General features: G+C 32.4%; 10 protein-coding genes across 21 annotated transcripts; 7 read left to right on the forward strand and 3 right to left on the reverse strand.

The window, feature by feature from the left end:
* The first annotated feature begins 14,107 nt into the window (after positions 1-14,107).
* On the forward strand, positions 14,108-16,817 carry LOC145316765 (uncharacterized). The gene is made up of 2 exons (XM_080157490.1): positions 14,108-16,026; positions 16,560-16,817. The coding sequence occupies exons 1-2, from the start codon at positions 14,509-14,511 to the stop codon at positions 16,704-16,706; spliced, it is 1,665 nt and encodes a 554-aa protein (XP_080013616.1). The 5' UTR covers positions 14,108-14,508; the 3' UTR covers positions 16,707-16,817.
* Positions 16,818-17,791: 974 nt separating this feature from the next.
* LOC145316763 (FIGNL1-interacting regulator of recombination and mitosis-like) lies at positions 17,792-27,778 on the forward strand. 2 transcript variants are annotated; one of them, XR_013878681.1, is made up of 10 exons: positions 17,792-18,475; positions 18,744-18,937; positions 20,042-20,128; positions 20,551-20,660; positions 20,969-21,212; positions 21,909-23,286; positions 26,021-26,166; positions 26,374-26,442; positions 26,995-27,475; positions 27,633-27,778. XR_013878681.1 is itself a non-coding variant. In XM_080157487.1 (9 exons), the coding sequence occupies exons 1-9, from the start codon at positions 18,413-18,415 to the stop codon at positions 27,419-27,421; spliced, it is 2,718 nt and encodes a 905-aa protein (XP_080013613.1). In that variant the 5' UTR covers positions 17,792-18,412; the 3' UTR covers positions 27,422-27,778. The 2 variants fall into 2 exon arrangements, 1 of the variants encoding a protein (XP_080013613.1); XM_080157487.1 differs by having other exon boundaries at positions 26,995-27,778.
* Positions 27,779-27,805: 27 nt separating this feature from the next.
* Vps25 (vacuolar protein sorting 25) lies at positions 27,806-30,577 on the forward strand. The gene is made up of 5 exons (XM_080157496.1): positions 27,806-27,924; positions 28,434-28,468; positions 29,041-29,171; positions 29,477-29,590; positions 30,103-30,577. The coding sequence occupies exons 1-5, from the start codon at positions 27,879-27,881 to the stop codon at positions 30,287-30,289; spliced, it is 513 nt and encodes a 170-aa protein (XP_080013622.1). The 5' UTR covers positions 27,806-27,878; the 3' UTR covers positions 30,290-30,577.
* Positions 30,571-36,082, forward strand: Mob3 (MOB kinase activator 3). 4 transcript variants are annotated; one of them, XR_013878682.1, is made up of 7 exons: positions 30,571-30,735; positions 31,006-31,092; positions 31,455-31,514; positions 31,848-32,073; positions 32,442-32,588; positions 33,017-33,625; positions 34,018-36,082. XR_013878682.1 is itself a non-coding variant. In XM_080157494.1 (6 exons), the coding sequence occupies exons 1-6, from the start codon at positions 30,577-30,579 to the stop codon at positions 33,064-33,066; spliced, it is 729 nt and encodes a 242-aa protein (XP_080013620.1). In that variant the 5' UTR covers positions 30,571-30,576; the 3' UTR covers positions 33,067-36,082. The 4 variants fall into 4 exon arrangements, 1 of the variants encoding a protein (XP_080013620.1); XR_013878683.1 differs by having other exon boundaries at positions 34,025-36,082; XR_013878684.1 differs by having other exon boundaries at positions 33,017-33,306.
* On the reverse strand, positions 36,011-44,249 carry LOC145316764 (neural cell adhesion molecule 1-like). Its single transcript, XM_080157488.1, has 14 exons — positions 43,511-44,249; positions 42,604-42,894; positions 42,028-42,268; positions 41,260-41,601; positions 40,880-40,974; positions 40,637-40,725; positions 39,583-39,844; positions 39,021-39,108; positions 38,656-38,728; positions 38,075-38,182; positions 37,814-37,952; positions 37,388-37,574; positions 36,966-37,040; positions 36,011-36,795 (listed from the first exon to the last, which is right to left on the reverse strand). Exons 1-14 carry the CDS (start codon positions 43,732-43,734, stop codon positions 36,541-36,543), a joined length of 2,469 nt encoding a protein of 822 aa, XP_080013614.1. The 5' UTR covers positions 43,735-44,249; the 3' UTR covers positions 36,011-36,540.
* A 531-nt stretch (positions 44,250-44,780) lies between these two features.
* On the forward strand, positions 44,781-48,387 carry LOC145316768 (uncharacterized). Its single transcript, XM_080157495.1, has 9 exons — positions 44,781-44,910; positions 45,219-45,297; positions 45,765-45,839; positions 45,971-46,017; positions 46,239-46,272; positions 46,449-46,504; positions 46,965-47,064; positions 47,261-47,321; positions 48,065-48,387. The coding sequence occupies exons 1-9, from the start codon at positions 44,798-44,800 to the stop codon at positions 48,199-48,201; spliced, it is 702 nt and encodes a 233-aa protein (XP_080013621.1). The 5' UTR covers positions 44,781-44,797; the 3' UTR covers positions 48,202-48,387.
* Positions 48,388-48,389: 2 nt separating this feature from the next.
* On the forward strand, positions 48,390-65,334 carry LOC145316766 (uncharacterized). Of its 3 annotated transcripts, none has more exons than XM_080157492.1 (4): positions 48,390-48,451; positions 59,806-59,941; positions 62,213-62,360; positions 62,916-65,334. In XM_080157492.1, the coding sequence occupies exons 2-4, from the start codon at positions 59,822-59,824 to the stop codon at positions 64,112-64,114; spliced, it is 1,467 nt and encodes a 488-aa protein (XP_080013618.1). In that variant the 5' UTR covers positions 48,390-48,451; positions 59,806-59,821; the 3' UTR covers positions 64,115-65,334. The 3 variants fall into 3 exon arrangements, with proteins under 3 accessions (XP_080013618.1, XP_080013617.1, XP_080013619.1); XM_080157491.1 differs by lacking the exon at positions 48,390-48,451 and adding an exon at positions 52,633-52,777; XM_080157493.1 differs by lacking the exon at positions 48,390-48,451 and adding an exon at positions 56,824-57,039.
* Positions 65,335-71,430: 6,096 nt separating this feature from the next.
* On the forward strand, positions 71,431-140,405 carry LOC145316771 (protein crumbs-like). Of its 3 annotated transcripts, none has more exons than XR_013878685.1 (17): positions 71,432-71,635; positions 80,034-80,693; positions 97,359-97,577; positions 97,884-98,092; positions 100,196-100,409; positions 101,160-101,473; positions 110,666-110,779; positions 115,941-115,994; positions 116,216-116,307; positions 116,525-117,120; positions 131,250-131,801; positions 132,527-132,712; positions 132,941-135,990; positions 136,330-136,629; positions 136,939-137,049; positions 138,421-139,154; positions 139,525-140,405. XR_013878685.1 is itself a non-coding variant. In XM_080157498.1 (17 exons), exons 1-16 carry the CDS (start codon positions 71,587-71,589, stop codon positions 137,462-137,464), a joined length of 6,933 nt encoding a protein of 2,310 aa, XP_080013624.1. In that variant the 5' UTR covers positions 71,432-71,586; the 3' UTR covers positions 138,421-140,405. The 3 variants fall into 3 exon arrangements, 2 of the variants coding, with proteins under 2 accessions (XP_080013623.1, XP_080013624.1); XM_080157498.1 differs by adding an exon at positions 137,252-137,464 and having other exon boundaries at positions 138,421-140,405; XM_080157497.1 differs by having other exon boundaries at positions 71,431-71,635; positions 138,421-140,405.
* A 2,178-nt stretch (positions 140,406-142,583) lies between these two features.
* LOC145316772 (protein vav-like) lies at positions 142,584-167,630 on the reverse strand. The gene is made up of 21 exons (XM_080157499.1): positions 167,522-167,630; positions 166,758-166,832; positions 164,277-164,340; positions 163,892-164,050; positions 163,126-163,200; positions 162,708-162,779; positions 162,080-162,177; positions 161,488-161,573; positions 160,798-160,920; positions 160,268-160,394; positions 159,708-159,826; positions 159,168-159,232; positions 148,687-148,761; positions 148,249-148,380; positions 147,890-147,963; positions 147,102-147,167; positions 146,485-146,550; positions 145,741-145,887; positions 145,048-145,175; positions 144,528-144,628; positions 142,584-144,171 (listed from the first exon to the last, which is right to left on the reverse strand). The coding sequence occupies exons 1-21, from the start codon at positions 167,569-167,571 to the stop codon at positions 143,821-143,823; spliced, it is 2,253 nt and encodes a 750-aa protein (XP_080013625.1). The 5' UTR covers positions 167,572-167,630; the 3' UTR covers positions 142,584-143,820.
* A 4,599-nt stretch (positions 167,631-172,229) lies between these two features.
* Positions 172,230-181,166, reverse strand: LOC145316773 (uncharacterized). Of its 4 annotated transcripts, none has more exons than XM_080157503.1 (11): positions 181,031-181,166; positions 180,549-180,688; positions 180,019-180,266; positions 179,418-179,560; positions 178,877-178,935; positions 178,167-178,326; positions 175,897-177,912; positions 175,611-175,772; positions 173,836-175,441; positions 173,094-173,491; positions 172,230-172,698 (listed from the first exon to the last, which is right to left on the reverse strand). In XM_080157503.1, the coding sequence occupies exons 2-11, from the start codon at positions 180,560-180,562 to the stop codon at positions 172,549-172,551; spliced, it is 4,956 nt and encodes a 1,651-aa protein (XP_080013629.1). In that variant the 5' UTR covers positions 180,563-180,688; positions 181,031-181,166; the 3' UTR covers positions 172,230-172,548. The 4 variants fall into 4 exon arrangements, with proteins under 4 accessions (XP_080013629.1, XP_080013627.1, XP_080013630.1 ...); XM_080157501.1 differs by having other exon boundaries at positions 180,536-180,688; XM_080157504.1 differs by having other exon boundaries at positions 180,549-180,660; positions 181,031-181,139.
* Between the last annotated feature and the right edge of the window lie 33,645 nt (positions 181,167-214,811).

Below are 214,811 nucleotides of genomic sequence, written 5' to 3' on the forward strand. Positions count from 1 at the left end.
AAAATTAGATTGTTAAAATAAAAGCCTATCAAACTAATGAGAAAAAACCTTTAGATTTGTTTTACTTAAGACCTCAATTTATGTGTTCTTTTCAAGGTAGCATAGTAATAGTCTAGAATACATATAAATCATTTTTGAAGAATCTTTCAAAATCTGAATAAAATATGTATGTAAACCCTGTATCCTACCCTTGAAAATACAATTTGTGTCTCTTTAATCTCCAAAAGTATTTACTATCCCCTCTTTATTTGTACTTTGACTTTTTAAAATTTGCAAAACAATTAGTAAAAATAGAGTGGTCAAGGAAAGAGGAGAATAATAGTTCGGAAGCCCTCTGCTGTGGGTGGCGCACCGCTTGTAAACCTTTCCCCACACAATGAATTTGCAAATTGAGCTGACAAATTTTAAGAATTCTCGGCAGATTTATGGTGGAAAATCCGCAAAATTGAATATTTGCAAACCTTTTATAGGTTTTGCATGCGCCGGGTGAGTTATTCTTAGAAGAAAAAAACTGTTTTTTTGGGGGCGATATAATGGATTGTTTGCCACGCGTATTCAGGAGTAGTTTGTGTGCAAATTTTTTTTGCACAGTTTTTAGTTTTTATCATCATATCTTCTCTATAATAAGTCCGAATGTTTTTTTTACTTAAGACAGAAAAATAATATAGTTGACACTAATAAAGATCTTTTATTCATATCCTATAATATAAAGTATTCAGGATTTTTGTCTGAAGTTTAAAAATTCAATAACTACTAGACAGATTTAGTTTTCCTTTGAAAGGAAGCTTCACTTAGGTCCCGGGATGGTTTTAGGCTATTTTTGCCCTTTATGTACACCTTTAAATACAGAGCCCATAGATACTAGGGATGCAGCGGCTAGTTCAAAAAAGAATCAATTGAAAGTTGACATATTACGCCCTTGCCAGCAACGACTCCTAGAACTCTGGGTGGTGGTTGTTTTTTTTCTTTAACAGTCAAGATTTTGCTAACTGGACATAATTGCCCTCTGATGGAAACCGTTTGGGTTAGATGCGTTGTATCGTGTGCCATCATTTCCGCAAAAATATTAGCAGTACAAATTGACAGAAATAGTACAAAATTTATTTCAAACGAAACCATATCAAAATAAAAGCCAAATATATAACTTTACCTTGATTTTTTTTGGCTATTGAAAACTATTTTTATACATTAATCTAGACATAAAGATAGCGATGCTGCTATAAGGACGCCAAAGCTTTATATTTTTGGGATTAGAAATACCCTTACACCTCCCTTCTAAATTGAGGGTTGAGAATAAATATAAGTTTAGTGGGGTATTACCCTTCCCTCTTTTGACGATAATAATTAAGTGTTTTTTTATGAGTACGTGATGTTACACCGTGTTGTATAATATGTTTGACTTTATAATTATACTTGAATGAATGGTACCCTGGGGAGCTAAAATGTTGTAACCTCTGGGGTGGGACACACATTTTGCACCCTGTAAAATTACACCCCCCTCCCCACTTCATAGTATACAAACTCATATAACCAAAGCCCCCCCTGCCCCACCCATCAATAAGAATAATTTAGAATTATTTATGAACTGATATATTTAATATCCCTCCTCTATAACTCCTTCTGTTCTCTGAATAATTTGGCCGCAGAGAAAAAAAATTTTAGAATTTAAAAACCTTTAAAATCATTCTCTACCTCACGGACGATTTTTTACATGTCTTCAGAAGGCTTTATGTCAGCCCTCCTGCCCCTTCACCCTTCTGACACTAATACCGTAATAATATCTAGGGGTGACGTCACTAGTTTGCTTTATTTTTTTTTAAATTATACAAAATTCATATCAATGTTAATTCTATTCAAATTTTCTATGTGTTAAATAGCTATCTTTTTGGGGGGTTGTCTATAATAATGATAATATGCTGAAGTTAAAAAAAGGTTTAAGATTTATAGTCATGTTTGCTCACAAATATAAGAAAAAGAAAAGTAATATGTTTTCAAAGTTTTTGGCATGGGTAGCTTGTCTTTTCTATTATTCTGTAATTGTTTTACATTAGTTTTTTCAACAGATACTAGATATACATACACTAACAGTAAACAGAAACAATTGTTAGTTTTAAAAGAAATAGTTTATGTTACAAATCTTGCCAAAAACCGTACTTGACCAAAAACCCAATTGTTAGGGTATTTAACTTTTTTTATTGAACTTTCTTAGTTATTAAAAAATGGAAAATCTACCCTTGCACATAAGGTTCTTAATTCGACACCGTAGCAAAAAGCAATAATCTTGACAATAATTTTAAAATTACAAAGAAAACTTTTAAACATAATTCCTATAATATTAATTAATTCCAAAGTGAATGTTTATTTTTTTGTTTTGGTGTAAATCCCTATTTCCTTTCTATATGTAGTACATCAGCATGGGATTTGAATAGATAACTATTTACTTGAGCGCTTCTTTTATGGATTATATTTTTGAGAAAATCGTTTTTTAGCTTTTTTTAACCTACGTATTCAATTAACCTTCATTTGTTTAGAGCCCCTAGGTGCTAAGGGCGCAGCCACTAGTTTATTACAAAACTAGAATCTTTAAGAAGAATAAATTGGACGCACAATTAAACAGTAGCCCCACCAAATTCCACGCTGTAATAATCAATGTAATAATTCCCTGATCTGACCGGAAGGAACCTGGATGCCCCGTTGATGACCTTTGTCACACCAGGGGGAATCACGCCTACGCGCATGTCATTTTGTATATGATAATTTTACTATTAAATATGTGTAAATATGCAACTTTTTGACATGTTATGTGTAATTATGATATGTCTGTACTTTGTATATGTAACTTGCATTTCATTTGGGATTTAGACTTAAACAAATATACTTGTTTTAATAGTATCAAAAGAAGTTGCGTGTTTGAACTTTGGTATATTTTTTAAAAAGAAAATTAACCATCTAGTACTCTAACTATCTTAAAAATACAAATCCTTAGTTAAAATACCGTGAAATCATACAAAAAAGTTACAAATGCATAATCGAATGGATGGGTTGAAATGACTACAGCTTAGGCAAATAACTTCATTATTTATGACTAATATAAAAATATGAAATTCAACTTTTTTATTATAATTTTATTCTAAACTAATGGTAAAAATATAATTGCTTAGAGCAAATTCCCTTAAGCAAACACACATACAAACAGACAAACACTAATATGAAACGGAAAAGCTTGGACGTGTCTACCTAATCATTCACCGATTAGACAGTATTTAAGAATTTCATGAATTTGCACAAAATTAATTCATAAAAGTCATTCTTAGTTACTCAGATAGTTTTTATCTAGTGTAATTTAGTGAAGGTATCCAAGCCCTTTTTTCTTGATGCATATTTTTTGTTTAATTAACCAATGCGGCTGCAGACTTTGAGGATTATATGACATGAGAGACCCATTTACTTCAATGATCTTTTTTATGGGGGGTTATAAAATATCAAAAATTAATGTGATGTGTAAAAACAATGAGCTTTGAATCATGGGGGTAAGTAACAACAAAATTATCAGAGGTTTTGTGGGTTAATACACTCCACACACCATCTGAAAAAAATCTGGGGTTGCCAGTTTATTTGGTATAGAGGGGGGGGGGGGGAGTGTAAAACCTAATATTTCTTTTTTATTTTGGTCAGGGTTGTCATAAGGTACCCTCAATTTTTTTAAGGAAGAGGTACAACCCCTCCCCACCCCCATCCAACCTTCCACTTGGATACTTTTTGGAAGAAAGTATAAAAACTGAACCACAATGGTTTTAAGGTAACTGCCAGTCAGACTTTTGACAGCTCTAGATACAGAATATCAGTGCTATCTTTAAATATGACGACTTTTATGAATAGAATAGTTATTGTGAACTTAAACTACTATAAATAAATAAAGATGCGTGCAAACTTTACAGGAAAATTGGGGCAATTTTTACACAGTATTATATATAAAATTTGTCCTCAAGCGGACATTTGCATTGATAATAAAACAAGATTGACAACATCTATGAGTAGCCAAGCACAAAATATAGATTGACAAAAAGACGGTGAATTTTCAAGCAAATGTTCAGTGGATAAAAAAAGAAAGGAAGAAAATAAAAGATAATAGAAGATTTTAAGACAGTTAGAAATCACAAAACCTTCATTAAAATATATTTATATGACTTTTTTATGACCGATGGACTGACAGACCAAAAATAAGTGAATAATTAAAATTTCGATATCTACAAATATTTTTAAAAACGGACAAAAACACCAAAGATATTGAGAAATTTTAAATTTTAGTGAGGCAAAATTATCCCCTCTAAATTTTTAGCGTGCCTCACTGATTTTAGTGAGGCAGGTTTTTTTTAAAGAATTCACCTCAGGTTAGGTTTAGTTTGGTTAGGCAATTGGCCCCACAGGGTTAGAGCTTACTGCAGGGACTAGAAATAGGGGAACAGCTACTGTGAAAATACGACGAAACGCCCCTTAAGAGGCGTTGCCAAGAAAGGGACTATACCCAAAAAATCTAATTTAGAAAATTTTCGTGTGCACGCCCCTGTAAGTATATGTACTGCATTATAGGAGTCATGGCATCACGTCTCAGGAAATGCAGAGGGAAATTTGCTAAAACATTGAGAAAATTGACACTAATTAACCGAGAAGAAAATGTGAAGCTATGTAAGAAATGTTTTATTTTCTTACACATTACATTGTAAGTAAGCAACATTAAAATTCAGGTTATATTCTGTTACATTTAGAGAAAAGTAGTCGTAATATACGACAATATTACTCTGCCTCATTTTTCAGACAGTAGTAGGTAGGCTCGCTACATGAAAATACGATTGATTAATCAAAAGCATAAAACAAAATGGCAGGATTACGAGATATTTGGCAGCTTTTACTTTTGGCATTTTAATGCTACAACTTCTCGAAGTAAAGTCATCTCCATCACTGAAAGTTCTAGAGGGTTGGAGTGATGACTGGCTTGCCTTAGCTTATTGTAAGGCATTATTCTAATTCTATATGCTAAAGTAACAGGATGTCTCTGTGCATTTATGTAATTATGTCAAATAAGATCTCATAAACGGTAAAACGAAAGTTACATAGTTTCGTTTTAGGGGGCGAATTATTAGAGGCTAATGGCTAAGCTGTTAGTGCTTTTAACATGGACAATTTAGACATTTCATTAGCAAAAAATCGACAAAACCAAAATTAGTTCAAAAATTGAATCATTAGTATTTAATTCAGAAATTGTTGATGTATGGATATTCTGCTGTTTATGGTTAAATGTTGCTGAAATAGAACCTTTTCTTTACAACTAAGAATTGTATAGACTGCTGGCGGTCAAACAGCTAAACATAATGTGGAAGAAAACACTAGTAAATACGTATTGTTAGTGCATTTATGTGCACTTCAAGTTAATTATTTATTTCTAACTTTGAGAATAGTTCCTTTCGTGGCAACGCTCCTTAAGGGGCGATCTGTCGTATTTTTACAATGGCTTTTTATAGGTTATTTTAGGTTAGGTTAGGTTATATTGAGTTAGGTGTTTGCCCCACAGGGGCTAGAAATAGGAGAAAAAGCTACTGTGAAAAATAAGAAGAATCGCCCCTTATAAGGTGCATTGCCACGAAAGGGACTATACCCGCTAACTTATGAGGAAAACTTCGATTTTATGGGTTTTTAATGGTTAAGTATGATGCATGACTTGATTTGTGACTCATACTTCTGAGAAAATCCTTTGTAGACCATTTAGTAGACGTATGGAACCCCATATATCATGTCAATCTTCTTAAATATTGTCGTAACTCTTAATGATTTATTTCCTTCTCAAGAATAAGTGTTGCTTCCAGCGTTTTCATATGTCTGCCAACTTAAACTATTTTCTACACATTTTAGAGCATATTCTTTTAGTTTGATATTTACATAAATACCTCTAAAAGATCGTTTATAATTTTGTCAAAGTTGTAGAATTGCTTCGCTTTTTGTTTTTTCTATATTGGCAGAGACACTAATTTTGAAACTGTAGAAAAAAGTTCGACACCATAAAGTCATTGTAGGAAAAACACTATTTTCAGCTGCGGCTACAGATAACTACATATGTACGACTCGGCAGCGTTTTGTCGAAATAGGTGCGGTTGTGGTTTTTAGAAGAGAAAAATCCTGCAACTAAAATTTGCCATGTCTTCAGAGATCTGGTAGAGGACATTATCTTCAACTCGATATTACTTCGAACCCCAATAAATACAACTTTTCTAATTTTATCAACTTCTTGAATATATTTAATCTCCTATGAAAACTTTTATGCTATTTGTCATACTGTCGTTTAGTAAATTCGCAATTAAACGGCATATTTGTTGGATGTTTATAATGGCTGGCAACTTTTATGAAATTTCTAAAAGAAGATATATAAGATAACATTTATAAGGCGGTACGAATGACTAAGCTGTAGTGTTCCGCCGTATTTTAGATTTACAGTAACACAGACAAACACTCTAAACTAACTTTCGTACATAGGATTAGAGGCGATTAGATTAAATGGAATGACCCTTCAATTATCTCCTAACTTATACATACACCTTAATCTTATAATATAAATCATTTGTATAACTATGTTGTGGGTCAGGGAGGAAGAGCATAATTATAAAATAAAAGTAACAGTATGTCATTCTGTTTGTCTGTACTAAAGGATTGCTAATAGCTGAACCGATATGGTTTGGTTATCCTTTACAATGTATCTTATTTTAGGTCATGAGAAGGTTTATAAATATTTTGGAGGAGGGTACCACCACCCTCAAAAGAGAAATCGCTCCTAGAAAAAATGGCAAATCTCCTTAATTTTTTTGTTACTTTTCATCCTCCTCCACAGTACACCTCAAGTACCCCTAGTGGCCTCTTTGAGCAAAGACGCTAATTGTTTATTATATGATATCAATCCAAATCTTTTGATAACATTTACAGAGCATCAAGAATTGAGGTTAAATTAAAATGAGAATTGAGGGTTAATTGATTTACCATCCATTTTCTTATCCCCGTAACCCTGGGAATGGGTGCCCCAGTTTATATGATTGTATGTATTATATTGATAAGAATTGAAATAGAAAATTGCAACTAATTTTATGTTTGGCTCAAATAAGCATCGCTAGGATCATCATTAAAATAGTTTTTGTTCCAGTAGTGGGTGTATGCGCCTACGATGTTACTAATTAAATTGTTTGGATAGGGCCTTTCAAAAGACATTAAAATCAAATATTTTGAGGTGATAAAAATGCAATAATACATAAAATTTCCAGTTGTAAACATTTTTTGGCTTTAAATTTTTTTTATATCTTTGGCATGTTTGAATGGACATTCAGTAAAGTGGTGGCAAGGAGGGGAATGTAAAAAGCATTTAATAATAAGAAGGGAGAAAAAATTAGGGGATGTGGTTTCTAAGAGGGGGGGGGGGTGGAATTTTTTGAGAGGGTAGAAAAGATTTAAGAAAATTGTGTGACTTTTTTATGTCAGGGTGGGGGTACAGAGAGGGTAAATGGGTGGTGTATCAGCCTAATATAGCCCACTAAAACATTTATAGCCCCATGTGGGGGGTAATATTAATAGTTGAGACAATATAGTACTTGTAGTATACTTTGTAGTGGTATATTTTTCAAATATTACACATATAAATCATTATTTTCTAACCCTTGATAATAAATTAAAGTTGTTTTTGTCCCTGCACTTCAAATTACATTTACGACCCAACTTTTGTTGAACGGGTTGATTTTTGGTTCTTCCACACTGAAGGACTAACAAAGGCATAGACAGATAAATATTGTTCTACTTTGCATTATTATTAAAAATAAGATAGCCTAATTCCTTTCCAGGACCAGTATGTATTGAGAACTAAATCGATTCAGTGTTATAGCGAGATTTTCACAGTCAAAAAAAGCCAAAAAGGATAGATTGTGTATAAATAAACAAACCCACAATCAATAACTTCAGGATTGTGATTAGGCTAAAATTTCCTGTATCATCCTAACCTTTCTAAATTGCAGGGATGGAATATTCTATCCATGGGCTAAAATTTTCTCCCCATTTATCATTTAATCTAAGAACAATCCACCATAATTAAACAAATATTGTTATCAATGAAATTAAAATATTGAATTTTAAGAAATATTTATGTGCTTCGCTGTTGATAAGAATAATATTGATATATTTCTAAATTATTGTCATTAAGAAAATTAAGTTAAAAACAGAGAAAAAATCTTAAATTTATTCCAAAAAATCAAACTATCTATTTTAACAAGATTTAAAATCACTAAAAAGCAAAAGTGAAGATACCTATTTAAAAAAAAAAACTTTGTACTTTACTAACATATATTCTAAAATTTCACAGAAGGCATTAAAAGGATGGAAATTGGTCGTAAAATAGCGTGGAGTTCTTTAATAAAAACTCTAAGCAAAAACTGTTACAGTTTTCTGGTTGTAAAAGTACAAAACAAATTTTTGAACAATCCAGCGCAAGATTCTTTTTCTTGTCTGCTATATAGAGGTCTAAATATATAGTAAAATACTAATCATGTCATAAGAAATTGGTCTGTAACGAATGTTGAAGGCTGTTCTTACAACTAAATATTACTTTGAAAACCATAAAGTTTTGATTTTTAGAATACCAAAATTTTGAAAAAGAAAAGAATCTCTTTTTAGATGTAAAATTAGTTTTGGAATAATAAAATATAAAATTTTATAAAAAGAATACTTTCATTTAAATGTACCAAAAGGAGGTATTTTGTCCTTTTAAATTAGGACAGGTCAACATCCTATAGCTTAATCAACCCGAAGACCCCTGAAAACAATAACCGCTTTCACTTGTTCACTTATAAAAATTGTTGTATAGTTAAAATGAAGTATAGCTTTGTTAATCTTTTCTCTGCTACTTTCTAATTTACTTACTGCAAGGTTTCGAGATTTTATACGAAAATGAACCACTTAAAATATAGCGGTTAAAATATTGCGCGCACATTCATTTCAGAAAAATATATAGGCAGGGTGCATCCGGGGTGCTCCTCCCCCCCCCCCCTCCCTACATTAAAAATCTATTTCAACCCTAAAAATTCGAACAAAAAAAAAAATCTTCCACTAAACATGTATGTGGGTATATATGTTTATTATGATCTCAAAATGACTAATTCAAATTTTAACATTGTGTAAACAATTGTAATTTATTTTAAATATTGAAGTTGCAAAAATTGTAAAAAAAAAACTAGATTTGTTTTAAATTATTTGACACCTTCAGACAGATAAAAAATGCATAAATATTAAACTCTGCATGGGTAAATTGAATGACACATCGCTGTATTTGCATTTTTTTGCAGAAAAAATGCAACTAAGTGATTGGCAGAAACTGATATATAATTGTACAGAAATGTGCAAAATTAAGCAGGCCAAAATTTGGCGTCAGGAGTAATAATTTTGCAAGTATAATCAAATAAGTTTGAGGTTACATAAACAAACTAAAGATAACAATTATTTAATATTTTATCTTTTTCTGCAAAGTCAAATAATATCAAAAATATATTTATTTTTATAGATCATAGCAGCCTTAGTTTATTTAACTTATTTAAGTCTACTCCCTTAATAACAAAAATTAAAAAAACAAAATAATTTTTTTTGCTTAATTGACCCTGGGTACTTGGTAGTCAAATGTACTTAAAAATTGCATAATTAGGGCAAAAAACTGAGACAGAAATGTTTTTATGCACAAAAAAAAACACAGCGTGGGTCATAGTCTGATTTTTAATTTTTGCATCTCAAGCGGCTGTGTCTTTAGCATATCATGAAAATTTTTATATTAATAATATCTTCTACAAAATTTTCAAAAAAGACAAATAAAAACCTGAGCTTTAAAAATAGCTTGAATATCTTTAATCATAGTTGTTTCGTTTGTCCAAAACGGGTAGTCCTTAATATTAATTTAGGCATGTTAGAATTGTACTATCGATTTCAAACTTGGCATGGTGATACCTGTAGTAGTTGGGTACAACTTAGAGAGCAACTCCTAATCGTTACCTAAATGTCCGTACGTCCATTGTGTTAATGTTCAACATTTTGACAATAATTTTTTGAGATATAATTATCATATTCATCGAAGTTTTGAATTACTGATTCCTAAGAAAACAAAGTACAATGTTATAAGCGAAGCATCTCTGAAACTAAGTCTTAAAAATGTAAGTGTGTCCTTAAACAGTATCCTGTATTTATGCAGTTTTGTAACAAGTTTAGACTTATACATTTATATTTAGTTTATTCAATTCTGACACTCCACAAGTATTTGTTAATGTTCGTTCCTATCTTTTTTAGAGCTTCGCTTTTAAGAATATCAGAACCGTCCGATTGTTTTCAATATTTGACAGTGAAGAAAACTCTTTATTATATTACGCAAGATGTTTTTTTAATCCTCTAGGGGCTTTGCCCAAAGAGATAGTCTAAAAAAAATAAGTATCTCTGGTGCTGCAATCATTAATCATAACAGCCTAAAAAAATGTTTTTGTTTTTTTGGGGGGTTGTGGGTGTCCCATCCCCCAAGAAAATAGCCTAAAACCACCACAGGATCAGTAGGTAGAATCCAATCAGTTCAGTGGTTACCTAGAACTTAAGACAGACAGGCGGACGGACGGAGAAACGGACCGACATTAAGCTACTTTGTATTATAGATATTCAATTTATATTTAGAAAATAGATTCCTATTTTTCACAAACTTACAAATTATTTTAAATATTAAATGCATTTTTACTCTATATTCGTTTGTCTGACTGCCTGATTTAGGTATTCTTCACTTTTACGGCTGTTGTCATCCAAGTTTTCTCTTTTTTTTTTATACATTATATTTAAAACTATAAAACTTTCTAGTAGTTATAATACAATGAAACATAAAAGTTAAGAAAGTTCCCCCAAATAATCATTTTCTCCACTCCCTTTGATTTCAGCAACTTCTTTATCAGTTAGATCTATTCTCACTTTAATTCTTAAAAATCAGGGGGGTATAGTATTAGTCATTTAGTCAAAAGAAAATATCATTTTGTATTGAAAATTTAAATAAAAAGAAATAAGTTAAATTTTTACAGTATTATCATTAAGAATCTCAAAACATTTTCAACTAATTTATTGTAGTTTTTTTTTATATCATAACTCCATCCTACCAATAATTATCCGGTAGTATACAAACTTGAAATTCCATTGTTCTAATTATCCACAAGAAATGCTATTCTATATATTTGCCCCGCCTTTTCCGGCTTTCCGAAGATTGCAATCTATGAAATTTGATGCATGTACAATATGTACATTTTTCAAAAGCTGGATACTATAGTCATTTCTGTTTAAATGTGAACAGGGAAAATAACATCCACAAGTCGCACAACAATAGAAAGAAAACAAGAAAAGCTTCCTTAAAAAAAATATTTATTTAGAGAAATAACATAAAGACAGATTCAATAATCAAAAAAAAATTAAGAATATCTGAGTAGCAATCTTAAGTAGCGTGATGTTGAGATTTAGCCATTTTATTACGTTTTCTCTGACGTTGCTAGAAAAGGCCGGACAAGCACTTGTTATAGAGTAGCTACGCTTAGAATATCAATAAACATAATGCCCCTGTTAGCCTGGCAAAGTACTGTGATTATGTGACAATAACTTTTTCTTGGATACCATCAGAATTTCTATACTACAGAGTTTACTTAACAAGGATGATTTCTTTAAAAGATAAACTAATGAGGATGATAACATAATTCTAAAAATATCTAGATTAAATTTTAAGTCTTCTCTTCACTGCAACTTCACAAGTTACAACTACTTATTAGTGCAATTGCTGTATATGGAGTGACAGTTTACCTCACTTAAATTTTAGTGAGACAAAATTGTCCCCTCTAAATTTTTAGTGAGTCTCACTTATTTTAGTTAGGCAAATTTTTTTAAGTATTCACCTCAGTTATCTCAATTACCACCAATTGTTTACAAAGGTGGACCAGTTATAAATTATCTTAAATTGAAGAGTAGATGCGCTACAGTTGACAGGTGCAACTAGGAGTATTATTCCTTCCCGCAGGTATTCACATGGTATTCTGGAGGTATGTGTTGCTAAGAGAAAGTGGGAGATTGACATATTTCTAAAAACACCTCATTAAAGGGATCAAAAATATTATAGATGCAGGGGTAGGCAGATAAACCTTAGCATAATTTAACTCATTTTTAAAAGATATATCAAAAGAAGTAAAGATTTACATTGAACTGGATGACAACCTCCAGTAGCGCAGCAAATAAATGTAGACGAATACTCAGAACATCGTAACAAACGGTCCAACAATTAAATATCAAGAATTAAAATTCTTTATCCCAAGAAGCCATCGAAAAAATCACATTTGCCCTCATAATGCTCGCTCTTTTTATGGACAGCACAACATTTGTAACTTTAAATACATCTTTGAAATAAAAATTAATCAATCAAAACTTTGGACTTTAAATTGTCTAGAACGTAGCTTATCGTGATGTATCTTCCAGAGTAATTCTTAAGCTATTATGTAAAGCAATAAGTTTTTCCCCCCTGTTGCGAAGGATCTCGCTAACCGCTGAACCGATATGGTCCTCCTTTAAATGGAAGCTTCTTATAGGTCCCAGGGTGGTTTTAGGCTATTACATTTTTATAAACTGTTGTATAAAGCAGTAAGTTTTTTGTCTGTAGCGAAGCATCTCGCTAACCGCTGAACCGATATGGTCCTCTTTTATATGGAAGCTTCTTAAAGGTCGCGGGATGGTTTAGGCTATTACATTTTTGTAAAAATCCTGGGTGTGGTTTTGGGCTATATTTGTGCCCTTCTAAATTCCTTCGAATTAGAGCCCATTTATGCTAGGGGAGCAGCCGCCTCAAAAAAAATGATCCCTTCTCCCTCCCACAAAAATACAATTTTTAAAATTTTCTTTTAAATCTAAAATACGAAAGATTAGGTTGATCAAAACTCTTGGGGCAAATTTAGGATATCTTGTACTAACCTCTATAAGGATCGCGCTAATCGCTGAACCGATATGGTTCTCCTTTACAATTTAGCTTCTCAGTCCTGGCGGAGGGTACCACCACCCTCCCACCCTTGAAAAAAATTACCCCCCCCCCCCAAAAAAAAAAGCAGTTCATTTACTCCCCCCCAAACAAATATTTTTTCTTTTAAATTAAAATAAAAAGAGGGGGTAGAATTCATCACCTCCCCCCTCACTTATGCAAGTACCCCTAAAGGACTCTGAGGGGGCAAAGCTATACCGTATAATATAGTAGAGACTGTGTTGGTTAATAAAACTTATACTAAATAAACATTTTTCCTTTTATACCATTATTTTGTGTCCTAAATTTGACGTAATAATGTTGTAAAATTCTGTTTGAATATTATTATTTTGCCATATTATATATTTGCCTCAATCCTGACTATATAGTCGGACCCTCGCCTGCAGAAAATAAACGAACAAAATTTCTTCCGTCTATTTTTTTTTACACACCCACACTTTGTTACCCCTTGACCCTTACTCTCCCCCTTGCTTTTTCGAAGGACCTTCCTTCCTTACTTCACAACTAACTTACCCACCCTTATTGCCCGTGGAGGGAAGGTGGGTTGGTAAAATTTTCGAGAAGCTGTATTATCGCATGGGAAAGTACACAGACAAACACGAAAAATATGTGAGTTGAATACACAGCTTCGATCATTTTTTGTTTATGTTTTATTTTTTAAATATTAAATTTTCAAAAACATATTATTACAAGTTTAGTGGAAAAGATTATATATATTTTTTAAGGCTGAAAAAAATTGATTGACCAATTTATTTCACCTAATTGTCTCATTTGCTGCGACACATTCCAATTTTGCCGGGAAGCTGTCGTGAAAGCTAGTAAAGTACGCACAAATAAATATTACTCTTAAAATTGTATTAAAATAGTAAAATTTGTTATTTCTACGGAAATTATAAAAACTATAAAAATATTGATGTTATTGTTAAAAATTCAAAAGAAATATTTATCCCTCAGGCCTAGACCCACGTGGTTTCACCCGGTCCAGCTGTTATCTACTTGTTGGCCAACTTTAAAAATAAAATTTCCCCTAAAATTGAAAGCAGCTCAAAACAGGTGCTTTTTACCTTTTTTTTTATAACTTTTAACATTCATAATTCTTGACTATAATATCACACTGTTTACTTTTATTAGTAATTTAAAACTTTTTATGAAAAAAAAAAATTTTTTCTCCAAAAATCGCTCTAAGAAAAAAATAACAATATTAGAATTAATGAGCAAAGATATCAAATATATGAAATTGTCTTTATTTAGTCGGAAATAGAATTTTAAAAAATAATTTACTCTGGGGGAATATTTTTTCTGAAACTTGGCCAACTAAACTCTTATCCACATCTTTTTGAGTTTATTCATCTTCTAAACTTGTTGCAGAGCACACGCATGTCGGATCCTTATGAAATAAATGTTGTTAAAGCATGGACTGGGCTCCATATATTGATTCAGTTGATTATGCAACAGCCCCGCCACCTCCTGTTTCCTTTTTTCATCCGACCCTTGAAGCACAACTGTTTGGAGATGAAGGCTACGCCTCGACCGGCTGTTCACCGTCTCACGTCGCGGCGGCGGAGACTTTGTCAACCTGTGGAGTAGGTCCACCTGTTTTTAGCTCAAGTGCCAGCAGTTGTGATGATTCAGATTTTAATGACCTTATAGGAGATACTTTCAGTGAAAATTTGCTCAATAATGAACCTTTATCGTTACTTTCTGCTGAAGAGATTTTCTCTCAGATAGACTATAGTGAACTACATCAGACTGATAACAGTGGCTGTGACACTTCACCACACATAGAGCTTCCTTTTTATCCGGTTAAAGAGGAATACTGTCAGTCGGCTACGTCTAGCCGCGTTCAGTCCCCCGTGAATGACCCATTGGCGATCGCTACGGCCGCCTTCCTGGTCGATGACAGCTCGCTTTCTGTGATCTCTAGTGATACATCCAGCATAGACAATGGTTTTCTTACAGATCAGAGCTTAGATAAAGTCGAGCTTGATATTGCTAAGTTGAAACAGGAAGTTGATTCAACAAGTGATGAAGATTCACTTTGGTCAGACTTTTTCTCCGAGGATGACCCTTCTGATATTTCACCTGAATATGAAAATTTACTCAAGTCTTTGTTGTCGACGCCTGTTGACGATATCGACGTATCCTTGAACGTGTTCAATAATGTCGAGGAGGAGGAGAGCGAGCAGCAGGCCGACGAGGCCAAGCAAGCCCTGCTGGTCCACAACATTATGTCCGACCATTGTTACACCCTGCCCTTGGGCACGGAGGAGATGGTCATTGAAGACAGGATCGTGGACCTGGGCACCATGACACCCCCTAATTCTGGGGATGACTCTGAGTACGAGTCTGACCAATTAATTTCTAGTCCAAGTTCAGTCCAATCTTGTGAAATAGTGCCTAAATTTATAAACCCAAAAACTGTGAAGCTTAAACACAAAAAAGATCTCAAATTTGTTTTTAGTTTTAAAGTGAAAGACGAGACAAATAGTGATGATAAAGATATTATAGCCTCTTCTTTGGCGACCAGTAAACCTCAACCTGTTAAACCAACATCACAATTATGTAAAAAATCTTTGTATAAGGGAGTTTCTGTGTTAAAAAGAAATCTCGGGGGCTCCCACCATACCAGTTCCCTACAGCTCAATCAAAATATTTCAAGTCACACATCTGCCTCTATCAAACGTACCTTATCCGGCAGCTTGATACAGTCAGTCTCGCGGCGGTGCAGCGAGGAGGGCGGTGAGGCTGCCATGGCCGTCCAGAATATGATGCTACAGGATCCCGCCAACAGGTTGGCGGTGAACCGTGCAATGAAAATGCAAACAGACCGTGAGATTCACAACTCCATGGAGCGGCAGCGCAGGATACAATTGAAAAAAGAGTTTGACACGTTGAAGGATAGAATACCTGAAATAAGAGGAAATGATAAGGTGTGTAGTTTTGTAGTTTTTATTTTGGTAAAAATAAATTTCCATGTTGCATTAGATTGTTTCTCTTTCATCTTTCGCGATATATTTGTACAATATTGTCTAATCTGCAACCTATTGAGATTATTTACAAGACAATTGGTTGAAAATATAAAAAGAAATATCATAATTCCTCTTCCAGAAAATAAGTTTAAAGTTAAACTCTTCAGATTTTAGTGTTTTTTTTTTATTTTTATTATCATCTCTACAGATGCCTTTGGAAAATGCAAGTTTTCTTATTCTTCAAATTTTATGCTTAGCTCAACTAAAATTGAAGGAAAAAATCTTTAACAAAGTATACAAATGTAGCACAATGTCCTTGGAATTGTTGTTTTATTTAGATATTTTACTTATTTTTTGCAGTGCTTTCCAATTTTAGTTTAGAATTATTAAATGTTTAACGTCTAACTTAAATAATAACTAAGAATATTTATAATAATTGTGATTACTACGATTCTGATTTTTTAAACCATTTTAAATATATATTATATCTTTAGGTCTCCAAGTTGAACGTGTTGAACGTGGCCGCTGGGTATGTTAAAAAGCTGGAGAAGGTGGAGGGCAAGCTAAGAACAAGAAAGCACCAACTTAGAGAACAAAAACGACGCCTTATAGAACAGCTTGCTTTGCTCAATCAAACCTGATTTATATATTTATATTGTTATGTATTATTAAGACATTTCTATGAAAAGAAAGAAACGAATACATTGGTGCCATATTCTTACAGATTTTGAAATATACCGTTGTTACCTGAATTTTTTTTAGTTTTTTTTTTGCTTTTTTCAGAAGTACAATGATAGTGGATTGGTGGAAAGTTAACACTCAAGTTTCTCCATAAGATAGGTTAGGATAAATCGGGTTTATTTTCTTATTTGTTAAAAATTGTCTAAGTTCTCGCCGCAAGGACTTTGATAAAAGAATTCTTGAAACCATAAATGCTGTTCTGGTCGCTTGTTTGTAATTTTTATGAGCTTTGCTTGTATGGATCATGTCAACCTTGTTTTTCATGCGTCAATGTTCGCTTTTTCGTTGTTGGGTTTGTTGGGCTCTTTATGGAGGATTTCATCCTTGTTTTCCATATTGTATGAGCGACTTCACCTCTCTTTGAGATTATATTCATTAATGCGCAATAGTTAGCAATTATCGGTTAGGTCCAGCTATTTCGAAAGCCCCGAGGGATAGGATGTTAATACACACACGAAGGGGTATGCAGGGTTATGCTAGCTGAATATTGGATTTTACTAGATTAAAAGCAACGCTTTCCTTTAAATAAGGTATGTACTAAAGTACGGCACTATTGGTTTTTTACTTACATTGATGATGCCTATTAATTACAGCAATTCTATATCGTTACATCAAAGTCCGTACATTCATTTTTTAAACTTTTGACAACATTTTGTAGAATATCAGCATCTTATTCCTTTAATTCTTGGAATATTGGTTCCTTTTTATGCGAAGTATCTCTGTAATCGAGTCTTAAAAATGTAAGTATGCAATTAAACATAATCCTGTATTAACGCAATTTTGCAGTAAATTAACATGCAATGAGATACCCTCTTAGATTAACATTCTGTATGATAGGTTTTGTTTCAAATAGTGCTCAAATACAAAATTAAGACGTCATGAATGTCGCCTTCCTAATATCAAAAGCGCAGAACGCGGCATTATCTTTATTTTGTTGTTTTAAGGGAAATCAATGGAAACCGACTTGATAAAACAAAAACATTTTTTTCAGTATAAATAAGAGAAAATTACATTTCTTATGGAAATATATTATTAAAAAATCAAACAGTAATTGTTTATCATAATTAAATATTGTTATACATTCTTTGTACTTTTTCCTTTACTTATAGATCTCGCAAACATTAAACCGTTTGAGATTTCTGGAATCTTATTATTATTCCAGGGGGTATATTTTTTGTCTATTTTATTTCGAATTCAAATGCCTTATTGGCCAATGGCTGACTATTTCCTATCTTAGAAGAAGAAAGTTTTGAATTAAGCTCAAGATTTAAATTCAACAATGTGTCAACGATCAAATTCTTCATTTTTTGTGTGTTTTAGGCTGTATTAATTTAGTTAGATAAAAGTCTTGGGATGGTTTTAGGCTATTATTCTTCACTTACCTACATAAAAGAGGGTCTAGTGGCGCAACCGCTAGTATTTGAAATGCTATTAGGGACCAGTATAATCATCTCTTAAAAAATATTCTATTCCAAACTTTCGCAACTGGGGGGTTAAACCGCTCATATAGTTTAGTTTTACCTCCTTAATTTAAGGCATACTATTACTACGGAAGAAATAATTTTAACAAAAATAATTTCAGAAGTAAAACAAATAAAATGGTAAAATGGACTCGACACTGAGTAAGTTTGAGTCCTGGTCAGAGTCGGAAATTGAGAATAAGCTTCAGGTATTAAAATCAACAGGCAGATTGTATTATAGAGAATTTTTTTACTATAATGTGACTTTACATTTGTTTATCAGGGATGGTTTGCTGTAATATTCGTCTATAAAATGAAAAGGTTTTATAATAAGATTAAATTGATAACTGTAGATTCAAATACTATGGGCAGCCAAACTACAAAAATAGATTTACGTCCACGTCAGTGGAATGTTTTTCTCACGAATTATATTTTTCATACATAAACTGAACTCTAAAATTGATATTTTACCTGTAGGAAGTTTTGGAAAGTATTCAGAAAGTGTTATCAAACGAAGAAAGCGACCATGAGATTCGTTTGTACTGCGTCCAGTTTGCAGCTACGCGGATCATACAATTTGTACCTGTTTACGAGGCTGAGGACAGCCTGTTCTATCCCATACTGAGTGGTGTTCAAGAGTTTTTAGATCAAATATTTTCTTGGGCATTTGGGTAGGTCGTTAAGTTATCTGACGTATGATTAAACTGTTTTAAAACGTATTTTAACTCTTTCTCTAGTAATTTTACTACATGAATACTAACTTAATTCGTTGCGTTCCCGATTTTCAATAGGGTTAGACAACAAGGGGGGGGGAAGTTCTGACACATTTGCGTAAACCTGGTGTATAGGCTTCATCTTTAGACTGAGAGGATAGGTTATTAGGGATAAAATCATTCTTATATGATGAATTTCCCCCAGATTTAAGATTTTTTGGATAGGCCTCCAGGTTCCGGAGCTCCAGGCCTCTAGGTGGTCTCTCTACAGGTAAAAATGAAAAAAAAAATTTTTTTTAAGAGTTAGATGTCAGCTTATGAGACAAAATATGTATGTTTTTTCTTCAAATATGTGAATAACAATCAAAAAGAAGCATATTTTGTTTTATAAGTTAACCTCTAACTCTTCAAAAAAAAATCTTATTTTTAATTTTTACCTGTACAGAGACCACCTGGAGGCCTGGAGCTCCGGAACCTGGAGGCCTATCCAAAAAAGCTTAAATCTGGGGGAAATTTATCATATAAGAATGATTTTATCCCTAATAACCTATCCTCTCAGTCCAAAGATAAAGCCTATACACCAGGTTTACGCAAATGTGTCAAAACTTCCCCCCCCCTTGATCAAAAATATAGATACACATGATTCATCAACATTCGTCTTGTTCTAAAATCTTAATTTTCTCTAAGGTAACCATTTTCTTAAGTCGGCAATTTTTTTTTGTTCACAGAAAGCTCAGTCAATCTTCAATATTAAGTTTAAAAAGTGTCAAAAGCAAAAACAATAGTTCAAGTCTTTCATGAGCTATTAGTTATATTATCAAACATCAATACACATTTTTATGCCTTTTAAATACCTAGTTTTAATATATAAAAAGACAATGCTTTCTCATATTGTTGGGATTTAGTTAGTATTCAGAACACGGAGACTCTTAAATATTAAGAAAACAATTTCGAGATATTCTATGGTTTTGTTTGTAGGTGGAAGGACAGTACTTTTTTTCATTTCAAAAAGACAAGTTTTCACGAAAACTAATCTTGTTACGAAATATTTCTTTAATATAGGCAAGAACCCGAGGAGCGTGTTATGTTGATATCAATCGCCCAGGCATTGATAGGCCATACAGACTCACTGCTACAGTATTCGAAAAAGTAGGTTTAAAAAAATTACATTTGTTTATATAAATTGAATTGGAATGGAATCTTCAATGACTGTTCTTAATCAGTTTTTGTTTTAAATCTACATATATTTGGTGGAATTATTTTGAATATTATTTCAAATGATATTGTTTCATCTCAATGATTTGAAAGTATGTACAAACAACTTCAGGGGTGTATATTCTGCACAAGATTAATTTTTTTCCCCTGCTGCAAATTTTTTTCCCCTACCACGTATTCTTTTAGTTTTTTTTTCACCAAGCCAAGGAGGGGAGAAAAATTTTTGAAAATGTTTTCAGTTCTCTTAATTTTTACATTTTTCTCCCCCAACCACATATTTTTCCCCCCACCCCCCTTTAGCAGGGTCAAATTTGCATAATATACTATACACCCCTGAACAACTTTTTACATTTTAGGTATGAAGGTTTAAGCCCAGCTATAATTCCAAGCATTCCAAGATTACTTCCCAAAATAATTCACACAGTGTTCAAATTTTGTTACGACGAACTTTCTCAAACAGAATCAGGTACTTCCATTGCTTATTCTTACTTCTAAGAAAATGTGTTTTACATTTAAACAGCTAGAATTTAGTTGTCATAAATATATTGCATTCGCGACAATGCATCTACTATACTTTTACTGGATGTACCATGACAATGAGAGTCACCCTTTAAAAATAGTATGTAGCAAATTTATATGACACATAAAAAACAACTATTTTGCTTTTTTGCTAGCCCCCTAGAAATAGCTGAAATAATCAATTATAATATATTTCTTAATTAATTCAGTTGTTGGTTGTACCTATTTCTGACAAATAATAAAAGATATTTTTAGAGAATGGAAGAGACGCCTTATCCTTGCTTTATTCCAGTGGAAAATCAATATTAGAAACTTTAATAGACCTTGTCCAAAGTATGACCATACACCCGTACCTTGAGGATGAAATAGATGTTCTTGTTGACCTGCTCGCTGAGCTGGCCAGGTTTCACGAGGTCCTACACACCTTGGATCTGAAAGCCTGCATGAATGTCTGGAATTTTTATTCAAAATTTGCGACTGATAATTTTGATCACATGAAGTACGATTTTTTCATTTACAGTAGGTATTACCTACATAGGAGGGAGCGGAGGCGGATGTGCTACTTTTTGAAACCAAAAGTAAAACGTGCATGATCTCAGCCCATAAAAGAGTTACAGCTCTAAAATTCTGCACCCTCGATCGTGGCACAACACGTAGCGCATCCGCTCGTCTCCGGGGAGGTGATAGGTTTGAATCTCGGGCCGACACCGCGTCATAACTAAAGATGTTAAAATGGTTCCTACTGCTGCTATGTCTGGTGCGCGACATAAACAGCAAGAGTAGGGGAATGCCTTGGCTCATAAACAGGGGCAACTCACTACCATGCACAGGTTTGGTTGTCTGATGGATGTTAATTATTCTAATATCTTTGGGTGTTAGAGTATCGCACCCATTGCACGTGGATGATGCTCTGGATTCTCTAGATGATTACTTAAAATCGAAGGAGAATCCCGCCCTTACGAGGTAATGGTAAATTACAAATTTCAAGGAATTTTCCTTTTTTATCAAGAAATACCTACTACTTTGCGATTGCTAGTGATGCCTCTGACACTTGGGTGTAAACGTTACAGCAGAAAAGCAGTTTAATTTTTCTTTACGTAACGTAATTCTTAATATTCATAAAAGAATATTTTGTAAAAGCAATTTTGATTGAATGATTGTAAAAAAATTATCTTATCTTAATTATCTATTTTAGGCATTGTTTAAAGATTGAAGAAGCATTAATCACACTTATGAAGGAATTTGTTGAAAGCTATGAGCAACTTCATCAATGCTTTGAAGGAAACTCCAAGCTCTCATCCAAGCGTATGAACAAAATGATCATAGCACTCGCATTCCTTATGAAACTTACGCACAATCTTTCAGAGTTGTACAGAAATTCCATCAAATCTAACTTTTCAGTTCTAATAGATTTCTTATCAATCCTATATGACAAAGAATCTATGATTCCTGCTTCACTTGATGACTCCATGAGAGAAAAATTGGACCGGGAGCTATTTTTGGTTCACCCACCACAATTATTTTTACAATACCTACCAGACTTTCCAGAATTCATTACGTACCTAACCAGCTCTGAAATAAATGAAAGTCAATCATTTCCTCTAGTTGTGATGTGCATGCAATTATTAGAGCACAATAGTTTAACAAATGAAGAAAAATGTTCAGTTCTCGGGCTTGTTATGGACTATGCGTGGTTGCTGGAGGCAGATAATTGCAGGAAGAACAGGATGGATTCTGTTGAAGTTCCTGGCTCTCCTGTTCAGCCTGTTTCTACTTATGAATGGCTATTAACACGGATATGCAGATTTATTTCTGTTGTTCAGCCCGAGGATTTTTCAAAAATAGAAAAGATATTTTTTCATCATCTTTTCTTTTCCGAAGAACTTTTTACATTGCAAATAGTCTCAGATATTTTGTGTTTTATTGCAAGGTATGGTTCTGCCAGTTTGTGTTATTCAATCATAGAAACAATATCAAAGGTATTTCTACAAATGGAAGAAACATTTCCAAACAGGTTTATGATACAAATCTTGATTGGACGTCTTTTTAACTTCCTGGAAGGGGACGAGAAGCAAAAATGGATGAAAGAATTCCAGCCAAGTGATACTTCCTCCCTTGATTTGTGGTCATGTGTTATGTTGAGCAATATTGATGAAAAAGAAAATTATTTGAATGAGGAAAGCCTTTGTAATTTGTACAGCTTATCCCTGGACACTGATGAATATTTGATGAAACTGACTAGCTTAATTAATTGTCACACAAACTTAAACTTAATCCAAGAAGAAACAATACCTTCTTCTGTAACTTTATGCTTGGATATTTGGCAGAAACTGTCCGATTATCTCTTTACACCTTCACAGAGTTTTGGTGTCTGTCAGCTGCTCAGCAGTCTGTGCGGTCTTTCAGCCGTTTTAGCAGCTAATTTACCAACGTCAGAGCTGCTAAGCATGTTCATTTCTCAAGTTACAGTGTTGAATTCTGCTAAAGGAGACGCGAATGAGAAGTTTATTACTGGTATCTTAATGGGTGTGCTCAAGCTTGTGCCATCATTTACTTGGGTGTCCAACATCGAGGTTTGTAGTTCTTTATGATGGAGGGGGTTAATGCTACCAACTCGTAATCAATGCCCAAATGGCACTTAGAATCCTAATTTCGTTATGATACTCGGCATGAGTAAGGAGGGGGGTGGTTGTACACTTATAGGAAATGCAAATTCAGTATCAAATTTTGCCCTGGCATTTTGGGCTTGTTTTTATAGTTATCAACCTAATTATTTTTGTAACCTCTCTTATATGATTGGATATAACAGTAAATCTTTGAAAATTGAATTTTGGAACTTTCCTTCTAGGGGCTAGTGGAGCAAAAGACCCCCCCCCCCCCAAACACTAAAATTTTAAGTTATGAGCTTATTTTTTTAAGATATTGAGCTGCTTTTTAAATGGAACCTTTTGCTACATAAACACAATGGCATAGACTCGAAATAAAGTATTACCACACTTTACCAATAAACTATAAACAAATATGATAAATATACAAGAAAAATAACAAGTTAACGTTGAGATTCAATTCCTTCTCGTCCCTTCTTAAGCATAAAATGAATTTGAAAATTTTGAATATGAACTTTAATTTCCTTATAAGGATGTTGTTTTTATATGTCGTCTTTATGACAGGTAAATTTCTCTGGATATATTTCTTAAATTATATATAAAAAAAATATTGTACGATAATATCAAATTAAATCAATAGTATTTCAATTTGTTTTATTTTTTTGGTACTAAAATCATCCCTGACTTGAATGAGTAAAAGAGTTTGTTTTAATTCTGATTGCAGACAGAACATACTATTAAAATACACAATAGTCTCTTTGTGAGTTTAAATTTATAACATTATTTTTTGTTAATAAATTAATGAAAAAAATTTTATTTAAAATTTGACTAAATGACATCTCGTATAATATACTTTACATTCCATCTTAAAAATAAATCTGTAAGGTATATATATGTTAAGATATCTGTAAACCACCAATTTAAGACTATTGAAATTTGATCAGCTGATAGGTTTGAATACTGTTTTTTTTAGTAGCGCAGCTACTCTAAATCTTGAAAATAAATCTAATTTTGTTTAGAATTTACTTTTAGGTGTTGTAACATTGTAAATTAAAGATTTTATTTTGATAATTAATATTTTACAACAATACCTTCTATAAACTGTGAGGAAGTTTGATAAAATTACGTTTTTTTTGCAAGCTTGTTTGAAAATACTTCATAATTTTTACAATTCTGACAAAATAGAATTTCTGTTTAAATAATTAACATAGCCACAAAAAGGTTTAAGTAGTTATTGAAATATTTTATTACTATTCTTGCTAATTAAATATTCGTTAACTATGTTTAAGTTGTATTTTTAAAATAGACAAGAAAAATATCCTACTTAAATGCTACTTTTATAAAGTTATCTTAAACCTTTTCTCAAAGTTTGTTATATAAAACTATTTTATTTTCCATTGATTTTATTGATTATATAGGTTAAAAATATCAAAAGTATTTTTTAAAGGCTATAGATTAATATTGATTAATTCCGATTTTTAATTTTTAAATTTTTTTTTCAAATCTGAAAGAATATGCCTGTCTTTTCAAAGAATAGATTATATAAAAAAATGAAATTAAACATATTCAGGCTATCAAAAAGTAAAAAATATTCTTTTTTTCTATTAAATCGCAAATTTTTAGAATCATTAGATTTTAAGCTTATTTTGCATGGAAACACACTCTTTCAGCTCAAAACTTACTTTTAAATTTTGTATTTTTTTTTTGGGGGGGGGGGGGTTGTTTTACCCCAAAAGCCCCTAGAAGGATAGTGCGTTAGTGAAATCTGTAGTTATTACTTATTCAGTTATGTGAAAATAGTTTCCAATAAAAAAAATCAGCTCGATATCCCATAATTCAATTTTGAAAGTTTTACAGGTAGATCCAATCATGTATGAGAGTTTACAAGCCCAAAATGCCAGGGCAAAATTTGATACTAAATTTTTATTTCCTGTAACTGTAAAACATCTCCCCCCCCCCCCTTATTGGTAGGTCTATTTATCCAAAATCGAACAAAAAGTTGGAAAACGGCTAGCGGCTCAGCCGTTTAACCATTTTTTGGCTATTTTTAGGGCAAATCCTTGACACTATATACACATCATACACTTTGCCGCTCCAAGACGTTGTCTACCGTTTCTAGTCAGTAGCCGCTGGTACTAGAAATCTAAAAAATAGTTTTTGGGTATCATTTCACACGAGTTAAAGCAAAAATATGTTTCAAAAAGTTGATAATTTACATTATTTCCCTAAAAATAGCCAAAAAAATTTGAAAAATATACCTACCAAGGATTACTCATTCCAAGTTTTATAAAGAAATTCGGATTCTAAGTGCTATTTGCGTATTGGTTACGAGATGGTTGCATTAAAAAAACATTAGTTAAGGAATTTTCGGGATGATTTAAATAGTGCTATCTTAGACTGTTTTGAGACTTAAGATTAATGTCTTTTTTTTAGATCTTGTGTTCCATATTTATTACTCTGAAAAATAAACAAAAGAATAAGCAATGGTGTCACAAATGACGATGAAATGTTAATTAGATTGTAGAGCCACTTTAAAAATAACACAGGAATGTAATACAATGTTAAAGAACCGTAAAGAAAAGGTTGCCTAATCATCACTACCAACAAAATTTTAGCACTTTGAAGAACTGTGCCAAGCTAAATTCAAGTGCTGTTGTTATACAATTAAATTAAAATATTATATTTAAATATAAACATTTAGAATGTGGATCCCTGTCTTGTGACTCAGCTTGGTACCATCTCGTCTCTGTGTCTGAGAATAGCTGTCCGTGATCCAATGCTGAAAGTTGGCGGACTCGAATACCTGCGCAACCTGACAGAAGCTTCTAATAACCCTGGACTTATCAGGTAAATACAGAAAGAAAAATATCCGTTGGACACTCAACCAAATGAATCAAAAGTCCCTAAAGTTGCTGAGCCAACGAAAAAAAGGAAACGTTATTATGAAACTTTGGGAACTAGTTTAATGAACAGCCCCTACCTCTCTGACATCTAGCAGTGATTATTCCTATGATTGACTATAACATTGAAATCAACATAGATGAAAATATTTAGATTGTGCTCTGATGAGAATGATATAATGGACCATTTTACTTTGTTCCTTAAAGAAGAAGATACTGTGTGGTAAGTTTCCAATAATTCAAGTTATATAGTTTTAGTGAAGAAGCTGGTCTAAAATTATGTCACTACGCGTAGTTCTGTCTGCCTTGTTAAAACTCCTGCATGCAATAAAAAAAGGGACTCCCTAATTTCCCTCAAAGTGCCTTTCCTAGACAAGAATCCCCCTCCCCCTAATTATAAAACATTTAAATTGGAAAATAGATATTCTAAAACCTAATCTAAGTTTATCTTAATTGAGGATGCAATCAGTTTAGCGGTTAGCGTGATCTTACTCTGATAGGTTGTTGATAGGCTCTGCAAACAACGGGGGGAGGGGGGGGGGGGGGGGGGAGGTAATATAAAATATGTGGTTAGGGGAAAAAATAATATTGTAAAGAGTATAGAAAATATTTTTTATTCCTCCTTTGGTAAAAAAAAGAGGGGTAACGAAAGTGAATAAAATAAAGAGTAGGTACTATTAACATTTTTTCTGTTTTTTACCCCTCCTTAAGGAAAAAACTATAGAGGGAAAAAATAAAATACTTTGATACTTAATTATATTTTATTTTTACATAGGAAAGAAGTAGATGAGCGAATGATCAAAGACAATACCTGTCCCAGTCTTCTCTCTTTGTTGTTCTCTGAGGACTCAAATAACGATTCTGGCGACAACCAACAGGACCAGGGGCTAAAGCGTACTTCTTCGCCCCTGCTCGCCTCAGTAAAGACTAAGCGGTCAAGGGGTGAGTTGGATACCAGCAGTCAGGCTCCGTCGCCAGTACCAGAAAATGACGAACCAACTGAGAGTGGCAAACAAGAATTATCAGCACTTACCGAATTCAAGATGGATGAAACTAAAATAAAGTCACTTGTGGAGTCTATTGAAAAGTCAGTTGGTGAATTAAGAGATATTCATGAGAATAAAGAAAATGGAGAAGCTTTTAGTAATGAAACTAAATCTTTGCTTAAATCTCTAGGAGAACAGTTAATAGCCTTCTATTGAATCTTTAATATATTAATAACCAAAATTTTCGTGCATAATCAAAAGATATCATTGGTTTTACCAATATTATTCTTAAGTATTTTATTACTATGTTATGAATAATTTTAGATATGTAGTTATCATGTTGTATAACTATTTTAAAAATATGTTATTGTTTAATGTTTTGATAAGAAATAATATTGAAATACTGGTGTTATATATTTAACTACAGACAAATTATATTTTTGGTCATTGTTATAAATTCCTCTATTTGTATTGTTACTTTTGTACCTTTGGACTTTTAAAATTAATAATTGTGTTACCTATCTAGCTACGCTTAATTAGGCTGTGATAAAATTTAACATGTTTGATTTCAGATTCTTAAAAATGTAAAGAAAAGTCGACAAAATATAATAAGTTTGTAATTGTTATCTACAAGTAATGGAGATAGTTGAGAATAATAAAATCTAGAATAAAAATGAACTGGCCCTGGCAATACTCCTTCCCTCCATTCTTTACCCTTCAGGAATGATTGATATTTAAATAAACATGTGTATATATTTATATAAAACTACCCTATTAAAAGGACAGTGTTATTTTTTATCTACTTGATTAAATATGCTATCTTGGTAGATAAAATATCATTTGAAAAAAATTTATTCCCTAGGTCTTTCGCGAGTCAATCAATGCATTTATTATTTAATTATAATCTTGGAAATGAAACAACAATAGGTATAATCCTCGTAGAAATTTTTTTCTCCCCCTTTCCCTCACTCGGTGGCCTCTGCAATATAACCTAACCTAACCTAATTGTGAAAAAATTAACGAACCCGGGGGGGGGGGGGGGAGAGAGAATAACAAGTTTCAAAATTGGAAGGGGGAAAATCCTTGGAGGATAACGCCTTTATTTATTTAGTTTTTAAACTTTTAACTTTTTAAAAATTATCTTATTTCTAAAGTAAAAAGTTGCTGCGTTTATGACAAATTATCCGAAATAAATATTTGAGAAAGTAAATATTAATCTGAAATGTTTAGCCCCATGGACCAACCAGAGATAAACAGATTCAGGTAAATAAGTTTATCCAGAGGGAAATAAGTTGATTTTATTGACTACATTTAACCTGGATAACCTTTAGAGGAAGGGATACACAACGAGAAAGCGATCTAACCCTTTGATTGTGCGACCTTTATTTGGAAGACTTAACTGTGCATGGTTATGAGGTGCGCCTGATTTGGGCCAATACCTTTTTTCCTACAACAACTATGTCGCGCACATAGCATAAGTTGACACCAGGTTGGGTGACATTCGGACCTATCACCTTCCCGTCAACGAGCGAATGCTCCACGATATACCACATTGACGGGTTTTCACCCTTATTTGACAAACTTAAGTTACCCAAAAGAAAAATTCGATGAATTTGTGTATGCAAAACTTAGGGATTTTAAAGCTGGTAGTATTTATATGTTGAAACTTTCTAAAGAAAATAACGTACCTACTTAGGACATTGATTAAATAGTCATTTTTTTGGTGGATACCATGTCGCATGGGTACAATATGATATTAATCAAAGTAATTCAAATTTTCATAATATGACTATGTGTCTACCCGACGTGAAAATGACATTTTTTCTTGTTCATAGGCATGGAAGCACCTTGTAATTACTTACTGTCAGACCAACTCTTTGTCTACCCTTGACTTAGCAGAGACAGGAGACTCACCGCTCTTCTATAATGCTGCCATTGACAGGAGGTTATCACAAGAAGAAATTAGGTAGTTGTTTTTTCTGTTGTCTATAAGTGATAAGAAAAGTTAAGAACGTACAATAGATATATAAACATTGAAGCACAATTAGACATTATAATCCGTCGACTTTAAAACTTTTTGTTTACATTTAGCGACAAATGACACATTCAATTGTAATTGACAATGCTACATTTTATTTGCTGCTGCCTAAATTCGATTAACAAACAATAAATATTAGCAGGAGGAATGTTTTAATATTGTTTCTTTAGCTTTTTAATTACAAGAAATTGCGGTAAACAATGATAGACAACACAAGTATTATTTGATTTTAGAGAGATCTGTGAAAGCTTGTTATCCAGTGGAAATTTAGAATGGACTGATAAAACTAAACGGCGAGCATTTATATACTGGAAGTCTCCATCGCAAATAGGAGCAGATATTTACAAGTAAGAATAGTTATTTATCGTATCGTATTATTAATTAAACAGCTTTCCGCGGATATAAAAATGTACAATTATAGGATTAAAACCAGTTTTGTTTAGCCCCGAGATGCCGAAGGCGCGGGCTAAAAAACTGGTTATAATCTTATGATTATACATTTATATATTGGTAAAAACTGGATATAATACGATGGTATACATAATTTTTAAGTATATCTGTGAACCGGTTCTAATCTACCGGATATTAATCGGTTTCGAAGCGAGACTGGAATATTCTTTTTGTATAGTTAATCAAAGTGGATAATACACCATAAGAATAAATATATCACACTTTTACATGTCATAAATGGTTAATTAAATAGAGACCATATTACCATGTTAAGAAAGAAGTGTTATTTCTTTTAAAGTAGGTAAAGTTTATTTTCGTTCATTGTAATAAAACTTATTTTCTTGGGATTAAATTAAATTGAAATATTAATATTTTCTAAATGCATACATATATTTTAAAACATTAATAGATGGGTTGAGGAAAGCGGACAGAGAAATACAGTGATGACAATAACAGAGCTACTGGAGGAGGGCAATTGTGCTGATGCCACCTGGAAGGGCATCAGCCATGACGTCATAATCAAGGCACTTCTCGAGCTACAGAAAACAAAGAAGGCCGAGGTGTTTGATGATCAAGATGGAGTCAAGTTTTTCTAGTTTATATTCTACAACGTGTCTGTGATTTATAATTGATATATATAATATTTATCTACAAGTTTCATAGTCATTTTCTACAGACAAACTTTCGGTCTTTAAGTTTAAAAAGGTTTAACTAGCCCTCCTTGTTTTAATGGGAACAGAGTTAATGATTCTATTTAAATAATAGCATAAATTCCAGAGAAAAATAAAAATTGTATGATTATTCAACTTGTATTTGAAATCATTGTCGCTTTACTTGCAATTTTAAATTAATAATTTGATTAGATATTTATTTCAGCACAAAAATGAATCTGGGCAAGTTCAGCGAAATATTTGACAAAAAGAAAACATTTCGCCCGAAGAAAAAATTCCAGCCCGGGACAATGAAATATTCTTTGCATAAGCAGGCTCAGGCCAGCCTGAACTCGGGCATTAATCTCAGACAAGTTGTAAAACTACCAAAGGTGATTTTTTATGAAATTTATTCTAAAAGCGCACGAAATTCGCTAAAATATTATATTAGGGTCCTATGACAAACGCATGAGACCCAAACGTTGGAGTGGAAACCTAACCTAACCTATTTTAAACTCTTTTATAGGTTTTTAAATGTCTAACTTCTGCGGGGGGCTTATATATTCATATCTTAACCTAACCTAACCTGTATATAAAGACTTATACTTTTTCGATTAATTTCATAAGTCATTCTATCCAATTCGTCTTATTTTGTTTCTTAGGGCGAAGATTTCAATGATTGGCTTGCTGTCCATGTTGTTGATTTCTTCAACAGAATTAACTTGATCTATGGAACAGTCTGTGAACAGGTACATGCTCAACACTGCCTTTTTATACTCTTCTAATTCTACAAAATTCATGTTGGGTATTTTATGAACGAGATATGGTGACAAATGAAAATAGTTTTGTTAGCTACTAAGCCCATCTTTTTTGTGAAGATTTTTTTTTTCATCTTCAATTTAGTCGAGCTAGGGGTGTGATTAAATATGTTTTCATGGAAAAGATGCCTGTTTATCCCCTGCGGGATTGATAGTTATAACTAATCTTTTGATAAGATTCTCATATAAACTTCAGTAATACTAATATATGATAATTGATTTACCATATTAGAGGAATATCATTATTTATCCAAACTTTTTATCCAACCAACCTTTTATTTAATTTTATTTAGTGTACAAAAACTTCATGCCCAACAATGTCTGGAGGACCAAAGTTTGAGTATCTTTGGCAGGTAAGAAAATTATTTTAATTTTACGTTAAAATATTTTTAAGAAGTAATAAATTGTATTAAAAATGGTACATTACATGTTGAATTTAAGTGTCAAGATTGTATACATAGAAGAATATTGTTTCTTACATAAAAACGTAAATAATCTAACCATTTCTGGTACTTTTTTTTGTATTTAAATAGAAATTGTAAATTGAATTTAACAGTGAAATAAATCAAACTTCTACTTATATCTTAAGTTTTATCAAGTTAATATTTTTTTTATATACGGTGAATTGATTTATCTCATATTTACCTATTTAAAAATTTAATAAAGCAGTTGGAATTTATTTAAAGGATGGAGTAAAGTTTAAGAAACCAGTCAAGTTGCCCGCCCCAGAATATATCGGCCTGCTCATGGACTGGATTGAGGGGCAGATCAATGATGAAAACCTGTTTCCAGTCACCACAGACATACCCTTTCCTAAAACCTTCCAGCCACAATGTAAAAAGATCCTGACCCGGCTGTACAGGGTGTTTGTTCATGTTTATGTTCATCATTTTGACAGGATCATGAGTATTGGTAAGCATAATTTATCATTGACAGATAAGGTTAAATAAATCTAGGTTTTATTACTTAGATTAGTAGGGTTTTGATCTAAATAGACGCATATATCGGAGGTTACATAAAAGATTAACTAGCTGCCAGTTGATACTTTAATTTAAGTCAAAGGCCCCCACCCCCTACCTCAATAAGGTATATCCAACAAGCGAAATAAATCTAAAATACTATTTAGGGAAAAATAAAAAGGTCGTCTTTACTGCGTTGTGTTGCTGCGCACCCCCCCCCCCCCCCCTCCCAAAAAACCTTACAAATATTTTTTTCGACTAAATTTAATTGTTTGTTATAGGCAATTGAATATTCTAAATAACAATATTTATTTATTTCAGGCGCAGAGCCACACGTTAACACATGCTACAAGCATTTCTATTATTTTGTCACAGAGTTTGATTTAATCAATGAGAAAGAGTTTGCTCCGCTGTCGGAGATGACCAGAAGAATTTGCACGGATATCATTGCACCTCCTACCCCCACAGGTTTGACTTGCAATATTTTTGTTCTAGTTTTTTTTTTCTCTCGGGACATTGATGTACAAATGAATACTTCCTCTTCTATTTTCAAACTACCAAAGGCAACGTGAGCATCAGTTCGGAGAATTATTCTGTTCTAGTCGTAACCAGAAAGGGAAGAGACATTAGACTAAGAAATTTTCCGGTACCCAAAGTTATTTATAAACACGTTCTCTTATTCATTGGTTGACTTAAAAACATTGGAGACTTTTATAATACTTGATTGGTTATACAAATCCAGAAGTGTCCTAACTTTTACAACAATACTCTAATTTTATTTTAAATCGTCCATTATATTCACCCTTTCGATCATTGAATCTTATAAATGGTATAAAACAAAATATAATACGATAATAGTGTTATTCAATTTTTAGAGTAAGTTATTCTAATTTCAGAGCCTCATCGATCATATTTCTCTGATGCTGGTCCTTCTCATCATGCATAGAACAACAACTATCAACATTGGTTTCTTCATTTGTACAGTTTGTACACTATAGCACAACTGTACACAAAATATAAATAACAAAGATAGTTGAGTTGCCCCAGATTAAACCTGTTTCGTCGAAATTTCTTCCTGAACTGCCCTTCCCTTAAACAAACAATTTATATAATAATTGTAAATCTTTTAATATTTTGATAATTTCTTATCTACTTAACTTATAACAAAAAAACTCAAAATTCATATGTCAGTATAATATTTTTTATATATATCCACAAACTATCGAACACTTGAGATTATAGGAAATTTTGATATGGTTGGAAACGCGAAGTATCCTTAAATAAGTTTTAAAAGTGTAATTGCGCGCGTCGCTCAGCCTATTTAAATCGAAAATAGTGAGCGCAGATACTTTGATAAAAATAATTTATTTACGGATACTAAGCATGTCTGTTCAACTTTTTTCAAAATTATTGTCATAAAAATAGAAAGACAATAAATCCAATTAAAAGACAAGACAGAATTTATTCACAAGCCCCTTTTATTTAGATAACAAATAGTATTCAAGGTTGTGTGTGGTGGGAAAGGTCTGAATTATGATTAAATTAATGAGAATTTTTGACCCTGCATATCAAAGCTGTGGCGATAATCTATGGAATTATTAGTATTAGAGCTAGCTTGTCATAAGTAAATTAAGGTCTATTTTATTTATTATTTACAGCACAGTCATAAGAAATTACATTTATTCTTATTTTCTAAAATTATAGACTTGAAATTTAATGTAATTTAGGTTTGACTATATACAGAAAATGTTAGGATTATTTAGCTAGCAAGCTCTAAAACTATTGTTACCTACCAGTGCTTCGTATAAAACAGTGCTTGGAAGTTTTAGTCACAGCTTCAAAATACAGTCATACGTTCTTTTAAGTAAATCTAATCTGATCATTCTCCCACATACAGCCGCCAGTCAATATTTAGTTATAATATAGTATGCTTATATACATATTTAACCTGTAATTAATTAGAACGCAATATTTTTTTTATTTCATTTTTATTGATCTTTTTTAACTGTATGATCTGAAATTTCAAAAACGGCCCACTATTAACTTATTCAGCACTACGTTTAAAAAATTCATCAAATGAAAAAAATCACATTAATTTTTATTATACAAAAAAACTTTGTTTATTCCAGGTTGTAGTGAGTATGAGATCTACTTAATTTTCTGATTTTTATGCCAAATATTTTCAAAAAAGAAACCTAAAAAATCTCTGAATTTGTAATCTTAAGTACTAATATATATATGTTTTGCTTGTATGTTATTAATTATGGGCATTAATCAATTCTATATTTGACGATTTTTTTTTGTAAAGAAATAAGTATTAAAAAGTAATTTAGCCTGTCACTGGAAAGATTCGCATTCTTGATTTTATGGATTAAAATACACTGTTTTTTAGAAAATAAATAAAGTTTGAGAATCATTGTCTTACAAATATTTATGAGAAATGGGTAGAGTTAAGAGTCTTTTGTCATTAAAAAAGTTTCTCCTTTTTTTAGCAAATTAATTTTGATACATTTATAGCATTTTTTGACCAAGAAATTATACTTACTTTAAGATTTCCGACAACTTTATTTTTACAAAAGAAATCTTGGAAATTACATCAAGTTTAATTTTTATGACATTTACTAATATAATGCTTTGATAATTTTAGGAAGAAAAAAAAATTCTAAGATTTATGCTTAGAGAATTGATAAGAAGTTTTTTTTATTCTTAAGAAGGGACACTGTATTTTATGGACACTAGAAAATTACTTAATTCAAAATTTAAACATAATCTGACTTAAATTGCTTTGAATTTGTTTTAAACATAAAACTTCACTGTTTTTCTACCACGGAGTGAAAAAAAAGTTTCTTTTAACTCCAACTTACACTTTTAAAATGTCTGATTGTTTGTGATAAAGGAGAGAAAGAATGCTTGATGTCTGGTATTTGACCAATTTTTAATATTTTTTTATGTAATTTTCGGTTGATCGTAGAATGTCTTAATATAACAATAGTTTTTTTCTCCCTGTCTAGTCAATTTCACATTTTTATTGGATATTTTTTGGCCTAAAAAGTCACTTTAAAAGGCGGCTATGATTTTTAATTTCTATTTTATTATTATTTATATTTAAAAGTCAATTCGTATTCTTAAATAACCTGTTAAGCACTCTTATTTGATTTAACAGAATAGGGTAGAGGGTTTTAGTGCTCAACAGGCACTTTGAGAAAAAGCACCCAAAAATATATTGCTGTACTATTGTACTAATTGTTTTAGTATTATTATCTCCTCCTTTCCTTTTTTCTAATCATTGAAATGTTTAGAAACATATAAAATAATTAAATGTTTTGTTAGTGTCAAGTTTACATATATTATTCTATTAAATTATTATTCATAGTTTGCATTAATTATTATTTACTTGTATAGCTTACAAGTTTAAATTAATTTAATATGTTTAAGATAGTATATAAGTGTAAAAATCCCTTTTGATTCTTTTATGCAATTAACGATTTATACAGATACTTCAAATAATTCTTTAATCCATCTTCTTACGCCTATCAAGATTTTTAAATTTGGGTCTTTAGAACAAGTAGATATTTATTTGGTTCTACCTTCGAGGCCTATTTAAATTTAATGGATTTTGTTGCTTATTCGCGTCTAAAGGGATTATCTGCAACCCAAATAAACATTTATTCAAAACTTACAAAAAGCTTTAATTACCTATTCAATTTTAATTAAGAGTAATTGTTAATTTACTTTAAAATCTGGGCATTTTTATTTCTTTCTCAAAACGTACTTTTATCATCTTCTTGCTAAGCGCTATATATACTGTTTAACTTTAAGTTTATGATTAATTTGCCGTTTTGTGATATTATTGTGTTACATATTTACTTACAATACAAAAAGTAATAATCTTAGATACTTAGAAATTTATTCCTTGTGATTCATTTGTTAGTTACATTTTGTAAATACAATCATTATCATAATAATGTGTTAGTTATATCATTTTAATCTAAAAGGTTTTTTTACAGAATATTTGTTTGATTACATGCATACAGGGAAAGGTAATATTTAATGAATAGTGAAAGAGTTTTAACTTATTTAGGTGATATTTTATTAACATTTTAAAAAAGTTATTTGAAGTCTACCTACATCTTGGTTTAGTAGTTTACAAGCGGCTAGGCCCGGAGGATTTAGGATATTCTAAAGCTGCTATTTGATTTCAGATTTAAAAAGGTTGGGACTTTCCTTGTCCATCGAAAATAGTCCTGAATACAACTTAACACCATCACAAAGCTTTCTTGAATTAAGAGAAATCGTATGAATCATTGTTAATAGATTACACATACATCTAATTACTTTGTTTTGTGGCATTGAGAGGGGTACATTGATAGTTAAGTTAAATGAATATATAAATGATAACAAGTACCCCAACAAGTAATTGTCACAGGAGTTCTGGGTGCCTTTCCTGTACAGTCAGTACAGAATCCGTCGACGAATTCTCTGGACTGCTTTCTGAGGACGACGAGTTTAAGGTGCCCTTGGCGAAGGTGACCCGCTTGACAGTGGCGCAGCTAGTGTCCGTTGACTGATTAGTCAGCACTGACATAACTGATATGCTCTTCACTGGTAGGGTGTGGTACTTCGGACCAGAGAGGATTGAGTGCTTCATGTCAGGGCTGTAGGCTCTGACTGAGATCTAGAAATTAGATGTTATGATTGAGTGCTCTTTGGACTGTTAAGTTAATTTTAGAGGTTAGCTAATATTACTTATATTAACCAAACTTTCCAAGGCATTAAATAGTACAGAAACATTTTCTTTTAAGCTTTTTAAAAGATAAGAAATTTTTTTAAATATATGAAATGGACCTGATTCATTCTATCCAAACTTTGAACTCTATGGAGGCTGCACTTAAACCTGTCGTCATTTGTTAAAATATCAGGCTGAAATATACAAATATTATAGGTATAAAACTTGGATTTGTAGATAATTTAATTGTCCGCGAAAAAAATGTTCATGATGTAAAAATTTAAAGTTTTGCATAGACCATTTCGATAAGACCATAGAAAGCAAGTTTTATTTAGGCAGCGGATTCTTATATACTTAATAGGTTTCATGTAAATCCGTCTGTGAGAAACGTATTTCTAGAAATGTATGAGCAATTTAGGGTATTCATCCTGTTGGACATAGTCTTGGATCAAGTAATCATATAAAATAACCAGAGAAAAGGTGATAACATAGGAAAACTATAAACCATTCTACCCTAATTTACAGTATTGACTCAAAATACCTGATCAAGCCCTTGGTTAAAGCCAATATGGGTTGATGACTTGTCCAACATTTCTCTGGACCTCTTGATAAGGCTGAGGATGATCATGATAACCAGGAAGACAATGACAAGAAGCCCGGAGACTCCGATGAGGGGCAGGATCTTGTGCATCATCTTCTCCTCCAGCAGGAGAGTCTCATCCTGGTTCCTACACAATAAAGATGTAGATATATTCATAAGTGGCAATTAAATTGTCTATAATTCTCATGATTTTTCAGTATGTCTCAGTCAGAACAGGTTTTTTTCTAGCGGAAATGAAAGGGATTCAAAGCCATACGTTAAATGAATTTGCAACGCACGGTACACAAGGTTTCATAATTCCAACAGTTTTAGGGAACTTAAGCTACACACTATATATTTAACTTCTTTCTTAAAGGTCGAATTTACCTTATATTTTGATGCCTATTTGATCTATCAGTCAACGAAATTATTTGGCTAAACTTGACAATCTTTTGAGCAATTTTGTTACTGTTTTTATTTATTTGTACTACTGATACATTTACTGTGTAAACTGCGTTCGGTCTCACTGCAAATGAATTGGCATGTTTTCTACTATTTGCAAAAGTATTTATTGAACGTACAAAGCTATAATTGTCGCCAATTAAGTTTAATTTTCTATATAGAGCAGTATCTGAAATATGCAAATTCCTGGCATAAAACGAAATCTTGGAGTTTTTGATTGTATCTTGCTTGTTTCTCCGAGACCAGTGTCGAATAGCTCTGCGTGATACTCTATGTTATTAACTCCATGTGATTCTAGAATTAAATATTGAAATCATTATAAAGAAATGTTTTGGAACATGCAAAAATACATTCATTTAAACTTACTAGCTAGAGGTTAACTTAAAAAACAATGAAATATTAATTTTACATTTTTAAGTTAGACTACAAATTGTTTTACTTTTGTGCTCTTTTAAGTCAATGTAAAACTCAGGGACAAGGGACCAAGATTCTGACAAACAATTCTAAGTGAAAATTTCACCACAACCCTCCTCTCTTATTTCTCCCCTTTTTAACCCACTCCCCTACATAAAAAAACAAGTTTTATGCCAATTGGCGCACCTCAAAAATATTTAATTGGCTAAATCACAGCTCCTAGTAAAATTAAAGTTCAGAGGATTTTGAAAAATAAATGGAAAATGTAAAGTGTAACAAGTTTTATATTAACTATTTTGTACTTAAACTTTGATAATAAACATTCATAAAAAATTATTTCAGAAAATGGTAACCTGTAATGCAAACAACAGATATAGAATCCCATTCTGCAGACACCTGGCAACTTTTCACCTCAGGTAAGTTGGCCTAGAATTTGATTTATGTCTTAACGTAATAAGGAAAACAAACTATGCCATAAAAGAATTGTTTTCTGGCTATAAAACATAGGCATAATCTTGTACATTTTCATTAGAGTACAATCTCATTTGTTAAGTTACATCTTAAAAAATATTTTTAAGAGTCAATTTTATTTAACACTCACCCATGACCCCCATACTTAGCGTAAAGGACTGGCGGACGGAAAAAGTAAGTTATAAAATAGCTTTGTTACTAGGGATGGCAATCCAACCCTATTTGTTACTAAAGCATAATTTAATACCCTTTGTTTTATTATATAGATACATGTCTTTCCCTCTCCAGCAATATTCTTGGCAGAACATATCACCTTCCCAAAATCTCCTGGTGTCCTTAACATAATAAAAGTTACACTTTTTTGTATCTCAAGCTTTTTTACTTTAAAGCAGATTGTTCTATGGTCGGTCATTCGAATGGAGTTCTAATCTACTCTACTTAAACTATATACCCCTTAGAATAAGATAAATAAAATATAGGTAATCCCATATATAAACACTTATTAATAAAAATGGCTTACTGTGTTTGTCTTTTCTATCAATTCAATACTTTCTAAAGCTTTCTTTTTATTTTTATGGCCTTTAAGACAATGGTTTCTAAAAGTTTTCAAAAAGCATAAATCATATTGAAAGGGAATACTAACTTCTGCAATATTGCGTAAAATTATGAGCAAGCTTCAAGTCAAATGTGATTACTAAGTCTAACTGTTCTAAAACGCATATTTAAAAAGAGTTTGACCTAAATAGCGCATTTTACTCACACTTTTACGCAATATTGCAGAAACTACTATTCCCTTTATTCTTGTTTACCTAGGTGTTAGTGTCAACACTGATTTAGTTTCGTGTTGTGTGAACTGAGTTTTCTGTATCTCCACTGGCTTATTCTCATCAAACACGCTGAACAGCTGCCACCGGAAGGTCAGGTTCCTCGGGTTGGCGTCCATCTCACAGGACAGGTCAAAGGACTCGTGCACGGAGGTAAAGAGCTGGACCTGAGATGATTCTGTGCAGGTGGGTGGGTAGTTTATGTTGAGGCGTACTGGTGTCGATTCTCCTCGTCCTTGAAGGTTTTCTGAATAAGATACATGTTAATTGAAAGGCAGAGAAAATATTTTGTGTTCCACATTATTATTAGTAATAAAGAATTTGCAATTTGATATGATTTTTTAATGCTACCATCTCGTAATCAGTGAGCAAATGGCACTTAGAATTCGAATTTCCATCTGAAATTTTGCATGAGTAATCCTTGGTACGACTATTTTCCCTAAATCGAACAAAAAGTTGGAAAAGTAACGGCTAACGGCTGGCGGCTGAGCCGTTTTGCCATTTTTTGGATATCTATATTGCAAATTAGTCACGAAACCTATCTCCACATAATACTCTTTTCCACTCCAAAACGCTATCAAACGGTTCTAGACGGTAGCTGTTGGTACTAGAATTTGAAAAAATGGTTATTGCTATCATTTAACATGAATTAAACCAAAAATATGTTTTAAAAAGTTGATTCCTACGTAATTGATGATAAATTTACCCTGAAAATAGGCAAAAAACGGCTAAACGGCTGAGCCGCCAGCCGTTACTTTTCCAGCTTTTTGTTCGATTTATGAAAAATAGACCTACCAAAGATTACTCATGCAAAAGTTCAGATCAAAATTCGAATTCTAAGTGCCATTTGCTCACTGATTACGAGATGGTTGCATTAATCCCCCCCCCCCCCCACCTTTCTTTTGAAAACCCCGCACTTGAACTAAGATGAATTTACCCAAATATTTTGTATCCATCTGGCCTATTCTGAGATTTTAGGTTATTTATGTACACGGACAAACAGACACACATATAACTACTTAAAAGGAGATCGAATTACCTGCTATACAGTAATAATCTCCAGTTTTATCCAGGTCGAGATTATCCAAAACAAGAGTTGAAGATCCTGTAGCTAAGACTGTAGATTCGTCCTTTAAATATTTTTTTCACGTTGCATAGAAAAGTTTAGAATGCGCGTTTATTAACCTTACGTTAATTAAATTTATATAAATCTACAAACTTGGTACACTTATCGCGAGCCTTTAGGATTTTAACGTATGATTTTTTAGGTGTGTAAAATATTTCCTTAGTTTGGTGTTTCCATGAGTACGTGAATGGAGTAGGATTAGCTTCAGCCTCACAGCCAAGAATTATTTTCTGCTGTTTACTAGCAGATATCTGCACGGTTCATTTTGTGTACAAAATCAGGGATCTTAAGGGATAAGACATTGGTCGATAAATTGGTGCACAACCCTTATGATTATAAACAATTGGTTACAATGATCACAATTGGAATTAGTTTTATTGTTAAGTCTTTTAAGCCCTTAAATATTTATTTATACACCCATCTATTAGAAATGAGGGTGGTGCTGTTTGCTGTTATTATCTTAATGGAGATTGTAGATTGCAATTTACATTTTAAAAAAACAATGTTCTTTAAGCTTCACAAAATGAACCTTTTACCTTATTCTCAGTTAGAGGCATGTTTGGATATTTAATCTTGATGTAGGTGAAAGGCTTGTAGACAACACTAATCTTCCACTGGTCTTCTATACCATCCTTTGGAAAGTATTTGTTTGTTGCCCGACAGGAGATATATTCACCATTGTGTTCCTTCTCTGGGGTGTACTCTGCTATAATTGTAAATATTCTGCCATCTGTGCTCTCCTGTTCAAACACATTCCGCAGTTTTTCACCAGCAACCCATATAAAGGTGGCCGGAGGGGGGTTGGAGCCAAGTACCTGGCAGGTTAGGTTGTACTTTGACCCTACCTGAAAGGATGATACAGACCTGGAAACTTGTACCTGATAATAGAATTAGTGAAGTGAATAAACTATTTTAAGGAACATTATTATGCATTTTAAAGTATAATACTGTATAGACTGATCAAGGTCAAAATCGTTGCAAAATTTTATTAGCCTTTTCTGAACATCTGTGGCCAGGCCAGAATAGTAAAATGTTGTAAAAAATCTTTTAAAAAATAAAGGGATATTGTCAAAATATTGTTGGATTCATCCGAAACGGATGCAGATTATTCTGTGCTAAATATCTTAATTTTTTATGGATTTCAGATTCTGATTTTTAAAAAATGGTCGGATTAATCTGTAGCGGATTCGGGTTCAATTCAATTGCCATCCCTGCCAAAAAATGTACTAAATTGAACAGTAAGAACCTACGGTATGAAAGACAGAGAGTAATCCTACCGCTTTTTTACCTTTTTAAAGTTTTACCTGCACAGGAGCGACAATAATCTCTATTTTGACCGAGGCTGATGGCGATGGGTAAATATCATTATTATGAGCTTCACAGCTGATGGTCTTGCCAGAGTCTTGGATCTCGAGATCCCCCAAAATTAATGTTGAAGTAACAAACCCATCTCCTTGTATTGTTTGTGGATATTCTATGCTGTCTCTCCCAACTTTCCATTTTAAAGTTGGTATGGGATCGCCTCCAAATGCTTTACAGGTTAATCTTAGACAGGAACAGTGATTTTCATCAAAGTATAGTTTTTTTTCAGAATGTTCTAAGCTAAGGTAAAAGGAATACGTTTGAATGTTTGCTTTTTTATGTTTTATTGTTTTTCTTTATTTCCTAATGATTTTCAGAGTTAGGATTTTAAGACAAAAAGGTCGTCTGAGTTTAAATCAATCAATTAAAAATCTGTTTTAACTGTGTTATCAAGATTTTATTTGATTGATCTAAACGCAGATGACCTTCTTGTCTTAAAAACCCAACTGAGGCAAAAACTGAGACATTCGATAAGATAGGTATATAAGATAAGAAAAAAATGTAAAACTCAGTCCTGCCTAATAGTACTATTAACTCTTGTACTTATAAATCCTTGCATCTCTTTCTCTTGTCCATTGAATATTTGCACAGATTTCGGCTCCTCAGCCAAGTTGACCGTAATTTTAATATTTCTGGTGGCCGCCTTCCAGAAGTCAACTCTGCACCTGTAAGGACCCTTATCTGATTGTCTGGCTTCGCTTATATTTAGATATGCTATCATAGAGTCTTTAGTCTTCTCAATATAGAAATCATTTCTATTTGTAAATATGTTCGTATCAGCCCAATGCTTGGCATTTTCTATTCCATTCCTAAAATAAGAAATCTTTAAGATTTCAAAACATTTTTTTATAGATAAATGGACAAATTCTTTCGTCATGATTTAATATATCATTAATTTTAGTCCAAGTAAAAAAAACCTTCACTTCCGCCAACCACCCCAAATTAGATTTTTTTTAAATAACGAAGAATAGTTGCTTTGCTTCTATGATAATTTAGGTTTTTTATCAAATCCGGCTAATTTTGTCTTGATCACTTTTTACTTTCTGTGTGTAGAGAAGAGTAAAGATGGATAGAAACAGAAGAGGCTGGATGGTAAATATAGAAAAATACATTTAGGCAGGGGTAACAAGTAGCTTTGCTACATAAATTTGAGGAAGGGGACATTGGACTGTAAATTGCACTGGTACCTTGTTTAATGTTTATACACTAGCTCAAAAACTTTGATTACTTTTATTGAATTTTAATTGGTTGGTTCCAAACCAGAAGTGTCCATACTTTTCACCAATAGTTTTTATATATGTAGTTTCGGTAGTTTGGTTTATCATCATTGGGTTGTATATCAATTTATTCTTTATTGTCTTATTCTTTTAGATCCTGGCTACAGAAACATACAAACGAACAAAGATATATATAAAGAAGCCATACCTGGCGTCCAAGCTGTAGATTGGGGTTCCAAATATGGTTTTATACCACAGGATCAGATGTGGGCTATCTCCAGCATCTACTGGGGTTATATTACAGGGCAAACCAATAGGATATCCAATAACTCCCCTCACAACTCCTGGGGGGTTAGGTTCACATCTTACATCACAAATAGTATAAAGAATTAACAACAATGTAAAAATGTTACAGTAATTGGAAATCTTCATTTTTAAAAATCCTAAAACTGAGCTACATTGCTTGCATGTAATTTGGAAACAATTATTTTGTCGTTGAGTTGTTTCTGTTTAACTGATGAGTTTTCCAAACAAAAATTAAATAGATACTTAAAATTCACTTCATTCATCTCACTCTTTTACAATTTTCTCTTTCCCCTCTTATTAGTTACTACACTGTACATTTATATTTTTTGGGTTTGGGTGACAATTTTTCTATATTAGGATTTCCGATTTTGTCAATTAGTTTTCATCAACCGATATTGTTTTATTTTTCTAATGTGCAAAAATGCATGGCACGTGCAACAAACTGCATAAAAACTATTTTTAGTTTTAGAAAAGTTTTATAACTTTAAAAAATAAAAAAGTTCAGTAATCAAATCATTATACAATTATACATAATTGTAAAATATATTTAATTGGTGATTATTTATACTATGTAGTTCTTAAAATAAAATGAAGTTATTAAATTAAATTCATTGATTTGATTTTCATATTTTTTAAAAATAAAAACAAAGGTTTTATAATTATGTAGTTATATGTTAATTAGCAAGTTATATGTTAAGTTAATCGAATAGGATGTTTCTATTATAATATTGGTGTTAAAAAGCAAAATAGCACCATGATTAGAATGAACGTAGGAATATGGATAATAATCAGAGAGTTGCTATGCTTTCTAAATTGTCACTAACTATTACAGGAATCCAAGTTTAAAATCGATGGATTAATTCTAACATGCTGGAACTAACAATATGAGCTATCCGTTAAAGACAGTTTCGCTTTTAAAAATCAAGTCATATGTACTAGTTTTTAAAAGTAAAAGAATAGAGAGGACAGGGGCTATATAACTGTATGTTCATTGAATGGGGACCCTGTGCCGTCATTTAATATTAGCTATTAGCGTCGGAAATAGTAACACAACCAAGTCGCTAAGAAAAGAGCAGAAAGCAATTTAGCTGACGAAAAAGGTCTCACCACTAGAACCAGGTAGTTCTTATACATCTATTCTCAAACATTTATTGTTTTTGAATTAGATTAAATCATAAATATTTCAGAAATGGGAAAATATGAATACTTATTGGACTCTGTGTTTACTATAGAAAATGGTGAAGCTAGTTGTGTAGATGGTAAAGCTGACACTAACTTAATGGTGGCACTACTCACACAAACGTAAGTTTTATGTTTATCTGAAGCAAAATTGGTGCAATTATTGCTCTCAGTTTTCTTTTTAAAAGCGAAGCTTTTCCATATAATTAGGGTCGGTCCGTCCGTACGTCCAACAGTTCTTTAGCGGTTAAAATTTTGGATTCCTATAACAATAAGGTAAGATTTAGGAAGCGTAGCAACTCGATAATCGTCACCAGAAAGTCCATTCGTTCATTTAAAACATGCTGATTTTCATTTTTTTGACAACAATATAATGTCCTAATAATTTTTTTTTCCTTAACATACCATTGCTAATTTTTCTTGTGTTCTAGATACAAGAATGATTTTCCCAAAGCTGTAGTTGTTATCAAAATTAATCAGATCTATTTGGAGTATATTGATATTACGAAGGTAAATTGTTTATCCTACTTTTAAGATGTGTAGGTAGTTTTTATATGATTCCGAATATGTACGTAAAATTAGCTATAAGGGGTTGAATCACATGCTCTAGGATTTGGAGATTTTGCGATAAAAAAGAATAATTATAATTTCCTGCCTTTTTATAGGGATCTTAAAGGATTTAGACCATCGACGATATTTGATGTACTGTACACCCTTTATTATAATTTTTATAAATTATCCCTCATGTAGGTTAAAATTAATTGTTGAAAAGTTTGGACACTGGTTATTTGATACAGCCAAATAAGATTTTAATAAGCGTTTTAAAGTTTTTAAGCCAAGTAATGATGAGTTAACAATAACATGTTTTAAAATTTTGTGGTCATTATAATTTACAGTCCAATGGACTCCCCCTCCCTGTTTTTTTCCGTTTAAGCAAATAATTTTTCTTCAAAGATTTTAATGTAAAACTTTTTTAGAATAAATTAACACTAATAATGTGTGATGAGACCTGGTTCACAATTTCTTATAAGTCCAAAATGGTTAGATTACAGGTTATTTCTTTTTAATGAATTTTGTTTGTTCTACATATATAATGTTGCTTTCTGAATGTTAGAAGAATTATTTCACTCAATTCAAGATACATCTTAATATGTTAAAAAAACAAAACAATGAATTATTTTAGTTAAGTTCTTCTGACGATGGTAGAGAAATGCTAGAAACATTTTACATGTAAGTTGCCAAAGTATATTTTCTTTATATTACGTTGTATTTTCTTATGCAGGGCTGTTTTTCTACTCTGCAAATCGTTAGGTAGTTCATTTTAGTTTTATTAGCACGATCTTTGAACTATAGGTATTTATGTAAATGCTAGGATGTGCAACCAATTTCAAGTCTTTCAAATTAATCTTTCATTCAAAATACTAAGCATTAATTTGTACCTCTTACTTAAGGGTGAACCAGTTATGGGGAAGAGAAAATACACAGGTATGTAGTTAGAGTGAAAATTATCATTTTATTTTTTCCTTTCTTTTCAGTAATACCGGAATAGGACAAATTGGCAATTTCTTATTTCAAGCCACCCCTTTTTTCATGCTTAATTGTTATAGAAACATAAATGTTATATTTCCAAAAATCCTGAAAATGACAAAATTTTCTTTCAGATTAGGATTTTAGTAGATCGAGAATGGCAACGACTCTGTGTACTGAATACAGCCAGGTTTCTTTTTTAAAATGCTCTTCAATTTACATGATAATAATAAACCAATCAAACAATAACAATTTTCTGTAAGGTAGACAGGGGTGTATATTCTGCATAAGATTCATTTTTTTCTTCTGCTGCAAAAAAATTTTTTTTCCTCTCCTATTTTTTCCAGCAAGGAAAGGGATAAAATACTATTAATTACCCTTGACATAACGTCAAGTAAAGTAAAAAGAGATAGAAATGAACTGATATCTTTAGAAAATGAGAAGAGTATTGGGTGCTTCTCAGCGAGCGAGGTATACCCCCCCCCCCTCCGCGCCATTATTTAAAAAATAAATTGAAAATAAGAAGGGCACCTACTGTGCCGGGCCTATGCCTACATTGCTCTAACCCTGCCAGGCTACCATCTGTACCCAATATAACTAAACCTAACCTTAGGGAAAAAACACCTTAGATTTTGTGGAGGTTTGTTTAGGAGGTTACTACTGACTGATGACTTCAATTTCCCTCAAATTAGAGCGAAGGATTTAAACTCAGGAGATCTGCATTTTATCAGAAATTGTTTGATAAGTCAGGTAATTAGATCTTTCCAATATTTTATTGTAATTTTGTGCTAAGCTAAAACCTCCTTACTTGCTTATTAGAGGCAATTTTTTCATTTTACGACAAAATTTCTCTTCCTCTTTCTTTAAGTAAATTTTTACCATTCTAAACTAAATCATTTGCTTCCCCTCTTGTAAACAAAATTAGATGTAATCGTCTTTTGTTTAGAATGAAAACAGTCCAAACCTGATGACCTCTTCTTTCTCACAACCACACCAAGAACTTCCAGGTATTGTTCATTATACAAGGATTAAAATATTTCTTAAAGTGAAGCTCACAACAATATAAAGTTCTATATTTCTATTTTATTTTCATATGTATTAAAAATAAAAAAGGAGCAAAATTTTGGCAGTTTTTAAAAATTGGAGTTAAAATCCAGATATTGCAATAAAGCTAAAGATTTTCTTAGTTAGCTGCGCTTCTATACAAATTGAATAACAAGGTTTCGTGAAAATATGCTATTTCAGACACATAATAAAACTACAGAAAATGTTGTAAGACAGAGTCTGACATATGAATTTTATTTGACGTTCAACATTTACGCTCATATTCAAATTCACTGTTATATTTTACCCATCTTGCAACCTTAATATATGTGTAGTTTTATATTCATAATTTTCTATTATATTAACAAAATAATACAAGCAATATTTACAATGTGATTGTGTAATCCAAGTTTATATTAGCGGAAGGAACATCTTAGATTGTGCCTAGAAATATGTATTAGGAAGCCAAATTGAAATGAATGTCTAACTCTATCTATTTATTCAATTTGAACCATTTAATACCACCAAATGTTTGCTGTGTCCCAAAAAAATTCAAGAAAATTTGGGATGAAAATAAATTTGGTTTTTGGGTTTTTTGATATTAGTTTCAGTTTAGCTTCTCAATATCTGTTTGTAGGAAGCTATTTTCGAGGTTTTAGCTTTTTGTGAGCGATTCCCTTGGACCTTCAGTGTGATGATTTTTTAGATTCCGATGAAAGTGACAATCTGTTAGAGGATGATTATGACGATTCAAAGAAAAAAGATGTCCATGAGAAAGATTATTATTTTAAAGCTACATTCAGGCAGCAAGAAGGGATTCAGTGTTACGATATTGAAGAATGATTTCTTTTTCCCCTCCTCAATTTTAAATTCTTTTTCATCGATATAGTTTTGACAATTTAACCAACACACTCTGTAACATATTGGTAAAATAAATTACAAAATATAGGTAAAGTGATTATTAATAGTATTAAATTGTCTTTTGGCAAAAAAATAAATTCTAGTCTACCATGTATATATTTTTTCAGATTATATACAGTATGGGCAAAGAATGTTTGAATAACACAGATCTTTTCATTGCAACATTTTGAAGGTAATTCTAACTAGTTTTTGGTTTTAAAGTATTAAGTAAGTATTTAAATAAAATTATGGGGAATCGCATTAGTTAAAAATAAATTGTTATGCAATGCTGTACCATACAAAGCCTGGACCAAGTTAAAAATATGAAGGAAGGTCTCTTTTTTTGACAACTAAAAAGGATTAATCGACTGACAGCTTGAGTTTTAAAAAAGCTAAAAACGACTTAAAAAGCAACGCTATAAAAAAATATCTGAAATAACCAAGAACAAAAAATACTCAGAAAGCTTGAAAAATGCCTTCCTTCGTGCATCAGACTTGATTCAAAAGCCTTTTTCTTAATGTAAAGTGACTAAGCTTTATTATTCAACATCCTGCAGTCATCTTCAGGAATGAAGGGTGGTGACATTTTTGTTTTATATAATTTATCTTTAAAAAATGTATTCTAAAATCTCAAAAGTATTTTATTTCTTAATCCCTAAAATTCAACAAAGGGATAGTTCCAGCTTTTAATTTTATACTTAATTGTATAATTATTTTTCTGAAAGTAAAAAATCACATTTATTGGGCTCAATTTAGGATGTTTGAATTGTCAAAATTCTTCTTTTTTTAATGTGTTGCCATCAACTATGATCCGCATATCTGGCCCTATGTTTAAATCTTTTTGACAACATCTTCTCATGTCTACACAAAAACAAAATATTTTCCACAATAATTGTGTGTTTGTGTGTATAATGCATCACTTTGGTCTCATGGCCCATGAAAGCTGAAGGATGGAAAAAACTTAATGAAAGAGATTTTGTTGTTGCTTTAACCAACACTGGCAGCTACGCGCCCTAGAGGCCTCTAGCGGCACTTGAGGGGGGGGGGGGAGTTAATCCTCTACTTCCAATCGTAGTTTTAAAAAGAAAAAGGAAAAAAGGGTTGGGACAGTTTTTGTCAAGGGGAGTGTGGTGGCACCCTCTCCCAAAATAGTTATTAACCTTCCTAGGACATATGAGAAGCTACCTTGTAACAGAGAACCATATCGGATTGCGAGATCCTTCGCTACAGACAAAGACTAGTTGCTTCTTCCCTATCCTATAGGGGAGGTAAGAAAAATAGTCTAAAACTACCCCGAGACATCCATTATAAAGTTTCCCTGAAAAATAAAAAAAATTTGTGATCTTTAGCTTCAACAAAAATAAAACTTATTACTTTATATAGTAGGATAATACTGCACTAAAAATGCAACAGGGCTGTGGTTTGTGAATGCATTCTCCCTAACTTTATTCATTTAGAAGACCATCGTGTCAGATCTTGGTAAAGGAATATACCACCAGGCTCTAGGATTTCTGGGCCTTGCCTTAATTCATTGTTCCTATGAGTTGCAACTTTTTGCTTCAATAATTTTACAGAAAATAACACAGAAATCAAATATATTATTTGTTAATAGAAAGGATATACAATACAAAATACATATATACAAGTTTTCAGCCTTTAGTAATATTTTGAATGCGGGGACGGGACAGTAGATTAAAAATTAGTGTTATGTTTTTCTCCTTAGACTTTTAATTATTATTTTGTTAGACTTTTAGAAAACTCCACTAAAGTACCTAAATTTTGAAGATTTTTTTAAGGATAGATATCTCAGTAACTTGTATTATGATTTAAGACTACTTTATAAAATCAAAGAGTTAAGTCTCCTCTGTGGCTAAGATGACACAACAATAGTTGGAAAGGGGTATTCATAGAATTACTTTGTAATCAACAATCAACTGATTACGACACGTTATAGAGCCCTCCGCACTCAGCTATACCTCGCAATTGTAAAACTTATTTTTTGCAAGATTTGCAGTTTTATAGTTTCAAAGTAAATGCACTCATAATATCTAACTAACTTGCTTCTACTTAATGATATTTTAAGAGCATTTTGCTGTAAAAATAGGTATATCTGTTAATTCTAATGATACAATTTTTCTTTTAAATATTTTTACCTTTAATTCGTTGAATAAAAAGTAAATTTTCAATTGTTCTTAAAAAAGATACCTAAATATTTAAACAATTTTTCTCCTCTAACATTATATATCTGTTGAATATTGTAATATTTCTTCTGTCCTTATTGAAAGCGAAGATTTTCCACATTCATGGTCTCTCTTTTAAAAGTCCTTTTTAGTAGCGAAGCTACTCTATAATTTGAAATGTCCGTCTGTCCGTCTTAGTTTGGGGGAAACGTGATTTTCTCGGCTCCTATAAAAGATAAAAAGCTGAAATTTTTTGACAACATTTCCATTATCAAGGAGCACAATTAACTATAAAACATCAATGTCGATAGGACCGCTTTTTAGCAGGTTTTAGGCTATTTTTGTATTTTTCACATTTTTCTCCATGTCTTTGGTGTTTATGGTCCGATTTCCAAAATTTTTTCAGTTATAGAATCAAAATTAAATTTCCTGTCGTTTCAAGAAACAACTATGACGGTCAGACTGCCTTTAAGCAGGTTTTAGGCTATTTTTTATTTTTCACATTTTTCTCCATACCTTTGGTGTTTATTGCCCAATTTCCAAAGTTTTTCAGTTATAGATATCAAAATTAAATTTCCTTTCGTTTCAAGAACACATCAATGGCGGTCAGACTGCCTTTTTGCAGGTTTTTGGCTATTTTTCATATTTTTCTTCATATCTTTGGTGTTTATGGTCCGTTTTTTTTAATTTTTGTAGTTAAAAATATCAAAATTAAATTTCCCGTTGTTCTGAGCATCCAGTATGTAATATACTTTGACCGTCAGTCTGTTAGTCATAGTACTGAAATATAAATAAATATTAAGTAATTAACAATGTTGAAAAGGTTTCGTGATTTTTTCCTAATATGCATGCTTTTGTCAACTAATATCTAAATTCTTATTTAATTGTTTATGCTTCGCTACTTATGGATGTTGTCATCCTTGTTTATACTTTGCTTAATGAATATTTAAAAAAGGATATCAACTCTAAAATCTAATTGTTTCTATTGAGGTTTTCAGGATTTTATCAAAATCAAACGAAAGTGGAGAAGAATCTATTTATCATATATTAACTATTTAGAATTATTAGGTAAGCTGTATTAAATCAGGGTTTGAAAGTATAGAAACTATTAAGAGTTCCAATTTAATATGAAATTGCTGTGTGCTAATTTTTTAGCTTCAAAGATATTCTATTTTTTAAGAAATTTTTTTAATGAAATCAACTGATACCAATTAGCAAATGATATTTGACTTACAATTTTGTCCTTCAGTCGGTTGGTATTTAGCAATGCTGTTTAGGACATAGAATTTATATGAGAAAAGTAAGGTAAAGAAAGCTTGAATGATTTGGAAGTTTCTTCATTCAAATGAGTATCTATTCTTTAATTCACTTAATTCGTCCGTTTGTAGGCAACGCTTTAATTGACATGAATTTTCAATACTGGACTACAATTTGAGGTAGAAAAATTAAATTTCTGTAACATTACGTTAAACGTTGAGGATCCACTCCATAGGCTACTTTTATTCGTTTGACTATATTTACCATAACGCTATGTGTAGATAATTGTATTTCCTACTGGGAAATTTGATCAATTTTTCATTAATTTTAAATACGGTTGTTTTTTATCCTAGGTCTTTTGCTGCTTGTGGAAGTTTCCATCCTTGTTATTTTAACAATTGCAAATCTTTTTTCTATTTCGTTGCATTTTTTGTAATTGTGAGTTGTAATATTTTAAGGGAAGTTTGAAACACCAAAAACTGCCAACTTTAAAGGCTGAAGAAAAGGAGACGTGACGGCGAATAATAAGGAAGAAAAGTTAAATAACTTGAGGTGGAGTGAACAATAATGAGGAGGGGGAATCTGTAGACGAGTACAACAAACCCCACCACCCCCTCCACCTCCTCCTTCGCCGTCACAGGCTACACGCACTTCTTATTCAACTACTCATTCTTTACACAGTAGTTCACTTCTCCTTTTAGCAAACCCACTCCATCCATCTGTAGCAAGAAGAGAGAGACTCAGAGAGAAGACTTTTTTCAGTCGCAGTGATCACAAGGTCGTGTTTTTTACACGACTTTTGCCAAAAAGTCGTGTATTTTTAAAATTTTCTTGCCTTACCCCCTTCCCTTTTTAATTCCCCTTTTCCCCCTTTTTCTTCCCCCCCTTCCCTTTTTTAAAAAAAAGTCGTGTAAAAAAAAAATTTCATGTGAGATCCCTGTTCAGTCGCCACTTTTCCACCGGCCTGGACTGTAGTTGTTGGAAAAACAAAAACTGAAGCTCCTAAAAATATCAGCTGTAGTAAAAAAATCAGTGTAACGTTTGTGATTGTGTTCTGATATTGCATTGGCTAGATAAAAGAGGTTAGTTTTATTTCATTTACTATATTTATGTATTTGTATTAAATACTTAAGTCGATAATAAAGTATAGTGCAGGTGGAATTATATTACATGGGGGACTCCCTTACTCTTCATATATCCCCCAACTCTCCCCCTCTCTGTTTGCCAAAGTCTACAGGTTGTTGCGTTGACAAGCCAATGAGAAATCTGAATTAGTGTCATGTGACTTTCACCTGACCAATTGGAAAGCAGAATTTCCACCATAGTGAACTTGTTGCTGCTTCCACTACTTATATTACTTCAAGGGATGAAGAGGATTACATGAGGGAATCAGGAGTAACTCCCCACTTCCTCCCCTATTATGATACATATTTCTACACTGAAAGGGACTCCCCCCCCCCCCCTCTATTATATGCTTACTTTATAAATTAATCATGCACCTCCTCAATTTACACTGAAATCAAAATATATATTATTGACACTGTTAGATTAAAATGTGTATATTCATATGTATTGTTCTACTTTTACCTGTATTGATTAATTTCGATTTTCATGTTAAAATGATTTCATTGTTATGAAGTCACTTACTTATAATTTATATTAAGCCTAAAGTAAAAGATTAACAATAACACCTTGCTCCCTTTTTTAAAAAAATTCTTAGAGAATTCTTACATTTAACTGTAAGTGCCAAAAGACGCATTTATAGAATATTCAAAATATTTATATAGAGATTACCATCCATTAACCTAATTGTAATGAAATTATCCAAGTTAATAAAAATATGTTTTAAAAAGTCAGTATATCCCAATTATAGGTTTAGTTTTACATTCTATTAAAATTTAATTTTGCTAATTGCATCTGTCAAGCAATTCGGAACAAAGCAAATCATAAAGTAGCTACGCTGTCTAAAATAAGTAAAAGAAGAATACTTTGAAATAAGACACTTGTGTATATCTCGTGCCCGGGTTACAAAAAGGAATTTAAGGGTTGACATAAAAAATTGTCAATTTCTAGTTATTTTAATAAGATTTGGCATGGCAGTTGTTTTAAAGAAGAATACTATGGAATTGTGAAGAAACGGCGGCGGAACCGCCGCTCCCTAAAAAAACGCCGTTTCACGCCGAAATTATTTTGCCTTTTATCGCCAAATTAGATGTAATATTTTAAACATTTCAATATTTAAAAAAAAGTGTCAAATATTTCAAGTGTCAAGTGAAAGTATAAGGGAAATATTTATGAAAAAAAGTTTATCACAGATGATTTAAAATTGTCTAATTTGGCGAGAAAAGGCAAAAAAAATTACGGCGGTTTTCGGCGGGAGTGACGGTTCCGCCGCAGTTTCTTCACAGTTCCATATTGTACCACTTTAAAGCAACTGCCATGGCAAATCCAGAGCTGTAAGTGTTACTTCCTCCTCCCCCAAACTTTGCATGATGATTCCTATAGTAGTTAGGTACAATTAAGAAAGCGTAGCAACTCTATAAACAATACCAGAATGTCCTTACGTTCATTTTAAACATGTCGATTTTTAATTTTTTTGACAACAAATTTTTGTATGTTAAAATTATCTGATTTTTCTGATTTTTTGAAAACTGATTCCTATTACAACAAGGTGCAATGTTATAAGCGAAGCATCTCTATAAACAAGTCCCAAAAATGTAAGTATGTCCTTAAACAGTATCATCTATTTATGCAGTTTTGCAACAAATTTTCTTAAAATATTGTTTGTACTGATGCATTAATATTCTGCTAATTCAGTTCTGACAATCTACAAGTTTTAATGTTCGTGTGTTTTTACATTTCAGAGCTTCGCTTTTATGGATGTTGTCATTCTTGTTTTCTTAGTTTTCAATAAATTCTTTCAACCAAATAAGTAAAATGACCCCCCTATCTACACATATTAACAATTTGCTAAGAATCAAAACAAAATTTACTAAAAAGTCCAGCAATGTTTGATTTTAAGTAACACACAGACAACCATTCAATTACATCACCAGACAGAATGCTGTAAAAAATATACTTTCCAAGTTTGCATTTTGGTAAATGTATTAAAGATTCTGTGTTTCTTTTTTGGTTTACTTGTCTTTTTTTATATCTTCATGGAAAATAGTCCAATCAGTGTTTGTATACCATCCAATAAATCAAGATAAACAATATGATTCATAATATCTAATTTCACAAGAATTTTGTACTTTCCTAACTAAGCAATACTGTCCGTACTCAAATTATCCTGTAAAATGGGTTGTTATGTAATGTGGGAAATGAAAAAGCCTCTCATATGTTGATCCTAAATCTACCCGCATAAAAACATATTTATAATATTTGTATATAAGACAAGGATGACAACATCCATAAGTAGCGAAGCACAAAAAAAATCATGGATGTTAATACGTAGAAGTAAATTTAAAGTGTATTTATTAATTGATATATTTGAGAAAATATTTTGTATAATGATGACGGTCAAAATAAATTACATAAAAGATGCTCATAACAATGGGAAAAATTATTTTGATACTGATATCCCAAAAAGTTTTAATATTGGACCAAAAACACCAAAGATATGGGGGGAAATGTAAAAAATTTAAAAATAGCCAAAAACCTGAAAAAAGGAAGTCTGAACGTCATGGTTGTTTTCTTTAAACAAGGGGAAATTTAATTTTGATATCTATGACTGAAAAATTTTGGAAATCGTACCATAAACACCAAAGATATGGAGAAAAATGTGAAAAATACAAAAATAGCCTAAAACCTGCTGAAAGGCAGTCTGACCGTCATAGTTGTTTTCTTTAAAGGACAGGAAATTTAATTTTGATATCTATTACTAAAAATATTTTGAAAATCGGACCATAAACACCAAAGATATGGAGAAAAATGTAAAAAATACAAAAATAGCCTAAAACCTGCTTAAAGGCAGTCTGATCGTCATAGTTGTTTTCTTTAAACGACTGGAAATTTAATTTAGATATCTATAACTGAAAAAAATTTGAAAATCGTACCATAAACACTGAAGATATGGATAAAAATGTGAAAAATACAAAAATAGCCTAAAACCTGCTAAAAAGCGGTCCTACTGCTATCGATGTTTTATACTTAATTGTGCTCCTTTATGATGGGAATGTTGTCAAAAAATTTCAGCATTCTATCTTTTATAGGAGCTGAGTAAATCCCATTTCCCCCATAGCGTTACGGACAGACGGACTGACGGACGGACAAAGTGAATTATAGAGTAGCTTCGCTACTAAAAAAATATTTCCCTCTGAAAATAATATATATTATTGGATTATTTATACATCGGATTTAATTAATCCCTTTTTTCTAGTTATACTTAAACCTTATTTAATATTTTTAATTTTGGGCAAATATCTTTTTAATTGATATACAAGTACAATTTTATTCATAAGCAGAGCCAGATAAACAAGCAAACATCTATTGGCGCACGGTCAGACAGACAAACGAAATACATTCACAAGTTTTATTGTTGCTGCAATTTATCAATCTTTCTCAAAACGTTATATTATTTTGTTTTAAGTATTAAAATGTCTATTGTCTAAATTTTGCAAAACCCATACCTAGATTTTTGTTTTGTCTTCAATTTTATTTTCATGTTTCCCCCTCCTTTCTTATCAATTTTAATTCGACAAGTTTTGATTATGCGTAATATTGTACATAAATGTATTATGTATTGCGATAACAAGTCTTATCCAACTTGGAAATTAAAATTATTTTGACAAGTAAAAGCTAAATATATAATATCATCAGAGTCAGACTATAGTAGATTCAGTTTTCTGCCTAGCTTCCAGTAAATTATGGATTTCCCGCATGGACACTTGTTCATTTCAGCTTAGCAGTGAGGGAGGGGGGGGGGGGATTCCCTCTCCCTCTAATTTTATCGATATCCCATGTACTCTACCCCGTTTTGTTTTTTCCCATTTCAATCAGTAAGTCAAAAGGCAAATATTGTCCTACCCCCTCTCATCTCCCTTTTTTTGGAAGAAGGGAAAATGAGGGGGGGGGAATCAATTCTCCCTTCCTTGTGAGGAAGTTTTTGTGGGGGAAATGAAAGCAGTTTCTGAGTAATTGAGGGGGAAGTAGAAACAAGAGGCCTCTTACCTTCTCCTTTTTAGTGTTTACCTTTGCTTACATGTAACCCCCCGTCAGTTTCATATGTGCCCCCCTCCCTAGAATCTGCATGTACAATATACATAATTTTGATGACCCCTTTTAGTTTAGTATGGTGTCATATCTCAATCAAATTACTAAAAAATAATTATACGTGATTCGATAGGTAATTATATAACAAGTAGCACTTTTGGCGATAATTTTTCAAGGCAATTTTCAGAGTTTTTTTTTATTTAAAAATCTTTTATACTCTATAATTGATTTAAATGATAAAAAAAGAACAAAAAATATTATTGCTTAAATGAAATTTACCTAAAATTAGTTGGTTTAGTGTTATGTGTGACAATGAACAATGAAGCTTTTAAAAACTTTTTAAAAGCGAAGCTTTTCTATAATTAGGGTCGGTCCGTCCGTCCGTACGTCCGTCCGAGATAGATAGCTTTTGTTCGTTAATTTAGGCATGTTAGAATTGTCCTATCGATTTCAAACTTTGCATGATGATTCCTGTAGTAGTTGGGTACGATTTAGAAAGCGTAGCAACTCTATAATCATTACCAGAATGTTCGTACGTCCATTTTAAACATGTTGATTTTTCTCCTTTTTTAACAACAAATTTTCAAGTGTTCTAATTATCCGTTTGATCTGATTTTTGGTATATTGATTCCTGGGACAACAAAGAACAATATTATGAGCGAAGCAACTCTATAATCAAGTCAAAAAATTTAAGTATGTCCATAAACATTATCCTGCTTCAAGCAGCTTTTCAACAAATTTACTTACAATTTTGCTTTGGCTCTTATATTTACTTTTAAATTCTGATTATTCAGTTCAGATACTATACAAGTGTTAATGTCCGTTTGTCCTACCGTTTCAGTGCTTCGCTTTTATGGATGTTGTCATCCTTGTTTTCTTGTAAATAACCCGCAAAAGTAACATTTTTAGTAACTAACCAACCTTTAAAAATTACAACTAATGATTAGCTTTTAAAGGATTTAGTTCATAATTAAGACCAAGATTTCATAATTTTCATCGTTAATTGCTAATATGAATACAAGGAATACTGCATAAAAGTGTATTTGATATTTGGAAAAAAATTACGATCAATTGTATTATAGAGTAGCTGGGCTGCAAACAAACGCGCATTAACTTTGACTAATTTCAACTTGTTGATGTTGACCAATATATTTGTATTTACTTAGGTGGATTTGTTTTAAATTGTGCAAATATTTGTATACTTACAGAGGGGCCTCAATACTCATGGACCTGTTCAATATTTGTTCTGTAATTCCCTACCGTAATATTTTAACAATTAAACAATAAACCAAAGAAACAAATTTAAACCTATGACATAAAGCAATGTTTTTCGATTTTCGTGTAGTATAAGATCCCTGAAACTTCTTGACGAATAGCTAATTATTATCCTAAAATGTTTTTAATTATAAATTCCCCCCTAATGAAAAATAAAACAGTATTTATTTAGATTTTAAAGTGTTCTTATTTTTGGACCAGGAATATTTTATTTTAGCTTTTCTAAGAAATGCACCCTACCCAAATTTTAACCAATTTTAAAACTCCAATCAATTGACCTAAGGTGATTGTTGTATATTCCCCCTACCAATCCCTCCCCTATTTTTTCTATTTTTGTAAAAAAAATCCCCCTCCCCATACCATAACCCAATCTTTGCCCCTTTTTCTTTTAGGTAATATTAGATTGTTTTCCCCCTCTTACTCTTATGTGTTGATAAGAAATCTAAACCCGTTTTATGAGGGTAGGTAAGGGTTCTATACAATACCAACTAATATAGGTGGACATTTAGGAGGGTGAATTTGGTTATCACAGATTAACAAAAGTTGTGTTATGAAAAGGTAAGGGGGGGGGGGGGTGGTAAACGAAGGGAAAAATCCATTATCACATATTGGGATACTCCCTAAGTATATCCCCTATGTATTATATGTAGTTCATGGCATATAAAATTCCCCTCTAAATTTTATTTACACACAAAGACTTGAAATACCCCTATTATCCCCTTCTTCTTCATTCCTTGTACTTTGTGTGTGTTTGTGTGTATGTAGCCTGTGAACCATATTTCCATGTAATTGTATTATTTATTCCCTCAACAAGTCCCTCCTCAGTATTTCCTTGACTTCCAAACAGGTCCTGCGTATTATTTGTGAATTTAAAAATTACTTATTTGTGAGATATGGGAATTTTAAGTGTTTTTATTTTTATTTATTCAATAATTGGATTCGCATCTAGCCTAGTGTTAGTTGCAATACCCCTCCCTCCCCCCTAAAGAAATTAGTAAAGAAAACTTTCCTCAAACTGTTTTCTGTTGTCTAAGCTTTTTTTCCTTTGAGGGGTGTCCTTCACCCCTGGAAAATAGCTTTAAACAATAATAGAATCATTATAAAACTTCCATAAATAGCAACACCCGTTCTGACCTATGGTGTTCGAGATATTTTGGTCGATTAGACGGACAGACATACAATTAGGAATTATTTATAAAGTAGATTTTTGAATACTACTATATAGCATTTTCAATATTATTCAAAAATTCTTCATAAGGACTACTATTTTGAAATATCTTTTGTTTGTTTATATCTTCAAGTTTAGATTTTTTGGCCCTGGTCAATTTATAATATTGTAAAGACAGACAAGCATAAAAAGATTAAATATTAGATAAATATATTGATAAAGCTATGAACACAGCCTTTTTTTTATATTTGACAACAAATATTTGTGTGTGCATTAAAAAAAGGCCGCTGTTCTTATAAAAAGGTGTATCTTTAAAGGGATGTAATGCTTTTGCTGTGCTTTTCAGGGTGATTCAATAACAAAATTTACTTTAATCCCTTAAAAAATAACCTAATAGATATTAAAGGGAAGGAAGTTTTAATGATCTTAATTTCTAATTAAAATTCTATTTTTCAGGTTGAATGGTTTGCTGATGGATCACCATTACTCCCTGAAATGGAACAACCACCCCGCCAACATCGCAACAGTCTTTTCCAGGCTCCGGGAGGAACAGCTCTTCACAGATGTCACACTCGCAACCAGCGACCGCCAGGTTAGCTAGTTCTTTATCTATTACAGCAAATATGGTGCTTTCTCACTAATTATCTATTTAACAACCCCATCAATCCCACCCTTCATCTTTATTTTGAGATAAATTGAAAATAAGAGTTTTTTATTTTCCTGCCTTACCCCTGCGGGGGACAAAACCCTTTAGTGTCTATACCTTTAATACGTAACAAACAAAACGGAAACAAACTATATTCTTATTTTCAATTTATAGAAAAAAATAGCCGATGGGATCTCGGTGCTCGCAAAGGTACTTTAAGGATTTTAAACACATAAATTACCAAGCTCATTTTAGAATATTCGATTAGATATAATCTATTGAAAATGAAGAATATTATTTCTTTTTAGTTGTTTTTAACGGGGGAGGCGGATGTGCCACTTTTTGAAACCAAAACTAAAAGTCAACAAAGGAACTCAACTAAAAAAAAGAGTTACAGGTCTGAGATTTTGCATGGCAGTTGCTTTATAGGGGTACAATATGGAACTGTGAAGAAACAGCGGCGCAACCGCCGAAAACCGCCGTTTCCCGCCGAAATTTTTTTTGCAATTTCTCGGCGGTTTTCGGCGGTTGCGCCGCCGTTTCTTCACTGTTCCATATTGTAACCCTGTAAAGCAACTGCCATGCAAAATCTCAGACCTTTAACTCTTTTTTTAGTTGAGTTCCTTTGACTTTTAGTTTTGGTTTCAAAAAGTGGCACATCCGCCTCCCCCCTTTATTATCATTAGATGAGAACTAATTCTATTTTTGTATTGCATGAATATTATTTTAAACGTTCTCTAAAACAAGCTGAGACATTTTAATTCAGGAAAAAGGTATAACCAACACGCAAAATACATAAATATGAAATAAACTTTGGGGGGCATATAAAAATTGGTATTCTCTACGATGTGTTGCCCCTCAAAGTCATGAAAAATGAGCTGAATAATATTAATTCAGTTTTTGGTTACAGATTCTTTTGATTTGCTTATTCGGGTATAGTCCCTTTCGTGGCAACGCCTCTTTAGGGGCGATTCTTCGTATTTTCACAGTAGCTTTTCTCCTATTTCTAGACACTGCGGGAGGGGGGGGGGGGCTCTAACCCTGCGGGGCAATTACCTAAAATAACCTATTAAAAGCAATTTTAAAAATACGACGAATCGCCCCTTAAGCAGCGTTGCCACGAATGGGACTATACCCGCTTATTTTTATTTTGAATATTTGCGGTCTGTCCATCAATCTGTAACTTTCAGGTGTTACCACCATACATAATATCTCCCCTTAACCCTTTTTACTTCCGATGATTTGATGTTATGAAACTTACACTCACTTTATTTTGAGCTGTATTTTACTGCTAGTTAACCAAATACCAGAAAATTAAAAATATTTTTTAAATCCAAATATATTTGTGACACACTGTAAATGGTGTAATTTAAATACAATACAGTGGCCACTTCCTGCATTACGGCAAAAAAATTCATTGCCCAACCTTGCGTTATAATTTATAAAAGGATTTTGTTATTCTGCCAGTGAAAAATATCCTCATTTTAATCATTTAATCAATTTAATGAAAATCCCTACATTGTACAATATTATCTCTTGCTTTCAAGTTTAATGAAGCATTCGCCTATTGTACTTGTTACCCTATACATATATCTATGTACAATTTTAAACATATAGGCCACAGGAAGTCTTTAACCTGCTTAGAATATTGTTTATGAATATTCCTAAAGTGAGTTAATATTTTCCCCTGCCGGAAATGTTGCAAGTGTATTGTGAATAGAAGAGCTGTGTTTATACATAATATAATATTGTTGCCTGAATGGGTGGGGCTTTTTTTCTCTTTTAAAACTCTAAATGTATTAAATAAAATTAGCCACAAGTACAAATTTACAGCTACTATTTTTTTATGCATAATTGAATTTTAGAACGTTTTACAATTTTATTTAAATCGTTAAAATATTTGCAGCTGTATCTTAATACTAGAGGCTACGCCCCTAGAACCCTCTTGGGGGATCTGAAGGAAGAGGGTAGAAGTCGACCTTCCACTTAAAATTTCAGAAAAAAAATAATAAGGGGTTATTTCATCTTGGGGCGATTTCTCTTGGGGTACCCTCCTTCAGTAGTTTTTAATCTTTCCTGGACCTAAAAAAAGCTTTACAGTAAAGGAGAACCATATTGGTCCTGCGTTTAGCGAGATCGTAATCTACTGACAGACACACAAGATGGACTTCCTGTTACTTTTATATACGGATAGGGATTATAAACTGTTTTTTTTAGAGCATCCTGGCACATAAAGTGGTTCTGTCTGCAGGCAGCCTGTACCTGGACAAAATTCTGGCCAGCAATCCTTCTGATCATCCTACACTAGTCCTTTCAAATATCAGATATAAAGAACTTAAACTTCTTATAGACTTTATGTATACAGGTAATTTTTATGAATAATTACAAATGGATAATAAACAAGGAAGAGGTATTTTATCCGTAGAAAAAAACTATTTAACTTCTAAACTTTTTGCAATTCAAAATTAACCAATATCTACATCGTATTTATTTATTACAGGATTATGAAGCACACAATTTGTTTCGTTGATAGTTTTGACTGACTGAAACTTGGGGGTTAAATAATTTTGCTGCAGATGAAATTTACCTCCATGGAATTAAACTGTATTATAAAAAATTACCGAGCATTGATTTTGAATGATTTTAAAATTTGTATTCTTTCTTGAAGAAAAAGCCTAGACTCTGAATTATTGAGGTGATCAAATTACAACTCTTATCCCCCACCCCTCCCATAATTTTCTTGCCTAAGCATTTTTTCTCCCTCTTTCTTGCAAGGTGCATTGTTAAGATAAAAGAAAATTAATTCAACAATACATTTTGGATTACTTGCATTAAAGGGTGATTGAAAAATAGAATTCTTTGATGGGTATTGCATTATGTTTTATGCATTAAGTTTTAGATTTCATTTCCTATTTTTTAGGTGAAATATCAGTTGACCAGCCCTTGCTGCCAGCTTTGCTGGAGGCTGCAGCCTTGCTTCAGATCAAGGGCCTGTATGAGAAGAGAGTAAATAACTATGGAGTGCCAGAATTGAGTGCACAGCACCAGTCCTCCATCAGTCCACAACCCTCCGAGCTTAGTGTTACCCCACCGCAGCCACGCCAGCTGTTTCCAACGGCTATTTCTGCCGCTGATACGAGCATTAAACAACTTACTTCTAGACAGCTGTTGACGACATCACCATCGTCTCGAAATTGCTACCAGCAGTCTGAACCAAATCCAAAGAAACGTAAACGGAGCTTTGTAGATTATCAGAAGCCACCCCTCAAAGGAACAGATACTCATAATTTTGATGAGGTTTCTCCAAAGATTTTCCCAATCAGTAATGATGAATTAAAGTTCGAGTCTAACAAATCTCTGCTTGGATGCGCTAATGCTGCTTGGCTTATTAATGCTTCCAAAGACTTTAACAAAGAGGACACAGGATTGGTTAGTACACCTAAAAAAGTAGAGACTGATAATGATGATATCCCAAGTCTCTTAAATTTAGCAGCTGATAGACAAAATTTGCTTAGCCAATTGCAGAATGACAGCAAAGGCAGCGTACAAGAAAGTTTATTGCAGCACGCAGCGCTGTATTCCAACCCCCAGCACGCCCAGATAGTACAGGCCATGCAGACAACTTACCTGAGCCAGCTGGCTGCTCTTCAGCACCAACAGTCTAACACAGCAGCACAGTTTCACGGCTCCTTCTCATTTGCAACCAACAATGCAACAACGTCCCCCCAGTCGCCATATAAATTTGCAGGCCTGCTGAACTCAGCCCCGGTGCGTAGATACAAACAGTACACTGAGTCAACACTCCAGCAGGCTCTAAAGGAAATCATGGAGGGCCAGTCCATCAACCGGTCCAGCATGAAGCACAACATACCTGCACGGACACTGCGTGACTGGATGAAGAGGCTAAATATCAAGTCCGTGTACACTCACAACAAGGAGGGGAGTGTGTGCAGCAGCACAAGCCCGGAGCCTGATCTCAATGTTTCTCTGGAGAAACTTAAAAGTGTTTTCTCCTCTGTGCAAGATGAGGATTCAATTGATCATGATTCATCCTCGCAGCAAAAGCTTAAAATTCACGAAGATTGTTCAGAAATTAATTCTGTTTCTATGGTAGCTTAACATTGAATATTTTTAAAGAGTTTATTTTTTATCATTTTTTAAACATTTGTTATCTAATAAAAATTAATTTGTGGCCAGCAGTATAGATCATGAATTGGACAAAGTATGTTTTGTTCTAAACTAAATTTTGTGGCATTTATTTAATGTGTTTTTCATGTAATACCTATATTTTTGCACTTTCTTTTATACACTTTTGCACCTTAGTTAATATTTATTAAATACTTCGTTTTTTTGTGGGGCATTTACATATTGTAATCCTTAAAACAACAAAAGTCGTCTTCCAGAGTGTGTTTGCAATAGGATTAAGTTTCCTTGAGTGATTTTTTTGAGTGTTTGATTTTTTTTGTCCGTTTACTGTGTTCAAAATACAACATGGCATTAGTACGAGTTTATTGTTCTCAAATATTTAATGTACCAAATGAATATGAGTTTAAAAATCAGCAGCTTATAATACTATTATTGTATTAATTTTTCATGTCTACTATATTAAGCAGCTTAATATTATGGATGATTATTCTAGTTATTTTTTTTTAATATGTATTTTTTATATGCACCAATTTTACACATCAGTATACAATGTATGCTAAATTTTTTTTGATTTGTTTCATGATAAAAGTTTTTGTTAAAAAGAAATTTATTTGCAAATCATTACCTACTTTTATAAAAAGTTTATAATTTATTTTTGTAACCGATCTTCGGTAAGAAGTTCCTTGGCTTTCACTCTATGTGCCTTATTAATAATCTTATTATTATTGTATAAAGTCTAAATCACCTAGTACACCATACACACACTAATGCAAACATTATGCAATTGTTATATTAATTATAGTGCCATTTTCAGTCATTAGATGTCGCGTCCTTAGCACAAATTTTTAGTAAACCTGAAATTACATTATTTTGAATTTATGTAAAAAAGGTTTTAAAGTTTGGTTTTCTTAATTATTCGGGACTCATTCTTGAAAGACCTGCAGACTATAAAATCACCTCATTCTACCCCCCAAAGAAAATTACAATTTTAAGAATAATTAAAAGGTATTTATAACTAAAAACAAGTTTATTGGGAGGGGGGGGGGGAGGGTTGGTGAATGATTACTATTAGTCTGTTGGTTTGTTGAGGACAGTCTATAAATATAAATCTTGTTATCTATAATTATTTTTGTACATTCCTGGATTGTGATGACTGAGTAAAGAGCTTTCAATAAATTCTGATTTTAATAAAACTTGTTTTTTTTTTACTTAAAGTTCGCCAATATATTTATTTTGTCATTGTATTTGTAGTTTTATATATTCATTTCAGAAAAATGGTTGGTATGATGTTTTATATTAGCGGGGTCATCGGGAAACTAATGACAGACCTGCGATTAATTGGAATGATCTGTAATAAAGTTTTGGTAGCTTTTGCTTCTAAAATAAAAAAAGCGAAGGGATTTAGGATCTCATCCTAATCATCATTCAAGAAGGTTTTGTGATGTTTTTGGTTTTTTTTTTAAAGAACAATTGGAAATAAGACTATAAATCACTCTCACAGTGCGATCTTTTGCCAAAAAACGGGACATTTCGAGTAGACAAAAGTAAACTTCAATAAATAAGCTTGTATTTGAAGAAATGATGTAATTTCTGTTGCTTTAACTCGGAAATAACTTAAATTTTGCCTTTGTTAACTTCTAATGTGCATTTGGTAAGTAACTCTTGCTGTTTTAGAGGAGCGAAGCTACCCTATTTTTAAAAAATCTATAAAACTTCATAACTTTAGTTAGGATAGGAATATTTTAACAAAATCAACGTCTATGTAAATATTTCTTCAATGCAAACAATGTTTGTGAACAAGAATATAGCGTCAGGTGCACCCATTTCGAGTCCCGGCATTTTTAGGTAGGTCCAGTATAAGTAAAATAGGACACTTATAAGGCATGTTTTCAAATATTTTTTTTACAGATATAAACAACAATAACATAATTTTCAAAACACTTTTGATTTTGTGTTAATACCTTTATTCTAGGTCTAGCTATCTTCATTTTAAGTTTGTATAAGAATATAAGCATAATTACTTAAATTATATTCTCTCTCAAACGTATATTTCTCTCTCTGATGCGTATATAATGTTTTTGCAATATTAAAATTAATCTCCAAATTTGAATTTCTGCTGGACCAAAACCAGTTAGAACTACAAATTTTTTTTAGAACACATCAAATTTAGCAAATTTGATTGCTAAAATAAAAGTATTTTTAAGTCATCTTTATTTAACGACTCCTTTATCCCTTAAATGTCCATTAAAACCGCGAGAACGGCGAAAATCGTTAAAAATCACGCCAACGGCGGCAAATAACGGCGAAACGGTTCGCCAGAGGCAAATGTTGCATAAGTCAAGAAAGATCCGCCTTAAAAAGTTTGAAAATATTGCAGAGATGACTTTGGGCTCTAAAATGACTCCTTCCCCCTCTAACGGGGGAAAATTTGAAATTAACAAGAACGAAATTGTTCAAACCATGCAATGTAAAATGCTCAATTACTCAAAAACGGACAAGAGGCCCCAGGTTGTGAAAACTGTTTTATACACAATACATGTTGTATATTGATATTATTATTGCAAAACCCGGGGACTCCTGTCCGTTTTTGGGTAAAATGGAGAAAACTGATTTTTTGGGGTTAAAAATCTTAATATTTTTGGTAAAATTTTCTCACAAAATGTCAATTTACACCACCAAAAAAATATTTTTTTAAATTTTTTCTTTAATTAGACATTGGTACAGGTATCTGAAAAGTACCTCAATAAATTTTTTTTTCTTAAGATGAACATAAATGTATTTTTTGTTGCTTTGAAAAAATTGTGTAAAAAAATCTGGAAAATCATCAAAACTTAAAAGAAATTTTTCACTACCTTTTTTAAAATGGCATAAACCCGCCAAAAATTAATATTTTTTAAAAATTTCTTTTCTAGCTGTCTACTTACAGCCATTATTAGGTCCTAGGATAGATAAAAGTCGATTTTACATTTTTTGGATGTCCCGATTTTTTTCAAAAGATCCCACTGTGACTCTTGTGTAAAACATAAAATAAGATTAGCATTTCATAGTCACTGGCAGAAAGTTGTAAGCCTACAGGTTCAGGAATCTGGAGGCTTTTACCCAAAAATCCGCGAAAATCATATATAAAGTTATGCTAATATCTCATAGTCAGCGACTTTGAGCATGAACTACCATTTTTGGGGGGGTTGCAGCTTCTAAAACCACAAGTACAAGAAAGCCCTCTCCTGCCCAATAAATGCAAACAACTTGGATTAATTTTATGTCATTATTTCAATATTTATAGAAAATTAAATTTTTTTGATTAAATTACCTAACCTTTGTAAGTTTGATAATATCTTTTGGAATCCCTATTATCATTAAAGAAATGTTTTTAACAACAGGACTATTTACAATTCCCATAAAGGAACTATTTTTAATTATAACTCATTTTTACTTGGCTTTGTACACGAAATTGTTTGTGTTCTGCTGTTTTTAGACTTCTTACCAAATAAAAACAATTTGTGAATTTTACTGTTCACCTTTGAGAACCAACAATTCAAAGTGATTTTGTGTATGCGTTTTTAATGAATTAAATGCCTTATACTCTAGCGGCTACGCCTAAAAAAATGTGCTTCAAATTGGATAAAAGAAATTTTTATATCGATTTTCAAATATTAACTAAATGTAGAACACTCCAAATGTCGTATTCCTAACAAAACTACAAAAAAATATTTATCATCTATGTTTAATAGTTTATTGAATCGTATTATAAACAGATTTCCGCTGAAAATAAAAAGTAAAAATGATAGGATTAATTCCTGTTATGTTGCCCATTGGGAGGGCGAAGGCCCGGGTTTAATCACAATTATTTTTATTTGTTTTAGAAAAATGCCTAAATCGAATACATAAAATATAAAATGATTAAGAACTGTGTAGTTCAATGATAATGAATCAGTTAAAGGTTAATGTATTGGACAAGGTATGACAAACCGATTCTTTTTCACAAATTCTGATAATTTAAGTTTAGCAAATTGCGGAAAGCACCTTAATGGATCGGATTCCTGTTGAATCCGAGCCAAAAATCCAAATTGACATTTATTTAGGACTTTTAATCCTGGCGGATAAATCCTAAACGGATTTAGATGCGGATTGTCATCTGATTTGTTAAGTACAAGCCTTTAGGTCAAGACCCGTGATATGAGGAAAATAGCCTAAAACCATCCTAAGACAGTTATAAATTTTCCTTAAAAGTTATAAATTATTCGAACCACCTAATTTCAAGATTTATACCTTCAGACATAAAAAAGCTAACTGTTTTATTTTATACTATTAGTATAAATTTATTATGCTCTATACTACAATATATTATCTTATCTTATGTTCATACCTAACAATTTTCAGATATGAAACGAATGTTTTTTTGCACCAATACAGATTTTGACAAATGAGGAAAAATAGAATAAGAAAAACTGAAAGTGAAAAACATATTTAGTAGAATTGGAATAGATTGCCAGGAATTTAGTAAAATAATTTAACATTAACTAAAATAATCACGAAACCTCTTATTGCAAGATTTCTAGTATTGGGACTAGTATTCTTATTAAAGGTATGTGCAAAATTTTACAAGTATTATTTGCCCAAAAACTAAATGCCTTTTACAAAAAAATATTTATTAGTGGTTAACTAGTATAGTTACTTGCATGATCTTTATTTAAAAATTTTATAAATTATTTTGCTAAATGTTAACAGACAAAGAAATACAACAAGCTGGAAGTCAAACTATTCAAAAAGAAAACCAACCAAACAAAAAATTACAAAACTAATGAAAAAAACAGTGCAAAAATATAAAGATTTAATCAGGGATTTTGGTGTCATACAAATTACTAAATATGATTCATAATTCCAACTAAGAATGTGGTAAAAACAAACAAAAATTAAATAATATTATGAAAGAAAAACTGGTGTTGTTATGTTAAAAGTTTTTAGGTGTGCGTGTTTGTTAATAGGTATTTATGCAATATGCATGTCGAGTATAATCTCGAAAACAACTAGACCGTTTTGTTTGTTATTATTTTAAGAAAAAGCTTTTTTAGCTGAACTTACTTTTTAAAAAGATTGTGGTGTTTTATTTCATCGTAAAATACTAAATTAAAGAATCTTAAAGATTTTTTTATCGGGCTTGTTCTATTCAGGAGAATTCTTGTTTATTTTTAACGAACTTTACATTTTGTTTTTTAACCCTTTCAAAATATGTTAGGGGTGAGTTGTGAGTCATCAGATTGTTTTGACTACCTTACCTTTCCAGAAAAATAACACTCAAAATTCTATGCAATTCTTCAAGTTTGTAAAGTCTGCTTGACTTGTCAGTTGGTAATTCACTTGTGTATTCTTATTCATGAATCTAAAGGGATAAGACAATGGCCGATAAATTGATGTACGTACATCCCTATTAATGATACATAAACTAGATTATAATTCGTGGTTAAAACGTTTAGACACCTAGATTAATAAACCAACCAATCAAAATTCATTACAATTGTCTCCTAAGTTTTTAAGATAAAAAATAAGAAAACGTTGTTATAAAACTTTGGGGATTAGTGTAATAAACAGCCCACCGTCCCCTCCCTCCCCTGCAAGTTTTGTCTCCTATAACAATATTTTTCCTTTTTCTAATTTTCTTCTCAATTTCCTTTCGTTTTCTAACGAGTTCATATTCGTCCCCGCAAAAAAAATTTCTTGTTATAGCTTAAAATCAGAACAATAAAAAATGTATTAATCAATTTATTTCAAAGCGAAGCTACTTATTTTTTCATTCAGATAGGATTTTTAAGATTTCAGTTCATCTATCTTCAATAGCTTTCTTCTTAATATTCTTCGCAACACTAATATTGGATGTTAAATTTGTAATTATTCAATTTCTTCTTATTTTACCTACAATTTTTTGTTGTTTGAATATTCAGATTTGATTTGATTTGAATTTGATAATGCAAGTAAATAAGAATAAAATGGAAACAAAAATAAATCTTAAAGTTTTAACAGTATCCGAGGTTATGCTTTTAATACTTCATTAATCTTTTCATGTATAAAAATAAGAATTTTTAATGAATGAGAGAATGAATAAAATTCATTTAAATCTTTCAAGAAAATATCTGAAACCAAATATTGCTTTAATTTGATTCTTTAAATACTGATTTACAATTATAGATTTTAATTAAAAGATGTAATTTTTGACATTTAACAATATTTTACGGAAACAAAGATTGACTGATATTTTTCAAAGATTATTTGTCAAAGTTGTTTAAAATGTTATTGCTTTACCTAAAAGTGTCTGTTGAACCCCCCCCCCCCCCCCCCCCCCTGTTATTTTGAAATAAATCTTAAATAAGGGGGATGTAGTATCCCTTTGCCTTACACCTGAGTGCGGCCAGGCCCCGATCCTGCGGGGCTAGCTACCCTGTATTCAGTATAACCTAACCTAACCTGCCCAAAAGTAATAATCAATTGATAAACTAACCCTCCCCTTATTTTCAATGTATTTAAAAAATAAAGGTGGTGGATTCAGGACTCAATATAATAAATTTGAAGGAATACGCTGAAATATTACAAGGAGAATCCTATATGGAGAAATCTAAGATTATTTTTTTATTTAGCTTAGTAGCATGGATTTAGATAATTGTGTTCTTTTCATTGAAGTATAAAACGATTGTTTTGAAGTTTGCAACTTTCTTTTGGTCACTTTGATTATATATGTGTGATGACCATTATGGTTGATAGATGGGCATCTAAAATAGAAATGAACTTGGCCCGCAGCAGAAATATAAACCCTCATATAACATTATCTACATAGTTTCTATGTTTCCCCCTTACTTTTAAAGCCTAACTCTCGGCCTTTGTGTTTAGAAAACCATTATTTTTGACCTGTGAGATTTTTTATTTTATAATGCAACCTGTTAGTGTTACTATCATTGGGCAAGGATTTTTTGGGGGATATTATAACCGGGACAGGGGAACTGGAGAGTGATCAGGACAGACGGGGGAAGGTTAGTACGGAGTGGGGGGGAGGTGGGATATTATTTTAAGGCAGTGGTGTATGTATAATGTATATTTATATATTTGCCAGGTGAGTTGAGTTATTTAAAGGAGAGGTGGTATAAGTATTGGGGGGAGAGGGTGGATGACACAGAGGGGAAGTACCACTACTTGGCAGGTAGAAAATGGTATTGTAGATCCCGGTAACCCCCACCTCCCCTCCTCTATAGCGTTACCTACTACTTCTAATACACCTTGTTACCTCTCTCCTTTAGACTTTAGTATGACACTGAACTTTGATACAGATACTGAGTGTATATATCAGTGATGAACTGTTTATTTAAACATAAATATATTTGTTTATCTGATTAAACAAATATTAAAATCTTAAGATTATGTGAAAACTTAGTGGAAATTATATAATTTGTTGTGACAAAATGCTTGGGAAGCATTGCTTCCGTACCCAAAGGTGGTGCACAGCCATAGGTAGGTTGCACTTTTTATTATAATTTCCTATTTTGCCGGTTGGTTGTGACACTTTGTCATGATATTGCTGCTGTATATATTTAAATGCAGTTACTACTACTGGTTGTCTGCCCATGCAAGGATATTGGGTTTGGGTGGGTGCGCCGTTAATTTTTTTAAATTTCCAGCTTTCTAAAGATAATTTTTGTTTTTGCAAATAAACCATAATAATGTTAATGTTATAATGCAAATAAATCATAATTTTATTATTTAATAAATATAAATTATATTTATATGTGCTTTTTTTGCTTTTTTTTCAAACGATTTTAAGTTTCTTTGAAATTTAGTAAACAGTCTAAATTTAAAATTATAAAGTCAATTGTTAAAATTATTATCAAACATATTCCTATCTATTGAAAACTTTCCCCTATGGCCTATAGTAATGAGTGCACACATATGTATAGGCCCAGGCTTATAGTAGTAGGCCTATAGGTAGGCACTCTCACATACTTGTGGTGGTACTTGATATGAGCGTACTTATTCATTCATACATCATGTAGATATGTCATGTAGATAATCTGATGGATTCCTTCATTACCAGTTTCTTACACCACTTTCATTATAATAATGTGTGCTTGTTCATTTTCTTACAACAATAAAGACTTTTGTTTGAATTTAAATGTCTTTGTGGGAAATTTCATAACGTTTCTGAGTCTTGAGAACCGATACCATAAACTCATAAAGAATCCTATTTTTTTAGGATTAATATTTTTAACATTTTAGCAGTAATATTATGCAGTATTTTCTAAAAGGTCGGTTAAGTTATTAGAGAGATTCTAATGAACAAAAAACCTTACTTTACATAATACCTATGTTTCTTATCTACTTTAAAACTTATGATTAAGATGTAGGAAGCTAGGTATAGGTTTTTAGATTTAAAGACAAATATTAATAGTAATAAATGAAATATCTCTGCAAGTCAACCTATTGCCCTATATCCACCTCCCCCCTCCCTTTCATGCTACCAAAATAATGCCCTAATTATTTTTAGATAATCATGATTATCTTGTGGTAAGAACTAGGGAGGGGAGGTGGGGGCTTAATTCGGTAATCGAAGTTGACATCATTACAAATGATTTTTCTTTTTCCATTATTATCTCTATTTCACAAGCAGCAATTTCTGATATTTTAAGCTTTTACTTAAGTACTTAGTACAATATTGCTTTCTTTTATTCTTTAATACCTATTGAAGTAAGTTCAGATGTCGTTAAATCATTTTCTATTAAATGACAAATAAGAATTAATGTGCAGAATAGTTCAATTGCATCTTTTTAAAATGCAGTTTAAACAATGCATTTTTGTCTTGTTAAAAAAGTTACTTCAAAAACTTTCATTTGTATTCAAGACACGGGAAAATTGTGGAATAAACAAGGAAACACATGTCCCATACACGCAAGCTCTACTTATTTCGTCAATATATAATGAATAAAAGAGATTATTCCTGCCATTCACCTGTTAGCTTCACAAGTTTTTTTTACCATAAGCAGTCTAGCTTTAACAAGCCTTGCTACGTAAAAAAGAACAGTCAAATGTCATGCAATAATAGTGTTTGGACTTGTATTGTCATGTATCATTAAATATGTTATTTGAGCTCAATTAAAACATATTACATTTTTTTAAATCCTCTAAAACAGTAAGTACAAATCAACTAGAAAGTACGGATATGCCCTGATTATAAAGTAGCCCTGCTACCCAAAATTTATGCCAGTATTGCAAGTAAATGACAAGTAGTTAGAAAAGAGAAGCATTTCAAATTTAGATTTGCACAAAGGCAGAATTGACTGCAACTGAAAAACAGGTCCTTTTTAGTACCACTTGACTTGCATAATTGCAAAGATGTAAATTGTGCCACAATATATTTTCGGGGTACTTTCGGTGAAAGTGCGGTAAATTCGGCCTCGAATGAACTTCTTAAATATTTTAAAACAAAATCAGCCCTAGTTCTAAAATATTCTAGAATGCCATTTTCTACTGTTTTTTTTCGCAGGGGTCAAAATTTGGTTTCTGGTCCCCGAATTTATCCAGTTTAACCGAATTTATCTTTATACCATAACAAAATAAACTTGGTGTTGCTTTAAATATAAGTTCTACTTTCTAAGTTAAAGAAAACTGCTATTTTTGCGTATATTGATAATACGTCCTCTAGTTGTTGGGGAAAGGGATGGCTGCCTTCTTCTGCACTCTTAGGCGCGTGAAATAATAGCAAAAGGTATATAAACAGGCGCTATTTATTACAATGTTATTTTAGCAAAAAAGATCACTTCCTGAGTGAAAAGCGTCATCTTTTTGTTTATTATTTTTATTTTTTAACCCTTTTTGTAAAGTTATATTTGTATAATTTTTAGGTCCCTTTTTTATCAATGAAAAAATAATATTTTCAATTTATCAACATGGTCAAAATCTAGAAGTTTAATGATAATGGAAGGATAGTAAGATAGCCGGAGGAAATATTTCATTGTCATTCAATATCTTCCTTGCATGAGCCATTTGTTTGCTAATCAATATTACAAGCAGTTTAATTAACAACATTTGTAATTTAAGTTTTAAATCTGAGAACTTAAAAGTTTTTTACCAGACTTTTATGGGGGGGGGGGGGGTGGCTGCGGTTAAAAGGAGTTTTTAGATGATTAGATTTTCTTCTTTCATTATGAAAGCATCTTAACCCTTACAGATCGGGGGGGGGGGGGGGCTCAAAGAGCCCCCCCCCCCTCTAGTTTTTTCAATCTCATTTTTTTTGTAGGTAAGATGGAGTGCTGTGACTTCATGACTTTTTAAGTTTAGTAATTATACGTCGGCAAGAGTTAATTTTATTAGGATATCTGGTCTGTGTCGGTCGTGGTGTCCGGTCAAAGTCGGTTGGGTAGCACCAAAATTAGAAAAAAATTCTAAAAAAATCTTAATTTCTACATTATGACTTTTGTGTATAAGGAGAAACCTAAAATTTTTTTGGTGAATACTTAGATATCAATGACCTTCTGAGAAAAAATGTGTTATGACCGTTTGACCGCTCCCTGACCGACTTTATGACCGATTTTTGTCCGGCTTTTACTACAGACATATATCATGAATATCGTGGCTTCTATTACAGCTAGAGTCCTATAAATTTTTTGGTAAATCCTTGAGCAACATCAAACAGATAAAAATATTAATCGGCGCCGCCAACCGCCGTTTTACCGCCGTAACCGCCGAAAATGGCGGTTTCCGTTATTTGCCGTTTTTTAACGATGATCAGAAAAAGTAATTTTTTTGTTATGAAAAATAAAAGTTCGTCCTAAAATTTGGTCATCCTAGCTGCAAAATTGGCCGCTCTGCAGCTGTTTTAAAATTTAGCGGCTGGCCGCTAAAAAGCGGCTAAAGAGCGGCCTGACTGCTATGACTAGAAAAAGTAATTTTCTCTAAAAATACACATGAACCACCAGAAAAAAATTTTTTTTCTTTATCTGTAACAGGAGCCGAGATAGAGGGGGAGGGCTCTTGGAGCCCCCCCCCCCCCCCCCCCCCCGATCTATTAAACTGTTTTTAAACTATTTTTAAAAGGTATATTAAAAATATACTTTGACATCTGTAGAATCATACTGCAAAGCCAAAAATGAGAACAATTGCCCACATCAAATTTTATTAGGATTTTAAAGCTTATTTTTTACTATGGATTAAATAATTTTTACTGAATCGTGATGTTTCTTCCCTTTGTAGGTAAAATACTCAGCTTTTAGAGTGTCTTGCTTCGTAAATATTGTATGCTAGTATACAGTAAAGTTAGGTATTTTGATTTTATTTATCAATACTAATTAAAAATTAATTCTTTACAATATATCAATGAATTAACATAAAAATGTTTCATGTCTATTATACATTAAAACACATAAAAATTGGCCGTAAAGGGTTAAATAAATTAAGATGACAACAAATGTTTATGCAATACAACAAATTTATTTTTGTCACATATACAAATAAGATATAAAATAAGATTATTCAAACATATTTTTAAAAATATTTTTAAAAAGTATGTATCTTTTATGAGTAGGGTTTTCATTCTTTTCATTTTTATTAAATAAAATTATTTAACTACGTTTGAAATAAGTCACTTTGTGAAAACACTCTTTCGGAAATTCTAATTTCTAATTGGTTTAAATTCAGCATTATGTTTTTTATTGTATTATGTCAGATTTTTTAATGAAATTAATTGTTTAAGAAAAAAAATTATTTCCATTGAACAGAGTAATGTTTTTTTTATTGTATCAGTATAAAGTGAATTATATAAAATTGTTCACTAAGTTACAATATTACACGAAGTAAAAAAAGACCTTTTGATCTGGTAAAAATGACCAGAGCAACAGTAAAAATTAATTTTTAAATCCCCCAAAAAAAGTTTATTGGGGACTTAATTCAAATTTGGGCTCTGCAGTCTGATTCTATAGGTGTCCTAGTATATTTTTGACCCCCCATTCAAAAATAGTTTAAAAACAGTTTAAGGTGGGAATTGGGGCCCGAGCTGTAAGGTTAAGTTAATAGAATTATAATTATTTAAGGTACATATTAAATATAACGTCAATTTTAAGTTGTAATAAAGTAGAACCTTACACATATCCTATTATATAAAGTAGTAAGCGTTTTTTGTCTGTCACAAAGGATTTCGCTAAACGCTGAACCGATTTTGTTCTGCTTTACAGTGAAGCTTCTAATAGGCCCTAGGAAGGTTTTGGACTTTTTTTGGAGAGGGTGTCTTTACCCCCCTCTCCCCAAAAAAATATTTTTTAACTCTTTTGAAACTAAAATTTAAAATGGGATGAGGTCGACTTTTCCTCCTCCTACCAGTGCCCCTAGAAGCTTCTAGGGGCGTAGCCGTTAGTATCTAATAAAATAAATAAATGAAATGGCCTGTTTAACAAGCTGCGGTGACTTTTTCCAGTAAAGTAAGCTTATGTCATATATTTGTGGTTAATACCATGCTATTTATGTCCTTACACAATTAGATTACCTAGTTTCTCTAAGGTTTTTTTTAGAAAAAAATTGATTTTTTTTCATTTTCTCCTTTTTTATTAATCCTAAAAAATGTAAACCCTTTATTTAGTTTCATAGAATATAGTTGGTAATTTATCTTTTGGTTGTAATAGTTGAAATGGGTTATTTATATCTTGGGAATGTAGTCACTATTGAGTAGGGATCGGCAGCCGGAGGAATATGCTTCAGCATATTAGGTCGCATTTGACATAAAATCTTTTTGTAATCGTAAAATAAAAGAATACTTGCGACTGTATTGTCGCTTTTGGTCATTAAAGGGTTGGTTGTCTGCAAAAGTTGGAATATTAGTGCCTTGAAATCTACTTAAATGGTCTGGCCCTACGTTGTCATCAACCGTCTTCAGTGGTATAAATCAGATAGTCGTAACCGCTTTCTTAAATTTAAGCCGCGGCTGCCGAATACTGTCATCAAATAAGCTGGATACCAAGTCCTGAAAGGAATGTATTAATCAATTTCCCACTTTCATTCCATACTTTACAAAGAGATTTTAACGCATTAATATAAGCACACACATTCCTATTTATATTACCCATTTTTATATGATGTAATTTTTCTAGAAAAAGGAACAATTTTTTGATAGATTGTTTTATGGCACACATTTCTCTAATAAATAACCCTTTTTTGGACATCTATAACATTTTTCAAGGATTAGCTACGCCGATTTTTTTTTTTTGGGGGGGGGGGGTGGAGGTTAGGGGGTGTTGGTAGAGAGAAATGAAAGGTTTTAAGCGTACATGCATCATGGCTATACTAGCCAAGTGCACTTTCACGTGGGTAATTTACTTTCTTTGTCTTAACAAAACAACAACTTTTACTTTGAGCACAAGTGGTTGCTTAACTTTTAAGAACAAGACCACTATATCCAACTATTTCAAGTAGCGCAGCAAAAGCATGCTGATATTTGAAAGGATATAATAATAAGTAGACATTTATAAACAGCATACGTAAAATTTACGTTGGCATCTATTTTTTTTATTTTGGTTCATAGTTTAAATTTTTTAGCTTTAAAAAGTCGTCAATAAACTAGGTAGAAAAAATAATTGAAAAAATTGTCGGACTGATTGACGTACTGAAAGACTTGACTACTTAAAATATCTGGTGTCCAAAAAAAATAAAAACTTAAATAGGTCAAACTAATGGTTTATACTTTCCCCTTCTTTAAATTAATATTCTTTTGTATAATTTTTGACTAGCGTACAAATGAGCTTTGCCAATAAAAAATGAGAGGTCAAAGAGAAAGTTAAAAAAAAACATTTAATTTGATCACATTGTGGTTTAAAAAATTACATTACTCCGCTCTATTATAGTCTATTTTGAGCTTTTATAATTCAGCGTTGCACCTCGCCATGTGGGGTCCTGTTAATTTAAATTGAATTTAATCTTAATTTTAAATTGGTATATTTCAAAGCGTTAACACAGTTTTGTCTTGGCAAAGAGTATATTTAACCATTTCCATCTACTTCTTCATATAAAATTACTGGCCCGGGGCTTGGAAACAATTTTTAAATAGATTGTTCATTGGCGATGCCTTTGTTAGGATAATAAAGAAGGATTTAGAGTGATTAAGTGCATTTAATGTCCTATTCTTTCCGTATATGATAGGGATAGATTACAGGCAAATTATGGTCAAGATGGACCACACTCATGACGTGAGCGTAACCAATTACAATGGACATGTCTACAGGGGGGGGGGGGTCATTTTTTTCGAAAAATAGAACCATTTTTTCATATAGCACCTGGAGTTTTTATAGGTTTTAGGTCATTTCTCATTCGTAAATTTCCTGGTGTTTTGCCTGCCTTTAACCGTACCTCGCCTTAAATTTGCATACAATAACTTTAAATACATAAGTAGGTTTTGTTTTAAAATGATATATTTCAACTTTTGGAAAAAATATCATACATATTAAAATAAAAATCATGAACATTCTACATAAACATAAAATTACTGTGCAATAATTAATAGCTATTTAATACAACACCAAATATTAAATAGCTAAGGGGTTAGTAACGCCGAGAAGTTATACATACGTGTTAAAAGTTAATGATATATGTCAATTAATAACGTTCTCATTGTCTATATATAGATACTCACAGTGGACAAAACTGTGGACACAATGTTATAATATAGTTAAAAACATGATAGCACATATAATGCAAATAGTTAGAAACAGGTGAATAATATAAACACAACAATAATGATAAAACATCAATAATATTCAGTTAGGAGTGTTACATAGATTGATAATAATTAGATACACAGATATCTCTATACTTTGCAGTTTGTTACAGTTTCTACTCAATATCTTAGATAAATTGTCACTAAATTGAAACATTGATTGAAGATGTATAAACCATTGCTTTGCTATTGTTTCTATTTACAGTTTGTACAATGCTGTTTTCATCTGTCATACTATTTTGGCGGAAAATTTAAATTGAAGATGCCAGAAATGATAACATGTCGTCTGCAGCCCGACGCAATACATCCAATAAAGGATGCCTTTTACTCATTTTAATTAATGGCAGACACCAATAGCCTGAGTAGTAGCCAGAGGATAAATAATGAGTAGCATCCAACAAATCTGTATCCTCAGCATAATTTGTTTAGTTCCTAGAAATTCCCATTGTGAATGTTTGGGGTGTTGTACAGCGCAGCGGTTAGCTTGGGTCACCTTGTATCTTGGGGATGAAAGGAGGCAGGGGGATGATAATATCATCTTACAAACAAGCTTTATTTGAAGGAATTTTTTTTTGCAGGCCAAAAAAAAGGTGGCTTCACTGTTTTTGTTGTATATTGCAGATTTTTTTTGTTTGATGGTAAATGTTCACAACACACGAATTGGTTTGGGTACCCATACATTTTCAACCCATGTTTGCACTAAGCTGACTGTAAGGGTAAGATTGAGAAAAAAAAAATCAATCTTCACAGGAAACACATGAAGACGTCTGCTCGCCTCCGTTGTCTGTGTGCTACTGATACATAAGTAGGTAAAGAATTAATATTACCACCAACAATTTTTTTTTACTTTTTCCCAAATAAAATTTTGTTTGGCCTTGTTCTAAGTGACACGTTAGAGAAAAATTATTGCACCACCTTTTAAAAATCCATATCTTTATAGATCCTAAAAGCTAAATTTTTATTTTTATTATACCTGCATGAACTACTAAGAATTAGGGGTCGGATCTTGTCATGGTTCCAATTTGCATTGGCTTTATTGTTTTTTTTTGGTATCGTAGCATTTCTATAACTTAGGCATGTCCGTCCTATAAGTCTGAAATAGCGGAGACGTGAAATTCGTGGTATTTTATTAAATTCTATTAACTATGTTTACACTTTCAGGTGTGCTATCACTGTTATTTCTCCATGGAACCGTCTCATCACAATCCGTCCAACCCATGTTACAGACTTTTCAAGAAGTTATGCTCAAAGATGGCTCCTCATATGTGAGATTAAAAGACAGACTAGAGTTGAACTCTGGGTCCCTTGTAGGCTTCTCATTTAGGACTTGTTCCCCGCAGGGTGATCTTTTTCGCCAGTTGGGCGATGAAGAGTCAAATGATCTTGTGAAACTTAGCCTTTCGCCGGCAACCGGTGGTCGTCTATTGCTTGAAATAGCAACTGGCGATGAACGAAAGGTACTTGAAGCTGGGTCTAACCTAGCCGACGGTGCCTGGCATACTGTTCGTCTGGGTGTTTCACCTAATAGGACCACTCTTTGTTTATCTGTTGATGGAACCGGCCAAGAAACAGAATGTTTACCGGCCCGTACCGGTCCAACCGTCGTTTCCGGTGGAAACAGTGCCGTTAAAATATCCCGCCTGGAAAATATTCAGGAAGTCCTTACAAGCCTTAGACCCGCAGCTGGTCGCCTACGCGTAGGCGCTGGACTTGTAGGCTGTATCCGGCAAGGTCCAGGTATACAGTTTAAGGGGGACAGGGCTGTGATAGTGGCTGAAGGTGTGGAGTGGGCGCACTGCATACTTCCAGATACATGTACAGGTAAGCAAAGTATTTATTATAAGGTTGTTGAAAGGAAACCTTTGAAACCTTTTGATTGCAAGTATAGATTAAAAGTAACCTTGATATCTGAAATGTTTACAAGTATTTGTTGAATTGTTTAATTTTATCCTATATCGAGCTTTTTTTGTCAATTTGAAATTCTGAAATGGAAAGGAATTGAACTGAGCTTTCAGTTCTCATTGCAATTGAAAAATGAAAATCAACATTCCTTAAGAATATTTTATTTATTTCTAAAAAGTTTTCCTATTCGTGAATTTGTTCAATAGGTATATTTTCAATATTATAGTCTAAAATCGGTCTTTGCCAACAAAAATCTAAATGAAGATATTGAAAGCAAAATTACTTTGATGTTACGCTATTCTAAAAATACTATTATAATGACTTGAAGTATATCCTATAATAAAGTAAAAGGATCTATGTCTGTGTTTGTTTGTTTGTACAGAAGGATCTCGGTAACCGCTGAACCGATCGGGTTCTCCTTAACAGGGTAGCTTCTCATAGGTCCCGGGAAGGTTTATAACTATTTGGGGAGAGCGTACCACCACCCTCCCAAGAAAAATCGCCCATAGAAAAAAATTACTCACCCCCTCCAATTTTTTTTGGAATTTTTTCTAACTAAAATTAAAAATGGTGGAGGGAGGTCCCCCCCCCCCCCAAAAAAAAGTAAAATAATAAATTGGATTATCAAATTCGATTCTCCCCTCCTCAAGTGCCCCTAGAAGCCTTTAGGGGCGTAGCCGCTAGTTAGTATATATAGCATATGCATGATTTTTACATCCAAAGTTGACATAATTGTGAAACAAATAGAGAGTTCATAAATAACTAGAGAATTAGATTGATTTCTACGGGTGAATGGTCGCTCTCATACACACACATACACACACACACACACTGAACCAGTACTGGCAAACACTTGTAATTTGCTCTTTTCAATGCCTTTACAGAATCAATGCATTAGGCTAGAATGATAGTTCCTCAAGTTAACCGTGAACATGTCTTCAAAATCCTGTGCTACAAAATAACAAAAAATATTATCACAAAGCCTTATACAGTTTTTGGGGATATTGTCAATAAATCACAGAATATAACAATTTCTTTATAAAAGAATTTCTGAAATCGATCATTAAAATTTTCAAAATCCATTAACAAACATGGAATGTAGAGTCGGTTAACTAAATCTCAGCAAATCTTAGACAAGTATCGATACAATAGGATTGGTTTTCCAGGAAATTTTTTTGTAGCACCTACAAATGGCTTGAAAAGCTGAGATTATGATTAATTGCAGCTCATCAAAAACAATTTTGAAAATTATTGCTCTGAAGCTTGAATTAACGTTACATCTCTCTTCAATTTGGACATATTAAGGCATGAGTTTTTTTGTCATTAAATTTTAGAAGTAAAGAAATTGTTTAACAGGGTATTGATTCTTTAAAAAAAAATAATCGTTCCTTGTCTTTACTTTTTTTTCACAATTAACCTCCCTCAATGAATATAAAAAAACTCATTTCATAATTAGATCCTATAGACTCAAAATTTTGTATGTGTTATTTATCCAGGAAATAAGGCAAGAACCAATTTCATATGCCTGTGGCAGATACAAATGTCATCTAAAAAGTGTATAGGTCTGGCATTCAAAACTTATGCATAATCCTATTCAATTATGGTTGAACTTAAACCAAAGCAAACATGTTGCTGCTTGGAATCGGTGTGAGACAATAAGTAATTTATGTTGGCTTCCACTTGTTGTACTTAATTGATTTTAACAATGTCCAAGTACATTGAACACAGATACAATAAATTAAATGCAAACTTAGTTTTTTTTCTCTTAATATATGTTTATACATATATGTAACTTGTTATTATGAAGGAAACAAATTAGATATAGAATAGGAATTTATAACAAATTTTCGATTTTTTCAGAAAATAGTTAAAGCCTCACGGAGTTTACCTTCCAACTTACATTTCAGTTTTAAAAAACAAAAAGTGGGTGTTTTTTTTATGGGGCGATTTACCTTAGTAGGTCAAGCACTTTGAGGTTAACCTCTCCCAAAATTGTTATGACCTTGGACCTATAATAAGCTTCACTGTAAAAAGGAAACATACTATTCTAGCTTTTAGTGAGATCTTAAGCTACAGGCAGACAGGCTGTTACTTTCAAATAAGGATAATTAGTTAAAGAAAAGAACTTTTGACTCTGTTGTGGAAAAAAAATTTCTCCTATACCCTATCTATGACATCCTTGGCTTATTGTATTTCTTAGATCTTGAAGTATGTAATTTATAGCCGTATCATTATCTACTTTCAAATAAACTGATCTAGTTAAGACCAATAATCAATCCAATATTTAATGTTAATTGTTTCGGATATAATGATGGGATTTGAAATAATTATTTATTGTTTAGCTTAATTATTTAGTATTAAAGGAAGCTTAACGATTAAGATGCTAAGATTTAACTTGAATTAGGATGATTAGTCAAAATTATTCGCTATCAATAAGAAAAACTATATCTTGTACAAAAAATGACCTTTTTATTACATAACCTTTTTTCAATCCCGTACTGTATTGTACCTATTAAGTTATAATTTAAAAGTTCTTCCTTAAATTTACTTTTGATGTCACGCACCTAATATATCAGCAGTATGAAATATTTGCTGCAGTCAACAACTTGCTTTGCCCCTATCCTCCATTCATTTTCAGTAACTGGCAGACAGACACACTTACATCCCATTATCATAGAGTATAGGATCCACTTATAATATTTGTATTTGTATGGAATTATCCTATGATATCGTGACATATTAAGCCTAATATTGAAACAAAGCAAATTTTACGGACAGAATTCAAAATTAAATAAAATGTTGACTCCCTTCCTCTTCTTAAATTAAAAGGATAAACATAATAAAATGAATGATAAAGATAAAAATGAATTATATAATCAATAAAAAAACTTTATAGGTATTAAAAAAAGGAAATTACTTTGAATAAAGATTGACTAGGTAAATTAGATATTATCCTAAAATAAGAAAAAAATCAAAATGTATTCATTAATTTTTGGTTTTAGAACAAGAGTGACAGCAACTACCTTATTATTGAGCAGCTATTTTGCATAAATTGTGAAAGTTGACCATATAAAAACCCTTATATAGGGTTTTTTAATGAAAGGCTATTTTTCCACTATTAATAATAAAGAACCCAGCTGTAACCAACAGCTGATTAAATTCGAAAAAATATTATTAAATACTAAGGCTGGTCCCCCCAAAACAGCTGCAATCATGATTTATTAAGTTGTTGGTTATACCTAAACCAAATGTCTAACAGGGGTGTATTAATCTTAATTACATAAAATCTTTGCATTTTATGATAAAAAATCAAGTATTATTCATTCCAGTTTCTTGGAAGTTCCAATTCCCACAAAAAAAGTGTGAGCGTCACCCCGCTGTTCCCATCATATAAAGGGTTGGTGGGAAGGGGGGGTGACCATAGTGTGACTTACCTAACAATAAAAAACGGTTAATCAAATTATGCCAACATTTCTCCAACCCCATCATTTCCCACCCTTTTTGAATTAAAAGAAATAAATTTATTATTTGAAAAACCTTTTGTGATTGTAAACTGGGAGCTTTTTTGTGTAAACTAGTATTTACGGCTTTATATATAGCCACAACTCAGTCGTTGTATAAAAGTCAGTTGCTGTTAAACCCTAATTACAACATTTTTTGGTGCTGTGTGTCTGTTTGTCAGTCAGGAACATGGATATTTCTCATTAAGAAAATCTTTTACTAAAAATATTTCTTCAAGACAAGTTATTTTTGCAGAAAAGTAAATATTATCTTTTTCAATTGATTATTTTACCCAACACTCACTAGTATTTGATTTGTCTTAAACCAAGATAATTACTTTTTTTCGGTTGTCCTATCCCCGTCTTTGGTGTTGGTTAGTGCACTGAATGGCTTCCGGATTATTAAAAGAAAATTCTATCCATCTTGCAACCCCACCCCCTCCCCCTACACACACTAACAGCTGATTTTGTTTACTGTTCAATTTTATGGATTTTTTTTCAAGCCTTGATTACAATAATTATTGAGAAAGTTTGCTTTTATTTAATATGTAAGATACTGAGAATTTTAAAGTTAAGCTACTCTTCATCAAAGGGATTAAGAAATTAATGACACTTCTATAACACCGCTTTCTTCCCCTAAATAGATTTTTGTTACTAAGAGCAGGATTTAACGCATAAAAATTGGGGAAAGAATAATAAATAACCCATTGTTCTATCACTGTACTCCATTATCATTATAGGTTGAAGTCAGCTGAACCTGACACTTTAAGCCTTGAATATCCTTTAAAATGGCAAATTATATTGTTCATTGATGATAATAAGGGGGGGGGGAAGTTTTGACACATTTGCGTAAACAGGGAGTATAGGCTTTATCTTTGGACTGAGAGGATAGGTTATTAGGGATAAAATCATTCTTATATGATGAATTTTCCCAAGTTTTAAGATTTTTTGGATAGGCCTCCAGGTTCCGGAGCTCCAGGCCTCCAGGTCCTCTCTGTACAGGTAAAAATTAAAAAAATCATTTTTTTTTTGAAGAGTTAGAAGTCAACCTATGAAACAAAATATGCATATTTTAGAATGTTATTCACATATTTGAAGAAAAAAACGCATATTTTGTTTCATAAGTTGACTTCTAACTCTTCAAAAAAAATTTTTTTTTTCATTTTTACCTGTACAGAGAGGACCTGGAGGCCTGGAGCTCCGGAACCTGGAGGCCTATCCAAAAAATCTTAAAATTTGGGAAAATTCATCATATAAGAATGATTTTATCCCTAATAACCTATACTCTCAGTCCAAAGATAAAGCCTATACTCCCTGTTTACGCAAATGTGTCAAAACTTCCCCCCCCCTTATGCGAAATCTGCCTGAAAATGTCATGAATGGATAAAGGTCATGTTAATAAGCTAGTTAAAAACAGAAAGAATGCGTAATTTTACCTAAATAGATATTTAGCTAACTTATATACCGAATTGTTCTCTATAAATAGAACTTGTCACTGGATAAAAAAATATTTTTCAGTGGCGTAAGATGTAGTCTTTAGTCCCAATGTTCTCGCTAGTATGGCCTATTCCTAAACTCCTGAAATGACATGAGACATCTTCTCACACAGGCTTAACCTAGATTTAACAAAGGTGTACACACATGTCCGCAAAAGATGAATGAACCTGTAAATATCGTTTGATAATAATAATTATTAAGGTTTATCTATATTTATATTTTATACCTACAAAATACACCAGAAGAGAAGGACAATTTAGAATAAGGGGAAGTTTACTTTATCTGTTTTGTTTATTAATCTTTAAATTCATTTTCTTAATATGCGAGAAAAACAATTTTCTTTGCGTTTGTGATTTAACCACCGAATAAAGGCATTGTCACACGTAGGGAGGGAGGGTGAAAATCTCATAAAGGGAGTAAGAGAGGATAAGGGAGATATCAGTTAGTTGACCTTTCTTAGCACCTACTTGATGCTAAACTTATTAGTTTGCATATTGTCAAATCAAAGTCTAATTCTTTACAGATATAAAAAAAATTTCTTAGAATTTATTTTAATCCTCAAAAAAATAAGGAGGCGGGATTTCGTTCGTTTGTTTATTACTTTAGGTCAGGTTACATTGGATACTGAGTAGCCCCACAGGGGCTAGGCATAGGAACCCCTTACTTATTTCCAAAAATAATAGTAGTGTGTTGGGTTACCAATAAGAGAATTTATTTCATTTTTGTTTATTAAATTTCTTATCAACCATCACATAATAATTTTTATTTTAATGTATGCATAGGTGACTTTATAGAGGCAGGGCACCTGTAAATTGTATTGATCTTGTTTGTATGTGTTGTTTGTTTAAAAATTTAATATCTATCTATCATTTTTACTTTTAGTAGCGCATCTACTCTTATATTATGCACTCGTCAATTAAAATGGAATCACTTGCCCTAGTAATGTTAGAAACATACTATTTTCTTATGCTATTAGGGTGTAACAACTTTAATAACGCTACTTGTATCAAAATCGTCTTAGTTTTATTTTTCCCGAAAAAATTGTTACCATTTCCACCACATTCAAAACCAAAATGAGAACTGTGTAAAATTGGCTAAATTGCAAATAATAGTTTATTTGGGGTCAAGCTTGGAAAGATTGATGTTAATTGCAGGTTTCTTTGTCCAAGTTTTTGCCAAGGCAATTATGATGTTTTTTAAAATTGAAGGGCATTTTTTCTAGTTTTTTTGTTTTAATGGATTGACATACAGATTTTTCTCTCTCTGCTATTTTGCTTCTACTATGAAGACTACCTATGTAGTTCTAAACGACGAAGATTTTGAATTTTTTTGCATGTAATTTGAAATAATGATAATCATTTAACCCCTGATGTGAGCTTAGCACACGAACAATCCACGATTCCAACCCAAACATTCTAATTTTCTTTTGCAATTCGTCATAACTAACCAGATATCTTATAATTTCTTCATCTCCATCTGTATAAAATTGGTTTAAGATTATGTATTTCTCATTTTTGTTTAGTTTTTACTAATCAAGTAGAATGTTTACACCCAAAGCATTTATTTAAGGGTTGGTTATTGCTGCGTTTTACTGTAATTACTAAATCTAAGCTGCTTTTCTAAAGCTGAATATAAATTGAATGTATCAAATATAAAGCCTCTGCGCCTAACTTTATCTAGAAATATTCTTAAGCTCTTAGAAATTGCAGTCATCGATCCTCCAATAATGGTTGTATTGGTTTTTATTTGATTTGTTTATAGTTTTTATTGCGCCTGTTTTCTCACTATCTATAAATCAAGCAGAGGTCACAAAAAGTCGTCACCCTTTCTTTTACTATCCAAATAATTGAATATAAAACATTTTATACTTCAGAAGTGTTTCAAACTAAAATAAATTAAACGTACTGTAGTTCATAGAAGTGCAGTAATATCTAGCTAACTGCATTTGTTCATTTATTTTAGGCTATTTATGTGCTTATTTTTCCATTTGTAATAAAAAAGATAGTTTTGTTAAGCTCTATTTTTCTAGAGTAGGTGTGCTACCAAAAAGAGAAAATTCTATTTCATGTTTCTGCAGAAGCTATATGTATACTAAGAGATATAAGTTTTCCGGAATTGTAATGTAGGGAGTAGATTTGAAATCTGCATCAAATTTAAAGGATTTTTTATAAAATTCGTTTTTTGTATAATTCTTTATCTAAAAGCGGAAATACAAATTAAGTTAATTAATTTTGGCATCTGTGATTGGTGGATTTAAAAAATCTGCGCTCTGATTGGATGTCGTACATCATTTAACCAATTAGAGCGCAGGTAGTCTAAAATCCACCAATCCTATTGGTCAAAATTAATTAACTTAAAATGTATTTTCGCTTTTAGATAAAGAATTTTACAAAAAACGAATTTTATAAAAAATCCTTAAAATTTGATGCAGATTTCAAATCTACTCCCTACATTAAAATTCCGGAAAACTTATATCTCTTAATGTATACAGATATTTAACGTCTTTTAAGGAGAATGAAATTCCAAAGATAAGATATTTTAGACAGATAGCAATGAATTATCTACATATATGTGTTTTATCTACATTGCAATATATCCATAAAAAAAGTTCAATTTTGGCCACTTTAAAGAAAAACTAAGTCAACCGGCCAAAAGAAAGACTTTTAAAACACAAACTATAGCAGTATAATATTTTATATTGCAAAAAAATAATAAATAATGATTATCTCTGACTGGTGGAAAAGTGTGTTTTACTTTGTAGTGATTATTATGATATTCTTTAAATATGTTTTTCATAAAAAGTTATTCCTCTATCTATTTATTATTTAGGAAAACTCTACTTATTGTATAGATTTTTTCTTTTAATATTTGGGGAATAAAAGGGGTGTCTATTAATTGACCCTACCTTACTAAAATTAAATAAAAACTATTCAATAACTTTCATAAAATTAACAACCACCTTGTTGAAGATTTGAAATAAAAATCTTAATGAATTTAGTCCAGTCTTTTCCAAGTGTATTGTGTCCTAAATAGGGTGGTTAATCATTCTAAATCTAAACTTAATTAATTCCTGTCTTAAATGGTTCTTTACAAACATTAAATTTTAGATTAACTTTTACGGCTCAGCTGGTTAGCTGGCTTACTGTTTGAAATGCAGCTGCATCACTACAGGCGGCTATGTACAGGAGTCGCAAATAACAGTTAGCAGCTAAGCCATATTTTTATCTCTGAAAAGCTGCAGCCAACGGTTGTATGCATTAAACCTGATCTAAATATTGTCTTGTGTATTCATAAATCCTAAGAAATTAACTTTTGAATACTGTTATTCTTCCACAATTTTCCTTCATTGAAATCCTAAACCTTTGAACATTCAAGTTTTAAATACTTTGAATAAAATATGGAATCAATGTAATTGTCTGTTTATCTATTTGTTAGTGTGTATGTGTATGTGTATGTGCGTTAAGACTATTGAATACAATACAAGCATTCTCATTCTTCATAACTACAGGGGATTGAATTTTGCCTAATATGGAAAGAATAAAATCTTTGGATACATCAATATGTTATCAATACCTAATTATGCCAAGGAATTTGAGATACCTTTTCCGCATGTCATTTGATCATATCCTCAATTTGTTTGGTTTCCTTCACTCTCTCTCTCTCTCTCGCTCTCTTAGTCTTATCGTGTTAGATAACAAGGTTATTTCCCCCTCTTGGTCCTGTTCCCCTCATTTTAAATGTCTGTCATTGATTCTCTCTTACATTGATATCATAAAAGTATGTAATGTTAGTTTTCACCTTTCAACCTTTATTCCACATTTTGCAAATATTTTGAAAGTCTCAACTCATTATTTTTATCTGCTAAAAAATAAATTTCTGTGTGGTTGTATGTTTAAAGTTATGAAAATATAATAAGCTTCTTATTTTCTTTTTTATCCCTCTCGTCCCTTTAATGTAGCTGTTTCTGTACAATCCAACCCCTTTTATCATTTTTGTCTGGCTTAAAAGATTGTCATCAGTTTCCATATCCCTGACTTTGCAGTTCCAATTGACCTTCACTTTCTGACAAAAAATAGGATGATTACAGCTCTTTATATGTTTCAAATAAACTTAAAATTCGTCTAATTAACACTGATTTCAACAACAAATGTAATGAATCCATTGTTTTAGATTTCCATCTAAATATTTCCTTTTGTTTTGTTGAGATATTAGCCTTGGATATTTTTTGTAAAAGTTTGCCTTATCTAGACTACATAGAGACATATTCGTAAGTTTTTCATGTTGACAGACTTACGTTCAAAATATAAAATTTGTAGATTTGCTGCGCAACCAAAAAGTCATAAATAAACCCACGAAAAGTGAAGTGATAAGATATCTTATAGTTGCAATCTTTATTCAAAATTCAATGCACATTTCAATAGTTCAACATCTGTTTTTACTCTTTAGATTTGTTTATATATTTACTAGCGGCTACGTCCCTTGAGTATAAATGTAATAATATATGGTTTTATCCGTTTAATTTATTAAGAAATTAAAGAATAGCCTAAAAATCTATTGAAATATTTTAGCTGTTAACTTATAGTTTTGAGTAGGTGTACATTGATAGGTCAAATTTTTTGTTTTAAACAATATATTTCAAACTTGTTTAAATGTAGATGAATAGTCAGGTAGTTTTTTTTTTACCAAAACTGCGAATAAAATATTTTTCCTAGCCTCTAGGGGATTTGTCCCATGAGGTAATGAACTGGGTTTGATCAGTTTCTCTAGGATATTACGTCAGAATTTTTTGTGAACACATCAGTATACAAAAAAAAATGGGGGGATTTTTTTGCGGAGGTAAATAGCTTGAAACCACCACAGGACCAGCAAGTATATTTCCGGAAGAGAAGAACCTAACCGGTTCTGCGGTTACCGAGATCTTAAGCTTCAAACAAACGGACGGACAGACATTATTCTACATTTATTATAGATAGATATGTAATTCATAGTTGTTATAACTGAACGGAAACAAGTATATCATACTCGTAATTGTAAATTATGATTGGTCGCATAATTTCTCTCATAACTTGTAATTCTTAGAATCTATTGGGTTACCTCCCCCCCCCCCCCCCTACATACTGAATGTTGGGTAACCCTCCCAACCCCAAAAATTTTCCTAAAACTTACAATTATTGTTAATGAGGAAGTGTGCTATGGGAAACAAAACCATTCAAGACATTTACCTACTTCAGGAACAAAAGGGATAATATTTGTTCAATTTATCCCTCCCACCCAATGTTTACAAGGCTGAATTTTTACCTACAATACAATACCATCCTACAATATTAAGTAGTAAGCTTTTTTTGTCTGTTGTAAAGGGTCTCGCTTACAGTGACGCTTCTTAGAGGCTTCTAGGTGCGTAGCCGCTAGTAAGAATTTAAAGATAATTATATTTTGATTTTTTACCAAATTCATGATTATTTATCCGCATATGAGTAAACCTGTAGTGTTAAAAGTATTAAATATGTTGTAAGAGTATCAAATAACCAATAATGCCAAGCATTCCATTACAATCAACCCTTCTGTTCACTAGCAAACCCTAACTTTCTTCCCTAACCCACCCTTCAAGGAGGTACTACAATTAAGCTAAAATTCTCAAATTTAAATGAAAGGGAGAGGTCATTTTCTAGTAAATCCCGTAAAGGTGTGTGTTATAAGGCCTAAAAATAGTAGTAGAACGATAAGGTGCTCTATATATTTGTATTTCCTATTGAATAGAACAATAGGGAAGAAATTTTTTTTTTTTTTTTTGATAACCGTACCTGGAATATCTGAAATTTCTATCAAACGCTTTGTTTGGCTCAAACTGACACAAATAAAAAAAATATAATTATAATAAATCAACCTGTAAAGAATGACTTCTTCCTTTGTTTAATGGTATAGATTGTTCTTAACCTTTACCTTGTACCTATAGAAAACATTATTATTATAATTATATTTTTTTTTAATTTTTGTCAGTTTGAGCCAAACAAAGCGTTTGATAGAAATTTCGTATTTTTTTTAGATAATCCAGGTACGGTTATCAAAAAAAAAAAAAAAAATTTCCCTATTGTTCTATTCAATAGGGAATACATATATCTAGAGCACCTTATCGTTCTACTACTATTTTTAGGCCTTATAACACACACCTTTACGGGATTTACTAGAAAATGACCTCTCCCTTTTTAAAGATACTTTAGTTTACTAAGATATTGTTGACTAAAGAAAATAAAACATTTGAAACCTGCGTCGCTCATAGGTATATAACGTGACTGCGAGTAAATCTCTCATTCCAAGCATATTTTTGTTTTTATTAAATATTAATTTTTATTACAATTTTATTCTGTTTTCGCATGAACACCACTCATTCCTCCCCAACAGTGTAAACTATGATAATACAATAATTTTGGTCTCGGCTTGGCTACGTTATGAATAAGGAGGGGGTTATGAATGCATTGGCTGATACTAAGGTCATCCTGGGGTTCAGGGTTCCATTACAGCTTGTAAATAACATTCAATAATATAAAGTTTCTAATATTCAATTTGTAAAGGAAATTCCTCATTATTATTTGAATGTTTCTAAATTCTATAAAAATAAGCTCTTTTTTTTGTCCTAATGCTTATTTGTATGTCTATCTCTAATATCAGACTAAAAGGAAATGTAAAACCTTAAGACAATCAACCCTTTATTTAGACCTTTTTTCTTGAAGTCTTAAGTAACAGTAGATGGTTTAAAAATTGTTTTTTTTTGGGGAGGACTGCTATAAAAACCGTTAGTAGCGCCATAGTTTTGACTAGGCTTGTAGGTTGCGGGAATAATTTGTTTAGCAGCTTTGCACCTCTAAAATAAAGTCTTTCTTTGTATTGAATTATGGATTATCAATGTTCAAAGCTCCAAATCACAAAATCACGATTAGAATAATAGAAGTACAATGGGTGGGAAATATTCGGCAGGAGTTAGAATTGGGGGGAGACAATTAAACCTGTTCAGTGCCGGGAATAAAGGGAGAGGGCAATGGAGAATAAAAATTATCTAACTTACCTCCCTTCTCGCACTATGACGAACTAAATGGCCCCTTATGTATATTATAATTTCATGTTGAAAGTTTGACATTGTTATTTTAAAAACACAATAATGATTCAGTTTTGAATAACTAATGGAGTAACGGTTTTATAAACTTTTAATTTATAATCCGTTGTTCCCTTCTTACCCGAATATGAATATGTAATTGAAAAAGAATACTTTATTTATAGAATTAGATAACTTGATTGTCTTTCCCTTTTATCCAAGTAAAACTTAAGCCCACAGTTGCAAAATAATGTTGCAAATTGAATGTTTGGAAAAATAACAATTATTTACAGAGCCAGAACCATACCCACCCCCCTTCTTTCTTTACAAATTATAAAGACAATACAGCCTATTCCAGACCAAAGACTCTTCTAATATTATTCTATCTAACCTAAAGAAAAAATTATCTTCCCTCCAAGTTTTAAATTAGAAAAGGGGAGGATGATTGGTCCATTGTGAAAAAAAAAGGAAATTTCCAAATGTTGCCTTTTGGCTAAGTTAAGTTGGTATAATGACACATCAAGACAACTTAAAGAATTAGGAAGGGCATAACCAGAATTTACACATTGGGTTTTAAATATAAGTTTTTTTTACTAAATAACGCTCCTGACAACCAATCCGTTAATGAAATTATCAATGTGGTAGTTTTGCCTTTTATTAGCCAAGATAATCCTATTATTAAATCATTTGTTCATTTAAGTAGACAAAATTCAGCAATTTTACAAAGATATAAATTGAACTAATATGTAGTAAAATTAAAAGCTTTCCCTCTTTAAATTAAAATTTATCAAATGTTATAAAAAAAACAATTTTAACAAGCAAAAAATGCTAAATATATTTTCCTATCAAAATAAGTATACAATGCACTTTAATATTTATTACCTATAGGTGTTACATTCATATACATTAGGAAATTTGAGATTTTCCATTCAATTAACAGGGAAGACAACATACATAAAAGCGAAGCTTACAAATTACGAATTAATAATGGCCCTGCTAACTGTTATAGACTTGAATCACAGTGTAGGTGTTCTATCAGTATAATAATTTAATCAATCTTACCAAGTTCAGTTATAATCAGACATTTCTTTTTTGCATTAAAATGCCTAAGACTCCCGTAGTGATGTACTGTCGTACAAACCATTATTATAGAAAATTTTGCCAAAAAACTATGTATAGAATATGTACGAAATAAAAATGACTGAACTGTTACTCTCGTTAGTAAAGTACTGACGCACAGGCCCTAAATAAAGAAAATTTTGATTTTCAAATCGTTGCTGTTATACAAAAGTAGGTATGTAAAAATTTTTGTTTTTGATATTTTGTTTTGTCTAGAGTTTTATATGAGTATGAGTAATAGAACAAGAACAAACGATTACATAGATTTTCAAGAAATGTTATAGACAGTGTGCAGTTTAGGATAATTATTTGCAATTGTATCGAAGGATTAACAAGGCTAACTACACAAAATACATAGCATAAAAAAGAACATTAAATTGTAATGCAGCATTGATAAGTGTTGAAAAAAACAAGTCATATGAAGCCAATGTAATATAATACTTTTAGTTATAGTTTTAATACTGCCTAGTAGATATACCCTAATTCTAGATTTGCTGTTTACCAAAAATGTTTATATCAAATCCTCTATTTATGTATAATTTTTCCCAAATTGCATATTAGTTTAATTTAAAGGTGTTAGGCAGTAACTTAATTAACTTCCTTATTTGTGTAATATAATACTAGACCACCCCCTCCCCTTGTGGTTTTGGCATGTTTTCATTCTATTTCTTACTCTTTCCAATTGCCCCACGAATGATATTCTTTGCCCTCTCTCACACGTTAACTCAAAAATGAAATGACCCCAACAGCTTGATTGGGTGCTATTTTAAGTTTTTCCCTCTCATTTCCCTTTTTTTAATGCCGCTTTATACCCCCATTATTTTATGATTGACGCTCCGCCCCATTTTTTTTTGGTTTTCCTGTCTAGGTATCCCCCTCCTCCATTCACCTCCGTTGTATGGGGTGAACTCACCCTCTTTTTTAAGATCTCACCTGGTGTCCGTGATAAATTTAAAATTTCAGGAATGAAGGGTAACTAAATGTCGACAAAAAATATATATTTTACCTTGTTTTAAAGGCAAATGGTATCAGAAGAAAAAATAAGAAAATGGGCTACTGTAATTCTAGAGTAAAATAAAATTGTTTTATTTAAAAAAGAAATAACTTCAAGCTTCAAAATTCTCTGGTATTCCTGAATTAACCCACCTTGGCTCACAATGGACCCAAAAAATAGAATTGGACAGACTTTGTCACATTTTATTGACTTAAAAAAACATTAGGATAAAACAAATAAAATAAAATAAGTTGTTTTTTTTATGCTACTTAATTTATTTCTTTTTCAATTTTATGTCTAATATAGGCCATATTAGGTGGTGGGTGAGAAGATTTAGGCCATAAAATTAGGTCAACGGTTAATATATTTTTTGCCTGGAGTCTACCAAAATAAAGAAGTCTCAACAATATAAAAATTATTACTACCTTTCATTTGGGGTTAAATCAAAACACTTTCTTTTATCTCAGGCAAGACGATTTGTTGAAATGACTAACATTTATATTAAATAACTATACCCTTTGGTTGTTGACGGATTTTAGGAGCTTTATTGATTAAGCAGCATAATCTGCTTTAATTTTAAATTTTGTACAGTATGACCCTCGAAAAAGTATCTTTTAGGGTATACAGCCCTTATTTCTTAATGTATCATCAAAAATAGCATATATCCGTGTTCTCTGTACATTTCCACACAAGCATTTATAAAAAAATTAATTTTGCCTCCATTAACACTGGAGATTTTTAGAGCTAAAGTTTTGAAAAAGTGACTGAGCAAAAAGTAACTTTTAACATAAATTGAGTTTTTTGGCAAAATTAATATAGAAATCCTATTATTTTTGTTACTAGCAGAAACTTTATACAAAAAATGAAATAAAAATTTAAGTTTTAAGTTAAAAGCATTTTTTTATACATATTTTTTGAGTCTTTTTGTGTAATAATATTTTGAAAAACTTACTTATGAGGCAAAATTGTTTTAGATTAAAAAACCAAATAAATCTTTATGTATATAACAGGAAAATTGTATTTGTTTCATAATCCTAACTTTAATAACAAAAAAGTTATAAGGAAAATAAAATTACATTATAATGATTTTTTAGTCTAAAAAGCTTAATTAACCCCCTATTAAGTGATTGAGATGTCAAAAAAGGGGGCGGAGCAACTGTCATAATTAATCCTTTTCATAAATAAGGTTAAGTAAATAGCCTAAAATTTGCAAATAATCAATTCATTCAGTAGTATTTTTTGCCTTTAAAATTTATATTTTTTGGTGGAATAAAAAAGAAATAATTAGTTAACTTGTTTTTCTTTGTTTAACATTCTTCAGTTACCAGAAAGACATAATATAACCATCCAAAAATAGTGGAAAACAAAAAAAATCTGTTTCTCAGTCACTTTTTCAAAACTTTAGCTCTAAAAATCTCCGGTGTTAATGGAGGTAAAATTAAAGTTTTTATATATGCTTGTGTGGAAATGTACAGAGAACAAGGACATATGCTATTTTTTATGATTCATTAAGAAATAAGGGCTGTATACCTTAAAAGATACTTTTTCGAGGGTCATACTGTAAAAAAAAGTTTCATGTCCTAATATTTTGAATTATACATAATCTACTTAGATATGATATTATTTACTAAATTTAACCTTTAATGAAGAATTAAGAACATTAAATATATCAGTAATTACTTGTAAATATAGTATGTCAAAATTCGTTGATAGTTATTTATCGTATCGTATAATAGGCAGCTTTCCGCGGATATTAAAATAAAAAATATAATATTAAAACCAACTTTTTTATCTCCACTGGCCGAAGGCTCAGGCTAATAAAACTGGTAATAATTTTATGATTTTATTTTAATATTCGTGGAAAATTGTCATAAATACGATGCTATACATGATTTTTCAGTATGACTAAGCACCTGTTCTAATCCAGCTGATAATAATCGGTTTCGAAGCCACACTGGAAAAATTTAAAAATGTTCCATACATAATAAAATAATCCCATGAAATTCAAGATTGTCAGAAACATTTCTGTCAAATATGATAACTGTTTACAGTTAAGCTTTACTTTTCCTTAAAAATCAGGGAAATTTTTGTTCTTAAGTAGCGGAGCAACAATAATGTTAAGAAAGAACAGTAGTAATGGTATAACGTATCTTATTAAGGATAAATTGTCACAAAACTGACACAATTAAAAAAAAAAAAAACTTACGACCGAATGGTTTGACAGATGCAAGGAAATACCCTATTTTTAGAGTAGTTGCGATACTAAAATTATGTTATAACATAGACAATAGACATGTTTAATAGCAATTTAATCAGTCAACTAGGAAAATTGCCAAATTATTTTTAAGAAATATATTTAATTATTATTTATATTTGATTATTTTCAGGTTATGACTGGGGATTATTATCCAATGTAAGCAGATCATACAACCCCTGCAGTTCCGTCCAATGCCGTGCTGGAGGCATTTGTCTGCCTCGGGACAATCCTGCAAATGAGACTGACTGTGTGTGCCAGCCTGGCTTGACCGGCCCTACCTGTGAGAGCAGTGTGAACTCGTGCAGCCAGTCACCATGCAGACATGGAGGTCAATGCTCTCCTGTTTCAGGTAGAATTTATAAAAAAATTATTTTAGGGTTAGTGTTTAAATTAGCCTTTCCTTACATATTTGTTAAATATACATTTATTTGTAATGATTTCATGTATCAAATACAACCACTGCACCTTACATATAAATATTTTTGAGATAAAAGTAATAATTTTAGAGGTGATGGAAATGAAAGGTACTCCATTCTCTGAACTGCTATCTTAAGAATATGTTTTCAGTAAACCTGATAGGTGAAGCCCATTAAGGATCTTATTTGGACATACCCAGAGAAAAAAAAAAACATCCTAATATTCATTTCTTATTAAGGTGGATTTGTGTGTAACTGTTCCGGTACTGGGTACTCCGGCACATACTGCGAGGTTGAACTCAACCATTGCACTGGCACTGTTTGTCAGAATGGGGGACTCTGCCTTGACCAGCCGCAGGGTTTCATGTGTGCCTGCACAACTGGATACTATGGAACAACCTGTGAAAACAGGATCAATGGAAGAACAGACTCGCCAAGAAATATTGAGGTAACAAATTAGGCTTTTAGATTTTAGGTTTATGTTTTGTTTTAATTTCAGTATAGCTCAGAACCGGTTTTGATCCAGCGGAAATAATTTGTATTCGGAGCTTGGCTTTAAATAGTTTCTCCGCAAAAGTGACAGTATTAGGAAAATTAGGAATTAAATGTATGTTGCCCCTGTTTCAAAAATGTTATATGACATGCTAAAAAATGATAGCGGTGCAAATGAGTGAAATTCCCAGACTATTGTTATCAAATATATTTCATATCTTATCAGAGGTGGATTCTTAAATGATTCTCAATTTTTTTCATGCAAGAAATAGGTATTTTTTAATGCCAGTAATTTGCAATTATAATTTCTGCTTTGGTACGAACACTATTAGCTTCCCCTATCCTCCTACCTTATTTTTAAGAAGAAAATGCTCAGTACCCAATTAAGCTAACCTAACCTGACCTGACAAACAAAAAACTACCTTATTTTATTTTAAAATGAGGAAAGGTGTTTTGTTACCTTTTATGAATCCGACTTGAGAGTGGTTCGTGGAGTTTATTTTTGCTTCAGGACAAATTATTGTAAAAGAAGTTTTTACCCACTTCTGGTTTTCACTTGAAAGTTAACAATAATGTGTCACAAAAGCACTTTTTCAGAATTTTAATCTTTGCTGATTTTAAAACATTTGTGATAGTTAACGGCGGTTGCAAAACCGTTTCTGAAAGACGGAAAAGGACACTAAATAATTATGATATCCAAGTTCTTAATGATCTGTGTAACTTGGTAGTTACATGAATTAAAGAAACGGTAGAGTTGACTGGAATTTTAGACGGTGATACAATTTTTATTTTTCTAAAGATTTAAGATTTTTCATTTAAGGTTTGCCAAGAATGGGGACAGGAACCCATCCCAAATCAATTACAATTTGAAGACATGGATTAACCAAAAATTGATAGTAATATCTGCCTAAATTCAAAGTTATTTATGTTTTGCATGAAAGTAATACTGCTCTAATTTTATACCTAATTTCATAGTTCAAAGGCTAGCAATATATTTTTCGAGTTTTTACAATTTTGCATCACCTTTTTATTTGTTGTTGAAGTAACGAAGCTTGACCAACAACTTACGGCTTCCCCTTTCCTCTTATCATTCCTTCTTTGGATAGTGTTCATTCATAACCGTAAATCTAAACTATAGAAACAATAATTTAACGCTAATTTACCTCCGCGGTGTATCAACTTCTTAATCTAAAATGCTTGGGAGTGTGAACTTCAAAAATGCCCCTCTAATTTATATTATTTAGGGATTGTCTATACCTCCCTCATGCACACCAATGCTACTACACATATGATATACTTTGCGCAGCTAATATGTTATAACACAATGTAGATAATATTGCCATGCTACGGTATCAAAAGTTCGTGCCCAAATAAATATATATTTTATCTTATTTGCTATAGAACTTTTCGTGGATAGGGTTGCACACCCTTTACTTAGCTATCACTGTTCTTTTGTACTTAAACATTACAATGCTCTACTCTAGAAGTAAATATTTAATTGATTTTTTAAAGTTTATGCACCTCAAAACTGGATTTTTTTTTATCGATTTGCATACCTAAGATTAGCACTAATGATTTTTTATGCCATTTTTTTAAAGGGCTTATAGTTTTTAATTATACCACCATTTTAAATTTTTTTAGTGCTTTCTCGTCATTTTTATGTCTCTTATGGGACATATAAACGATGGTATACCTATCAAAAGTTTTTTGTCCGTCCGTTTGTTTTCCGTGGCATCTTTTTTAAATTTGGAGTGCCTCAAGGATGTTTATTTGGACTTATTTGTTGATTTTTATAATAAGGTCAAAGTGATTGTAAAATTAAAATTTCCTAACTTTCCATCTGTGTCTACTTCATATTTTTATTATTAGTAGGGTCAAGCTACTCTTATAACAAGGGTTAGTTTGTTCGTCCTTCAGATAGAAGTAGTCTTTTGTCATATAAAAAGTCATCAGTTTTCATGAGAACTAGTCTTGTTAAAATTAAAAAAATAAAACTATTCTTATTGAATTGTAAAAGTGTTGTGTTAAGAAACCAACATAAAATTTTGTTTTAATTTAGGATCCCTGTATGGCCGTACCAGCCCCCTGTTTAAATGGTGGAGTGTGTACAGCTACAGGATCATCCATATCCTGCTCTTGTCAAGATGGCTACGCTGGAGCTACCTGTAACATCCCGGCTGATCCCTGTGGTAACCTGACCTGCCAGGAGAATGCAATTTGTCGAGTGACGACAGGTGGCCAGCCAAAGTGCTTCTGTGTTGTTGGATATGAAGGTGAATTTTTATTAGGAAGGGAGGTGACATTGGTATGTAAATTACACTAGTACCCAAAGTTTATGTTACAAACTAGTACTGTCTAACTCTAACTTTGCAACTAATTTTGCTTAATTTACAGAAGGAATAATTTTAGTATTCATCATTGGGATTGTATGTTATTTTAAAGTCCATTGATTCATCCATAAGGATCCACGATTTTTAAATGTAAATGAAAACATAACTTCCAGAGAAAACGGTACCAGGATTCTGACAATTCAAAGTGAAAATTTCCCCTCGATTAACTTCCCCTCTTTCCTTTAGTTACAGCACAAAACAAGTTTTGCTCGGTACAAAGTTATCCAAATTTTCATCAATTTCAAATGGAATTAATTTGCTGAATCACGGCCCCTGATTACTTCAAAACTAAGCAAAAATATTTCATTTGCATTATTTCATACTTTATGAGTAGCACCACCTACTAAATGTGCAAAATTTTGTTATACATCTAAAATGTAGCTTTTATGAGTGATATGTTTTTTGTTCTTATTTTAAATTAATAGGTATTATTGCCGAATAAAGAAAAGAACTTTACCAGAATAACCCTTCAGAAGTTTCTAGATCTGTTATAAACCCTTTTAATGGCTTAAGTTCATTTAATGAAATTATCAATCTCATCTAAAATATTCTCAGCTAGACTAATGATTGAAGTTATAAACTGATATACCCTAATTAAATCCTTAATTCATTTAATGAGCACTTTGATTTCAGAAGAAGACAACGGACAATGTACGAAAAAAGACCCATGTCTTAACAACCCTTGTAAAAACGGTGGGACATGTACACAGACAGAAAAAAACTTTACTTGTGATTGTTCGCCTGGCTGGCAGGGCAGGCTATGCGACGAGGAGGGAGACCCGTGCTCGCCAAACCCGTGCCAGAACGGTGGCGAGTGCTCTGGCAGCACAGGCTCTGACTTCACCTGTACATGCCAGCCTGGATTTTCTGGCCCTGAGTGCCAGGTTGATATTGATGAATGCGATACAGATCCCTCTCCATGTGTTCATGGCACTTGTATGGATAAGGTAACATTATTACACTTACACCACCTAGATTTTAGACATTCAGGAATCCCCACTGTATATTGTTCTTTGAGAAATTTACTTCCGTTGATTTTTTAACAAAATTTCTTGCGTGTTTTTTGACGTTGGTAAAATAAATAATATAAGTAAACTTTGCTTGAAAGTGTTATCTGTTTTATGAGTTTAAATTCATGGGATGAAAAAGCATTATTTTGTTGTATATATATTCAAATCATTATAGCTTTGTTAAAATCATTTATAAATGACTTGCTGCTGTGATTTATTCCACTTGCATTGCAACATTTTTATCAGATGGTTCTAGCTGTAACAAGACAGATTTTTCTTTAATTTTTTTTCAGACTAAAAAAGTTGAATTAACACAAAGCAATTGGGATACTATAAATCACTTGTGTCCGCTCCTCATAAATATTTTGTCGTGTGCCATAGTGGTTGGATATCTAGTTTTTTATTATAATTATTACATACTATAATATCAACTAAACAAAAAAAAATATTTCGTGAAGAACTTATGATGCATGGCTTAAGGTGTAAATCTAATTATTTTAAATTATTTCAAATCTGTTATTTTCTTTTGATTATACATTTCATGAAAAAAATGGTGTTCTCAACATGTTTATTAAAAAGGCAAAACATTGTTTTTCTTTGTAGTAAGCAGGTATTGGAGGACTATGCTTTCCAGTGTCGCTTCGAAACCAAATAATATCCGGTGGATTAGAATCGGTTCTCAGAAATACTGTAAAATTATGTATAGCGTCGTATTATATACAGATTTCTACAAAAACAATGTACAATCATAAGATTAAAACCAGTTTTTTAGCCTGTGCCTTCCGCGGAAAGCTGTTTATAATATAAGATGCGATAAATAACTATTCTTACGTGTGTAATTTTCTTTAAGTCGATTGTATTTTATTTGTGGTAGAGGGGGAGGTTGTGAATTAATTTTACGGCTGTCATCTTCTTTCTAAGCTCTCATTAGTGGTGTAACTAAATATCAAATTATGTGACTATATTGCATGGACACCCACTAGGAGCCTGGGACTCGAGGGCACCAAGATCACGATTATTGAGGCTTGATTGTATTTAAAGATATTTTTACAAAACGGCCAATATGTTTGCATATTAGTATCTTAGGATCAATTTTATTTACATTTTAAATCATCATAAAAATCTTTACTGGAGGCAAAATAATTTATTAAAGATAAAATATCCCTTAATGGTTTCTCTTAAAAATAAATAATTTTTTTAAATTGTAGATAGTTTATTTTTAATTACTTAAGCTTGAGATGAGAACATGAAAACTTGACATTGAATTACACAAAGTAATATAATAATAAATCAGCTGGAAAAACATATATTAAGGCTATTTGAAAGTATCCTAAATTAATTTGTATTTTTAATTGTTTTGGTCTGAAAGCCTATATTTATGTTGTTTATTAGTCCTTTAAATATGCTTGACTTAAATCACAATGAAAAAATTTATTTCAGAGATCTTAGTCAAACACAATTTTTAAGAATGCCTAGTTTTGGGTAAGGCAGGTTTTAGCATAAGGGAACGGAAGAAAAAAAAGTTTACCTCCCTCGTATTTCAATTAATATTAATATACGATGTAATACCTTACCTATGTATTTTGTTTAAATGAAGAATGAAAAACATGTTCAAAATAAATTTCAATTTTTTTCGAAAGCTAAAAATTTGGATTTCTGGTCGAGTGATTTTAACAATGATTTTACCCCTTTCCTTGTTTCCTGGGGCAATCCCCCCCCCCCTTCCCCCACTTAAATTTTGATATAATTGATAGTTGCAAATACAACTGTTTATTAAATTATTATTGAATTAGAGTTACTTCCCCTTCAAACAATAATGTTTATATAAAAAAATGATAGTACAAAAATCAGTGGTTTGTAGCTGTTTAGTTCTGGCCGCTAGCTGCGGCTGCCTTGAATTTATACAACAAAGACCCATTTTAAATTTGAATTTATTAAGTATAATAAACTACAGAAATGCAGTTGGTACAAAAAAATAATTCAATTTAAATGGTGCCACATATATCGTGTAAAAAACTAATCTATAAAACTAAAAGCGATGATTTCTTCTTGACATGATTCAATTACTTTCCCTCTTTTCAATCCCCCCAAGGTCTTAAAAATCAATCATTTGTTCTTCTATTGTAAGAATTTTCTAGCGCGGCCTTTACAAATTTTTCTTCCTTTGATTGATAATCATATTTCAATTTTTAAAAAATATTGAAGCCATGGATGAGAAAATTCCGACAAAAGCTTGGTTTATGGGAAGTGATTAGGATTTCTATTTAAAATATTTTCTATAAATCTAATTTTTATCTATTGTTTTATTTTTAAGTTTGAATGTTTTACCAACCAGTTTTAATAAAATTACATTACTCTAATCTATGAAGATATATTTTGATTTTAGCAATCATTTTGTCTCTTGTAAAAATGAATTAAGTTATAATAGTTTATTATTTTTATTTTTGTGAAAATATTTCTTTTTTTATCTTTATTTGTGTCATAGGCTGTGCCCCTAGTGCCAAGAAGTTTTTTAACGTTCTAGTAATAAGAAAAAATGTGATTATTTTCGAGACCATTTCCTTTTCCACCTCTGAAATAAAGCCTAAAACATGACATAATGAAATACAAAGTTTCCCTAACATATTTCACAATTTTAAAATTGTATGTTGTCTGTAATCTAATTTCCATTATGAAAAATTTATAACATCGTATTGCAGGCAATTTCCACAAATAAAAATCATAATTTTTTTTACCCAGGTTTTTTAGCCCGGGCCTTCTGTCCCTTGGTGTTAATAAAACTGATTTTATTCTTATAATTTTTTCTTTTTCTACCCGCGGAAAGCTATCTATAATACGATGCGATAATAGTTATTTCTCGCATCGTATTATAAACAGCATTCCGCGGATATAGAATGTACAATTATAAGATTAAAACCAGTTTTCTCAGCCCCGAGGTGCCGAAGGCACCGGCTAAAAAAACTGGTTTTAATCTTATGATTGTGCGTATTTGTATTCGTAGAAAGCTGGATATAATACAATGCTAGACAAAGTTTTTTCGTATGGATGAGAACCGGTTCCTATCCACCGGATTCGAATGAATACGAGAAATACTATTATGTGATTAATTGATGTTATGAATGAAACACATTAACTAAAAGGCCTTAATAGCTTTCACGCATCCTTCCGCTCTTGTGCTATCTATTAAAAGGCCTAAACTTTGTTAGAGGCAAAGCTTTTCTATTACCTGCTTGTGTTAATTACACATTGAATAGGTTTGTTCAACTAATATTTTGTGATTAGGCTGAAAATACCTATAATTTAAGCATTACCTATTTCCCAAAAACTTTTTTTGAATGGATTTTAGTTATTTACCTAACATTGATGTTTCTATGGACGGAATCCTCCTTGTTTTGTGTAAGCTGTTGCTTTCTATTGTGTTGTATTCTGTTCTAAGTTACGGTTCACTAAATTCGACTCCACCTCAACGTTTCACCCGGGTAAAGGCCGAATTCTTTAAATTGCTACATATAAGAATTAATTATTTTCAAATTATATATCAAGGTGCTTATCGCAAATGATTTCTCTTATTTATTTTGACTGTTGGTTATACCTATTTCAGCTTTTCTGCCATAATTATGTCGTTCTGTTTAATCCTTTATTTTATTATTCTAATGGAGAAAAAACTTTTGCGCCAACAAAAAAGAAAGTACGATGCATTAGATATATTAAAACTGTTTCTAATAATTTGTCCAACCAAGGGATATTTTATATACTTTGATCGTCGGACCTTTTTTGTGAATATTCCTTTTCTTGTTTAAGAATAAGAAGCATGTAATTGTGCAACTAAGTTAAAGCTAAACTGTAAAAGCTTCTATATAATCCATGATAGTTAAGAGTGTACCAACGATACACCCTGCCTCACCACTATTATTTATATATATTTTTTTAATTATAGCCCCCTTCAGGGTACTCTAATCCTATGGGGCTTTTCAAAGCCTTTTTAACCTAACTTAAATGGCGTTTTTATCCAACAAAGGTTATTTTGAGGTCTACTTTTGATTGAAGTAAAATAGCTAAATCTTCTCTGGAAAAGTTTAATCATGTTAACAAATTGCTAATTAGTTTTTTTCCATGCTGCTTTCTTTGTTACAAAACAAGGAAGATTTTCTTCTTTAAAAGTTAGCTCAATATTTCATTTTTTATTTCATGGATTAAGTTGGTATAAGGCAATGGGTAAATGCCCCTCTAGTCTAATAATTTTGCATCAAATTTGTTTTTAATATATTGTTTTTTTTAGGCTTCGGGCCCAATCCTTTTGATTTTTTCTTTTTACAAAATGTTTTTTTTTTGAACTAAATGTCATTTCGTATAAGATTTTATGTCAAGTTATCCTAATTTTGTTTACTGTTAAAATTTCTGTGTCAATTTAAATCATTTCTAATTTGTGCCAAAATTTTGCAAGAAAAAAAACTACGCAACAGAGACATTATTGCATACATTATTTTAACAAAGCGGCATTTATGTTAGCTGCCGAAAATTGCCATAATTTTACCCTCATTATTCTTGACTAGAATTATGACCGTTTAGCTGGTCTTCAGCGTGTGTCACAAGAGATAATTGATTCAGCCTTGGAATTTAGAGTGGTCATATCAATGCAAAAACTCCCTGATTGTAATATATTCGATATTTATGGGATTTATATGTTAATTGTCAAAGTAGTATATTATAAAAAAAAATGCTTTATATAAGAGAAAGTGAACTATGATATGTAAATATCTCGTACTTAACCATTTTAGGGCCTCTCTAAAAAAAAGTAAAATAAAGACATTTTCTCTGTCATGTCTATATTGCTTGACTAAAGTTTTTAATAAAAGTATGTAAGTATAAGTTTTTAATATTTTGTTTGCACTGTTTTTTTCTTAAACTTATGATCCATTAAGTACTATTTTTAAGTGAGTGAAGTAGAATTCAAAGATACATTACGTGCCTATATTTCTTACTTGCCTTTGTCTCTTAGGAAGAATTGTCACCAGTAAATAAATTGACTTATGCAGGCGTATCCCCTCAAAGTGCCTGTTTAGCTTTAACTCTCCCCCCCACTCCCAGCTCCTTTTTTTGAAAAAAAAATTGTGGATTAGTTATTCGGGTGTTTCTTTATTACTTTCAAGCTGATTAGGTTATATTGGGTAATATGTAGTCCCTTAGGGTTTTGGGTTAGGGTCCCCAGCAGAGTTAAGGCATATGAATAAAACTAACCTTTCACCCTTATTTTAATTATCCAAGTGACGGACAGTCGGACGTACACGCTTGTACACCCTACTTCTCTATGTTTTGCTTACATATGATGGCTAAAACGCCGAACAAAAAACAAGTTAGAAATAAACATTTTTTAAACAAAATTTTTACAAAGGTTAAGATGCAAATGTTATCTTGACTTTAATTTAATTTTGGTTGAAAATGATTCATCAGAAAAGGTAATCTCAAGGATGACCATCACAAAATACGTACTTACAATCTATTTCAAGAGAGATTATGCTTTATTTATCGTATGTTCGCGTTTTTTAAATGTTATTACTAAAAATTCAACCTTATAAATATATATATTTTTAAATTTTGTCATACGATATAGTTCAAAATATTTTACTAATTTTTCTATTCTATATCAAACAGTTTTAATTCGTAAAGATTTTGCGGTCCAGGCACTACCGTTTTCATGCAGGATTTAATATGCCTGTATGACTTTGAAAGTTTTTTTTTTAATTTAAGGAAAAAATTGTCTTTGTTTAGATTACATATAAAATAATTTGAAATTATAATATACCCACCTACCCAAAAGTTCAGAGGGAAGCTTTAATTATATTGCCATATGTTAAACTTTGCGACACACCACTGTTCTGTTTGTTTGCCTTCTAATCTTATCTAAAATATCAATCTTTGTAATTTAATTTTTATGTCAGGCCCTAGTTGCGTGCAATCTTTTAAACAATATTAGCCTAGATAGATACAATCAAATGGTAAATTGCGTTATGCATTATACTTACATATGTACGAATTTTGCAGGGTTTGTGTGTGTGTGTGTGTGTGTGTATTTAGAATTGCCAATTTATGCAATGCAAATAAAAAGCTTGTTTCATCTTTCCATCCGTTAACATTTTAATGGTTCAGTTTTTAAATTAATTTTTTGTGAAGATCCAAATTTTGATTTGATATCTTTAATCCCTCAGTAAAAGCTACACTTTGGCCATTAGGTGATTCCTTGAAAAGCACAACACAATTAGTCAAGGTATATCAAGTGACACACATTGAAACAAAAAAATGAATAAAAAAGATAAATACATTTATTTATAACTCTTGAATCTTTTTGCGTTAGTTGCTTTTTTGATTTTGATGGCTGGGTGAGGACAATCGTAGCGCTTTACAGATTTAAATTTGATTAATTTTAGTTTGTACTGGTATAGTTGTTTATCTCATCGTATTTTAAGCGGCGTTCCGCGGAGATTAAAATGAAATAATTTAACTATTATTTTAGTTTTTTTTGGATCTGAGGGACCGAAAGCCCTGACCAAAGCAATGATTAAATTTATTTTTAAATTTTTGTGGAACTTAGGATATGATACATGATTTTTTAGCATTGCTCAGATTTGGATTTAATCCAGCTGAAATTTATCGAATTTGAAGCTGTATTGGTAAAGTTATGAACTAAAAAAATAATAGTATTTGGAAGAAAAATACCTTCTAAATTTTATAAAAATCTTGATTATAAGCAGATAGAGAAAAGTCTGAATTAATGTACGTACATGAATCATTACATATCTTTACAATGTTGTATATGTCTTCTGTTTTAATTTGAACCATATTTATATGTTGTATAAATCTTATGCTCAAAAATGCGTAGTTACTTGCATGTTAATTTTAATTAAACCAGCCGTAGCCATTATTATCTTTTAAACATGGAGATTTTCAATTTGGGTGGGGAAAGGGGGATTCCAGAGATGTTCAGGGATAAGACAATGGACGACAAACTTTCATACATCCCCAATGATGAAAAATAAAATAACCCCATATGTATATTAATATTATGTGTTGAAAAGTTTGAACACTTTTAGTTTTGGATCCAACCAATAAACATTCAGTACCCAAAGTTTTTTGAGCCCAATGTCCTTTCCATTCTTGGGGTTATCATAAGCTGGTCCTTTTATTTGCGCACACCACCAGTTGAACAAAAAATTTGAATTAAACCAACTAATTTTGGACATGAAACATTTCTTAATGTAGACTTAATCCCTTTATTTAAAAGTGAGTCAAAAGTTTTCCCCATTTCTTTCCTTTTGAAACGATGATGATATATCTGATCGTTGGTTGTTATATAAACCCCGACAGGGTAAGAGACCAAACCAAATGCAGGCCTTTTGCAAAAATATTGGGTGAATTGGGGATTAGTATTGAAAGTTCCCCACTTCCAGAAAACGCATTGTACTTAAATTTTTAATGGGTTCATTAATAATTTAGAAAAAGAACAAGATAACATAATCAACAATGATAATAAATGACTTTTAAGTTATATTTCTAAGATATTCAGCAATATTGTTTATGTTCTTTTAATATTAAAAGTCTAGGTAGATTTTGACGTAAAATGTTTTCATCGTATGACTAGTTAAATGACTCGCTTGAAAAAAAACGCAAAAATAACTATTTGAAAAAAGAATAATTTTAATCTGGAGATGTTGACACTGATCCTTAAATCTAATTAAGTTTTAATTTTGGGATCGAAGCCACTCTGCTAGTCATAACTGATGGTTGGTTAGTAACGTTTACTTGACATTCTTATTTCTCTACCTAAACTAACACCTTCTTTTCTTTACTTATTCCTTACCTTACTGGAGTCCAACCTTAACTTTGCTCCTTATCCCAATCCCAAGAATCGAAATCACATCGCTGACTTTTTATGCATAATTTAAAGAAAATAATTTTGTAGAATCTGTTCATTCTCTTTTTATAGACATAATTGTTCTTGTTTTTTCATTTGTTATGCAATGAATAAAAATGTTAGCATTGCATAGGTTTCACTCTGTACTTTATACTTTTATAGAATAAGATTATCTAAAATTAAGGCAGGATTCATAACTTATTAGCTAATTCCATTTCTTTGTTAACAGTATTAAAAAATTATGATATGCTAATCTGAGTTCGGATTATGTACACTTTACAGTACATATTTTGAACAAATATATTTTTTCTGAAGTCTATAAGATGTAAGTATCTACTAAAATGTACAAGATTGTAAATTTAAGAAGCGTTTTAGTACTTAAAAAACTTACGTACATTTTCTGTCTACTGGGGTTTTATTACCAGGCAGGCGAAGAGGTTAATAATCTGCCATTTTAATCAAATTGAATCTACAATAATGTTGATGTGATGTGAATCTTTACAGAATTTCTCTTCAAACAAGAATAATGGCCAGGGAAATAATATATAGGAAAAGTGTAATAAAGCATTTCCACAAAAAAAATTTTTTCTTCAATTCATCCTATTATATAAAGTACCAAGGTTTTTTTTGGCTGATGCTTTAGAATTCAATCCTTATACTAAAGTAACAGGATGTCTGTTTGTGTATTTGTTTGTACCGAAGGATCTCGCTAACCGCTGAACCGATCGGGTTCTCCTTAACAGGGTAGATTCTCATAGGTCCCGGGAAGGTTTATAACTATTTTGGGGGAGGGTACCACCACCCTCCCAAGAGAAATCACAAAAAATAAAAATTTCTCGATTTAACAAAGAGAGTTCAACGAAACATAAACGTCAAACGCAACATAGACATATTTAAATAAAAAAAACAACATTTAAAGTGCCACTAGATGCCTCTAGGGGCGTAGCCGCTAGTAACTAATAAACTGATTAAGTTCTCCTTAATAGGGAAACTTCACATAGGTGCCAATTTTGCGTTTAATCCCTGGGATAGTTTTAGACTATTTTTGCCCTATATATGCCAGGTTAAATACAGATACCTCTAGTGTTTTATTATACAGAAATATACTTCTAATGATAAAATATCTGCAAACATAACAATCTCTGGAAATTTTTATATCATTTAATAATGGCGTTTTATGTTTTATTAATTATAAATTAATTACAATAATGACATTTCAGCCTGGAAACTTCAGCTGCAACTGCGAGGCAGGGTGGACCGGTCAGCGGTGTGATGTTGATATTGATGAATGCGCGTCTCAACCATGTCAAAATAATGCGACATGCACCGATAAGGTAAGAATTATATATTTGTTTTAAACCTTCCTTCCAATCAAAATGAAAATAGAGGAAAATAATGGAAGGATGTATTTCACAAGAACTGAATTAACCTTTTAGGTTGCTTTTCTTATGTATGATTAAATGAATTTTTAAAACACTAACAACAAACAACCTTGTACTTGTTAATATTTATTCAAACTACTTACTTCGCCCCTAGCCATTTATAAAGCTTCAGTAAAAAGTACAACTTATTCTGACCAAAAATTTCCTAGATTTTTTGCTTCAGACAAAAAAAACTTACTATTTAAAATATTAATATTGCAAACTAGAAATTCAAACAATTATAAGTAAATCTTATGACCTATTATTAAAGATGAAATATATCTTAGGACTTGCTATTGATTTTACTATTCAATCTCTGTTGCAAATCTTATAGTTTTTTTTTAACTCTTTTGTCATTATAATTTCCAAAACAAACAAAGAAATTGGGTAGATTTCTTTTAGTCGCGAATAGGCCCCCTTTCCCCTTTATTCCAAGTTTCCAAACTAAAACTTGTTTCTAGCCCCTACTGATTCTAACCACTTGCGGCATAAAAAGGGGGGGGGGCGAAAGTGACACTTTTTGAAACCAAAACTAAAAGTCAACAAAGGAACTCAACTAAAAAAAGAGTTACAGGTCTAAGATTTTGCTTGGCAGTTACTTTATAGGGGTAAAATATGGAACTGTGAAGAAACGGCGGCGCAACCGCCGAAAACCGCCGTTTCCCGCCGAAATTTTTTTTGCCTTTTCTCGGCGGTTTTCGGCGGTTGCCACGCCGTTTCTTCACAGTTCCATATTGTACCCCTATTAAGCAACTGCCATGCAAAATGTCAGACCTGTAACTCTTTTTTTAGTTGAGTTCCTTTGACTTCTATTTTTGGTTTCAAAAAGTGTCACTTTCGCCCCCCCCCCCCTTTAAAAGAAAACCTCCATAACCAACCTGAAATTGAAATAAGCATCAGAAATCTGTTATTTAAAAAAAGAACAAATTGCAGCCGAATGGTTTTTTTTTTGGGGGGGGGGGTGTTAATATGCCGACAATTCGTGGGATATTGTCAGAAATGGATTTGTAGAAAACTTAGCCACACCTTATAAAAATTACTGTGCAGATTTGTTGAATTGAAAGTAAGAAAGTGATTACTAACAATTTTTTGTAGGTTAGGTTAAGCAGGGATAAACTGATAGAAAGTCAGGGTTATTCAACGAACAAATGTATATTAAATCTAGATTTTCTGCTTGTATTGATTGATGATAATTATCTTGACAAAATATACTATCTTTCTGCATCTTATTTTACAATGTCATTGATTTTTAGAAAGCTAACGTCTTTTTTGTTCGTGTCATCAAAATTAAAAATTTTGTGATTTACTTTTCATTTTACGCGAAGGGGTTAATGGGTTCATATAAGCAGTGTAGTAAGGGATCTTAAGGGATAAGACAATGGATGATCAGTTGATGTAAATCAAGTGATCCACAATGCAATGTTTATAAACGAAATTACCAAGGTACAAGTGCACGTGTTTTTAAACTTTGGTTAACTTACAGTAATGTATGTAGAATATAAGTGAATATTATGACAGGGGGGAAAATTGTCGTCAATTTAATTTGCTAACATTTATTGGTCTTTTCGTTCATCCAGTAGGAGAGTAGGAAATGGGGTAAAAGGGTGATTCTTACTTTTTATTTTATCCATTATTTATCATAAATGAACGAAAAAAATCCAAAATCAAAATCTTTTACATTTAGAATTGTATGTTTTTTTTCCTATCCATTAGCTATTGATTATTTAAAGATTTTGTATTATTTGTATGGATTTGACAAATGCCTTTTACTCCTAGCCAACATAAAACGTCCAAAATGTCTATTTATAATCAATCTTTCTATTCATTGTGCAATCAAGGACAAAAGTGTCCATAAGTGGCGCAGCAACCAAGTTAACAAAGTAGGAAATTAAGAGAAACATTATTGTTATTATATAGTAAAAATATTGAAATATAATCTTCAAAATTCAACTTGTGTGACATTTGATTTTAGGCAATTGTGATTTTTTAAGATTAACATTATAAAACAACTTAGTTTTAGGGCTAGATTACGCCCAAACTCGAGGTATCGAGTAGTTTTTCTACCAGTAGTGAAAACCATTAACATTTGAGTTTGGTAAATACTACGGATCTTATGGGATAAGACATTAGACGATAAATTGGTGTACATCCGCAACTAAATAACCCCTTTAGTTGATTAAAACTTATGGTTAAAAAGTTTTGACAATACTAGTTTGGAAACCACCAACCAAAAATCAATTGAAAGTATCTAACGTTTTTTAACCTACGAATAAAATAAAGTGGTTATTGAATTTTGGTACCATTGTCCCCTCTCCCTGGGTAAAAACTAAATAGGGATATATTTGTTAGCAGCAAATATTTACTTAAGATCAAATCAATCAATTTCGGTAAGGACATTTAACTAAATTAAGGAGTTTTTTTTTAAAGTTTTCAAGTGGGAACCAGTTAACGTTAATTTTTATTTTTTATTCATTAATATTTGAAGAAATGAATTGTAGCTGCAAAATTCTTTGTCTATAACTTTAATGTATGTTTGAAGCAATTTGGCAAAAGATAAAATTTGCAGATAACAGATTCTTTATTGTTTTCCATTTACATACGTCCAAATATGGATAGTACGGGGTAGTTTTGTTATTTCTTGGATTATTTATTACTAGCGGCTACGCCCCCTAGAGGCCTCTAGTGGCACTTTAAATGTTAGGTTTTTTTCAAGTCTCTACGATACCTAGCTATGCTGTTTTCAAGTATCTTTTCAAGTCACTACGATAAAAATTCGATTTATTGTGATTTCTCTTGGGAGGGTGGCGGTACCCTCCCCCGAAATCCCCCAAAATAGTTATAAACCTTCCCGGGACCTATGAGAAGCTACCCTGTTAAGGAGAACCCGATCGGTTCAGCGGTTAGCGAGATCCTTCGGTACACACACACAGACAAACACACATCCTGCTACTTTATTAGAAGGATTAAAAATATGTATTTTATCAAGATGTAGGGGATCTATCATTTGTGGTCCAAATTGCGCGCAGAAGTAACATAAAATATATATTTTGAATTACATGAATTACGCATATAATACTTACGTCCTACATGCAAAATCTCAAACATAAAATTCATTTCTCCTCTTTTAATCCATGCTATTTTTATGAAGAAAATCATTCTTGTTTTTATTTTATGTTGCCAGAATCTTATTTTAACCACAATTATTAAGAATAATAACAAGGACGGTTGCGTACATAAAACAAAGGTCAAAGAAAATAAGACTGCCAATTTAATTTTATTAATTATTAGACTAAGATAATCTTAGTAATAAAAAAACAAGAAAATAAGACTCATATATAAACTCATATTCTTACGAATATAAGTGTTACTAACGTTTACAGACGGATAGACCGAACATAGCCTAGTTTTAAAGTAGCTTCGCTACTGAATTAAGAAAATAAGCATATATAGATAAAGTGGGTGAATCTAATAACCAACACAACTTTATTGCATGTTACTAGTGGTTGTATGCTAAATAATCTTGACAATAATCCAAGATGGATGAAATGACATTGAACACATGAAATCAAAAGATTCCCAAACCCGAAGCAACAACCCTAAACCAGAGATAGAAGGATAAATTTCAGTGATAAAAATATAGTTTTAAGTTTTCCTATTCATTGTATGTTGATATTCCCTTCTCCCTGTAAAACTATTGATTTGATGATTGTATGTTGATATTCCCTTCTCCCTGTAAAACTATTGATATAATGATTGTATGTTGATATTCCCTTCTCCCTGTAAAATTATTGATATGATGATTGTATGTTGATATTCCCTTCTCCCTGTAAAACTATTGATATGATGATTGTATGTTGATATTCCCTTCTCCCTGTATAACTATTGATATAATGATTGTATGTTGATATTCCCTTCTCCCTGTAAAACTATTGATATGATGATTGTATGTTGATATTCCCTTCTCCCTGTAAAACTATTGATATGATGATTGTATGTTGATATTCCCTTCTCCCTGTAAAACTATTGATATGATAGTTGTATGTTGATATTCCCTTCTCCCTGTAAAACTATTGATATGAATATTGTATGTTGATATTCCCTTCTCCCTGTAAAACTATTGATATGATAGTTGTATGTTGATATTCCCTTCTCCCTGTAAAACTATTGATATGAATATTGTATGTTGATATTCCCTTCTCCCTGTAAAACTATTGATATGATGATTGTATGTTGATATTCCCTTCTCCCTCTAAAATTATTGATATGATGATTGTATGTGATATTCCCTTCTCCCTGTAAAACTATTGATATGATAGTTGTATGTTGATATTCCCTTCTCCCTGTAAAACTATTGATATGATGATTGTATGTTGATATTCCCTTCTCCCTCTAAAATTATTGATATGATGATTGTATGTGATATTCCCTTCTCCCTGTAAAACTATTGATATGATAGTTGTATGTTGATATTCCCTTCTCCCTGTAAAACTATTGATATGAATATTGTATGTTGATATTCCCTTCTCCCTGTAAAACTATTGATATGATGATTGTATGTTGATATTCCCTTCTCCCTGTAAAACTATTGATATGAATATTGTATGTTGATATTCCCTTCTCCCTGTAAAACTATTGATATGATGATTGTATGTTGATATTCCCTTCTCCCTGTAAAACTATTGATATGAATATTGTATGTTGATATTCCCTTCTCCCTGTAAAACTATTGATATGATGATTGTATGTTGCATAATTTGTGGCTTGAAAGCAATTACAATTATGATTCTACCAAGACTTGAAGGTTAGGGCCAAACATCTGTAAGAGCTATAAAACAGGCCTCTTTATGCAAATATTTAATTTTTAAAAAATCATACTATATAAGTGTAAGGCAGGAACTTATTTCTTTGTAACAAAAATAACTTAAAATAATTTTTCTTACAGTATTTCTCTGTCAATTCTTAATGACAAGATACATAGAAAACTTTGAATAAAATAGAAATCGAATCCTATAAAAAAAAACACACACACATATATATATATAATATATGAGAAAATAAAACTTATATATTTTAGGTAAACGGATACACTTGCAACTGCGTGGAAGGATTTTCTGAATTTAACTGTGAGGTAGGGTTTCATTTCTTTAATTTTTTTTCCTTAAGAATCTTCAACTTGTAAACTTTTGTAAACTTCAATTTGTCAACACGTTATACGAAACGAAGAACTTCGATTGCTAGAAATTCATGTTTTCATTTTACGGTTTATTGATTTTGATTGGGCACCTAGTGCAATACATATGATCTATAATATTGGCTTTGTGTATTATTTTGTCATCATAATTTGTGTAGGTTGATGTGGACGAATGTGCCAGTTCTCCATGTTTGAATGGAGGAACCTGTGATGACGCTGTCAACAACTTTACCTGTTCTTGTCTACCTAGGTAACTCTACTTGTTCATGCGACCACTGTAATAATATCATTTTTCTTTCTTCATATGATATATGTGCATCCGCAAGGACAATTATATTTATAATAAGGCCAATTCACTACTTGAGTTATTAAAATGATCCGACCTAAAGTTATTTTGGGCTTAACAAGTAGCAATTTAAGTAGCAATAATTTTTTATTCAAAATTCTAACAAAAGTTTTTTTTTCAGGTTTATGGGTCGAACATGCGAATTGTCTTACGACGCATGTGCCTCTAGTCCATGCCTTAATGGGGCTCAATGTAACCCAACCTCTGAGGAGCGGGTCTCCGGCGACGAGTTCGAATGCCAGTGCGTGCTGGGCTATACAGGACAGTTCTGCGAGGAGAACATCAATGACTGCGATGGCATTACGTGCCCAGGAAATAATGAATGTTTTGACAAAGTGAATGGGTATGAGTGCAGTTGTCCTGTTGGGTTCACGGGCCCTGACTGTGACCAAAATATTGACGAATGTGCGCCCAACCCGTGCAAGAACGGGGCAACCTGCATCGACCTAATCGGCAACTACAGCTGCGCGTGTCCCAGGGGTTTTGAAGGTTTCAACTGTACCCAGGACATTGACGAGTGCCTTACACCGGGTGTTTGTAACAATGGTTACTGCCAGAACATGCCTGGCACATACCAGTGCTATTGTATACCTGGATACACTGGTTCCTATTGTGACCAGGACATAGATGAGTGCCTGTCCGTGCCATGTAAGAACAATGGAACGTGTGAAAATTTGGTCAATAATTTCAAATGCACCTGTCCTCCTGGGTTTAATGGTAAGTAAAGCAATTTTCATAATTAAAAATCTTAATATTTAGTACCTAGTATGTTCTTGACTATAAAAGATGGGCTAGTCAGGGAAGCTTAAATTGGCAGTCGCAGTTTTTTATTATTTTCCAAGGAATATTTCTCACTCCCTAACAAAAAAATTCTCAAATATTGAGTTTGTTAGTTTTAAATATTTTTTTCATTTATTCATATTTTTGCAATGAATTAGATTGGTGACCTTTATTGCTTTGACTTTAGAAATATTAAATATTCAATTGTGTAAGGGTTTTGATTTTTGTCAAATTATTGCACAAGAACCAAATAATTCCAGTTTAGGAGACAACCTCTTTTCTTTGTTGCAGTAAAACATCTTTTGTTCTTTAATTAAATATTTTTCTCAACTCGAAACTTTTCATCCTATCATTATTGAATTAAATATGAGTGTAATCTGAAAACATAGCCGCTCTTAAGCCGTTATCGCGCCGCCTATTTATAATTGTTAGTTCAGTAGAACAGGACGACGGTTGGCTTTTTTTTTATTTATTTCATTGCATTTTATTGGCGCGGATACAAAACCCTCGTAATATCTTTTGTGAATTTAATTTTTCTGTACGTGGTGTATAATAATTTCCGCATATACTTTAATATTTGCAATATAACTAAACATCAATATAATAGATGAATGCGAAACAAAGGGAAAGTGTATGTTTGTGCTATTGTGCGTTTTTAAGTGCACACTAATCTAGATATATTTTATGCATTTTCTTTTAAACAACGTCAAGTAAACTGAAAAAATACGCATTTAAACAAGAACAATCTTATTCATTTTTACAAAATAGTTTCAATTAATAAAATAAAAATGCTGTAATGGTCACTCAAGGATGTAATGGGATAAGGAAATGGAAGATAAATTTGTACGTTCCCAATGATGCAAAACAAAATACTTCCTTCTGTATATTAAAATTGTTTCAGACCTTGGACACTACAACTAATCAAAAATAATTGAATTATACTGAGTTTTTGGGCCTACGTAAGATAACGAGGGTTGGGTACCAGAGTAATTTACAGCCAAATGTCCCCTTCCTCCCTGTGTCAAATTATAGTTTTAGGGAAAATTTATCTTCTCTCATTAATAAAAATGTTTTTTGAGTAGCCTTAAATATCAGAGGGATAATTAATTTAGAGGCTAAAAACACTATACGCAATTGAATTAAAGAGCGCCTTTAATTTCCAAATGAGTTGGGGAAGTTAATGTATTCTTTGTAAGAAGGGAAGTTATAAAGAACTGTTGGGAAGGGTGGAGTGTGCATGGGGCTTCATCTCTCAAAGGATTTCCTTTCCAAGTAAGAAGTATTTCCTGTTTTCTTAACTCACTACAGGTTTCTCATTACAGTAACAAATTATTATTTTATATCCAAATTTTTATCCGACACAAAAGTTTATTTGATTTTAAATATGTTTTTAGATGATATATTTTACAAATTGTTATTCTTCGAAAAGGTTTTCTTTATTAATATGTAGATAGAAACCCAAAAGATAGAACTCTAAGTTTAAGCAGCAGCATATTAATTATATTTTTACTTTAAACTTACGAAGAAAACTATGTATATGATAATATTCTGTGAAAAATTTAGATTATCGTTTAAGTAATTCCCAAATTATAGGTATGAAAAAAAATATTTTTCGCAATTATGAATCTTCTTTTTTTGTTAACAATTTTAGGGGAGGGGGGGGGGGATTTCGTACCAAGTATACCAAAGTTACCAATGTGAATTAAATATTAGAGAACTTACATCTTTATTCTATTATTATATCCTAATTATTTTTGTCCGCTAACCACTGGACCTTTTGAGTGAGGTAAGCTTCTCATAGGTTAAATCTTTTAAAAATAAGTCTTAGGATGTTTAATGCTATTTTCTGACACCCCCTCCCCCCCCCCCCCCTATCATACATGTGTTAGGGGCACAGCCACTATTTTTCTTTATAAATTCAGTTTTGGTACAATTGGTGTGAAAAACCTTTTTTTAGTGTATGATTAATAACATTTGTATTGAAGCAGATGTTTTGAATATTTTTCTGGCAATTAAATAAATCAAAGTGTGGCGGGCCAAGTAAGCAAAATAATTTGTCCTGCAAATGAATCAGTATTTTATATTTATAACCACGACCATATCACTAATGATTCTGAAAGAAAAAAATGCATAGAATTAAGCGTCTTTTATTTTAATCTATACCTTCTATAAAATCAACGATTAATAACGAAGAAAAATATTTTGTACTCAATATTTTTTACACATTACCTTAACTTTTTTCTTTGCTTTAATATTTTAATGCCTTGTGTTCACTCTTAAGCTCCGAATAAAAGCAAATAGGTTGGTGAGCATACAATTAGATTCTGACATAATAAGCATAAAAAATATGTAGTTATTAAAGTTTAGTTTGTGATACATTGTACAAGTGAAATAATGAAAATTATTGGTCTGCCACAAATAATAGTGACTGAGGCTGACGGGATCTTGTCCATGGCTATTTTTAAGGAGCCTAGCTTTATTTATTTGTTTTAATCGGCCTATGAAATACAACTATATTTTTAAGTAATTTGAAGGTTTTTGCTCAGACTATTTTAAATATTTATACCGAAAGTTATGATATTTTTTTCCTCCAAGTGAAAAAAAAGTTTTTATGATAATGATTTTCATTACAAAGAAAGCTGTGCGCAAATTCTTGAATGGAAATAAAAATGTGACTTTAATTTTTTTGTAAGTCAAGGCTGCATCAAGTCTAGCATTTTTATGTGATAAAGATAATGAAATCTTTGTTAAAAAAAATTATGCACTAAACCAATTAGGAAAATTTAAGGATTTGGGCATAAAACTTTTTTAGCAATTAAGACCAAGCAATAAACATATGAATTTTGTTCTTTAGCAAAATTAGGTGAAGATTTACTTTAATTTTTCAAATGTATATGTCACTTTCTCTGAAAAAAAACCAAGACTTTTAAATTGTAACGTTTGCAAAGTAGTATATATTTATATATTATTTATTTGTCATGATGGGAAATGAGATTCTGTCATGATCAAGTGTTACAATTTTTTTAAAAAAGGGGGAGGGGCATTGCCCATCATCTTTGCCAAATCGCAAAGGTAATCCTTTATTATGTAGGACGTAGGTTAGTTGTTATGTGAATTTACTAAGATTATTGCGAATTTGTATTTCCTAATATTGCCGTGAAGCTTTTTGCCCTTTCTCGCAGGATTAGAACAAAATATTTCATTTGAAAATTTAAATGACTAAGGGTTAGTTTCTAATACATGTATATTAGTAAGTTCTTTTTAAATGCATGCGCAAAATGAACGTAAGTGGTGAGAAAAATCCCCCCCCCCCCTCCTTCTTATTAAAATTCCAAATGATTTACATTTATAGACTTAGGGCACCAGGAACTTAAAAAAAAACTCATTTCCTTTTCATGATGTGATGTTTATCTATCTATATAAATTATCTATCTTTGTGTCTATCAAAAGAAGATTTATAGTTTCTTCTCTTCTCTGCTTTAATTTTAGTAGTACAGCTACTTTATTACTCGGGGTATGTACGTCCGCTCGAAAGATTTTGAAAATCTAAAACATATGTATAATTTCTTATAAATAAATAAGGAATCTAAAATATTTTCATATTTAGTCATTAATTGTTTAAATCTAGTTTTGTTTTATTTTAATCAATTTAAGATCAAAAATGTTCACAAATTCATCTTTATTCTGTAGAATTCTTTCTCCATTAAAAATAATGGCAATTAGGTTTTGCTGCGCTTCTTGTGGAATTTATTGTCCTTAAAAAATACATCCTTCATTTTTAGTGGTAAACTTTTTCAAATATTCTCATCATTTAAAGTTATGTAATCATTTTGAATAAGATTTTATAGGAATTTTTTCACACATTACACGCATTTTTATTCTATATTATTTTCTAATTGAGGTGGAAATTAGATCATTAGATCATTACAAAGAAAGCTGTGCGCAAATTCTTGAATGGAAATAAAAATGTGACTTTAATTTTTTTGTAAGTCAAGGCTGCATCAAGTCTAGCATTTTTATGTGATATAGATAATGAAAACTTTATAAAAAAAATTATGCACTAAACCAATTAGGAAAATTTAAGGATTTGGGCATAAAACTTTTTTAGCAATTAAGACCAAGCAATAAACATATGAATTTTGTTCTTTAGCAAAATTAGGTGAAGATTTACTTTAATTTTTCAAATGTATATGTCACTTTCTCTGAAAAAAAACCAAGACTTTTAAATTGTAACGTTTGCAAAGTAGTATATATTTATATATTATTTATTTGTCATGATGGGAAATGAGATTCTGTCATGATCAAGTGTTACAATTTTTTTAAAAAAGGGGGAGGGGCATTGCCCATCATCTTTGCCAAATCGCAAAGGTAATCCTTTATTATGTAGGACGTAGGTTAGTTGTTATGTGAATTTACTAAGATTATTGCGAATTTGTATTTCCTAATATTGCCGTGAAGCTTTTTGCCCTTTCTCGCAGGATTAGAACAAAATATTTCATTTGAAAATTTAAATGACTAAGGGTTAGTTTCTAATACATGTATATTAGTAAGTTCTTTTTAAATGCATGCGCAAAATGAACGTAAGTGGTGAGAAAAATCCCCCCCCCCCCTCCTTCTTATTAAAATTCCAAATGATTTACATTTATAGACTTAGGGCACCAGGAACTTAAAAAAAAACTCATTTCCTTTTCATGATGTGATGTTTATCTATCTATATAAATTATCTATCTTTGTGTCTATCAAAAGAAGATTTATAGTTTCTTCTCTTCTCTGCTTTAATTTTAGTAGTACAGCTACTTTATTACTCGGGGTATGTACGTCCGCTCGAAAGATTTTGAAAATCTAAAACATATGTATAATTTCTTATAAATAAATAAGGAATCTAAAATATTTTCATATTTAGTCATTAATTGTTTAAATCTAGTTTTGTTTTATTTTAATCAATTTAAGATCAAAAATGTTCACAAATTCATCTTTATTCTGTAGAATTCTTTCTCCATTAAAAATAATGGCAATTAGGTTTTGCTGCGCTTCTTGTGGAATTTATTGTCCTTAAAAAATACATCCTTCATTTTTAGTGGTAAACTTTTTCAAATATTCTCATCATTTAAAGTTATGTAATCATTTTGAATAAGATTTTATAGGAATTTTTTCACACATTACACGCATTTTTATTCTATATTATTTTCTAATTGAGGTGGAAATTAGATCATTAGAAAAAGAAATTTTTCATTTAACCTTCTGATCTTTTGAGTAGGCGATTTCCCTTAAATTGCCAAGACGAGAACAGAAACCCTTCCCCCTTAGTTTAGAATAAATTAAAAAGTTGTTTGTCTTCTACTGTATGTTAGCTCCCAACATCCTTTTTTTTTTTATTTATTTTTTTTTAATAAGGGGGTGCGGTTTTTGTGATTGCGAGGCACTTTGAGGGAAACCACCATTTATTAATTTCAAATATGCAAAAATCATTAAACATACCTAAACAATCATGTTTTATATGATTTTTTTTAACTTCTCAAAATCTGGCAATTAATTAGATCTCCATGATGGAAATAATTCCATATATTATGTGAATATTATATAGTATTAAGAATTCCTTACCAAACATAAATATATCAAACAAAAAAAACTCAATAGAACATTGATACATGATTTAAATTGTTTAAAAGCTTCGCTTTTCCAAATACAATACCAAGTTTGCTATTAAACATTAAAGGGCTTTATTATTATTGCAAATTTATTCTTTGATTTTTTTGCAAATTTTAAAGATTGGTAGTTTTGATAATAATCCTGCCAATTGCAAAAAAAAGGAGTCGCCATTATTTTTCTTTCTGTCATCGTAGTGAATCCAAAGTAGTAATTTAACTCTTCTCTTCAAAATAAAAAACGACATTGAAAGGCTAATTTTCTTTTTCATTAAAATACTAGCGGTTGCATTCCTAGCATTTAGGGGCTCTGTATTTTAAAGGTTAGGGAAGAGCAAAAAATAACCTAAAACCACCCATAAACAAAAGTAATGCTTCCCTAAAATGGAGATTTCAATAACAAATCTAAGTTATCGAAATCTTCAGCTGCAGAAAAAATCCTACTACTTTATATATTTAGATAGATTATAAAAAATAAAACTTAATAACGCTAAGCTAAACTTTTAAAGAAGTTATTTTTTAAAGATTTATAAATAATGAAATTAAGCTAGTCTAAAACAAGGACGAGGACAATCGTTGTGCAGATAGTGGGTATCATGAAGAAACCTTTAGTATTGGCCATGGCAGTGAACTGAACGATACAATTATTAAAGATGGAGACGGTAGCGAGAATAATGATAGTGACGACCATGAATTTCAAGATGGAGTGTTTAGAAAGTAGTGGCAGGCAGACTCAGTTCATTTACATATTCATTTTTAATATACACCACAAACCAACATGCATACGCATATACATTAGTAGAGGTTCCACTGGAATTGCACCAACACGGGAGTCCACAAAATTTTGAAACTAAGTTCTTTGATTTTGCTGAGGTCTACTTTTTCAAGAGGCTTGCTGTTTAAACAGCTATAATAGTATAAAATCAACTTAATTAACGTATCAATTGACTCTTATAGAAGGGATAAATTCAAGGGGCGCAATTCTGTGGTAACTATTATAATACATTGTGCATTTGTGAATAACCAAAATCAATCAATCAATATTGTAATTTAAAATCATCATTGCGTTGTAAAAGATAACAGAGGCTGAAACTTAGCCTCTATAGATTTTTCCAATCATATTTTATTTGAAAAATATTTTTAGTTTCTTGGCTTACTTGCAAATTAAAGATCTGTGGGTTCATACATTGTGTTCTTATTCGGATGTATATATGTACACACACATAGGTATACATCCAATTACTTTAGAGGAGGGGGGGGGGGTAGATAATTTAATTTTAAGCATTACTTAAAAATTCCATACTGGGTACACCTTCATAATCTATAATTACTTTCCTCCCACATCCAGTAATTTTATAAACAATACAATTTTATTTGCCATGTCATTTTTTGCCTAGTCTCAGAGTACTTTTGGATAAAAAAAAAATTTGTAAAAAAGGAATTTTTGTCAATTAGCATATTACGCAATACAACTTTTTATAAGATCTAATTTTTAGGAACTTTTGTTTCCTCAACATTTTGTATTGGGAAAAATGCACCGCAGAAATGCAGATAAAACACAGTCCATTCACTAGCAATAGTTTCACTTTTTATTCTTGGGGTTTCAATTATTTATAACAAGTATGACGACTTCCATAAAAGCAAGGCTACCAAATAAGCAAATTAATAATGGCTGTACTTTTTGGCAGCATTTATAGAGTACCTAGTTACTTTTAAAATCACTAAATTTTGTCAGACAAAATCAAAAGGTTTTAACGAGGGGATAGTACAGTTTATGATACAAAATCAATGAAAAGGAAAAAAAAATTTCACCATCGACTTAAATTAACTTGATTGTATTGTATTGAAAGTACTCATCCTTGTTTTATTAGGAATATTTGAGATGGTTGCATGTATGTATGTAATCTTTCCCATAAATTCAAGGACCTAAACTTTGGGTGCCATAATCAAACCTCCAAATTTTCTTAATCCCACTAAAATGTACAGAAAAATGATATTTTTTTAATTATAAATAAATAAGACATCCTTCCTTTTATATTAGGATTTAAATCAATTTAATACTATTTTATAAGCGTAAATAAAAAAAAATTAAATTGAATTTGGATGTTTTGTTGTGTCACTTTTATTTGATCCCTAAAGCCAATATCTCAGAAAATTTAGTGAGAAAAAAATACTCTTCTTTGGTATTTTATTCTCACCTTCCGCACAGTGTAATAACAGTGGATATTTGTAGTTTTATTAATACAAAATATTTATCTTAATATCCTTTAAAAAATTACATTCTTCGGATATGGTATAAACATTTAATGTTTTATTATTTAAAAATAGTTACAGTTTATCGGTTGTGAATTTATAGAAGTTACAGCTTTAGTTCCCAGATTTTTTTACTGCCACTCTCATGCCATTTCAATACTTTGGAATATAGGAATAAGTCAAAAGGCCAAAAATTTATCTAAAATAACTCGATAAATATGAATCGTGTTGATGCTTGAATAATACTTTAAACCAAAATCTTAAGACAAATAAACACGAAATAAAATGATTTCATACAAATGATGCACTAGTTCAATGAAATACAGGGAGAATGTGGACATTACACTTTTATATACTCGTTCTCTCATTCGTTTACTTAAAAACCTTTGAAACTTACTATAATCCACACGAATAATATTTTTGTATTTATGTGTTTATCGTCCATTTTCTTGATCTCCAAACTTATAATGACGTAAGAACTACTAACTTATCCTTTTTCTCTGCTATACTAACCCCTCCTCCCACAATAAAGTTTTTTTCTGAAGTAACGGAGCTGATTTTAACCCGCAAACAAACTAGTAATTGTTTCAAATTAAATTTGATGCAGAAATATTTTTGTTCAACAGACAACAATGAAATATTTCAAATTGAAATTCTTCATAAGAAATATTTGCTGCGCCACTCGTTAGTCGGGGTGTAGACTTTAATTTTATTAATGAATATTTCTCTATGGTTTGGTTTAAAATCCCCTCGAAAAATTACATAATTACTCTTAATTACGTAGCTTCCCTGAAAATACAGGAGTTTTATAATACTTAATTACAATATGTAAAATAGATGATGAACTGTTCTTGACAAATAAAGCAATGAGAAATCTCTGTTTCGTCTGTGTGCGACCACATTCTTATCCTGTCTTCTTCTAGGCAGTCTACCTTTTAAGATACAATTTTAATAGTAAAGATACTTTATAATTCACTATGTCTTTCTGTCCTTCACTCCGTAATATATGTTTTTTTAGGATAGATTGTTGATAATTTTGTGAAAATACTTTATTACAATGAGCTTCCAGTATGCAATTTACTTTGTTCGCTGGTCTATAGGTCATTCTACATAAACATATACATTTAAAAATATTCAAGACAAATGGTTTGCTACTTGTCATCCTTGTTTAACTTTCAGGTGGTAAATTGTACAATTGTATAAAGGCAATATCATCTATTAAAATATCTTATTGTTATTTAACAAAACTGTTTTATTTTGTCTGAGTGCGGATGTTTATGCTCTTGTTTTCCCAATTTCAAACCCAAAGATAATAAATAATAGTAAGGAGGGGATAATGGACTTTAAATTATTACGATACCTAAAGTTTTAGTATCACGCTTTCTAATTTATAGGTAAAATCTATGGTGACTTTAATTAAAGCAGTGTTCAAACTTTATATTTCAACCAACAATTTTACTCGACTGAATTGGTGATTATTTTATAATGATTTATCTCCATTGTCTTATCCTGTAAGATCCCTGAAGTTTAAAGCTCGTCTAAACGCCCTTGAAATAGATCCAATACCTTTTGCTATCATGTTAACACAACATTTCTGCCTTCACTAGAGTTAAAAGTTTTGCTTTCATTTAGAATTCAAATGAGATCAGTTTTTAATACGTAGTTAACTTGTTTACCATCTTCATAATTTGTCATTTGAACATTTTAAAATTTCCCAAGATAGAAACATATCCTCTGTGATAATGTTGTGAAGAAGTTGTGATCTAAATATTATGGCCAAAAGTAGATGAATCAATTATAAAAATTGTCATTCAGACAAACAGACACTAAGGGGGGGGGGGGGCAGTTTTGCCACTTTCGCTTACTCCGTGATTATTGGGCTAGGTATTAAAGTTAGACTATAGGTTATTTGGGATAAAAGTTTACTTTTGGGTAGTAGCTCACGTATTTTTAATCATTTTTTGGATAACCTCACCCCCTAGCCCCCCGGGGCTCAAAAACCCCCTAAAAATGAACCTAACCTTAATTTTCTCAGGAACAATTTGACCAATAGAGATGATTTTTTAAACTTAAGCTATTATGCTTATAAACTAACTTCTAGTTTAGAAGTCACCCCCCTGCCGCCAACCCCTAGCCCTCCGGGGCTCCAAAAAACCCTAAAAATGAACCTAACCTTAATTTTCTCAGGAACCATTTGACCAATAGAGACAATTTTTTAAACTTAAGCTTTTATGCTTATAAACTAACTTCTAGTTTAGAAGTCACCCCCCTGCCGCCAACCCCTAGCCCTCCGGGGCTCCAAAAAAACCTAAAAATGAACCTAACCTTAATTTTCTCAGGAACCATTTGACCAATAGAGACGATTTTTTAAACTTAAGCTTTTATGCTTATAAACTAACTTCTAGTTTAGAAGTCACCCCCCTGCAGCCAACCCCTAGCCCTCCGGGGCTCCAAAAAACCCTAAAAATGAACCTAACCTTAATTTCCTCAGGAACCATTTGACCAATAGACATGATTTTTTAAACTTAAGCTTTTATGCTTATAAACTAACTTCTAGTTAAGAAGTCACCCCCCTGCCGCCAACCCTTAGTCCTTCGGGGCTCCAAAAAAACCTAAATATGAACCTAACCTTAATTTTCTCAAGAACCATTTGACCAATAGAGATGATTTTTAAAACTTAAGCTTTAATGCTTATAAACTAACTTCTAGTTTAGAAGTCACCCCCCTGCCGCCAACCCCTAGCCCTCCGGGGCTCCAAAAAACCCTAAAAATGAACCTAACCTTAATTTTCTCAGGAACCACTTGACTAATAGAGATGATTTCTTAAACTTATGCTTTTATGGTTATAAACTAACTTTAAGTTTAGAAGACGCCCCCTGCCACCAACCTCTAACCCCTCGGGGCTCAAAAAAACCTAACCTTAATTAAAATTTCTTATTTGAAGAGTTAGAGGTACACTTATTAAACAAAATATGCATCTTTTTGGATGTTATTGACATATCTGTTGAAAAAATAAGAATCGGCCGCCAGGTTCAGGTGCTGCAGGCCTCCAGGTCCACTCTGGAGACAGGTAAAAATTAAAATTTCTTATTTGAAGAGTTAGGGGTACACTTATTAAACCAAATATGCATCTTTTTGGATTTTATTGACATATCTGATGAAAAAATAAGAATCGGCCTCCAGGTTCAGGTGCTGCAGGCCTCCAGGTCCACTCTCGACAGGTGAAAATTAAAATTTCTTATTTGAAGAGTTAGAGGTACACTTATTTAACCAAATATGCTTCTTTTTTGGATGTTATTGACATATCTGCTGAAAAAATTTAAATCGGCCTCCAGGTTCGGGTCCTACAGGCCTCCAGGTGGACACTGGATAGCTAAAAATAAAATTTCTTTTTCATTTTTTTAAAGCAGATATGTCAATAACATCCAAAAAGAAGCATGTTTGGTTAAATAAGTGTACCTCTAACTCTTCAAATAAGAAATTTTAATTTTCACCTGTTGAGAGTGGACCTGGAGGCCTGCAGCACCTGAACCTGGAGGCCGATTCTAATTTTTTCATCAGATATGTCTATAAAATTTAAAAAGATGCATATTTGGTTTAATAAGTGTACCTCTAACTCTTCAAATAAGAAATTTTAATTTTTACCTGTCTCCAGATTAGACCTGGAGGCCGATTCTAATTTTTTCAGCAGATATGTCAATAACATCCAAAAAGATGCATATTTTGTTTAATAAGTGTACCTCTAACTCTTCAAATAAGAAATTTTTATTTTACCTGTCTCCAGAGTGGACCTGGAGGCCTGCAGCACCTGAACCTGAAAGCCGATTCTAATTTTTTCATCAAATATGTCAATAACATCTAAAAATAAGCATATTTGGTTTAATAAATGTACCTCTAACTCTTCAAATAAGAAATTTTAATTAAGTTTAGGTTCATTTTTAGGGGTTTTTTTGAGCCCCGGGGGGCTAGAGGTTGGCGGCGACTTCTAAACTTAAAGTTAGTTTATAACCATAAAAGCTTAAGTTTAAGAAATCATCTCTATTAGTCAAGTGGTTCCTGAAAAAATTAAGGTTAGGTTCATTTTTAGGGTTTTTTGGAGCCCCGGAGGGCTAGGGGTTGGCAGCAGGGGGATGACTTCTAAACTAGAAGTTAGTTTATAAGCATAAAAGCTTAAGTTTTAAAAATCATCTCTATTGGTCAAATGGTTCCTGAGAAAATTAAGGTTAGGTTCATATTTAGGGTTTTTTGGAGCCCCGGAGTCCTAGGGGTTGGCGGCAGGGGGGTGACTTCTAAACTAGAAGTTAGTTTATAAGCACAAAAGCATAAGTTTAAAAAAATCAAGTTTATTGGTCAAAAGGTTCCTGAGAAATTAAGGTTAGGTTCATTTTTAGGGTTTTTGGAGCCCCGGAGGGCTAGGGGTTGGCGGCAGGGGGGTGACTTCTAAACTAGAAGTTAGTTTTTAAGAATAAAAGGTTAAGTTTAAAAAATCATCTCTATTGGTCAAATTGTTCCTGAGAAAATTAAGGATAGGTTCATTTTTAGGGTTTTTTGGAGCCCCGGAGGGCTAGGGGTTGGCGGCAGGGGGGTGACTTCTAAACTAGAAGTTAGTTTATAAGCATAATAGCTTAAGTTTAAAAAATCATCTCTATTGGTCAAATTGTTCCTGAGAAAATTAAGGTTAGGTTCATTTTTAGTGGGTTTTTGAGCCCCGGGGGGCTAGGGGGTGAGGTTATCCAAAAAATGATTAAAAATACGTGAGCTACTACCCAAAAGTAAACTTTTATCACAAATAACCTATAGTCTAACTTTAATACCTAGCCCAATAATCACGGAGTAAGCGAAAGTGGCAAAACTTCCCCCCCCCCCTTATAAATCTGCTCTGAATTAGGGAGATATAGATTAGAAAATCAATTTTATTACTACAGTCATAAACTTTATATATATAAATCAGATGAAATAAATGATAGTGCCATAAAATATGCTACACATTGATTTATATCTTTAAAAAATACCTTTGCTAGTTTAATATCTTCTGTCATCTTCACACGCTCTTTTTATTGAATCATTTTATTACTTTGACAGGCTCTATCTATGTATGAGTTCAGGTGCTTTCCCTTAAAGTGCATGTTAGTGTTAAGCACTGAAACCCCCCTTATATTTAAGATAAATTTCAAATTGGGGGTGGGGGAGGGGTGGTATCTTTTTTACCGTACCCCTGGCCCTAACCTTGCGGAGCTAACCAGTACCCAATATAACCTGTCCTAAAACAAGAAATAAATGAAGAACTACTTAACAACCCTTATTTCTTTTTTTTAAATGTGAGGGGTAGGGGGTTTTCAATGCTGAATAAAATACTGATGTAAAAGAGCTTTAATCAGATTTATAATGTTTATATTGTTCAAACAGAAAAGTAAATAGATCAACATACATCCTAGTTCTTTAATGTTACAAAAAATCAGTTATGTATACAATAAAAAGAAATACGATTCCTGGGAATGTTTAAGATGAAAAATAATTTGGCTTACGGATTCTCACTGTGTTAAAATGCTAAATAATATTTCATGCATTTTTTATAAGCATTGTCCTTTTTTTAACATGAAGTAAAATATTTGAATTTATATCTCTTATTGCCAACTAATGTTTTTATTTTGTTGTTGTTTAATATCATGATCAAATAAAAACAAAGAATGGTAAAATATTTGATGGGAAAATATTCTGTTTAAATTTTGCTATTGATTATGAACTACGATTCAAAAGTAGAATATATATCCTTGTTGAAATATATATGTATATACTTTTGTGGGGTTTTAATTCACTTTCATGTCACCCTTAAAAAAATTACTTAGATAACGTATACTCTAAAGCTTGATTTCCATTAAAACTTAGTTTAATTAAGGGGGATATAAAATGTTTATAGGGGATAAATTGATTTCCCCTTATTGAAAAAAGGTTGATATTTCTAAGCTGTCTGTGTTTATCTGTGGGTTTTTATTCTTCATCTTCTTGCTGGCACAAAGTGTTCTAATTGGCTTCCAGGTTTGTTAACAGTACAGGACAATATAGTAAAAATTAATCTTCTAGTCAATTCCCAAAAATAACAATAAGAGATTTGCATTAAAATAAGCTGCATAGACCTATTAAATCATACCTAACATTTACGTTTTTTAGGAACCAAGTGCGAAAACGACATTGACGAGTGCTTGGCAGGATTGTGCCAGAACGGAGCCACCTGCATTGACGGAGTCAACAACTATACCTGTGCGTGTGTACCCGGCTACACGGGCTACCAGTGCGAGATAAACATCGACGACTGCGCCTCGGCCCCCTGTCTGAACGGCGGTCAGTGTAGTGACGGCGTGGACGAGTACACCTGCAACTGTACAGGTACAGGCTTCAACGGCGATAACTGTGAGATTGATATTGATGAATGTGAATTGGAAGGGCAAAATCCCTGCCAAAATAATGCTACCTGTCAGGATCTAATCAATGACTACGTATGCATGTGTTGGCCTGGGTATGATGGTAAGAACTGCACTATCGACATCCAGGAGTGTGCCGAAGAACCGTGCAAGAATAGTGGAACCTGTTATGAGCGAAGTAAACAGGAACTGTATGAGGATATGGCCGAGCTTCCCGAGGCCGTCAGGGGATTTTTCAGCCTCGGATTTAATTACGAGAATGCTTCTGGATACATTTGTAACTGTCTGCCTGGTTTTGATGGTAAGCTTTCTTTTTGTTCATTTTGTCCTACAGATTAATTCGATGATCATTTTTAAACTTTACTTTATATTCTAAATGTCTATTTTTTTCGTTTTTTATACTCAACTTTTAGCTAACTATAGACGAACAAAGGGGGAGGAGGTAGAGGTGTGATAACGCTCCCCAAACTTTGAAACCCCTAATTTCCCACCCATCAAAAAAAGCTTGGACGTTCTTGTAACTAACCTTAATTTCAAAATGTCCAGTTGTTTTTATTATTTGTATTGTAAATTAATACTAAATATATGAATTACTGTACATTTGACTTCCGTAAAAATGTCATATAACAGAAAAGTTTGTGGTTCGTGATTATATTAAAATCATTGCAAAAATTGACAATTTTTGCTTCATAAGTTGGCTCTGCCTCGCAAATTATACTTTTTTATGCATCGATTCATTTGAGAATACCACTATTTTTTTCATCGATATTTGTTTCAATACATTTAGTGCTTAATTCTTTGTGGTAACTATGTGTGTATATGTTTTACAATATATATGCAAATTTAGTATTTTTATTTCTCGGTTAGTAGTGGTAAAATATTTAGGTATTTTAAAATATACCAAACTTCACTGACATTCAAAACTTAAAGTATATTTTAAAGTGATATTTCAATAATTATACATTTTTGTAAATAATGTAAAAATTTATCTGTTGTCCTTGTTTCATATTTTGTTTGTCCTTCCAGGTGTTAACTGTGAAATTGACATTGACGAGTGCGAGTCCCAGCCCTGTCAGAACGGGGCAACCTGTCTGGATGGAATTAATGAGTTTACATGCGATTGTAAGCCAGGGTTTGAGGGAGAACGGTGCCAGATTGAAATTAATGAATGTGAGAAGTATGACCCTTGTGAAAATGATGCCTTGTGTAACGGTAAGTATTTATATTAGACTAAGTTTCATTTAGGAACGTAAACATTAGTATAATGAATATTTTTTTACCTAACTTGTAAAGAAAACATTTATGTAAAACAATAGGTATAATATATTTTTTAGTTGAAAAAATAATAATTGTATTTGTCTAACTTGTTTGTTGTTATTTTTTTGTTAGTCCTTTATACAAATCTTGATTGGATTGAATTCTAATTTCATTCTTTTTTAGATATGGTGGCCGACTACCAGTGCGTCTGCAAAGATGGTTTTGGCGGCAAAAATTGTTCCGTGCCTCTGATTGGCTGCGAAGAAGTGACGTGTCTGAACGGTGGAACCTGCCAGCCGTGGTTGGTTGGGGAAGGCGACCATCGCGGCAACTGTTCCTGTATGCCAGGATTTGATGGCGATGTGTGCCAGATTACAACAACTTTCTCATTTAAAGGAGACTCCCACGTGTCTGTGGACTCCAACAGAACTGAAGGATTTGAACTTTCTTTACGCTTCAGAACCACACTGTATAATGGCTTAGTAGCTGTCGGTCACAGTCCATCATTTTTCAGACTTGCTCTGTTTAACGGCCGTCTAAATTTACACTCCAGCATGTTAAATAACTTCGAAGGTATCTTCATTGGTGAAAATCTTAATGACACGAATTGGCAAAAAGTTTATGTTTCATTTAATATCAGCCATCTGACAATTGGACTAAATGACCGACTGCAGGCCCTACATCCAATTAATCCAGAAACTGGTAGCCATACTGCTTTCAGACAAAATTACTTTGGCGGTGTCCTGAATGATCAGACAGTGAATCTTCTTGTCGAGAGCACCCCTGGATTTGTTGGTTGTATGCAAGATATCACTGTCAATGGTATTAAAGTTACTGAAGAGGATGTTAGAGTCATGGATACAGGGGAAGTTGAAAGCAATCAACCAACTCAGAATGTTATTCGTGAATACAACACTGAAAAGGGTTGCTACAGAAAGGATCAGTGTAAGCCAAATCCTTGCAAAAACGAGGGAACTTGTACAGATTTGTGGAGAAACTACAAATGTTATTGCCATCGTCCTTTCTTGGGACCATCTTGCCAATATAATTACACTGGAGCTACATTTGGTTATGAGAATACCACTAACAGTCAGGTTGTTGTCAAAGTAGAACACCCTGATGACTACAAGCAGGGCATTGATTTGTCAATGTTCATAAGAACTTTAAAACCAGCTGGAATCATCTTTTACCTCGGTGTAAACCCAACCAGTCCGATTAAAAATCAAATCATTGGCAGACTAGTGGACGGAACTCTCCAGGTTGAAGCAAGATTTAAGGACAAACCTCCAGAGTATTTCAAGCTGTACTCTGCTAATCTTGCCAATGGATACAGACATTTTATCCGCGTGACAAGAATGAAAAATCAGATGAGTGTAAAGGTTAATGATACCATCAGTATTAAACAGGAAATATCTTCTGTGGATCCTATAGAGCCAGAATATCTTTATCTTGGTAATCTTATAGTGTCAGATTCTTCAACACCAACCACAGTGCCACCATTTACATTGACTTCTCCCACAGCTATAACTACAACAACCACTACAACAACATTATCGAGCACAACTACGTCAACAACTCAAACAACTACAGGCACTGATCCTGAAACAGCAACAACTTTGACTGAGTTGGAAGAAACCACTCTTCAAACAACTGATGCAACTATTGTAACAACAGAACTTGCTGAAGAAATATTGACCAACAGCTTACCAACTCTTGATAGAGTGGTTAGACAAGTTACTATTCTACCCTATGGAGAAGAATTCACATTTTTCAAAGGAGTTATTCAAGACGTTCAGCTCAGCAACGGCAGTAGTAGAAATAAGATTGTTCAGCTATTTAAGTTTGATTTCTCTGATAATGTTGTCGTTGGGAAATCTTTGGGTCAAGTCTCTTCTGTTGCCATTGAAAAGGGAGTTGTAACTGATAATACCTGCAGGATTAATCCATGTCAGAATGATGGTATCTGCCATGTTACCTGGAATGATTATGTGTGTGAGTGTCAGCCAGGTTACAAAGGAGAGAACTGTCATGAGATAGAATACTGCTACTGGAACCAGTGCCCAGAAGGAAGCTTTTGTAATACTCTCATTGATGGCCATGAGTGTGTTACCAACGCTACTTTCAATGGCGTTAACAATACAATTGTTTATGATGCCCAGTTTACCATTTTGGAGAATATTGAATTTGAAACTGCAGTAGCTGCCACGTTCCGTACCCAGACAGATGGAACTATACTTCATATTGTTGGAGAAAATAATAATGAGCTAAAAATTTCTATTGTTGGTGGACAGGTTGAAACTATTTTACCTGTGTCTAATACAATGAAAAACTTCACCTTCGGCAGTGGAATCGATGACGGCAATTGGCACACTGTCAGTATCAACAGCTCTGATAGCCTTAGTGGTGTCATTTATGGTTTTGTGGACGGTAATTCTGTGGGTGATCTGTACCTGGATGGCAATGATACTGACCTGGACATGTTTTCACTAATGTCTGATGCAAGAGTTGTGCTTGGCTCGTCTACTGATCAGTTAGGCAACAGTGATTATTTCCGCGGATGTGCTGGAGAGGTCAGGATTGGTAATGTGCTTCTGCCTTTCTTCACAGAGGCTGAACTAATCAACAACACTGTTGGAAACAAGTTTGTTATTTCTGAAAGTGCCAACATCACCAAAACCGAGTGTGTTCTGTGCTACGAACACGAATGTCAAAACAGCGGAGTTTGCAATAATCCCGCGGAAGAATTTGAATGCAAGTGCCCGCCTGGCTTTAATGGCACAACTTGCGCTGAAAACATTGATGAATGTTTTGACAACGAGTGCAAGAATGGAGATTGTGAAGATGGTATTAATAGCTATACCTGTAGATGCGACCCCGGTTGGATTGGTGAATATTGTGAGATTGATCAGGATGAATGTGAAGAATTCCAACCTTGCAAAAATGGAGGTATCTGCACCCAGACAGCCACACCTGGAGGATACACCTGTACTTGTACTGACGAATACAAGGGCGATAACTGTCAGTATCTGAAGGTGCGCACATGCAAGGAGTCACCCTGCAGTAATGGAGCCACGTGTATTAATCACCCAGAATTTGTTGATCCTGACAAGTTTACCTGTGACTGTGCCCCGGGATATGAAGGACATACGTGTGAAAAAAAGAAAAATTTCTGTGACGAGTTCACTGCCGATTGTAAGAACGGAGGAACCTGTAGTTCTATTTTCTCTACTTTAGTAAGTACTTCTATTTGGCTTCACTTTTTGCAAAGCATTTTGTACAAAGGGGGGGGGGGCCTTTTCAACATTTTGCTTCGTGTTACCGCCCTGAGGGGAGGGGTTGGGGTTAATATTGCTTCCTTCGCAGGCACACTTATAATTTTGACATGAAAACTTTTTTAACTCTCCATACCAATATATTGTTGATAATCACCGATATCAATTACAGATTAATGAGACATACTTATAAGCAGAAAAATTAAACATTATTTTCAATATTTCTCCCTGTTTTATGAAGATATTTATTTTTGTTCAATTCTTAAAGATTGTTTAAATTAAAATTCATAATTTTTACAGAGTTACAAGTGTACTTGCGCTCCGGGCTTTACTGGCAAGAACTGCGAGATCAACATCGACGAATGTGCCGACACACCCTGCAAGAACAACGCAACCTGTATCGACCTGATCAACAAGTACTCGTGTGACTGCACCGACACAGGCTTCAAAGGAGCAAACTGTGAGATAAATATAGATGAGTGTGCGGCCAGTCCTTGTCGGAACAATGCCACGTGTAATGATACTTATGGTGACTACTCGTGCCTCTGCCAAGAGAATTATTGTGGAAAGAATTGTCAACAGATGGATCCATGTCTCCAGGTATGTATTCAATGTTAGATCAATGCAAGATAATTTTGATATTTTTTTATACAAAACGAACCAAATGTTGTCAGTATTTTGCTTGAAATTACTAAGTATTTAGGTTATGTTTAGTTTATTTTCCAAATATAATATAGTTATATGCTTATGTGAAAACTTTAAAAAGTAAATTTTTACAATCAATTTTCTATCATGAACTGTAATTTGTCCCAATTTAATCATAACTATTTTAATGGTTCTTCTATTATCTATGTACAAGATCTTGAAAAGCATTAATTTGCTAAAATGTTAAATATTGTTATTACTTAGAATGAAGAGTTATGTGGAGCTGAGGGCTCCTGTGTTCCCTCCTGTGATGAGTATCCATTCTACGCATGTGTGTGTACTCCAGGGTGGGAGGGACCTGGCTGTGATATTAAGGTAAACAATTATTAATACAAATACCTGACAATTTATTAAACTTTATAAGGAGCTTCAATTTGTTAAATATATCAGACAGATAGTTTAATAGAACAAAATAAGTTTAAAAATTGGTCAAGTTAATTTATTGACATAGGGAAAAAACAACTTAAGAACATACAAAATGTATCAATACATTAAAAATAATTTTTTTTTCTCTCAGTCCTCGAAGAGCGAAGAGTTGGCGTTGATAGTCGGCCCAATAGTCGGAGGCATGGCTTTCATCGCCCTTGTTGGCCTTCTTGTCTTTGTTGTCATGGCGCGCCGCAAGCGTAAAGGCGAGGGTCACTACAGGCCCGCGAAACAGGAGCTGACCTCGCCGAGGTTACAGCTGGATACAGTTCTTAAGGTGCCTCCAGAGGAGAGGCTTATTTAGGTGAGATACACGGAGTGGTAATTTCACGGAGAAGGGCATGAAGAGACTGCACGCTATTGCTTTTCAGATCAAGTTGGCTGCACGCTTAACATGGTTTGCTTGGTTTAACAAAATTATTTTTTAAGGTTTACCTGCATGATTATATTCCTGGCTGCTTGCTCGCTTTTTGCATGATTTATTGCTTTTAAATGTTTTGCTGGTATTTTAGGATTTGGTTCAGATCTAACTAACACTTTAAAGGATAATATAATAAGTTAAATGTTGCACATCACATGGTTAAGGAAAAAATAAGCACTTACGGCATTTGTTATGGTTGAGGTTTTATTCAAATAAAATTAGATAATTTTTGTGATACTTTAAATGATTTTATTAAACTAATGATGTTTAAGTTGCACTTATAATGTATAAAAAAAATCCGCACTGATTTTAGTTTAGGTGATGGTCACATTTTTGTTACTTTTTTCAAATATCCAGGCATTTTATTTTTTATCTTTTTTTGACAAAGGGAGAGGTCATTTTCTAGTAAATCCCGTAAAGGTGTGTGTTATAAGGCCTAAAAATAGTAGTAGAACGATAAGGTGCTCTAGATATATGTATTCCCTATTGAATAGAACAATAGGGAAATTTTTTTTTTTTTTTGATAACCGTACCTGGATTATCTAAAAAAAATATTGTTCTATTCAATAGGAAATACAAATATATAGAGCACCTTATCGTTCTACTACTATTTTTAGGCCTTATAACACACACCTTTACGGGATTTACTAGAAAATGACCTCTCCCTTTAAAAATTGTTTACAATGCAATCTAGTCATATGTATGTATTAATAACAATAACAACAATTATATTTAATGATTTATAAAAATATAACAAGAAAGAGAATGCACATTATATTAGCATGTTGAAATAACTTATTTTTTGTGAAAATAGATTTAATTTTGTTTGAATAATTCAGGTTGGGTATTCTGGTGTGCACAGATCAGGAGGTGGCGAATCCGACGACTACCTGCTCCTCATAGTTGCCCCACTGGCCGCTGGACTCATATTCGTCTCCGTGGTCGGCCTAGTCGTTTTCGTGTCCATCGCGCGCAAGCGCCGGTCAGAGCATGGCTCTTACAACCCGCAAAAGCTGGAGATGCAGGCTCCAAGACTGGAGCTGGATTTAATGATGAAGCCTCCAAATGAAGAGAGACTTATTTAAATCCTCCAACCATAAATTTAATCTCAAGCTCCAGAAAATGTGCACATTGTATCTGGAAATACCAGAATCCTGTCCAAATCTAATGAACACAATTCTTGAGCTTCATACTTAAAATAATATTTTTTTTGACCGAAAAAAACTTGAAGTGATAATTTAATCTGCTTCCCAAACTTTTATCTCATTACTTCCAGTGAAATTATTCATGCAGAATTTTTTTTATGTATTCATACAACTTGTAGAAAAACAGTGACAAAAAACTTTCCTAATTTTTTTGTTTGGAATACATTTTTTTAAGAAAATTATCTTCAGGCTTTCAGAAAGCTTTCAGCAACATGTGGTCACATGTTCATTGTATATGTAGTCTTTTATCATATATTTACTCTCTTATTATTGAAACAGTTATACAAAAAATTTGATATTCATTGGATTGATATACAGCATGTAAAATGTTTATTGTTTTATATGTATATATATTTATACAAAATAAGGTAATTTTAATTTTTTTACTTTTTGAAAAACTTCACCAAAATTTAGGATGAAATTTTGCACATTATGATGAACCGGTGCAGTAATCATTGTCATTTTTCAATTATGATAACAAGAATAAATTTTTTTAAATGTATAAACCTGAAATTAATAATTTAGAACACTACGTGTCTTGTTGAAATTAAGACTTTTTGCAATGTCATTAAAATAATAAAAAGAATTTGTACATAGGTCGAAAATTCGATGATAAAAAATAAAATTATCCGATATATTTTAATAACACTTTCAAACTATTTTTTTTTTCAATTAAGATTTAAAATAGAAATAACTTTCACCTTTCATGTCATTGTTTAAAGTTTTGCTTTGACCAAGATATGCCGTGTATACTTTCTTATTTAAATAACCAATATCAAGTTAATTATGTATGATTTATAGTGCCATTTATATATATTAGGTTTAATCAAATGCTCGATAATCATGTACCGAATTTTTAGATTTTCTTTAACCATTGGAAAAGCTAAAATTTTGTATTTTTAGGCTTTGATTAAATCAGTTTTTTTTACAAAAATTTATTTTAAACTCAGCTGGCATTTACAATCATGTTAAATAGTTTTTAAAAATTTATGTTATTTATTATGACATACCAATATATTTGGTTAACACGTATACTTATCTGTGTAAATATTTTATATAATAAAAGAAACATTCCTTCCAAGTAATTGTTATTTGTAAGCCACGTCTTATATATGTGATCTATCATTTACTTAAAAAATTATCTTTATATGTTAAAATCTAATGCTCGTTTAAAGTATTAGCGTAATTATCAATTATATTTTTTTCATTTTATTTTTTACAAAAAAAAAGGAATTTATTTACTGATTTAGATATTTTAACATTAACATTGTCTTTCTTTTATATATCAATTTTAACTAGGATATTTATTAGGACAATTTTAGTAATTTAAAAGCCAAAACTTTTTAGATAAATTATGAAAAGAATTACTTAAAGTAACTATGATATTTTTGACTTAGTCTAATATTCTGCTTAAACTTTATTACATAAAATCAAGTACTAAAGTCTGTTTAATCATTAAATGTTAATTCTAAAAGCAGAATTTTGGGCAGCAGTTACAGAATACTTTTGTGAAGAACTACTCATATAATTTTGGATGTGCTTCCCTTATTAATTGTTGCTTTCAATATTCATATTGTCATTCCGTAATATGATAAAGAATAAATTATACAAAATTTAAACATATTTTTCATTTTGACTGTGAGGTGGAATGAGTGTTGATAGTGCTGTACGTACACACCTGTAATGATGCACTAAAGAATATGTGGATATTGTTGGGGTTCTCGCATGCGGCTGGTAAAATGACAATCCCATATCCTGACCAACATCTAAATCGACTACAAAAAACTCTGTCATAATATCCATATATTCTAAATCCATTGTAAACAGCTTGGAAAAGAACCCAAGTATGCATTTGGAAACAATTTCTTAAATAATTCAACTCATCTAGAATAGCAAGATTGACATCATTTCTCTACACTCCGCTATAGATAGTTATTAATTGCTATGCATCGTTGTGCCTGGCGCGCGTCGCCCCCTTGTTCAGAAAAATGCGCGTTGAGCAAATTTTGTGGAGGCGGTGCGAGAGGACAAATTGAAAATTCACAATCTTTGATTGGAGAGGACAACTGAAACAATGTCGGAACAAAATTTGATGCTTTCCCTCCAAGTGCCTACCGAGCAAACAACAGATCTATAGTATAGATATATATACATATTATATATGTACACTACTTGCATAATTTTTTCAATGACCTTTTTCGTCTGATAGCAAATTGTTTTCTGCTACTTGGCTGTGTTAATACTCCCGACACTATTTGTTGATTTTCAAAGACCCAACTGAGAGTCGGCACAAGGTCTTTGGGATGGGGACATATAGCTATTTAATCCTTTTCCCAGCTAGTATTTTACTCTAACGAGCAAACAGTTTTCAGATTAGATTTTAAAAGAAATCAAATTAACTATTTATCATTGTTCCCAAAACAGCTGAAATCACGAAACCTTATTTTTAGTAGCGAAGCTACTCTATAATTCACTTTGTCAGTCCGTAACGCTATGGGGGAAATGGGATTTACTCAGCTCCTATAAAAGATAGAATGCTGATATTTTTTGACAACATTCCCATCATTAAGGAGCACAATTGACTATAAAACATCATTGGCGTTCGGACCGATTTTTAGCAGGTTTTAGGCTATTTTTATATTTTTCACATTTTTCTCCATATCTTCAGTGTTTATGGTCCGATTTTCAAAATTTTTTCAGTTAAAGATATCAAAATTAAATTTCCCGTCGTTTAAAGTAACAACCATGAAGGCCAGACTGCCCTTTTAGCAGGTTTTAGGCTATTTTTATATTTTTCACATTTTTCTCCATATCTTCAGTGTTTATGGTCCGATTTTCAAAATTTTTTCAGTTACAGATATCAAAATTAAATTTCCCGTCGTTTAAAGGAACAACCATGAAGGCCAGACTGCCTTTTTAGCAGTTTTTAGGCTATTTTTATATTTTTCACATTTTTCTCCTTATCTTCAGTGTTTATGGTCCGATTTTCAAAATTTTTTCAGTTATAGATAGATATCAAAATTAAATTTCTCGTCTTTTGAAGAAAACAATCATGACGGCCAGACTGCCTTTTTAGCAGGTTTTAGGCTGTTTTTTTATATATTTAACATTTTTCTCCATGTCTTTAGTGTTTATAGTCCGATTTTCAAATTTTTTCTGTTATAGATATCAAAATTAAATTTCCCGTCTTTTAAACAAAATAACCATGACGGCCAGACTGCCTTTTTGGCAGGTTTTAGGCTATTTTAAATTTTTATATATTTAACACTTTTTTCCATATCTTCAGTGTATATGGTCCGATTTTTCAAATTTTTTAAGTTAAGGATTTAAAAATTAAATTTTTTGTCGTTTTAATAAAACAACCATGACGGCCAGACTGCCTTTTATCAGGTTTTTGGCTATTTTTATATGTTTTACATATTTTCCCATATCTTTGTTTATTTTGATGCAATTTTCAAACTTTTATGGGATATCAGTATCAAACTAATTTTTCCCATTGTTATGAGCATCTTTAATATAATTTACTTTGACCATGGTCATCATGCAAAATAAAACAAGGTTTCATGTTTATTTTATCCAATAAATCTATTCTTGATTTTAGTAAAAACCTTTAAATCTACCTGTACGTATTACCATCGACGATTTTTTGTGCTTCGCTACTTATGGATGTTGTCATCCTTGTTTCTTTAAGAGCTTGTAGGTTGCAGATGTTTTTTTTTCTTAAAAATAAAATAACACAAAACGTTATTAGATGCTTTCATCTTTATTTTAAACTCTGATTGTTTAACATTTAATATTAAAAAAATTATGGCAAGTAACATAAATATGAAATTTGACTATAACAACATATTTGACTAAATTAATATTTAAAAAAATGAATTGTAGCATAACAAATAATACAATAATAATAAAGCATTGTAAAATTATATCAAAATGCTGTGTATATTTTCTCCTCTAATACAATAATTTGACATTTTAGCCTACCCTAATAATTTATCACTTTATTATGTAGTATAAAAAGACTAGATAAGCAATATTTACAATACAACAAGGATGACAACATCCATAAAAGCGAAGCTCTTAAACGACATGTCAGACGAACATTAACTTTTGTTGAGTTTCAGAACTGAATATACAAAACATGAAAATATAAGGTTTGACAAAATTATACGCAAATTTGTTGCAAAACTTCTTAAATACAGAATTCTGTTTAAGGACATACTGACATTTTTAATACTTGATTATAGAGATGCTTCGCTCATAATATTGAAGCTTATTGTATAGGAATCATTAATCAAAAAATCAGATCAATCGGATAATTTTAACACATAAAAATTTTTTATTAAAAAAGTAAAAAAATCAACATGTTTAAAATGGACGTACGGACATTCTGGTAACGATTATAGAGTTGCTGCGCTTTCTAAATCGTACCTTACTACTTTAGGAATCACCATACAAAGTTTGAAATCGATAGGACAATTCTAACATGCCTAAATTAACGAATAAAAGCTAACTATCTCGGACGGACGGACGGACGGACGGACCGACCCTAATTATAGAAAAGTTTCGCTTTTAAAAATAATCTGACAAAAGCAAAAATAAGAATACTTGTAATTTTTATCATTTTCATGGAATGTGAAATTAAAACTATACACCCTTAATTAAAAGATACATGATGTTGTCTGTCTGTAGCTTAAGATCTCGCTAACCACTGGACTAGTATGGTTCTCCTTTACATTGTAGATGCTTACAGGTCCAGGGTAAGGAATTTTGTGGAGGTTACCTCAACTTTCCCATGAAAAATCACCCCTGGAAAAAAATCCAACCACAAAAATAATTTTCTTTCCTTTAAAAAAAAATGAAAGTGGTGGGTTAAATAGTCCTCTGTGGGCGTACCCGATAGTTAAAATGAAAAATGTTGCATATTTTGGATCAACCTAAACATATTAGCGGTAGAAATAAATTCTTACAAGAAATATCTTTGTTACAAACAGGCATACATCCTAGGACTTTGTAATATGGATAGATTCTTTTTTACACGTTTTTATAAGGACTATTCAGCTTCATACCCTTCATATGAGTATAATTAAATACTTCTCCCAAATCATGTTCCCTATAATAATCTATAAGATTTATAAGTGAAGAAAATTTATGTGTATCTGTAAAGAAAAATAATCCAGTCCCCGCCATAGCATCCTTCTCATACTCAATCTTGATATGCTTGACACCTGCCCCAGTGTTGATGGCCAGGGCATATTGGTTGTCCGTCTCGCCCCGCTGTCTCACTAGGAATGTTGCCAGGGGGAGGGAGTTGAGGCGAGTTGTGGCAGTGCTGGAGGTTAGGTTGCCAGCAAACCATGGCTGTGCCTCCAGGGGTATGTTCTCCTGTAAAATAAGGACGGTTAGGTATAATTACAGTGTAGCTTTTCAATAGCCTGGAAAGTAAGGCAATATAAGTTCTACATAATCCTTTAAATAAGGTAATACTAAGGGGACCCCAATGATTAAGATAGCCAAAAAGATTTTTTTGGATTGGCCTAATCATGGGATGTCCAGTTTTAGGCTTTTCATAGAAACAAATTTGGTTTTGAAGATGATTAAAAACAATGCCGTAGGCACCCCCAATTTTTTTAAAATATGGTATATTTCCCCTCCCTATGCAATGAAGTCATTTATATATACTGATTTATTAATTAGATAATGGCATGTCGATAATATTTGAGTCAATGAATGAATCTTACCCTTTCTCTACTCCATTCTTGTCTGAGCTCCCTGACAGTATCTTTATTATCAATATTCACACAAGCCAGCGACAGGGTAGATCCCATGGACCCTCTATCTCCTTCAAACACACCACATTTTTTTGAAGTGAAAAATTTTAAATTGATTGAACATTTTTATCGCAAGTAATTCATTATAATTTTTATTTACTTTTTAAAGTCTTGCAAGGGTTTTGACACGTCAAAATATTGGGAGAAGGTAAAATCTTTAGGGGATGTATTACAGATAGCAATAGAGGTACTATCTTATTGCCATGGGTTTGGATACATCTCCCTGCATAATTACCATACTCAAAAGTCCAACAAGCCTACATAGGGAAATTAATGCGCTAAGCGCACAAATTTATCTTCGGCAGGCTGTTGGCTGTTTAATGGGGGTGTATCAGAGAGATGTAGCCCCTGGCCAAGATTAGATTTTGTACGTCTCTGTTTAGGATTTAAAATATGATTTAAGATAATTGTTGTTTAAAATATGTTGTGCCTTGTAATTGTATGGGCAGCATCATGCTTCCAAATCTTCGGAATGAAAAGTCGTCGTTGTTGGCCATATGGCACCAGGAGATGTCGGGCAGACAGCTGAGGTGGATTGCGGCATCACACGTGTTACATCTAAAGATGTATATAAGATTAATAAGATCAATGATTTATTTAGTACCCTGTTAGAAGTTTGCCATGACCGTTTAATGTCACATAGTAGACTCAAATGAAGACATGACATGTCAATAATTTGTCAGTTATAAACATTTTTAAAAATTGTATTAGGTGGACTCGACATTAACCTTTCAAATTTCATGTCAACATCAACAGTGCAAGTTTTAAAAAATTATGTTTTGACTGTAAATTACAATAGCGCCCAAAGTTTTGAAAGCACGTTATCTTATTCGCTGGCTCAAAAACTTTGGGTACTTATAATAGAGTTTAATTGTTGTCCAATATTACTTTTTTTACCAATAATTTCAAACTGCATTAAGAGTAATGTAGTTTATCTTCATTGGGGATGTATAATGTAAATCAATTTATTGTCCTATGTCTTACCTCTTAAGATCTAATGGTTTTCTCATAAAAAAATGAGGTATTATTTTTTTAAGTACTTAGAAGATGTGTACGGGTAGATTTTTAGTGCAAACTTAGCTAAGCTTTATAGAACACGCTTTACGTGTTGAAAAACTCCTACTCGTAGCCTTGTCCAAGGGCGCCAACAATTTTGTTATAACAATGAGCACATGTCTTGCCAGGCAGGTTGGTTAAGACCAGGCTGTGTCCCCGGGGGTTCACTGGGGCTATCAGGGATTTACATTCCACCAGGTCATGCTCCCACATTCTAAATATTCATTTTGTTATGATTCTCATTATTAGCAATTTCATAAAACACAGCATGATAAAATCATTCTACCTATTTTAAAAGGGAGGAAGGGTGCATTGGCTTGTCTTTTACACAATTCCCCAAAGTTTTATAAAAATGTTTTCTTATTCGTTGGCATAAAAAAATTGGGGACTTAAATTGAGTTTTAATTGGTTAATTCATTAAGTTAAGTGTCCAAAGGTTTTAACCGCTAATTGTAATCTACAGATGTATAGATTTACATGGAATTTTGTGTATTATTATTAGGGTTGTACATCAATTTATCGGCCCTTTAGATCCCTTGAATTTAAAAACAAAACAGTATAAATTACATCATGCATATTTTATTTTGATATGAAAATTATTTTCATCCATAATATTTTCAAGGATCCATCTTATAGCATATAGCATCGTTTTACAGAAAATTTTACACGAATATTAAACTAACAATCATAAAAGCAATAACAGTTTTGGTAGTCCTGTCCTTTGTTAATACTGGTTTAAATCTTATAATTTCTCATTTTAATATCCGCGAAAAGCAGTCTATAATACGATGCGATAATTAACTATTATTACCTTAATTCTGAAGGACGCTTTGTAGTCAATATTAAGGAGGAGAACACATTCAAGGTGTTTGTCAGTCTGAACAAAATAATAACAATTAAATTACATATTTTTTATACCTGTATTTTATTTTGAATTTCACCCATACAGGACTGTACCAGTGTACTTATTAGCTGAAACTAAGCCCCTAGCCCAGCCGCAAGAGGCCTAATCTAATTGCGGTAGGATCTAACCACTGTTCGCGCGGGGCTCGCAAAAACTTATTTATATTTCAAAGTTTAAGGAACCAACCTATCTAAATTACGAACCACGTTTGAAGGTAATCCGCTAGTGCTCATATGTAAGTTGTGCGACATTAACATTTAGAGTAGAAAAATGCCTTGGTCCAAAACAGGTGTAAAGCATTGTAATGCACAATTAGACTACCAGATAAGGGTCGTGCAATCAGAAGGGTTGGTTGTATGCATTATTTGGGAAGTTAGTTTCTTGGAACCTACTTTAGATAATTTGTAATATGAGAGCTATCCCGTATCAATGATTCGTTGCCATTAACTTTTATTGTCCTAGTTTTAATTTAATATTCTTTGTTAAAACTTATAATTATTTAAAGCTTATGAAACTGTACTTACTTAATACAATCTCCAGTGTGTTCTATGTTGTAATCTTTTAACTTCAGAGCAAATTTAAATCTGAACCTAAAAAAAATGATTTACAATTAACGCTTTAAAAAGTTTTCAACTACTATACTCTGTAAAAATAATTATATCAATATAATGGATATAGAATACGTGGATTTTGGTACAGGTATTTTTAGTCGTCAATTTAGGTTGCTAATATAGTCCCCAGATATTGATCAATACGTTCCTCCATGGTTTAGTTTATGGGAGGGAATGGAGTAAAGTCATTATATTAGCCAGATGGGAGAAACATTTTACCAGGGCATTCGAGGATCTTTCACAATATCCAAGTAATCTATATCCATTATCGATTTGTAATTTCAATGGTTATTTTGACTATATGGTCGTGACTGGCATGATCTCTATGCTTGGGGGGGGGGGGTAATTACCCCCCCTGAAATCTGTTGGCAGGGGTAAATTTAAAATACCCCCCCCCCCAAAAAAAAATTTACACCCGGGGTAAAATTTTTTGGTGGAGGTAATTTAAATTTAATTAAATATTTAGTATTAAAAATGCGCGCGAAGCGCACAAAATTTTTTTTATTAGAGATAATTTAATTTGGGGGGGGGGGTATTTACCCTCCGAATTTGTTTGGGGGGGTAAATACCCCCTCCTAAATGGTTGGGGATGCCTATGGCATCCCTAGGGTAGGGGTAAATTTTAAATGGAGGGGTAATCGCCCCATTACCCCCCTTCCTGGACGTCTATGTATAGAGTAGCTTCACTACAAGAAATATACCTGTGCTGTAAAATCTTAGGTTTGGTTGCAAATATTATGATTGTGTGGAGGAGAAAGGCATAATCAGCAGTTCCCTAGAAACATTTTAAAATTAATTTATTATGTATAGTTTAATAAACCATTTATTCATTTGATAGATTAAAGTCACATTTGTGTTATCCGTATAATAAAGTAACAGGATCTTTGTGCGTATGGATGTCTTACTGTACCGAAGATTTTCGCTAACCGCTGATATGGTTCTCCTTTAAATAGTAGAGCTAATCATAGGTCCTGTGAAGGATACCACCACCCTCCCAAGAAGAATTGCAGAATATCATACAAAAAAAATTAGAAATGGGCTATTTTTAAAAATATTTTACCTGGTGACCATGAGTAGCAAGGTTGCCAGCCCGGACCATCTTACCATATTCTTTTAACCTGGAGCTTGCAGGAAGATGCATGCACCTGATTGACTTCTCAACCTTCTCCAGAATGGTCAAGGCTTGCAGATCCTACAAACAGTTTACGATGTATAACATTATTTTTTATAATGTTGTTATTTCTGTAATCTTTCTTTATACCGCTATGATCTCGTAAATCCAAAGGGATGTTCTATATTGAGCAATTGAGCTATATCCCCCCCCCCCCAAAAAAAAATACAAAAATTAAATGTTGTGATTGTAGGGATGTTTTTCATACTTACAGACTGTGAAAAAACTACATGTATTTGAAAAATTAAATGTTTAATTCTGTCATTTAAACTCTACATAAACTTTAAAATGGTTAAAAAACAAAAAAGAAATAATTTTCTTACTTACCGCTTGTATTAGTTTTTCATCTTTCTCCATCTGTCCTTTGAGATCATTAATTTCCTTGTTCAATTCTATGAAAGCCTAGAACAAATAGAAATGACACCCAGGGAGGAAGAGGACATTGGACTGTAAGTTATACTGGTAGCTAAAGTTAAATAAACACAATCTCTTAATCAATGGCTTAAAAAATTTGGGACTTTTCGCAAATCTTGATGGATTAATAAATATTCTGTAGTGTTCAAAAGTCTACCAAGAATTTAAAACTAATGTAGAATTACTTTACTTTTTCATAATTATCGCAATTTAATTATCCTATGAGTACATTTTCCCCAACAAGCATATATTTCGGAAAAGCAACTGTGAATTTTATGCTTCAAATGACTGAAGGCAGTTTTTTTAAGACACCAAATCAAAATGATGATGTGAAACTTTTAAGAACTCGAAAGAATTGTAAAACATGGTTTATCAAGCGATTAAATTACATAAAATTCACCGATGTGTTTTATTCTTTTTTTTGATTTGAAAATTTTGGGAAGAATTGGTTTAATTAGAATGAGCTAATTAAAAGTAAATAATGTTGGTGCATTATGAGTAATTTAGTTGATTGATAATATTGATTTTTCATTTTCTTCAATTCCTTAAAAGTTAAAAATTTTGGCCAAAATTGTGAAGCACATTATACTTTTAAATACCACCAAAACAAATATCTGTTTTGACTGCCAATACAGATAAATATTTTTTTTTTGGAAGAAAGTTTAGAAATTATTATACAGTTAGGGAGTTGAATCCATTTTTATAGAAGCAGAACTATAATCTATGATTATGATTTGGACCCTCTAAAACTGTAATCTACCCTTCCACTTTCCCCTCTCTTGGTGAAGATATCTTCAACCCTGATACGATTTTTGAAATATAAGATTCCACTTTCAATAGGGGCGAAACTGAAATCATACATTCAAGTTTACATATCAGCGTATTCATAAACATTGATTTCCTTATTTATATCGACATAATAGTAATGTATCATTCTACTTTCAATAGAGACAAAACTGGAATGATACATTCAAGATAACATATCATATATTTAAATCGACATAGTAGAAATGGTACATATTAGTTAGTTATTTTTTATATTTTTATTAGTTTGAAGTTTTTAAGAAAAAAAGGACCTAAAAATAAAGGTTGCTAACACTTAACTATCAGGCCCATTTCCGGACCTTAATTGTTCAACGCTCCCCCCCCCCCCCCCCTTACATATCATCTCGGCTCCTATTAGAGTTAGATGGCAAAAAAAATTGTGCATGTTCCCTGTTAAATAATAATTTTTCGAGTTTAAGTGGGACAAAGTCGTTTTTCGCTTAAATCACCCTTTCATTTAACAACTTTATTTTTTAAGGTTAATTAAAATGTTAAATGGATGTAATTTCCTTATTTTTGAAGCTAGAACAATTTTTTCAGAAAATGTTTATCTTAAAGTAAAATTTATATTAGAAATCTCAAAACATAAATTTTCTTATTCGTTGGCTTAACAACTTTGGGGACTTTTACTGAATTTTGATTGGTTGGTTTAACCACTACTATAATACAAAGTAGAACGATGTCTGCCTGTTTGTCTGTCCGTCCATCCATCTGTCCCTTAAGATCTCGGTAACAACTGAACCCATCATATTCTACTCTTCAGGGTATATACCTATTGGTCCTGTTGTGGTTTTAAGCTGTTTTCTTGGGAGGTGGGACAACTCCAACCCCCCCAAAAAATTCCCCCCCCCAAAAAAAAAAAATTCTGGTGATGCCCATAAATTATGGGCGCAGCATAAGAATTTTTTTTTATATTTTTTTTAAATTACCTCATGGGGCAAAGCCCCTAGAGGCTAGAGGCGAAGCCGCTAGTACTTAATAACATAACCATTCAAAATCCAATAAAAGTCCCCAAAGTTGTTAAGCCAACCAATAAGAAAACGTTATCGTAAAACTTGTAATAAACAGTCCATTGTCCACCTCTCTGCTAGTTCCCAAAGTTTTATTTTAAATAAAATACTACTAAACTTCATTTTACAGTTTTATCAAGAAAAGACAAATTTTTTAATTTCAAATTTTAAGCAACTTTGCTTTTATGTACAATTCACCTCTGACCCCTCCTTCATGTGGTTTTTGTGAATTTTTCGCGGATTTTTAAAAAAAATTACCACTAAACTTGAATTAAAGTACCTAGAGGTTTTGGACCAGCTAAGAAGGTAATTTTAGTCCAATGTTCCCTACCTCCCTGGGTACAATTAAAGTTGTCTACAGGGAGGGAAAAATGGACGAAAAATTAAATAAATTCTGTCTATCATAACATGAGAAGACATAATGAGAAGGACAGTAGCACCCTGTAATCGTTATCAGAAAGTCTTTAATGTCCATTTAAAACATTTGACGAAGCTTTTTATATTAAGAGTTATCTATAATACAAAGTAGAACGATGTCTGTCTGTCCGTCTGTCCGTCTGAAGCTTAAGATCTCAGAACCGATTGGGCTCTACTTTTCAGGGATCATACCTACTGGTCCTGTGATGGTTTTAAGCTATTTTCTTGGGGGGTGGGACACCCCAAACCCCCCCAAAAATGAAAATCCACCCCCCCAAAAAAAAAAAAAATTTTTTCTTTTTAAAACTAAAATTTAAATAGTGGGGTCGACAACCCCCCCCCCCAAAATAAAAATTTCCCCCCCCCCAAAAATTTTTTTAAAAACTTTTCTTTTAAATCTAAAATACGAAAAATTGGTTTGATTAAACCTCTTGGGGCAAAGCTCCTAGAGGCTAGGGGCGAAGCCGCTAGTAACAATATAAATTGATAAGATACATACAAAATGTTATTGCTTCTAAGTGACGTTTTCTACAAAAAGGGTTGGTAGAAGTCTGTATGTCTAAAAAAATCCCTCTTATGGTTTGCAGGTTTCTATAACTATGTCTTTTAATATGTTCACTCTCAGCAAAATAAGGGAGGGTTTAAATTACTGTAGTACCCAAAGTTTTATAAACATTTGTTGGATTTATAAATTTGTTTACTTTTATTTAATCTTAATTGGTTGATGAAAACTGGCATTGTCAAAACTACACAGCCAAGATTAGTTGTTTATTGCATCTGTTTTCCAGTTTTGTTAGACCCAAAGGGGCGAAGGCCCAGTCTAACAAAACTGGTGTTCATATTACAACTTTTTACTTTACTATTTGTAGAAAAATGGTTTCAAGTATGGATTAGGCGGGTCTGATCCAGCGGATATTAATTGGTTTCGTAGCCATACTGGAAAATCATAAAAAATCATGGCCAGAATGATGGACAGGCAGAAAAGTGAATTGTAGAGAACCATCGCATTTTATTCTTTCTCAGTTAGTATTTGTATCCAGAGAGGGAGGAGACAATTGACTGCTTATTACAATAGTACACACAGTTTTACAATAAGGTTTTCTTATATGTTGGCTTTGGGCATTTTTACTGAATTTTGATTGGTTGATTAAATTGTGTTTATAAACGTTTGAACCACTAATTTTAATCTACAGAAGGGGTTATTTAGTGCGTCATCATTATGGATGTGCATTAATGTATCGGCCATTGTCTTATCTCTTTAGATACCTGATATGTTTCATAATTTTATTTGTTAGCTTTGCTTAAGTGAAAGCTTTTCATTACATTAAGTTTAAAGTCTTAAGTATGTGTTATCTATAATACATAGTAGCTTGATGTCTGTCTGTCCGTCCATCCGTCTGTCCGTCCGTCTGTCCATCCGTCCGTCTGAAGCTTAAGATCTTGGTAACCACTGAACAGATTGGATTCTACTCTTCAGGGTATATACCTATTAGTCCTGTGGTAGTTTTAAGCTATTTTCTTGGGAGGTGGGACATCCCCAACCCCCCCAAAAATGAAAATTTCCCCCAAAAGAAAAGAATTTAAAAAAAAAAAATTTATGTTTTTATATATTCTTATATTTTTTTTATATTTTTTTATGCTTTTTTATACTTTTTATATTTATTTCTTTTTCTTTTTAAATTTCTTTTCTTCTTTTAAACTTTGTTTTATCAAATTAAAAAGATTGAGAAACCTTACTTCTCCTGTAGGGGCAAAGCCCTAAAAAGGCTAATAACAAATTTTTTTTTAAAAACATTAAAAAAGAGGAAAAATTTGAAGGTTTAAAAAATATAAATCAATATAAATAAATATAAAAAGTTGTAAAGAGTTAGAAAATGTTATAAAATACAGAAAACATACAGAAAACATACAGAAAACAAAAAAAATGTAAACAAATTATTAAAATTCTCCATTGAAACTTTAGGTAAAAAAGCCGCTAGTCTATAATACAAAGTAGCTTGATGTCTGTCTGTCCATCTGAAGCTTAAGATCTCAGTAATCGCTGAACCGATTGGGCACTACTTTTCAGGGTTTATACCTTCTGGTCATGTGATGGTTTTTAGCTATTTTCCTGGGGGTGGGACACCCCCAATCCCTCGAAAAACTAAAAAACTACCCCTCCCACAAAAAAATTTATTTACATTATTTAAAAAATCTTAGTAACTGCTGAACAGATTGGGCTCTACTTTTCTACCTACGGGTCCTCCGGTGGTTTTAAGCTATTTTCTAGGGGGGTGGGACACTCCAACCTTCTAAAAATAAAAAAAATCCCCATTTCCAATTTTTTTTTTTTTTATAAACAAAAACCAGTAATTGGGTTGGGGGAACCCCACTGCACCATGGGGCGAAGCCCCCATGACCCCCCCCCCTCCCTAAAAAAAATTATTGAGCCTTTTGTAATTTTTAAACATTGACATCTTTTAAGAGTTGTCGCACATATAGGTATTAAATAAAATTTACAGAGGAGAGTTTTCAATTTTTGTGTATACGGTGAACAACCTGGGTTTAATTTTTACGAATTGAAATTTTTGTGCATACAGCGCACAACCTGGGTTTCATTTTACCAAAGAGTTATGTGGCAAAGAATAACTTTTTTGAAAATATAACTCTAAAAAATTCTTATAGGAGGGTTGGCTTTCCATTACCTCATGGGGCGAAGCCCCTAGAGGCTAGGGGCGAAGCCACTAGTAACATATAACATAGGCCAAAGTTAAACTTTATCTGAGAGTGATAGGACAATGGCAGATTGGTTATCATACCTTTTTACATAAAAATGAAATGGTTTGGCAAGGATTATTAATATTTCATCATCCTTTACCATTATTTACAGTTTTAAAGAATACCGAGATAGGAATTACCTTTACATAAATTCAATCAACCTACAATGAAAGCCAAAATAGACAGGCAAAATTTCTGGATTCTATTTTGTACTTCAGTTTGAATTTTCATTGGTTTGAAATAAATGCACATTTAAAATAATCTTTGTCTAAGTAAAGATAAATATACCATGCATGATTTTATTTTACTTATTGGGCTAATTATTATTGCTGGGATAAAAGTAAAAATAAGGATTTTTTCTGATGATTTTTTGGTATCTGTGCATTTAAAAGGAAACGGCATTATCCTCTTAGGAATTTTTTTATCAATTTTGAAAATTTGGGTACCCACCCCCCCAACCCCCCCCACCCCCCAACAGAGTCTGAATTCAATCTAAGGCAAAGTCTTGGTGAACTAGACTTTCCTTCAACCTATCCTCCCTTGCCCCGTCCAGACATACAGAGGCAATGGTAATAGAAGGGGGGGATTTAGTGTAAAGGGGAAGAAAAGGGTGAGGCGGAAAAGGTTTAATTTTTGAGTGCTGTGGCCAGAGGTGTTCGTTGTTGGGTGGGTACTCAAATTTTCAAAATTTCAAAAAACTATTTTAGGTTAGTTTAGTTTTTAGTTCTCTCTCGCTCCTTCCACGCCATAAATAAGCTGAATGGACATTTTATCGTCAGTCGCCTGAGGCTTGTGGTGCAGAACTGTGATTCCGTTCACCGGTTGCCATGCTAGACTAATGAGGCTTATGTCTCCACTTACCCTCCCTCCCACCCCTCCCTTCCTTCCTGTCCAACATAATAATATTTTACAAAAAAAAATATTTTGTTGATGAGTTTATGAAAAAATTAAGATTTGACTGATATTTCTTGGGAGTGTCCCACCCCCCCAAGAAAATAGCTTAAAACCACCACATGACTAATATGTATATACCCTAAAGAGTAGAATCCAATCGGTTCAGTGGTTACCTAGATCTTTTGTAAGTAATTTATCCAAAAAAAGAAGCATGATTTTGTTTATTAGCAAAATAAGCAGTAATCTTGATTGAATGCTAATAAATAAGTTATTAAAAAATAGCATGATTTGGTATAGAAGTCAAATAAGCAATAATTTTTATCATTAGCTTCAAAGAAGAAAAAGTATAAGATAGAATCCATGTAGAAGATTTTGCCTAGCTAGCTTGAAAAAAAATTTGAACTTTTGACAGACCCAAAAGTTCATCTAGCTTTTAGTAAAATTGCATGATTACATACATTATCTAAGTTACCAGCAATAAAGAAAGATTGCTGGCCAAATTGACTTAAACCTCAGCTTTATTACCAAATGAATTTCTGTTTCTCCTAGAAATTCATGTTTATTAAAGAAAGCTTTAACTTTAAAGTTGTACCATGAAAACCTTTTGAAAAAAAAACTATGTTAGAAAAGGGGTCTTTAACTACAAGACTTGCTTTTGCTGTGCTGTGGCAATGTTTACATGATTGAGATCTTCAATGAATTTCTGGGTGTCTGAAGAACTGAAACAATCAAATTGCTTTGTATTTAGACACTATCCAAAAAAAAATTACTTACTTAGATCTAATATAAATCTAAAGTTGCTGTTTGATTCAACCATATCTGGAACAAGAACTTATAGATGCTGTAGGTTGGGGCTTTTTGCCATCAAACATACCAGCTTCAGGATAATTATTCCAGTTAAAGTCTTGTGAAGTATAGTAGAACACACTCAGAAGAATCTATACCTCCATATATTAAGATTCATATTCCCACACTGTTTTTGTTTTTAAGTAGAAAGCTTTACAGTAGTTTAATATAGAAGAGAACTTTAAATAAGAAAAAGTTACTTGTAGCAAAGGCAAATAAATACCCTTAAAGGAACCATGCAAGAAATAAACCACTTTAACTGCTGAAAGACTGCCATGAGTAGACCCAATACAAAAAATTTGAAGCCTCCAGCTTCAAAAACAAAAAAGTTATAGACATTTTAAAATCATATGTTTAGTACAATGAAAATTTTGAAAGTTTTTCATTGCTAATAATAAAATTTTCATTATTAAAATACGTTGCCTAGAAAATTATAAGCTTATTTTTGGGAGAAACTTAGGATGCCAGTAACTGATAACATTTTTACAATAAAAACACCTATCTTTTTAGTCAATATCAATAAAAAAATCAGTTTCATTTGCGTTGTATTGAGAGTAATGTAGCAAGAGAATGCCAGCCTTTAGGATTTCTAGCCAATCAGAAGTCTGAGTCCATGCTAAGTCTGCTGAACAACCAATCACAGATGAGCATCTGTATTACTTATATTAGTTTAATTTTTTCCCACTTTGATTTTACGCTTTCAAACGCAATTTAAAACAAATTTTTAAAAGACATATTGACTATAAAAAAAGGGTGTTTTATTGTAAGAATGTTACACAGTGGGATCTTTTGACAAAAGCGGGACATCTAAAAAATTTAAAATCGACTTTTATCTATCCTAGGACCTAATAATGATTTTTAACCCAAAAAAATCAGTTTTCTCCATTTTAACCAAAAACGGCCAGGTGGGCAGGGTTTTTGCAATAATAATATTACTATGCAACATGTATTGTGTATAAAACAATTTTCAATATGTGCGCCCTCCCAGCCGTTTTTGAGTAATTAAGCGTTTTATATTTTATGACTTGAATAATTTCGTTCTTGTTAATTTCAAACTTTCCCCTGTTAGAGGGGGAAGGAGTCATTTTAGAGCCCAAAGCCATCTTTGCAATATTTTAAAACTTTTGGAGGCGGATCTTTCTTTACTTCTGCATTATTTGCCTCTGGCGAACCATTTCGCCGTTATTTGCCGCTGATGGCGTGTATTTTAACTATTTTTGCTGTTCCCTCGGTTTTAATGGACATTTAAGGGATAAAGGAGTCGTTAAAAAAGATGTTTTATAAATACTTTTATTTTAGCGACTAAATTTGCTATATTTCATGTTTTCTTTAAAAATTTGTATTTCTAACTGGTTTTGATCCAGCAGAAATTCAATTTGGGGGATTTTTTATAATACTTGCAAAACCTTATATATGCGTGAGAGAGAAAGAGCAATATGCATTTTCTGAGAGAAAATAATATAAGTAATTATGTGTATATTCTTATACAAACTTTAAATGAACATAACTACACTTAGAATAAAGGTATTGCACAAAATCAAAAGTGTTTTGAAAATTATGTTATTGTTGTTTATATCTGTAAAAAAAATATTTGAAAACATGCCTTACAAGTCTCCTATTTTACTTATTCTGGGCCTACCTAAAAATCCCGGGACTCGAACTGGGTGCCCCTGCCACTATATTCTTGTTTACAAACATTGTTTGCATTGAAGAAATATTTATATAGACGTTGATTTTGTTAAAAAATTCCTATCCTAACCTAAATTATGAAGGTTTATAGATTTTTTTAAAAATAGGGTAGCTTCACTCCTCCAAAACAGCTAGACATAATGACCAAATGCAAATTAGAAGTTAACAGGGGCAAAATTTAAGTTATTTCTGAGTTAAAGCAAAAGAAATTACACCATTACTTCAAATACAAGCCTATTTATTGAAGTCTTCTCTTAATGTCCAAGTATTTGTCATTTGATCCCACTGTGTGTTATCAGTTACTGGCAGTCTAAGTTATTGACAAAGATAAGCTATTAATTTTGCTTCCAGACGACGTATTTTAATAATGAAAATTTTATTATTAGCAATGAAAAACTTTCAAAATTTTTATTGTACTAAAATAATCATTTTGATACTTCTTTAACTTTTTATTTTTGAAGCTGGAGGCATCAAATTTTTGTATTGGGTCTACTTATGGCAGGCATTTAGCAATTAAAGAGAGGTATTTCTTGCAGGGTTCCTTTAATAGTTGGTCTTCCATTTATTAATGAATTTAATTCAAAAATTTTAATAGAAACAGATTAATTACATTTTGTTACTTAGCAGTTTATTAGAAATATATAGAAAATTATAGAAATATTTATCCTACAGTCAAGAATCAGATAACCTGTAGAGTCATATATTAGCACAATTGAAAAAGGATATCGATTTGGTCAAACTGGTCCTATAATCCATAAACTTAAAACTTAAATCTAGCAGATAAACACCTTTGTTTTTTTTGTTATTTATGAATCATTCCAGTAATACAGCAAAGGAATTTTTCAACCATATGATTTCTAAAAAACTATCTTTGTCTTAAGAAGTGCAAATTTTATCTCTTTCCTGTCAAAATTTTTACATATTTCTACGAATAACTTAGCTAGATTGTTAAGAATTCTATACCTTAATGTTTAAGATCAAAAAGAAACCAAATAAAACACAAAGACAAGTTAACCAAATTCAAGTCAAATCACAACTGCTGCATTGATTTCACATTAATAAGTTTTTATTTTTGTTACAAAAGTATCTAAAAGTATACTGAGCACAATTTACAGCACATCTTATCTTCCTGTATTCAAAGTAGAATTGCCTTGTATATTCGTTGAATTTGGTGTTTTCACCTCAAATCTTGAAAATGAAATATCTGCCAAGAAGGAGCAGCTAGTATTTCATTCTCAATGGATTCTAAATGGTTTTATTTGAACGCTGCATTGTCTGTTTTCATGGTAAATTTTTTTATACTTTAAATGAGTAAGTGAGAGATTACTAGGGAAATATTAAGATGAAATAAATTGAACAAAAAAATTACAAATATATACAATTGAATTAATTAATAAATGACTTTCTTAAAATAATTTTGAATACTCATTTGATACACTTTTTAAAGTATTTTTTTAAAATAAACAAAACATCTTTTATATACGCTCTTTGTATGTTTTGTTTATTTAATTAAGAATATACAACGATGTTTAAATTATATATAAAATCTATGCTTTTTTTCACAATTGACATAATTTTAAAATAGTATGGTACATTTCTATTATGTCGATGTTAAAAAAGTAATGGAAGATTACAGAAACATAGATATTAAAAATGTAAACCATGATTCCAGTTTCGCCTCTATTGAAAGTGGAATCTTATATTTCAAAAATTGTATTGGCGTTGAAGATATCTTCACCAAGAGAGGCAAAAGTGGAATCTTACATTTCAAAAATCGTATCGGCGTTGAAGATATCTTCACCAAGAGAGGGGAAAGTGGAAGGGTAGATTACAGTTTTAGAGGGCCCAAACCATAATCATAGATTATATTTCTGCTTCTATAAAAATGGATTCAACTCCCTAACTGTTATAGTAATTAAGTAACTGAACTTCTAGAAATCTAAATTCAAACAATACCTCTTTGGCTAAGATTAGATTACAGTAGTGAGGATGATCCGAGTCTGTATGCTTCAATATTCCCTCTAAATATAATAATATTAATATATTATATTATAGTAGTGTAGATGGTCAGAGCCTGTATGCTTCAATATTCCCTCTAAATATAATAATATTAATATATTATATTATAGTAGTGTAGATGGTCAGAGTCTGTATGCTTCAATATTCCCTCTAAATATAATAATATTAATATATTATATTATAGTAGTGTAGATGGTCAGAGTCTGTATGCTTCAATATTCCCTCTAAATATAATAATATTAATATATTATATTTTAGTAGTGTAGATGATCAGATTTTTCAAGACTCAAATATACATTTGTTCACAAAATGCACAGCTGATTTACTCTCCTTTGAATCTATTCTTGAAAATATAAAGATTATTAGTTTCAGATCATCTATTTCCCCCTCAATTACTTTAAGATTATTCGAGCGCTGTACTCTCAAATCTTTATTTACTAGAAGCACATTTATTTAAAAGAAGTAAATTTTCCTGACCTAACATGAGGTGATACTTGAGAAGTCTCTGGAAAGGAATAACAATATGAGCACTGAGGGGAAAACTTGAATTTGCATCTAGTCTGCAGCGTACAAGCTCCGCGTTCAACTTCGGGTTACTGAAAGTTAAAAACACGCTTTAAAAACTTTTCCAGTATTGCTTTGAATCCGACTTATTTCCGCTGGTTTCAAACCGGTTCCTAGTCATATTGAAAAATCAAGTATCGCAAAGTGAATTTTCTATGATTAATAAAATTAGAAATCAAATTTAAACATGGAAATAAAGATAAGAAAATAAAAAAACAAGCCACTCTATCATTTTATAGAACGATTGACAGACACGACCTGTTTGGAGTAGATTCGCTACTTATAAAATTAAAGCCATTTATAGCGCCAATAAAAATGACGTCATACAGTACATATGACCAGTGATAGGCCAATACACAGACCAAATTACCAATGGCAGACCAGTATACATTTTAATTGACCAAATGGTAGGCCAGTATGACGTCAATTTTCATAGGCACTATGAAAGCTTCAATAACTTTATTTTATATTACCTTTTTTCTTGATTTTGAAGAAATGCCTGATTAGAACTAAGTTTGGTGCAGTATACTTTATACACAGAAAACTGATTCAAATATTTCAACAACACTCGCCCAACATCCTTCTCACAGACACTCAAATCTAAATTTATGAAAATTCATTTAAATTAAGACTAATTTTAAAAATAACTGACTATTGGTAGGCCAGTGTGACGTCACTTTTTATAGGGGCTATAAAAACCTTCATGACTTTCCCTGTCATAAAAATATGTCATTCGATAGCTAATAAACTTTGAGGTAAATCAAAAAGGTAAGGGGCCTTATGCATATGTACACAAACTTTTAAAAGCACGTTCTCTCTTGACCATTAGCATAAAACTTTTGGCACTTTTATTAGATCTTGATAGGTTGGTGCAAATTTGTAGTGTCAAAACTTTTCCACTAAGAATTTTCATCTAGAGAAGGGATAATTTTGTATATCATAATTCAGCGTTCATTGTCTATTCTTAGAGTCCCTGTTAATTGAAATGTCAGCCCAAACTGACCTCGCTGAAGAAAAGAATGAAGATGAATCATTTCATCCAATCCATAGAATATTTCATTCTTGGTGTCCGCATCCAGCAAGCTTATTCTATCTCGGAAACAGTCACGAACCATCAACAAATTGTCTAAATAGAGTTTGCATTTAGATCTCGAGTACACTATATAATACAAAGTAGAACGATGTCTGTCAGTCTGTCTGAAGCTTAAGATCACAGTAACTGCTGAACCGATTGGCCTCTACTCTTCAGTGAATATACCTACTGTTCCTGTGGTGGTTTTAAGCTATTTTCTAAACAAAAACATATAAGGGGGATGGGGGGAACCCCCACCAAACCATGAAAAAAAATCCACACCGCCAACTACCCCCCCCCCCTCCCAAAAAAAGCTGGATTTCACTTGTATTTATACAATTACATATAAGGCAAAGATTAATAAAAAGACTTCTGTTGGTTTCTTGTTATTCATAATGAACAATTTCCCAACTTCTCCAATACTCTATAATTAGGTCTGTCCGTTTGTAAAGTTTAATATATAATAAAATTGGGATTGGTAATTTTCTAGGATTTACATATTTCTAAAAATCTTTGTAATCACAACGCAATACGTAGTGATTTCAAGATGCTGAATTTTCTTATTTTTTATATTTTACTGTATAACAGTTTGTTGTTCATTTAAAATGTTAAATGACTAACCTAAATATGTTCTCTCTGTATCAATCATTTCTTGAATTGGATGATCTCGCTTTGACTTTTTAGGGGAAAATAAGGAACCAACTTTTCTGTAGAATATAACATGATTTTTTGTATATTCTGTCGGTTGGACTGGACACTCCTAATAAAACAGGTATATGATAGCTTTGAGATTTAGTATAATAAGTTTTGCTAAAGTGTTCTGGAAATGTCTTTTTATTGAATAAAGAAGACAGAATATATCTATTTCATCTATGCCTCTGACAAAGCTATAGTACTGTAAGTAAAACCATTATCTGTAAGTACAGGCAGGCAAGTCTACATGACACTGTTTTTCAGTCCAACAACCATGTAAAATTAAGGTAAGCAATGTTTTTCTTGGCGAATACCCGATGGTAAAGTAAATTCAATCATCTATGATTGCACGACGTTTACCTGGAAGTCCAAACTAAAAAGATAAATTATTTGTGCCTGTTTATTTGCAAAGGCAGTCTCTATTTAGCATTAACACGCATTTGATATAACAGCAGTTGTACTATATTTTACGTTAAAAAAATCCAAAACTAAAAATGTACTTATAAAAAATCATGTTTTCCTTTGTTTAGGAGATATAACTGAATCATATATTTTATCCTGACTTTCCTCACCGGAATTCCGGGAGGAAGAGTAAATTTGATCTTCGGATGAACCAACCTTAAAACAATTACAAATTATGTATTACGAATGAAATCTTTATAATGAAACTATTATATAGCTAGCTCGTAATGTCATTTATTGAAATCGACAGCCACAATTTGGAATCATTGTTTTGAAACTAAATGTATGGATTTAAGTGTACAAGGAACCAGCTTATAGTGCCTAATAAAAAAATACGCTATACAAAACAAAAGACCAATGATAGGCCAGTATACATTGTAATTTACTAATGGTAAAATGTATACTGGCCTATCATCATTCAATATATCGGAAACGAATTACAAACAAATTCTTTGAAGCAACCGCGACTGAGCATCAAATTTAAACACGTTTTGATGCTTTGAAATTTATTTTAAAACGAGGGTTTGTCATATTTGGGTCATGTTTAGACTTTCACCTGATTTTTAAAATTATAAAAGGTTGATATCCATGAGGCTTACAGGCGGACGACGTGCGCCTGCCGAGCTCTGGTTAATTAAAAATGTGAAAAGGTTTATATGATTCCAGTAAAATATTAATAGTATTACCTTATCATAAAGACTTCTGACTTCTGAATAAAGTGATTCTTCAGTTTCTAACTTTTTCTCAAGTTTATGCTCCTTAGAACACAGCAAAGTTGTGGAGAATTTCATTTAAAAAAAAAAAAAAAATTTGTCGCCTCAAATTATAGACAACTTTCCGCGGATAGTTAAATAAGAAATCACAAGATTAATACAAGTTTTGGTGGCCCCTAGGGGCAGAAGGCCCGGGCTAACAAAATTGAGTTAATATTATGTTTTTTATCTTATCAATCTTAGAAAATTGTCTGTAATACAATACGATACATGATTTTTCAGAACCGATTCTAATGCAGCGGCTATTAATCGGCTTGGAAGCAGTACTGGAAATGATATCATAATATTTTAAATCTTCCAGGTACATAGCATACTCTATAATTTACTGTGCCTTGGCTGGAAATCCAGGGATACCAAACTTTTGGGAGGCCTCGGACCAGGATAGTGCTGATAGACTTCGAAAAACCTGACAAAAAATGATTTCTAAAATGATTTTCTTTCTTTTTTCTACCTAGCTATGTATCTTTTTTATATTAAAAAAAACTAACATGAAAAAAACTTTTTGTGCATTTCTTGCCAAATTAGACAATTCAAATTTTAGATTTTAATTTTAAGCGTCTGTATGTATATCATTGTACACTTACTATTTAAACAAAAGTGAACTTCAATTATGGATAGCAAACAGAAAAGTCAAACAAAATTTACATATTATAAGACAAACAATCTTTTTCTTTCCTTCTTATGGTTTAGATACGAATACATAGATTTTATTTAAAATTAGGATACATTTTTATATCTTTACATAAAGAGTTTTTTTTTGTAACAATTTGTATTCCTTCACTGTAATTAATATTCTTAGGGCAACCCTTTCTTTAAGGGCTCCGCAATAGTTTCAGAGCCTCTGAAAAAAGCGGCTTTAATCGGAAAAGCTGAGGCTCCGACAAGAAATCAATAAAAACAACAACTTTATCATAAGTAATCATTTGTCACCCTCATTATGCATAAATCATACATCTACAAACCACAAGAGGCTAGAGGAGAAGTCATTAGTAACTAATTTTTATATTGGATATAAAAAACAAGGATATTGTGAGAAATTCTCGCTTCCCCAAAATCACAACATCCACGTATTCTATTTCTATATCCATTGTTCTTACCTTGCCAATATCCTGATATTCATACAGACAGGGTGGATCAAAGAAGCATATTTCTGTGTCTAGGTGGAAGTGAGTGACCAGAGATCTGACAAACAGGAAAATATTGTTTCTGCACACAAAATCCTCCACAGAGTTGTCTTCTGGCGGGAAATATATAACCTAAAAAATAGAAAAAATAGTTGAATGCACTTTGGCGGATTCCCACAAAATCCCCCATTTCTACCTTATTTTGAAGTTTAGGTTTTTATGTGTTTATATTCTACCTTAGGCTAGATGTTTTTAAAATGTGGGGAGGGGGTTTTAAGTGCTTGATAGGCCCTTTGAGGTAAAGCACCTAACCCTTTAAAATACTCTTTAATTTGCATGATTTTTCTTGTTTGTATACCTTAGTGAGATCAATACTGTTTGGGTCCAGGGCGTTGGCGAGTTGACACAACACTACTCCATTCCTAAATACATAAAATATAAGGTTTAGCAGGGATCTAAATTTTGTATACATACCCCTTCTGTAGATGAAAATTATTAGTTTAAAAGTTTAGACATTCATGGCTTGAAACAAGCCAATCAAAATTCATAAAATGTACTCAAAGTTTTGAGCCAACGAATAAGATTATTATAAAACAAGTGTAATTTACTTCCAATTTTCCGTTCCGCTCTGAAAGTTTAGTCATCTTCCAAATTGTGATAGCAGTGTATATCACTTTATAGACTTATTGTATAATTATATCCCCTAGCATCTAGGGGCTGGGCATCAATGGGTAAGTATTGGGACAGAAAAATAGCATTAAACCATCCTGGGCTCTTAGCGAAGTTTCCAAAAAAAGATAACTCAATCAGTTCTAGTTATCGAAATCTTAAACTTCAGACAAAAAAAACCTTGCTACTTATTAACCCTTACAGATCGGGCCCCAATTCCCACCTTAATAGATCCGGGGGGGGGGGGGGGGGGGTAAGTATCTTTGCTTTAAAAATCAATAAATTTTTTGTCGTTTAATCTTTTTATAATATCGATTTAAATTCAAATTTATCACATTTAACATATTTCAACATCATAAAAACAACATTCATGTCAAATTTGAAATTGAATTTTTGCCTAATTTTCTTAAATTTTTGTTAGATTATTGTAATTATATGAAATATAATATTGTGTCAAGATTATATCTCAGTTAATCCAAGATTATTTTATTAAAATTATCCTTCTCTTCCAAACTTTTTAGCAACGAAAACTGCTCTATAATACACTTTGTCTGTCCGTCGGTCTTTTCGACTCAAAGGGTTAAAAGTGATTAGGTCGTCTGCAGCAAGAAATTTTGAAAAAATTAATGAATATCAGCATCCTTGTTTAATATAGTATAATTTTTAAATATTTAATTTCTAATAATAATTAAGCTTAAACATGGAAAGAGTAAAAAATAGTTTTCTCCCAAATTGTCTAACGAGCACTAAACCCCCCCTCATTGTTATAAATTCAAAATAATGTAGTAAGGTATTAGCGATTTGACCTAGGTTTGGTTAGGTTAGGTTATACTAGGTATAAAGTAGCACCACAGGGTTAGGTCCCTCTGGGGTTAGACATATAGAAAAATCTAAACCCCCTCCCTGTATCAACTGTTTGATGGGGGGGAGGAGGGTTTTGTGCTTGTTAGGCTCTTTGAGAAAAGCAACGAGTTAAACAAATCTATATATGCTTTAGATAAACCGTTGTGGATTTAAATTTAACAAATAAATATATTTGATTTTATTTCTTATTTAAATTTGGATGAATAGGAAGTTTGTTTTATGATAGTAAGAAGAATGTCAACTTGATTTGTATACAAATATGCCTTACTTTCCAATAATAAAAAATGCAGAAACCGTTGGACCGATTTGGTTCTGTTTTGTGTAATTGTTGACTTGAAATTTCAGTTACTTAATAGGATATAGGAAGGGTTATATATAATTTTAGTACAATTTTATATGTTACTTGCAGCTACGCTCCTAGAAGCCTCTAGGGGCACTTTTTTTGGGGGGAAGGGTAATCGACGCCCCACTTTCAATTTTAGTTTTAAAAATAATAAGTAAAAGTCCTAGTTAGAAGTACTTTCGGTTTATAGAAAGCGAAACATATGCAATTGCATACAGCCTATTAATGTGATGTCAGAAATCTTACATATCAGCAGTCATAGTCTTAACATCCTAAACTCAACGTATTTTTGGCAAAAAATTTTTTTTTACAATTTCCCACTATTTCCAATTCCATTATCCCTGTGACAAGCCATGAATAGTTGAAATAATTGATAATCAGTTGAAGATTATTCACATACAATAACCAAAATCAATTTGTTTTGACACAAAATTTAAACGATATACATATAGAATGTATGTACATACATATATTTATAAATGTAAAATTTGTAATAGGGGGGATATTATGCTTATGATTGATGACTTTCAAAGCGACGTTTTTATGTAATTTGAGTCTTGTGTTAGTACAGGAATGAAAGTGGGGTTTCTAGCATTTTTAGGCTTGAAATAATTGTTTGATGGTTATAAAACTGATTTATATAGCAAGGCTACGTATGTGTAAAAAAAAGAATATGTACGTGTTCCCTATCAATTTTTATACATTTTAAAAATAAAATTTTAATTTTGTTTTGTGATTTAAAGTTTGAGTTGGTTTCAAATTCTAATGGTTTGATCTTATTAATGAATAACAAAGTATAGTTGAAGAAGCCAAGTAAACAAAATGCCTCACATATTCTTGATGGTAATCAGCTGGAAAGACGGATAAAACTAATTGTTAGATAGCTTTACTGTGAAAGGATAACTATAAAAGAAATGTTATTTCTATTGTCATAAAGCTTGAACTTAAGAAAAAACACTTTACCTTAGAAGTTGAAGTAAATCTTGGAGTTTGGAATTATTTTTCAGGGCTGGATGGTTCGCAGGAATCAGGTTAAACCTTATCATATGGTGTCAAATCACGTCCGTATAAATAAAAATCCTCAAAGCAGAAGTACCAATACATTGTAAGGAAGACGGTTATGTGAGAAATATAAACAAGATTTAACCTCCAAAAAATATCTTTATTCTGGGGTCTTAATACTTTTTTAAGGGAGAGGTACTTATACCCATCTACAACAATTTAATATTTAGGACAGGGGCGTCCAAATTTTTTTTTTAGGGGAGGAAATTTTTTAAGGGGGGGTAATTCGTTGTTGGCAGGGGTAAATTTTGTTTACCCCCCCCTCAAAAAAAAAATTTACCCCCAGGGTAAAATTTTGGGGAAGGTAATTTAAATATTATTAAATATTTAGTATTAAAAATGCGCGCGAAGCGCACAAAATTTTTTTTAGTCGAGATTTTTTATTTTGGGGGGGTTAATACCCCCTCCTTAATGGTTTGGGGTGCCTACGGCACCCCCAGGGTAGGGGTAAATTTCAAATGGGGGGGGGGGGAGTAATCTCCAATTTCCCCCCCCCCCTTGGACGTCTATGATTTAAGATCTACTGACCTGCAATTTGAATGTTTACAGTAGATATTGTGAAATAGAGTATGGTGTATCAACTTAGCGATATTCCAATACTACAAAAATTTGTTGATAAATGACAACATTGAATTAAGACAATTATTGATGACGTGATTGAACACCTTTTTATCCAGGTACCACACTGTCGCCACAGAGCATCAGATTTATTCATTTTTATCAATTTTTATCATCTAACATTCTGTAATGCAAAAAAATTTGTAAATTAATAAATAATTTGGCGAACTTCAGATAACAAATAGTTAGTTAGAATTCCAAGGAAATAGAACACAATTGGTGCAGCAGGTAATGAGATCTTTTGCTTCAGACTAAAACCTAATTTCTTTCTTATTCCATTTCTTGCAGATGGACGAACGAGAAGACATTTGAAATTATAGAGTATAATCCCTATATACTTGATACAAGTAAAATAAAGACTTTTTTTGTTAAAATTTTAGCAATGCGCATAAGTAAAACATATATTTATGATTTATTGCTTTAAATTTGATTAAATTAAAATATTTAAAAATAAATTCAACAACAAAAAACTGTTTATCAACGCAAATCAGGATGATTCTTAGAAAAGCTTTATGACGTTTTATCTTTTCTAAAAGTTACATTAATAATCTAATTTTATGAAAAATTTTCACAATAAACCAGAAACAACATTTTTTATACTTTTTTTAATTCAAATTTTTCAGTAAATTTCACTTTAAAGTATATTTTATGCACAAAAACTTTGTATAAAATTTGATTGGCATGGGTGTGTTAATTTAACAAATAATAACTATTTTGTGTGTATATTGCTTGCAGCCTTGTTTTAGGATATGCACTCAGTCACAGACTGGTTTACGTGCCTATAAAAAGACCAGTCTTTAAAAATATTTTCTGTCAAATACAATAAAATGTAATAAGTCAAATATGTCAAATAGCAACTAAACTATAATACAAGTATATCCAAACTTTAAATATGATATTGAAAGCTATAATTGTATGTTACGAAGTCAAAATGTATAGTTTTAAGGCACAAAATTAATTTTGACTTTCAGGGAGGCTTTTATTTTCTAAACTAAAAATATAGATATCAGCAATTCATACTTATTAAACTTAAAATAAAAAAAGATAGAAAAAATAATAAAAAGTATATTTGAAAACTGTTATGAAGCACTAAGGCGTATATATATATATCCTTACTACCTGTTGCGTATATATACAGGGCGCGCATATCAAATTCTACAATTTCAAATATTTATAAATTCATCAAATAAAGAAAAAAATTGTATGCTCTAATGAATTATACAAAGTGTACCCAAAGATTTATAATTACTTTATCTTATTCTTTGCGCTAAACTTTGGGTACTTTTAAATTTTGATTTGTTGTTTATAGTTCCTAGTAGTCTCCAAACTTTTCAAGCAATAATAATGATCTAGAAAAGGAGTAAATTTGTTTATTATCATCGTATATGTAATTGTATATAAATTTAACACCCATTGTCTTATCCCTTAAGATCCCTGCATATAACCAGACAGTTTGCTTAATTGTAAACAAATGCTCTTATAGGTAATCTGGGTTAATTATGCTCTGGAGGCTATGGCTGTAGCTTATGGATAACATTTTTTGATAAATAGTCAGGGTAAAACCTATTCTAATTCTTAGCTTAAACTTACGAGGATGCAATTCATCCAGACAGGCTACTCAATTGTAAACAAAGGCTCTAAAAGGTTATATTTGTTGGAGGTTCATTAGGCTCTGGAGGCTATGGCTATAGCTTATAGATAACATTTTTTGATAAATAGTCTGGGTAAAACCTTTTCTAATTCTTAGCTTAAAATTAAAAGGATGCAATTTATCCAGACAGACTACTCAATTGTAAACAAAGGCTCTAAAAGGTTATACTTGTTGGAGGATCATTAGGCTCTGGAGGCTATGGATGTAGCTTATAGATAACATTTTTTGATAAATAGTCTGGGTAAAACCTTTTCTAATTCTTAGCATAAAATTTTTGTTTTTGTTTTTATTTAATTTATTTCGAGTTAAACATGAAACAAACTATGAATTTATGTATTTTTAAATGTTTATAATAGATAAATTACGAATAAGGTTGTTCTTGGTTCATTATGCTCTGGAGGCTATGACTGTAGCTAATGGATTACATTTTTAATAAATCTTATGGGTACAACCTATCTTAATTTATTAGTTAATATTATGGGATTTCTATCATGTTTCAAAATTGAGTGTTACACCCTGTATATTATACAGGTGTATCTATACTACCCAGCTTCTAAACAGTAAGGGTGCGTCTGTCATTACACAGCGAAGCGCAACATTAGCGTATAAATATCATACACAAAATTTTGATGGTTTTCTTCATTTCACCCATCTGTTTTTTATAACTGTAACTTGAGAATGTTAAAATCTTCGTCTAATTGTGAAACCGTCATTTAATTAAGCAAACGTGTAATCTATGAAGCGTAGAAGCTTAAAAACCATCAAATGAAATGTATGAACGTATATTTGAAGCTGTGAATTTTTCTAGAGATTTCAACATTTATTTAGATGGAGTCATATTAACATTATAAAATTTAGCTGAATGGGTGTTAAGGCAATCGAATTTGTAAAATAGATTAACCTTTAATGTGTTTACATGATTTTAAGTCAATTTATAATTTATGTATATTTTTTAAACATTCCCCCCCCCTCCCCCGGCCCCCCTCCTGCTGATTTTTGTCTTTTGCTAAAAAAATTCCTATTAGTTTACTTTTAACATCCAGCTAAACTACAAGGTTAATCATATTATTTTTTTAAAAACTTTTCCTTTACAAGCAACATTTGCCTTTATAGTCTTACAAATTTCTTTATTTTATTTATCTATAATACAAAGTAGCTTGATGTCTGTCCGTCTGTCCGTCTGTCCGTCTGTCTGTCCGTCTGTCTGTCTGTCCCTTAAGATCTCGGTAACCACTGAACCGATCGGATTCTACTCTTCAGGGAATATACCTACTGGTCCTGTGGTGGTTTTAGGCTATTTTCTTGGGGGGTGGGACACCCCCAACCCCCCCAAAAATAAAAAAATCCAACCCCCAAAAATTTTTTTTTTACATTTTTTGTAAAATCTCAGTAACTGCTGATCTAATTGGGCTCTACCCTTCTGGGAATATACCTACTGGTCCTCTGGTGGTTTTAAGCTATTTTCGTGGGGGGTGGGACACCCCAACCCCCCCAAAAATAAAAAAATCCCCACTTCCAAAATTTTTTTTTAAAAATTTTTTTAAACAAAAACCAGTAATTGGGGTGGGGGAACCCCATTGCAACATGGGGCGAAGCCCCCATGAATACCCCCCCCCCCAAAAAAAAAATCAAAATATATTTTTTTTAATTTTAATTTTTGTGTATGCGAACAACCTAGGTCTAATTTTTACGAATTGAAATTTTTTTGTATACGGCAAACAACCTGGGTTTAATTTGTATAAATTAAAATTTTTCTGCATAAAGCGCACAACCTGGGTTTAATTTTACAAAGAATATTTTTTTGAATATTTCTATTAAGGAGGGTTGACTTCCCAAAACTATATAGGGCGAAGCCCCTAGAGGCTAGGGGCGAAGCCGCTAGTCTTTTAATATGTAAATTAGATTAATATGATTTATGTCATTTAGACTGAAGAGGGTTCAACAAATAACTAAGAAGTATTAAAGACTTTTTTACTCAGTGAATTTATCTTAAATCTAATCCTTACAGTTCTTATTTTTTTAAATAGTTCTTCCACTCAATTTTTTTGCTGCTTTCTTATTCTAATATTGTCATCCTTGTTTCCTAATAATCTGTAGGTGTGTTTTTTGTAAATATATATGCAAAAAGAAAATTATAATAAACATTTTAATTAGAATAATTGTCTTTCAATAAGATATGATTCATTTATCTAAATAATAAACTTTTAAGTATCAGTGGCGTGCACAGTCATACATTTTTGACAAAATGAACCCAAAAATTCTGACAACCACTTAAAAAAAAATATGGACAGCAGGAGGTGTATTATTGAATTGTTAGGGAGGTTTGATGCACCCCCCCTAGATGTCAACTCCCCCACATAACTAACATACTATAAAGCGTCCTTTGACTGGTAAATTAAAGCACACAATTTTTTTCCAAACGCATCTTTACCGGAGGTGTCACTTTCTAACTTGACACCCACCTTGGCTGATTGAGGGGGTGTTTAGGGATTTATGTCGTTGGATACCTAGGTGGGTATATCCACCCCCGCCCCCCCCCCCCCAATCTGCACGCCTCTGATTATTTCCATAAATAGCGCAGCGGTAATAATATTCAGAAGTAAAGGATAAACTTAATTTTTTTGGTTAGTTTATAATTTAGCATCTTCGCTGATTCATTCTTCCAGCCAAACCTTTTCTCCAACCCCAAAATTGAATAGCCTTAAACCACAACAGGAACTACGCGAGGCTTCCCTAAAATTGAAAAACGCAATCGGTTCAATTATCGTCGAAATGTTAAGCTTGAGACAAAAACCTTAGTACTTTATATATTTCTGAGGTGTATGAATATAGAAAATGAAGATATTATCCAACCTTTACTATCAAGTAACAAGCTGTGCATGTGCGTGTCCGCCAAGATCTCGTTAATTGCCGGACCGATCGTAAAGCAACTATCGATTTTTTTGCCATTTAAAAATTTTAAATCTTAAATGCAATTATTTTTCCGTTGATTAAAAAATATATGTTCAATATTGTACCAATATTACAAAATGAATGTGCTCTTAGAATACAACCAGACAAACACAACATATAGAGCAACATCGCTCCTGAGACAAAACAAAAGATACAAAAGTAAAATTTATTACTGATACCAAAATGTATAACACGAATAAAAAAAATTCAAAAATATATTTTAAAAATCACTATGACTAGCTATAATACTTTCACTGTCTTTGGTCGCAAATCTGATAAAAAATTATGAAACAACTAAAATAATTGGCGAAACCTTACAAACTAAAAACCTTACAAACTAAATAAAAATGCGATCACTAAGTTGCCGTTACGAAATAACATAATATATAATAATGGATACTTTCTATATGATAGATAATAATAAAGCTCTGTCTTTCCAAGGATTTCATCATCCTTGTTATGAAATTATAACTATTTAAAGCACGCGGGTCCTACTTGGAAGCCAAACGCCTGTCTTGGCTTACCATAATCACTTGGTAGAAAATCTACCAGAGGAAGCTGGCCCAGCTTTTTAGTTCTCACTTCAAATATTGTCTTGTCTTCCACGTTGGACGTCTTGGACTTAAATAAAAAGATGAGGTTATCAGATATACAGTGATAGAATAACGTAAGACGAAATGTTTTAACCGTAACCCGAAGTGATACGGCCACGCAGAGTAAGGGCCCCTAACAGAAGTTTAAAGTATGCTTTTTTTTGTTTGCTTTAATCAAATATATTGGCCCATTTGGGGGGAGGGGGGATTAGTGGATGTCCAATATTTTTTATTTTTATGTTGTCATATAAAATATTTATAATCATATGGAATTGTTAGTTCAACACGAGAAAATAAAAACAAATTCATAGCGTCTTATATTTCAAGTTATTGATTACCTGTCCATGTGAATTATGAATTTAAATATACTAAGTCAATAATCATTATCATATTTTTTTGTGTTAAAAGTTAAATATTACTGACCTTGCATCCATCCATGAGCACGGCAGGTTGATTGGCCCCCTTTGCACTAAACACATCCTCATTCTCTCCCTGAAGCTGGATAGCGCTGTTATAGCTGGACTCTGCCTGGTCGTACCACGCGGCAGAGTTCAGGCAGGTGTAGGTGAAGTTCTGGTACGCCTCGGTGCTCATCAACCTCAGGAAGGTCATCTGAACACTGCCCATGGAGTCGTAGCTGATGCGGAAACCGCCACGCAGGGTTGAATACCACCCGTTGTGACTCTTCCTCCATGGAATGTTGGGCATCCTGCTGGCATGCACGTCAGGGTAGACACAGGTTTCACCGCCGGCTGTCATGTTGCAGTACACACGCACAGCGTCGTCGGTTACGCCGAGATTAGGATCTATCCAGTAGAAACCTGAATAATACAATCATAAGTGGTGATCTTTTTTACAAATTTTGCATTCATTTTAAAGTAATAGATTTTAAGAGGACAAAGAAAGTCCCTCAAAAAATCAGCATGTTACGTCATAAAAACGAGGGATTATCCGTCTCTTTTTCAGAGGGTTTCTTTCTCACTACTCCTCTACACATCCCTCATTTTTATGACGTCATTGAGGGACTTTCTACGTCTTCGATTTTAACATTAAATAGTTTGACTAGAATTTGGTGATATTTTTTCTTAATATTAATTTACAAATTAAAATAAAAATATTATAACCCGTGAATTTCAATATAAGATTAAAAACGTATGGTACTAACCATCTTTCATTTGAGGATGTCCATAGTGAAGGTCTTGGCAAGTTCTAGCAGGACTGTTCCTTGTACCTAGAGGCTTCTTCATCTTCTCCAGCTCTATCTTGATGTTGTAAATATCTGTGTACACAGTCACAAGATCAACCTCTTCATCAACCTGTGGACCATTCTTGGATTCAGATGTATCACCACGGATTTCTCTCTTGGCCCTGTATGAGTCTGGAGAATCTCTCTGGAAGAGAATGTCGGGAGGAAGGAGAGGAAGTTCACCTGGAGGCCCGGCAGGTCCAGGAGGTCCCATCAGACCTCGGTCTCCTTTAGGACCGGTCATACCTTCAGTGCCTTTAGGTCCAGGTGGGCCTTCAAGTCCAGGGAGGCCTGGCGGCCCCTCTGCACCTTTCATTCCCATTGGGCCAAGTGGTCCAGGCTCTCCTTTAGTGCCAGGCATGCCAGGGGGTCCCTTGATGCCAAGCTCACCCTTTTCTCCCATTTCTCCTTTTACTCCTGATCGTCCCATTTCTCCTCTGTGTCCCTTCATTCCTCTTCTTCCGCGAGACCCTTTCAAGCCACGTGGTCCGATGTCGCCATTTTTACCAGGAGAGCCAGGCTTGCCAGGAATACCAGGCATGCCTACGTCTCCAGCAGGACCTGGGTTGCCTACAAGACCTGGAGGACCCTCGGGGCCTGGTGTTCCTTGATCTCCAGGTGCTCCTTGCATGCCGGGTGGCCCATCAGGACCTTCATCTCCCTTTATGCCTGGTGGTCCAGCATTGCCTTGTTTACCTGGAGGTCCAACATTGCCAGGTTTTCCAGGAGGACCTTGGAGTCCAGGCTGGCCAGGGGGTCCAGGGTTTCCTTGAACACCTCTGTCACCTTCCTTGCCATCCATTCCAGGACTGCCAGGATCTCCCTTGATACCAGCAGGTCCTTGTTCTCCAGGTGGACCAGGGAATCCAGGAGCTCCAGGATTACCCTTAGGTCCCTCAACTCCTGGGGGACCTCTTGGACCAGGCCCTCCTTGTTTACCAACCTTTCCATCATCTCCTTTAGGTCCTGGTGATCCTCTTTCTCCGTGTTTTCCATCAATGCCTGGTGGTCCAGGAGGTCCAGATAAACCAATATCTCCCTTGTCACCTTGCTTGCCCTCAGGTCCAGGTGCACCAGGTCTGCCATCTCCACCTTTAGATCCAGGTAGACCCTGTTCTCCAGCCAAACCTGCTGGACCTGGAGGTCCAACCTTTCCATGGTCACCAACTTCTCCCTTGTCCCCTGGTATTCCAGGTTGTCCTTGTGTTCCTATGGCTCCTGGAGGACCAGTAATGCCAGGTGCTCCATCCTCACCCTTAGCACCTCTCCTGCCCATCAAACCTGGTGGTCCTTTCTCTCCAGGTGGACCAAGTGGTCCAAGTTCACCTCTGTTCCCTCTAGGTCCAGCACTGCCGACAGGTCCCATGTCTCCCTTAGATCCTTTGTTTCCCTTGGAGCCTGGTGGTCCTGGTTCTCCTTTGACACCATCCTCTCCAGGATCTCCTTGAGGACCAGGTGGGCCGGGAAGACCTCTGCTGCCAGGTAGTCCGTCTCTGCCGGTTGGTCCTGGGAAGCCGGGAACACCCTGTAAAAGAAAAAAATTAAGGTAAAGAATGAAAATAAAATCATTAATATTTTTTTTATAAATATAGATTTTGAAAGAGGAAAGAAATCTTACAAAGATATTAATTCATGAATTTATGTAAAAAGGATACACCGAATCTAAGTTTTAGAATAAGATAATATGAACTTACAATTTCTCCTTTTTCTCCAGGTTTGCCTCCAGCACCAGGTGGTCCCTCTCTTCCTTCTATTCCTGGAGGTCCTTCTATACCTGGAATACCTTGGGCACCCTTGTCTCCCTGAGGTCCAAGAGGTCCTGCTGGTCCCATCTCTCCCTTCAAGCCTGGCATACCCTAAAAAATAAAATTGATTGTTAATAAAAAAAAAAAAAACTCTTTAAGAATAGAAAATTAATTTGAAATGGAAAAAATCCTTGAACTTAATTCTTAACAAAAAATATGATCAAAATCTACTTACAGGCAATCCAGGTAATCCTCTTTCTCCTGGGAATCCAGGCAATCCAGAAGGTCCAATTCTTCCAGGCTTTCCCTGTGGACCAGGTGGTCCAGCAGGTCCCTCCTTTCCAAGATCTCCAGGTCTACCAGAATCTCCAGGTACACCAGGCGGTCCAGGAACTCCAGGTTCTCCCACGGGACCAGGTTCACCCATAGGTCCAGGTGGTCCAGAAATACCAGGGGATCCCGACAGTCCTTGTGGTCCAGGTTCTCCTGGTGGGCCTCTCTCTCCTGGTGGTCCAGGAACTCCATCCTTACCAGAAAGTCCAGGTATACCAGCCTCTCCTCCTGCTCCTCTTGGACCTTCGGGTCCAGGTGTGCCCTGTTCTCCCATAGGACCAGGAGATCCAGGCTGTCCTGTTTCTCCCTTTGGACCTCTGATACCCATACTTCCTCTGTTACCAACTCTACCTCTGAATCCTCTTGGTCCGTTTGCCCCTCTTTCACCAGGTATTCCTTCCTTTCCTCTTTCTCCTTTGATTCCAGGTTTACCATCCCGACCTTGACTTCCTTTGTCACCCTTTTCACCAGGACCTCCAGGATAACCAGCAAATCCAGGTTCACCAATCTTACCCTTTTCTCCTGGTGGACCCAATGCTCCAGCCTCACCTTGAGGCCCCTCTGACCCCTTGGATCCCTGTGGACCTTCAGCACCAGGTATTCCAGTAGGACCAGTCATACCTCTGTCTCCTTTCACTCCCATGTCTCCCTTGATTCCTTCAGGACCAAATTCCCCCTTGTCTCCTTTATCTCCTTGCATGCCACGCTCTCCTTGATCTCCCTTGACACCTCGTGGACCAGGAAATCCAATAGGACCATTGTGTCCTGGGGGACCTTTGTGACCTTTAGGTCCAGGTTTTCCAGGATGCCCATTGTTTCCAGGCATTCCATCAGAACCAGGTAAACCAGGAAGTCCAGGTTTTCCTCTTGGTCCGGCTTGTCCTGGAGGACCTAGGGGTCCAACAGGGCCAGGAGGACCAACTGGTCCTTTGTTACCAGCTACTCCAGGTGGCCCAGGTGGGCCTTCAGGACCTTCGTTACCTTTAAGACCAGGCGGTCCTTCTGTACCAGGTATACCTGGAGGACCAGGCAAACCATTAATACCCCTTGGACCTGGAAAGCCACGTGGTCCCATTTCTCCAGGAACACCAGGTAGACCTGCCTGCCCATCCTCTCCCATCATTCCTCGTGGTCCTTCAGCTCCCTTAGGTCCAACATCTCCTTTATAACCTCTGTCTCCCTTTTGTCCAGGAAGGCCGGGTAGTCCTTGGATACCAGGCTCTCCTTTATTTCCAGTGGGACCTGATAAACCTCTCTCCCCATCTCTGCCAGGCATGCCAGGTTTTCCTTCTATACCAGGTGGTCCCATTGGTCCTTTCAATCCCCTAGGTCCTGTTTCCCCCATTTCTCCCTCCTCACCCTTGATACCAGGTGGTCCTGGCATACCGGGCGGACCAGTTACTCCAGTCAAGCCCATAGGTCCGGGAGGACCCATTAAATTTTGCATTGCTTGAGAAATCATATTTTGCAGTGAATTGTCGGGTCCTTTTGAATTTCCAGCGTCAGTGGGTATAATAAGCACATTTCCAGGTGGACCTGTTATGCCATCCATCCCGTCCAAACCATCTCTTCCAGCATCTCCCTTGGGTCCCGGAAGACCAGGTGGTCCTGGCTCTCCTGGAGGTCCACGTTCTCCCTGTTCTCCAGGAGTGGAGACAAAAGTTGGTTCAACAACTGTGTCCACAGGCTCCTCCTCAACTCTCTCCCTCTCTGTAAATTCCAGATATTGTTGGGGAGACAACCCTTCTCGGTCAAGAATATCATCCTCGTCCATGCCGCGGTAACCAACATTGGGCTGGTCATCCTGCGGAGAGTGGTTGGCGGCTGGCAAGGAATGGCCGCAGTTAGGCACGTAGTCACGGCAAATGTTGTAAGCATCCTCAGGATTAGGAACGATGGTCAGAAGTTGGACCTCACCCTATACAAAATTAAAATTAAAAAAAATATATTCTAATTTAGATGAAGAAAAAAATAGTATGTATAATATGAATTCATACAACTATATCCGGTAATATTTGCTGATGTTGAAAATATAGAGAGAAAATATACGGCGCAAATACAAATGTTTTTTTAGTAGGTTTTTCTTTCTTTATAAAATATTGGTTACTATGTTAAAAACTGTTTAGTAAAAGCAGAATGTCAAACTGATTTACGAAGAAGATCAAAACTTACATCAAAATATCCTTTGTCATCAATTTCTTGACCGAAGATGATGATTCCATCAGTCTTGAGGTCTGCCCTGGCCCTCCTGATGGCCTTCGTGTCCTGCTGCTGACAATTCAGGATGGCCGTGGCACTGTTACCCTTCACACTGATGCCAAGGCGATGCCATCTGGAAATATACATATGAATAGATGCGTGCAGAAGTGGCAAAAATTAAGAGGGTGGATACACCCCCAAAATAGTCCTACCACCTATAAACCACTTGTGTACAGGTACACGCCCCAAACTTACCCCTCAAATAAACCTAAGAGAGTTGTCTATTAAAAAAAGTATTATAAGTCACACCACCTTTAATCTTAAGTGAAGTGAAATAAAAGATTTGAGTGCTTTAATTTACAAGTAAAAAGAGGATTGTTTGACTTATAATAATGGTGATTGTTTCTATGGGAATGGACTCCTAGGGGCTCGGATATAACCACAAGGCAAAAAAATAACACCCCTCTTAACGCCCCCTGGAATTTGGTTTAAGGGGGCTGTCAAAATCGTATTAAAGTTTTATTTTATTTTCCTTGATAGGCCATTTAGTGTGTAACAAAATAATAATTAATAAACAAGTAAGTTGGAGCAAAAGGAAATTATTTCTGTCAGTTGGATAGGCGTGTGGATATACTATATATATGTGGAGAAGCTGCAACAATAATAATAATAATAATACTTACTCGTTGTCTTTTAATTTGAGCTGAAATCTAAGTCTTGCCTTTTTCCCATTTTCTTCACCCTACAAATATTTTTTATTTTAATAAAAAATCACAAAACCTTCTACAATCCAATGTGTGTGTGTGTGTGTTTGTGTATAATCGCACCAACCGTTTAACCGATATGGTTCACCTTTACGGTAAAACTTCCTATAGGTCTAGGGAAGGTTTATATCTATTTTCGGAAGGAGTGCCTCACCCTCCTATAAAAAAAAACCCACTCCTAAATAAATTGTGAACGTTATAAGATTAAAATTAGAAAATAAGGGTCACCTCCTCCCACCATTCTCTCATGTCCTTAGAGACCTAGCTACCAGTGAATAAAAAATATAATTCTTAAAAATGATACTCAATTTATAAATAAAAAACTTTAATTTAAAGATTAAGTCATATTTCATGTAAATTTCTAACCTATTAAATAGTCAATGTTTGTAATTTCTAGCAAAAAATCCAAATTTCGTTTTTACTAACATAAAGTTTGATTTTGATTAACATTATGATTTACCTTATAGATAAGAACAATTCTTCTTGCAATTTTGACGGATAGCAGAAGGTTTCCATCCGCACTATACACTGTGAATAATTCTCCGCGGGATCTTCCAGAAGTGCGGAATACAGAGAGGATAGAAAAGTCGTCAGGAAATCCACCTGAAGAAAAAATATAATTATTAACCATTTTTAAAACATGCAAACTATTTACTTAAATTTAACTATATAAAAGCTATGTCATTGTTAAACTTATTTGTTGTTGTTGACTGAATGTTTTAGAAAAAGAGGCATATGAACGGAATTCTTATTTAAATTTGTAAATTAATCTCATAAAAAGTAGTCGAAGCAAGGATGACAACATCCATAAATAGCGAAGAACAAATAAACAATGATGAAGAACGGGCAAAGTGGTGATCTAAATCATATATTTAGTGGCCAGAAAAAAAGGGAGAGAAGGATGTGAAAAATTACAAAAACTATATAAAAATTGGAGCATGATCAACATAACGATGAATTATTTAAATAGCAGTGGAGAAGATTTCCTCACATACCGTAATTGACTGACGGACGAACAGACAAATGTAATTATAGAGTAGCTTGACTTATAAAAAGTTTACCTGGAAAAACTGTTGCAGTAGGTACAGATATCACAGATTTTTTCACCAGCTTGTAAGCGGTGTCAGCGCCCTTGTGCCCCTCCCGAGTCTCGCAGATGCCCGTCGTCTTCACTACGGCCTCGTGTTGGTCGAGGCGGAGGGCGGCCAGCAGGTCGACAGGAGCCGAGCCAGGCGCGGACGCTGCCACACCTGCTACAAGCCATTGCAGACAGAGTAGAAGGGAGGAGGCAAAAATCAGGTAGGCATTTCTAAACATAAATTTTTATTTTTTAAAGAAATTCTAAACAGACTATTCATAAATTGTAGTCAACAAAAAAAAAAGATTAATTTAAATAATATGACTAGAAATAAAATACCTAATATGTTTTTTTTTAATTTTAGGATTTTAAACCCAGGAAAAATTAACTTCCACAATTTTAGAAAATAATATTTTGAAATTGAACTGTTTATGAGAAAAGATTAATTCCATTTTGTTATACATAAGCATTACAAATATTTATCAAAAATATTCACTTACTTATAAATCTTACCGGGTATATTGCATTGTGTCATGCGGGCCCCAAAGTCACCGCTGACACGTTGCATTCGTCTAGTGGTGTGTACTGTCCAGTATCCAGCATTGCTTGAGACAACCCTCAACACCTCCAGTTTAATAATTAACTCTCTAGCCCTGCAGGGGTAACACAATCATGAACTATCCAAAAAAAGCTTAAAAGCGACGTCAGTCCGTCCGAAAGACCGTAACAGATCTTATTGTCAATTTTGGGAAATCATAATCGTCTTAAAATTTTCAAACTTTAAGTAAAAAAAATTAGAAATGAAATATTTACCACCAAATACAGCACTTCAATGATTATATTATAAATGGTTTTTAAATATATTTTTGTACTACAATATATATTAAAGTTAAAGCCATTAAAGCAAAATATAAAAGTTTTTCATGCTTTCTTTCAATTTAATAAACTTGATATAATTCATAAAGTATCAAATATGTAAAAAAAAGTGTATGTACCTTGAGAAGGCCGTTTTACGGCCAACTCAGAGACTAGCGTCTTCCTTACTTCAAGATTTCCAATTAACTGCCGCCTCCGTCAGCTTAGGCGAGAGAATGTCAAGTCTCAAGTGATTCACAAGGAGCTAGCAATTTTACTTTCACATAAACATATCCCTCCCCTATTATTCATCATCCCCTTTGCCCCAAAAATTATATTTTTCTTAGTTTTTCCCCCCAAGATATTATGTTATATATATAAAAGCCTCCCCTAAATAATCCCTTTGTGTATTGCTTTATTATTGTGTGTCTGTCATCAGGGAGATAAGGATAAAGATTGCATTAATTAATCTATATCCCTTTCTTTCCCCCAATAATTTTAAGCTTTCAAATGCAGAATATGACACATAATAATTGTTGGGTAGATTAGTTTTTTATTCTTTACCCTATCCCTGATTCCCTGATGTGTTATGAAGTATGAAAGTTGTAAATAGGTCACACATATGCAGATAATGGGCTTGAAACAAAATAAAATTGTCTTAACCCATAAGATATTTATTTATCTTGTTAATCAAATGAAAAAAAAAAGTTAAATGAAATCAATGAAAGCTATTTTCAATGTAAAGTTAAAAATCTTAAATTATTTCTGTATAAAAGGTTAGGTCAATTACCTCTCCTCTTACAAGATACTTCATTCCTCAGATGCTATTGGGGTTCAGGTCCTTCTTACATAAAAATTGTTAAACAATTGTATCGGCCATTCAGTGTTTAATCAACATAATTCTGTTAGATAAAGTAGCAAGCTTTTTTGTCTGTAGCGAAGGATCTCACTGACGATATGGTTCTCCTTTACAGTTAGGCTTCTTGTAGGTCCTGATATGGTTTTAGGCTAATTTATTGTTAAAAATAAGTCTGGGTATAATATTAGGCCGTTTTTCTGTCCCATATATACCCCTTTGAATACAGAGCTCCCTAGATGCTAGGAGTGCAACCGCTAGTGATTTAATAAAGTGCAACAATGATCAGATCTCAATTTTGATATGGTAAAATGTTAGAAATTTTAAGGGGGACCGTGATTTGCTCTGCTACCATTCAAGATTTTTGTGAAATTTTTGATGAACCATAAGCATTTATACAATAACGCTCATGATCCGTTTGTTTGTCTGTAATGCTAATGCAGCTAATAAATATGATCTAAAGAGATTTTTGATACTTTTTATGAATAGCATCCTGAGAAATAAGCTTTCTGTTTTTTTTCTAAATATGTGCTTCGCTATTTATAAATGATGCCATCCCTGTGTTTCTAAAACCATTTTTAAAAAATTCATAGGTTAAGATGATTATAATAATTTTTAGAGAATTTTTCACATCCCTAACATATGAGCATACTCTTACCCTCTATTTACCCCCTCCCCCTCTCCAGAAACAAAGTCAAGATATTTGCCAATGTTTTTGTTAATATACACATCTTCTCTAAAACCAGGTTGTGTCCGTACGTCCGTCCATTTGACAGTCCAACGGCCATCCAGACATTTCAGAGAAACGATTCTACAACTTTCTTGGTTAATGATAGAATATTTATTCATTAATTTTTTTAGAGTCAAACCTAAGATTTTTTTTTATACATTTTCGTGTACAACTTCTGTTCATATAAAATCATACTCATTACATATATTTTCTGGAAAAAAAAAAAAAAACATGGTTTGTATAAAACGAAAATTAATTGGGTATACTCCCTTTCGTGACATCGCCTCTTAAGGGGCGTTTAGTCGTATTTTCACAGTATCTTTGAATAGGTTATTTTAGGTTAGGTGATTGCCCCGCAGAGTTAGGCAATTGTCCCCGCAGGAGCTAGAAATAGAAGAAAAACTATTGTAAAAATACGACAAAACGCACCTTAAGAGGCGATGTCACGAAAGGGACAATACCCAATTTTAACAATAAATTTTTCATTATTTTATTTCATTTATGCACTTTTTTGGACATATTTGTTCTTGTTTCTTGGTGAATAACTTGTTATCGCCTATGCTAAAATAATACAAGTATAGATCACATGTTATAATTAGGTTTCAGTCAGGGAAACAGGGAATGGTAACTGGAGTACAAATTGATATTGCCCCAAATACAAAAGAAATTTGGATATTAGGCAAATTCATATTCAGGGGATTTTTGCATATAACATATCTCGTTTATGTCTCCCTCTATCCCCCTGTTTTCGCCCTTCTTAATACACATATTTTTAGCTTAATTTTTTTCATTAAAAAAAGGAAAAAAATACTGCTTTGAAGGATTAAAGAAGGTCAATTAAAAACAAGTTAGAATCTTTCATAAAGTGTGCAGAATTAAACATTTAAGATGTCAAATAGTTGACGAATAGTTATATATTGCATCGTATTATAGACAGCTTTCCGCGGACATGAAAATAATACCAGTTTTGTTGGGCCCAAGTTTCCGAAGGCATGGTCTAACAAAGCTGGTATAAATTTTATGATTTTTTTAGTTTTCGTAGAAAATTGTCTGTAATGCAATGCTATATATGATTTTTCCGTATGGCTGAGATCCGGTTTTAATCCGTCGGATATTAATCGGTTTTGAAGCCATACAGGAAAGGAAAAGATAAAACGTATGACACCGAGGGACGAGGGATGGTTCATCTGAAGGAAAACCATTTTATCCCAACTTTACGATCATTTTTCACACTTGAAAAGTTTCAAATAATTGTGACAAAACTAATTGTTTGTCAGCATATTATTGTACTTTGATCCTGGATCTTAGGTGCGATTCTGCTGTCCATGACACTTGACGAAGAGTGTCCCATAGAGTAGTGGTTAGAACACTGCACTATATGGTTGGGAAAATCAGAGTTCAAGTCCCCTCTTAGACCTTGAAAATTGTCAGATTTTAATTACGCTACCTAACATTTGATACCCTTAGGTAGAATTCACTGTGCTCTGTGGTTGGCCAAAGAGTTCTTATTTCCAGTGTCCGTGTAAATCTGACTCCTATCTATTCAAAGAATCATGTCTACTAACAACACCATGATGCTTGACGTAATTTTTATCAAGTAACATCCTACACACAACCAACTCTTTGATTCAATGACCTTTGTCTGGAAGTTCTAACTGTGAATGTTAATGAGTTTGAAATCAATAAGACGATTTCAATATGCCCACATTTACGAGCAGAGCTATCCTGTACGTACAACAAATAGACAGAAAAGTATATATAAAAGTATTGCTATAAAACTTTCCACCCTTTTAAGTTTTGTTTTGATTATTTCTTTGATACTTCATTATGATAAAAAGTTGAAAATAAATCAATTATAAAAAGTGTAATTTATGTTAAAAATGTGTGTTTTATTAAAATTTTTAATAAATCTGCATACACATGTTTTGCTAACATTAGACTTACATTTTTAAAACAACTATACATGCATGCTACAACAGTAATTAGGACAATGTTCATGGGTAGATGTAATAACCAAAAGCTATTTTGCAATACTGTACTTCTTACTCGCTTGGTTTGTCGGTCTGTTTGTGATGCTATGGGGAGACATGGAACTTTTCTGGGAAAAAAAAACATTTTGCTTCTATTATAGAAAGTAAGCTGAAATTTCTTTAGAATTTTCTACCAATCAAAATTTCCTGTATAACTCACTTGGTTCATTGGTCTTGAATGCTGTAATAATCGCTATTAAAACTATTGTAATATTATCATGTTTAATTTATCTATGGTTTTTCTAATAAGAAGAATAAATCATTTAAAACACAACACAAAACTATTTTGAATTTTGTCTTCAGAGCTTAGGGAGAAATTGTAACAATGACATGGAAAAAAAATTATCGCTGATTTAATTATAAAATACAAGCTTAAATTTAAAATTTGACGTCTCTTAGTCAAAATTTCAGTCACAGGAGCGAAGGAGAGGTAAAAAAATATACTAATACCAAAGACATTTATAAAATTACAATCAATTCGAAAATTTTTTTTTTCTAGATCTAGCTTGAGACAAAACAAATTAATATTTTTATATTATAGGATTATTATTGCTTATTTTTTGTAAACTTGCAAAACATGAATGCAAATAAAGTTTTGAAAACTAAGTGTCCAAAGGGACAAGGATTTATAAACAACAGACCCCCTTCCCTCCATCAAAATTTTCAGCATTAGTATCTTCCTACAATCAAACAATAAAGAAAACATAACTAATAAGAATTCATCCTTAGGCATTTTAGGCTAAATTATTCATTTTTTTGTCCATTTTTATGAAAAAAAATCAATTAAGCGATGCACTGAAACGGCAAGACAAACGAACATTAACACTTGTAGACCATCAGAACTGAATAATTAGAACAAAAAAGTATAAAAGTCGAACGAAACAAAATTGTAAGTAAATCTGTTGAAAAACTGCTTAAATACAGATAGGATATTGTTTAAGGACATACTTACATTTTTAGGACTTGATTATAGAGATTCTTCCCAATTATAACCAGCTTACATCAATAACGAAATTAATTCGAAAAAAATCGCGAAACCTATACGTGTTTTTCAGCTGTCGTTGGGGGGCAACACATCGTAAAATTGCCCCCCAAATATTATTTTAGATTTATTTCGCTTATTGGTTATACCTTATTCCTGGCTTATAACAATATACTTTGTTGTCCTATGAATCAGTATTCCTAAATTCAGACCAATCGGATAATCTTATAAAAAAATTGTTGTTAAAAAAGTTAAAAATCAACTTGTTTAAAATAGACGTACGGACTTTCTAGTATTGATTATAGAGTTGCTTCGCTTTCAAACTCGTACCTAACTGCTATAAGAATCATCATGCAAAGTTTGAAATCGATGCCGTCCCTAATTATAAAAAAGTCTCTTTTAAAAATTTGTAGTTTTGTGTGCACTTTTTTAGCATGTGGAGAATAATTCTACCACATATGATAAACATATTTTTATTTATTTCTAACATAAATATTCATTATATAGTAAAATTTAAGCATTTGCATCTATTAATGCAGAGTTTTTTAAATTATCTTTTAGAAAAATAGCTAGCAGAGACATACTACATGAGAAATTTAATTCTAGATGGAATGCCGAATTCTTTGACATATCAAAATGTAAGGCCTTTTAAAAAAAGGAATTACAATTTGATAATAGACAATGAATTGACTAATTGTAGAGAAAAAATTGCAGATAAACTGTGTGATATCCATGCGGAAAATGTGTGTCCAAATGAAATACCAAAAGCTGATTTAAGTGGTCTTTTAAAAACATTTGATCTAAAAATAGATGACATATTTCCAAAAATACAAGATGTAATTTCCCCATACAGTTCTTGTGATGAATTTCTTAAAGTTATTAAATCTATGAAAAACAGTTCTAGCCCAGGCCCAACCTCTGAACCGAAAGCCCTATATCTATTTTTATTTCAAAATGTTCCTAAGTTTGCCACAAATGCCTTTAATCAAATTTATGATATTGAAAATATTGATAATTCAGACTTCGCATTTATTAAATTAAAAAATGTTTGTTTTCTTCCTAAAAAAGATTTAGACTCATCAGAGCCTACCAATTTAAGACCAATTTATTTATCAGAAGTAAGTCAAAAAATTTTGGACAAGGCACTTAACAATAAAATATCAAACTACATGACAAAAATAGTACATGCGGATCAATTTGGTTTTATTAAACAAAGGCATATGGCTACTGCAACTATTTCTATAACTGCTATTATGAACTATATAAAAACCAAAGAAATAGATTCCCAATTAGTATTTTTTGATTTGAAAAAAGCATATGATAAAACATTATACGAAGTATCTGATGCAATATTAGGTCATATATTCTCAAAAAACTTTGCCAAAATTTGGGCATCTATTTCAAACGGTGGCAAATTTAGGGTAGTCGTAGATAATTATGTTTCCAAAGTACGTGAAATAAAATTAGGTTTTGCACAGGGAGCACCAAGCAGCGCTAATAAATTTGTTATATATAACCATTTATTTTTTTCATGTTTGAATAGCAATCTGCTATCTCATTTAATGCTAAAAATAAACAAGCAAAATCTTCCAGCAATATTTTTCGCAGATGATGGTTTCAAAGGTCTCAAATTAAAGTCAGAAAATGATGTTCACACCATTTCTAATGTTCTTAAAAAATTAAAATCAACAGTAAATATAGAAGTCAATTTTAAAAAGACAAAAATACTCGTTTATGGAAATAGCCCTGCAAACCTTAATATTTTGGGTGCACCCTGTAGCCATGTAAAACATTTAGGCGTATATCTTTCCTTTGACTTTAAAAATGCATATGAATTAACATACAAGGAATTATTAGAAAAGTTTTCAAACCGTTCTCGACAGATATCTTTCAAATATGGATCAAACATATTTAAAAGAAGAAATGTTTGCCTTGCTTTCATGAATTCATTAGCATTTCATATTTATAGAATTTATAGTCCAAATGAAGCAATGAACAAACAAATTTGGAAACATACATCTAAATTTCTTTGGTCAAGTCCTTCTGGCTATAGATTTAAAGTAGCTAAAAAAAGAATAGAGTTAGATTTTATTGATGGGGGACTTAATATGCTGTTACCAGAACAACAGAGCTTTTCAATCTGGTTAACTAGTTTTTTTAATGTATTAAAACATGCTGAGAAGTACCCAAAATCAAATCTAGCTATAATTCTTGCAAACAAGCATGTTCCAATTTCTTCCATAACTAAAAATTTTGGCTCTAAGACTATTAGAAAGTACAGAACAAAATTCGATTTGCTATATCCAATGCAGGATAAAAAAAACTTCAGAAAACTATGTGTTTTTATGGAAGAATTGGAAAAGAAGCCTTTAACATTTCTTAACTCAACTATCTCAACATCTTATTGGTCTAAAGATATTAAATTTACTAACGCAGAAAATAGAATACTCACTAACTCTAATATTGTTACATTAGCATCAATTATTAAATGCATGCCAATTAAACATAAATTTCTCTATCTTCCTATTATAAACGAAAATTTAAAGCAAACCTTGTCTGGACATAACCAATTATATGAGAAAATAGCAAAAATAGTTAAAAATATATCAAATGAATTTGAGTTTAATACTTTAGAATGTATTTCTTCAAAACAAAGCAAAAACTCAAATAAAACTATTATGACAATGTCATTTAATTCTCCTTCCATTTTTGCCCTTTATTTTAAGCAAATGCACAAGAAAAAGATTTGGTCAGCACATCCTTCTTTGAATTCACGAAAAATTGACAAAAAATGGTTCCCAGACATGGAAAGTTTTAAATATAGTTTTAATATAATACTTAACTTGCCCATAACTATGTATTTTAAGAGTTTTCTTTTTGAACAATTTACTCGCACATTAGTTAGCTCTAACAAACTTTTTAAATGGAATATTATTGAAAGCAATTTATGCAAATCATGCAAAGTTATAAATGACAGTGAGCATGCAATTTTTGAATGCAAGTTTGCAAAATATTTTGCTCACTGTATGGCCACATTTTTGGATAAAATATATAATAATGAATGTCCTGAATTTATCTTTCTAAAAGAAAATTTTTATTTATTTAATATTTATTATGATTGTTTTAAAGGGGATGACTTCACACAAATAACTTTACTTATACTGATAGCAAAAGATAGGGCTTTAAAAGCAAGCAAGGAAGAATGTATTATAAGATGGAATGAGGATAACTTTTTCTCTCAAACTTTACTGTTAGCACAATTTACCATAAAACTACTTAATTCCATCGGATTAAATTACAGTTTAGTAACTAATTTTATAGATTTTGTTTTAGGATATAAGGACAATACAAAGTATTTTAGCTGTTAGATAACGTCCGATCTCCATTGTTTTGAAAAAAGTAATATGAAATCAATATAAATCAAAATATAACATTATGTTTTAACATGTATATATATAAATATGTTTATAATATGTAATATTATCATATTTAATTTGTCTATGATTTGTTTAATAAGAAAAATAAATCATTTAAAACACACAAACACAAAACACAAATTTTGTAACTTTTAATAAATATTTGACATATCTCATAAAGATGAGGGATGTGTGCATGTGCATCTGTATGAAGCTTAAGATCTCTGTAACCACTGAACCTAATTTATCTTACTGCTGCTATGTCAGATGTGTGACAGCAATAGTAAGGGGAAAGCTTTAGGACAAAACATGCGCTTAGTTAAAACTTCCAGACAAAAGATGCAATCAAAGGGTTGGTAGAAAGAAAAAGAAAAGATTATTGGGGAGCAAAAAGGGTTGTAGGTAGATTAATTGTCCTCTTCCAGCATGTGAAATCTTTGATACATACAAAATTAAGCTGAGGATATGATAGAAACTTTCTAATCCTTTCACAAAAATTTTAATAAAAAAATAAGATGGAAATAAAGATTAAAATTTGATCACTTTGGTTATCAGATTTTGAGTATTAGAGTTTTGACAGATATTCATCACTTAATCACACAATAAATCAGTATTTTAATTTTCAAAAATGCCGTTTCTTATTAAAATGGAAGCTTTTCTGAAATTAGTGTAAGTCTGTCCGTCCGTAAAAGATAGCCATAATCACCAATTTAGGCATGTTAGAATTGTCCTATTAATTTTTAACTTGGCATGATGATTCCTATTATCGTTAGGTACGATTAATTTTAAATTGCTTTAATTTAGTTTTTTTTTAACATAAAATTTTCTATTAGTTTACTAACCGATCAAAAATTATAAAATTAAAATATCACCTGTACGTTATATGTATTTAGTAAAGTATATCTTGCTTAACCCTAAGAACTTTAGTAAATAACCCTACGGTGTTTAATTCCCCTAATCCTAATTGCTTCATGTTTCATGTAAGGAAAGATTATGTGCAGTTCATACATTAGAGTAAAGCACTAGAGGGAGAAAGGGTTAAATAACTGTATCTCCCCATCGCAACCACCGTGTGCAACCTTTCTATTGGGTCATTCAAAATTAACCAACGGTATCGCTTATATTAACACAGCCAAGTAGCAGAAAATGATTAAGAAGCAGACGAAGAAGGTCGTTGAAAAAGAAAGGGAGGTAGTTTTCTGTATATACATCTATACTATAGATCAGTTGTTCATACGATAGGTGTTCCTTCAGTTCCGCAATATCACAAAAGTAAAGTTAGTTTTTTCACTCATACCTATAAATGCAACCCCATCCCATCCCCCCCCCGCTAAGTGGGCTAATATGGTTGGACTGTGGCAAGGCTCTTCTAACCATTACTAAACCTAACCTTACCTAAAATACTCATCAATAACCTTCTTCTTCAAAAACACCAAGTTTACTAGGTAAGAAAAGAAGACGAAGACAAAAACAGATATCTGAAATATTGAATATTATCATGGGTTGTTATAGCCTTATCTTCATATTTAAAATGGTGTGCTAACCCAGGCTGTTTGGTTATTTAATTAATTTTTAAAAGCGAAGCTTTTCTATAATTAGGGTTGGTCCGTCCGTACGTCCGTCCGTCACGGATAGCTTTTTTCGTTAATTTAGACATGTTAGAATTGTCCTATCGATTTCAAATTTTGCATGGTGATTCCTTTAGTAGTTAGGTACGATTTAGAAAGCGTAGCAACTCTATAATCATCCCCAAAATGTCCGTACGTCCATTTTAAACATGTTGATTTTTTACTTTTTTAAATAGCTTTTTTCGTTAATTTAGGCATGTTAGAATTGTCCTATCGATTTCAAATTTTGCATGGTGATTCCTGTAATAGTTAGGTACGAGTTAGAAAGCGTAGCCACTCTATAATTATTACCAGAATGTCCGTACGTCCATTTTAATCATGTTGATTTTTTTTACATTTTTAACAACAAATTTGTATGTGACCTAATTATCCGATTGGTCTGATTTTTGGTATACTGATTCCTGGGACAACAAAGTACAACATTATAAGCGAAGCAACTCTATAATCAAGTCCTAAAAATGTAAGTATGTCCATAATCATTATCCTGTATCAAGCAGTTTTTCAACAAATTTACTTACAATTTTGCTTTGACTCTTATACATTCGCATTCTGATTATTCAGTTCTGACATTATACAAGTGTTAATGTCCGTTTGTCCTACCGTTTCAGAGCTTCGCTTTTATGGATGTTGTCATCCTTGTTATAGTGATAAATAATAATAAGAAAATACTGTAAAATACAATAAAAACGAATAAACTGTCCAAAATATTGTTTTATAATCCTAATCATCAATATTACTGTTGTTTTTATACACGTAAAGCAATAAAATAATATAAATGGTGATAAACAACAAATTCTTTGGTAGTTTTATTAGTTTTACTTCTTCTTAATATCTTAACAAGAATGAGTACATCCATTAAAGCGAAGTTCTGAAACGGTTGGACAAACGAACATTAAAACTTGTAGAGTGTCAGAACTGAATAAGGAGATCTTAAGCATAAGTTTAAACAAAATTGTAAGTAGATTTGTTGCAAACTTCTTAATTTCAGGATACTGTTTAAGAAAATGTTTACATTTTGAGGACTTAATTATAGAGATGCTTCGCTTATATCATTGTACCTTGCGGTAATAGGAATCAGTAAACCAAAAATCAGATGAATATGATAATTATAACATACAAAAATTTATTGTAAAAAAAGTAAAAAATCAGAATAAGTGTACGTACTTTCTGGTAACGATTATAGAGTTGCTACGCTTCTAATAGTACCTAATTGTTATAGAAATCATCATGCAAAGTTTTAAATCGATAGGACAATTCTAATCTGTTTAGATTAACGAAAAGAGCTAACTGGACGGATAGACGGATGGACGGAGGGACGATCCTAATTAACTTCGTTTTCAATAATGATTACAAGTTATAACATCCATAATAGCGAAGCTTAACGTAAATACTCAGCGCCAAAAACTGAATAAACTTCATGTTTTAGTATTTAACTTTGAAGATATAACACTTCTTAGATTATACCATATATCATAACAGAAATAAAAAAAAACTAAATTCACAACCTATTATTTCTATTCATCATATAAACCTTTCAAAGAGTAGATGTTTAGTGTAATTTTGAATGTTCAATAAGACCCCAGGAACTGCCTAAGATGTGAAAGCTTACCTTTAGGGTTAAGTCATTATTAAATGATGCTTAGCAATCCTATGACTATGGTATATAGGTAAAGTTAGTTTAGACGAGTCTATCTCTCATAAGGCTCATAGAAAAATATATTGGTGTACTATCTTACAATTATTGAAATATTGCTACTTAACTTTTAAAACTCCATTTGCTAAATACATATATTATTGCTAGATAACAGTTTATTATTTTTGTGTTATTATTATCTAAAATTAGCTTGTTACTGCTGCGCCACTTATGGGATAATGTTTTTAGTTTTATCTTAAGTAGAGAAAGCTAAAGCTGATTTCATTGATTGCTGCGCTTCTTTAGAAAATTACCTTCCTTGATCTTTACATGAGGATTATTAGTAATGCTTGATAGTGAGGGAAAGGGGAGGGGGAGAGATATAGTGGTGTTGATCAAGATCAAGATTTCAAATAAAATATTTGTTTACAATTTCAAATATTGACAGATTAAATAATTGGTAAAAGAAGATGTTAATTAAACTTTCCTCTAGAAAGGATTGATGTCAGCAAAAGTTGCAAGGCATTTAAACAACTTCGTACGTTCACACCCCTCCTTAACCGAACTTTAGATTAAAAAAATTTCCCAAACATTCGGACAATTGGGCGTTCAAATAGGACCTAGTGGTAGTTAGAATCAGTTGAGAACAAAATCCCAGCCGTTCCTTCTTGCCAGATATCGCCATTTTAAGATTTTTAGTAAAATTGCACTAAATATCCAAATACAAACTTAAATCTTCTTTAAATTTTTTAGTATAATTTTAGTGAGACAGTCCCAAAACAGAGTATCTTTGCTCCTGTGGCCAAACTGACTGCCTGGTGTCCCTAACAGAGAGTGCCTTTATGTGTTAACACAAGTAGGGATTCAAACCCATTCCCAAAACTAACTAATGTGGAATAGCTGTGTATTACAGCATTAGGTTAGTATTTTCACCACTAACAGATGGCAGGCAAGGCTAATCCTAACCAGAAACCCGATCATTCACCCACAGGCCCCAGTGAAGCACCTTGGAGGTCTACTTGTTTTCTGAGGTTTTGTTCACCTGCACCTATGGATTGGGCAGGTTGAGACCCAATGGTGCCCTCAGACTCTCATGAACCCAGCTATTTGGGCCAAGCTCAGAGTGATGTCATACACCTGGCTTGTGCCCTGTCCATGAGATGCTTCCCTGCCAATCACAGATCAGCACAGCCGCCATGGAAGAATAGCTGCAGGTGGTGGGCCGCATACCTTTGCTCAAGATGCAAGTTAGCACTACCCTGATCTTGATCCTCCAGGAGATCATGGTAGTTTGCATCTTGAACTATGCCCTGAGCCTGGGAGGGTTCTTTCTGAGGGAGTTGGGGACACCATTACTGTTTGACAAACCCAAGCTGATGGTATGGATCAATAGGGAGAGTAGCCATGGTCGCCCCCATTCACATTAAGCAATGCATGAGTTGGGGACACAGTTACTGTTTGAAACTATCCATGGTGGAATAGCTGTATATTACATTATTGGGATCAGGCAATGCATGCCCCTTTGGATACCTTCTAGCTGTTGTTGGTGATCAGCAGGTTCAGCTCTTTGTTAAAGTTTTACCTGGGGTCCCCTGCACTGGAAAGTTAGGCCTGGTCTTGACCACCATCTCACTCCTGGGGGGCCGTTTGATGCAGTCGCACCTCCTGGAGGCACATTGAACACCATGGGGGTGTACAACAAAGAATAGCCCCTGTTCAGTTTTATCTTTTGAGGGGCCCAGGCCCCTATCTTGATGGGAATGGCCAAGAACTTCATGCTACCCATATCCTGGTCATCAGTCAGCTCTGAACAGGTGCTCCTTGACCTCATGAAAAGTCGATGGGGACAAGGGCTGTGGCCCCATGTAAGCTGCCCTGGCCAGACAGTTGATTTTACAGCTAGAGGGCTTCTTGTCTTTAGCAGCTGTTTGTGGGAGGGGCTCTGGGCCTTCCCCAGGCTTGGCAGGGCTGTGACCACTTGCTTAATATGAGTGGGGGCGACCATGGCTACTCTCCCTGTTGATCCGTACCATCAGCTCAGGTTTGTCAAACAGTAATGGTGTCCCCAACTCCCTCGGAAAGAACCCTCCCAGGCTCTGGGCATAGTTCAAGATGCACACTACCATGATCTCCTGGAGGATCAAAATCAGAATAGGGCTAACTTGCATCTTGAGTGAAGGTATGTGGCCCCACCTGCAGCTATTCTTCCATGGCGGCTGTGCTGATCTGTGATTGGCAGGGAAGCATCTCATGGACAGGGCACAAGCCAGGTGTATGACATCACTCTGAGCTTGGCACCATTAGGTCTCAACCTACCCGATCCATGGGTGCAGGTGAACACCCCACTAAACATGTGGTGCAGACCTCCAAGGTGCTCCACTGGGGCCTGTGGGTGAATGATCGGGTTTCTGGTTAGGATAGGCCTTGCCTTCCACCTGTCAGTGGTGAAAATACTGACCTAATGCTGTAATACATAGTTATTCCACTTTGGTTAGTTTTGGGAATGGGTTCAAATCCCTACTTGTGTTAACACATAAAGGCACTCTCTGTTAAGGACTCCAGGCAGTAAGTTTAGCCACAGGAGCAAAGATTCTCTGTTATTGAGCTGTCTCACTAAAATTATACTAAAAAATTTAAAGTAAATTTAAGTTTGTATTTGGATATTTAGTGCAATTTTACTAAAAATCTTAAAATGGTGATATCTGGCAAGAAGGAACGGCTGGGATTTTGTTCTCAACTGATTCTAACTACCACTAGGTCCTATTTGAACGCCCAATTGTCCGAATGTTTGGGAAATTTTTTTAATCTAAAGTTTGGTTAAGGAGGGGTGTGCGTTTGTTTGTATTTTGAATCTCGGCATACGATCTCACAATCTTCATCAAAGTTTTCGATTTTTACATTTAATATATAATGTGTTTTATAGAATTTTAATGATTTTCTTTTACCTGTTTTTTCCCATTAAATTTGTTATTTTCATTTCCTACTACATAATTAAATTTCTTCAAATTATAACCCATTTCTGTAGAAATATGTACACAGAGTCAGAAATCTAAAGGGATAAGACAATGACCGATAAATTGATGTACATCCTTAATGTTCACACAAAATTACCCCAACCGTAGATGAAAAGTATTGGTTGTAACGTTTGAATACTCAACTTAATGAAACAACCAATCAAATTTACTAAAGTCCCCAAACTTGTTAAGCTAACAAATAAGAAAACGTTATCATAAAACTTTGGGGACTAGTTTAATAAACAGCTATAATTGTCTCCTCTCTCTCTGACACAGAGTAAGGGGACGCGATTTTGTAATGCAGATAATTGGTAAATTTGTATATCCTTAAGCAGCCTCAACCGCAAATTTCTAGTATTGATTTGTATCTATTCAACTAATCAAATCAAACAAAATCATGAAACGAATGCGAGCAAATTAGATTATTCTATTTGAATTACAAATACATACACTTTTTTGTCTTTTAATTTACATGTCAAGAAATTTTTATTTATCTATCATGTATCTCTGGATAATTAGAGGCATTGTTTTAAAATTTGTCTTCATAACAATGAAATCTGGGAAGCTGATATCTTTCCCTTTTCTTAAAAATTAATCTTATAAAATAAAAGTAGAACAATTGCTGTCTGTCCATCTGGATTAAGCTTATGATCTTGGCAACAGATAAACTCATTGGGCTTTGTTTTGAGAGATGCAATTATTATTGCTTAATATGTATAAAATCAATATTTTTGGGGGGTTAATCTAAAGTCTTTAGCATAAAGAGCCAACAAAACAGAAATAGATCCCAAAATTTTTATTTTATTACACTTTCTATAATATTATGCAAAAAGAACTATAACAAATTTGAATAGTAAGAAATAGTTATCAAATGATACATTTAAATAGAGGAGAATTATAATCATCTTCCCAACTGATGGAATGAGCAGATTTATTTTGTGATGTGTTGTAAACGCTAATAACATCACAGTTCTTGCCGTAGGGGACATCAAACACACACTCATACACACACACACACACACACACACACAACCATAAACACATACAGTAAATGGTTGGTTGATTCGGTCTGTTTGTGTGTATGTATCTATTTTTTTGTGTTTTATGTTAGTGTAAGTTTGCCCTTGATTATTTTTTATTGTAAAATATGCCCACCCAACGTTATAAATAAAATGGCATGAAGTTCATACTATATTTTCCCTAGGTATTAATTAAACAAGGATGCCAACATCTATAAGTGCGAAGCCTAACAAAGCAGGCAGTCAGAACAACGAACAATGATAATTATAGATAGCTGAATCTTTATCAATATTGAAGAATCAAACTATTATTAACAAATATGAACAAAATTCGATGCACAATGCCTATGTTTTAATACATTATAGAGATGCTACGATTTTTGTAACATTATTTCTAATTGTCACAGGATTTAAACTAACATTCATAAAAATTACTTTCTGGTAACAAAATTTCGATTATGCTAAAATGTTATAAGGAACCTACAAACAAACTTTTTTGAAATTCACACTATCTATCTAAGAGGGAGGGGACAATGGATTGTAAATCACACGGTACACACTCTAATAAAATCATAAGTTATCTTATTCGTTGGCCCAAAACCTACGGGTAAATCTTAATTTGATTGTTTTCAAAGTAGTAGCGTCCAAAATTTTAACCAATAATTTACAGAAGGTGTTATTTTGTTTATTATTATTGGGGATGTCAAACAATTTATCGTTCATAGCATAGAGAAAAAAATAAAAGAAAGAATCGAAGCAACTAGAAGACGAAAATAGGCAGTGGGCCTAGAGGCCTACTCAGCGCTGTTGCCGCGCTAAAATTTATTGCTATTCTACTACTTTTCAAATGGGAGGATTAAAAATTATTAAAAAAAATATTTTTTTACTTTTTACTATTTCCATATTTAGGGCAAGAATATTAGATTAGATATTTTCGTTTTAATGTTTTAATTAAAAATTACATAGAATTTTATTTTTATTTAAAAAAATTTGTTCATGAAAGATGAATACTTCTATTTCTAAAAAGGGGGAAATTTTTTTCATAATAAACATTCAGCTGATTCTGACCGCCCACGGCTGTTTGCTTAATATCGCTTTTCTTTTTATTCACATTATTATTTATGATTGACTTACAAAAAGCCCTGGGCGGTTTTTGATTTTCGTCTGCTTCTAAATTTAGGGATGGGGAAGTAGTATTTTACCATGAAAAAGGGGTGAGTATTCATCCTCTTATCCTTTTTCCTTATGGTTCATAGTCTTATTCCTTAAGAGCCCAGCCCTGGTATCTCTAAACTGACATAATCAAACCGTAGTGTACTGTACATTAATAATTTCAATACAACATGATTCTATTTTTTCAAAGTTGCGTTTGTTTAAAAATCATTTTAAAACTATTTAACATTTGAAATATTTTTATGGTCTTATTTCTAAAGAAAATTTAGACAAATAATTTTGCCATCAAATAGTTCAGCTGTTTATTTATTTTTGCAGCTTGTCTGGATTGTTAAAAAACAGAAACTAATATAGTAATATTGCGGTTTACAGATTGCGTTAGCGGCTGTTGCTAGAAGTGGCTGATACCTCATTGGCGGCTGATAGCGGCTGAAGCAGTCAAGCCAGGATATCTACACAGATTACCGATAACTAGACTTTCATTGTTTTGTGTATTTGACAAAAAAAATGACAATAATTTTATGTCATTTGAAATGTAAAATTTCTATTTTAAATATCTTTTAAAAACAAGGTTGACAGGATCCAAAAATGTACATACTGATAATTGTTTTAATGACATTACCTTATTTTATATATAGAAATGGAAGACATTTTGCGGTTCGGTATGAAGAAAACTTAAAAAAAAATATTCAACTTCCAAAGTAACAAAAGAACATTAATTAAAAAAGTATAAAAACAAATTAACATTTATATTACAAGACGTATTTTAGGTAGCCTTGATTACAAGATTGTGTCCAAATATGGAATTTTGAAACATACTATGAATGACATGACCGTTAATATAGAAAGACTTCAGGTGGGGTTTTAAAAATTATAATCGGAGAATCGGACTATTTTTTATATAATTTTTAAAGTTTATTTTTCCAATTTCCCTTAAAGTGCCCTGTCGTGCACAAAGTCCCCCTCTGGTTTGATGGTAGACAGAGTTTAGGCAGGTTTAATTCTTGCAGGGTTAGGCTACAATGCGGGGGTGGGGGTTGAATCACAGGAAATTCCACCGTTATCTATATCAATTTATGTCTATTTTTTTTAGTGGGGGTTCATGTGCTCGACAAACATTTTGATGGAAAGAATGTTTTTTTTTAAAAATAATCTTGGTAGTCCTACTATCTCTATAGCTGATTGTCTGATTCTATTTTTTAAAAACCTACCATTGGTCTAGCCTAAGGTTTGCAGACAATACAACATAAAAATATAACAATAAACATCCATAGATTCACAGCTTGCTGAAAACAAATACATGTTTTTCTTCCATAAAAGTTATTTTGGCTGGAGCTAAAAGTATTGTTGTAAAAGTCAACCGAAAAAATGTCATGATGCTAGAAAATTATATAAACGCAATTTCAATAATGATTATATAATTACAATAAGTAAAATATTAGTGTTTAAGCCAATGTTTTCTTTCAAAGAAGTTACAGAACAATGAATTGTAGAGCTACAATTTATATAAATTATATAAGATGTACATAAAAAGGGTTAAAAATGGTTTCAATTGATATAACTGTGATTTTTTTGACCATCTTTGCATTCCTAAAGTTTTTTACACTCATAAATAAAGTATCATTTTAACAACATATCTTTGCCGGAATTTTTATTGCGAAATGCAGAAAATGTAGTTGTTACACATTCAAATCATAATGGGCCAAAACGTATATGACTTTCTTAGGCTAATGCCTAGCTTTCAGCATTTCTTAGACATAAAATGTTCCTTTATATCTATGTCAGATTAAGAAAGTTTGAATTTGGCTTAATAATGGTATTCACTTTAGAACTCAAAGATTATATTTTCTGGTGGGGGTTGTGCTACCCTCCAAGACAAAAGTATATTCCCTGAAAAGTAGATCTTGATAGATTCAGCAGATTACGAGAATTATAAGAATAATAGAATAAGTAATAGTTAACATTAATTTTAGTTTGTTACAAGCAGGGACAGTTACAAGGAATGACCAACAAACAGACATTTCTTAGTTTATAGAGTAGCGACCCGTTACTTATTTTCCTCATATATTTTAGGTTCTATGTGTGAATCTAAATTTGAAAGAACTCACAAAAATTGACCTTGAATGTTGAAAGCATTTTTATATTATAAATTCCACTAAAAAGGATGACAACATTCTTAAATAACGATGCTAATAGAACTAAAAGCGGATTAATACAAAGCTAGTTATTGAGTAGATTTTCTATGATCACCATCTTACTGCAAATCTTTACTGCAAAATTCAACCATCAAATTTTATTTAAGAAAAAACCGTTATTGTTAAGAAATTTAATAGATATATCATACTACTTTAACTGATAGGGTCCCAGACGGACATACCCTTATTATAGAGCAGCTGCGCTGCTGATAAATATATTATTTTCCCCAACTATTACGGACTAACGTAAAAGTTAGTTACAACAACATGACCCAACCATGACCCACAGTGTTGTTGGCTCATACAGACGCGGAGAGAGACAGAGAGACAGAGAGAGAAAGAGAGACAGAGAGAGAAAGAGAGAGAGGGAGAGAGAGAGAAGGACAGAGGTGAGTTTAAGATTATGTTTAGTCATGATTACTACAGTTCTTTCCATTTACGTGACACGGTGTCTACAGATAGGTCTCTCCATTCTAATGTCTCTCTCTCTCTCGCTCACTCTTTCTCTCTATTTTTCTCTCTCTATATATGTATGTCCTAAGTGTTGTAAAATGGTAGCAAACCCGTCGTTTCTCTACCTTCCTTAAGATATATGTAAAAATTACCAAAATTTCACCTCCTTTAATTCCCCCACCCCTAACCTTCCACTACTATTTTAACCCTTGAAGCGTCATCGTCGTAAATTTTTGTTGCATGGTAAATCCCCCCCCCCCCTTACCTCTCCCCTGCCTCGTATATTGTTGGCCACTACCTATTCTATTCTATATGTTTGCGAACATGTCAGTTTGTGGGGTGCATCATTGGCCCATGGTCACCACAATACATCACAACACAACCATCCAAGTACATTTAAAAAGTGCCTGTTTTCATGCTTTAACAGTGATAAATAAAAGTTGATAAAAAAACAACCATAAAGTTGTTAGATTATCAAACAATTTTAATTTTGTGATCTAAACAAAAACGTATGGAGTAAAGTAGAAATGTACATACATAAATGCATATTTAATGGTTGTCTAATCTTAAAAATTTGACCTTGCATATGTAGGATACACGCAACTATTTTGACTACAATTGAACTTTAAATTATATAAGAACAGGTTGAAAATAATAATAAAGAACTAACTGTGTAATTTTGTACTTGTTTTCTCATCACCTTTATTTAGTTACTCTACTTAATCATTTCATTGTAAAAATCAGGGCTCGGCAGCCGCGCGTCAGCCACCTGTATGCCTCAGGAAGATCAACCTTTTACAAATTTAGAAATCATCTGGAAGTCTAAACTCAAAAATGGCAATCCATCTATTCATGTAAAATTTAAAAGCATCCAAACGGGTTATAAAGTTGAGGCTTTGTCGCGGCTGACGCGCGGCTGCCGAGCCCTGGTAAAAATCAGGTTTTACAGTTTTTTTAATCTGTAATAATCTAAATGGATTTTAATTTAAGTAATAGCCGCCATTGTATGCAATTTTGAATAGGTTAAGCATACTTTGGCTGTCTCCGTCCGTCGTTTGTACAACTTAATATACAGCTCTGAAATACTCTTCACATAATGTATCTTATAAGATTATTGAATTATCTTTTTAATATTCCAAAGATGATTAGGCTTCACTTTATCACCTTTGCATCTTTTTAATATGACAATATGATGAATGCGTTCATGATAATCTTGTCATAATTAATTTTTTATTTGATAAATATTGTTTAGATATTATAAGAATTCCGTTTTCTTAGTAGTTTTTTTTTCAAAATTCTATAGTTAATGTTCGTTGGTTATTTGTCTGATTTGTTAATCTTCGCTTTTATGGATGTTGAACTGTAAATCCTTGTTTAATAGATATTTATATCGTTTTTACATCCTTATAAGGCTATTGTAATCAAAATTGATTTTTTGGTATTTATTTCGTTTTTTATATCTTTATCTTAAAATCGTAATATTGTCAGTTATATCACATGAAGCAATTTACTATATACTGATAATTTATTCTACATTTTCTTCCCCTAATAATTACAAATATACCAAGAATTTTACACTTTTGAAATTCTTGTCTTTTCTATTTCCTTAACACCGAGTATACCTAAATGATCCACATGTCTCATGCATTTGACTGGTTTGCCTACCAGGGGTCTTCAGGGACAGACAATGAACGATAATGATGATAAACAAAATACTCCTTCTCCAGATTATATTTATTAACTTAGAAGTTTTGAAACTGAAGATATTGTTAAAACAACCAATTAAGATTTAATAAAAGTACCTGTAGTTTTCAATCAACCGAATAATAGAACGTTGTAAAAACTTTGGGTACCAGAATAATTTACTTTTTAATGTCCCTTCCCTCCCTGTATGCATTCATATCTCCTTGAATTCCTTGAAATCCATTAATTATTAATTAATCATTTGCCTTAAGCTTAAGAATAGTTTGATAGTGTAAATAGTTTAATAGTGTAGATTCTGTTTGAGTTTTAGAGCTTTACATCACTACTTAATTTGACTGGGAGGTATCGGTCGGGTTCGATTCTAAACCAAGCTGCGTCATACTAGAGGCGCCAAATAGGTACCTACGGATGCGATGTCTTCCGCGGGACACTAATATTTAGAGTATTGCCCTTCACAGTTTGGGCCTTCTGACAAACGTCGTGTTATCAAATACACTAATAGTCAGTGTATTGGAAATGCCTTGGCCCTTAAAAAGGCGCAACTTATTACCATTTACAATTTGGGCCTCCAGAAAAAGGTCGTGTTATCAATCGGCTGGTTGTCTGTAGGATAGTATGTAACCTATTATCCTTTAATGGATGTTAGAGTATCGCACCCTTCTTGCAATTTCATACATAAAATTTTTGTTCATATTCTTAAATCAAATTTCTGCGGCACTCATGTTTTTAGTGTTCGTTTATCCATTTAAATTGTTAATCTTTTCTATGCGAATATTGAGTATTGACATCCTTGTTTTATTAAACGTAATGAATATTGCCTTTAGATATAATTATTCCTCTTTCTTAGAGCAGTATACTAAGTACATATGAGATTTGTAATTAAATTTTAATTGAATCTGGTAGGGATAACCAATTAATTATAATCAAAGCCATGTGCCTAGAATTAATTTTAAATATTTAATTCCAATGAGAAGGAAATACAGACTTTATTTTATTATTGACAGACATACGGACAAACAGAAAATAGTGTAAGAGATTCTAAGCTTAATAAAATAGATGTGCGACTAATTAATAGGTCAAGAAGAAGCACAGCACACACAAAAAGTCTTATTAGAAATGTCAAAGGCCGTCGGCGCAGATTCGGCTGTAGCTGCGGCTGAGGATAATTGGGTGGCTGAAAAAGCCGCGTGGCTGATAGTGAGACTTAGTTGAATGTCAAAAAAAGCCAAATTGAGCCTTCTTTCAAAGGTAATTGTAGCTGCTGAGCTTTGGTAAATTATATGTAGCTTAAACATGCTATTATTATTGGAATATTAAAAAAATGTACATATAGCTATATCACTAAAATAACACACCAAATAAACTAATAATTAAAATGCATGAATATACATAATGTGAATAATTATAAAATATAGTTGCTGGTTTTTTGCTTGGATACTCTAACTAATATCATGCAAAATATATTCAATTAGTGGCTTAGACCTAAGCCTAAAGGGGTTCTGTTATACATAGTAGAATAACAGTCCTCAATAACTATATCATTTTAAAAAGTTATTGGGGATAAATATGAATTGGACGGACCATAGACAAGGTATAATGTAGCATCGCAGTAGTCCTTCCACTACTATTGTCTATTATCATAATATAATAAATTCTGATTGGGGTAAACCCCCCATAACCCCCCCTGATAGAGTCTAGGGTCGAATCAAATAGTTATTCATATTTCACTAGTCTCTGCAAATATGGACAATATATATAAATCAAATATAATATTAATCGCAAATAAATATAATTTGTTATATAATAAGAAAAAATATGAAAAAGCTTTATTGTTAAAATTTAAACAGGGTTAAGGTAGTTTATAGACTGTCTAGTTTATATATATAAAAAAAATTATAAAATAATAATAATAGTAAATCAAGTTTATATTTCTTTATATATTCTAAATATTCTAAGTAGGCACTTTTTTGTAATTATCTATTTAGGCAAAGTCAGACTTTTCCAAATGTATTCATTACAATATCCCTCTAACCCTGATTATAACCACAAACGCCCCTGGGACATCCCTACAGTTTTGCCTCCCCCCCTTCCCCTTTCTTTCAGTGGCTCTTTAGAATATTTTTAGAATGATGATAATCATTTTTTTCATTTCCGTTATCATATTTTTAAGACCTTTATGTTAAAAGTGATTTTACCTTTAACTTCTAAACATTTTAGTAGCGAAGCTATTTCATAGTTTACTTTATCCGTCTGTATATCCGTCAGTTTGTTCGTCAGTAATGCTATGGGGGAAATGTGACTTTCTTTGATGCTATATAAGATAGGCTGCTGTTTTTTTGTGTTGAATATACCCTTTACCAAAAAGCAGCTGGTATACAACTTACATGGTCCGTCAGTCTGTCGGTCACTCTACAAAAGACATAATTTGTTGATAAAGGTTTCGTGAGTTTCTATTGCTTTTTATCATATATCTCTCACTCTTTCTTTTTAAAGACCAATGAACTTTTGCTTTATACCTGACTTTGTCCATAAATGAATTTTCTGTGCTTTGCTTTTTATGGATGTTATCTGCCTTAATTTTATGTTGATATAATTCAAGCAAGAATTTTGACATTGATGAAATAGGTAGGTTTTTACTTTTAGTTTAAAAGTATGGTATAGTTTTACACACTTAATGTAGATCTATTTATGTGTGAACATTTATAACTGATTTTAAACTTGCTTATCTTGGTTTCATTAGTGGGGAGTGGAAGGGGGGAAGGACTCTTCCTGCATGAACCCATTATGGAACTATAAGAATAATACACTAAGGAAATATGTGTGTAACTGTATTTTAATAATACAACTTAAGATCATCTATTTCCTGCCATCTTCCATACTTGGAACTAATACTTTAACCGTTTAAAACAAGGGCAATTATGGACATAAGTAGCGCAGCATTATAGGTTAACATTAACAATATCTCTTATACCTATTAAAATAACATTTGCCAGTATTATATTTATTTAAAAGACATGTTAGAAAATAAATCACAAATTTTTATTAATGAGTTTTTGAAGAAGTCTATTTTGTTGAATTTAAAAAAGGACATCTAAATCAAATGTTAGTGTGGTTTAGTCTGCCCGGGCAAGAAGTGTAAAGTTGCAACGTGTAAATATGGAAAAAAATCAATTAATCTTTGATTAACCTATCCCTATATCCCTGATTAGTTTTGACTGGGAATGAATGAAGAATAGCACGTGTGTTACAAAAAGAGATAATTTTTATCTCTATATAAAAAACCACATCTTTCAAATAAGGACAAGAATTCTTTAAATAAATTGGAAATAAGGAGAAAATAGAGTTTTTTCAGTTTGTTTATTTATTCAGGTCAGATTAGGTTAGGTTATATTGGGTGTTGGGTAGCCCCGCAACGTTAGGACACCGCAGCTAGGGAAGGGCCTCGCAAGGTTTTGGCCCTCCTCATTTGTTAAGCATAGCACAAAAACAAATGGTCTTTTTTAATTTGTTTATCTTCCAAAAAGCGATGAATTATCTTATAGAGTTTAATAATGGGTGACGCCTTGTTGCTGAGCCTGCATATTAGCCTATTGTAATCGTCATATTTTTACAGAACAGGAACCTCATTTTTATATAAAAAAGTTTTCCCCCGCTGCACTGGTGCATTCAAAGTCAAAGATCGTATTATTTTTCCAAACATTCTTCTCACTCAATATAACGGAAGAGAGATAGATACAAAAAGGACAAGAAAATAAAGAAGAGAATTAAAGAGACAGGGATGACAACATCCATTAGAGCGAAGCTTTAAAATCAGACGTTAGAACAAACGGACATTAACACTTCTATAGTATGAGAATAATATTTTGTAAGTAAAACAAAATTGCAAATTTGTTGCAAAATTGCGACGCTTTCTAAATCGTACCTAACTGTTACAAGAATTAGAATGTAAAGTTTGAAATCTATAGAACATTTCTAACATGCCTAAATTGATGATAAGAGCTATCCAATAATTACAAATTTACGGACGGACGTTCGGACTTTGTTATAAAAAATTGTGATAGGTACTAGATATAGTTGAAGTTAATTTATGACTAAGAGATGGTGGAAAAACAAAGAATTAAATAAATAAAAATTACTAAAATTTAAGAGTGCGGAAAATAAATTGACGCAATTAATTATAGATTTCTTTGTAGATTTACTGCTAATGATTATAAAATGTTTTTGTTTATTTGAATATTAATCAAAGCGATTAATATTGTCTATTGTTTGAATATTGTAGGTTATTACATTAGCACTTTTTATCATGTAATTATATCTTAAATGTTTTGTATCATTAATCAATTATCAATCCCATTGATAAAAACTCAATTACAATTATGATTATTAATTTGCATTATACGTTTTGACATCTAGATATGCAACTTTTGGAGCCAACTACTAAAGAACAAAGAAAAAAAACATTGAGAAGCTTGGTATATATACTCTATCGAATATAAACTATATATAACCCACTAGTAGCTACGCACCTAAAGGCCTCTAGGGGCACTTGAGGGGGGGAGGGGTTGAATATGATAACTTAATTTTATTTTAGATTAAAAAGAAAAAGTAAGGGGGAGGGGGGGGAGGTGAAAGGGTAAGGTCGACAACCCCCTGATTTTTAATTTTAGTTTTAAAATAAGTTATAAACCTTCTTAATATATATTAGAACTACCATATAAAGGAGGGAGAACCATATCGGTTGAGCGGTTAGCGATTTCCTTCGGTACAGATAAACAGACAGACAGATAGATACACTGCACAAAAATTTAAAGTCTAATTGTATGAATAATAATATCCATACAAAAAGAATAAGATCAATGTTCAAAGCAAAACATTTATCATTCAATCATTTTTGCAAGGCCAATACTTTTTACTTACGATTTAGGGTTAGAGTCCCTTTTACGTACTTTTACTTATACACAAGGTTGACGACGTCCATGAATGCGAAGCTGTCAAATTAACAATCAATTATGGTCATAAATACAGATTTTTTTATGGTCATACGAAGTGTCTAAACCGACCAAGCTAAAGTTGCTTGTTTCACTTCACTAAAAGATGCGATTGGTAATGAGTATTTCGGTATGTTAAAGTAGACTTTTTTCTTTTTAAGTTGGTTTGAATTTTATACATATACTTTTATTAAAGTTTTATTGTTTGGTTCAAACTAGCGGTGACCGAACATTTTAACCTATAACTTAAAATTACAGAAATATCCATTTCGTTCATAATCATTGAGATTGTGCATTGTCTATTGTCTTATTCCTTAAGATCCCTGGGATGGTAATTAACACTGGATTTGGAAAGGGACTGTAAATTACACTGGTACCCAAAGTTTTATAACCATGTTATTTTATTAATTGGTTCAAAAACATTGGGTACTGTTATTGAATTTTGATATTTTGGTTCCCAAGTAACAGTGTCTAAACTTTTCAACCAAAAATTCACCATCAGGGTTGAACATTGATCTATAGTCTATTGTCTTATCCCTGAAGATCGCTGGGTTAATAAGGAACACTGGATTTGGGTGCAAGGAAATGAGTAAAAATGATTTGAGCAAAAAAAGTAAATGACTCTTATATCCTCTTATATCCGGTGTGGGGCGCGGAAACAGGATAATATCATTTTGTGTTTGCAGCGCAGCTTACATTTTCAAATTGATATGTTAGTAAGTTTGACGGTCACTTGAAGTTCGTTGGAAAAAATTTGTAAAATGGCGAAATTAAATTAAGTAGACTGTCATTCATCTGACAAAAATCCCAAAATCTACCTGATAATTAATTCTTTACTGAAAAAATATTTTTGGTTATTACTTTTGGGCATACTTATTCTTGTTTCAAATAAATATTGCAGATTTATGATACAACAAATAGAACATTTTGACTGGATTTTATTATTTTTGGACAGTTACTTCACTTTCTGATATCAGTTATAGAGTTGCTACGCTTTCTAAATCGTACCTATCCATTACAGAAATCATCATGCAAAGTTTAAAATCGGAAGGACAATTTTAACATGTATAAATGTCGAAAAGAGCTAACCATAACGGAGGGACAGGCAGACCAACGTAAGTACTGAAAAGTTTCGCTTTTAAAAAGTTCATAACCTGATTTTTAATTTGTGGTGCTTTTTATGCACGGGCATACGTATCACCTATGTATTAAAGTGTGCTTTTAACAGAATAGTTTTATTTTCTTGTTTTCTCAAAAATCTTTATATGAAGATTAATTTTAAACGTGATTTAATCACAATTTGTACATTACAGAAGCGTACTTTTATTTAGTCAGGGAATAAGGGGACATTAGACTATACTGGTAATAAAAGTTTTAAAATACGTTCTTATTTTCATTATCTTAAAAACTTTGTGTACATATACAATTATTAAATCTTGCTTGAATGGTAAAATCTAGCAGTGTCCAAACTATTCAACTAATGGAAGCTTTTCAAAGTCTCAAAAGATCAGCCGGGAGACGTCATAAAAATGAGGGATGAGAGGAAAAGTGGAAATGGAAACACCTAAATAAGGGATGGATTTTTATGACTTGACACAGCTGATCTTGTGAAGACACTTTGTAAAGCTTCAACTAATGATTTAAATGAATAAAAAGTAAATTTTGTTTCTTATAATTGAGAATGTACAACAATTTATCGTTCAATGTCGTATCCCATAAGACCCCAGACAATTAAGTAACAATAATTTTAATTAGGCAATAATAATTACTCTACTGCAAGTGTATCTGGTATTTTTGTCATGTGCGTTTGTGTGAGTTCTGTGTGTGTGTGTGTATTGGTCTGTTTGTCTGTTCTTCACGGTTCAAGTTAAACCTAGTTTATTAGAAGCTGCACTAAAAACTATTTTCATTATTCATGATTGTATACAAGAATTTATCTTCCTTGTAATTCAAGATTGCGCATTTCTTTTTTTAGATAAAGAATATTTTGTTTCATGCAGCGGCGTGCACAGGTTTTGTCCCCTTCACATCCCCCTTTTATCTAAATAATTTAGTGGCTGAGGCTTCTAGTTTTATATTGGTCTAACAAAGAATGTTGCAAATGCAAAAAAATTTCTTAGCAATTTTATGCATAAAATAAAAAGCTGGCTGCGTCTGCGATAATAAGCTGTCCACGGCTTTGATTGAAGCTATCCAGTACTGAAAACTTATGATACTAAAATGTGAAAAACAACTATAGAACGTTATTTTCATCAAATTTTATCGGTAATCTTGGAAATATTTAATGAAATTTTAGATGTCTTCACTATTTGATTATTTTTTCCTTGTATTGAAAATTGAATTTGCAAGCAATGCACTACAAGCCTCCTATTCTATTCAAGAAAGAATTATCAAGGTTGCGTTACCCATTCAATTTTAATTTCTTTTAAACTGTGAAATTAAAATGTTTTTTTCATATAAATTTAAAACCAATTTTGTTGTACAAACTCACATTTAGTTTTTTTTTGTTTATGCATCTTTGCAAATGTAAAAAGCTGTATGAAAGAAAAACACATTTACTTGGTTATAATTTGCTTGGTAAAGGGTCGTGTCATGATTTGCAGTGATGATTTTATCAGGTTTAACTTTTCGCGCTTAAATTTTGTCATATGGTTAAAATATGTTTGTCATTGAATTTATTAAGCACTTATTTTGACGTACTTTAAATGAAATCTTGAAATGATAATGGGTGGTTTTGTTTTTTTACAAAGTTGGGTGCTTCAGTGATTTCCTTCATATTGCATATGGACCACAAACAAACTATTGATGATTATGTTAGGTTAAGTAAAGTAGGAAGAATCCCGCGTTGTTAGCAGTCCGTAGGGATAGGACTTGACAGTGATAGAGCCTCCTCTCTGAAAGAACTAATTATAATGGGGAGGGGGATTCAGTGGTTTAAGATAGGGTTGAGAGAAAGCACCGTGGCAATTAATACTTCCATAGAATAATAATATGAATCTAACATCAAAGGAGAGACGAAGCTCAATCTGTACCACTTTTGATTCCTGTGACGTCATAAAATGAGAGAGTTGAGAGGAGAAGTGGGAAAGGAAACCCCTAAAAAAGAGATGGAGAATATGACGTCAAAAGTGGTGCAAAAGTGGTACAGATTGGGCTTCGTTTAAAGGAGATTAAAGAGTTTAAGGTCCAATTTTTACACTAAGTTTTAAGCAGATAGCACAATTATATCTATCCTAGAATTAAAAACAAAAGTTTTTGGTTCCAATTTGTTTCCACTCACAGTAAGTACTCAACTTGTTTTGTCATTTATTTTTGTCAGCTCTGTTTAACAAAAATATGCCACTTGTATAAACAAAAATTTAAAAAGTCACATTAGCCTTTAAAAATATTATAAAGATGATTCTAACAAAATGATTGAACCGTGACAGTTAGCTATGTCAAGTTATGCCTCGAAATTTATAAGTAGCGATGCTACTTTATATTAACCCTTCGTAGCGCTATGTGGAAATTTGATTTTCTCGTCTGCTATTCAAGATAGACTGCTCATTATCTTTTAGTGAATAAACCTTCACAAATAGCATCCACTAAACAACTTACTTGGTCTGCCAGTCTATCGGCCGAGATGAAAAAGACAAATATGTATATTTGTGTTTTTTTTAAGGTTTTGTGATTTGCTAGTTTTACTATTTATAATATTCTCTATAACTCACTTTATCCGTTTGTCCTTTAATGATTTGTTGTGTGATTCGTTACTTATAAATGTTGTTATCCTTGTTTTATGTGCAGATCTAAACAAATTAGGTTAATCTAATCATATTTAGAATAATTAAGTAAAACAGTAGGAAATGTATTTTTTCGATTTAAATAACAAGATATCTATTATATATGAATTTTGTTTTTGATACATAAAAATATGTCAATGTTCAATTTACTAATTTCACGAAAAAGAAGGAAATTTTAGGAAATTTATTTATATTGCTTAACTAATTATTGTAGATATTAGACTGGAGGCTGCAGTTGCAGCTGGCTAAAAAGAACAGTATTTATTTGTAATAAAAACTCACACTTATTTCGTAATGTGTTTATCACAAAATAAAACACTGAAAATGTGCTTATAGGAACTGATACACTTTTAAAAACGTTTTTTTTATCTAAAATAAAGTATCAAAGTTTTTTTGTATGTAGCTTAAGATATTGATGACTACACAACCAATTGAGTTCTCCATTAAAGGAAGTTTCACATAGGTCCTGTGATGGTTTTAGGTTTTTTTATCTTAAACTTTTAGCCTTGGGATAGTTTTAGGCTATTTTCTGCCCTCTATCCCTTTGTACACAGAGTCCCTGCATGCTAGGGGCACTAATACTAATAAATGATATAAATCATAAGATTTATTAGCATTTAATGTAGAAAAGCTTCGGGTTTAACCATGCTTTAAAATGCAACGTTTGGTGAAAAAAGTTTGTTAGCTTGGCTGTAGTGCTTATGTGTGAGAAAACTTAAGAGGTTAAACATGACTTGGCTAATCTCATGAAGCAACAAACTTTTCATCCTAAATTACAATGCTTTAGTGTACGAAAATATTAAGAAACAAGGATGACAACATCCATAAAAGCGAAGCACTGAAACAGTAGGACAAACGGACATTAACACTTGTATAGTGTCTGAACTGAATAATCAGAATATAAAAGTATAAGAGTCTAAGCAAAAGTGTAAGTTAATTTTTTGCAAAACTGCTTGATACAGGATAATGTTTATGGACATAATTACATTTTTAGGACTTGATTATAGAGTTGCTTCGCTTATAAAATTGTTCTTTGTTGTCCTAGGAATCAATATACCAAAAATCAGATCAAACGGATAATTAGATCACATAAAAATTTGTTGTTAAAAAAGTAGAAAAATCAACATGTTTACAATGGACGTACGGACATTCTGGTAATGATTAGAGTTGCTACGCTTTCTAAATCGTACCTAACTACTACAGGAATCACCATGCAAAGTTTGAAATCGATAGGACAATTCTAACATGCCTAAATTAACGAATAAAAGCTATCTATCTCGGACGGACGGACGGACGGACCGACCCTAATTATAGAAAAGCTTCGCTTTTAAAAATATAATACAATAAGATAGTAAAATATCTTGATAACAACATATAGACAATCAAATTTGTGTGACTTTTCTGTAAAGGTCGGACATACGGACCTACCTCACTTACTTAATGAGTAGCAGCGCCTTAGAAAATAGATTGAACAAGGATGACAACATCCATAAAAGCGAAGCACTGAAACGGTAGGACAAACGGACATTAACACTTGTATAGTATCTGAACTGAAAAATCGGAACATAAATGTATAAATGTCGAATCAAAATTGTAGGTAAATTTGTTGAAAAACTGCTTAAAAACAGGATAATGTTTATGGACATACTTACATTTTTGGACTTGATTATAGAGTTGCTTCGCTTATAATATTGTTCTTTGTTGTCCCAGGAATCAATATACCAAAAATCAGATCAAACGGATAATTAAAACACTTGAAAATTTGTTGTTAAAAAAGTAGAAAAATCAACATGTTTAAAATGGACGTACGGACATTCTGGTAATGATTATAGAGTTGCTACGCTTTCTAAATCGTACCCAACTACTACAGGAATCATCATGCAAAGTTTGAAATCGATAGGACAATTCTAACATGCCTAAATTAACGAATAAAAGCTATCTATCTCGGACGGATGGACGGACGGACGGACGGACGTACGGACGGACGGACGGACCGACCCTAATTATAGAAAAGCTTCGCTTTTAAAAAGGTTAAAAGCCATTTAAACATAACATCTACAATAAACATATCTATGTTTTATGTCATTATTATAGTAGATACATGTCAAAAATGTGGGTGTTATATCGATATGCAAATGTAAGGGATTATGTCGACTATACGGCTCTAAAAAATTGTCTTGGCTGCAATTACATCCACATTTTGAAGATGTTAATCGTTTGTCAAGTTGGCTTTGATGTTTCTACTGCTTTTGGCATCTTTTTCTTTATTAAGCTGACTTTAGATGATTTTTATTTGCTAAACTTATTTATTATCGTTTTTTTTTTAATCACATTATTTTTACAAACAATGTATATCATAACACTCTGAAAGATTAAATTTATATATCTTTTAATGCAATGTAAATATTTTTAAAAGCGAAGCTTTTCTATAATTAGGGTTGGTCCGTCCGTCCGTACGTCCGTCCGTCCGAGATAGATAGCTTTTATTCGTTAATTTAGGCATGTTAGAATTGTCCTATCGATTCCAAACTTTGCATGATGATTCCTGTAGTAGTTGGGTACGATTTAGAAAGCGTAGCAACTCTATAATCATTACCAGAATGTCCGTACGTCCATTTTAAACATGTTGATTTTTCTACTTTTTTAACAACAAATTTTCAAGTGTTTTAATTATCCGTTTGATCTGATTATTGGTATATTGATTCCTGGGACAACAAAGAACAATATTATAAGCGAAGCAACTCTATAATCAAGTCCAAAAGTGTAAGTATGTCCATAAACATTATCCTGTTTTTAAGCAGTTTTTCAACAAATTTACCTACAATGTTGATTCGACATTTATACATTTATGTTCCGATTTTTCAGTTCCGATACTATACAAGTGTTAATGTCCGTTTGTCCTACCGTTTCAGTGCTTCGCTTTTATGGATGTTGTCATCCTTGTTTTATTTTACTCAGGGACTGCTATTCAGCCAATTAATTCCAATTGAAATTGCCGCGAAATTAAATATTTTGTTGGAGTAAAGTTGGAGTGTAACTTGTTTTTGATGTAACTGAAGAGGGGTGGGTAAGACGGGGGAGAAGGGGATTGTGGGGAAATTTTTCTTTATAATTGTTTGTCAGAATCACATTTCCTTTTCCTTGATTTCACTATTTTGAAAATAAAGTGGGAATCCTATGGGATATTTTTGTGTACATTTGTTAACAGGGATATCGTAACTTCAATTTTGGCCTTTAATATTTAAAATGATTTTAACACGTAAGTCTTCAAGTCCTTTGAAAACAATCACTTGAATACGTTTATTGGAGAAAAAGTGCAGCGAGCGGCTGCAACTTTGGATGGTCGACAAATGTTAATCAGCTGCTGTTTCTTTATGCAGCTTTGGATTTGTAGCTGCAGTATGTATGATAATGCTACAAATCTGGTCTTTCTGACAAACACAAATTATCAAAGTTTGGTTGAGTGGTAGTTGCACGGCCTAGGGTTTAAAGCTGCGGATGCCGAGCCCTGTTTTTAACCTAATTATCGCATCCCTTTGTCCCTTATGTGGTAACCATTTAAAAATGTGTTGCGCTTTGATTAAGAATTGTTTGAGATAATGATGTTTTTTCGGAAATAGTAATATATCAAATTTATGATACATTGTATTTATATAACTTCTTAATCTCTTTCTTACTTTAATAAATCTGCTATTTAATTTCAATAAATCACAGAATAAGACTTTTTCGTTGGTAAGTGAGTTTAATTCAAGCCTTTTTTTTTATTATAGAGATGCATCGCTAAAAATGTAGCGACCAATAGCTCCAGAAATTTATTATTCCTCAATCATATAAAGAATTGTTATCAGAATGGTTTGTTTAAAACACATATTTTAAATGAACCTACGTACTTTCTGATAATAATAATAATATAAATGCTAAGTTTGAAATCGATAGGGCAATTCTAACATGTTAGGGCTATCCGCCATGTCATGCACGGACAGACCGACCCTAGTTATAGAAAAGGCTCGCTTTTGAAAATACATTAATTAACAAAGGACTGTTTTTAGCCATATAGTAGCTTTTATCAATAACATAGCTTTAAAGTTAAAATTAATTTGGCACCTTAATTAACGTTTCTCATCTGCTGAATGACCCAAAGGCAATATTTGTGGTAAAATAATTTTTAAATGCTTTTAACCATTTACCGAATTTCTATATAACAATAACATCACAGAATCTAAAATACTTTATACATGATTTATATGTGATATTGAATTATTTTTAACAAAAGAAACTTGAAATGTATTTTCATCGTACTATGGAATTTTCACACACA

This window comes from Acartia tonsa, chromosome 4 (genome assembly GCF_053477335.1).
Source record: "Acartia tonsa isolate MP-2025a chromosome 4, ASM5347733v1, whole genome shotgun sequence".
In the NCBI taxonomy this organism is placed as follows: Eukaryota; Metazoa; Arthropoda; class Copepoda; order Calanoida; family Acartiidae; genus Acartia; species Acartia tonsa.

Excerpts from the sequence above, each read along its gene's own strand:
- LOC145316766 (XM_080157492.1), top strand. The coding sequence starts at position 59,822 with ATGGATCACCATTACTCCCTGAAATGGAACAACCACCCCGCCAACATC. Across the intron at positions 59,942-62,212 it reads TCGCAACCAGCGACCGCCAG|AGCATCCTGGCACATAAAGT; the intron begins GTTAGCTAGTTC and ends TGTTTTTTTTAG. Across the intron at positions 62,361-62,915 it reads TATAGACTTTATGTATACAG|GTGAAATATCAGTTGACCAG; the intron begins GTAATTTTTATG and ends CCTATTTTTTAG.
- LOC145316764 (XM_080157488.1), bottom strand. The coding sequence starts at position 43,734 with ATGAAGATTTCCAATTACTGTAACATTTTTACATTGTTGTTAATTCTT. Across the intron at positions 41,602-42,027 it reads TTATTGTCGCTCCTGTGCAG|GTACAAGTTTCCAGGTCTGT; the intron begins GTAAAACTTTAA and ends TTCTATTATCAG. Across the intron at positions 38,729-39,020 it reads TCTATATAATAAAACAAAGG|GCCAACTTACCTGAGGTGAA; the intron begins GTATTAAATTAT and ends ATCAAATTCTAG.
- LOC145316771 (XM_080157497.1), top strand. The coding sequence starts at position 71,587 with ATGCTTGGGAAGCATTGCTTCCGTACCCAAAGGTGGTGCACAGCCATA. Across the intron at positions 131,802-132,526 it reads CTGTCTGCCTGGTTTTGATG|GTGTTAACTGTGAAATTGAC; the intron begins GTAAGCTTTCTT and ends TTGTCCTTCCAG. Across the intron at positions 137,050-138,420 it reads GACCTGGCTGTGATATTAAG|GTTGGGTATTCTGGTGTGCA; the intron begins GTAAACAATTAT and ends TGAATAATTCAG.
- LOC145316773 (XM_080157501.1), bottom strand. The coding sequence starts at position 180,603 with ATGCAACGTGTCAGCGGTGACTTTGGGGCCCGCATGACACAATGCAAT. Across the intron at positions 179,561-180,018 it reads TACTGCAACAGTTTTTCCAG|GTGGATTTCCTGACGACTTT; the intron begins GTAAACTTTTTA and ends TTTTTTCTTCAG. Across the intron at positions 175,773-175,896 it reads GAGGATTACCTGGATTGCCT|GGTATGCCAGGCTTGAAGGG; the intron begins GTAAGTAGATTT and ends TTTATTTTTTAG.
- LOC145316765 (XM_080157490.1), top strand. The coding sequence starts at position 14,509 with ATGGACTGGGCTCCATATATTGATTCAGTTGATTATGCAACAGCCCCG. Across the intron at positions 16,027-16,559 it reads AAATAAGAGGAAATGATAAG|GTCTCCAAGTTGAACGTGTT; the intron begins GTGTGTAGTTTT and ends TTATATCTTTAG.
- LOC145316772 (XM_080157499.1), bottom strand. The coding sequence starts at position 167,571 with ATGAATAAATCTGATGCTCTGTGGCGACAGTGTGGTACCTGGATAAAA. Across the intron at positions 164,341-166,757 it reads GATTTACTTCAACTTCTAAG|GAATGGAGTAGTGTTGTGTC; the intron begins GTAAAGTGTTTT and ends TTATGTATTTAG. Across the intron at positions 159,233-159,707 it reads CAAGTATCACCTCATGTTAG|AGGGAATATTGAAGCATACA; the intron begins GTCAGGAAAATT and ends TATTATATTTAG.
- LOC145316763 (XM_080157487.1), top strand. The coding sequence starts at position 18,413 with ATGGACTCGACACTGAGTAAGTTTGAGTCCTGGTCAGAGTCGGAAATT. Across the intron at positions 20,661-20,968 it reads ACTTTCTCAAACAGAATCAG|AGAATGGAAGAGACGCCTTA; the intron begins GTACTTCCATTG and ends AGATATTTTTAG. Across the intron at positions 26,443-26,994 it reads AAAGAAGAAGATACTGTGTG|GAAAGAAGTAGATGAGCGAA; the intron begins GTAAGTTTCCAA and ends ATTTTTACATAG.
- Vps25 (XM_080157496.1), top strand. The coding sequence starts at position 27,879 with ATGAACTGGCCCTGGCAATACTCCTTCCCTCCATTCTTTACCCTTC. Across the intron at positions 27,925-28,433 it reads CCCTCCATTCTTTACCCTTC|AGCCCCATGGACCAACCAGA; the intron begins AGGAATGATTGA and ends TCTGAAATGTTT. Across the intron at positions 29,172-29,476 it reads TTATCACAAGAAGAAATTAG|AGAGATCTGTGAAAGCTTGT; the intron begins GTAGTTGTTTTT and ends ATTTGATTTTAG.
- Mob3 (XM_080157494.1), top strand. The coding sequence starts at position 30,577 with ATGAATCTGGGCAAGTTCAGCGAAATATTTGACAAAAAGAAAACATTT. Across the intron at positions 31,093-31,454 it reads ATGGAACAGTCTGTGAACAG|TGTACAAAAACTTCATGCCC; the intron begins GTACATGCTCAA and ends AATTTTATTTAG. Across the intron at positions 32,589-33,016 it reads TGCACCTCCTACCCCCACAG|AGCCTCATCGATCATATTTC; the intron begins GTTTGACTTGCA and ends TTCTAATTTCAG.
- LOC145316768 (XM_080157495.1), top strand. The coding sequence starts at position 44,798 with ATGGGAAAATATGAATACTTATTGGACTCTGTGTTTACTATAGAAAAT. Across the intron at positions 45,298-45,764 it reads AGTATATTGATATTACGAAG|AATAAATTAACACTAATAAT; the intron begins GTAAATTGTTTA and ends AAACTTTTTTAG. Across the intron at positions 46,273-46,448 it reads GGGGAAGAGAAAATACACAG|ATTAGGATTTTAGTAGATCG; the intron begins GTATGTAGTTAG and ends ATTTTCTTTCAG.